At 40.8% G+C, this 288358-nt stretch overlaps 1 protein-coding gene across 2 annotated transcripts; it reads left to right on the top strand.

Annotated features, from left to right (window-relative positions):
- Nucleotides 1-86938: 86938 nt before the first annotated feature.
- On the top strand, nucleotides 86939-287945 carry FBXL7 (F-box and leucine rich repeat protein 7). Of its 2 annotated transcripts, XM_063326128.1 has the most exons (4): nucleotides 86939-87528; nucleotides 136158-136247; nucleotides 276808-277419; nucleotides 284895-287945. In XM_063326128.1, the coding sequence occupies exons 1-4, from the start codon at nucleotides 87492-87494 to the stop codon at nucleotides 285629-285631; spliced, it is 1476 nt and encodes a 491-aa protein (XP_063182198.1). In that variant the 5' UTR covers nucleotides 86939-87491; the 3' UTR covers nucleotides 285632-287945. The 2 variants fall into 2 exon arrangements, with proteins under 2 accessions (XP_063182198.1, XP_063182200.1); XM_063326130.1 differs by lacking the exons at nucleotides 86939-87528; nucleotides 136158-136247 and adding an exon at nucleotides 273565-273719.
- Nucleotides 287946-288358: the final 413 nt, after the last annotated feature.

Genomic DNA, 288358 nt, shown 5'->3' with positions numbered 1-288358 from the left:
GACCAATTTCTCCTTGGACTTCCCTTTTCGAGAAGGGGAACTATCCCAATATCGAATCATTAGGCCTAACAGGCTATCTTGGGGTATATCGGGGAGCCCACCCCATATCTCCTGCATGGAACCAGAAGTCCTACTTTTCTTCTGTCCCATCTTCCGAAAGTGCCTTCTTTCACTCAAAATTCACTCACTTCCCTCTGTTCGTGGCCCACGCCCTCACAGACAATGGGAACCGCACTATTAGGAGGTCCACACTCACTTCGTCCGGTGGGCTACTAAGCCCAGTGGACGTCTCAGTCACTCGCACCCGGTTACCCAATCCCCGACTGAACGGAACCGCAATATTCTTACTCACTCCTGAGTCTTCGTCCGGCTCTTCATCCACAAAAATTACGGGGAACTGCAGTATCTCCTTTCTCTTTTCTTTTTGCTTTCCTATCTCAGTTCGGAAAATCCAGGTGAGCTAAGTCGGAATCTCCTCCGGGACCATCTGAAGATGGGGTGCCCTCCCAGAGCTGAATTCCGAGTCGGCTGTCTGGATCCGAGTCACGGCACCAAATTTGTTATAGTTGAATTTAAAATAAATCGAGTCCAAAATAGCTTCAATGAATATTTATTGAGATAGGAAGGCAAAAGCAGCACTGGGCGGCCGGGGAGTCGCAGCTCCACCAAAGGCTCGCAAATTCAAGCAAGCTGAGCAGCTCTTTTTATCTTCACGGAGGTCGGTTTTGACATCTTCGGTACGCCCCTCTGTAGCTTCTTGCTTGAGGTAGTTTAGATAAAATGTCAGTCACAGAATCAGCTCAAAATAATACATTCCGATAACATTGTGGTTAAGCTTTTTGTCAAACAGGAGTTCCCATGTTGGTGTAGCAAGATAACATTGTGGACATGTCTCTTCTGGTTACACAGGGAGTTCTCAAGACTGCCACAACGGGTTCGTTCCTCTTGCTTAACTTGTTTGATCAGCAAATCACCTTTAGTTACTTATTACATCTCTCCCACATAGAATCACAGACTTATTTGTCTTAAAAAGGATCTGTGGAGGTCACCTGGTCCCATCTCCTGCCTAGAGCAGGGTGAGCTCGGATCAGGCTACCAGCATATAATGTAGAATGAAAAGATATTATTTAACTTCTCTGTGAAAAGAAGTGTGTAATCTTGCCTGTTCCACCCATAAGTAATTGTTACGGTTGTTCTGAGTTACCAGCTCTGCTGCTTTAACGACAGCGTGCTCAATTAGTCACTACATGGCAACTAGCTGCCATTGCAGCTTTACAAAGTTGCAGCTCTTGTTTAAAAACAAACAAGCAAACAAAAGCCCTGAAAGATAGCTTGGCTTTGGTTCTTTGAGTACATGCTTTCTCTGAGGGGACACAACAGGTGGGTACGAGTAGAGCTATGTAAGTATGGCAGTGTGTGGTAGCACCTAACTGGCAGAGCCTTCTTGGATGAAAACTATGCCCCTATGGAATCTGATGAACTATTTGCAAGCTCTTTCTGAATGCAGCATATGGAAAAAATTGCAAGTCTTATGTTGGAAAGCTTTCTTTCCCTTCTTGGGTATGAGATCTTCTTGTGAGTTCTCAAAGGCATGCATCTGCCATCGACTCCGCTGGTCTGAAAGAGGGGAGACCCTGCCAGTCTTTTCGCAACAGGCAAGTAGCTGGCAGGGTGTGGTAAATACTAATAAAAAAGGCTTAGGAAAGACTTTAATTAAAGTAAGAGCTCCACTAATTATGTTTGAGGCTACACAGAGGGAGCCCGACCCTGGATAAATTTTTCAAACTGTTGGAAGAGAAAAAATTAATTACAGTCCCAGTTGCAAGTTGAGGTCATTTATTTAAAGGGAAACACTTAGTACTGTGGTGCTTCATAATTTATATGACTGGGTATGCTTTACATAGCTGGACTTGTAATGTGATATTTACTTTTATGCGTAACGTTATTATGTTCTTAAAAAGAAACCGTACTCCAAAGAGGTAAAATTAAAATTCTCTTGTGGGAGGTGATGGCACTCTTCACTGAAAGCAAGTAGTCTGATTTCTTTTGCTGCTGTGCATCCTGGTGGCATTTTGAAAGCTGTTCAGCTCAATAGTATTGGTATTGCATATTAGTTCCTGTTTTGGTCTAGTAATGCGAAAGGCAGAACAAAATGTGGTTTGTTAAAGTACCGCGACTTGTGGAATGGTACAGACAAAACTTTGAGCTGCTCTTATTTTTGTGCAACACTGGCAAATTCCTCCTGTAATGACAGCAAGTAGAGAGTGAACGTGCCCTTACCTGTGGGCTAATGATCTTTGCCATTCTTTTCTTATTTACATCTCTCTGTCTTGGGTTGAATCGCAACACAGATGTAGCGACCTGTCATAGTTACGTTGACCTTTGGTAAAGGAAGCAGCTTGTCAGAGGCCAACCGCTTATTTTTGCTTGCATGTTTTTCAACTGTACGGCTTAGGCAGCACCATCAGTTTAAGTAAGCTGGTGCAAAATTTTTGGAATATAATGAAAATTAATTTTTGGTGTGCTGGTGTGAGAAGTCCTGATGGAAGGAACTACTTCGAACTCACCAAATGTTCTGGAAAGATTAATGTGTCAGGATAGCAGGTTATAAAAGTTGGACTGCAAGTCGCAACAATAGACATGGTGTTTGTTACAGTATAGTCTCATGCAGAAATATTTTGAATTCCACATCCATAGTGTTTCTGTATGGGTAGGTTTAAAATAGTGCAAGTATTAAGTTTAGTAATCAAAGCCTTTTTGGAAAAAAAAAACCCCAACCAAACCCAACCCTTTGAAATGCAAATTGAAAATCATAAATCAAAAATGAGGGCTCTCTAGAACTTTTCTGTAGGCCTTTGCTGTGAAGTTAATGCTGTTCTCAATCTCACTTTCCTGTGCTCAGGCAGTTGTCCTGCCAGTGTTACTTGCAAAAACCTGAAAGCTAATTAATAACTGTTTTATGTGGAGGACAGGACAAGTTCTTTTGACTCCTGACATCTTTTAAGAGTAGTTTATGAGAAAGAAGGCCATAGCGCTGCCCTGCAGCTGGAGATGTGTTCCCTAGCTGTGCTGCAGCGGGTTCCTGAAAAGCCACAATCTCATGTTGCTTCCTGAGCTCCGAGAATAAATCATGGCAGTATTTGCCAAGGGCTGTATGTTCTTGAGACCATGCTGAACATTTGTAACATTGATCCAAATCTGTGTGGTCAGCATGCTTCATGTAATGGATTTTTATTTTTTTTAAAGCATAGTAAAGCGTTTTACCGTAACTTATTCCCAGTTTGACACAGAATCACAGAATGGTTAGGGTCGGAAGGGACCTTAAAGACCATCTAGTTCCAACCCCTCAGCCATGGGCTGGGACACCTCCCACTAGACCAGGCTGCTCAAAGCCCCATCCAGCCTGGCCTTGAACACTTCCAGGGATGGGGCATCCACAGCCTCCCTGGGCAACCTGTTCCAGTGCCTCACCACCCTCACAGTAAAGAATTTCTTACTAATATCTCATCTAAATCTCCCTTCTTTCAGTTTGAAACCATTACCCCTTGTCCTATTATTACACTCCCTGGTAAAGAGTCCCTTCCCATCTCTCCTGTAGGCCCCCTTTAGGTACTGGAAGGCTGCTATAAGGTCTCCCTGGAGCCTTCTCTTCCCCAGGCTGAACAGCCCCAACTCTCTTAGCCTGTCTTCATAGCAGAGGTGCTCCAGCCCTCTGATCATCTTCATGGCCCTCCGCTGGACCCATTCCAACAGGTCCATGTCCTTCTTGTGTTGGGGACTCCAGAGCTGGACGCAGTACTCCAGGTGGGATCTCACCAGAGCAGCGTGGAGGGGCAGAATCACCTCCCTTGACCTGCTGGCCACGCTTCTTTTGATGCAGGCCAGGATGTGGTTGGCTCTCTGGGCTGCAGGTGTGCATTGCCTGCTCATGTTGAGCTTCTCGTCCACATCTTCAAATGCTATAGGTAGATCTGAAAGTCTTGGCCCTACTGTTCCACCATAAAGCTTTCCATGGAAAGCTGCTCCTCTACCCAATTGCAGCAACTTTAACTGTGGCAGTTAAATACTCTGAATTCCAGAACTGTCATTGCTTTTGAACAATCTACTCAAAGTCCAATATGATTATTCGTGAATTGGTTGTTTCTAGGATAAAGTAGATCATAGGAAATTAAGGTTTTGTTCAGGAACTTTTTTATGATTTAAAATAGAATATTTCAGTTGGAAGGGACCTACAATGATCATCTAATCCAACTGCCTCACCACTTCAGGGCTGACTAAAAGTTGAAGCATGTTAACGGCATTGCCCAAAGGCCTCTTAAACACTGACAGACTTGGGGCATCGACCACCTCTCTAGGAAGCCTGTTACAGTGGTTGACCACCCTCTCGGTAAAGAAATGTTTCCTCATGTCCAGTCTGATCCTCCCCTGACGCAGCTTTAAGCCGTTCCTATGTGTCCTGTCACTGGACAGCAGGGATAAGAGATCAGCACTTCCCTCTTCACTTCCACTTGATTTCACCTGGGAGCGTCTGCTGTTCATTTTCAAGGAGGCATGGCAATATTTTTAAAAAGATGTTATTTTACTAATTCTCTTTTAATTTGACAGCAGTGATAAGTTGCTATTTAGGAACTGACAGCCTGAGAAACGTTCCATCTAAATAAAATCTGAAATTTCAGGAAGTGGGAAAACATGTTTTCATGTGTACTCTGTTGCTTGCAAAACAGATTGGGTTTGCTGCATATAATTTCTAAGCGCCTTATTGTCATAACTCTACCAATTTCAAAATAGGTTGTAATATTTGTCTTACGAATAGACGCAAATAGAGTTTCCCATCTTGAAGAGGATGCTGAGGAATGACTGTCCTCTTGGACTTTGAAGTCCATCCAAATCCAGTGTTACCAATTCATGAAAGATCAAGCATTTCCCTGCTATGAAGCAGTTTTTCCAGGCAGACGTTTGTCCTAGGCAGGGGACAACGTTCATATCAGGAATGCAAACTAATGATTTTTGAGCATCTGCACGTACCTAAGAACCATGAGCAGAAGTCTGTACGTTTGTAGACTGCCACTGATTAAGTAAGCATAATTGAGCTAGGATTAACAACCTGCTACAACAGGTAAACCATTCTGTACCTGGAGCCCAGTGCCCCAGAGCCTGGAACAGCAGTCAAGGTGCCGGGGCTTTTCAGATATTCTCCATTTCTGCAGTGTCTTGCCTCTTTTGCTATACAACTTTTAACTTCTGTGAAGATCGAGCGCGTGAAATATCTTGAAACTCTTTACGTAGCTCCGATTTGTCTCGAAAGATGAGCTGGTTGGAATGTCATGATAAACTGCTATGTCATAATGCATATAAATAAGGGATCAAAACTTTTCAGAGTGTCAAGAGTAGGAAGGTCCATCTGAAAAATCTGCTTTCTGAGCACATGGCATCACTGACAAAACCTTTGAGAATCAGTTTTTGATGCGGAATATGATCCAGTGATAGAGAACTATGTATTGGCTGAAAAAAATGAATAAGCGTAGCAGGAAGCTGGGAACTCTACAGAGGAAACACACAGTTTCTGCAAAGTACTGCAAGAAAGCACCAGCTGTCTTGTTGGTGACAAGACAGTGTCTGCAGAAAATACATTCTTACATTCTTCATCTATCTCTTTTTGATACCAGGGCAGTTGTATAGAACTATGAGATCTGTTCTGGCAGAACTAGCTTGATCCAACATAGGCTGAGACTCACAAGCACAACTGCATCCCTCTTCCTGTGAATTCTGCTGTACAAGTATTACAGGTGTGAGGAAAAAGTTATTAGTGTGAGTATAGAAGTATCAGGGTGACTAAATATCTTGTATTAAGCAATATAGCAAAATGATTGATTTTTTTTTTTTTTGACAAAAAAAAATAAAGATAGAATGAAATGGTGGTGTGTGAGCAACAGCGCGTGGCACGTGGCATGTTCGTTACTGTGACCTCAACTGCTGGAGCCACAGAACTGGCAGGACTCTTTGGGGAAAGTCCATGGAAAGATACCAAGATACCAAGAATAGGGCAGGAGTATCCTGTCCTCTGTCACAGCTTCCTGTTCAGCAGTCAATGAGCTCACAGCTGACAACAGATGTTTGTGACTTTGCATTGGGCTAGTGTATACGGCTATCGTAAAATCTCCACTGAAGGTGAAAGAGGAAAGAAGGATCCTGCAAAGTTGGATCTCACTTACATGACAGACCTTAAGTAAGCATTTAGGGATGTGATGTGAGGTTGCTATGTATTCCAGGCTTGTTCTTAAATTTCTTGTTTTGAATTGGGGAAGTTGCTCACAGTAATAAAGGTAAATTTTTATCTGTTGCGTCATTTTGTAGAATATATGAAGAGGTTCTGACTTCTCCGCAGCTCAAAGGTATATTTGTTTTGTTAGCAATTTGCTCGTGGTGTTTTATGATGGTGCAATGACAGAAATTGGTCTATCAGTACAAACCTTTTAGGAACAAGATCATATTCCATCAGCTGACTTGCATGAAATTCAAATGTTAATTTACATTTTTTTTTGAATAGCACAAGAGGCCAAAATTGCTACTTAAAACATCTGGAGAAAATACTTACTGCACTTCGTTAAATCCATTAATCTGTTGGGACAGAACTCACTGAGGAGAAAGGGGGAGAAGGTGAAGGCCACAACAGGAACAATTGTTTTCCTCTCTGCACTTTCTCCCTCTTCTCTGTATAAGAATTTTGACATTTCAGTGTAAAACTGATTAAATTATTCCCAGAGGTCTAACATCCGTATCACTGAACCACCTCATGTGATTGGAGAGAGGAGGCTGAAAAACCAACCTGCTGCAACTCCATAGTGTTTGTTTCACACAATCTGCTACTGGGAGGCAGAGAGGAAAGCTATAGAAAGCTGTATATTTGCTGTATGCCTTTAGTGTGAATATTGGACAATGTTCCTGCACAGAGCAATAGACAGTAATATGAGAAACCAATAAAAGAATTGTTTACTGTTTGTGCAGTTGCTTTAAAATTATTGTGGGAAGTGAGGGGGGAAATTGAAATTCTGTTGTTCTGCTGAATAAGGGTTCTTCACTCCTTTATATTTTTATTTTTAAAGTACTTATTGCCATTCACAAATGGCTCCTGCAAAATGGAACTGAGATGGGCTGTTAACGATAGTTGAAAAACATGTTTTAATAAAAGAAAAACATTAGGATAACTAAAAGCAGTGACTTGGAGAAACAAACCTTGAAGCTACCAACCCTTGTATGAAGTAAAAGTTCAAACTATCTTATTTAAACTTTGCTGTATAAGGAATGATTTTCCTGTGGTAAAATGCAACTTTAGAAGCATAGCTGGAAAGTAGGCGGTAATATATATGGACTGTTATCCAGGTGGAATGAAAAGATTTATTTTTCACTTCATAAATTTCTCAGGTTTTAAAAGTATATTTTATGTTATCTACACTTGTGCTGATACATCGAGGGAATGGAAACTCCTAATTCATAAAGCTCTTTGAGAGATCCTCAACTACCATGGCAGGTATGAGATTCCAGGAAAATAAAGATTTGTTTCCCCCTCCACCCTCATTTTTTATATACTCTAGGGAATAGAAAGCATTTCCTTTCACTTTGATTGGTTGCTTTAAGTATGATAAAGTAAGAAATTGAAATCTTAAAAGGAGAAATGAACAGAGCATCCGTATAAATTCTTCATAACTGGATGCACAAGTTCTGTGTATTTTTTTTTTCTTAATACAAAACTGGACACACTACCCAAGATGTCATCTTACAAATAGCAAATAGAACAAATAGAAGAGTACAACCAATTCCACTATCATACATCATGGTATGTACTTGGTTTTCTCTGCTGCAAAGGAACACTGCTGACTTTTTTTTTCTTTTTTTTTTAGATTTGCAGTCCATCGGCACACTGAAATTTTCTCTGCATAGACAGTTTCTAGCTTATCAGCCCCAGGCCTGTACTGTTGTGTGGGGTCATTCCATCCTATGTGCAGGGCTTGACACTTGCATTTGTTGAACTTCGCAAGCTTCCTTGCTATCCCAGCTTTCAGGCATGCACAGATTCCTCTGAGCAGCAGCCTCCTCTAGTGTACTAACTGCTCCCAATTTGGTGTCTTATGCCTGTTTGGTGATAGTGCACTCTGCCTTCATCCAGGTCATTAATAATGACATCGAGCACTGTGTTACTATCATTCTTTGGGGGATGTCCCTGCTACGTGGCTGCCAGTTGGACTTTGTGCTGCCAGTTTTCACCCTTTGAGCTGGGTGGTCCACGCAGTTTTTCAGCCACCACCCTATTGCTAGCTGGTGGAGTCCATATCTCCCCAAACTAGTTCCAGGGTTACTGTGGCAGACCACACTAAAGACCATACTGAAGTCAAGGTATATAACATTCACCGCTCCCCCCTTGTCCACAGAGCCAGTTGCTGCCTCCTGAAAGGCAAACAAATTGGTCAGGCATGATTTACCCTTGCTAGATCCATGTTAGCTTCTCCTTACCATCTTATTTTCCATGTGCTTGGAAATGGCTTCCAAGATTTGTTCAATAACCCTCTCGGGGAATGCATTTTGACTCACAGGCCTGTGTCTCCCAAGAGTCTTTTGATACCCTTCTTTAAGATGGGTATGACATTTGACTTTGTACAGTATTGGAAACTTCCTCCAATCACCATGACCTTCCATTGAGTCAATATAAAGTACGATTGTGCCAGTTCTAAAGTTTTTGGATCCTCCTTGTCAGCTTCTGCTAGAATTACACCGTTGAAGGACATCAACAGATGGAGCAACTATTACTGGGTTGCCATTTCTGTAAGGAAGAGAAGTCTGGCAAAAGTAGAAAAGGCAAACACTGAAGAGCTTTCTGGGTGAAAATATTAAAAAAGAAAAGTGTAGCTCTGGCATCATGAGTAGTTACACCTGTAAACAGAGGCAAGAAAAACATTGCATGCTGATGAGATTTTGCTTGTTTTTGAACTGCTCAGTAGTTGCACAGAGTATTTAAATAATTGACCAAGCACTTAAAAGCTGTTTGGGTCCTTTTCAATTACAAATGTGAAGCAGACAAAGAATGTGTAAGACACTCCTCTGTGTTCCTCTGCACGGTATGGCTTGAGTGTCAGGGCAGAGGTGTTCTGAATGTTTTTTTGGAGAATGGGCATTGGGGAAATATCAGGCACTGTCCTGTCTTGAATAAAAGCATGCGGGGAGCTTTTCAATTGCAGTAGGAGCAGGACAGTTCCAAAGTGTTACAGGGTGGCTTAGCTTGGTTTGGCTTAGAAGGGTGCTTGCTGCAACTTGATATTCCATAAAATTTCAGTAGCATATACTAGTTGTGTCTATCTCTGCCTTTGGAGTCAGAACAGAGTCAAAGAGACTTAACTCTGTAGTTGTAACATTAAATTTTAAAGCTGTTATATTGGAAATGATGCTTGAAGCGTGCTATAGAGAGATCACGAGGACTGAGCAAGTCATTGTTGATGGATAATTGCATTTTGTCCTGGTTGACTTTAATAAAAGCTGCCATATCATGTTTTCATTAAAATTTGAGAACTGGAAAGGCTTCCAGACAGATTTGCTTCTGCAAGATACTAGAAGAATTTGGGGGATCCAACACTTCAAGGAAAAACACAAGCAACTTACTATTTTAGGCTATGTCACTGTGGCTTACTAATGTCCTTCTTTGGAAAGGAAGTGGCTGACCTGCGCTAGCTGACCATTACGCTGGCATTTGTCAGCCTTATGACTATGTCAAGAAGATGTACTGATTTAGGACAAGTAGCAAGTTTATATGCACTTTACTGATCATCTTAAAATCCTCTGTCTTTTCTTTTTTCTTTAAAGAATAACCAAAACAACCTGTTCTTGAATATGTGAATGGGGGGAATAATTCTGCCCTGAACTGCGCCGAATGATCCAGTGCATCTCTTCAGTTTCAAACTTCTGTGAACAAAGATGAGCTAAGAGTGTGTCATGGAGCAGATTGAATCAACGTACCATGACATTATAATGAGTCGAAAATGTGATGTCAGTCTGCTTGTGAATTCGGGCCAGCAGGAGCTGTGCATGGTTCATTGACAAATAAGAAGATAATTTAGCCAAGGTGTATGCCATGTTACAGCATGGAATTTAGGTATTCTGCACCAAAAGTAGAATTTAAAGGGAAGCAAAGCTACAAAACTACTGCTACCAAAGCACAAGCTGGGAAGGCTCTCTGTAAGCATTAAGTATGTAGTGATGTGCTTATGCTCTTCAAGACTAGGGCAAAAAAGCAGATGTACTTTCCTTGAATGGAGCCAACTGGCTGCACATTCGTAGTGGGATCTGGTGTGGTACTTGTCACTGCCATTAGAAAAACTATCTGAGCCTCTGCCACTGTTCCTCTTTAATGCAGGTAACAGCCACACATACAGCCTCCTGCCTCTGTTTGTTGTTCTTCTGGTGTTGTGTTCCCTTGGCTTAATTAACAGCAGAGGTTGTGGGTCAGGCAGTCAATACAAGTAGCACAGAGCTATATAAAGTAGCTACTCCAAGATGAGAGCAGCCAGCATAGGACTCTAATAGTCAGAAGCTATTTGTTTAACCATTAGGTATAGCACAGATTCCTGATGTTTTTATTTGCCTTCTTAGGGAAGGTTTAAGGTATTTGTATTTTGCTTTCAGATACGTCAGGAATATTTCAGTTACTGTGCGGTTTTGCTCTTGCAACATACACATTCTGTGCTCTTTGAGAAACTGGTCAGCCTTGTTGGCTGAGCTCCCACACTCGTGTTTGAGAAAGCGTGACTTCTGTTGTGAGTCCTCTTGACTTGCACTGATATCGACAAATAAGATGGACAACACTTTTAGTCATATGGTTTAGTTTTAGGTAGTCCTGCAGGGGCAGGGAGTTGGACTTCATGATCCTTATGGGTCCCTTCCAACTTTTGAGGTATTCTATGATTCTACAGTTCTATTGAATTCATGTAGGATGCTTAGTTTTGCTGTCACCAGTGTTTTCGTGCTTGCATCTTATGTAGAGATATAAATAACTCTGGCTGGTTTCTGGGTCAGAAAAGTAGGTAAATCCTTAAATGCACTTTGCTCTATATAGCAATTGTATGGGAAAAAACATTGCCAACCTTCTTGTAACAATTTTTCCTTAACGTATTTTGAAACTCCTTCTTCGTTAGGTGTCTGTCTTTAAATTTTGGTGGGGCGTGGGGGAGAAGTGTGAAACTGAAATTCTGCGAGCATTGAAAAAGAGAAAAATGAATATTTGCTTGTTTGTTCAGCTTTTGTAAGGTTTTGTTTCAAAATGCTTCTGTAGAGCTGATCGGTGGGAGCTGCCAAGGGAGGCTGTCCCTGTGATGGAGACATGGCTTGCCACCCCTACGTTCTATGGGCATTCCTGTCACCTTTGTTAAATCCTGAAGTTTGTGTTCACTGGGTATGCCCTAGCCTGGAGTTTGGCAGGAATTTTTCCCTGTGCCTCATAAGGCTTCGCCTGTTCTGTGTTTCATTTGGAATTTAGTACTGCTTTCACAAGGTAGAGCTTTTATTTTAATTATAATCGACTGTTGGTTGCTGAAGATTGTGTGGTGCTGAAAATCCCCCAGTAAGGGAAAGCCCAGGTAACACAAGTGTCGTGGTACAAAAGTGTATGTGTTTTCAGGGGGCTGGTGGGCCTGGCTGTGTCTGTTCTGAGTTCTGCAGAAGAAGCTGAAGGTGATGGCTTCTCAGTCCTGGGGATGCTGGATTGTCTCACAGGTTGAATTCAGTGTGAGCTAGAAGGCCGGTGTGAGTACTGATACTAAACTGCGCCTGATACGATGCGTGCTCCCAGAGTATCAGAATGGGATAAAGCCACCTGCCTGTTTTTGCAGGGTCTGGGCCATCTGGGATCATCAGCTTTGGCTAAGGCCCAGCTCTGCTCGGGTTATCCATGTGTGGCACTCCTTCATGCTCCCCTGGCAGGGAAGTTAAAGTTGTCATCCCAGAAATCCACCTCAGGTCTAGTGGGACCTCAGCTACCAGAATCACCCGTATTGTTTCAGCTACAGAAATTAGTTATGAGCTTTGGAGACGGGCAGTTGCTCACACACAGTGCTAATGAGTCTGCAGGCACTCAGCTTGGCTTTGCAGGGCATCAGTTTCGACTGGGCAGTTTACAGAGCGAGCTGACAAGGAATGTCTGGTTGTTGAGCTTCTCTGTTTCTACGGTGTTCCCTCAGGAAACAGTTGATGTTTGACTAACTTGTAATTTCTAATTTTTGAGTACTTAAATTGTGCAACTACAACATTCTGTTGATCCTTTCAGATTCTTATGACTGCTAATGAAAATTGAGGTACAGTAGGTGCCACACAATACAACACTGTTTGGATACATCTTAATTTTATTTCCTCTGGAGGGTGCAAAAAGCATTTAAAGAGCAATGATAGTCACCATAATTGTTGAAGGATTTACCATTGCCTGGAGTGACAAAGGTGAAGGAATAAAAACAAAAAAGCCCCAAAACATGAACCAACCTCTTTGGTGTGCAAAAAGACGACATTTTCTCTTGTGATTGTACAACGTGCACAAAATGTGTGGCTCGGTGTAATGATTTTCTTAAAACTTGGTGATAGCCAGCTTTGATCATCAAAGAATGGAGTCAATAGGCATTATGAGAAACTGAATGGTGCTACTGTATTTGATTGGAGACAGTAGATGCATCTTCTCACGTCATGTATAAAGACAAGCCGTCTGCAGAATGCAGCCACTAAGGATTTACTTGACTGGCCACTGGATGCCAGTATTGCTCTGCAGAAACTGGTAGTGGAAAGCTTATTTTTGTGACTAATATTGCAATGGCTGCTCCAATATCAGAAGCATTTTATCACTTATTTTCTAAACTGGGGTAAAAAGTTGGTAAAGTTCTAGATGAAACTTTATTACTTTCTTGAGGGGCTGAATACATAGGGGTTGTTGATTTATATTTGACCCTTATTAAAGTACAGTAGACTTCAGGCTCATCCATAGCAGCATACTTTGTCATGAAAATATCATCTTTTTTGCAGTTGGCCCTTTTCAAACCGTCATTAATCTGTTCTGCTGCTGGTCTTTGCTACCTTGAAATAGCAGAAGGAAACATTCTTTGCTAACTCAGGACTGAAAATCCTGATACTGACCAAACAAGTCTGTAACATCTGTGGCAATTTTAAAAATCCTGTACCTGTGGGCAGAATTCCAGGATGGATATGTAGGGCTTCTGAATTTGAAGACAGTGGTTTCTGTCTGTATCTAGGAGCTCATACTTGAAGACATAGTGGAAAGATGAGTTTATTTACTGCCCTAAGAGTGTTAAGGTATTTGTCAAGGAGATGCTTTTAATCTCCTAATGGCTATCAGAGGTTGAAATGATGGTTTGCATTGTTTGGGTTTGTTCTTTTTTTATTTTTAAGAGATGCCTTGTTCAGGTGAAGGCTCAGGAATGATGAAGTTGCCATCTTGGTCACTATGGCTGCAAAGATTAGTGTGCAGAATACGCAAAGGAGCACGCCCCTGTTCACCTTATGCTGTATGTTCATTCAACAAGGAGACACTGGTTTTGGCAAACCTAACTGTCATATTGAAACACTTGAGTGGGAAAGTATGCTTTCTCTGTTTTATGTCAGTCCAACATGCCATCTCGTGTGCTGGAGCTAGCATGAAAAATCATTATGTTCTGAAGAAGCGGCCTCTGGGTAAGAAATCAGTGGATGAGATGGAAACGATGGTGACTTCATTATTCAACCTTAGCCTTGACCTTAGCCTTTGTTCCTAGAAAAAGTAACAGTTTTTCCCTTTGAGTATGCCTTAGAGATAACATTAACCTGGAAGTAGCTGGTTTTAGTACTATGGGAGAGGAAAATCACTTCTTTGAAGTGGTGTTAGCTGATACGGAGAAATGAAGTTGTTTCTGCAAGATCCTTCTGTTGTAGGGGAAGTGAGAGGCTGTTTAACAGCAGCGTCTGTTTGTTGTATTTTAAAGGAAGGGTTATAAAAAGAGGCTTGTGAGGCACTAGCTTTAATTAGGATTGCTGTGCTGCTTAGATCACAGAATGCTGACCGGTAGGCTCATACCGGATGGCTCATACTCAGCGACCAAAAGCATTGTCCTGCCCATTAGCCAGGTATTCTGACTGCTGTTCCTGGTGGTCTTAATGTGTTGTGTTCATTATAACTCACTAACTGTGAGGGTCTGTAAGGGCCTTCCCCCTCTTGGAGATGGGGCTGCAGAGCTTCATGGCCAGCTCAGAGATGGTGCGCCTAAAGGCAGCCTCCCGGGTGTGATCCCACCTTGTTCTTAACTGCAGCCCTGGCAGCAGAAGCCTCAAGTTCCCACCAGCTGTGTTGTGGTGACCAGCTCTGGCTGGCTTCTGCTCACGGCTGGAGGTCAAGTCCGGGATTGCAGGAGCCAGGAGGGGTTGCAGGCAGAGTCCTGCTGGGGACAAAGCAGCAGGAGGGCTCTGGAGACAGGGTTTAACGAGCAGCTTGTTTTCCACACGTGGTGCATGGAGCCTGAGCAGCCTGTGGTGCGAACCAGGAGTGGTTCATAACTGTGACGTGCCCTCGTGAGACCCTGAGATCCCTCACTTCTGATTGAGAAATAGCCACTGGAGCATTTTCTGCGACCTCCAGTTCCTGCCTTAAGGAATATCTAAAGAACAAAAGAAAGTAGGTAGGCAAGTTTTTCTCGTGTTTTGCAAGACAACAAAAAACAGGGGTAAGAATTAACATCTACGGAAAAAAGGAGGGAGAAAGGTGGACCTCTGCAGTCCAGGCAAAAGCCTGGAGCCAAATGCAGAAAAAGGGTGCTCTGGATTTGGAGATGCTGTGACCTCCTGGTGCTTGTGCAAAGGAAGTTCTGAGAGGGGAAAGAGGCAAAAGCCCTGCAGAAATGCCAGCTTGGGGTTTTTTTGTTGTTGTTGTTGCAGTGTCCCTTATGCAAGGAGCATAAGTTCTTTTGTAAAAACAATGTAATGTTTTTACAGTCTTTTGTAAAAACAATGTAATGATTTCTGAAACCATTTAGAATTGAGATTGGTTCCTAACCTGCATGAACTTGGGGCAAGGAGAATATTCCAAGCAATGTGTATGCCCAAAATTTGTGATATTTTTACCCATTTGCTTTCAAAATAAGATTTATTTAGAAGTTTTAGAAGCTTTCCTTATTGTGTGTGTGATTTATTTATTTATTTATTAGAAATATTTGAGGAAGCAGAGCCGTTAAAAATCTATGAAGTGCACAGAATGCACTTCATTGCACATGCACAAGAATACAGACGTTCTTGTTAAACTTTTTCTTACTGTCATTTAAGATGTAGACAAAACTAAACAACAGAAAGAAATACGACTTTAAACAAAATGCAGTCTTTTAGTTGTTGGTGGTTTTTTTTTTTTTCTTTTTCAAACTATTTCTGTTCGAATAATTCTATTCTGGTCTGGCAATAGACAAAAAAACCCCAACTTTTCTGAAGGAGCTGTCAAAAGCTAATCCACCCGTCTCTGGTAAAACTCCCCAAAAGCAGAAACCCTTCAAATATGCCCCAGGTCCCTCCAGCTAGCTCACAGAAACTTAGACCACTTTTTCTTGCCTGTGGTGAAAACGAACAAGGAGAGCTGGGCCAGTGGCTCCTGTTCCACTGAGGAGGAAATGAAAGCAAAATCCTGCTCTTTTTCCTTTCCTAGCAGGTCCCGTGGGGAATCCACAGTACCTGTCACTAGGTGGGTGCCCCACTCTCCGGGGTGCAGGGTCCTGGGCTTGCAGAGAAGATGTGGCAAAAGCTGCAGGGAGTGGGTGGAAGAGCAAGGAAATACACACACACAAAAAAAAAAAAGCAGGGCAGGGAGGAAAATCGCTGCATAGAAAACAGCCCACTATAACAGCCCTTGGGTGCTGACTGACAATGTGAAAACGACACCAATTCTGGAAAACAGCACCAATTCTGGCTTTAAAATTGCTAGAAATATACAGCTCATAATGCTCAGAGAAAGCCATTTAGTAGCATCCAGTGAAGCAAAGAAGATATGAAGGAAACAGGGTTTTTTAAATTAAATTTTCCTTTTCCATGTTTCTGTAGAACTACTGTATATAACTTTTGTTTTATTGGCCATCTGTAGTGATTAAAAGCTCAACCAGCAGAGCTTTCAATCCTGTTGTTCATCCTTCCCTAGCACAGATAGTCTAGGTTTTGTTCCACCTGTGCTGTAAAATAAAACAGGCTTCTTGCGGAGTTAGTTTAAATTTTCACTGCCGTCTGCTGAAATGCTTGATTTTCCTTTAGAGATTTGAGTAACTCTTCCTTCTTTTTGTTTAGAGCACTGCCCCTTTCAGGAATTCCAGCTAACTTGTATTGCATTTCAGTAGAAATACTTATTTTCGTTTACGCTTAAATGCTGAATATTTTGTTCTTTTAAGCTTAAGGAAAGTAAGTGGGCTGTATATTTGGGGAGAAAACAATTTTAAACAAACCAGGTGAACAGGTATGTTGACAAACTGTTTCATGATTAATTCCCAGATAACGTGAACATTTATACTAGGGAAATTGAGTGTGTTTATAGAATGGACCACACTCCTCCTCTCTTCCTCAGAAGTACCTTTTCAGCCCCTGATGTGCTGATTGCTTCAGAGTAGCAAGAGGTATACTGTGATAAGCATCCTACTGGGAGCGAAAAAAATAATCTTTGTCCACCAAATACTTCCTTCTTCTTTTCTGGACTTCCTGGCCTCAGCATTTTGTTTTTCTGTTTGGACAACTGCTGAAGATACAGAATTTGATGGATTTTAAATATCAAATCAAACTTGCAAAAAGAGACGATATGGCTGAAGGATGTTTTCTCGTCTCTCATCAAACCTGCTGATCCAAACTTTAGACCACTAATCTTTCTGTAGGGTCCTATGAAAACATACAAACTAAAATTAGATACAATGTAATATTGTTCAATGAGTGCAGCTTCTTTGTACAGGAATTTTCTTCTTTTAGTGTGAAATTGAATCTTGAACAGGAGAAGACCCATTTTTTCACATTTTTAACATGAAGCACATGGTATTCTAAGTGTGATTTAAAGGGCATATCCTGTGGCTACTTATCCTATTTCTCGCAAGAAAAAATTGATCTTGATCCGTGAGCCGTTGAAGAGACATGCTAAGCCTTTTGCTTGTGCGCTCCTCTCCTAAAGTTCACCTTTAGAGCACTCTTCTTTAGGGTTTTGGTTCCTTGGGAACCTAGTGGGACAGGCTATGTGAGAAATGCAAGCTTTTTGTGTGGACCAGTATGCTTTGGAGATAGACTTGTCATGCTTACCGATAAAGGAATGCTTGGTTTTACAGCTTTGAATACACATTTGCTGTCCTTTAAACATAATTTTTCTAATGGTAGACCTTTGAGTGGCATAAGTTAATTTACAATTCCTGCGTTAGTCCTCCACAGTGTGTCAGTCATGACAGAGATGCTTGTGTTCAATTCTTGGAACTGCAAAATAACCTTATCATCAAAACCTGCCATGAAATGTCAGTTAGCAAAACTTTAGACATTATTCAGATCATCCTCTTCCTGAGAGGCAGTAGTGGAAGATGCCTGTTCCATTTTAGATCCCTATTTTTTCACTGTAAACCCTACAGATGAGGAAACTGGTTGGTTTGTGAAGTTTTAGGGAAGGATGTTCTTGTTAAGCATCCAACTTCTTTAACGTTGTTGGCAAACAACTTTGCTGGCAAAATACTTGTAAAATACCAGTAAACGTACAAGTTTCTTTTGTTTAGTCCTTGCCTAGGGAGCATGTTTTCTATGAGCTATGATGCTGGGAAAGATGCAGTAAGTAAATAATTGCGAGCAAGTAGTGCACAGACTTAGTTGATGAATCATTTTGTCCTCCTAAGCCAGTTGGTGTACATTGGCATAGCTCTGACTTCCGCAGAGCTATGGATTTTGATTTATATTACCTGAAGTTCTCATGCCTAAGTTGTTGCTCCATTAATTATAGAGGGACCTAGGAGACAAATCTAGTTGGTTACTTGATGTGACTAACTGAACACTTGTTTTGGGTTTGCCTCATCAATTCTTTTATTCTTGGAGTTTAAAACCATACCAAAAGGTAAATAAAACAACCCAATGCATTTCCACGCTGCTTTAAAGTGAAGGTTAACCTTAAAGCAGGAAGAGTTATAACATTCTAAGCCTTTACAATCCCTCAGCATTTCTTCCTTGGAAGGCAGAAAATTCAGTGGAAACCTATGCTCTTTAATTTTTCTGTCTTCCGTTTAATAAGAGCTGCATCCATTGGTTCCTGTTTCTCAGATACATGCATGGTTTATTTTTTAGGAACAATAGACAATGGGCTGTCTTTTTTCTTTCCCTACATCAATTTAATTACATATGTTTTCCAGACAGTACCCCTGCTAATTCAGCAAGGCACATGTGCACGTTGCAAAAGCTCTTGTAAAAGAAGAATGATTGAGATTTCACATTTCTGCAGAAGGCAAACACAATAAAATCCCTGCAATTGGCCCATGTTTGCTCTGCTGTTCTAAAACTATAAATGTTTTATGGAAACACTGGGATTTATATATACGTTCATCCTTTAAGGAGAAGAATAGGTCTTAATCCACTGGGGACTTGGCTTACTAGAGATGTGAATCCTCTGGCCTTTCCGCTCCTGCTGCGTATAGCTTTCTGGAAAATGGGACGACACTCACACCAGAGCTCCAAGGCAGATGGGCAACCGATGGGTGCTGGCTTTGTCACTAAGTAGACTGCTTAAAAATACCAAATAGTAATGTAGTTACTGCAGTATGTTTCTGATTAAAAAAAAAAAAATGTCCATTTTGCATTCCTCATCCCAAAACCACATTTAGTAATGCCAAAAGAAGCAATGAAGTGATCTTCCTTACATAGGAAAAACACAAGAAAACCTACTAGTGTTGAGAGGTTAGCATCCAAACTTTGATACATAACCACTATTACCAGTCACCTCATTACTGAAAGATTGACCTAGCTTTGTATGTCAAAGGATCCACTGGTAAGAGTGAAATCCATGCCATCATTTAAGTGGTCTAACCAGATTGTGCCTTCTGGCTTGGAAATATTGCAGTGGTTTGCTTTTGGGGGAGGTTTTTTTCCTTTTGCTTTTTGTCTTTTTTTTTTTTTTTCTGAAAAGCTCTTGAAACAACTATTAAATAAGGCAAACAGCTGACAGTCTTTTTCTTCCATCAAAGCATGGAAAAATGTAGCCATCTGCCTTTCAGTGAATTGTAAGGAAAGGAGGGGAAAGCTATGCTAAATATCTGAGGAATGATGAAGTAAGGCAAGCTGTGCACTCTGATCTTCTGTATCAGCTGCATAACTCATCCATCACTATTACAGTTTGCAGCTGGGGATATTGCAGGGCTCTGAAACTGCAGTGGGAGATGAAAACATCCTGGTGAGCTGTCTGGCCAGTGTAATTACGAGGCCTCTGCTGTTACTTTATGTTGCAAAATGCCTCTCTGCTGCTGTAAGAAAACTAGTATCATTTTAAACAAAAAGTTTGAGGCATTTCTGACTCTTGGAAAGGTCTAGACTGATGACCTACCTTTCCAATTTTGTTAAGAGTTCTCGGGAGTGGCATGTACACTTCAACCTTATTTGCATTTTCCTGACCATGTTCTTCAGCCCACATATGGAGGAGAACTTGTAAGCAGAATCTGAATCTGAGAAGAAAGGGACGATGCGTTACTGCCTAGCCCCCGACTAAAATGGTCACCAGCAGTTCAAATATTCCATCATTTTCATTTCCTCCTTGCTCTTCCCTTCTCTTTTGCCTGTACCTGCTGCTTTGATTGTTTTTGTTCCTGCCTCCTTTTCTTCCACAAACGTTACCTCTTTGCTTAGTCCCCTGCCTGAACATTTAACTTTCAGTTTTGAACTCCAGCCTCTCCTGGTTTTTGTCCTGGCAGTTCTCCCTACCATCAGCCTTCTGGATACTGTCAGAGAAGAGTCCAGGTGGTGTTAGTTCTGGGATCTAGGTAGTGGTGTGACCACAATAGAGGTGAGTGAGCCCCCTCTCTCCTGGGAAAAGTAGAATGACTGAGAAGTGGTGACCTCCTTCCAAGCTACCAGCGTGCAGCAGCTTCACTGCCATGCAATAGCAGTGTTTAGAATATATGATGTATGGTTTTAGTAGAGAGAGATAGCCTGAACGGAAAGAGTTCTTGGAAACCTTTCAAGCTAAGTTTTGAATTTCAGGGCTTTAGAAAAGTTCATAAATTCCTTCCCTAAAATTCAGAGATTTAACATTTTAGTTACAGTTTGCATAGTATATATTAAGTTTTGGTAGCTGTGTTTTACTGAGAAATCTGCTGTACTGCTTTTTCGGGGAACCTTTCTATTCCTACGCTACTGTAAATAATTGCTGTTTGTCCCAGATCTCTCTGCTGGGTTTTCTAATGACTTTCAGAGGATTCTGAGTAGGCTTCAGTGCAGTAGCTTTATGATCTATGGGAGAATCTATTAGTGCTGTTCCCAGCATAACAGGATCCTATTTCAATTGTGGGACTGACGTACCTTTAATGCTCCTTTTTTCTTAACCTTTTGAAGACTAGAAAAGAAAGTTGATGTAGATTTTGTCAATTTAAATATAGGAATATTTATTGGGATGTCCTCACTGTACTAGCTAGTAGAAAAGGAAGGGAATTTTCTTTCTGTCTTAACCATGAGGTATGTGCTGTACTAAATAACCTGTGTGTGTACAGAGTAGTTTGTTATCTTTCAACCAAGCCTCCTGTTCAGTCTTGCACTTGAGTTACCAAGAGTATCCACTTTCCCAAGCCTTGCAGCTTAACCACAGAGCAGACTGTTTTCCAAGGCTGTAAGTTCTTGAAGTTTTTTGTAGCTTCTAGAGATAAATTCTCTTTCCCATAAAGACAGAGAGGGAAGGAGGTCCGCATAATTGTGTATCAGCACGGTTAGTATCCTTAGAGCGGGCTATGCTGAAGGAATATGCTTAGAAGCCTCACAGAAGGTCAGGTGGCAAACTTGACTACGAACCAAGTTTTCTCTTTGCATGACACTACTTACCCTTCTCCAGGAAAGGCCATTTCATTTTAGACATTTTATTTTTCTATCATCTGTTCTGTCGGTATAAGAACAATGTTCCCTTTTTAGAAAGCTTTTAGTTTTATTTTTCTTGGCTTAGATTTGAGGTTAGGTTTACAAAAACAATAAGCTGCTCAGTTTTTACGATAGTTATAAATATAGAATTGACTATTCATAAATCTAAATAAGGCTGTAAAATACAACCTGATTGTAAAATAAAGAATGGAAGGGATTTTTTAGTTTAAGCATATGGTCTTTGTTTCATGTGTGCTTACATCCCCTGCTCCATAAAAAAGCTCAGCTGAGCCATTGTAAATGATTCAGGTCAACAATTCCACCCTTTTGCATTAGATGCCCTCAGTGTGACACACGGCGAAAAGCTACCTACTTGGCAGTTACCGGTGAGCAGTATGTTCGTGAGGAAGGCCCCAGTTTTGATTCAGTGACTGGTAACAGAAGGCATTATTAATACTTTTTAAAGTATGCTGATAGTTAGTTAGTGCACCCCAGCAGATTAAGATGCCTACATCCTGATGCAGCCACAACATGGGAGGTTAGTGGACTCCACACTACTCTGTGTGACTCCGAGGGTAGGGGATATGTCACCAATACCAAGCATTTTTGTGTTCGCTCTTAAGGTTTTTAATATTAAGTCTGGTACTGGTGACAGATCTATATCCTCCTCCAGTGTACTGCAGATTACTGGGAATATAATTCATTGGTAATGAAGTCTGAAGTTAGGGTTTCATACTTCTCACAGGTATGAGATGGGGGTTCTGTTGCCTTCTACTATACCCAAAACACTTGTTTTCTCTAGCAAAAATGTGAAATAATGGACTTTATTTCCTTCAACAGAATTTGGCTTGTGACATCTTACATGTAGTGGCTTGTCACCTCTCAAATGCAAGATTTAATGCACTGAAATGTTTTGTAATGATTTTAGAGTATATCATATCATGTAGACTGCTAGCCAGTCTAGACTTAAAGTTGCAAGTTGCTTTTATTCATTATAATGTTACATTTCACTGTTTTGTGCTTCTGCCCAGAAATACTAGTATGCTTTTTAAATGAGTTTAAACTTGCTTGATGAACTGCACCCTGGTTATTCCAGTAGCTGCACAAAGCAGCTTCACAGCCAGGGTGAGAAGAGTCTCTGAAGCCTGCAGCAGGTCTCAGTAAATCTAGCTACCTGCAAAAGAAAAGTGAGATTGTGAGCTGCATACCTGGTTGTATCTGTGTTTTGGGAAGATATTACCCCAACAGTGTAAAGATCTGATCAATCGAGTTTCCATCTGTCTTCTTTTTACTGTTATTGTTTCATTTCTGATAAAGCTCTCTTGGGATTCTGTGACAACCCATCCTTGGCAAAAGGCCGGGGTGGTGAACCTGCGCTTCTGGGCAGACAGACTGTGTTGCATCCCCAGCCTAAAACAGAGGGATGTATGCAACAAAAGTCTTATCCAAGAGCAGTGCCGGCTTTTGTCTCAATCTTTTAAAAATGCCTACATCCCAAAAGAAGGTAGGGTGTGGACAGGGCGCAAACTCCTCTGGGTAAGCATAAGACAGTGGGGATGTTCCCTCTTTCCAGAGAGGCCTGAGTTTTGCCTCCTGCCGGCTACGTCCTCAACTTGTACCCAACACGGAGCTTTCAGATTCAGGCTCCCTCTCACTTGCAGTCACCCTGATTCTGAGCATCTTGGATTTTCTAACTTTGATGATGGCACAGTCACAAGAGGATAAATGAACTTTTATCTGTGACCCCATGGTCCGAGCCTACTTTTTGCAAAAATGGGTGTTTAATTTCCCTGTTTTGAGGGAACTGAGCTCAGGTCCTCCATCTGCTGGTGGGGTGCCCTATGTCCTGTGCCATTTTTGTAAGAGGTGTCTCTGCCTTTGGGGCTGTATTGCAAGGGAAGGGAGCTAACCTGTTGCTGCAGGTCCTGGGCACGGAAAGGGTTTTGGGTGTGTGAACATATGTGGCATACGTGAGCACATGACTTGGGGTTACAAGAGATTTTGCATGTAAAGCAGCCAATTAAAAATGTGAAGCAGGCTGAGCAATCCCCTGACTTCCCTTGCCGCATGCTTTTTGCTGTGAATTTCTTTCCAAGGCACGTGAGGCGTGACTGGTTTTCTGCTCCGGGATTCAGCTGCTTCAAAGGCATGATGATACTCAGTATAGCTAATGCTAAGTCCCTCATCTTTCCCTACTTTGTATCTTACAACTGACAATACTGGCACGCTTTTCTAACGCATACCTCTTCTCATATCCAGAAAATGTGTTTTTCTCTTTCACAGAAATATGTATTATTCTTCTAGGAGATATTCTGCATATATTCCCAATCATGCCATGACAGACTAAAGCAAATATCACTCAGCTGGAAACTCACTAAACTTGGGCCGTTTCTTTTTGTCTGGAAAGCACCTGCTATTTTATGTACATGTCATAAAAATGATTTTACTAACCATTAATTTACTGCTGCTATAAAACATTTCAACTTAATCCCTTTCACACAGAGGTAACCAAGGGCTGGTGCTACACAGGTAAGCAGCAGGTAATACCTACAGTAATTATAAATTGTCTCTAAGCCCTGGAATTGATTCTTTTACCTTTCCTTGCAAAGTTTCCTCCTGCTCTGCAATGCCCACCCACACATTCCTTTATGCATTTGGGGAGCTCAGCTGCAGGATCAGGGATAATGCCTGTTTTGTTTTATATGCACGTATATACACACACACAGAGTAATGAATATCTTGGTGAAGAAATGCTCAACAGTTAAAAATGTGGTTTAAATTATGTAGCTTTCCATTTCATATGAGTATGTATCATCCTCATCAGAATGGGTAAAATTCTCAGGCTTTTTTCTGTAGGCAGGTAAATTTGGAGTTTATAGCTGCAGAATTCATTTAAACAGAAATACTGTTGTATGGTAATGAAAAAAGATGCCACAAATCTTCAATGATCCAAAAAGTCTGTGGTGTTGGACGCAAATGGCCTGAGATGAAGATGGTGAGAATCCCCAACCCATCCCCCAAACTGGATCTCATCAGCACTGCTGAAACAATTTGGCAGCAAACTCCTGCTTTCAGGTCACTTTCCAGCCTTCTGACAGCTGTGTGCTCTCTTCATCCAAACCCATGAAAAAGACCTGTAATTCATTGGCAAGCTTGTTAAATTATTTACATGTGTAACCTGGAGCATTTGAAAGGTAATGTTATAGACATGCTATTAGCCTAGGCGATAACATAATCCATAATGCTCAGTATTTCCCACTGTAAACTTTTTTTCTTTCAGCTTTCTGTCATTTTTTGCTGAGCTTTAACAGTTTGAACTGAAATTTTCCATTTTGGATATCTGTCTCAAGTGGACGTGGGGGTGGGGAAATGAGCTAAAACTTCTTTGGTGAAGACTAAACAATGTTGAAGAACAAAGGAGACGATATCTTCTTTCTTAAAGTTTTGCAGCCTTGTACTTTGAAGAAATTACTTGGTATTTAACAGGAGGCTGCCTTCATATTAAGTATTCTTCTGCTCATCTAGGGAGGGTAAAAAATCCCAACTTGGTTAAGATATAAGACCTTTAAAAATACTATGAAAATTGCAACTGAATCAAGAGCAGACACTTGCAAAAGTTAAGTGATAACGTTTCATGTGTCCACAACATTGTTCGCTAGACTTGGAATTACTACACTCTATGAAATACAATGACAATATGAGCACTGAGAGCTAACTGGTGCTTAGAGTGTTGACATGGTTGTTTGTACCTTGTCTTTTCCTCTGGAAGGTGGGGATAATTGCACTGCACGGTATGGATGCAAATTAATTTTCATGAGCCTCTTGTGTTCTAGTAATAGTGTCCTATCCTGTATTAGACAAATAATTTCAATAATCATACCCTGCAGTAAATACAGCCCAAGGAAGTGCACTGAACAGCAAGAAAAAGGCAAAATTATGAGTAGCTGCTCTCTAAAGGAATACTGGTCACCCATGGCTGGTCTGGCGAGCATCCTGTGGAAAACGCAGTGGATGGTAATGCAATACAGTATCATATATACATACATGCATACATATATCTGTAGGAAGACATAGGAAAAAGAAAATTAAAATCAACTTTGCAACCGCATTGCCAAATTAAAATGGTTTTTGCATATACGTCTATATATACTGCAGAAATGCAGGCACATATTGTTTCAAAGAGAAAAATTCCAATGAGAAAGTAGAATATATATTTTTTAAAGTCATGTTAATGCTGTTTAAATTTGTCTCTAAAATTACTACCCGTGTTAAACTTGGAAAAAAATTCAACTGCAGGTTTATTTTCTTGTGGAAACAGGACATGAACAAAATGCGTAACTGCTGGTAGGGTCTGAATTTCAATCAGTTGCCAAATGATCCTAGGACAGATGGTTCTAATAATGATGAATTGACTGCTCCATTAATTAAAACACACACTTATGCCCTCAGTAGACAAGCAGTGTTCAAAATATTCCCACTGCTTTACGTTGTCATGCATGCATGCTGGCCATTAACATTCATTAGCAATCTGTATTATAAGGTTCTGCTTTGGCTAGAAGAGATCTGAGCTGCTATTCCTGGAATTTCTCTGCTGCTCAAGATTTATTCTAAGCCTAAATTTAACATTTCTTTTTCATGAAAATTCATTTTAGTATAACATCCAAACTGATAACGGTAACCAAGAATGTGTCTGATTTTAGAGCTGGAGTTTTGACAATGTTTGTGCTGGAAGCAAGCTTCTGTTACTGTGGTTTGTGCGTTAACTGATCTTTGTTTTTCTTTTGTGGCTGGAACATAAAGTTCATGAATTGGTAAGGTTTGGGAACACCTGAGTCTTTTCAATTTTTGAGAAAGAAACGTTTTTAGATTAGAACTTTTTTTATTTCTACTGCTAATAACTCATCTAGAAATTTTAATTTTATCTGGTAGTTTCAGGTTAAATTAATAAACATTTGTTAATGTTGCTTTGATCTTTTAGGGGAGTTATTTTTAGCAAGTAAAAGAAATGGTAAAATACTGTTATCATAGATGCAAGAGTGCATGTTCTTTTAATGTATATTTATTTTCTTTAGTATTTTGGGTGTCTTGTAGCATTGCTCAACATTCAGTGTTTCAGTAATACAATGCAACATCAGACGCAGCTGGAACAGGACTGATAAAAGCTCTAATATGCTAATGTTATTGTTTACATACTAAGTATGCATACCAAATATACCAAACCCTTTTATTATATTTTCGTACAGACTTGAAAATGGGAGTTCTCAATAGGCAGCCAAAGAGTCCTGGTAATATATGATGAAGTATGGAATGTACCAGTGGGGATCTAAGCCTAGGATGGGGAGAAGCTGTGTGTCTCACTATATCAACCTTCACTGTAGTGGAAAAACTGGTAATTTGGGGTCCTAGTTGTGTCATCAGGTTGGAGCATTCTCTTTAAAATGTTTAAATGCTTCTCCACTTCGTAAATCAGACTTTTCAACCAAAACCTAGGCAGCATATTAAGTCTCACATACCTTTTCTCCCGCTGGGAATATTTGAAACACCTGCATGTCTGATAAGGTTTCTATTCAGAATAGAAGGAGGGACTATGCTGCAATTTGGAAACAGTAGATAGTAAAATGTTTCGGTTATAGATTTTTGCCCATATCAAAGTATTTTACAGGATAATTGCACTTCAGACAAGTAATTTGAACCTGGCTTTGTTAGAGAAGAATAAGAAATAGTGATACCAAAAATCTCAAATGGACCTTTCCTATTGTGTCTGCAGCTACTGGTTCCTTTGCCTGCTCGTGGCTCTGGAATAACCCATGCACACAGTATAAAACCCCATACAGAATAAGAGACAGGATTTGCATTATTTAGGTTGAAAATATTTATTTCACTTGGGGTTTTTTTTGTTTGTTTGTTTGTTTTTACCCAGTTCCAATTGCATATGCTTGTTTGTTTTGTTCTACAAACTGCACTTCCAATACTTGTTTTCTGTTTATCATTACCTCCCTATTCTCCCTCTTTCACTTGTTTCTTCCTCTTGCTTCACCTCTGGTTCTCCTATCCCTTTGTTTGACTTTTCATCATCTCTGTTTTTCTCTAATGCAGAATGCGTTCATATAGTCTCTTCAATAAGAAACTAAAAGTGAACATTTATGTAATGTAGCCTATAGGATCTGTTTATTTCTTACTAAGTGAAGGGGTTACACATATAAATCTGTAATTGATATGAATAACTGCTGCTATGCAACTGTGTGTATCTTACAGAGAGCACCAGTTTTCCAACCAGGTTACCCTTTACAACTCTTATTCAGATGACTCTTGATATGCACAGTAAGATACTGTTCTGGTGCTTTTCTTGGCCTAAGTAAATACATTCGTATGAAACACAAAGCAGTAGTCCTTTTCAGGGCCTGTGATGAGTGAGGAAGCATTAATTTTATTGCTTACTTAAATTTGGAATTCTTGTCACTAAGTCCCTGGTCTGCTTTGATTTGTATGATAAAATGGAAGGATACTAAGCGTGCTTCCTGGTTTTTTGTTTGAACAGCCAGTGCTTTTTTGTAAAGACACGGCAAAAATAGCTTGTCTAATCCCATCCTATCAATACAAACAAAATGAATGCCACCTTTGTCTGTTCTGCAGCCCCTGCTCAGAGTTAAGTTTCTGTTGGAATTTCCTGGTTCCTGAGTTCAGTTTTAGGTGGAGCTCTCAATATTAAATGGATTTAAAGGTACCGGGACGTGGCGCATCCAAAACTAATGAAGAACTGCCATCAACAGCAGTAGTGCAGATACCTTGGGAGACAGGTGTGTTACAGGTCAGTGTGAAACGTGTGGTGTTTTGAGGGTAATGGAACACTGCCTACCAACTGGGTAAGAAGAACATGGAATTTTATATTAGGTTAATGCTTGCTGGGACTTGTTGTGGTTGGCTGGAAAAGGGAGATTTGGGGAAATGCATCTCCAAGGTTCTGGCAAGAGCCACATCGAATTGGTTAACGGGAGCATGCAGAACCTTGCCTTAGGCAGTGATCATCAGTTAAAACTCAAGCTGTCACTGAAAAGGACGTGTCTGCAGTATGCGGGCACTCACAGCTGGCAATGGGAGGTGCGTAGCATAGAAATGTTTTTTCAAAACTAGGTAGAGAGTGATTAGAGAAACACATTGAAAAATAGAAGCTTATCTTGTTCTTGTCTGAGCTTCACTCAGTGCTCCCTCAAGACCATCCTTAGAGCTTTATCTCCATACGCCTTTTCAGCAGGAGAGACCAAGTCTTTGAACAAAGCTGGTGTTTGATCTCCAGTGTCATTACCGCAGTCCAATGCTCTCATTGCAACATCCCTGATACTATGTCTATAGGTTGTTCTGCTATTAGACTGTGGTGTGCCTTCATCTCCCCCCAGTTTGTTGGGATGTTCCTGATCTGTGCTATTTTCTGCCTTTCTGCTGCTGCCACTAACGTCTGTTTGGTCTAGTTCCATGACAGCTAACCAGCTGTAACCACGTAGTCACGCACCCTGTCATCACAAAAGGGACGTTTTATTCTCCACAGCAGCTGGGTGGAATTGAGGTGTCTCAATTTCTTAGCTAGCAGGAACATTTTTTTTCCTTCCATTTTATTGCTGAAGATCTGAGACTCCCATGCTGTGCTATAACCTTGTCACGAAATTCTGCAAAGGAGCAGTTTCTGGTTCAGGATGCGCGTAGACCTTCACTGCACTGAAAGCTCACAAAAGATTAGGTCAAGTTTTAAAACTGTACATCACAGATATGAGTCTGCATCAGACGTACAGTTTTGCCTAATCCCATCCTCACCTTTTGCTTCTCATTTTTTGAGTCTAACAGTCCAGAAAAAATGACATGTTAAGAATTTAAAGTTCAGTGAGTTGTTAATGCCTAGCTTCCTGTTACTCAGTTGAGGCTTTTTTGGAAATGTTGTAGTTTTAATTTACTTTGACAGATCTCTTTTAAAACTTCTTACAAACCTTATAAACAGTGATAAGAGATGAATGTTGTTTGTTGTCTTCTGGGAATATGGCTGGTGTCTGAATGAAAAAGGGTGAACTGAGAAAAGTTTCGAGCAGGAGACTATTATCTGCCTTGAATACACTCTTCTGTCACTGCTCTGTGGCAGAATGTCTAATTTGACATTAAAAAGCTAAATGCTAGACTGAATATTACATGCACTAAAAACCAAAAAATTATCTATGGGCTGAGGACATAGTAAATGCTTGACTTTGATGACAGGTTTCATGCTCTTTTTGAATATTTGATGTATTTTTTGCTGACATCAGTTATGTCTGCGCTAAACCTACTATTTTTAGATCAACTGTTAATTCCTTGGTGTGGCAAAACACACAGTCAATATACAGTGTGTATTAACACAGACCTGTCCCACGTTGTCTTAAGGGAGGAAAGGACAGGTGTTTCTGAAAACAGCAGGTATGGGTTAAGAACCTAGTGCATGCTTTTTTAGGGAAAATACCCTCCAATTTAATACTACTTATGATGTTTAATATAGATGTCTTTCTTTAGCATAAGTAATGGGAGTAACGGGATCTATCTTCTCTGCTTAGCGTTCACTTTCTAGTTCCTTGAGCAGCATTTGTGGCATGCTGATAGACCATGATAGTCACTTTTGGCTGATAAACTCAATTAGAATGATGTTTACAAAATAGTAATAAAAAAACAACCGAAACTTCTTCAATCATAGATATTCATACTGATATTTGGAAACGTGAAAATTTGGGAAAGAGGAATGAATTTGAGAGCTTCCAAGGAATCGAATGTTTAACAGCATTTGTTTATAAATTCTCTTCTTTCCATTCTCCTACAGTAATAACAGAAAGAAATTGCTGGGCATGGGGCAGGAAGAGATGGTACCCAAGAGAAAGCATGCATAAAATTCAGTTGCTGTTGTTTGGGGAGGGTGAATCAATGAAATATCTTAGTGTATACTACGCAATTTGCACAGTATACACTAATACATGTGACAAGTGAACTTTCACATTTAAACAGAACTGGAATTGTTTTTTCCTACTACCCGTTCATGTTATTCTGAGAAGTGGTAAACCTTGTGGCTGGATGGGTTTATCTGATTGGCTGAAGTGGAGAGAAGACTGATGGTCACCTCTGATGAGCCTGTCCAGGGTGCACTTGGAGGAGGGATTAGCAGCATATGAGCAGAAACTTCTGAGGAAGGATGTCCACGATGGGATTTTATGACAATTCTATAGCACCGTTGAACGGCACCTTGCATTTCGTGTCATAGCTGTAAAAAGTACAACGCGGCCCCCAGTAATGCTGCATGAAAGGGCAGCTACTGGCTTCTGGCAGGGCTCACTGACTTTAGCTGTGCTCCATGCAGCCCTTCATCCAGCTGGACTGCCCGGCTTGTGGAAGGGTATTTAAAGCCCACGTTTCCCAACTGTATGTCCTCTGAGAACCCATAAAAAAGGAGAAAGTTATTCAGCGGTACTCAAATACTGGCGAGATCATTACAATTTTCTTTGATGTTTGTGGGGAACTGCAGAACACAGACCAAAGACCGGCACAAGAATCAGCGCGAGGGTTCAGCCGGTTGTCAACAAACGGGTTTTGGTTCTTGTCTTAAATGATGCTGATCTCAGTATATTAAAAAAGAAATCAACCCTGCTGCTTCCTTCCAATAAAAGGAAGAACGCAGGGGGCATGCACATTCTGTGCGGTTCTTCTGCTAATTAGTGGTTTGAAGGAACCGTACATGAAAAGCCCCCCACTGAGCCTGCTGAATTTTATGTAACAGCCTTGTTATCTGGTATTAGTGTTAAATGTCCATTTTCTCTCATGCCCCCATACTGGCAGATGAAAACTTACTGTTTGGGCTTCTTATGTTGTTGGCTTGATTGTACATAGTGCTAAGGGAAGACAAAAATCCTTTTTAAATGAGCTCAGAGCAAGAAAAATCTGTTCCAGTTGGAAAAATGCTTGGGACTATTTTGGAACGTCTTGTTGTGGCTTTAGCAATGGTTAGTAAAACTACCGTGTAATATTTTAGCTGCCTATGGGACTCTTCAAAAAGCAAAACCTATGATGTCATTTCTCCCATCTTCCCTGCTGTTTTGGGGAAGGGAGGAAGGCGGTAGGGGGTGGAATTATGAGAACAGTCTCCAAGATACACTTTTGTTAGGGTTACAGCTTGAGAATACTCAAGAGGTTCTTTACTTTGGTAAATAAGCCTGTTACTTTGTCAGCAACTTTTTCCGTGCTTTATGTTCCCCATATATTTACATAGCTTTTGATGTTTACATGTATGGGGGCTGACTGCTTGAAATATTTAAATTGTTATGAAGCAGATAGCTTTCTTGAGTTGTGATTTGCTAACTGAATTGTATGGCCAGGATATTTTACTGAAAGATAATATAAATAGTCATTCCAAGACATGTATAGAAATGTGGTAGAAAGTCTGAAAAAGCTGTTACGTGCCCTTGTTTACTTCCTCTGGATTTTTCTGGTATTTTTGGCATAAGCATTTTGGTGTAACAGAAGCTACAAACTATAGTTGATAAATGTACTGCAGCAGGCTAACACTGGTATCCTGCTGTGTTGCTGTGTTGTTGGCAAATTTGTAATATGAAAATTCAGTATTCAGACGAAGTCTTTAAAGAAGAACCTGAGGAAAAGATAACTTGCGCTTCTTCTGAGCCCTTGTTTTGTTTTGCTAGTACTTGCGATAGAGATGAGGGGTTTCCTACTTTCTTATGGGAAAGTCAGGAGCATTTCGCAGTGTTGAGCACCTACTACCTTATTCCCAAATACGATTACAGATTTTTGATTTACACCTGGGAGCTGCCAGCCTGGTTTGTTTGGGTACCATTGGCCATGAGAGCTCATGCAGGAGAACTTATGTTTTCATCCTGGCCTCATTATTCTCTTAGCAGATGCTATGATATATCTGAACATTTTAATTGATTCAGGGTGTGAGTATGAGGCTGCACTTCCTCTGTGCACCTCCTCACACCCTGAATCAGCTCAAATCTCTTTGAGCACCTACTGACAACCTGTCTCTTCTCAACCCCCATCAGCAGGTGGCTTGTGACTACCTTTGTGGCCCATAAAGCCAATGTTTCACACAGGAAAGTCAGTGCCATCTCCTGCCAGTGTTTCACAGGCCTTTTCAGTTATGTCTGCTGCTGAGTATATTTTCTGAGGGAAATCTTGAGCCCTATCTGGCTTGAAAATAACTTTAATTTCACTGGGGAACTTCAGCCATCCTGATATTTGCTTGAAAGGCAGCTCAGCCAGGCACACACAGTCCAGGAGGTTTTTGCAGAGCATTGATGATAACTTTTTGAAACATGAGGTGGATAAGCCAACGAGGAGAGGTGCACTGCTGGACCCTGTACTAACAAACAAAGAAGGGCTGGGTGGGGATGTGAAGGTTGGGGGCAGCCTTGGCTGCAGTGACCACGTGATGGTGGACTTCAGGATCCTGCACAGCAGAAGCGGGGCAATAAGTAGTATTACAACCCTGGACTTCAGGAGAGCTAAATTTGGCCTCTTCAAAGACCTACTTGGAGGAATCCCATGGGTTAGGGCTCTAGAATGTAGGGTGGGTGTCAAGATGATGGGTCCAGACTCTTTTCAGTGGTGCCCAGCGACACAGGCACACACAGCGACAGGGCCAACGGGCGCAAACAGAAACACAGGAATTTCTGAACATGAGCAAAAACTTCTTTACTTTGAGGGTGGCAGAGCACAGGAACAGGCTGCCCAGAGAGGTGCTGGAGTCTCCTTCTCTGGAGATATTCAAAACCCACCTGAATGCATTCCTGTGCAACCTGCTCTAGGTGACCCTGCTCTGGCAGGGGAGTTGGACTAGATGATCTCCAGAGATCTCTCCCAACCCCTGCTATTCTGTGATTCCATTTCTGAAATATTTTCTCCCCATGTCCCACGCAATCCCGATATTGCCATAAATTGGCAGTGTGTGCCCTCTGTTTCAGTTGCAGTGTGCACACTGCCTCTAGGTAAAGGAGTTGGGGCTATTCTTGACAATTTTTACTATTTACAGAAGCTGTTCAGTGTTACCACACTATAAATGCAAATATTGTCAAGAATTAGAACAAGAAAATTGCCTTGTGAATAACCATATTCTGGGGAAATGCCTTCTCTCTGTATGTTTGCAATACGCCCTTTTACTTCTTCCCTTCAATCTCTAAAACCTCTGGGAATGGGCTACTGAGCAAAATGACTGCCCTAAAGGGTACTTGTGCATGAAAAAGTTTGACTAGAAACTTTTGGTGCGTAAGTACGCTCACGCAATGAATTTAAGCACATAGTGTTTTATACAGTAGTCCAGGTCTTGGGAAACAACAACTGTTTTTGATGATGCAGTTATGAGGTCTGAAAGGAACCACGTATTGTTCTCTGGTCCTGAGATGAGTTTGCACTGTTGGTGTTTGAGAAGAAAAAAATTCCCTAGAGAACTCCATCAGTGAGATTCATGTTAGTCCCTTAACTTAGTTAATTACTTCCCAAAGCTGAACCACACTTTGTCATATCATCAAAGCATAATTTATTTTGCTTTATCAAGTCTTCTCCATCATCTAGGAAAGCCAACTTGAATCTTACATCTAAGGTACTGAAATTACTTGCCTTCTGCATTTTATTTTAAAAATGACATTTCCTTTCAATGTGAACCTTCAGTTTCCTTTAACAATGGGAACAACAGCATCTCATAAAGGTTAACACTTGTCAGTCTGTAGATGAAATCAAGTTCCATTACTATATTATCTATATCTGTGAAAGGGAAAATAATTCACTGTGATTGTTCCTGTCATACATTACCGTTACTGTGAATATAGTCCATAAATAGCCTCCATATGGCACTGGGCATTTTCACCATTTGTAAGTCATTTTTCCAGGTGATGTCTATTTTAGAATTATATATAATTTTCATTATTACATCCACAGTATAGGTACTTCTTTAAAAGAACATTTTAAATGTTAAAAAGTAAATGGACCGTAATCAGTTTTATAGATCCTTTTTATAGTGGCCTGTGTGTTCACATGTGGACACTAAATAAGTTTCTCAGACTGAAGCATGTCTTGACGTTGTAAAATATATATGATATGAAATTCTGGAATACTAACCTAAAAACAGTAGGCTGAAAGCTAAGGGAGGAATGAGCATGTAGCTGCAGAGAGGTTTGTCCTCAGCTGTGACTATTATGAGTTCATTTAGACAGAGACGTCTTAGGCTCAAAATGAACACAGCGCTCCCCAGTCTTCTTCACTATTGAATTTTGACCCAAGCAAAGCTAACCTTCAGATCTCCTTTTTTCTAAGGCTTTTAAAAAATTACTGTTCTCTGATGTCTGCCTCAATGAAAGTTATTTTTTTAAGAGGCTAATTCTCTTTTTAAACTACTTCTGTTCATCCTGCCTGAATTTGAAGTCCTGAGAGTGTTTTCAGAAATTTTCATGTCTTAAAATGAAAGCTAATCTGTACAGAAAAAGCTAACGCACCCTGTAAACTGCTGTTCACTCACTTATCTCCCTTCTGCCTTCTACCCCTCGCAGCGGCCTCACTGGTGCTCCTGTCAAACTGGAGACAAGTAGCTTAAGATGCTAGATTTCTAGAGCATGCTTAATTTTTTTTTCTTCTCTGGTGAATCGCTTCAAGTATAGGATGTTTGCTGCACAAATAATTTTTCAATATCACTCAGGGAAAGGAAAAAAAAAATCAGTTAAGCTAATGCGGTAAGGTTGGTCAGAGCAATAGTTCTGAAGACAAACTTTGGAAAAGGATTGCTTTTTCCAGGTTATCCCAAATGATGAATGCGGGCTGTACTGCTGTTGCCAAGCTTTTGACATCTTTCAGAATTGTAATGATAAGTTTAAACCCCTGCTGGTATCCTTTTGGGGAAAAGCTGTCAATGAAATGTAAGCTACCAACCCAAAATAATGGTATATTTTGAACCTGGCAGTCGAGTTAAATTAATGTCACGACAAAAAGACAAATCTGATAATCTTTTCTGTTGCTCATTTTTTCAATTGAGGCATTTGTTGCTTAATTGCATTTGACTTGTATGCATAAGTAACTTTGCAAGGTTAATACATTATTTTCTCCTAAGTACCTAGACACTTTCCCGTTTAAAGCTCGTTCTCATAATGCCCCTTTCCTCTCCCTTCTCCCTCTCCACCTTCAACTCCCCCTTGCTGTCCCAAATGCCCTGGGCTGTTGTTCAGAGGGCAGAGGCATCTGTCTGTCCACAGGCATCAAGATTAAGCAAATGGCTTCCAGATTTAATGCCCTGCAAGGCTGGTCCTCAGCTGGTAAACGCGAAGCTTCCAGTTCAGCTTTTCAGCCCAGATTCAGAAGAGGTGGCTCTGCCTTGTTACACAGTCTTATTGCGAATTTTAACAGTAGTGATGGAGGAGTACTAATTTATAGACAACCAGCATTTGCCAGGCAAAGGCAGAATAGCTGAGGGTGGGAGGGCCCGACCAGGTGAACTAGGCCACCCCTCTGCTCAGAGCGGTGACAACCAGGCTTCTCGGGACCATCTCCAGTCGAGATCCGCGTATCTCCAAGGACGGAGACTCCTGCAGCAAAGTGACCTTGTACGAGCAAGTGTGCTGGCGTTATGGCAAGGTTTTGCTGTGTGAGGGGAGAGCAGCAGCGGCGGCAGGCCCTGCGCGGCGGACCCCTGTGTCGCCGGGCCGGGGCTGCCCCGTGCCGGACACAGCCGGTTCCAGCCGGCTCCAACGGCCCCAGCGCAGGGCACAGCTGAGCCCCTCAGCCACGGGCGGGCGCCGCGGGGAAAGCCTGGCTCAGAAAGGGCAAAACGCTGCCCGGCAGCCAGGGCTGAGGGAAACCGGGTGAGAAACAGCCCTGCGAGCCCCGAGGGGAGAGCGGGAGGAGGGGAGGAGGGGCTCCGGGCGCCCCCGCGGAAATGCCCCCGCGGCCCCGGCAGAGATTTCCAGTCCCCACCATGTGTTACAATCTATATTTGGTAGAATATAGGGAAATCACGAACTTTTTTTTTTTTTTTTTTTTAGGTCTGTGTAAGGCCTGGGTTTTCCTTAGATGTGAACTCCACAGATCCTTATTTTCTCTCTTCAGCAGGTATCCTGTTTAGAAAACTGAATATTTGCCCTAGATAACAGCTAAGGAGAAAGCTAGGCCACTTGAATAGCTGTGGACAGTAATTCCCAACCTTAGTTTGTAGCCAGCATTCCTGTGCAGAAATGCAGAGGTACCAGTTTCAGTGACTTTTGTGCTGCGTGATGACCGATCAGGCCAACCACACCTTTTCTCACTGTCTTTTTAAACGACGGATGTTTATATCATGGTGTCTAATTTTTTGCCTTTTCTGAGAAATTACTTGAAAGCTGAAAACAATGGTTAACAGGTAACCCGTGGAGGAGAAAGGGCTTTCTGTTTAAAAACAGAGAACACAAACGCTAATTTTGACCCTAAAGTGTGTTTCTGGCAAAGTAGGTTAGCTCAAATGCTGTTTTGATTTTCTTTTGTAGGAGTACCTAGACATCTTAATCCAGTCCTTCATACTGTCAAACAATATCTGGAAGAAGCCTAATAAACACGGAAATACTTCAAACATTTTGTTTTTTTGGAATAACAGTGTTAATTTTAGAAAACATTTTGGGCCAACTTTGGAGCAGGCACTATTGTGAAGAAATCATCAGCATAAATTGTGTTCCACAAGGGGAAGAGAGACATAAACATGATTTTTTTTAATTTTTTTTTTTTAACATGTGCTATATCTGTGTCATTCGCATGTCAGCTTTAACTACTGGAGGTTTAAGAAAGAAGACAACTGATTACTGACAAAGTTCTGTGAGGAAAATCACCAGTTTCACAGGGCCGAAGCTGGCATTTTGCACTTAAGTCTTCCTGACAACTGTGCTTTCCTCACCACCCCATTTTATGAACTTTGAGCGATTGGAAGCCCCATGCAAACTGACATGAGGCTGCCCAGCTGAGCAGGCATGACCGTGTCCTGTGATGTGCGGGCAGCTCCCTTTCTCAAGCTGGTCATGATATGGACCTGCAGTTGAGAGAAGCACGCCCTGGTGGCCGTCTTTTCTTCTGCTTCAGGGCTCACAGATGTAGTTGGCTGGCGGACTGATCAGCTGAACCCAGCCTGTGTCCTTGAGGAGCTGAAGAGAATGTATGCACCATATTTTTTTTGTGATGAAATATCGCAGGTAAAGAATCACTAATTATATTTTCACACTGTGTATTACTGTGATAACAAAATATTTTTATGAACCTTTCAGGCATGCTTTCGTGTGTGTGTGTGTGTTTTTAGTTTCTTCTTGTGGTTTTGGGTATTTGCCCACAGCACAAGGAATATTATGTGGCTTTTACCTCAGGCAGTTGGGGTCCTAGTCTTCTCAATTCGAACCTTTTTGAATGAACAAACCCCTCCTGCTTGAGATCAGCTTAGTGTAGTTCCTCCAGGTCCAGCTAGCTCTGTGTATCAGTGCAAGATTTATGACCAGAATTCTATCTAAAACATCACAGGACTTCTAACCTGCATTGTGAACTGTAATTGCCACACCTGCCCTCCACCCACGTAGACTTAGTGAACTTGGATGTAGAGCTGGTAGAAAATGCTTAGTTTCACAAATATAAATCTACATGCAGTACTGAATGCACTAAAAGCTTTCAAACCAAGACATATTTCCAACCTCCTTTGCTTGGAGTGAAATGGACATATGAAGCCCTTGGCACGGTGGTGGTATTTTTACCAGTGGTGTCTCACACAACTTGATGGCCTCTCTCGTGCAGTCAGTTGGGGGTAATCTAGTACTAGAGGCTGATTTCACTCCACATACACATGGCTGTAAGTCAGAAGACCTGGATCTCACTAATGAGCTAAAATGCACGTCCTGCATCATTTGTTGCTCAAAATACGGAACCTTTGCAGTCATTCACTGTTTGTGTCCACGTCCAATCCAGCTGCTACAGTCAAACAATATTGGTATCGGGGTAAAGGTAAGCGTGTTTCATAGTGAAAGTTGAAGACGATTAAAAAGAAAATGTTACCACAATTTTTTTTTTCTCTCTAGTGAAATATATATTCTTTATCTTCCCCTAGGAAATCTCTTTGTAGATTGCTTTTTCTCATCTTCTGTTTTGTGGTCTTGGTTATGCGAAAGCTGCAATTTTATGCTCATGTCACTAGCACTAATTTTTGCTGACAGTTATGTTTATTCAAATGTAATAGTGTGTGATTGCAAACAAGACAGTGCCTTTCCAGTAGCTGCTCCTGATCTTGTGAAATCCAGTGTCCCGCATGTGTAAGCAGTTCTGCATTTAATTCGTTGTCTCACTCTGGTGGTGTGGAGACAGGGCACTAATCCTGCTGCTTTGACAGCAGTATTTTGTAACTACATCACCTGACTTTATGGTTGTGCTGAATCCTTTGTGTCAGGGAGGTTGAACTTGTTTTGTCCTTTCTTTCACTCCATTAAAACATTGATGCTTTCGCCCGTGCTTCCACCTTCTTGTCTCTTTCCTCCTGCCAGTTGATTTTGGTCATGTTGTCCCATTGCTTAGACTCGGATATTGTCCTTCTCCATAGCCCTAACTCTGATGTCAGAACTCACTCGAGAGCCCTTTGAACTTTTGACCATGAGCCTCACATATGTAAAATGGATTAAGTCTCATCCTTTTTAGAAAAAAATAAAGGCATATTTCTTTTTTATTAAAATATCAAAAAAAGGCAGAAAAACCTCCCATCCTCAGACCAGACTACTTATTTCTGTTGCTGTTTCCATTATTTCCATTGCTCGACCACCACAAAGATACTGCTGTTTCTACTTTCTTCTTTCCCCCCTTTTCCTGTGCAGGATGCCAAGCACTCAGGAAGGAAGGAGAGGGAGAAATAGTAATAGTATTAACTGGGATCCAAGCAGAATACATTCCTGAGCACTGCTGGTACCTCCCTTCCAATATGCTTGAGTGAGGAGTGAGTGGGGCAAATGCTTTGCAGAAGTGATCAAAAAAAATTCAGAGAGAGTTATATATACACAGATCTGAATTAATAAAATGTTCTATCATGTCTCAGCTTAAACCTGTTATAAGTTACACTAAAGTTACGGGAACTGTTCATATGCATAAAGCTTGGATAAAGTTTACTTGCTGAATGAGGGTCCAAGTTCTCTTCCCTATTGTATAATAGTTTTTGAAGTAAAACAATACTCTTTGTAATGATAAAATGAAAGAACACAAGAAGGAAACATTGCAGAAACAATGAGTACTTTATATCCCCCCCACACACGCACTTCTCCCTACCCTTAGATTTGGCAGGATCATTCAGGAATGGAAAACATACCTTAACATTAACAAGCATACATGGGGGGATTTCTCAAAATTTCTGCTGTTAGTAATCTTAGAGCCAAACTTTAAAAGTGCCTTAAACTCATGCAGGCATACAATGCTCATGTTCACCTTCCTGATGTTTGTCTAAGTGTTTTAATGAACCTACAGTTCAGACAAGATGCTGCTAGGAAAAAAAGTTGTACATATAAATGACTTGGATAACAATGCAGTTGCGAAGATTCATCTTTCTTATGTGCCTTTGCTCATGTGAAACTGAAGAACTTCAGAAATGTGGCCTTGAAGGATATTTTTAAAGCAGCTATTCAACTTGGATCCAGTTTAGTATACATAATTATATACATACATGGCCTGATAGTTATCCGACAAAGGTTTTATTGCCAAGGGACACATTCCATTATTCATATCGCATACCAGTGTAGGTCCACAATGCCTACCCTTGGATTTATGTTGCTGCAGTGCTCAAGAGCCCATGTCATGGATGAGGAGTTTATTGCGCTAGGCTCTACACAAATGGAGGACAAGTAGATGTTCCCTGCTCCCAAGAGCAACCCACCACAACCTATTCGTATGCCTGATAGGATTTTTTTTTTTTTAAATATTTTTTTCCTCAGCTGCACTGCAGACTTGGGAGGTTTTTCTTAAACATCAGCTAAGTATAATGCGTTCATTTTCCATTGATGACAATACAATGTTTAAGAGGTTTTTCATATTGTAATTCCAATTCTTGATCTTAGTAATACAAGTTTTTCATAATATTTTAATCTCTGTCATCAAGAAAACTTGCAGGAAAATTCCATGTATGCAAAATGGCTAAGTGGTGTTGCTGTTGTTTCTGTCTGTTAGTATGTACGAGCGCGTTGAATGAAGCATGGAGTGAGTTTCTTTTCCTTTTGTGATTAGATTGTTACAGCTTAAACTTGGTGTGTTCATCAGACTTAAAACTATCACAAGTGAGCATATGGATAGCTAAAAGGTGTCAGTGCTCATATCTACTATACAATAAAAATGAAGAGTGAAGAGGCACTAGTGACAATCTGTGGAGTACTTGAGTTAAGGAAAGAAGGAAGGTGCGTACGTATTGCTCAAAAGCGGTGACGTTGGTGACAGCACAGCCTCTATGGGCAATCTGTTCCACTCCTTCACGGTTGTCATATGCAGTGTGCAGTTCTCTTGTTGCAGTTTATGCTCATTGGTCACCATCCTCCCACTGCACACCACTGTGAAGTGCCTGACTCCATCTTCTCCGTGCTCTCCTTGTACATATTGGAAAACTGCTACTAAGTCCCTCCAATGCCTTCTGTTCTCCAGGCTGAAACCCCCCTGGTCCCTCAGCCCTCCTCGCAGGACAATGTTCCAGCCCCCAAATACTGAACTTGCCTCAGTTTCTCAACGTCCATCCTGTATCAGGGGCCCAAAATCAGACACAGCTTCCTAAATGAAATCTCAGAAGTGCTGAGCAGAGGGAGACAATCCCTCCCTTCGATGTCCTGGCTGTGCCTCTGTTGACGCAGCCCGGGGTGCTGCTGCCCCTCCCTGCAGCCAGGGCACGCTGCTGGTTCATGGCCAGCTTGTGCCGGCCAAGGTCCCCTGGTCCCTTCCCGCAGAGCTGCTCCCAGACAGGCAGGCACCAGCCCGAGTCATCGCACCTATGCTTCCTGCCCAGGGGCAGCACTTGATATCGGTCCTTGTTTTAGTAACCTAACAGATAAATTGGATTTGCATAGTCTCTTAGCACAATTTGCGTGCAATTGCTGTATCAATCCTGTAACATTTGTTAATCACACTGTCACGACTGTATGTGTATTAAAATGCTATATATGACACTACAGGGATTTTACAGTGCCACTCTAGCTATGTTGTGCTACTTAATTAACATTGAACAACCCTTAAAATTCAGATCCAAAAGCTAAAAAACCTAAGTAGGAGTCAGGAAAGTGAGATAGTGAGGTGACATTGAATGTTGAAATGCAGATTCAGATTTGCAGCTGACTGTACCCAAGGTCCAGACAAATGCAGGCGATGCATCTGGAAATGTAAAAGGAGGTGGGATTACATTCTTGGCCCAGGTTCCCAATTTGCTGATGCATTTTCAGCTGTTTGATTAAAGAGGCTGTCTCTTGAACACAGTATATCAGTATGCATTAGTTTATTACTGTAGCCTAAGGTTTGTCAAGCCACAGAAAAGCAACTAGCCAAGACAGTGAAGTTCGGTAGAACCTGCTATAGACAAAAATCTAGCTTTATCTCCTTCAAAACCTCTTCTAGGACTTTTTTTTTTCTTTAATGAATCTCCAGATCCTATTAAACAGGAACAAAAAGAGGAAGAGGAAGTACACGGTATCTGCTTTCTGCAAAGCAGACTGTATTTATTTGTTTAAGTGAGACAGAATCTCAATGTCTTCAGTCTTTCTTAAAAGCAGATTTAAGCAAATCAGCCAGGCAGCCAGCCAGGCAGAGTGTGCAGTTTTAGGCATTGACTCAAAGACAGTGTCAAGACATATTAAGCTGGGTGCCTAGAAATAATATATATGAGATTAAAAAAAAAAGAATACTAAAAGATCATCTTGCCACAGTTGTGGCTGATTATTTGATACAGGATGAATAAAAATTGTAAGCCATAAAAGGGTGACGAAAAATGCTTTGAAATATTAAGCTAATACAGTATCTAGGGATGAATGTCATCTGATTCCTACTTCCAGACACTTCACTATTATGTGTCACTTGAATCTAGTCTACAAAGAAGCTGATTCAAACCACCACCTTCCCAGAAAAAGCATGGTTTCTTAATTATTTACTTGTGTGGAAAGCTTGCTTAAATGATTATATATCGCAGTAGGAGATTGCTTTATATTACCAGTATGGAACAACTATGTTGATTTCCCCCTTTTTTTTAATGTATGCGTGCAGCAGTACAAATCAAGCATCTCACCCACAAAATATCGTTTATATGATAAATAACTTGATTTTGTTCTTAACTTTGAGCGCTGAGATGGGAACAGCGTTTTCCTCAGCTTTGAGAAAAGCAGCAATCATAGGTAAAGTTTAACAGTTTTCATGGCAAGATGAAATAAGTCTCCCTTTCCTTTTTATTCAGCACGTTGTCACTGCTATCACATAGTACTTATAGCAGATGAATGTACTTTGCAAGGCATACAAGGGTTCCCAGAGGTTAGTCTCGGTAGATGGTGCTGTTGTGTCTTAAACTACTTCCCAGGAAGAGATGCAAACACTGCCCTAGGCAGTAGAGGCACAGTAAAGGTTGTGCCTCTGGGGTGGTTACAGACAGCCTTGAAGAAGTGTGGTTTTTCTTAATTAAGAATGGGCAGGAATGATTTGATGAGGTTTTATGTGGCTGTAAAACCTGTACCAAAAGGAAAACCACTATGCAGTAGGTCATATGGTTAAAGGGTGAAATGGACTCTCTGCAGGATGAATCAACTGCGCTACCAAGTCGGGAAAGAAAACTTTAGATGTCTACTGAATTATTAGTGCTTATGGCCCTTAATTGCCTGTAAAAGGATAGGACTGTGCCTTATCTGGTATTGCACTTTTCCTCAGTCTATTTGAATGACAGCTCTTGCACAGGTCACATAAAAAAAGGAAGTTACACAGAAGGGTTCTGCTAGTAAGTGCATGAAAAGAGCACTGTGCTGCATCGGAGTACTCTATGGTACTTCAGTACCTGACACGTAGAAATCAAAACAACAGATTTTCTTTCAGGCCTAAAAAAAAAAAAAAGCCTGAAAGCATGTGTGTCTGCAAACATGAGATTATTTTTTTCCCCCCTTAGCTTTTCTTAGAAGCATTTCCTCACTGGGATCTCTTGATTTTGGTAGTGCAACAGTCTAGTGGTACAGTCTCAGAGTGACTCTGGTCACCTCTGTTATGTTCCCCAAAGCTATTTTTGGCTTTTGCACAGTAGATAGCAATTCCTGGATCCCAGTTCTGCTGAGCCAGCTGGGCTCTTACAGGCTGTTTACAGTTGGGAGCTGTGCTGCTGAGAGACTGAGGACAGTAAGAAATATAGGCTCTCTCAGGATAGTGGGAGGTAAGGCAGCCCTAAGAGAGTGGAAAATTAGGGCAGCATTAACTTACACTCCACGTCTCGGCCAGTCTTAGCCATGTAAGTAGCCTACACGATGGATAAACTGAAGGGATTTGATCTGTTTAATGAGCAGCATCGTCTTTTTTAAACAAATAGATGTAATTAAAGTAGCAGACTGCTGCCCCACAGCATGCTCCCAGATGGCAGCACAATCTTTAGGCCAGAATTTCCTTCTGTTTTTTGTAGGCAATGCCTGGAGCAAAAGAAGTCGAGTTTCTGTGGTGACTTAATGCAGAACGGGTGGAGATCACAAATAAAAAATCATCCCTTTTGTTGAGTCCCTCCTGGACACATCTTTTCCATGCTGAGAAGCTGATAAAGTCTAGCTGAGCAGAGCTTTTTTAGATACTTGGTTTAATCCTCAAGAGATAACATAGTTATTTTTGTATTACATCTCTCTGGCTACCACCCCCTGTCATGAAATCCTCTCTTTGCTATATGTACATTTGATCTCTCAAACATTTTTTTAAGGCCAGAGAAGATGGTTGTGATTCAGAGAGAACACTTCACTGAAAACCATGGACCTAGTTGGTACCCTCAAGCTGTAAGCAGAAATTTCCTGTTGTGATGCATAAAAATTTGCACTGGAGAAGTGATGACATGAAATGATGTTTTGTTCTTATTATATATTTAACATATCGTTGACTCATATAAAATCACAAACAAATGTATAGATTGTGGCAGGAGAAGTATGTGGACATGCAGACATGGTATTAATCTGAACACTTTGTTTCTTAAGTAGCTTACATTTTTATGGAGAAAAGCTGCTTTACAACCCATTTAGATGAAGATTAACTTGTTTAATGTTTAGCTTTATTCCCAGTAGAGCAGTGACTGAAATCTATTTAGTCTGAGAGAAATGCAAGAGCATTGTAAGTGTTTTGACTTAATTTGAATATTGCTAATGATAAGGGACAGAGACTCTTGAAAATGAGTCCAAACAGTCAGCTGTTTACATAATACTTAACTCACTTCGTTGGACTGCCATCTCCTTATCTTTGCATGCACAAGACTATTCCAGCCTTCTCAAAAGTGGTCTTAGGAGCCTGGATCCCAGCCTCTAAGCTCTATAAAAGACTGAACATGCTTAATTAAGCGGCTGCTGAAATGAGACTAGCCACAAACATTACAGAATTTATAAATAGATGGTGGAATCTGAGTCTGGGTGTAGCAAATCTCAAAGCCTCAAAGTAGACTCTGGGCTGTGTTACGTCCGCAAGTCTTATAGGAAGCCTGGTGACATATAGCACAGAGTGAAAGTAAACCAAGTTTGCAGAGTCTTAGAGCTCATTTTTCATGTCAATATATTGTTTTCCATAAGACTCAATGCGTCTCCCAGATGTCTATGACTGATCACCTCAGATAGGGAACCAGACTGTTCCACCTTTAAGAAATTATTCTCTGGGATGCCTTGCTCCTTGGGTCCCTGCATGCTGTTCTAGCTCATGCTTGCGCTTGTGATTGCTCTGGTTGCCCCCCTCAGCCACAAACACGGAAGTTGAGCAGGACAGAGAAAATCACTTGAATTGAAGTAATTTTCATTTTTGTTTGCTGAATGTAGGATGGGCTTCTTTCTGCATTTAAGTCTCTGCAAATCTAGAGTATTTCTGCAGAGTCCTGGTTTTTTGATAGAAACTGCTAAGTCTCATTCTGGGACTTACTCTTAAGGACCAACCCCATTAAATGTCAGATGAAGGTAATCTCATCCACAGCAGTTACTCTGCCTGGAGATTGTGACCTCCAAGAGGAAATCAAGAAGAAGCAGACGTCTGCCTGCAGGAGGTTATGCAACTATTAGGAGCCACCAGCTCCTAGAATAGGTTTTTACTGCCAAATATGTTGTTTGCTCCACTAGGAGCCACCAGCAGTGACAATCTGAGCTCCCCTCTGATGCTTCTGTCTAATAACCCAGCCCAGTTGAGCTATTTCTGAGGAGTCCCAACCATTCTATGACAGTTCTTGTTTCCTACATAAGGAAAAAAAAATGTCCAGACTGGAATACTTTATGAATTTCCAATGAGTCAGTTGATTGATAACCTAGGAATCACTTCCTTGGAATGTCATGTTTGTTTGTCAGTTGTGTTCAGCATCTGTTGGCGCTGTTGCTGCCATGATGGCTGTGTTGAGAAGGTGAATGTCAGTGTTCCCTTTGTGAATGTCCCTCGTGATCACTGCAGACAACACTGGAATGAGCAACTGGACCTATGCTTTGAGTCACCTAGATTTGTGGTATATATGATTATTTAAATGCCTAAGGAATTCTCATATAAGGCAAGCAGCAGCACTGAGGTATTTTAACCTTAATTTCCTTCTAAACTATTTCACTGAATTTAGCATCCTGTCCTCTTTTTGTTTTGTTGCTTCTAAGTGTTAGAGAACTTGTATGTGTTTGGTGTCCCACACTAATAGACAGAGCCACATAAACAGTTGAAGGCAATCCTCATTTGTGCTGCTACAAAGTATGTGTACAATGATGAACAGTGTCATCTCATTCAATCAAAGGCCACAAATTTTTGTCTATTTTCCCTGGCAAAACCATTCTTTTCTCCCTGTACTAGTGCTCCTCTTAGGTCCCAGATCTGCAATTTGGTATTTGCAACTGCTCCTTTCTGCCTCTTTTCCCAAAGAAGAGGTGAGCAAAAGGAAGGAAAATAGAGGAAAAGGTATGGGTGTACCCAAGAGGTGACTGTAATAGTGCAGGCTGAGAATCTTCAAAAGCATCTGAGACATACATACTCATGCAGTGCCCTCAGGAATCACAGATGTTTATAAAACTAAATAACCGTTCCTTTTTCTTGTTCATTTTTCAAGGCTAATCTGCCATGCTGTCCATTTGTAAAAGGAGCAGCCTGGCCACTACTTTATTTTGGTAGCCAGTCTTTCAAAAGAACTATTTTGGACTCAAAAAAGACCCATAATAAGTCAGTGGAAGAAAGCTATGTGTCTCTCAAGCAAGTTGAATCTGCTGGGGCAGTGGATGAAGTCATCATTTGACTTCTGGCTTCCTTTTGTGCTTACCACAGGGAGGCAGCTGTTGAGTCTGCTTGGCTCTGCCATCCCCATGGCATAGGCTGGCATGCTCCGGTGTGATAGCCTTAGTCCCCAGCAGGTGATTCATTCTGGTGACTGATCCATGACAGGCTGCTGGGAAGGCAATAAGATTTTAAATCCTGCATCGAAGGGAAGGTATAATTCAGGCCATATGTCAGGGCTGCGTGTGTGTAGAAGCAGGTGGGTGAGGTACCACGGTGGAAGTGGAGAAATAAGCACTGAGTCAGCAGCAGAGGTGATTGAAATTTATCCAAAACATATTGCTGAAGATTTTGGTAGTGCCTCCAGTATTACTAATGACGAGGCTGGGAGGTTTGGAGCTCCGCTGATTGGCAGCTTCACCCTCGGAAAGGGACACGGGGAGACTTTCTCATCTGTCAGGATCTCGTTATTTGCAATGGAGTCTGACAGCTCTAAGGTTACATGTGTATAAATCAGTCAGGCAGAAGAGGAAGCAGACAGTAATTTTATTTTGCAGTGGCACAGGGGGAGAATTGTCATCCCGGAGTCTGAGCAGCACGACCACTACCGCTGCCATGTGCTGAGCAAGCACATAACAATTCCTGGGTCCCTTCTGTCCCCGCTCCCACTCCCTGCTGCCACCACTGGAGCCTTCCGCCTCAGAGCTACCCTATTCCTCCTTCCTCTGATTCCTGAGAGAGGTCGAGGCAGCCAGCAACGCTGACCTGTCCCCTTTCTGAGTTGCGTGGAGTTGAGATTGCAGCTGCATTGATTTCCTATGCCGTCATGTCATTGTTTCCTCTCAGTTCCGGGAAATGCTTGGGGGGGAGGAATCCCACTGCCCTCTAAAGTGGGAATCTCGATGCTAGAATAAAAAAACTTATTTAGGAAAAAAAGCCCCGAATCCCAGAAAACTGGCTCCAGCAGCACTGGGAGTTAGAGCTGGGGTTACCAAGATCTCATGACAGACTCTCCTGCCAACATCTTCACTTGGGTGTCAGCTGGACCTGAAAGCAGGCTTGGTTTGTTTTATATTTGTTTAATCAGACCTGGAAGAAATAATCCAGATACATATCAACTGCTAAATGTTTTTTCTCTTTCTCAGCTTGTGAGTGATGCGGATTCAGGTTTCTTGTTTGGATTCAGATGCTGTAGTGAGTTAGACGTGCCATAAACTGCGTAGACTTTGAGGTGACTGATTCAGTTTACTTATCTGGCAATATATGATACTTCTGCCAGGTCTTTAACCTGGGTTTCAAAGCGTCAGTTTCTAGCTACAGGGAGAGGATACGTAATACCTTCTCAGAAATTAGGCAGGCTCTGAGATCTTTTTTTAAGGGATGAAAGTGATGTAGGGAAGCATAAGAGATGGCAGAGGAAAACTATTTTGGTATCTACTATTACCAAGCTAGCAATAGCTTCTCCAAAGAGATAATAAACCTCCACTTATTTAGAAAGTTTTTAAATGAAGCACTGCAGAAGATGTTGTGGGAGAAACAGTCCTGATTTCTAAACTTTTCTGTAATGTGGACTTGTTGATTCCCCCTGCAGGCTGGTTTAAAGTGAGGCACAGAGCAGCGTGTCAGTGTGTCAAATCCACTTAAGAAGTTTAAGGTTGTGATCTGCGGACAGGGTGCATGACTCTCCCATGTGGGTAAATTTAAAAAAAAATAAGTGCTATCTTCAGCAATAATGCTGTAAAACATAACCTCTAGCATACACTATGGATAGGCCTCTTAAGATGAAAACGGCTCCTGTGGCTGACCACCTCAGAAGCTCTGGAGGTGCAGAAAGTGTTCTGATTTTGCATAAATTTACCCAGGAAGAGAGCTTGCCATTGTTATGGACTCTCCCTCTCTTCCCTTATCTCCCTCCTTTTCCCTTCCTCCTCCTTTCCCCTCTCCCTCTTTCAGTAATTAATCTAGGTACATTACTTATTGGGATGGTGTTCTGTTTTTTCCTGCTTATAAGCCAAAAGCACCTAACACTTGTCTTTGCCAGCCCTGGGGCTCATAAAATGCCAGAGAAAATACGGAGTTTAGTACCTTCTCTCCTTTTCCTTTTTAATGCACAAAGAGTGAGAACTTTTGTGTCTGTGCACACCCATGTAGCCCTGTCCTATTGCTTCAGTTAACAACTACTCTCTCCTTGGGACATCAGGGACTTAGCAAATGGAGCTGAGACTAACAGACCTGGCATCACCTGCCCACCCCGCTTCCCTGACATTTTTGTGCTTGCAGTGCTTTGCCTTCTAAATGAGAAGCCATGGATCTGTTCAGCATCACCTCCTTTATTAGCCTTTATAAAAGAGGTCGAGAAGATTTCATTACAAGCAGGAGGGAGAGGCACTGGGGAAAGGAATGGTAAAGAGGTCTAGCCAGGAGAAGCAGAGCAGGGATGGCAGGAGCTCAGGCCCTCTCTGTTGGTTTGGGCTGGAGCTGGGCTGGTGACTCTTCAGCTCCTGACACAGGGCTGTTTTGGCTAGTTCCCCCAAGCAGGTACCATGCTCTTTGATACCCATGCGGAGGACAGTTGTGCAAGAATCACTTGCAGTGTGAATGCATCGCTTTTCTGGGAGAAACAGCCAAGTGCTCAGCTCTTCCCAGTCCTCAGTATAGCTTTGACTCCTTCCGCCCCATTGTCCAAATTTCTTCTATCCTTCTTGGTACTGCATTGTGACAGGGCTTTCTCAGCACTTTGCTCAACTGGTCATTACTTACTTTTCCCAGCATCAGACAATGTTCACATTCCCTCACCATTTCTACTGCCCAGCATCCCGCTGCCTGAAGTCGTGCATATTATGTATCTCAGCTTCCCACCTTCTCTCCTATTTTCTCTTGTAGCTGTGGTCAAAGACCCAGTTCTATTAATTCCCCTCTCCCTTCTCTACTGTGAGGGGCATTTTCCATCTTTTCTCAGGTTCTTGGGCTGAGCAGTCAGGAACGCTGCTGTAGAGGGCCTGGATGGTTGCAAAAATGTCATTTACAGCAACTTATTCTCACTGGGGAAACCTTCAAGTTGTAAAATATATATATATATATAAGCCTGTTGGCTAAAATTAAAATTAACCCATTGCATTGCACTTCACTGGTTTGCCCAAATACCAGAGGACAGAGAAAACTAAGAAAGGACTGTTCTGTCTCCGTCTCAGGGAGTTTCCTGGGAGCTGGGAAATGAAAGCAGCTGCGAAGAATCACCTTAAGGGAGATTCCTGATGGACCGTATATAGCTCTCCATGTTATCTGCACTTTCTTAAGAGCTGAAATAACAAACTGTATGCTGAGCAGCAGGGAAGTTATCACTGTTGTTGGAAAGAGGGGGGGACTGATGCATGATTGGCAGAGGGAGGAACAGTTCATGGCAGGTAGCAGGACCCACTACAGGAAAATGTCATGGCTACTGAACCTCTGAGCTGATGCTGGACCTTGCTACTCATCCAGGGTGGCAATTAGGTGGCTTTAGCAATTTTCTATAGCAGAAAAAAAGAAGTAAATTGTCATTAGAGTTATGCGTCAGGCATATTCCACCTTCCCCAGAGGAGGGTCAAGCCAGTATTCTTCTAAAAACTCCTTTAAATGTAAACTGTATCCTTGTGGCTGCCGGTTTCGTTCTGGCAGCAGAGTCACACATGCATGTAACTTTGCAATAGTGTCCAAAGGTTTCACGTGTCAAAACCCTCTTGCTGCGTAAGTGAAAGGGAGAAGCTTGCACTGTGCATTAAGTCCATAATGAGAGAGGTGTGTGTGCAGGGGCAGGGGGCGTATTTGAGGAAATTACAAAATATTTCTTGGGTTAAGTATGTTTATGAAACATTTTAGTCAGAACCAGCTATACACCAGTCATTCCCAACCACATTCAACCCTTTTCATAGCGCTGCGTGCTGCCTTCTTCTGTCTCCCATCTTGACAGCAAACCCCCAAATATTGTTGCTGCCTCGGCCTTCCTCCACTGCTGTCAGTTTGAGAAAGTGCCAGTGAAAAGACTTAGATAACCAGCCAAGCAAAGCATATTAGTTTGGTCTCTCATCTCTAATGTTGGCATTCAAGCCAGAGAGGTTATTTTAATTGGGACCCAGTATTAGAGATAAAATTATTTTTTCCTGGAAAGTGATTGTGTTAAATTTGAGATTAACAGTAAGATTGATTAAATTTAATCTGGACCCAAATTTAACTTTCTATCACTCAACAGTGGCTTCTACAACACAGAAGAAAAAAATTAAGGCAGCCAGAGCATGGGATATGTCAATCTCAGCTATTCATTTTTAGGATATTACAGGAGGCCAGTGTGTTTGGACAGTGAAAGGAGAGAAACAGACTGGTTTTAGAAGTGCTAGGTTTCCCAGGCAATTCCTGGTACACTTAAATTTTGGACGCTAAAGCTTCCTGAACATCAGACCCATGGAGTACAGAGTATGTCTACATTACTTGCAATATCAAATGAAAAAATCTAGAGTTCCTATTCTCATGCTGAGTTTTTTTCTATTACTTCATTGTACATGATTAAAACCTACTGACAGTATCTCCTCTCCCCCCTTTTTATTAATTCATGATGAATTCTGTTTTCTGGCTGACATCGTTACCCTGTCATGGTTCAAAACTCTTCCAGTGCTTGGTTGGCTTGTTGCTTGCTTGCTGAAAAAAGTGTTTGTATCAGGATTTTTGGAAAGCAACAAAATGTGATGTTACGGAGTGGGGGGAGTTATTTTGTTTTGTTTTGTTTCTACAGAAGTTGAACTCTGAGGTATTTATGTTGCCTAATACGTGACTCATTAGGAAAAAATAATACAAATTTTTTGTGTCTGTTTTTTCTACTTGTTCTTTTGTTATACCTTTGACAGTGTAGTAATCTCAGTAGGATGTGTTATTCTGTGCACACTCTGGGGTCAGATATCTGGCAGACTTGCCAGAGGGTACAGTATCTTTGAGAAAACTCTCAGATATTCCCATGTTCCATTTTTGTTTCCCACCTTGAGTTTCATGCACGTCTCACGGTCACCTGCTGCTGTATGCAAGTCTTCTCTGATTATTAGGTTTGACCTTAAGAATGCCTCTTGTTAAAGTTTCTCTATCTGAAATAGTGTCAGAGTTTGATCCTGTAAACATCTCACATAAGGAGTTAGTTCTCACCCCAGCGCGCAAAGTTTGAGAATTCAAGTCTTCTGGAAAAAAACTTTCCCCTGGAACAAGGATGACCTCTCTATTTTGTGAACACCATCAAAGCATTAAAAAATGAAGAGTTTGGCTACCTACAAAACCAGAGACCATTCTAAATCTCACCTTTTACCTACAATCACATATGTTTGCTTAAAGATATCAAATGTCAAATGGTAATGGTTTGTCATGCAGAGCAAGGCAATATAGTTCTTATTAGAGACAGGTGCAAAGTTTTTAAGACATGAAATGGTAATTTTCACTTACATACGGCTCCCAGTCCTGAAGAGGACCTTATTCTCTACCAAAAAAAATTAAGAAACTGCTGATTGGCAGTTCCATCTGTTAAAAGATGCTCCCTCTACAGTGGTGTTTGTTTATACTAAAAAAGTGACTATCATTAACTTACACTAATCATGTGCAGTCTAAGAAAATTTCCAGAAAGCCAACAAAAACTGTGGTTACGACGATCCATGACTTACTGCACTGATTCACATTTTGGTCTGTTGCACATAGTGCCTAACAAGCGATCACTTGGAGAAATAATGTTCTGAATAACACCGTTAGTAAATCGGGGTCTTTTGCTTCATATGTCATGTAAGAGTTTGGTTCCTAAAATGAAAAAAGAAGATAATGCAGAGTTCTGCCTAGTTTATAACACCATTCTCCTTTCTGAGTATGTTTTCAAAATGCTTGAGCATCCCAGCTCCCTATGGATTTGATGTTGTTTGGCAGCTAACTAAAAGCAACTTGCTCAGTGGACAGCCCACTTAAATTAGAATGCGTCACCTACAGTCAGATTATCTGCCACATGTTGAGGTTGGTAGTTGGCTGTGTGGGCAACCAGAAAATTTGACTTCCAGGTCTTTGGAGATTGTCTTTCTGCGATGTTCCTATAAACAGCTACTTTCATCTTTGGGTTTTCAAACTGAGGTTCAAATGTACTTCATTGAATATTTTTCTTTCTCTTTCTTTGCTTAACAGAACACTATTCCTGTTTTACTGTATCCAGCTGGCACATCCTCAGCATGCTGATTTCATTTAAAAAATCACTACCCATTGTAGAAGCCAGATGTAGCTGAATAGCGGTGTTTTGCTCATCATATCACTCTGCTGGCTGGATTGTTCAAAAGGCCATTCCTGCAAACAGTGCAGTGAATACTTCTAGAGTGAGAGAAGATATGAAGTGCTGTGCCTGTGATGTGCCTGAGAACGGGATTGTGCTTTGACAGGGCGTCTGTCATCCCATGGCTCTAGCATTCGAGATGGTTCTTCAAACACACTGTTACTGGGGTTCACTTAAGCTGTAGCAAATTCCAAGCCAGTAGCAAACTGAATGAGCTTGCGAGCAGCCTCCCTGTCCAGCCTCAAACTTGCAGGTACAGATTTGTAGCTAGGGAGCAGACTTTCTTCCTCAAGGCTATGGACAGCTTCCTTTCAAAAAGTATGAAGCAGCCATCAATATTGCGAAGATGATCTCCATAAACTTATTTTATAGTTTCAAACCACAATACTAGTAACTCAGACCTGATAGCAAAAATACAGGGAGCGAAATACCACTTGCATTTGATACACCACTGTGGTTTACGAGCATTGTTCATTTTGTCCTGGGAAATGAAGCTGGAAGGGAAGGATGATTGTCACCAGATTACGGGAAACCCGACTGCTAGATTGTTCCATTTATCCCTTGCCTACCTTGCCTTTCACAAGTAGGCTTTCTGGCTGCTCTTCATACTGTACTTTTATTGGGAAAGAAAGGAGATTAGGTAGACAGCTGGATGCATATAATCTAAATGAGAATGAGAATGGTTGGAAATAAAACAACTGATAAGTATAAAGATATAACAGTCTCAGGTAAGACTTCCACAGGAGAAACTTTGCTTTGTGTATAAAATGGCAGTCATTCATTATGTTCCATTAAGAAAGAGCCTGTCACCTAAACAGTATAGAGGAAATAATGGCTACAGGCAAAAGCGTGGAACCAATCATGAAAAGGCTTGAATTTTGTTCTTGGCTTTTCTGAGCTGCTTTGGACAAGTCACCTTCTCACTATTTCAATCTCTTCTCTGCATTTTAATCATATATAAGCATCCAAGATTGCTGTCTGTCTAGGTTAAACGTATCCTTTACATTTTGAAGATGGTCAAATCTCTCGCTTCCCTATCTAAACAGTCTCATGTCTTTGATCTTTCTTCATAGGTCATATTATCTAACTGTTTGTTCATCCTCATTGTGCTTCTCTGGACTCCTCCAACCAATCCATAAAGATCTGTAACTGCGGTGGCTATAACTGGACATGTTTCTCCAGCTTAGGCCTCCTTCTGAAGACAGAAGAGCACTTTCTAAGGATGCCAAAGTGCATTGACTAGCTAAAAAGGAGAGACAGTGTGAAGGTACTCTAAGACCTGACTGTTTTCAGTACCTTCTATGAAAGTCTTGGTGACTAGTGCTACTGTTAAATCATCAATTGTAAGCATTGCTGTCACCTCCTTTGAACCTTATTTGTGTAGCTACACGCACCCTTCATAAACTTCCTTTTGCCTTGCTGTCATCTTAATGTGATGTTCTATAGATGACTTTTTTTGTAAATACATGCGAAAACCAAATTTATAAAACTCTTTAGGCTATATTAAGATCTAATGAGATTGTATTACTTTATCTTGTACAGAAACAGTCCAGAGATGGACTACTTCATCTTGTAGTGGCCTCCTATGTGGAGTGGCCTCCTACCACGCTGTCATCTGCTAAAACGCTAATCAGCTGCAGTGCCCGTAGCAGTGCTTTGCTGCTTAAGATGCCCCGTGCATACTGTTTCCCTCAACATTGTGAGTTTCACCATTCATTCTATAATTTATTGATGACTCTCTTTTACCAGATTGTCCTATCCGTTGTATCCCTTGTACTATATTAAGCAGGTCAGGCATTACGGTCATTGGTGTTTGCTTGAGTTTCATCTTTGAGATGCTACATATAGTTTTGTCCCTGCCAAAAAAAGAAAAATTGATCTGAAATTTTCTGTCTTGGTGCTTTGTGCTACATTGTTTCAGGACTAGCAAAAACTTTAATCACACCTAAAAAAAGAACTTAAAATAGAATAATAGAATAAAAAAATAAACAAGTTATGAAGAATAAACATTGTAGTACATTAAAATTATGGCGAGGTTGTTTTTGTGGTGGTTTTTTTTAGGTGGGATCTATCATCTCTGGAAACGCATGTACCGGGCTTCTTGAGCCTTGGAGAAAATTGTCTGCTTGCTCTTGGTGGAGGCTGGAGTCGTTCTGCACTGCCTTTTTGGACTGGGTGAAACTGGGTGGCAAACAGTAACCTTTTCCTCTGCTCTTAGTGAGCATCCAAGCAGCATGGCCTCGAATGCTGCCAGCGAGGAGAGATGAGGACTGGAATGAAGTTCCTGGGGCTGGAGAAGGGAGCAGGTCTGTCTCAGCAAACAGATGGAAAGCCAGTCCTATGGAGGGGGTCCGTTAGAAACATGGGCTACAGCTGTTATGTGCCCATAACTAAGTCTGTATCCTAGTGCATTAAGGGACAAAACAAGGTTATATATGGAGGTCGCACTTGGTGTGAGCTTCTTTATAAAGAACAGCAAAACTTTTTGTTGCTTGGCAGGTTTAGCATTTATAAGGTATTTGAGTGCAGAGTATGCTATGTCTGGTAGAAAAACAGCTATTTTCATGCTGTGAGCACTATTTTTTTCACTTGGGATACTTTTTAAATCTATCATTTGAGTAAGATACTCTAGTCCTCAGTCCTTACTGAGAGAGGGAGTCCAGAATTTCACAGTGTAAGTAGGCATCACTAACTTAAGGTTTGCATTTCAAGGTTTAGCTTTACCACAAAGTACTGTATATTCTTCTTTTGGGAATCTACATTCTTGTTCATATATACAATATGTAGCCTCTGTTCCTTAAAAATAAACCTTAACCAGTTGTGATCATGAGATAAACCCTAACATTTGAATCACCTGACTTTGAAAATGACTGGTAGCACATTTTATACTTGATTACCTAGGTATGAAACTGGACCGTTTGGAATAATGAAGAAGTTAAATGATAGTCCAACTGAAAAGTCGTCATCTGTTATTTTGGCAGATTATCTATGTTGGGAGGATCATTCGTGAACGGAGGGAAAGGAAGGTGGCAAAGATCAAACCAAGTAATTTATCCTAGTGTTCTTAGTTTTCCTACCTTTCACGTAAGAGTGCTGTATGTATTCATGTATCAATGAGATGGAGGAACTTCCTTCATCTGTGACTAATACAGTCCAATACATCCACTGCTCGACAGGGACAATACTAGGGATGCCAGTTATGCTGCCTCAGGGGAGTGGGAATCTAATTTCAGAGAGAGCAGGGCAGGAGGACACCAGCATGTAACTACCCTAGCAGAAAATCGATATGTTTCTGAGCACAAATTCACTTGTAACTTTTAATATTGAGGCTGCCAAATACAGTGGGAAGTTAGCTGCTTTTGATGCAGCAGTCAAAGGGTCAAATTCTTTCCCCTGCTGCTTGAGTGTAGCTCTGTGGCAGTCTGCTGGGCTCCGCCAGTGAAACTGAAGAGGAGGATTTGGCTTGCAGCCTGGTTTTAATCTGCACGTATGGTATCAATTTTGGAAGCATTTTCTGGTTGTCCTCACAGTTATAAAAGGGTAGAAAAATATATTTATTCTCTTCCTCAGTTAAAACCCAGGCTTTTGTTAACTCATTTGTGTTAATTCTCTACCTGAAAAGTGCAATACTTAGCTTCGTCTTCAGTTTTGCCATAGGATTGGCCTTTCTATTAACAAGTACCTCTGCTGTCTATCCTAAGAGAAAGGCTGGAGTGAAGAAACCAGCTTGCCTCAGTGGATCCCAGTTCTCCCCTGCTCATTCTGAGTGCATTGGGACACTGACATACAGGTCCCCATTCTGACCATAGACACTGGAGTCTCCTGCCCGTCAGCCACCTTCCTCCTTTTTCTTAGCATGTTCATCCAGTTGTTGATTGGTTGGCGATGAAGAGTATCATGGAGCATGGCAATAATTGTGTACTCTTCCAACCAGCTGCTGAGGAGGGAGTATCTGTCTCCTCATGCTCACCAAAATCTTCAGCTTTTGTGATGAGCGCATTAGCCATCAGCCATTGATAAGTGTGTGGTCCCTTTAACGAGCTCTGACTCTCTCAGAGCTCTGTCTCAAGCACCGTTATACCTTTCCTAATTACTGGTTCACTATGGTTTTCCTGAGGTGGTCTCAGGACATATTCCTTTCTTTTGGTCCCTTCTGCAATGTGTTATGTCACCCCTTTCTTTGGGGTAGACCTTGCTTCCTCCTGCTTCTGAGAAAGACCAGCAGTTCCTGGCTCTCCCCAGGGCACAGGACTGCAGAGAAGCTGCTTGTAGCAGGGATCTTGGCTTTCCTGTGTAATTGCAGATAGTGTTCATATTTTCTTGGGAATCTGAGAAAGCTTATGTATGAGAGGCAGTTAAGCCCTTCCAGTAATTTTTTGTCTTTTCTTGTTGCTTTCTCATCTAATTTTTCTTCCCTTCCAATTGCTTCTTCCTTTGTCTGTCTTTCCGCCCTGTTTTTGCACTCTCCCCTTCTTTTTTTTTCACTTCTTTCATCTCCCTTGACACTCAGCACCCAAGATCAAAATTCCCATGTGGCTGTACAGACCTATTGCTTCTTGACTCTTTTAATAGGCCTAAAAATCTTCTTTAGCATGAAATACCTCAATAAATACCATAAGAGTGTCAGGCTGCATGCGATAAACTTAACTTTATATATGCTACTAAGAAATAAAATGACTGGAAAACATTCACAGTAGAAAATTCTGAAGTAGGGAGATAAGCCAAGGTTGTTGGGTGCAGGCGTAAGGGCAGCCAGTAGATAGCACTTGCCACCTTGAATTTCTGGTGACAGCTGTCCACATGTGCCAGTGCTATTTTGTAGGTTAACAAATTATTGGATGTTTTCATTATTTCCAGCAAATTGGCACTGCAATTGCTTCCAGCAATTTCCTTGGACTCATTGACTATAATATCAGGAGATCATAATGGTTAAAATAGGAAGAAAAGCGAGAAGTTCGTGATGCTTTCTAGACCACAGTGCTACTCTGATACTTTATATGGAATATGTATCATCTGTGTTGTACTGTTTTAGATTTCTCTCTTATGAAAGACAGATCACTAAGTGCTGAACTAACTGGAATTATCTTCTAACATACTTACCATGAAAACAAGCTTTAACACCTGCAGACCGGTATGGCCGTGTTTGTATTTGAAGAACCGAGAATGCCCGAAAAGGGTTCTCTTTTAATAAGAAGAAAAATTTTGACTATCCAAAATCATCAGGTGATTATGATCATTATGGCCTTATCTTCAGTTGGCTATTTTAAATGTTGAAGATGGGAGACGTCCTATTTTGGAAATACATTCCCAATATTTACAGCGATTATGAAACTAACCCAGGTTCTTTACTTTTTACCTGCAACATCAGTTTTTTTTAATTACCAAGTCAGTCAGGCAACTGGTAGAATACAGGTTTCTTTATCCATCAAATTTATCTGGCTGTCTACTACCAATCACCGTGGCAGTTCCAGTTCATTTAAGTCTTTGGCTTTGTGCAGTAATTTGGTCATGACTGTAAGTATGGAGCTATTTCCATAGTTTTCATGTTTAAATTTGGATAGTGGTAGCAACAGTGATAACTTAGCTAGTCAGGCCATTGAACACAAGCACGCCAGATGCTTTGTGTGCCTGGATGTTATCGTCGCATTGTGATACATGCTCTGGCCATTGTGTGCATCACAAAGTTAGATCTGCATGACCCAATTGACAATAATTTCTCAGTAACACTGGCAGGATAGGTTTATGATACATCCAGAACCTTGGACTGTGTTGTACTGCACGAGACACTGACAGTTTTTAAACACTGATTTGCAAAGTCTCTGCATAACTTTTCCATTGCTAGTGGGCTAAACAAGGCTATTGAAAAGTTTTCCTGAGGTTTAAGGATTTTTATGCAAGGGAAACTATGACAGCATATTTAAAATTTTATCCTGCAAAAGACTGAGTTACAGGGCCAACCAAAATGTAAAGAAACCCATAGAAAATAAACTTAGGTAATACCTTCACACATTCAAGACTAGATTAATCAGGCAAAAATTATTTGAATAGATTTGTCCGATGAAAATGGCATATCTGTACATAGTATGATTTGACCTGTTTTTCTCTTGCACCATTGAATAGATTACAAAAAAGCCCACAACTGTGCTAAACAAACACGGTTGTTTGGTCGTACCAAGCTTTTGTTCCAGCAGTGGAATTCATTAAAACAGCATGTTTTGTATATTGCCAGCAGGTCATCAGTGCTTGCTTGAGTTGGGTTCCTGACCTTTATTTTCTCTCGCCAAGTCTGCTAGATTGTTTCATTTTGAGGACTGTTAAAAATCTAGCAGTACTAACATAGCTAACATTACAAAAATATGTAGCTTTATTTTTCTCGTAGCTGGGAATACTGTACCTTCACAGAAATGCTCATTGGTCATCTTTGGTAATTATCAACTAATCTATTTTAGACACAGTCAGTTGCTTAATTGTAAATAGCAGCTGAACAGTATGAGAGAAGAAGTTTTTTTTTCCTTGGTTAAAGAAAATTTAAATACATTTCAAAACCTCTTTAGTATCTGAGGTAAGCTTTTTTCTTTGGTGGGATGGTTGGGGGGCGTCGTCTCAAGCAGCTACTCAACTGTATGTGTTCCCAGTGAATTATATGGACTTGTAATTCTCTAGTCTGATGTTCTCGTTGCTTTTATAGGTGTAACTGAGGTGAAATTGTTCTAAACTGTTACCCCACCACCATCTCCAATAAAATGTGCCCGTACACTCTACTCAAGTTGGAAAATGGTAATCAATCCACAGAGGTCCAGCTCAGCATGACCCTAACCTCTGTGCTTGAGCACTGTATTTCACCCCGTGTTTTGTTTTTGGCGCTGACCACAAGCACCTCAGTCCGTACAAGCCTAAGTGTGAGGTCAACTCCTATGTTAAGGCTGCTATCTGGGATCAATAAATTATATCTTCTTTGCCTGTCTCCCTAATTTTGTAGATGTTCTCAGAACAGACCTAACCCATAAGAGTCTACAAATGCAAGAGTGGCTGCCATTCTCTCCGTGCTGAGCCAGTGAGGGGAGCAAGATAGAGAATAAAACATTTCTTCTCTTGGAAAGTGGAAAATTCGGATTCAACTCTTCTTGGCCTGAGGGGGTCCAAAACCTACATTTCCTAAGTAATCTGCCAATTGTTTTGGCAGTCAGATGTGCTGCAGAGTGACACTTCTGAAATAAAAGTCAACACTGAAGAACACAAAATAAGATGAGCTGCAGGGTAAGAGGCAGGCATGGCTGTCTGTAGACGAGATGAACATTCACCTGGGTGAGGGGAGTTACGTGTTTGACTGCCTACTCTTGGAACCACTCAATATTTTGTTTTATTGTGCCACCTCCACCACTCTTTTCCTGCTAGGCACCTCCCTCAGGAGAGACCTGTGGTCAGCTCACTGGAAGAGGCAGACATCTGCTTCTAATGGCAAGCTGTCTGCTTGAGCAACAGAGAACAGACAATTTGACCTCCTTCCACTTCCCCTCTTCATTTGTTCTTTTCATGAGTACTCCTTTTATCAGGTAGTTTTAAGTGACCTCAACTCAGTGTCTGATTTCAGGCAGGTTCTCGCTTGGAGGCTGACTAGTTTGGATTCCTTTGCCAGATCTTTAACTTTTGCAGTGTAAAAGAGCCTTAACATCTGAGTTAGATTTTGGATCCCTCCTTGGAAACCAGGCACCCACAAGTTAGGGACTGTCATAGTCAATTCTGGTGTTTACATTGTTTCGGGTTTCACCTTTTATGCCTATTCCTAACTTGCGGATAGTCTTGAATGCTGGTCTGTCCTATGGAAGCAAGAGCCTGTGCTGAAACCAAATGCATTCATTCCAGGACATAAATTCATTCCAGGATATAAATTTAACAACCTGCCCGTCCCACCACCAGGACTCTTTGAGGTCCTCAAAGCATAAAAGGATGTCTCCTATTATGAATGTGCACTAACTCCATGGAAGTCAGACAACTTACAGCAAAAAGATTTGCTCCTAGACCTTAACTGTTGATAATAATTAACGTAATCATATATTCTCAATTGATCGCTACAAACTGCAGAGAGGTGAAACAAATGTGACCAAAGCCTTTGCCTGTTTGTGCTGTTGACCAAACAAAAATCTTGTACATAAACCAATCCCCCAAATATGTGTTGTTTAACCTGAACTTTTTAATGAGTCCTGTCTCCTGTTGCTCAGACTTTGGCTTTCCCACCGTAGACAACTACACAAATGTTCTTTATATCCTGGATGCACCAAAACAGCTTTGCTACAGTAAGGAGTTCTATTTAAATGATCAACAGGGTGCAAAGACGAAAATACAAAAGATTTTATATGAATAAGTGAAGAAGGGGATGCTTTCCTCTTTTGCTTTTCACCAATGCCTTTCTCATAATTTCAGTAGACTTACAGCAGCTTTATTTCTTTCAGTGATTAAAAAAAAGGCATGTGTACAGATTTTGTCATGGTTATTGAAATATGTGAGAACATATGCATCTGTAACAAGATCTGATAGGTAATTTGCAGCGTGCTTGACGTGTGGCATGTGTGTTTAGAATTCACCTAAGAAGAAAGAGCTGCTGAAATGAAAAAATTGTTCATGAGGAAAAATAGTAACTTGTTTTTTCAGCATATTTTACTGATCTCACTGTGCTTGGATGAAAATTTCTTCAAGCTGGAAAACAGTGGTACAGCAGTTGACTTACTTCAGACCTATCATCCTGGGTTGATAAACACCAAAAGGGTTTTTTTCTGTTTTCAAGTTGCAAATATTTTGCAACTGATTACAGCCAGTGAGGAGGCTAAAAGAACCTCACCGACAGATAGGTCTTTTAGCTCTCCTTCTCTTTCCTGTTCATAGGGAAGGGTGATCCTATCAACATGGGAATGAAAGACAAACTTCATGCAAAGGAATTTTGCACAAGAACATTGAATATATGTGTGGACCCAATGGTGAAATGCCAAGATGTATATCAGTGTGCTAACTCCACTGTTATTACGGTAAGCATGCTTTTACAGCATCTACATCCACAGCATTGTAAATACACACCAGACTCCCCTGAACGAAAGTGTGGTATTGATTTTGGTGTGCTCTGCTGCACTGTTAGGGTCCATAACAACATGCTGTTATTTCAAACAGCATGACAAAAACTTACTAGAAGAATCTATTTTTCCTCAGTAATTAGAGGCCAAGCAAAAGTTAGATGATCCCAAACAGTCTCTGATGAGAATTTCTCTTAATGCTTCTTTTGAACTCTAATGCTCCACAGCCCCTGCTCTGAAGTAAAGCATCTAGGTAAAAATAAAATCCTATAACTTTTTTCATAGTGTTTCTCTTATAGGCAAATTTTAAACATTTTTTTCTCATCATTAAAAATGACTTTGTCACTGACTGTCCTGAGTTAGGGTTTCATAGTAACACCTAGTGGTCTCTGGAACAGTGGGTCAAGAAAAACCCAGTTTTGGTAAATACCACAGCAACAATGTGGCTCTGTATTTCTTTTCTCCATTCTGTTTCATCCTTCCCATTTGAGCTGGCAATGAAAGCCTGCATGCGCTGGGTGATGCAAAGAATTGAAAACTTTGGACCCATTCTGAGTTTGGTATTAACGTTGTTATATGTCCGCCATCCCTTTCTTCAAGGAGACCTTTCTGTCCAGTTCCTATGTGCTTCAAAGGACAGAGCTGTGTGTTGCTTCTTGAGATCATCTGCTTTACAATGCTAATAGTATTGCATGAGGTTATTTTTCAATGGAGATTGTTAGCAGTGAAATGAGTTTGGGAGTTTAATGTTAGGTAAGGGAATACAGGATGTTAAATTAGCAACATGTGCCTAAAAATGAAGCTATACAATTTAGAGGATCTAGCTTTTTCAGGCATTTGCTATAGCACAGTGAACATAGCTCTTTTCAATGTGATTTCAAAAGCAGATAAGCAGATATATGCATTACAGGAATCACTCAAAGAAGATGGTTTGAGTTTTGAGATTGTTCACCTCAGCAGTGCTTCAAGAGCGCACAATACCACTTGGTAATATAAATTTTGCCTTAATAAGGATCTATGACATTGGCATTTCTTAGAGACAATTTTTTTCTTACCATGGGAGAGAAACACTTAAAATACAATTAGAAGACTCAGATCTGTCCATTACTGAGACCATGCAGTGTCCTTGAGACCTGTGATAGTATCATAGAATCATATATTGTTTTGGGTTGGAAGGGACCTTTAAAGGTCATCTAGTCCAACGCCACTGGCAATGAGCAGGGACATCTTCAACTAGATCAGGTTGCTCAGAGCCCCGTCCAGCCTGACCCTGAATGTTTCCAGAGTGATACAAATTGTGATGCAGTTCTGCAGTGCTTCTTCCCTCTCCAGTGCCTTCTGCTATTTGGTGTGCATTTGTAAGCCCATGAGAGGAGTCAGGCATAGTCTACAGCTTTTAGACTTAGATTTCATAATGATTATAGTAGCTTTACTTTGAATGAAGGTTATGACTGGCACCTTCCCTTTTCCAATGTACTTTTGTTATTTTCCCCTTGCCCACTAACACTTTCCAAATTAATCTTTTGTCTTTCTTTCTATCAATCGTTATGTAAAACATTGTTAATCATACACAAACTATTTCACACAGCCATATTGTAAAGTGACGAAGTAGTGTGCACATCAGGAAATGACAGACAGTATAAGCTTGCCTATATAAGGCTATTGAATTAATTTAGATGTGATTAATGCTACTAGTTACCTCAGTAAAGTAGCTGAAGGAGAATTTGGTGTTTCAGTGTTAAAGACCTACAGAATTAAAGTTTTAATAAAAGCAACTGCAACTGCAAGGACCTTTCAAATAAAAAAAAATAATAATGAAAGGCTACCTGTTTGCAGAATTATTTGGTCAAGTTTCTTTACTGGCCAAGTAATCCATCCTGCAGGTCTTTGCAATGAAATTAAGGGAACAACTTCACAGAAGTTTTAGGAGTGCAGTAACTACATTTGAGTTCTGGGCTCAAGATGTTTGGGGAGCTCCTGAAGAAACCGCCCATACTGACCCCTCAGAATGGCAAATGTGGGACCTGTGGCCAAGTGAGCCAAGGAGAGTTGCGTGCTCTGCTCTGCTGGCATTGGTACAGGTCTCTCGTGTAGCATATCCGTGCACATGCTCTCGCTGTGCAGAGTGAAATCTGCCATGAGAAAGACTCTATCAGTCTGCTAAGACTTGTGTTCCTCATATGTTCTCACTGATGAGCCATAAATATCCTCTGAGCTAGTTGTACAGTATAAGTATTATAGTTATGGTGGTCAGGTTTCTGTTAAAAGTACCGTGTAAAAGAGCCGAGAAATGTGAAACAGATGAAAAAGTTGTAAAACAAAGATGAGATATAATAGCTGATCTCATGATAACTTCAGAAATTGTCAGTGCCATAAAGTGATGTGTTAGTCTATGGCTTTAGCAGAAAACATAAATGCGAAACAGGTTTTCTGTTTTTCTCTATTCAGCTAATGAGAATTTGACCAGGGTATAGGCATTTCGTCTTATACTGACCTGCTATTTTCACTCATTTTGGAAAGCAATTGAGACTTGGTTATTTTGTGTAATGGCTTTTGTAACCCAACACGTACATCTAATTTAGCAACTTGCTGGATCGCTGCATCCCTCATGGCAATGTAGTCCCTACTACACACTGAAGCAGGCCCCTGCTCTGTCTTGACTTGATCTGCATTTCCTGCTTTGGCCACATCTTGTTCCCTCTGCCCCTGGGTCAACGTTTTCTGGGCAGCGTTCCCTCCAGTGGGCTGGATGACAGTGTAATTTTGTACTGCAGCTCATCTGAGATCAGCCAGTCTCTCCCTCCTCCTAAGGGCAGGGCCAATGGCTGCTTTACCTAGGAGGGTGAGAGGAGTAGAGGGTGGCTTCAGCCTCCTTTTTTCCCTCCGTGCAGCCACAGGGCAGAAAGAGGATTCTAAATCAGAGTTTTATGGGAGAGCTGTAGGTCTCAAACATTTCCCTATGCATGCAAGACGAGAAAATGCAGCTAAAACGTGTGATGATAAACCCAATTCACCACATTAATGCCATTTATCCCTAGCATTGTTATTTTCGCTTTATCATTTTATCTTCTTCCTATTACTTCCCCTGCCAGCTGTGAACCACACAGGCAATGTACTTCAGAAGTCTGACTTTTTGTCATATTATTGAGTGTGTGCTACAGCTGAAAAGGCAGCTTCTCCCAGAATACCTTTGTCTCAGGACCTATGTCAAAGTGACTGAAGCCTCGTTAGGTCCAATGATCCGTTCAGGGTATGTGGGTGCTGTTTTCAGTTTTGAATGAGCCAAGAGACCAGTTATTACAAAATACTCTGCAACGAGGACTATTAATTTGCTTAAAAGTGCCACAGGAGTATCCAAACCAACAAGAGGGGTTGCCATGAGGGGCATTTTAAAATAGGTGGACCACTAATCAAAAGATAATTAAAATGATTAACAAAATATAGTTTTGACAGTGTGTCACTTTCAGTAGTGCTTTTTCCCAGCTCTCTGTTTTGTTGTACAGTAAGGCGTAACAAGAAATAAATACCCTAAAACACAGGCCCATCTGCAGCCTCAAAAAAAGCAACTAATGTGAAAGAACAGTAACCCCAGCTCTGGGCTTTTTTTGTGTTGTTTAAAGCCCTACATAAATCACGAGGAGGCCCACAAAGGGAAGACTGTTTGGTTTCAGGGACTGGTCTTGATTTTCTGCTTAGGATAATCAAGATCAGGAATCCATCTCTAATTAAAGGCAAACAGAAAATATGCAGGATTTTCACATACATTCTTTTCATACTCATAGTTTAACATGTTATGTATACAGTATTCTTTTCCTTTAATTCAGCTTTCTCAAATTATGTGCAGACAGCTTCAGCTGCAGGGAAAGGTGGGAGTATTTAGGATATCTAGCATTTAACTGTTTCACTCCTACTACAGAAAGACCTGTTTCTTTATCAGAGATATTCAGTAGAAACGTGGTTTCTATTTTCAAGAGAAAACCTCGGTGACTCTGTGTGATTTTGGTGTGTGCGGGTCTTGGGGAGGTTGTTTTGGTTTTTGAATGAGTGGATTCTAGTGAAGATGTTGGTCTGGCTTCTTTGAAGAAAGACATGCTTTTAGTTTTAATAAACATAGTGCTTTTTCCTTGTCTGCTTCTGTTGTAGTTCTGGTTCTTTTTGCACTGATTTTCCATGGAAATGTAATTCAAGTGAATGAAATTTAAGCAGGATGTGGGTTTTGTCACTTTGATGGTGATGTAGTTTCCCAGATGTAAGTTTTTCATTAAGAAATTAATATTGGCAGATTGGGTATTACAGTAAACTAAACAAGCTTGAGTATGCGGTAGGACCACAGCATTTTGCATGGTGATGTTCAAGTTCTCCTCTCTTCCCGCACAGTGAAGTCTGGGCTTGATTTACATAAATTCTTAGATTTCTAACAGCAGCACCCCGTAAGTTGAACTATTCCTCATGCTTTTGGCTCCCTTTCTGAGACATATTGCTGACACTTCCATCACTGAGTCAGTATAGCCCAATGAATCAATGTCTGTTGTCTAGTTTTTAATAGAGGGAAAGGTTTCTGATGATATATGTGGTTGCATTTAATTCTGTGGCAATAAGATGGATGAAGATTAAAGTTTGGCTGAGATAGTTCTACCCTGAGATCCTCGTCACCTAACGCTTGGAGAACACTTACTCATACAACTTCCCTTTGTCCGCTAAATGTGCTTTCCATAATTAAAGAAGCTCTGTGTGTTGAACTGGATGCCGAGAGCCAGCACAGTCTTCCGCTAGGCCAGTTGTCCACGGTGGTTTAAACTGTGAGCTTTTAGGAGAGATAATACTGAGGTAATTTTCAATCAAGCAAAAGATTCAACATCTCCACCAAAACACTTTTATTGGGGGAGGGGGGAAAAATCATTAAGAGCAAATTTTCTTGAACAAAAGAGTGAATGCCCTTCTTCCCTGATGTAAGAATAGTAATAGCTGTGCAAGGAATACTGGAACATTTTTTTTGTAATGACTGTTTGTGTCTGTGGGCTGATAGTCCAGTATTTAGAGGCTTCCTGTAAATCATCTATATTAATGTGGGTATTTTGTGGTATGTATTTTTAACAAGTTTATTTAAAATAATAAAAGCAAACATGAACTGCTTACTTGATTAGTCACCAGTGCATCCTTGGTTCTGCTTTTTTCCTTCTCTTCTGTTCATATGGACTCCCCCATTTACTCCTCTGAAAGAGAGTGAATGGTAAGAGAAGGCTGAAAACGGAGAGCTGGGAGCTAGTTCTAAAATAATTCATAAGGATGTCACTGCAGAGGGAAGTTTAGCTTCACCAAAATGCAAATAAACTGCCCATTCTTCTTGCATCCTGTCAAATTGCATCTCCTTCAGAAGATCAAGTACCTTTTGCTTTCTGACTATTCTCAGTCCTGCAGCTGCTGCGGGACGCACCTATTCTGACTCCGATTTGCTGAGTTACTGTGAGTCACCGTGGTCCGCTTTCTCTGCCGCACCGACAGCTTCTGGGTCTTCCCTGTAGCCAGGACCTCGCTGCAACTCCTCCTCTCATTTTGCTACACCAGGCTGCTTTCTTCTGGGCACCAGGGACTCCCTGCAGGCTGTGGTTAGAGGCACCAACTCATGAACAGGGATGACTTCAGCTGAAGGCCGATGCTGTTCCTGCTGTGTTGTCTGCCTAACCCCACAGTGTGGATGGTTTGCTATTTCATAAAGCAGCTCCTGCATTGCCGCAGGTCATAGCAGAGTAATATTTTAGTGGTGTGAGAACGAGTAACACCCTCATGAGTAACTCAGGGTGCTGGGTGTCAGCAACTTCATTTGCAGGGGGACCCTAAGCTGTGCTTGCTTGCACAGGAAAACCTCATGGCTGTTCAGGCTAATGGAGGTGACTAAATGTGACACTAGCTTTGGTTAGAAGAAATTCTAATTTTATTTGGCTTTTTTAGAGGTGCATTTTATAGCTACTGTTTTTTACTATAGTACTCATCAGTAAATTAAATTGGCAAGTGGGTAGAATTGAAAATTGAATTGAAAATCCTCTTAAAGATTTTTACCTCTTAAAATCAACTCTAAGCAAGTTTCTGATTTACGTATTTGGAAAAAAAAGGCTCGTAACAATGAACATGTTACTTTTTTTCTTATAAGTAATCCTATTAATATCTCACTCTTTTTACAGCTTTACCATAGTGGAAAAGTTTAATCCAAAAATATGTAAGAATCCTTTTTTACTGTAACTTTAAAATTGGCAGTGAACAACCACTGTAATTTTCAAGTAGCTATTTTGTATTTTGGTAAAGATTATCACAGCTTTTCTCTTCCAGCTGAAGAATATTTTTACTTTTTCCTTTTCCTGTTTTCAGAGAGTGTAGGATATTGTGAACAATTCATTTTTTTTCTATGTATTACAAGAGATGTTATCTTAATTATTCAAAGAATAATTTAAAAATCAAACCTCATGTTTTTTATAGTATCACTTTTTTCATACATCCTTATTGGTATTATTTCTCTCCCTCTCCCTCTCCCTCTCCCTCTCCCTCTCCCTTTCCCTTTCCCTTTCCCTTTCCCTTCCCTTCCCTTCCCTTCCCTTCCCTTCCCTTCCCTTCCCTTCCCTTCCCTTCCCTTCCCTTCCCTTCCCTTCCCTTCCCCTTTTTTAGTTTTTTACTCCAGGAGTGTTTCCTGAGTTTCTTAAAAACATTTCTTCCACGCTTGTTCCTACCTTCCAGACAATTGTCAAATTTCCTAAAAGCATTGTCATCCCAGTGCCTTTGTTGTGCAAATTGCTGGATTTGGGAATTTAAGCTTCAAGCGTGCTAATTTAAAGTCACTTACTATGAGATAGACCAACTTTTCTTTCCAGTCTCGAGTCTCCTACTTCATGTTGCTCAATTGGTCTGATCTGCTTACATAACTGGGATCCCCATTTGATCTTGAGTAGCTAAATTCCTCATGAAATGCAAGCCTCAATGCTGAGTATTTCCAAAGGAGAAAGAGGCAGTTATGTATGAAGTGTATACTCTCGAGAGCATGCAAGCTGGTTTTTTGAGTATGAGCACATGTAGGGGTAAGCGTTGTCCTGTACAAAGGACCCCCGCTGCCTGACCTGCACTTTTGCTGAAGTCCAAGAGGGAAAGAAAAGTTTGTGGAATTTACGAACCCTGTGGAGTTTCAGTCTGTTGATAAAGCAAAGAAGAAATAAAAGTGAACTGCGTGCAATTTTGAGTCATCTGCTAACTGACTATAAATCTACAACAGTCTATTTATCACTTCCACCAAAGCTACAGCAATTCAAACAGGCAAGAGAACACAGCTGCCCGTGCCTGTATGCATTGCCTATAGACAGGTCAAAAGCTGAACGTAAATCAGCAATATTGAGCTGCTGCATAAAAGGCAAAGCCCACAGTCCGAGGGAGAACTGGAGCACTGGCTGCGTGTGAAGTAGCCCCCAGCACTGTGCAGGATGGTCAGGTTCTGGTAAGCTTTTAACTTGGATATTGTGCCTAGTTCTGGGTGCTGCACTTAGAGGCGCTTACGGGCTCAGAACTGAAAATCCAAGACTGCTTGTGAGGATGATCAGGGCTCTTAACAACATTTCTCTCAAGGAAGGACATAATGAAGTGGTTTTTTTCATCTCAGAGACAGGAAGACTGAGGGGGAGGTATGATAACTGTGCTCACATATGTGAGCACTTAATGTCCATGGTGGGTGGAGCAAAATCTAGTGAGGTGCAGCAAGGAAGATTCAAGTTTGATATTAGGAAAAAGTTTCTCATGGCAAGCATATGGAAGTACTGGAGAAGTTGTCTTCATCACTGAAAGTCTTCACAACTGGATTAGATAAGCATGGGCCAGGAACAGTTTACGTAATCGCTGCCTTTCCCAGGTGACTCTCTGAGACTCTTACCAGCCTTGAGATTTAAGTTTCTCCTTTTCTGTACCTGAATGATACTGCATGTTTTTTTCCCAGACCTCGCAGTGACATAGCCTTTTAGGTATCTACTTAAGGACCCAGTCCTACAGTAGTTTAACTGTGCCAGGTTGGGTTTTTGTGAGAGCTTCTAAGTTTTACAAGACTTTTACAAATGTCTTACCTGAAGTTGTACAATTACAACAATTACAATGTTTAGCAACATCTTCAGAAAGGCTTGGAGCAGGGACAGCCATCCTGAATAAGAAGAAATGTGTCTCTAGGTGTAGGTGTAGTTTTTCAGGGCATGCCAGTCCTGATATAGCTTGTGAGGCCAGTCACTTTGCCTCCACCAACCCATCCAAAATAATGAAGCGCTTACAGAGAGCTCTTGACTCTTAAGCCTGATTTTTCATATTCCCTTGCACTTTTCTAACTGCTTGAATTCCGACTTGTTCTTTTATTTTTCAAGGCAAAAGAGCACACATACTTCAAATTAATAATGATGCCATAATAAAGCTGAGTTGCACTGCTCTGATAATCGTGGGGTGCAAGCGTGCAGGGTTAGGCGTCCTGGGGCATTTGGAGAGCACTGTTTTACTAAACTGCAGGGGCCTCACTGTAGGCTGATAACTCAGGGTGCCAGGTCAGTGGTGAGATATCTTCTTTAAGTGTTAGCCAGAATTTGTTGGCAGGCAGCAGGGATGTGGATAGAGGACTGGAAGGTCAGATGTTGTTCCAAGTTTGTCACAAGTATGCACTAGGGAACAGCAATGTGGAGGTGGGCAGGGCTGAGACGCTCGATTTGAGCAGGAGACTGGTGCCCGACACCACCATCATTGTAGACAGGAGTGTGGATAAAAGGGCACAAAGCTACAATACTGCTTTTCTTCAGACTTCTGAAATAGTGAAATAACTGTAGGGCTGTCCATAACATATCAATGCTAACCCAGCTCTATCCAGTACAGAAAACATGATCACATACTTCAATAGTTTTGAGGCGTGTCTGCTGAATGTCACGTAGATTTCTGACGGTGCAGTTGCAAGCAGGACAGATTTTAACTGCCTGAGCAGAAGGACATAAATACTCTAAATGCTCTACAAAATCAGACCAGTGGACTGCCTCACCCAGTATGCTTCCTCTTCAGCAGCACGAATAACTATAGTTGCTATTCAGTGAGACCATGCACGCTTAGTCATTTCCTCTGGTCCATTCCCCTTGCATTTCCCCAGATCCACCACTGTTGGATTAGGGGTGTTACAGGGTGCATTCCCTCCTGTTCCCTTTCTGTTTATGGACCTACTGTCCATAAATTTGTGTGATCCTTTCTGAATCCGCCAATGCTGTCTGTCTCCACGATCTCCTGTGGCAGCAAGTTCCACAAAACTGATATGAGGTATAGTCTGATTTTTCATAAAAGGGACACCTGAGACTGCCTTTCTGATTTTCTTGCTAGAAAGTTTTGGTTCCCGCACCTTGATCACTTCAGAATAATACCTTTGAAGTGTGTGGAGCTGGGGGTGGAGTATTCTTTCTGCCCCTCCAATTGCACATACTTGTAGACTTTCTGCTGGCTCCTGGTGGGACTGCATGTAGACAAAAGCATCCTCATAGCCTTTTATCCACCTTCTTCTATGTGATGTATCTTTAAGATGGTGTCCATATTTCATCAAGTAATAATAAAACTAGTCAAAATATTAACTAAGACTAATGCACTCCCCCCTTGAATTCTTTAGATATTTGGGTTTTAGTATTGCAGCAACAAGTGTTGCCTGTGTAGCTATAGATATTTCAGGCCAAGATCACATCCTTCTGCAGGAAGATGAGTGTTGTAGGGGCAGCTATATGGTAGGGAAGAAACTGTGAAGACTACTCCTCCCAGTATATCTATACTTTTCAAAGGGGAAGTGTTTGATCCAGTGCTCATAGTATGAGTTGAGGATTACCCTCCATACAGGCATACCCTTGGTCTCTCTCCTGTCAGTGAAGTCAGCCCTATGGAAACCCTGCCTCTGCCGCTGCCCCGAGTGTCCTCAGTCTGTGGCAGGAGAAGCTGCTGGTGGAGCAGCCACTGGACCTTCCTGTGGCTCTCCCAGGTCCTCCTTGCAGAAGCATTTGAGCACATGGAGATTTCTGCTGATAAAGGCCAGTATAGCCCAAGGCTTCCAGAGTTTTCCAGGTAGCTCTTAAATGTTCACAAGGTGACTTTACATGACAAATGTTAAGTCAATCTTTCTTCCTCTGTAGTCCCTATTGACACAGAAACGCACTCTGCAGCCCTTCCGCCACGCTGAATTTTTTGACACAGGAGTAAAAGGGAAGGAAAAAGCCTTTGACCTTGTTAATTGAGCAAATTGAATTTTCTATGGCTGATGATATTATGTCACCTTCATGTCATTTTTACAGTACCTTTCTGACTCTAACCATACTGTAAACTATGGACAGAGATACATTTTCAAAGCTCAGATCTGGAGCTTCTAAACAATTTATTGAATTTGAGAGTGGTGATGGTAGCTCACTGGGTATTACTGCAGTCAGAAAAGAGGTTAGATCTAGAAGGAAATAGAAAAAACCTCTACATTTGTATATTTTCTGTAATAGCTTCTATTTGACTAATCTGAATGGGTTTGTACCTGGGATCAGGGGGGCAGGCTATTTTTTTTCCCCAATCATTGACAGCGCTTTACCTGTTTTCAAGAAGCAGTCAAAAAAAGAGAAGTATTAGAATGTTGTTTTTTTACAAAAAGTATCCCTGATATTTTGGTATGAATTTATCCTTTCTCCTTCTAGACAAAAAGCTCTCAGAAGCCTGGAGGGTAACAGAAACTGAGACGGAATATCTTTACCTGATTCCTTCAGTTACAGTATCATATATTTGGGGAAATTTTTTTCTAAGTATTTTTTACAGTTTTGAAAGTTGGGTTGTTTTAAGTATTCAGAGGAACACTCATACCTTTAAACAGACACACAAAAATTCGAAAAGGAGTGTGCTTTTGTGTGTGTTTGTCATATGCCTGCAGATATGCATATACACAAAACCACGTTTCATTTAACCTTCTTGTTGATAATTGCCGAATGCCAAAAGAGTAAAATCTTTATTTGCTGCAACTCCAAAAGCAACCTCCTTTTTTCATTTGCCTTTGGCAGGAGAGAGCACAGTTAGCTCTCTCCTAGAAACACAGCGCTGCTGGGTTGAAAGTGCTGCCAATACAGATGACAACAGCACTTTGTCTCAGTGGAAATGCTTTGTAGCTTGAGTCATGCCTTGCCCCTTCAGACATGCTCAGTACAGCTGCCCCTGTCCCCCACCTCCTCACAGCCTTCCTAAAATGCCTTTCCCTCAACAGGGAGGGATCCTACATTAAGGGCAGACATATAGCCCCTCCTATTTCCCTTTTTGTTTTACTCCATTTCAGCTTTTCAATATTGTTTAAGCATAAGATAAAACATATTGCAGAAATGGCAATTCATCCAACATTTCTTTAAAAGTTCAGGTATTCAGAAGCAAATGTAATGCTTTCTTTTGCCCATATTCCCACTGGACAAGTCCACATAGGATGCAGTAAGTTATAGTTGTTGGCATATTGAATTATTTTAATAAGATCGTTCCAGAGAATTCCTTCTCCACACTTCTCAAATTCTTCAATCTTATCAGGAGTGTCAGAGAAAAGAAGGAAGTGTGTGATACCAGTTGCATTGCTTATTTATGGGCTCACTGTTGGGTTTTTTTTAAATTTATTTTTATTTTTACTTGGTCTCTCCTAGTTCCTTGCTGAAATAGCAGAAACATCTGTCTCCCTTCATTGAGGAGAATCATTTATGAGTCCCAGATTTACCAACAGTATCAGTTACATCCAGCAAACCTCACTCTTGGTCTTATTAATTACTTTCCATCTGCTTTTCCCTCAGGCATCTTGGTTAGCAGAAAAATGCTGACAATCAACAGTAATGGCTTCTTGAGTTAGTTATTTATTAAGTCAAGCCTTTTGCATATACAGTTTCAATAAATACATGGTTTTGGTTTTTTTTAGAAAGAGTCATCTTTGAATTGGACCTAGTTGAAAAACAAAAATGCAACAATTCCAGAAGTTGGGGACAGTATGGGAGTGTGGGGTGGTTTGCCTTTTTTTAATTTTTTATTTTATTTTAAACTGACTGATGGTCTTAGCCTCTGCTTTGAACTTTTAAGCTGCAAGGAGTCCCGTTTGGATTCTGTAGTTGTATGCTCAACTCATGGAAAAAGCAGAGCTCCAGAAGCTGCTGTTGGAAGCAGTTACTGTGGGCAGAAGGCGATGGTCCTACTAGGGTTTGGGGGTTTTGCTCTTGTCTTTTTTTTGTTTCAGTGAACATTTATATTCTTATTTTCCCATGACTTTTCCCTCTTTTGGCTAGGTTGCTCCCTTGGTCTCCTACTGGGAAAGCAGCATTGAACTTGCAGTGTTGAAAAGATGATTAATGATAGGCAAAACTGTATACAACATGCAGTTTATTTGGGGGGGAGGAGCACGCAGTGAAATGCTGCATTGGAGAATTCTAGGCAAATGGTGTGTGAAATTGTTGACAAATTGCCCTCATTAAGCTCACTAAATGAATGCTTTCATGAGAACATTGGCTTGATATCGCCGTGTATAGTGTAACTTCTACTTGAAATTGCGTGTGCTGCTATTCTTATCTTTTAAACCCTTGTCACAGCTTTAACGTCCTGATAAAACCAACCATTGTAGCTGTCTTCACTGTTTAGTACATGGGATGTGAAGGAAAATTGCCGAGGGTGACTTCCATGAGTTGTTCTGAATTATTCATTAATTTATTCATTATAATGAACCGTTCTGAGCCCGGTCACCAGAGTTCATAAATGCCAAGAAATGGCTTTAGAAATGCCTTAAGTTCCTCAGAGTCTTTAACTTGATTCCTGTCAATGAAAGGGGCAGTAAAAGGACAACAGTCACAGAATCCTCTGTTTTAGAAAATGCAACTTCGGGTACTGTTTAGCCTTGTTGATGGTAGAAAACTTTCAGAAAGAATATGTCTTAAAGGTGATGGCGGTTGATGATCCAGCATGTTCACCGGCATTCGAGTAAGGTCAGTGTGCACTACACACTTGCCCTACTGGGTTGAATTCTGGCCATCAGTCTAGATATGTCCCGCTGGGCAAATAATGAAGTGTGAAGCCATCACAGGGGGAACTGCACAGACTGCTGAGACCTTCAAAGATGAAGGTCAGGCCGTGGCCTAGCATCCAGGCTTGTGCCACACACAGTGTGTGTTTGTTACCAGGTTTTACTATAGTAAGAGGAAAAGTATCCATGCAAAAAGCTACCAGTGTGAACTGTTTATATTTGATTTAGCAGTTGCTTTAGCTCCTGCAAAGGAGTAAGAGATGACAGTCAACCCATATTGAAAGATGATCTATACAATGAAAAGTTGCAAAATCCCTGTCCTAAACCAAATGTATACCATGCAGAAAATGTCGTGACTATAGGCATAAGGCTGCCTTTGTGTTGAAGAATGCTGGTAATTTTGAACAGGAATCATAGTATAGGAAGAAAAAGGCAGCAAGAATATATTGTCAACCATTGATCTACTTGGGATAAGACCAGAGCCAACTGGTCCTTCTTAGAGCTTTTACTAGAAGGAGAGCCTGACTGGAAAAAAGCTGTCCTACATGAAGAAGAGGAAAAGAACACCACATAAATAAGAGAACAGGAGACTGTTTTTCCCTCATCTTTATTCTCTATCACACAGTGTGACTTCTCAACTCATACTCCTGTATGGCTCTGGTAACCCCCTTTTCTTTCATTACAGCTAGGTAAGCATGGGTACAGGAACATCTGCAAACTTTGGGAGAAATTTTTCATTTGTAACTTGGCTTTCCAGTATGGGAAAGATTTGGAATGACTGAATTATTGATCTCCACTATGAGAGATCAATGAGCTGTTATGAGCTGCACTAGAAAACTGCGTTAGCAGCTACAGAGAGGGAAGGGGGTGTGGGGGTGCTCTCTAGTTGGCCGCAGGCAAAGCCTGGGCTGTACCTTAGGGTACCTTTGTGGGCTGTTAAGTTCCCCTTGCTGACTTTAAACTAAAGTACCTCGAGGAGAGTACCTATGATCCCTTTCAACAGTAACACTGAGGGTGTGAATACACCTATGGTAGGTGACTGGCACAAGCACTGTCTACATTTTAGTTAAGATAAATAAAATAAAACCACTTAGATCTATTAGCTGTCGTAAGGCAGGTTATTTGGTTTATTTTTTTACTTGGTGATGACTATGAACATATCTTCCCCACTACCACAAACTATGCACTCCAGTTTCCCACATTTAGGGAAATCTCAGATGAGCTTCATCACCTTGGTACACTGTTTCCCTGAATATGTTGTCTCCTCTGCTGTAAAAATCTAGATATTCTGTGTCTGAGATTAGTTGAGGCTAAAGCTTAGGTGAGAGGTACCTCTGGGATTTGAACTTGACTACTTCTGCTTTCTAGGCAAGAACTTGAACCAATGAAGCTATTCTTGCAAACAGCTTTGTAAACTATGTCCTCATTGATGTCCTGCTGTCCAGAATAGTCTGGAGTGACCTTTATACTGGCCAGTAGTGTCGTTGACTATAGAGTACATTGGCCCTGCAGTGAGTTTTTGAGTCCTTTAGAGAGGCAGCATATGGATTGCTATCAACTCTGAGCATCCTGGTACCTCATAAATGGAGTACATCAACTCTGTATCTCATTTTTTGTGGTACAGGATTTAAAGCCGCTCATATAAAGTAGTTTTTCTAAGACTGCTAAGTCCAAACTTTCTCTCTTTAACCAATCATATTACAAAAAAGTGACTTAAAAGAACTGTTGATATGTCCTCCGTTGCAAATCTACTAGTGATTGCAACCTAATGCAACATCGGAGAAATTTTTAAATTAGCAGGTTACAAAATCAAGGAGTTATGACTACATTAACCCCCTGTGTTTAATCTGGGAGTTAAGACTTGTTGGAAAAGAGGGCATGAAGGAAGAAACAGGAATTGTGAAGAACATGGAGAAATAAATAGTATCCTGCTTGGGCAAGGCCAGTGTCTCTATTGAACATATGGGACAGATACTCCACAATCAGTACAAGCAGCCTGTTTTCATATGCAGCGTCTCCTGGGAGATGTCCCTTGAAAACTGTCTAGGTGTTCATGAATATGGCTAAAAATCAGGCTAGTAGGAGTGGTTTTTTGTAGGCATCCCCAAACTTTTGTTGACAGAGACAGTTGGAGACTGGAAGGTACATAAGAAAAATCCATGACTTCCACAAGGAGGTGCTCCCAAAGATGTGGTAGCCCTGCAACAGGCCTTGTAGCATCTTCATGGAGCAACAGACTGAGCTGGCAAGGCTGTCAGGGTCTGGAATATCTCTGAGCCTTGACTGACTGATGGCTCAGTCTCAAGTGCTCCCTGTTGGAGCAGACCATATTTAGCTGCTAATGTCTTGATGGTCCACCGGTTCTGGCGAGAATAAGTACTTTGAGGACATTATAAGCTTGCATTTTGGGACTTGCTCTTGTGATGTATATCTGAAGTATCTTGCAGTATTATGACCTGAAGCAGAAAGCTGAAGTTCACTATTTCTCCTAGAAACTGCTTTACATTAAGACTCTGGCTCATGTGCCCCCAACAAAGGGTGGTGGGAGTTTAATATCCCACTGTTCTTCACCTGTTTGTAATGTCCATTCATTGCCTGTGAATCCGGTGTGAAGCAGACGGAGATTTTTGCCCAGATTCCCATCATTCCAGTGTGCTAACACAAACCTGCATTTATTGATGGTTTAAGTGAACACTTGACACCTTGAACAGATGTGGCTGAGGAGTCGCACTCAGGTTTTAAGCCATTTTGGCTACAAAGCAATGACTTTTGACGTAAGAGGACACACAACTCAGGATGGTAAAAATCAAGCACTAACAGCAAAATCTGCCAGAAGAAATCTGTTAAAGGCTTTTAAACTGTTTGTGGCATTTTCCCTGGTGGTTGGAAGATGCCAGCTTTGAAAGCAGACAGTCTTAATTTAAGATATTAATTTTGATATTCATTTAAGCAGTAAATTATTAGATTTTGACATACAAAGAGGAGGCAGTGGGGTGGAAAAAAAACATCTAAAGAGAAAATATCCAGAGCCTTACTAACAGACAGTATTTCAACATGGGATCTAAAGTTTCGTGTCACCCACTCCTCTACTGATTGCTATCACCATCTGCTTGATCTATTTGATCATCCGTCCAAGGGAGAGGAGGAGTTAGGTACTTGATCCCAGCTCCTGTAATCTACAGATGATATGAAGGCTACCTCTTCATTTCTTTCCATCAGATCCCGAAGAAATGACCTACCCTTGTCTGTTGCGTTCTTCGCATTGTCATCAAGTGTATCTTTAAACCAAGTTTTGTGGTAATGAAATGGGCAGACTCCTCCTGGAGCTGTCAGTGATGGGCCTGTTGTGTGGTGAAGGGCAGTGTCTCACAAAACAGAAGTATCAATGAAAATCAAATTGAAAAGTAATGCTTCAGCTGTTGGCTCACTTTGTAATAAGATCTGTATAATATTTCTCTTAACTATGAAGGACATGTGCAAGTGATTTAATATGTATGAGCAAAAATATTTAGAATAATAGATCTGAATGTTAGAAATGAAGCAATGACACTTTGTTTCCCAGAAGCAATTGACTGATTTAATTAAGCCAGAAATTAGCCTGTTAGATGGTGGCTTATAAAGTTTCTGGAAATATTGAATGCATGCTAGTTGTGCTGGCTTTACATGTGGACACTGTCCTTATGGCACATTTCCAAATTAGTCATGGACATATGGGACAAGGCAAGCTGTGGGGGGATGAAAACTGGAGGAGGCAGGGGGCCTTTTTACTGAACCTGATGCACTGTGTACTAGAGTCACTCCGCTGGAACATTTGCCATAGGCAGAGAAAACTTGCTCTGTTATTTACGTGAAAAACCTCCTAGCAGAGCACACAAACAAGACTGTCCTATTGTGCAAGGGGAAGTGTACGTGCTCTTCATGGGCTGATGCTTGAACTGTTCCTTTCCATCAGGACAGCTGCTGTCAGTGTCCTCTGCGGGTTCATGCCTGGTATTCAACCCTCAGCTTTGTTTCAAGAGGTAAATGCTGATGTTTACATAGACATGGGCTTTTTCTGCACTGTAGCACAGTAGTCTAGCTTACAGCATTGAAAGAGCTTCTTGTGCCTGCTTCTTCAAGCACACGTTTTTCTCAGAGTACCACACTTCTGTTTACAAACCAAGTTTTGGTTCTTGGTTAAGAGTGCAGGACATGGTGATAGAGTGGCATTAGCATTACTGACAACAGAGGTACCATTTGTTGACTTTGCCTTAGGGAGAAGGCACACGGCTTGCTCTCAGTGGGCACAAACTGTCTCAGAGGAAACCGAGTTCAGCTCCGTCTGTGTGTTGGGTGACCCTGTGACTGGACAAGACGTGATTCTGGCAGGCCTGTGAGGAGATCTAGCAGCATCAAAGAGGCTGATTTTTTCCCCCAGTAAGCCTTGTGCTACCTGGGAATTCTTCTCTGAAAACCGGGGGAAGTCAAGGCTGACTGTGCAGGGTGTCAAGGAAGTCCAGGCTGACTGTGCAGGGAGTGACACCACCAAGGGAAAATGAGGCATTTTGGTTGCAGGCTGGACAACTCAGGTGTGATGTCTCAGGAAGCTCAGAAATACAACAAAACTTTCTGATAGAAACTTGGTGAAACTCCCCTTCGTGTGGCTAAATTGTGCTGCTTAGGAAAGGAAGAAAGAAGTGGGAGGGAGCCCGTCAGGGCTCAACAATTCAAGAGCCACTGCCTGTGAATTTTCTTAGGATGTTTTGCATTAACATCAGTCTGAGGCAGAAGAATGGAACTGGCAGCGGCGAGAGACCAGAGGAAAGCAGTTGGTTCAGGAAACACCGTTGAAGACTGAATATAAAGGGAAGTTAGTGGAGATTAGTGCTGAGGAGAAAAAATCTGTGGAAATGCAAGAGGTTACTGGTTACCATCTCGGGAGGGAGGACAGTAGAGGAAGGAAGCAGGAAGGGAAGACCAGAAGGGTGGAAAGGAGGTTTGTTGAGTGAGGTGTCTGAGATAAATGGAGCCTGAGAAGCTGAGACTACAGCTAGCCAGGTGTGAAGAAAGGATATGAAATGAGGCGTGCATGTGGTGTGACACTGTTTGTACGGGTAGTGGACCAAGGTCAAAGGAGAAGAAACAGTGCTTACAGAGATGCCTAATGCAGCATCCTTTGTCCAGCACCCCATGATCCCGCAGCACCTGTTGCTTCTTGGGAAAAGATACACGTAGCTGAAAAAATACTTTATTTTTCCCCAGTGTTGATTCCTGCAGGCTGTTTCTAGAAAGGGGTTTCCGGAGTTTGTCTACATCCCTGTTTGGGGAGTGCCCACAGTGTGAGCGTCCGCTATGCACAACCCAGGCACAAATCTCACCCTGCTCTGTTTTTCACGGAAAGGAAAGCTGGCCACACTGGCTGCACGGTGTGCTGCAGCCAGGGTCCCAAGAAGAAGGGTAGCGTAGACACAACCACGGTGCTTGGAAAATCTTCCGTTGCCATCAGTGCTTCTCTAAGTCCAACTAACAGCAGACTGTTTAGCAGAGCTTAGGCTTCCAACCCTGCAAAGGATCGCTATAGATGTCAATGAGATGAGGCAACGTATCTTCTTCTTAAGTTCATTCTTTGCTTGGTTCTTGGAGAATGCACCACCCAACCCTGTGTTTTAAACCCAACAAAAAAAACCCTACATTAAAATCACAAAGTCAGACATAAGCTATGAAATGCCAGAATTAATTTTGCTTCTACAGTCCTACTATGTCTCCATTGTGCTCATGCATTGTAATGCCATAATTTACATAATCGCAAACTACTTCTGGGAATGAAGCGGTTTTGCAGCGCTGGCTGTGGGCCCCGGCCTTGTTTGTTGTGGAAGGTGTGTTGTGGACAAGGCAGGGGAATTCAGGACGGTGGTTCTGGAGCTGCACACAGTCTTCATTCCTGTGTTTTCTGACACTTGAGACTTAAAAGCTTGACTTTGAAAACTCACTGTTCTTTTCAACAGATTTTACATGTAATGTAAAACATGTTTCAACACAGTCTGAACTTTTTATTTATTGCTTTTGTTGTTGGAAGAAGGGAAAAATCAGGTCTAGTGAGGATTTTCTCCTGTAAAACTGAAAAAAAATCAGCAACATTGTCTTAAAATCTCAGATTGGTTAAAATCTTTCTGTTTTGTATTTGAATTAGTTGAACTTTGGAAAGAAGTTTAAAATAAAACTGGATCTTTATTTAATAGAACTGCCTGTACTTCATCTGTTCTGCGATCCCATCAGCATAAGACAAATTTGTTAAAGTCCAAAGTGTCCTAGAACTTGAGCACCACTTTGATTTAATGCATTTTAACCAGATCTATTGAAGTCATAGCGGGACCAGAGCCTTTGCTTGGCTGGAGCAGCCTGACCTCATGTGAAGGGATGCTATGAGAGCTCTCAGCCAGCAGAACAGACTCAGCTAAAAGCTACCCCTTAAAATACAATCAGAGCTATCCTTAGATCCAGCAGCTTTTTAGCCGTGTAGATCAAGTCACTCATAATTATACTAAGGCTACTAATGATAAAATGGCACATACTCTCAGGTCATATGGCGATGAGACCATAACTTTAATCTATATTGATGAATATAATCTAGATTTTTTTTTCCTTTAGGAGGTAGGTCGTATTAATGGATCATTTTGTAGTTAATAAAACAATATGCTTTTTATAATTGCTTTAAGTTGCCAGCAACATATTAGTCAAATTTCTTTTGGATTCTTTTTCACTTTAGAATGCCCAAAAGCAGTCAACACAGATATTATCGTGGAGTGTTCAGAAAATATATGCAGCCATATGAACATGGTGATGTAAAAGTAGAATTAATTAGAAAAATATTACTTGGCTCCTGCTGTCTTTAAAAGGATACTTATTTTTTTCATCATTTTGTTTAAATACAAAGTGTGAAAACAAATGCTTAAACTGTCTCAAGTATGAAAAATCAAAGTTTCCTACATCAAATAGGAAACTAGTCTCAGTTTTGTTGCTGGAATTTGAAGGCCTGGGATACAAATGGCTTTTAAACTGAAGTTTGACATAAAGCTGGTTGGAAGTAACTGGAAGTTTTTTATTTTTGTTTATTATTATTTCAAAGAGGAAAGCTTAGACTAAAACTGAAGGGAAAAAAACCCCACCAAAACCAACTGTGGCAAAAATTCCAGAGCCAAAATATTTGGTCTTGGAATTGCTGTGATCATGCCTTATGGAAATAGTTCAGTTGCTTTCAAATTTTTTTTTCCTTTATCCAGAACCCTTTGTTTGGCTACTTCTTCCAAAATCGCTGTGGTTTTATTCATGGAATAGAAAAATGGTGCATCATGAGACACGTAATGCACCACAGAGGGAGGCCCGTAATGAATAGAGATGTAATACAAACACTCCCAGGAACGACTGTAGCAACACATCCAAATAGAAACGTTTTGGCCCATAGCTTTCTTGTTCTTCCTCAGCCCTAATAATTTCTAAGTTCCTCTTGCGGGGACAGGATACAAGACTAAGAAAGGTGCATTGATGTCTCCTCATGAAGAAGGAAAATGGCAATTTAGGAAGGCACATCTCATGTAACAATGAATCTTTCCCAGTCTTGCAAAGCCAGTTGTACATACTCCATCTTCTCCCCTTTTAGGTGAGCTTATACTGCTTATATTAAAAGGCAACAAACCCAAAAGTTATTTTTATCCTTACAGAAAGCACTTCATCTCCCTTGGGTCATTGAAACGATGGCAGAATTTATGTGCTTTCAGATTCTTTGCACCGTTTTGAAGTGTAGGGTATCTTAAAGGGTTATTGTAAACAGTTTCACAAAGGAATTATATGATGTGGTTCAGGCAGCTTAACTCAGTCACAGCCAAGACACTCCTACTAGCCTTTTGTATTTATGTATAAATATACTATGTTTGTTGTTCAAGCTGAATAGTCTCAATGTATAAGGTACCGACCAACTGGAAGACAAGGAGAAAAAAAAAGAAAAAAAGACTACTACAAAACTTTGCCTAGAATGAATGAAACATCTTTGAAATTGTGGAAAGAAAATATCTTCTTAGGTCTCATCCACAGGCACCATAACGGTACTAAGTCCCAAACCATATGGCTGGGCATAATAGACCTCCCAGACTCCCACAGCGAATCCCACAATGAACCAAGCGTTTGGTAAATACTGAAGGGCTATAAGATGACTCAGTCCGAGTTGTGACTTGTAGGTCCTCTTTGAACTAGCATTTCCCAGCTTCTCTGTTCGTGTTGACGCTTTTGGGCTTATGAAGCTCCAAGATTGACTGTCCTAAATGCCTTGCACAAAACGGTTACCCATTGTCAGTAGTATCATCTGTGACGAATACATTTCTGCTGAGTTTTATGTCTTCATATGAAAATGAGTTTCGTACTTTATTGCTTCTCCATGTGCCTTGCATCTCACTCTCCTCTAGAAAGAGCGTAACAGGATGTGCAGCAGAAATATCCGTCCTTCATCTGAAAGCTGAATTCAGATCTCCTAAACCAAGATGTTCTTTCCTCTCTAGGCTTTTTCTCCTGGTTGGTGTTTTTTTGGGGGTGTTTGTTGTTGAGGTTTTTTTGGTTGGTTGTGGGTCTTTTTGTCTTGGTGAGGCTTTTTTTCCTTTCCTTCTGGTTCTGGTCATGTCAGAATATTCCTGGGATTTATGCCATAAACTTGACAGAGTGGTAACTTGTTTGTCTAATTTCTTTATTCTCTACAGGGCTCCCTTGACAGCTGAACTTCCTGTCTTACAAAGCACCAGTCTATGCTATTCCTAATAAGCAAAAATACTCCTTGGCAAAGGGATTCATTTTAGTTGTGGTGCATCAAATTTCAAGTTTGGAGGGAAACTGCTATATTCCATCTCACGGAGGCTCCGTTCTTTCTGAATCCCGTAAAATTATTTACGTACAGCTATGCACTTGGGTCTATGTGAGATAATGTTTCCAATCAGCCTAACAAATTTCTCTCTTATATGCAAGAAAGTTGCTGCAACAAATGCACAGCCTTCTAGGAGTTAGAAGTGGGACTGTTGGCCTTCCTGGCCCTACGGCCCCCACAGGAAAACTTTCAGGTGGTTGACCGCCATGGGGTGCACAGCACACAGTGTGACATGAGGAGCTGAGGGGTGGCCTGGGGAGTCATTTGCAGGGGCTACTCCCGTCACTGTTATTTCAGGCTAAGATGAAACGCAGCTGGGCTGCACGTGGAGCGGGGACACATGTTGGATTCAGCCTGCCTGCCTTGTCCCACAGCTGGGGACTAGCATTGCCCCACAGTACTGGCTGGGGCGAGGACAGTAGACGGTATGGCTGGGCTGAGTCAGAGGTGAGGCCTGAGTGACAGAGGTAGGCTGCTGTGCCATAGATACCCCTAGTTTTTCCTTTAACATCCTACTCTCCCTAGGTGAGCTCCTAGGAAGTGTTTGGGGTGGGTTTCTCAAACCTTAGAAACCACACAGCAGGAAAAAAAGGATACTTCCTTCTCTGTCTCCGTTGGCAGTCTGTGGGCCCGTATGTGAGGCAGACATCAACCTCACTCCATAATCTTTTACTGTTTTACAGAAGACCAATTGCTTCTCCCCCACCCTCTGAACAGGTAGCTCTCAAAAAGAACACACTGCATGCTAAAAGCAGGCACTTGCATCAAAGCCTGCCCGCCTGAGCACAGTATAAATTTTATTTAATATCATTGGTTAGAAATTAACCTTTGATTACAGAAAACTATATTTTTTGGCTAATTCACATTTTCTCTCAAAAAACCTAGGATGGTAATTTGACGAGTCTGAGCCCAGAAGGCAATATTTTCTTAGACATTCACTGAACGGGGTGTGTGTAGTCATCTTGAATCAGGACCAAAACTTTTTCAGAAGGAGAAGCATTAATGACCAGTATCCGATGGGATTAGAGCCTAATTAATGTTGCCTGGTGACTTGTCAGTCACTTGTGCTGCTGGTACTCATTTCAGCTTCAGGTACTTAGCCCACCTCTCAATGATAATCCGCATGTTTTCTTTTCAAGTTAACCTCCCGTCCCCAAAACTTCAGGTTTTAGAAACTTTCTCTGTGGTGCTGTCACTGCTGATGCATTTGCCTCTGCAGTTTCATATGCCATTTGCATATGTTGACAAAGATGTAATTTGCTCAGAATTATCTGTACATGCAGTAATTGTCTAGCGCGTGTTGTGATATATTTAGGAAGACAGGCTTTTTCACGCATAAGATCATAGTGGGGTGCAGGGAAAACTGCTCAACTCATGGTTTAAATCAAATCAGGGTTAAAGCGGTTTTGTCTTTTTAATAAGGACGTGTAATGACCTGGCAATCAGCGAGCTGTGTGCTGAGGATCAGCATCAACAATAGAACACATAAACCACAATAGTAGATAAAGTGCAAAATGATGTTAGTGAACAGCTATAAACTTCTAAAGGCCCCGCTATAACTAATCCTAACGAGTCCTAGTCTCACACAGGCACAGCTGTGGGCACGCTGCTCCCCAGGCTGTGTGGGTTACAAGCACCCCCTCTCTTCTGGGGCTTTGGGTCCCCCAATTCGCACACACCTCCTGCAGGTATCTGCATAGCCCACATTTTTGGTGTATTTACGCATAACCTGTGCTGCTCCCTACGACTGGCTAACGCATGTGCCACAAGTGCCCCCGCACACCTGGCGTGTGGGTCCCCGTTTGTCGCACCCCAAATTGCCACCAGGCAGAGAGCCAGCACCATCAGGCCGAGGCGAGATGCTGGTGGGGTGACTTTTGGCAGTGTCAAACCAGGTTGGACCGCTGCTCTGTGCCTGCTCCAAGGTCTCTCTCTCCACCTATTGCAAATTTTCATCCTTCTTTTTTTACTTCTTTTCAATCTATCTGACTCATTTCCAAAAATCCTTTGGTAACCCCTGATCGACACGTAGTCTGTGTAATAGTTGTCTTGAGCAAAGTTACAGAATCACAGAACGGTAGGGGTTGGAAGGGACTTTCAGAGATCATTTAGTTCATTGTTGTTATTTTTGTTGTTTTAGTGCTAGCCCTTTGGGGGCAAGCATCCTCTCAGGACTGGTATATTGGGTGTTAATCAGTTCACACATGCATCCATTTGAGAGCTTCTCTTCGCTTTTGCGGGGCAGAGGCACTGTGGACCCTCCCCCCCCCCCCCGTGGTAGTGAAAACCATGATTCCCAATTCTGGTGTTAGGGTGGGCTGCCCTTGGGAAAGGCCCTTACCCCATTAGTGGTGTCTCTTATGCCACTGAGCACGCTCCACCGTTTCGGATACGTAATGTCCTGTTAGATGGCACTGGTAACAGTAGGTGAGTTTGTAAACAGCCCTAACATTTGAGCTGAATGGGCATATATTGCTTCTGGTTTCCTGACAATCCTTGTGGTCTTGAGGGTTAAAGAGTCTGTCTCCTGGGGTGAATGGAGAAGACGCTGTTTTTTAAGAAAGCTGAATTAAATAGAAACACTTCGAAGCACCAGCCCTATAGGATACCTGAAGAACTAATTTGGGGATGTCAAACAGTTGGATGTTTTTCTTCGATGTGGTGGTGATTCAGTGTCACATCTGTGGGAAGACTTATCTGCAAAGGAGAAACCAGCTCCGGAGAAGCCGGGAAGGACGGGTAACCAGCCGGCCTGTGCGGCTGCCTGGCACACACGGTGACTTCCTGACAGCTTCTGAGAGCTGCGGAGGGTTGGAGGGTGCCACGAAGGTGTCCCACCGGCAGCGTCTGACCACGGGCAGGACAGCCGGACAGGGAGCTCCCTGTCCCGCCCTGGATGGGTCCCTGCGGGCGGTGCTGCCCACCCCCTCCGCAGCCCCCGCTCCCCTCAGGGTGGGCTCCGGGACAGCCCGGGGAAGGTCCAGCCAACCCCGCTGTGTCTTTAAAGGCCGGGGCCGGCTCTCGGCTCCATCCTCCGTCCCTCCCTCCATCCCTCCCCCCCTGGCCCGGCGGTGCTGGGCGCCGGGAGGAGGCGCCTGCCGCTAACAAAAGTCTGCGGCGGCGGCTCTCCCCTTTCTCCCTCCCCGGGCAACAAGTGGTTGGAGGTGGCTTCCCGGGGGAGGCGGCGGCAGCGGGGCCGCGAGGAGGAGGAAGAGGAAGGCGGAGCGGCGCTGAAGCATCGAAGGAGCCCCAGCGCCGGCCGTGGGGCGACGGAGGCTGCGCCCGGGGGCTGTCCCGCCCGTGGATTATAACTGGAGCCGCCTCCCTTCCCCTGGCACCCCGGCTGGAAACCGGGGCGGGGAAGGCGCCCCGATACATCGCATTTTTGATTCTTTCCCCCTTCCCCCCCCCCACCTTTTTTTTTTTTTTTTTTTTTTTTGAGGGGGGAAGGGAGGGTGTCGGCCAGCAGAGAAGAAGCGGAAAAAATCTCAGGGCTGCTTTGGACGTGTCGTCGTGAAAACTCCTGGGGTTCCCCCCCCCACCACCTTCTTCTTCCTCTCCTCCTCCTCCTCCACCACCACATCCCGGCTCCACTGCCGGCACCCGCGGCCGCTCAGCGCCCCGCGGTAGAGATGCTGCGCGGCGGCGTAAGGAGGCGGCGGCGAGCATGAAGCCGGCAGGATGGGCGCGAACAATGGCAAGCAGTACGGCAGCGAGGGTGAGTTGGGGGAGGGAAAAGAGGGGTGCTGGGGTAGCAGGGGGGTCGCCCAGCCCCGGGGGGGAGGTTGCCCGGGCGAGAGGCGCCGCGGCGGGTCCCCCCGCCGCGGCGCCTCTCGCCCGGGCAACCTCCCCCCCGGGGCTGGGCGACCCCCGCCGGGAACCAGGACACGACCCGCTGCGCCGAGACCCTTAAAATACCCTTAATTATGTTGGGTTTTTTTAATAGGTGGGAGGTAACCGCTATCTCAGTTTATGAGCGGGGGCGGGGGGGGGGCGCTTAAAATGTGGAGGCAGCTCGGGGGTTATGGCAGCGTTAACTTCGCTTCAAAACTCTTCGAGCGCTCTTTGTAATCCTTTTCTACTTGTCTTTATATCCCAGGTTCCTTATATTATGCAGTATGGTATATGACTGCTTCCTGTCTGAACAGAGAGAAAAAAAAAAAAAAAATTAACCCCAGGAAGGAGGGGGGAGAGTTAATGTTCTCCAGCTGTTATCCAGAGATTGTACTCCTGCAATTTCGCTTCAGCGAAACTTTAGCGGGTTTGGTTTTTCGAGATACAGGGCCTGATTCATTCTTGTGGAAACCTATTAGTCTCGCTGGGGTTGCATCAGGGATGAATTTCAGCTGCTTTGCTGCTGGTGTGAAGGACTACTGGAACAGTCAGCTGGTGTCAGGCAAACCAATGGCAAGTACAGAAAGTTTGTCCTCCTGCCAGCTAGTTTTAAACTTTCTTTAACTTTTAGCTGTCTTGTATATGTGTTGCCCTCATAGTATTTAGGCAATGATATAGGATATATGTCTTCTCCCCATAATGTTGGGCAACTATAAAGGATCACTACATTCCCCCCCCCCGCCTTTTTTTGTTGTTGAGGGTTTGTGGGTGGAGCGAGGGAGATGGTCCTATGGTCTGCCCGGTTCTTTGGGAGTCCACAAGGCAACTGCCAAAGAATACACCTCTGTCACATCCAAAATATGCATGAAGATTGTGAAAAGGAAAGGGGAAAAACACCACTTCTCAAACGGATTCTGCAGTTCCTTTCATTTATTGCCAAATAAGCTCTGCTTTCGGAAGAGTTGAAGAAGTCAGAAAGTTTATGCTAAAGATATTCTCACTGCTGTGGGGTTTTACTCACTTGATACCATCATTAGAATAACTTCTGCATAAATGGGATGAGCCTGGAAGCTGCAATCAAAGCCTCTTTGGATTACTCCTGAAAGGCGAAATCCTAGTTTGTCCCGAGTTGAAAGGGATGGTGATTATAGTTCTGTTCACTTGAAAAAATCATGTTGCAGAGGGGTGTTTCGCATGATGATAGGAAAGTATGGCTGATGGATGCAGAGTCTTTTGCATCCCTCAGTAAAGTGGAAGAGAGCTTGACTGTTCCAGAACTACCTGATGGGAACTATGAGGAAGAGGAGGACTGGTGCAACTAGGATATTCTTAATTAATTCGCCTTTTTTCTCCATTCAGACTGAAGGCTGGATCCTGGGAATGCAGACTACATGGGGCAAAAATAATCTCTGCAGTACAGACCTGGGTTAGAAATAGGTAGAATACTGGTTTAAAAATAAAAGAAAATAAAAAAAATAAATAATAATAATGAAAAAAATCCCTAACCCCCACAGCCAAAACTTTGATGTTTCAATTTAGGTAACTTTCCCATGCATTATTAGTGCGCTTGTAGATCTGGGTTTCCCGTCAGCTTCTGTGTATCATCAATTACTGTGACACTTGGAGAAGTTTCCTACTTTCTTTCTGGGTGATGCAGGGAAGAACAAATCTAAATGTGGTAAAAAGGGAGGTCTTTTTTTCATAAGCTCCTGGTGCTTTTGGTGCCTTTGACAATCAAACTGCTTAATTGCTGTAAGAAGTTCCTTTTTGACAGGATGCGATTGCGATCCCGATCCCGGGTAGAGGGGTAGCACTCTGAGGAACCACGCGATTGCTCTGTGCTCGAAGAGCAGCCTGAATATCTGGGTTGAAGTTCATAGAGTGGCACCTGTGGTTAGGTATGCGGGACAGTTTTCAGCACAGTGGGCTTTGTAGGCTAACGTACTGCAGAATGCCACTTTGGGGATGGAGAAAAGTGCCTTTGTTTAACAGAACTTCTTGAATACCGTTTTCATAGAATCATTTAGATTGGAAAAGACCTTTGGGATCATCGAGTCCAACCATCAACCCCACACTACAAAGTTCTCCCCTACACCATATCCCCCAACACCACATCTAAACGACTCTTAAGCACATTCAGGGATGGTGACTCCACCACCTCCCTGGGCAGTGTCTGACCAGTCTTCTGTGAAGAATTTTTTCCTAATGTCCAGCCTAAACCTACCCTGTTGCAGCTTGATGCCATCCCCTCTTGTTCTGTCACTAATTACCTGTGAGAAGAGACCAGCACCAACCTCTCTACAGTGTCCTTTCAAGTAGTTGTGGAGAGCGATGAGGTTCATGTTTGCTGCTTGCTGATAATCGTAGGTGAGATTTCAGAAAGACGGCTGCAAATGATTTTTAAAATGGCTGTTGTTTTTGAGGCTGCCTTCCCATCTGCTCTGAAACTGTGGAGCATCAGGAGTTTGCCTGAATTGCTTCTCATCAAAAAGGGCAAGGGTAACTCCTTTCCTGCTCAAGATACCACTTGTAAAACACCAGATAACCTTTAGTACTAGGAAGTTACATTTTGCATGGATTGTTACATTGTTACACTTAACAGTACTAAACAGTTTTTCAAAATTCACATACACATTGTGTATGTAATAATCTCAGGCAGCTGTCCTAAGCGTTTGTGGCTAGTCACTTAAACTACACCGTACTGCCTTTTTATTTATTTGTTTGGTTGTCCAAGGCTTTATTAAATAGAATTTTATTGTAAGCTACAATTGTCATGTTAAGATGGACAGGACAGTTGGATGTTCGAGGAGTCTAAATTAGCTGTTTGCAGAGTCTGGTGAATAATTCCTGGCACCTTTGATAAGTATATCTGTTCTCCATAAATTTAATTTTTTAAGACAGGCTAAAACTTGCTCTGAATGAAACTTAAATGTGAATAAAATTGCTTCTCTGAAAAATCATGTCATGCAGATGGGATATGAACACAACGCTCATTTAAAAAAAATAATTCTAATATACCAAATTTTGTCTGCAGTTTACCTCTTTTAAAAACTAAATTATTAAATATAAGTTTATTTTCTTAGTTTGTACTTGTCCTTTTAAAATGTTTCTATAAGGGAGATGATTTCTGAAATCTTGTTTACCTAGAAAAATACAGAGCTTGAGATTTCTGGCTTATCATAGTGTGCAGTAGGTCCTGACTGAAGTGTTAAAGCTCGAATTTAGTCTTTCTGAATGTGTTCCAGCGGTCGTGTTTGAATAGCGTGACTGAAGCTAATAGACTAATAGATCTCTGGAGCAAGAAATCCATTTGATCATGGAGCGGTTCTTGTAAGGCTTGCACCTATGCAGTGGAAATGTATCATCAGTTACCTTAGCAATAGGGCACATTGTTGTCCTTCACTTTCTTGCTTTAGGGATAAATCATTTGCCTTTCTGTCATTGATTGAGTTCTTTGTTTGATTGCCTACCCCATGTCTGATTGATAGCAAAAGGAACAGCCTGCTGTAGAAGCTATCAAAAATCAGGTTTTTTGTTCACGGACCTTTGTTACGATGTATTGCTGAAGAGAATTGCAGCTGAGCAAATGACACCATTCATCACCGCAGATGAGGAGGCTGAATTGAAGTATATCGCCCTTTAATTATTGCTGAGTTGATTAGACACCTAGGCAGTTTCTGTTCATACTTTGCTGCACATCGTTTCTGTAACAGTTCTGTGCAGAATGACCTTATGTGTGCTGGGCACGAGGCCAGACAGGGGCTGGCGATAGAGCCCGCTGTTGGAGCGGGGAGCAGCTGACATCTCCACGCTTTCTCTGGGCAAAGGTGGCTGAACGCTGTCCCTCTTACCACCTCAGACAATTTTGCATCCACAAGGGAAGGAAGTGAAAATTGCAGCCTTCTGTTTTATAAGGAAATTGGCTTTGTGACACGAACCAGCAGAGCAATCTGTGCTCTTACATACAAAAGGAACCTGTGGCATTGAGGTGGAATGGCTGCATTGCAAAATAACTATAACTTTTCTTCTTCCCAAGCGACTTCATTAAATTGTGAGACCTGAGAACTAGTCCAATGCGAGCAGCTAAATAATGGTACAACATTTTGACAATACCAACATTCAGACCTTATGAAGGCATGGCTTTTCAATGAGTCAGCTGTCCAGATTGCTACAGTTGGTGATAAAACTTCCTTTGGGTATCTTCTGCCCCTTCTCCTTCCAGAAGCTGACCTAGAGAGGGTTGGTGACAGGGTGCAGCAGCTCCGGTTGATCAGCTAAAACATATCATGAAAGACTTGATATGACACAGGAGCCTGCTGCTGTGGAGAGCAGAAATAGAGCACGGGAGAAATAGGTGAAATGGCAGCTTAGGCAAGGAAATCAACATAACTCCAGAATCACAAGCCTTGCTGACAAACTGATTTTTTTTTTTTTTTTTAATCTGAATATTTAATTTGGGAAGATTGAAACAGAAACTCTTTGGGAATAACTTTAACTCAGTTCTGTTTTTGAAAACATCATTTCTCCAAATGTTTTTTTTGTGGCGTTTTCTATTCACACACCAGTTGGAGGGAGAATGCCTATGTTGATCCCAGTGTCCTGCTAGTGTAAGTGCTAGTGGAGAAACCTGCTTATGTCAAGGGATATAGTTGCCACGAAGCACAGGCAACATGGTTCACAAGGTGGCTTTAACTATGATGATGTGTGAGCAGACGTATGGTAGCTGAAGCTTTCTAGGGATTGCCATCATGTAGCACTGTGGTGAAATAGGTCAGTCTGTTCATTTTGGAGTAGGATATTCTCTTAAATCCCTCCCTGCAGCAGGGGAAATGGTTAAGGTCTGTTTTACAGACCTAAGATTTCATACTTGCGTCCTCTTTCTTGAAGGTGCTGTTGGACACAGTAACTCCTTGCAAATGCTGCCTTTGATTAGATCTCTGCTAATTCAGTGATGGCAAGATCAAGTGGTGTGTGTGGAAATCTTTGAAATCCAAAAGTTCCATTATTGAGGACCTATAGACTTTTGCCTATGTTAGGATTTGTTTCCCTCCAAAGTGGTGGTAGACTAACTTCACGTGCAGTGTTTATGACAGGTCTGAAAAGCAGTATAACACGGTGGTCTTGCACTAGACAAATGGTATCAGTGATGAGTAAGATATTTTGTTTAAAGAGTCAAATCAGAATAGTTTATCAATGGTTTATACTTGTTATTAGAATCTGTGGAGCCTCACAGGATACTTTAATGAGTGTAAAGGAATGGAAAAAACAGTAAACTATTCTTATTGAATTTTTTAATACCAAAATTATGATATCCCCTTCCCTCTCCCCAAGGTATCTTCTCTTTTCACTACATCTTCAGCAGCCAGGGCAGTTTTTGATTCTGCTATTTTATTTTTTTTTTTCCTGCCCCATGAGATTCTCAGAATCGAGTGAAGAATCTCATCAAGTTGGGTAATAAATGGCTCCTAGGCTGTGCAGTTTATTCCCACTTTGTTTTGATGTCTGAATTGCATTTACACATTACTGTCTGATGTGTTAAACATGAAGTTTAGCTTACGGCTTTTACCAGTGTCATGCTTACTGTTCTGAACCTTTCCCAGGTGATCTGTTGAGATAAAGTATCTTGCAGTTCTTGGAGAAGTCTTTTTGTCCTGGCTTGGCTTGTCTCTTCTCATACAGCTACCCACTGCAAAATAGCCGCAATTGAACCGTAACACCCTCCATTGGACTTCTGTAAATATTATGGTGCTCAATGGCACTTCTTGTGTTGCGCTTACTTATGTGATCATGTTCTGCTTTCTGGTGCTTGGCCAGGGTTAGTTCTTGCATTTTACCTGTAGCTGAGCTTCACTCTACACCATTCAGGGAGTTGAGATTTGCCTCTTAGCAGCCGGATTTGGACAGGAAAGGTAGCAATTTTCAAAGTGTCAATCCTTCAAGCAATGTTGATTTTAAAAGTGACTTTGCACTGACAGTGACCAACTGCTGCTAACCAAAAGTAACCTTCATAAAAGCTGCTTTATGATATTCTTTTTTTTTATTGTGAATTTCAACTAACTGATGCAAAAGGATTTTCTGTGTGTGTGTGTTTACTCAGTTTGTCTCTAAAAAGTAAATTTACTCTAAGCTCAGTGCTTATGTTACTTCTTCGTGTTCAGATCACGTGGCGGGGCAGGGGGAGGGTCAGATACTGCACTTAACTGAGCTGCGGTGCTGCTTTCGGTTTCTCATAATACAGCATCTTCTGCCTTTTAAAAAAAATAAAAATGAACTGCCTCTGTGTGTGTGTAAGCACGGATGTGTGTTTATGTACACACACAAAGTAACAGATTTGTGGGGGACTTAACATTAGCAACTTTTTAAATCTAGCTGTAGCTTTCTAGACAGTAACTTGTTCATGCATGTTAAATAAAATGTTACTTGTTTCATAAAGTGCTTCTGCAGGAAGGTTGGGTCTCTTATTTCATTAGTCTTTTGTTAATAGATATAAGCTAGCTAACTGTACTCTATGGAGTTATCTTTGGCTTGGATGGTTGCTTCAGCTCAGTGCAAAAGTAACTGGGTGCTCTTTTGTACTTTTTTTTTTTTAATAAAATTAACTGGGTGCCAGTCAGAGGCCTGAATAAACCTTGGTGCTGGTGATGCATGACATGGAAAGCTTCCAGCAGGACCCTCTCAGCTAAGGTAGTAGGAGTCTAGGACTTGGACACCCTAGTCTCTTTCACCCGCTCCTCACAGGCAGGGAAGGAAATAAGATTGCCTTGGTAACTTTCCTAAACTGAAACTGTATTTGCGTTTTCTCCAAAGAAAGTCCTTCTACCAAACTGGACGTCATAAAATCCAAGCCGAAGTCGATACGGTATCAATACTTGTGGAAAAACATCAACCTGTATTCAGAGTTGGCTATGTGGTTTTAAGTCTAAACTGCCACCTCAAAAATCTCCTTGGAGAACTTAGTTTTCTGGCATTTTCAGTCCTTTGGCTACTTTTGGATGCTTCACTTCTGCGAACAATTCCTAACTAGGAATTGATTTGCTTCTTTGTGGGTCTTGTTTGTGTTAGGAGAGTGATTGGCAGAAGGCAGTGGATGACATTTGAAGGCTGAAATGCACAAGTGGTTTATTTTTGCTCTTTGTTTTGTAGTCAGCTATGCCTGTATCCTTTAACACAGGACGTGTGCTTTGCTAAATTAGGGCAACTATTTCATTAAGGAGGAAAAAGCTTCAAAACTTGAAACATGGGTGATGGGCTATTGGTAGAATCTCTTCTTTGTTCATAAAGAAAAGAAACACGCAACATTTTCTGGGAATATGGCTGAACGAGTTGGGACTGGATAGACATGCTGCAGGACTCTAGTACTCGGGTGGCGTTTAGGTTGAGTACTAGTAGTGTTGTAGCTGACGTCAAGGGCAAAAGCTATTCGTTCTGTCTGATCATATCCCTCACTTAATTCCAAGTCTACCTCCGTGTCCTCTAGCATAGACATCACATTAAGGACAGTTTTTATGCAAGACCTCCTTGGATGATTTGAAACGTAGAGGAGGTGCTATCATCTTGATGTTATCTGGTAGGTCATTAAAGGAGTCACACATCTTCCATGCTTGCCGCTTGGTATATGTGTCTGTAGATGACTCCATACAGAAGGAGAATTCAGCAGGGTCCATGGCCATTCTTCTCAAGAAATTACTAAGGTCTGCATATTGACCAAAGTAAGGGTCTTTACTCCAAGAAGCTCTAAAGCAAAAAGAAACGGGATTAAACTGTGCTGATCAGAGAAATGCTATCTCATATCTTCTATACTGAGGTGTGAAGAAGTACTGTTGTGATTGTGTTACGTAGACTGAACTGTAGAAAAGCCTGGAATAGCCACAGTTTCAAGTACTACCTTAAAGGAAAGGTTTGAGTTGGCTGTATTCCAACAGATATTTAAGGAAAACACTCCAACCCTATGCCAGTATCCAAACTCAACAAAATTTATTGGCAAAGTAGGTCTATTCACCCTACACACTTTTGTGTCCTCTACCTTAAACAAGTAAACGGGGTGGGGGGCAGAATCCTGGGTGGTTTTTGTTTCTTTCTTTCTTTTTTCCCATATGCATTTACCACACCCCACCAAGTTGAAACCCTTGTTGTAAGACTACCTGTTTATGCAAATGCATTATTTGAACTGGGTAATTACTGTAGGCATCTGCATGGCATTGGGAATTTCTTTCCTTCCTTTGCTCAACAGCACTGCTTGCTGAAAATGCAGCCCCAGATTTCATTTATATGCATGACCTTTTAAAGAGAGGAATCTATGGTGGTATATGACAGAATGGTAGGGGTTGGGAGGGACCTCTGGAGATCATCTAGTCCAACTCCCCTGCTAAAGCAGGGTCACCTAGAGCAGGTTGCACAGGAACGCATCCAGGTGGGTTTTGAATATCTCCAGAGAAGGAGACTCCAGCACCCCTCTGGGCAGCCTGTTCCCAGTGCTCTGCCACCCTCAAAGTAAAGAAGTTTTTGCTCATGTTCAGATGGAATTTCCTGTGTCCAGTTTGTGCCCGTTACCCCTGTCGCTGTGTGTGCCCGTGTTGCTGAGAAGAGTCTGGCCTCACTCTCTTGACACCCACCTTTTAGATATTTATAAGTATTGATGAGATCCCCTCTGTCTTCTCTTCTGCAGACTAAACAGACCCAGGTCTCTCAGCCTTTCCTCATAAGAGAGGTGCTCTAGTCCCTTGATCATCTCTGTAGCCCTCCCCTGGACTCTCTCCAGTATTTCCTTGTCTTTCTTGAACTGAGGAGCCCAGAACTGGGCACAGTACTCCAGATGTGGCCTTATCAGGGCAGAGTAGAGGGGGAGGATGTCCTCCCTTGATCTGCTAGCCCACACTTCTTAAACGTACCTATGAGGATGTTATGGGAGACAGTGTCAAAAGCCTTGCTGAATTCGAGGTAGACAACATCCACTACTCTGACCTCATCCACCCAGCCAGTCGTGCCGTCATAGAAGGCTATCAGATTGCTCAAGCATGATTTCCCCGTGGTGAACCCATGTTGCCCACTCCTGATAACCTTATTTTCCTTCACGTGCTTAGTGATGGCATCCAGAATGAGCTGTTCCATCACCTTTCCTGGGATGGAGGTGAGTCTGACTGGCCTGTAGTTCCCCGACTCCTCCTTCTTGCCCTTTTTGAAGACTGGAGTGACATTGGCTTTCTTTCAGTCCTCAGGAACCTCTTCTGTACTCCGTGACCTTTAAAGATGATGGAGAGTGGCTTCACAATAACGTCTGCCAACTCCCTCAGCACTTGTGGGTGCATCTCATCGGGGCCCGTGGATTTGTGGGTGTCGAGTTTGCCTAAATGATCTCTAGCCCAATCCTCCTCAAACAAGGGAAAGTCTTCCTTTCTCCAGACTTTCTCTTACCTCCAGGGTCTGGGGTTACTGAGGGCTGTCCTTAGTAGTAAAGACTGAAGCAAAGAAGGCATTCAGTAACTCCACCTTCTCTGTATCCTCTCTCACCAGGGCTCTCGTCTCATTGAGCAGCAGGAATATCAGTTATTGCTGTGACATTAGTAGATCTTTGCTCAGTGTAAAGGGTCCGTTCTAACACATCTGTCTTCAGAACTGAGATATGAAAATGCGTAACATAGAGCAACTCGCATTCAGACATAGGTGGCATAGTGACTCTCTTGAGCTGAAGAGTCATGTAGTTAGACTTATGTTGCCATCATACCCTTGCTGTAGTGGTGTGCATGATAGTGCAGTACTTGACCTGGAGCTCTGTATTCCAGGCAGGCTGTACTAGTAAACCCTTCCGAAGGCCCTTCTTGGAGTAAAGAGAGAAACAGGAAGCTCTCTTTCATGCCCGTGTTTTGAATCAGGAAATTCCTGTCTACAATACACAAATTTGTCGTATCAACATCTTAAATCATGTGACACTTTCTTGCTTGAGGATTTGTGTACAAATGTGTATAATAGCTGCAGGAATACTATACTGAAGTCATTTCAAACAGCATACTAACTGGGATGAAGGTGTTTTAACACTCTTTTCAGTGAATCTATTTTAAAAAATATCTTCCTCAATTTCCTTTTTTACTCCTGTAAAAACACTAATGAAATTTGCAGATGATATTATAAAAGGAGCAGCTATGAGGTCAGATTTTTTTTTTTTTTAAGACAAGAAAAAGGAGAAGCCAGAAGCATTGGCATAGTATCAATGATGGCTAACTTGGAAGAAACCCTTTTGATCAAGAGTCACACAGGCTTGTTTGGCAGTGAAAGGAGAATTTGGATCAAGTCTGGTTGTCACATTACATGTGTAATCTTGTCAGTTTGTGGGGAGCCCAGGCTTTTATTGCTTGTGTGACTTGCGTGCATTGTGGAGAAGCGGGCCATCTATTTAAGGCTTTGATATCACTTTGTTGCCAGATTGCACACAATCCTCTTTCTGTGTAACCGTGACTGCATAGGATAGAGAAACTTGGAGGTTTTTTCCTTAACTTGTTTAATAATTACTAGTATTTCATTTAAATCCTGTCCTTGAGAGATAGTAAAGCTATTGTGGGAACTGATGAACAGAAAGTGCATGTATTTGAGAGTTTCTTACGGTGCTCCTGAGCTCTTATCATGAAATGTTGTTGTCGTTTTGTCAGTGGTGCAATGATGGTAGTACTTAATCTATCTCACCGCTGGAGTGCAAGACAAAAGGCAACAGCTGGTTGCCAACAGAAGTACTGGACAGATCATCTTTTCTGTAGTACCTAGTAAAACGTATTTCTATTATCCGTATTCCATTTGCCTTTTCTCTGACAGTTTATAAGGAAGTTACTTGTGACATCAACATAACTTTTTTTTTTTTAAACTAAGATAATGGAAACAATAAGCTATTGCTGAAATATGTGGTGAAAATTGTTGATATTATACTACTGCAACTCATGCTTTTAGAGTTTTTGGAACTTCAGGATTTACTAAAAGAGGTATAAATAAAAGCCTCAGAGCAGAAGGATTTCAATTCCAGTTATCCATGCTAGCATTAAGTTGAAACTAACAATATGCTCTCGTATGTCAAGAAGATCTAATAGCTGACCTTCCTCCTTGAGTTCATGTTTGATTGTACTCTTTTGCGGCCAACGAGCTTGAAGGTCCTCATCTGTTTTTATCAGCATTTGAGAACATAGGTGCTCTTACTGCAGAGCCTCTTGCTGAGTAATTCCTCTCTTGTTCTGCAATACTAGACTGCCAGTGGAGATCAGTGCAGGCAGTAAAATTACATTATGACATGATTTCCAGTCAACTCCTGGCTGTATCTTGATGTCTGCTTTAGAGCCTTTAAAGTCTATAACATCCCTGGGCAGCCTGCTCCAGTGCTCAGTCACCTGTAGACTAAAAAAAAAAATTAAAAATTGCTTTATTATTTTTAAATGGAAGAGCTTGCATTTCAATTTGTGCCCATTCCCTTTTGTCTGTTAACTGGCTGTCACTGAGAAGAGTCTGGCTTTGTCTTCTTTACTTCACTCTCTCTCCCCTCCAGATATTTTTACGTATTGCTAAGATTGCCCCTGAGCCCTCTCTTCTCCAGAGTAAGCTGTCCTAGCTCTATTAAGTCTCTCCTTGTGTGTCAGATACTGCAATCCCTTAATCATATTTATGGCTCTGTTGGAGACTCTCTAGTGTGTCCATGTCTATCTTCTTATACCTCCCCAGGTGCAGGACTCTGCATTTCCTTTTGCTGAACTATATTCCTGAGGTTCTTATTGGCCCATTTGTCATCCTGTTCATCTGAATGGCAGCAACCCTTTGATTTATCATAGAATGGTTCAGGTTGTAAGGGATCTTAAAGATCATCTAGTTCCAGCCCCCCAGCCATAGGCAGGGACACCTCCCACTAGACCAGGCTGCTCAAAGCCCCATCCAGCCTGGTCTTGAACACTTCCAGGGATGGGGCATCTGCAACTTCCCTGGGCAACCTGTTCCAGTGCCTCACCACCCTCACAGTAAAGAATTTCTTCCTAATATCTAACCTAAATCTCCCTTCTTTCAGTTTGAAACCATTACCCCTTGTCCTGTCATTACACTTCCTGATGAAGAGTCCCTCCCCATCTTTCCTGTACGTCCCCTTTAGGTACTGGAAGGCTGCTATAAGGTCTCCCTGGAGCCTTCTCTTCCCCAGGCTGAACAGCCCCAACTCCCTCAGCCCGTCCTCATAGCAGAGGTGCTCCAGCCCTCTGATCATCTTCGTGGCCCTCCGCTGGACCCGTTCCAACAGGTCCATGTCCTTCTTGTGTTGAGGACTCCAGAGCTGGACGCAGTACTCCAGGAATCAGCCACTCCTCCTAGTTCTGAATCATCTGTGAATTTGTTGAGGGTGCGCTCTGTCCTATTGTCTAAGTCACCACTAGTGACAGAGTTCCAGCTGCACTTCATGCGCTGATCACGTTAATTTGAGCCCAGTAGCTTAGTTGGTTTTCAGTTTGTCTCACGGTCCATTTTGCTAGTCCGTACTTCATCAGTGTGCCTGTGAAGATGCTATGGGAAACAGAGTTGGAAAGTCCTACTGAAGTCAGGATAAACCACATCTACTGTATTCTCCTCATCCACTGAGCCAGTTGTTTCATTACTGATGTCTGTCAGGTTGGTCAGGCATGACCTCCACTTATAAATTCACACTGATGACTCCTAATAGCCTTCTTGGCTTGGAAATGTTTTCCAGCAATCTCTGTCACTTTTCCTGGATTGAGGTGAGGCTGACCAGCCTGTGGCTCCCTATATTGTCCTCCCTGCCCTTCTTGAAGATAGGGGTGATTTTTGCTTTCATCCAGTTTTTAAGAACCTCTCCTGATTGACATGACCTTTCTAAGATAATTGAGAGTGACCTTGCCATAGCATTGGCCAGGTCACTCAGCCCTCAGAAGAGCATCACATCAGGTCTCATAGATTTGTGTCTGTCCAGTTTGTTTAAATGTTCCCTAACTCAATCCTGCTGTACTTCTATTGGTTATTTTTGTTTACAAAAGGTACTACCAGGCTTTCAGAAGCGATAGAGTTCAACTGTAGCAAGTTCTGGCAAGTGTTAAGGCTGTCTTACAGTAGTTGAGTATCTCTAAACAGTGCTCTATAAACTTGTGTCTACAGCTGGTTTGCAGTTTTTAAGCTATAATTTATTTTTACCTTATATTATTAAGGTTAAAAAAAAAAGTCTTCATTTCCACTGTATAAAGAAACTCACTCTTTCTCAATGATTATGCTTTCTCTTGGCAGAGAACAGATAAAATAGAAGAATACTCCTAAGAGTTGTGGTGGTAGAATCTGGCTCTGGGTTTTTTTGTTCCTGTTTCTGGCAGCATAAATGGTCTGTGCTTTTATGAAAAGCTTCTTCAATGGATTTTTGCTTGTTTCAGAAGGAACATCTAGCCCAGGATCACTTTCTTTTTTTTTGCTCTCCTAGAAAATGAAGAGTGTTGCTTTTGTTAATGGAGATATTATATTTGTGTTAATCACGGTAGGAAATAATTTCTGCCATTTTCAAATTGATGTAGCTGTGACTGGTAAAAATACTTGACAGTTATCCATATTCTGCTGGTGTAAAGATTTGCTTCTTTCCATGTATTCTAGAATTGGACCAAAAATGACTTAAATCCTCCATTTAAATAATGGTGCAAAGGGTACGTTAATATTCAAGTTTAGAAGAAACGGCTTATTTTTCATGAGCGAAATAATGAAATACGATTGTCTTAAATTTTCTTCTGAAAACAAAAACCAATCATTACCAGATGACATGGTTAATTTTTAATGCTCTAAAATGCTAGTAGATCCTTCTCGGTTTAGAATCTTCTAGTGAAAACTAAAGCCATGTACAACTCAAGGTGTTTTGGGTATTGCTACATCTTACTCTACTTGGCAATATAATTCACATTTTGGTTTTAGTACCGAAAAGCTACCTTTAGGTTAATTCACCTGTTAATATTATCTATTCCTTGAACATTTGTTTTATGTTTGGGGTAACTTTCTAGAAAGATGGAAGGTTAAATGCCCTGTGACATAATCAGGTCTATGAAAGATACTGGGATCAGAACTATATTCACAGTGCCTGGATTAAAACATTCAAACATAAAGATTTTAGGGGTGACTTTAAAAACAGTCTTTCTTTCCATTTGTATGTATAGACTATACAGCATAGTCAGTATGAAGTTTTCTTTGGCACTCATTAGGCATAAGCAGAATATTTTGCATATGTCTTCATTTCTCTTGGGAAATTATTGCTCTTCATTCCCCTGTGGGTGTACCTTTTGTTGCACTGTGTGGTTGTCTTTATGGAGAAACATGAATGCTTGTTGTGGGTATTTATTTCTCTTGCCAGGAACTGCTGGAACAAAGGTGAATGTGAGACTTCCTCTCCCTCAAACAATTACTAATTTTTTTCTGCTTTGACTCTGGTTTCAAGAGGCTGTACGCGAGAGCGCTTTTCTCATATCTGAGAAATTACCCAACTGTGAATGGGTTTACAGTTTATCAAGAGATAGCATGGGAATTGTGAGTCAGGGGAAGGGTTAGTTTCTGTTTGGTTGCCCAGGATTTTGATTGAAGTATTGTGGTTTGATTTAGGGCTTTGGTAATGATGTCATTTGCTTCTCACCGTGAAAGTACATGGTATGTCAAACTGTATTTCTGTCTCTGAGAGCTGAACTGGAATGACTGCCCAGCATCTTAAAAATGGTACACGTTTCTCTAGTTGTGGGTCAGGTAACAAAGTGGAATTGAACTACCTTATCGCTTACCATTTTTGAGCACAGGAAGAAATGTTGGCAGCAGAAGTTGGACACAAGTGAATGCTGCAGACCTGTTCCTCTCTGGGTTTCCTGCTTTCATGTTGCCAGGCCTCATTTTCTATAGAAAATAAATTCATGCCCTTCTGTGAATAAGATCTCCTCCCGCCCTTCCCCCAGCTGTGTCCTTCACTGAAGTGTAGAGTTTCTTCATTAAGTCCCTACATGAGTAAAAACATTCCTAGAAAGTGAAGTTTGGCTTCCACAGGATTAGAATCTAAACCAGAACAAGTCTAGTCAGACACAGGAGCCTTTCACGCAGCAGAGTTGGCTGTTAGTGCTTGTGTGGTTTGTCTGTTTGTGCCTTTTAAGCACCAATTAATCCTACCCGTGTTTTCCTCAATTTTCTTCCTAATTGAGGTATCGGCACTTGGCTGAAAGGAATGTGGTAGGCAAGACACAGAGCCTGGTCATTTTGTGAACTGAGTCATACTGGTAACTGCCTTGTTTCTAACACTAGCCATCCATGGTTTTGAGGAAATGTAAGACAAATTGTGAAGGATTCTGAAAACTTAAGAGGTATTTTCGAGCCAAGGCCGGGTCTCTAACTATGCACTTGAGAGAAGAAGAATCCTCACACAATCTTGCTTTAACCCTGTAGATGCTGGCTTATGGGTAGCAAGGGAAGTGTGAATGAAATCCCTGCATAATCAGTAGAGCTCATTCTTCTGAGTTTTTCTTTGTTAGTTGAACAAATCCTGTATTTACCAAGGGCTGAACGCGGTGGTACTTGGCCATTGGGCAGCCCTGTTTGGTTGCTCATACCCAAAAGATGCTGTTTTGTACAAGATGAATCCTTTAGCTCACATGGTAAAGTCTTCCAGTAAGTTGTTCGAACACAGTCCAGTACCAAACCTCTCTATAAGGACTAGGATGGATCAAGCTCACCTACTGGTATGTAGTAATCTGGCCCTGTAGTCCTAGATGGCTGATGAGGAAGCCTGTTTTATGTACCCAGGTAAGGGAGGGCAGGGTGGGGAAGGGGGTGATGTCTCTGATGTTTCTCAGTCTTTCACGCAAATCCTTGACTGGTAGGCAGCATGACCGCACTTAAATAAGTGTGCTGTGTTTTATTTTCAGTTTTACATGACAAACCTGCCTCGGATCTTTGCATTTGTAACCTGTAGCAGTGTTGGAGGTGCAGGAGCTATATGAGAGCTCAAGGGAAAATGCAAAGAATTCTTAGGTTTTTCACAAGTACCTAATCTACTTTGATCTAGCATGCTCTCCAGAAACTGTATGATAGCAGTGCAATGCTGCTCTGTGGTACCTTTGCACTCAGCTATTTCCAACTGTCCGCTCGCAATCCCTTCTGTATCTCCAGAGTTTTACCTTTCCACAGAAAAAAAAGTATGCATAGTTTCTTCATGCTTCTTGCAGGTGCTACACTTCACCTGGTTGGGATTTGATCTGTTTGAGTTTGAGGTTCTGTAGTGTCTGTGAAAAACCTTTTTTTTTTTTTTTTTTTTTTTTTTTTTAAAATGAGCAAAGACTGCTGCTATCCCTTTTCCATCCTTATAGGTGTGGATGTGTTGCCAGTACAGACTATTGCTACTTAAATCGAGTAGGATTGTATGAAAGTTGGGGACTGCTCTTTAGTTGGTAGCAGTGGATGTCAGAACTAAGACTAAAAAAACTGTTCCACCTCTTTTCCCCCACTTTACAAATGGTAGGTACTCTTAAGTTGTTTTGAAGATGAAGATCACTCTGAAACAGCAATAAATGCTTGGAAAATGTGAGGATTTCTGTGTAAATCTATTTCTCTGCTGTAGGCAATAGGAGGTTTCAGAAAAAAATTCAATTTAATCTCAACTACATATTCTAGAGTCTTGAGTCTTACAGTTGAAAGCACAAAGAGATGGAGTTGCAGTGGAAAAGTGTGCGTATGTAGAAGATTAGGAGAAAAACCTCTCCTAGACCATATAAGATGTTTAGCAGGTACCCAGTAGAAATGTCTCTTAAATTAATAAAAACATGCTTTGAACGAATGCCTTATAGATAGCAGGTCAATCTGTTTCACTAGTGAATCATCTAGTGAATGGAGATGTTCTGGGTTTAACTGTGTATGTGTCTGGATGATAGAAAATGGTGGAAGATTAGCAAACTACATGAAGTGTTCTCTGCTAGTCTCTACAGCAATATCAAAATTGACTTTGCATCAGTTTTTTGAAAGTGACCTTATCTCATGGTATGGCTGAGCCTATAGCCTCTGGAACAAGAGCTACTACTTTTTTAAAATGCCTTTTTTTTTTTTTTTAATCATTCTTCATGAAGGAGCCATGAAAAGTAAAAAAAAAAAACAAATAACAACAAAAACAAACCAAACACACACCACCACCACCACCCCCCGCCAAGAAACCCCCTCAATCTTAACGTGCTAATGTTTGTGTTTAGGTTTTGAGTTTGCCTGCCAGACATAATGATACCAGAACCGTGATGCAAGTAATATGTGTTGGACTTTTGCAAAGCTGTATGATAAAAGAAATACCTGAACAACAAAATTCTTCAGGGAACTGGCCTTAAAACTTTAAATTCTGTAAGGTCAATGTATATAATGGAGATGATGTGTATTCACACTATGCAGTGTTGTTGGTATTCTGACCTTGCATTCACAACTTGCTTCAAGCCCCTATTTCTTCTTAGTATATGTGCTAAGTTAATGGAATTTCTAAAATTTTAAGCTCTGGGATTCCAGTAAGAATCCTCAAAGTAGTTTTCAATCTGGTTCCAGTAAAATGGCTTTGAAGAGTTAAGGCTGAGAATGTGATTTTTTTCAGTGTTCTGTGATCAGCATTGACTGGATGGCCTATTTCTCAAATACTTCATGTGAGTAATGTAACCGTATTGTTATTTAAATTTTTTTATTAAAATGCAATATTCTGATAGGGAGAGTCAAATGTACTAACTTGTGCCTGAAAAATACGCAAAAAAACCCCAGTACAAGTGATGCAAGAATGAAACATGTTAAGACTGGAAACCATACACGCTGTACTTCCTTGAGGCTGTCTATTCCACATCAGTTACAGAGGAAAATCATTAAATCCTGGCTATCTATCTTCTGAAATGCATCAGCTGAGTCCTGATAAGTCTATTTGCCAGCAGACCAGAAACCCGGTCTGTTGCAAACTAATCGCATTTTTCATAAACAGTTTACCATAATGTATTTGTAGTTTCAGCAGAGAAGGAAAGGAAAAGATATGCCCTCTGAATTTTTTATGTGAGACTGAGAAACGCAGAAACTGTGGCAAAATCTGTGCTTTTCAACAGATGCATACATCTTCAACTCTGATGGGTTTTATGTCGGTGTTCTTCTTTTCACCAGTGTTGTCTGCTTTTTTTTAAACAAGTTTAGATCCATACACACCCTTTCTTGGTATTAACAGCCATAGCAGTATCTTCATTAGAAGCAGAATGTGATTTGTATTTGAATGTATTCAGTATATACAAATAATGCTAACACTAATGCTTTGTGTTAATATATATTAATGTAGTGCATTGAACTGACCCAGTGAAATGTGACCGACCTAGTCTTTTTTTGTAGGGCTACACCCTTTAGAAAGTTGGGGAATTAAAATTCATTTATTGATGTAACGTGTTCCTACTCTTCTGGTGGAGATCAGATGAGACATGAGATGCAATCAGTTGGGTATTTCCCTGGCGCTCTTTGATCTTCTGGGATGTAGGAGACAGGGCCACTGCGTCTGAGCAGTGGCAGAGTAACTCCTATAAAGTGGAGCTGTGCAATCATAACTTCTGTGGACTTAAAACGAACTTGTTGCTCCCTTACGTTTACTGAAGGACTGAATTTCATCTCTCTTTCCCAATAGGTAAAAAGAACTAGAGTAGCTTAATATTATCTTTGCTGTTTGGTCATAGTCCAACACACCTCAAGGATCTGGCTGGCATGTCAGGCAGTCCTTAACTAAGTTGGGAAGGGTATCATTGGTTTGATTTTTCTTGAAGATTGACTCTTTACAGTAGATGTAAAGAAAACTCCCCTGAAGAGACCGCATCAGTTGCGAGTGGTAAATCATAGAATTGTCTAGGTTGGAAGGGACCTTTCAGATCATTGAGTCCAACCATCAATGTAACATTGACAAAAACCATCATTAAATTGTGTCGCTAAGCACCATGTCTATCTGTCTTTTGAATACCCCCAGGGATGATAATTCCACCGCTTCCCTGGGCAATGTGGAACTCTTCCTGTCTTATGTTTTGTAGTTGCTTTGCCACTTATGTGAAGATTTATTCTGAAGTGTAATGGATTTATGATTAGATAACACCATTTAGGTAAGTGACACAAAAGCTTTCAAAGGGGATTTTTAAAAAAGCTTGCCACTTCAATTTCTTCCTGTGCCATTTTGCAGTGTGAACTGCTACAAAGCTCTGCAACAATGTTGGAAGAGTTAAGATTAGGTAAGAAAGGTGTTCTCATTTTTCCAGGTAAAGCTTTGAATGCTTGAATGAAGTTGAAAACAGAACAGGTAAGGAATCCATCCAGAAGCTGCCAGAGGAATTTTAAGTTTGTAATTTTGGGTCAAATTTGGTATTGTTCCTTCAAGAGCTGCTTCTCAAATTGTCTCTCTGCAGCTGAAAGCAAACGCCAATCTAAGATGGGTCTGGATTCATTTTATCGTAGTCTAAGAGACAAACATCACTGGTTGTCTCTGATTCTCTGATCCTTGGATTTACCATTAATCCAATTGCCTTGCTGCCCTCTTGTAAAATCTGACATCAGTTCCTCATCATCCAATGGTTGTCTTCAAAGTAAATAAAACCTTAGGTGTGCTCCCATATGGAGGTCGTTGGCTGTCTGCAACTGCTGCTTGACTCTTTGCAGCTCAGGTAGTGTTTTTCTTCTGTACCGGTGTAGTTTAGATTGTCCAGAAGCGTTTAACATCATGAAGAATTTTCCCTTACACCTCCTAATCCATTTTGAGCAAATTGTGACGTGGCTAAGAAGCTATTCTTCCCTTACTTAATGACACAGTTGTCTCCTCAGAGGAGTATAAGTATTTCTCTTCTACTGTCTAGTTTGAGGAGAAGTGTGGGAGAGTGGGCACTGCAAGTGCTTGTGTTGTTTTGAAAATGCTTCTTGGGATCCAGACAAAAAGTAATGTCTGGAATATTTCTGTTTATTGTCTGTGAGAGGCACAGGAAATAAGAAAGGCCAACTAAATTATAGCAGCCAGCAAACTCCTCTGAAGCAAAGGAAAATTTAGGAGTGACAGAACTGGGCCTTGCTGCCCACTGGGTCTCTGTTGCACATTTCTCATAAATCTAGTGACACAACTGGATCAAGGCTCCTTCATTCCAGAAAAGCAGAAGGGGAAAATGAAGTCAGAGGTTCTGAGCCAGATTATCAAGTAGAAAAGGGAGAAACCTCTCCTCATCTCTCCCAAAATCTACTAACTCTGTAGGTGAGTTCTCAAATAGGTACCAGGGCTGCAGGCAAGTTTGTAGACAGGGTTTTTTCCCACTTTTACTTAGTAGCATAAATGGTCTTGAATTCTTCTTGCTAGTTAAGAGTTGCAGATCATAGTGGAGGATGCTAAGGACAGATATTCTAAGTGTGAGGAAATTGATATAAAATGCTGGATGCTCCTGTACTGCCTCAACTAATTGGGAATCTCCAGTCTTGGCAAAACTTCACCTACGTTGCTGTAAAGATAAATGACCTGCCAGGTTTGCAAGTCCCCTTGTCTCAAGGCAAAGTTGTTCACATTTCTGCCTTCTGTTTTCCTGCAGCCTAAACTGTCCAATCTTTAGGTTAAACAGATGCATGAAAAAAAAAAAATTAAATCTGGGCATTTGGCCATAGTAAACAGACTAAAGTTGCTGCTTCTTTGAATGTTTAATGACAATAAAATAAATTGTTGCAAAGTACTTTATGCCTCATTTGTAGCAAAGTACCTCTTTTATCTTAAAATGTTGTTCACACACGTGTGATGTAAACATGCTATTTACACTTGAACATCTTTATTTTCGGTTGATGCTAACCTCAAAGGGTGATTGATTCCTTGGGATTCATTGGTGTGCTTTCTGCTAACCCAAAACGTGTACTTGACCTGTGTGAGTGTGCTACTGTGGGATTACTTCCCTTCCTTTGGAACCTTTGGGTGTCTGAGTGTTTGTCCTTCAGAGCAGTACTCTTTTGTATGGGTTTCCATCAGGGAGAGACTCTGTGTTATGCTGTTATATTTCTGTCATGGAGTTTAATATTAATTCTTTGGTCTTATCCTAAGAATTGTTGTGTATTGACTGTGCAGGTGATGCCCATCTCTCAAGGCCGAGAGCTCGGGGTTTGTGTAATGACTCTGCGTGTGTCCAATGATTCATGATTTAAATTAAAATCTTATTTGCAGTTATCAACAGGTGTCAGATGTAGGAACTGGAAGAAAAGGGCTGTATGGGCAAGATTGCTCTCTCTAAAAACATTCCTGGAAGTACCTTTGCACAAAGCCTGAGAAACACGTACTGGCTGAAACAAGAGATCCCTGTAGCCTGGTGTCCTATCCTCCACAGTAACCCTTAGTGAATCCTGAAGGAAGAGTAGTTTAATGGGATCACATGAGGAGTTATTTGGCAGCTAGAATATTATTTTTTTTTTTAGGGGTATGACTGATAATCTGAAGCAGGAATGAGACACATGTGGCTGTGCCTTTCTTGTTAGGTCTTCAGTGCTCCTTATTTGAAATATTACAATTCTACTGACTGGAGTAGTCAGTAGAAGTGGAGTAGTCAGTAGAAGTGAAAAGCTGCAGTCATATTTTTCTGTTTAAAAATTAAATCCTGCAAATTGTGATCATGCATCTACAGTTATCTGAAAATGTTTGTTTCTGACACCTTGTGGTTGAGCCCCAGGGCAGCAACAATATGAGAAATTTGATTAGAGAGAGTAAGTCTGGTTTTTGTTTTTTTGTTTTTTTTTTTTTGTTTTTTGTTGTTGCTGCATGCTGCTTTTCTAGCTCTACTCCAAAAGTGCAGCCTTGTTGTGTGACAACATATTAACCTAGTTGTGTGAACTACTCCTCTCAATATGAGAAAATTAATTGAAGCTCCATGAATTTGCATTGAATGATAAAGGACCCTTCTAGGGTTCTGGAAATTCAATTTTGTTGCATGTATAGTACATCCCTAACTATTGGATTTATGGACCATAAGAAATAAAGCTGCCTTTTTCCAAGCTTTTTATTTTTCCTGCATAAGCATTTTTATTGTTCATCTGTTTTCAATAGCTCTCAATAAGGGATGGGTTTTATAAAACATTTTTACAGTAAAAACTTTGAAGCGTATCGTTGCTTGAGTTCATCTTACCCTGAAATAGCTTTTTCTCCGATACTTTGCTCGTCTCGCATGGGACTGCTGTAGCTCCAAGGCCTGGCTTGGATTTGATGGGTCCGACTGGGACAGCTTTTGTTGAGAGTGACTCTGTCTGCAGGTCTGAGCCTCTGTTTGCATGCAGAAGGTATGCTTGTTCTTCTGGTAGTCTCTTACTTCAGAACAATGAGACTACCTTTAAAACTGAGGGTGAACGTACAGCCAGAGATAACCTACCAGCTAGGTATAGCTATAAACCCTCTTAGTTTTAGTTTGGTTTATCCTGGGAAAAGGGTATTTTCAAATGTAGGCTATGATGGCTTCCTCAGATCAGGTAAAGTACCATTGGAGGATCCATTTATTGCTGGTGTAATTGTCTGAACTGAGATCCTCATCCCCGTAGAAGCTTTGCATGGGAAGAAATGCTGTTGCTAATGGACATTGCTTCTTCAGCAAAGGTTTCTAAAGTTGATCTGGCCTATGAATTTCAAATAACTTGTGCGGAATTCCTTTATGGACTTGAAGCCATTCCAGGGGTTTAAGAAGAATAGGATTGCAGGGTCTATGCTTCCTCCTTGGTAAGGATAGAAGACAGGCAAATGGACGCATTTACTATCTGTGATTATTGGCTGAATCCTGCAAAAAGCAGATTTTGTAGCTTGATAACAGCTCTGACTCAAAGCTGCATAACTTGCATGTATCTCTGTAATCCTGCTTAGGCTTGCTCTTCCTGAATACTGGTTTTTGTATGATAAGCATTTCCTGCAATACAGGACTAATACGGGACTGAGGTTCTTTCCCATCACAAGGTGGGATGCTCCATATCTAAACAAATGTCTGTTAGTAATGGCTTAATTTTTTCTGACATTTTGTAGGTCATGTTTCTCTTTAGACCTAATGAGGACTGTTGCTCTCTCATGGACTATACCCTTAAAAGAAGAATGCTAAGTACTCCAAATATCTTAGGTATTTTACTATAAGAACCTGCTGCTCTTCTACAAGAGGTATTCTTGTTACTGGTCCGTTTGTTCATGTTTTGTGTCTACTGGCAGTAACAGCTCCTGGTAGCTGGATGTCAGATACCCGCAGGCATGTCAACATGGCTTTGCTTCCCATATTGGGGAATCTGAGTTAGTGCTCTGGATTAAATTGAGCAACTGAGACCTGGAAACACTGACTGTTCTGCATGCCCTGGCCCTCCCCACCTCCAATTAGCAAACAGCTATACTAGGTGATTCAAACTGGGGGAAACCCACTTCAAGGAAACTTCTTCTGTGAAAGTGTAAGCAGAGAGGAAACCTAGGCCTGAGGAGTTTTTTGATCTACATGCATTGGTTGAATTTTAGGTGTACCGTTGATCATGTAATTCTGGAAATACAGAAGCAATTCAACTATTTCTTAGTTAAATATGAGGTCTTTATTAAAAGCAAAACTATCCGCATGATTTACTAGTCATTGATTGATTCATTTAAAAAATAAAATAAAATTTGAAAAGTTTTAATAAAAACCACTATGGGAATTGTCAAGAAAAGTTCTAAAAACATAGTAGTAAGATGTGGTTCTTACTTCATACGCAAATCAAAAATAGTTAAGAAACATAAGGAAAATGACAGGATAAGTAGATATAAAAGTGTGCTCCCAGGGTGACTGGGTCTTCTGAAACTTTTCCAAGCAGGCATTCAGATTTCCTGTCATGAGAAAACCAAGGTAAATATTTTGCTTGGTTTTGACAGAAAATCATATAAATTCTTTTTGTTTTCTGCCTACTTATACCTTCTCTTAGAGGGTCCATGTGTTGAGGATTGCTTTTATCATAAGTGTTCTGTCCAAACCATCTGCAGCAGGCACAGCTTAAGCAGTCTGTCTAGGCTGTTTAAGACCTCTACTATTTGTGATAGCAGCAGTCTGTGTTAAGCCCTGATAATAAGTTGTTGTTATTCCCAAGGATTTGCTGATTTGGTTGCACAATTGACCAACACAGCAAGTATTTACTAGTAATCATGGTTGCCCCTCTTTTTTTTTAATATGGCGTTGCCCGAAGATCAGGATGGTGATAAAGGAAACTACACGAACCCCAGTATTTACAAATATGATAGAGAGCTCTAGCTTATTAGTACATTTTCTGAAGCAGTTCTGCTAGGCAGTCAGAATAGTTACAGGGAACATTCAGCGTGAATTGCAACAGTTTTCACTTCTACACGGGTGTCCTTGGGTAGCTTTCCATGCGATTTGTTTTGCAGAGCTGCTGAAGGATATGTTTGTGTTTGTAACACTAACTGTCACAATAATGGATATATAATAACCCAGTTAAGGTTTCGAAAGGTCTGGTTAAAAATTGCTATATGTAATGGAAGCTTTGACATGAAAGAAAAATAAGCATATAGATTCTTTATGTTAAAAATAAAAATTAACAATGGAATGCAAAGAGCTATTGTGACTGCTTCTGAGTGAGTTTGGAAACCGGGTGGGGAATGCCTGACATTGAGCATATACTGTAACCCATTATGAAGTCAGATCATAGTTAGAACTTTCAATGTTTCTTTAAGAATTCTGACTCAAGTGTAAGTAGTAGTTGAAAGAATATAGTTATATTGTACCCAATATATATGGGTACTGGAGGTACCCAACCAGTGCATATCATTTACTAGTACGTATGTAGTTACATACTTCTTTGATGAAAAGAGATTGAGAACTTTCTGAGATGAGATCTGACACCTTGACCTTGCTGGCCTGACGTGGCATAAGGTTTTGTATAAGCGAACGCATTTCTTTGTTTTAATTCAGCTGCGCTCTGTCTTGCCTGCCTGCCACAGTACTTCCCTCTACTCCGGGTGTAGCAAGTTAGTAGTCTTTGGTGCAAACACATTCCAAAAGCCTCATCTAAAATGTGGGTGTACAGAAACAGGTGTTTGCTCAAGGTCATCAGGACTCCCTTTGCCTCTTGCTCAGGTAGAATGGAAATTACTGGCCTAGTCGTAGCCATGACCCAGGAAATACAGTTAGTATTGGTTTCAAATAGATGGAGAAAAATAATCTGCTCTTGTTAATCTTGATAGTAGGAATTGCATTCACAATGCATACCAGCTTTCAAGGTGTCTTTAATTCTGTTTTGAAATCATTGCAGTCATATGAATTTTAACAGCCTTTAGGTAGTTGGATTTTTGTGGAGAATTTTAGCCTCTGTTTTGTTTGTTGTTTTTTTTTTTAAATGTCTCTCTTCAAAGTTAAAATGACTATGCATACAGGAATTTAAAATCTGGTATGTCATATGGGATTAAATTTGAAATTTCATGTTTGCTACTATGTTCTGTAAAAATCCAATCTTGGCATGAGAACAACTTATAATATCATACTGCAACTATTGTATACAGCATAGAAACTTTTAAAAGGTTCCCAATGCCCATAAACTTTTGTTTGAACATGTAATGTGCCTGTAAAGACAGTCCAACTTCACATCTTCCCTGTGAGGTACTTTGTCTGGAAACCGCTCGATTTAATGGGTTCTTATGGCCAAATATACAATTTTTTTCATACATTTGAAGCACTACAGTGTTTGTTTACTGAGATCAGTTATTCTTGAAAACATTTGTAACGTTTCAATTATTTTAGCTGCAGGTATTATTGCTGTTACTGGTTTGTTTGTGTAGAGTGTTTTGTTGTTGTTGGGGTGGGTTTTGTGTTTTGTGTGTGCTTAGCTTTCCATTTTTACATGTGCAAGCATGAATCTTTGTTGATTAACTTAGAAGTCAAAGTTCAGTTTGGGGTTTGACCATAAACTGTCAGCCCTATAAATCTTCACTTGACCTTGTGTTCTTGGTGGCAAGTGCACATTTTTTTGGTGTTGTGGGTTTTTTTGTTTTGTTTTGGGGCTTTTTTGGTGGTGGCTTTGTTTTGTGTGGGGTGGTGGGTTTTTGGGGGTTTTTTGTTTGGTTGGTTGGCTTGAAAGAAGTTTGATAAAGTGAGAGGAGACCTTTGAATTGATCTGTCACATATTTGGTGTCTTACTCTTCCTTTTCTCTCCAAATGCCATCGAAGAAAGTTTAATGATTGACAGTTCACAGATAGGAAGCTGTAAGGTTTTCATAATGCTTGTGCTAACGGTTGTCATTATTTTGAACATGATGCTGCTGGGTTATATTTTCAAACTTTTTTTTTGTCAATTTTACACTGAATTTTAGTGTAAAATTATATTGAAACCAAACCAACATCAGTTTTAGTTTCTTAATGAAAGGAAGCTCTGCCTTAGGTTGTTTATCTTTAACTCTTACTTCAGAAAGGGAGCGCATGTTCCAAAGGACCACATCTTTCTAGTGGCCAGTACCTGCAGGGTCACTGCAGCTCTTTGCTGGCTCATCTCCTTTTCCTGTTCCATCAGTAGTCCTTGCAAACCTGTTTCCTGGGATGAGGTATTAGCCTCTGAGTGTGCAAGTGCGACTGCCATTGTAGTCCAAATTTTCTCAAGTAGTGAGGCCAGCCTGTGCAGATCCTGCTTGTCACGGGCCTTTCAAGGTCTTAAGGAAACTAAATTCACACACAGTTTGTCTGTGTAACCCTTCAGCCTTCTTTCAGAATCCCCTTCCTGCCTGAGGTGGTAATCCTCTGTAGAGGCCCAAAGATCTGTTTACAGGCTGGGCAGAGAACAGATTGAGAACAGCCCTGAGGAGAAGGACTTGGGGGTCTTGGTTGATGAGAAGCTCAATGTGAGCTGGCAATGTGTGCCTGCAGCCAAGAGAGCCAACCATATCCTGGGCTGCATCAAAAGAAACGTGGCCAGCAGGCTGAGGGAGGTGATTCTGCCCCTCTACTCTGCTCTGGTGAGACCCCACGTGGAGTACTGCATCCAGCTCTGGAGTCCTCAGCACAAGAAGGACATGGACCTGTTGGAGAGGGTCCAGAGGAGGGCCACAAAGATAAGAGACCTGGAGCTCCTCTCCTATGAAGACAGGCTGAGAGAGCTGGGGTTGTTTAGCCTGGAGAAGAGAATGCTCTGGGGAGACCGTATAGCGGCCTTCCAGTATCTGAAGGGGGCCTATAAGAAAGCTAGAGAGGGACTTTTTACAAGGGCATGTACTGGTAGGATGAGGGGTAATGGCTTCAAATTGGAAGAGGGTAGATTTAGATTGGATATCAGGAAGAAATTTTTCACTATGAGGTTGGTAAGACACTGGAACAGGTTACCCAGGGAAGTTGTGGATGCCCCATCCCTGGAAGTGTTCAAGGCCAGGCTGGATGGGGCTTTGAGCAGCCTGGTCTAGTGGGAGGTGTCCCTGCCCACGGGAGGGGGGTTGGAACTAGATGGTCTTTAAGGTCCCTTCCAACCCAAACCATTCTGTGATTCTAATGGGTAACAACTGCAAAGAAAACAAAACTGTATGGCAGCAGTTTTCTGGTAGTCTCTCAGGTTGGGTAACAGATGTCAGTGATTTGAGTAGAGAAGAGAGAAATTAAGAACTCAGTGGAAATAATTGATTCAGGTAGTCTGCCTGATTTTCATCTTCTCCAATTCTGTGCATTTTTGAAATTGAGAGATCAAGCACAAGAGTTAAATGTGAACTCAGACAAGAGATGCTATCTTGGCAAAGGTGGGTTGTTTCTAGTTGAAATGTAAGACATCTACTGCATTAGCTTTGTCTGTGTAGATTTAATTAAATTCTCTGTTACAGCTTCCTGCTGGGGGAAAAAAATGGGGCTGGAGATTGAAATGAGGCTTGTCTTTGAGCGAACAAAAGCTTAGCTGATGTGAAGAGCATAATAAGTTGTTTTCAAGAGGGAGTTACCACAATGGAGATGTTTGTAATGCTGTTCCCTCAGACACCCGTCTTCACTATCATTTTCATTATTGACTTTGAACTAGATGAGCTTCTGCAATTTGTGAATAATGATGAGAAACATCTCATCTGCATGGACTATACCATACTACAGTGAAAGAACTTTGTGGAGTGGAAAAGTAGATGTGGCATGAACTCAGTGATGCAAAAGGCTGAGCAGTGCAGTGGTCTACTACAGTAAAATTTTTAGTGGGCAACTCACTGATTGGAGGCAGCTAAGAAAAGGATCGAGATGGTATTGCTTGAGTCTAAACAGGCCATGGATTGTCAGCATGGCATGATATATAACTGAAGGTAGGGGAAAGGCTGCTGTAAATCAGAGAAAGTATTTTTGATAAAAGAATGCTAGAACCTGCGTAAAAGATCCTATTTAGAAGGCCAGAATGGCAATGTTGAATTAAACCAGAACAGCTGTAGGAAACTGCTATTAGAGTGCTTGGAGAAAGTGAGAACTCTACCTTCCACGTAGACTTCCTTTAAGGCTGTTTTGTTCAGGACTGTGAAACTAGAAACGGGTCTTGTGTCCCAGAGGCAGAACAGATGTTCTGGGCGGATGTGCTTACTCTGTGTGTGCTTCTGGGGAGTCATCCTTGGTTCCTCTACAAATGTTCAGAGGGATATAAATCAGTCATGGGAAAAAAAGGCTGAAACTAGAGGTTGTAACGCTAGATCACAGGAATGAAGTTTTAAAATTATCTTCCAGACCTGGCAGCAGGGGTAGGGATTCTGTGGTAAAGCAAGAGGCCTTTAAACTGTTACAATGGTGCTGGCCTTTCTCCGTAACATGGGGAAAAAGTTGCTTTCTAGGTAAAAATGCCTAAAAAATTCTGACCGTTAGGCTTGCTATTTTGTTATCTTTCTGTTGGGCCTTACATTTTTAAGTGTCTAGGGTAATGTGGTGGCATGGCTACTCCGTGGACCTTTTCTCACAGGAGAAGGCAGTTTGGAAGGACCCAGACCATCTTTTCCTAATACTGGCTGTATAGCTTTCATTTGCCTGAAGTCAAAATCAACTGTGGCTTTTGCTGTTCTTGGAAAATGCGAACGGCTCTTGTACTCCTGGGTGCAGACCACCCCCTTTAGCCTGATTTTTAGGCACCCAGTGATCTGAAATGTTGCATTCCCGGTAGAACAGGACTGCCCACGAAGTCAAGACTGGGCCATAGGGAAAAAGCTGTTGTGAGGCACATCATCAGGCCTCTGTGTTTCTTGGTCTGCCCTACTGTGGGCTTTGCTTCAAAAACCGTTGCCAAATTCTAGCATGATGTAACTAAAACATTCTCTATAGGCAAACTCTGACCGAGCAGTCAGTGTTGATGAGAAACCTGATGCATCCTGGAGATTGTGCTCTCCGGAGGATGTTCTTCCAGTTTGAACAGAGACCAAAGGGGATGAACAGATGGGGAGCAAACAAGCTCATCTGCAGTCCTGTAAAGTTTTCAGTGAACTGAATCTCTTCCTCCCGCCTGTGCAGGAGAAGTAGTAAGTAGCCATATGCAAGCACACAGCTCAGTCATCCGTCAGTTACCGATACTTTTGTGGATTTTGACAATGCTGCCATGAAAGTCAGTCTAGTTGAGTGCTCTGTATCAGTGCAGACTTGTTAGATGAAGAGAGTGACATGACCACCTACTTTATCCCCTGATTTTTACAACTTTTTTAAAGAAATAAATCATTGTGGAAGATAGTGTGTATCACGACCCTGCATTCCTTTGCAGGGATCCTGTTATATGTCACTTGGCAGCTTGTTTTACCCACTGTGGTGGGTACTTGATCAACTTGCAGAGAGGCTTTTATTCCCTGCTGCTCTTTTCAGTGAAAATTAGAAGATTAACTGCTTTCCCTTGCCAGCAAAAGGACAAAAAGCTTTCCCTGGGCTCTTCCAGAATTTAAACGTTGGTTGTGTTGGTTGGTTCCTGCTGCTGGACTGCAGCAGTAGAATAAAATTCCAGTCCTCCAGAGATTGTTGTCTTGTGTGCTGAATGAGTCAGATGGATGCAGAAAGACAGATTTAAGTAAACAAATAGTTTTTAATGCTAGTTGGGTTGATAGATATTAATCTACCTACTGGCAGACTGCTTAAAACACAGACAAGAATAATGAGAGACTCAAAGGGTGAGGTAGCTTTAAAGACATTTCATTAGCTTGAAGGGCATATTGGGAAAGTGCCAGTGGATGTCACGGGGGAGTAGCTGGAATTGAAGGGTTTTAAGAGAGACATTTGGTTGGTTTGTTTCAGTGGACCAACAGGCAGGATGGGTAAGAGTAAACCATGAACGAGTCTGTATCACCCAGTCGTACATTCCTTGTATGAGGTAGTGCCTGGGGATAGTTTTCATTGTGTTGACTTTTAAAATGAAAAGCGCAAGCAATGTGAATTCTTGCTGTAAGATGTTTTTTTCTCAGTGGTGCCTATTTTGGAAAGGGAGACTGCCAAAATGCTCAAGGAAGGTTAGTCTGCACTACTGTAAGCCAGTGGAGCGGGGTAATGAAAGCTGAGGCTGAGACTTGTCCCCTGGAATGTTTTACACAGTGAAAGGTTATCCTGGTGACAGATAAAGCTTTACATGATTGATTTATCAAAAAAAGGTTTCTTTTCAAACAGGTATTTACAAATAGTTGTTACGTGGCTTTAAGGTAAGACAAAATGACAAGGGCATGATAATAGTCCTTTCTGAGAGGTGTGCTTTTCTTCAGAGTCTGATACGATAACTGTGCCAAAAAGGCGTCTGCTGTCTGGTATTGTCAGCCAGAGCTTGGAGACGGATCGACCTTTCTGTCTGACCCAGTCCAGTGGATGTATGCTCAGTATCCATCTCTTCATTTGTGTGCCAAAACCACTTTGGCAAAGGACCTTCAGTACTTGTGTATGTTTTAAAATGCTTTAGATATTAGATTAAAGATGTATTCAGTCATTTGTGAGTGGACTTGTTTACCAGAAATGTTTGTCATTAACAGATGCATTGTCTCTACAGCTTCAGGTTTTATAGTGATGCTTTCTGAGGCTGGATTTTACTACTGTGGCTCAAATTATTCTGTTTTTTACTTCAACAAAAAGTATGCAGTATTACAAAGGAAAAGGTCAAGGAGCATCGCACCTTAAGAAGTAACCAGTGAGAAAGCTTGCTGTGAGGCGTTCAGGGACATCTGAAATAGGAATCATGAATTTCAAAGAAGTAATACTGGTGCAGTTTTTGCATTGTATGACTTCCGTTTCTGAAGTATCTTAAAGAATTATACTTCTTGATTGTATGCATCTGCCTGTGTGCACTTATGTGCAGAAATAAAGGCCCTCACTGAGTTTTCAAGTCAGCATGGATATATTTGAATAGCATTTATTCTTTGGTTTAACTATGAATTACTAGTGCTATGCTGATACCTTGTGTGCTGTGCCTAGTAAAACGGTCGCAGAGGGAACCTTTCGAAAAAAGAAACAGTGGTGGTGTTACTGTCTAAAACTCTTCTCAGTTATTTTCCTACGGTGACTTCCTTTTGGTAGATTTTTCAGAGGCGTAGGAAGATCGTACAGTTAGTACAAACATCTGTTGCACACTGTTGTAAGCACAGGGGTTTTTTTAGAAAATATTGTTTATATCACCTCACCTCTGCTATCCAACTTTTTACATGTATTCCTACTTGTTTTCTGAGATAGGCATAGGATAAACTTCTCTTGTATTCTTTGCTTCCCTTTTCTTCCCCTACAGATTGACATCGCTGATGTTTTAAGCGAGTAACATTTAATAAAGCTTGTCATCACCTTTGTCAAAAGAAGCAGCAGACAATGAAAAAACAGGTGTGGATGATTTTAAGTGTTCTTGCCTTCTCTCAGGTCCTCTGGTAGCACATTTAAAATGAACATGCAATTTTTTGGTTTAAAATGCTGCTGGAGCTGGCTTGAGCCGACGTAGCAAATTTTTTCACTGAGGCACGTGCTTTGCGAGGATGTGATCTGCTCCGTTTATGTTCGCAAGTATGGCTTACAACCAGTGCAGGTGAGGCAATAGGGAGGGTAATAGTAACACAGGCTGCTGCTGCTGCACTGGGACCTGCTCCGGGTACTCTGTTTCCTCCCTGGACAGAATTAATGGGCTTGATTTTTCCAGCTGGTGTAGGACTGTGATGGTCTTCCTGCTGCTGTAGGGCTTGTACCTATGTTTAGAAAAATGTTAGCCTTAGATTTCCTTTAGTGTGAAGGTAAGGGGTACCCAAGAAAATACTCAGATAATGTTTAAGTGAGAAATTGCTACTTCAGTATGTTGTATAGTTTTGGAGAAGTCAGCTTTAGTAAACAGGATCACAGAATCTTCATGGTTGGAAAGGACCCTTAAGATCATCGAGTCCAACCAAACAACCTACAGTCTCTGCCACTAGAGCATGCCCTGAAGTGCCACATCTTGTGCACATCAAACAGGTGCTTGTGTTTCAGTATTAATACATATTCCATTGGCAATTATTCCCTGATACATGGAATTATTTTTGCATTTCAATTCAATTATATTTTGTACTATGTACTAATGAACTGGTAGAAGGGTATCTTGAAACCTTCTGAAGGCCCTTTCTGTGTCAGAGCAATGGTTTTCACTGAATGTAGCACTGATTAGCGTGGTGGAGAATGAGATAAATCAGCAAAATTTCTAACTGGGTTGGACAAGCAGTATTGCTCTGTGATGTCACAGTACAGATGGTTTCTGAAGACTAAATTTTAAGAGGAGTAAGTCAGGTTCTTGGCATGGCATGCAGCGTTTCTCAAACTGTAAGTTTATAGTGGCATTTAGTTAAAACATATGTTAGAAAAAAAAAATCATATGAGCAGTTAGCAGCTCTCCTAAGCGTTGTTAGCAAAGGATAAGCTGTCTCTTTAAAAGGATATTGTGGAAATGAACACTGGAGCGAGCTTCCTGCACCTGTGGCTCTTTGACATCAGCTATGTTTTGATCTGATATGCAGCCATGGGCATACTAAGACCAGAGAGATGCAGGTGTTTCCCTCTGGCTCATGTAAACTATATGCTTCCCTGGAAATTAAACGCAGCTTGCTATTGCCTACAACTACAAAAGTAGATGCTTACTAGTTAAGGAAGTGCTTAGGTATGAAAGGTGCCAAATGGCACTAGACAAGATTTTTCAAAAAGGAGGGAGTGGGAGGAAATGCACAACTGTCCTCAGTTCCCAGGACACAACTTCTCTGTTCCATGCTCTACTTTTGCATACAAATGTCCAGATTTTCTCTGTCTGCTAGCAAAAACTTACTAACACGATTGTAAATTTTATTAAACTTAGTTGCTAGAAATTATCAGACAGGTTGGAGCAAATGCAGAAGGATTTATCCCAATGGGGATAAATTGGGAAATACATCCCAAATGGCTAAATTGTCAGACCTCTCTACTCCTCGCTTGAAAGCTGTGTTGAGAATGTTTCTTGTCAGACAGATTGTGGTCAAGGACTTGGGGTAGTTAGTTCTCAGAAGTGAGTTAGCAGTGATGACTGCCTTCAGCAAAATGAATCTAACCAGAGAGACTGAAAGAACTGGAGAAAGTTGAGTTGTATTTTTTGCAACAACAAAAGTGTTCACTCATGCTTGGATACTCTGGCCTAAGCGGGTCTGCCATAAAGGCTGCAGTTCTGGAGTCTGTTTCATTTCATTTGGTTCATCAGATCACATCTTTCAAAGTCACAAGGAATAAGGTGCTAACCCTTGAATAGAGCCAATTAGGCCATCTCCCTTCATTGCACTACACAGGTAGTGTAGTTGGTTTCTGAATGATGCAAAAACCATTAAAATGGATAATTTTGTGGAAGTTTGTGCAAGGAGAGAACCAGAAGGAGCTTGCAGATAGTGTGCTTGGACCTTAGCCTGTTGACCACAGAATCTGGTCTGTGTTTTCTGTTAACCTCAGACCAGTTGACAGCCCCATTTGGATTTCTAGCTACAATCCCATGTTACCAACCCTTCGATTCTTGACAGCATTTTTTTGAGATAATGAACTGTTTCTTCTGTAATTGTTGCTGTTACATTGCCATAGGCAATTGCACCACTTTATATGCCCTCTCTGAACTTTTAATGACTCCCTCAGTTATTACAAAGCTTAACAATGTTTTTTCTTGGATCATTTTACAGAATATTTTTTTCATATTTTTTTGGTGTGGCTTTTGTTAATTTTTACCAGTACCGCTTTATTAAAACGTATGTGTTAAAGTGGGATCAAGAAGCAGAGATCACTTGCTGAGGTTACAGCGAGTGTTTCGGGGTGCTCACGTGACGTTGCAGTAAGTGTGGTGAAGATCTGGTGTCAAACGACAGGATATCAATACAAGCACTGTGCCCTCCTCTGCCTCCCCTTCTGTACCGATGATGAGTTGGGTCAGAGGAATAAACTTAGCATTAATAAATGAACACTGCAAGAATCAGCGTGGTGCAGAGCAGGGCAGTAGGGAGCTGGAGACTGGCCTTGCTGCGGTGTTACTGGGGCAGGGAGTGATGGTCCTGGGGGGTTGAAATGCGGTCCTGGGCTGTGGGCAGGTGGGGGGAGGCAGAAGGGGCAAGGAGGGGGACATGAATAGACTGGGTTAACAGTGTCTTCCAGACCATAACGGTAGTAACTTTCTCCTGATATGCTTTTTGGTTACTAGAAATCATCCAGACAAGAACATCCTGAGCTACAGACTGTTTGGACTGTTACGGTCACAAACACCCACTGTATATAAATGTGGCTAACCTCTTTGGCTCCCAGCATCCTGGCAATTCTACACCTTTGCCAAAGATTCTTGTGATTTTACAGGCCTAACCTACTTCTCCTTGTCTTTTCTGGTTTTATCTTAAATGCATTAGGTCTAGGTTGGTTAAAGTGGAACTGTGAGCTACTCTGGCTGTGCTAAACTAAGGTGAAGCAGTTCCTGTCCTTACCCTTCTTCCAGCTGCTATCTTGGCTCTGGCTAGTAGTGGCTGTCCTGTTGGTTTTGCTCACTTTACTTCTGCTGCAGATGTACCTAGCTTCAATATTATTTTTTTTTCCTTAATGCGGTGCTCAAACTGAATACTACAAATATGATTTATCGTACCTAAGAATAGGATTATTTCTTGTCTGTACTGCAAGCGAGAAAGAGGACTGAAGCATGTCTTTTCACAAAGATATTGGATAAAATACTTTTTAAAGCAATGCCATTCTGAAATTCTTACAGAATTGCTCAGCTCAATCTGAGCTTCACAGATATACATCGAGGGATTATTTTATTTTTTTAATCCTCAAACTATAACCAACCAATCTTAATGCCAGTGGTATGCATACTACTTAATAGCCAGAATGAAAAAAATTTCAAAATTAATTACTGAATTATCAACAGGGTAGATATTAGCTACCTTCATTTTTGCCTTAATGTGTCCTCCCCCGCACTGAATACCTGTATGGATTATAAATAACAGTGCCGCAGTGAAGGCCGAAGGGCAGGTTAAAAAGTCTCCTTTGTCTTTTTGCTGCTAGTCTGTTGGGATACCTTGGAGTATGCTATGCTTAAAATAGACGAGGAAATTCTAATGTCTTGTGGCTGATGCATTTATGTTTAACTCTTCTGAGAGTTTTAATGCTGTGTTTCCACGTTCCCTGAAAGGAAAGTTTATGTGGAAGACAGTTTAAATACAGATGATGCTGCAGAAGAAACAAAAATGCTGAATTGGCATGGAAAGCCACATTATTTCTATGGAGAATTACTATCCTGCTCGTATTCTGTGGGTAGATGAGCCTCTGTGTTGCTTTGGATAAGCATCTATTCCCAGTGTTCAGGCAGTGATGCAGCAGCAAACCGTAGTGTGTACAGTCTCTGTACAGAGTTAAGATCAGAACATGATTAAGTTATGCAATTGAAACTACAGCGGGTTTTCAATAGGAACAATGGAATTATTTCTATGATAATAAAATTATCTGTTAAAACAAGTTTAAAAAAAAATCAGGCAGGTACTGTTGTTTTGGGGTTTTTTTCTGGTTAACATTGACAGACATCTGTGGTTAGTGCAGCATTTAGAGCTTCTTTAGATTTCTTCTTCCTTTTTTCTCTGAATTCTCTGAAAGGCAAAGTTGATTGTCAAATGTACAGCGTGAAGCCTTAGTTTGATTCAATTTTCTTTTGTAACCACTGCTTCTTTCATGCTTTTAATTGTTTTTAATTCAGTTATGTGTGCTGATGAGTTTGATTTCTGAACCTGCTAGTATGTGGCTTGTAATTTTTTGAAACTTGATGGTCAATAGAAAAAATACAGACATATTTCTCAAGCGTGCAGATTTTCTCCTTTTCATTGCCTTTAAGGTACCGCTTCGTATCACTGCATGCCCTTTTCCACAAATCTTTTATTTGGTTTTCATATTCCCAGAATGTTTTAAAGTCTCCTTTTAACTTTCATCCTTGAGTCAGCCACTTCCCTTTCCCCCCTCCCCCTCCCTGTATCCATCAGTGAAGAAAAGCTGGAAGTGACTGTGCTTATCTAAAGGAGTAAAGTGATCTTTGTCTGTTTTTTCATAGCCGTCAGATTCCTTTGTTCTTCTTTACTTAAAAAAATCGTCTTAGGCTTTCAGATTTGTATTGTCATGTGAAAAAATTTCACATCGCTTTTCACAGCGTACATTGATACCAGAGGACCTTGTTTCTACGCTGTCTTGATAAAGGCATTTCACTTCCTCACCTCTTTACTGTTAACTCTGATTTAACCAGCTGTCAACATTCAGACTGGAAATTTGGGGGCTATTGTGAGGTTGGTGATTGTGGTGTTACTATGTACTATGCCAAAAGAGCCACTCCCCCAGCGCTGCTGCAGCAGCCATCTCCAGCTGTGGGTTCCTTCTGCTTCCACTCTACCTGATTTAGTAGTCATGCGGTTATAAGAGGAATCGATTTAATTTGCTGATCCAGCTCAGGACTAAGATAGTGGAAAAAGGAATTACTTTTTAAATCAGGTTCAGCAATCTATGCTACATCTTGTTGTGCCAATTTAGTGTCAGAGCAGGAAAGCAGGACACTTCTAGTAGAAACTTCTGTGGGAATATTTTCAGTGTGGTACCCAAACTTTGTTAGATTTTTGGATAATGGCATCAAAAGTAGGCTGTGGGAGTACTGATACCATGGGAGAAGTTTTGGAGATCTATTACCTGACTTAAGCACATGCAGAAGCTCCTATTTGGGTAGACAGACTTCTGTAAAAATTTAGGCTTCAGGCAAGCTTGATGGATGTCATATTACTTGCTTTCACGCTCTGTGCGGATGCTGTGCTTGTTTTGGTAAGCTGGAGAATTTGCCTTCATGTGTCAACCTTCCCAAGTGGTGCTCTGCAAACTAGTCGTGCCAAGAACCAAGTCCACAAGGGAGGCTCAGAGCAGGGACCAGTGAAAGCTTAGCCAGCCGGGGAAAGGTCTGGTGAAGTTAACAAACAGTAGTGTGCAGTAAAATTTCAGTAGAAGTGATAAAAGTCAGCTATTGAAAATGGGTTGAGAGCTGGGAAGTAGACTGGGACCAAGACTTCCTTTGGATCCTCCTCACAGATGAGCAAGTGGAGTTGTGCAGCCAGACTGACTGGGTAACTTTGCTTTTAGACTTTCCTTTGGATGGAGAGATGAGGGGAATAAACACTGTATTCAAGAAAAGAGTCTGCATGCCCTGGAGTTACATCTTTAATTGCTGATTAAAACTCCCTGAGTGAGACTGGTGATGTTTTATAAGCTGGAAGCAGGATAGCTGGGCCTCGATGCCAGAACATTCACAACTACTTTTGACTGTAAGCAGTGTGTCTGCTCAGGCAGCAGTAATAGGCACTTCACATCTTAGTGCATGCACTGGATGCAGTTCTAATAAATGGATGAAAATTATCATTGAGAATATCATAACTTTTGTGCTTCAAGTGAAATGAGCATTAAAATTGATAGTGTGAGTTTAACATTAACCTTTTGTGTTCAAATACTGGGACTAGTTTGTGAAAATCTAAATACAGATTTTAACTCTTAATAGTATTATTGTGGAAGACAAACATATACTTGCTGGTTTTGATTTTTGGACTTCCGGACAGTTTGTTACTATTTAATAAACTTCAGACCTATACCAAATACCTGATGCACTCCACTGCAACAGTAGGTTTTATACCCACTTCAGAATCTGTACCGGAGTTTATCCTCCCAGGCCACCTCCACCCACTGGTATGTCTGGTGTGGTAACATGCAAATGAAGTCTCTACCAATTTATGTTTGGTATTGAACTGAACAGCCATTGCTTTTTCTGAATACAAAGGATTAGGATTTAATTTAAATTTCAGTGGAGTTAGGGAAAAATGAATTTGAAGTAGCCATTAGCGTAGAACCTGGCAATGAAGTGACATTCTCAAAGATAGCATAAAGCCAAAAAAGGGATTTTGTTTTGTTCTGACTCAATTGTGTTTATTAACTTCTTGTGTTGGTGTAATAACTATTTTTGGCTGTTGGATTAAAATAGTAGAGTTAAAGTTAGGTAGTATATAAGGAAGCATTGTTTCCAACTAAACTTTAGAACAGCATATTTTGAGTAAATACCTTAAAACATATTGGTGATTGGAAAACAGTGTGTAACAAAAAGCCCGATATTGAATGAATGTAACAGTTTCTAAGAAAATTCTGTGATTGGCAAGAAGGCCAAAGTTTTATTTCCCTGTTTCTGCAGGAAAGTAGAAGGCTACAGAGTAGGAACTGCTTTTGGAGTACAAGCTAAGCCGTTTCAGTGAAAGGTCATATTTTAAAACTCAGTCATGGGACGCGCTAGTCCTGTTAAGTAATAAAAAGAGAATGTTACAGATTTCTCATCTTGTTTTCTCACTTTCAGTTCACATAAGAAACGTACTTGCATTCTTTCCTTCTCAAGCAGCATTACTTAAATAATATTTACTTCCTAGATTAAATTGTTCATGGGCCTTAACCAGTGTTTGAAATGTAGATCTTAACGCTTGGAGTGGGTGCAAAGTTTAGCTGCAAATTAGCATTGCCTTCTGGCACGAAGGCTGCTTCACAGACTTCAAAGAGGCCTTGTACCAGAGTAGTTTATGACACATTATTACTTTATAAACTCAGCAGTGGTATGTGCTGTTCATCACTCTGTAGTGTAAATTGCTTTATAAAAGCAGCGATGTACTATCTTCAAAAATGATGGTGACTTTAAGTCCCGTTTAGCAGTTCTTGGTTAACAAGCCTCACCAGTGTCGAAATTCTCTAGAAAAGGGATCGGTATCATCAACTGTTTCATGGGGGAGGCAAAGGTACAGGGGTGACACAGGTTACTTGAGAAAACTAAAATACGTGCCCTGCCCCTTTTTTTAGTCATTAGATAAGTTGAGTCCGTGTGAAGACTTCATTAAATAAAGTCTTTAGCTATTCTGAAATCACAGTGAGTTTTTTGGCACCAAGATGTGAGTTATGGGTGTCCCAATTACAAACCCAGTACACAAATCTGCCTCCAGCATGGCACAGCAAGTACATATGGATATGGACAGTTTTACTTAAGCTTTGTATTTTTAATCCAGTTTTTCTGAATAGGCTTGCCATGCTAGCAATAAATTCTGCTAAACAGTCCTGAAAAACTCAATCCCATGCATGCATTTTTACGTAAGTTTTTTCAAGCGCTTTGCAGAATAGTGGAAAAAACCATTGCGTCTTGCTAGCTGCAGAACTTCCACAGCCATATTTACATCAGAATTAAACCAGTCCTTACTGCTCTTGGTGTGACAGCTTCGGAGTGGCTTGTTGAACCTTGTTGTGGTTCAGCCCCTTGTGAGGGGCTCAGCTGTGCCCTGCGCTGGGGCCGTTGGAGCCGGCTGGAACCGGCTGTGTCCGGCACGGGGCAGCCCCGGCCCGGCAACACAGGGGCCCGCCCTGCTGCTGGCACCGGGGCACCTGCACCCAAAGAATGGGCTACAATATCACCTCCCAGGCATTTCATCTATCGTATATAATTTTTTATGACCTAAATGCCAGTACTATAGGAAAGTTGCTCTTCCTAATTCCTTTATTCAAATGAGCGTCATGAGGCTTAAATGCAATTTTTGGTCTCTCTTTATATGGAAGGTTACATCACGTATCAGAATCCTTCCAGCCAAGACTCCAGTTAAAATTTTTCCCCAAAATTGAATTGTAGAGCTTGGAGAGTGAAGTTCTTGGTTGGTTCTTGGTAGGCTGCTGTGGTGGGTTGACCTTGGCTGGCTGCCACATGCCCATGCAGTCGCTCTCTCACTCCCCCCGCCTCAACAGGACAGAGGAAGAAAATAAGATGGAAACGCTTGTGGGGTGAGATAAATACAAGGAGATCACTGACCAACTGCTGTCACAGGCAAAACCGACTCAGCTTGGGGATGATTAGTTTTATGTATTGCCAATTAAAAACAGAGAAAGATGGTGAGAAACAAAGACAAAAGCCGGGCTCTACTCAGTCCGTAACAGCTCCTCTCCGCTGCTCCGTCCTCCTCACGCTTTTCCCTGCTCCATCGGGCCTTTCGCAGAGGTCTCTGCCGGGGCCGCGGGGGCATCTCCGCGGGGGCGCCCGGAGCCCCTCCTCCCCTCCTGCCGCTCTCCCCTCGGGGCTCGCAGGGCTGTTTCTCACCCGGTTTCCCTCAGCCCTGGCTGCCGGGCAGCGTTTTGCCCTTTCTGAGCCAGGCTTTCCCCGCGGCGCCCGCCCGTGGCTGAGGGGCTCAGCTGTGCCCTGCGCTGGGGCCGTTGGAGCCGGCTGGAACCGGCTGTGTCCGGCACGGGGCAGCCCCGGCCCGGCAACACAGGGGCGGCCCCGCAGCACCCCATGGCCAACACCTGGGCCAAATTCCTAAAAGATATTAAAAATGAGTAAGCTGACTGACTCCCTAGAAGAGTTACTTTAGGCACACTCATGATGTTCTGTCAGGGTTTGCAGGAGATGTTGTTAGCGCGCTGTGACGCGTGGAAAGGTGAGGAAGGCAGTGACTGGCAGAACAACAGAGGTTGAACTGGCCTATGTGGCCTGGGTTGAAATTTAGCTTAAAACTTGGAGATGCTGCAGAACTAAGTATACTATTTCATAGCTAGGTTATGCCAATTTTCACTCTCAAATCAACCTGGAAGTTGGAGTTATGATTTAAAAATACAAAATAATGCATTCTTTACAAGAATTTTTACATTATGAAAAATGTTAAGAAATATTGTCCTGAAGTGCCATACTAGATAGAATAGCCATTCTATCTAGAACCTCTTCAATCTTCAGTACCTTCCTGTGAAACATTCAGTTTATTTCCTTTCCCCTCAGGGCTGGAGTTTGTGCAGATTACTGTTTGTTTTATCGCATCCTGACAAATGTTGGGTGGAATGAAATTTGTAGCCTGTCTGTGTTATGTTGGCATGTGTTTTAATTTGATTTGGAAAAAAAAAAAGAAAAAAAATCACTTGAGAACCCTGTTTCTCCAAGATTCTAGGGCAGAAGGACAACATGGACTTGTAAATTAACATATATCCCATCCTGAAAGCAGTTCAATGAGTGACAACATTTGTAGGTAGGTAGCTTCAACTTTAAATCAGTGGTAGTTTGCTTAGCAGTTAAGAGTTAATAAATGGAAACCAGTTTTATGACATATAATTTCCATTGGTAAAAATGTGAAGTCCAGGGAGAATGTTTGTCTGAAGTGTGTAGTCCAAGTTTGCTTTTACTTTGGATAAATGAATTGATATATTGCACCTTTAAAGGATGCCGTATATCCTCATGTATCACAGTGGGCTGCTGATTTCCATGGGGATACTTAGAAACATACTAGGAGTCTGCAGTCTCTGGAGGTGCAGATTGTAAAGAGATATGTTTGAGGTTTTGGAGAGTTGGACCAGCATAATGTGTGTCATGGAAACAGGAGAAGGAAAAGAGATTTTTCTTTCCTCTTGCATGATCTCTGATGCTTTGAGGTTTGGATTGGGGTTTTTCTGGATTTCTTCTTGATGTAGTTGGCATATATCTGATTAAAAAAAACATCTTGTCTGAAGATATAAAAGAAAAAGTAATGATCATCTGGTAGAAAAGCCATATGTATATGCCCTTTTCATGTTGAGAAGTTGAATTTGACTAATGTAATTTGTACAAAAATTGATGGCTTAAGAAAATTTTCAGACTTTTCATCAAAGTCATTGCAATATAATGCTTTTGCACAATTAAAAAGATTAATGGCTCTTATTATTCTGGACTTCACTGCTTTTTGCTCTTTTTTCTGACTTATTATGGTTTGGTTTTCTGTTTTGGCGTTTTGTGTAATGTTTCACTTCAGCATGGCAAACAGTGCATTTGTTCCTACTGTTCATTAACTCCTGAGGTAACTATCACTGCCTGCTGAAGGCAGGTGTCACTGGATTAAAACTTGATGTCAAGAGTAATAGTGCTGTTATTTTCCAGAGTGGCATATAAGAAGTCAGCCTGTTTGTATAAGATCTTAGAAGCACATGTAAAACGCAGCAGAAAAATGACCATAAACCAGAATCCAAGAGCAAACGTACTGTGAATAAAAAAAAAAAAAAAAAAAAAAAAAAAAAAAAAAAAAAAAAAAACAACTATTCCAGAGCAGAGTGAAAGGAAAAAGAGACTCACTGCCAGGACACGCCTTCATCTATCATATAGGTCAATACATAGTGTCTCGTGTATCTTATGACTTGCATCATGTAATTTCAAGCAGCCTCTTTTTATGCTGGCTGGATGTGCAGTAACAATGAGAAAAATAACAAAATACAACAGAAGAGATGAAAGTCATACAGTCATAAACACTGGCTTTTGCATATGTGCTTCTGAAAATGGTTTTTCAGACTTGGACAGTCATAGACTGCACTTCCCTTGGTAAGTTTAAATTCTGTCCTGACTTGTGATATCTCTGACACTTCTCAGCAGTGAGTGTGACTGGCAGAATCCAAAGTTTGCTTTTCACTGGTTCATGCTGTTTCCTTTCCAGTGTTTATCAAATGCTTCCATTCGGCTGAGATGCCTTGTGTGTGTTTAGTCTTACTTCTGTCCTGCAGGTTTTTAACAGCCTGAAATACACTGATAGAGGTGTTTAGAGCAGTATTTCTCCAATCAGTATGCTTTTGAAAAAAAGATCATAACTAGCTATACAAGCAGCTCAGAAAAGCTATTGCTTTTTTGCAGCAATATTGAAATGTGGAGTAAGACCACCTGGTTCCATGCACGACTTCCTAAAAATGTTTTATTGGATAGTCTGTAGCATCTCTTTATTAACATAGGTATTTGCTCTGACAGAAAAACTGGAGATGCAAACACTTCTATAAAACAAACAAACCTGATGTTTTAGTCAGTAGAGCCATCTATCATAAAAAGAAAATGGAACACATTATTTTAATAGTCATGACTCAAAAATAGACCAGGTGGATTTAATAGGGCTATAGGGCTATTGAGTACAAAGACATCTATGACTAAAAAAATTCCTTGGGCTACAAAGACCTGGAGGTAGAGACAGTGTTCAGGGGAAGTATCTGTTACATGCTTGCCTTATTCTAATTTTCTTTCCAGCAGGATCAAAATAAAATGTGTAGGAAATAGCGTACTAGGTTAGATGGCTGGAATCTTGTTCCTATGACTGTTGTAGGGCTTTGGCACTAGTATATGGAAAAAAATATCCATACCCTTGCTTCTTCAGAGGCAGGTCAGAGACATGATTTGAATTGGAAGTGTGTGGCTATGTGATTCTTTGCAGGTGTGGTGAAGTCCATGTTACCTTCACTCCTGGTGTGAATTATGTTGTATTGTAGGAAAATTGCTTTCTTCCACCATATCTACCTACTACCATAGTACAGTTTGCTTTCTTTTGGATTGAAACTTCTGGCTTCAAAATAAAAACCTGTTGAATGTATGAAGGAAACGCTAAGACAATAGCAAGTCAAACTAGGGAAACATTTGGCAGGCCTTTTATTTGTTTAAGCAGAGGATCAAATACAGTCATTACTTCTGTAGTCTTTGCAATATTGCCCTCTGTTTGATCCTTCTAGTTGTCATTGAGTTAGAACTTCTGTCAGGTTGTATTTAATTGCTATGACTTTCTCAGTGCACTTTTTAAACTGGGGAGATGACCTGATCTCTGAAGATCAGTGTTATGCTATACATCAAGTTTTCCTATGGCATTGGGGAAATTGTCAGTCTCTGAATTTACGTGGCATATCAGGCACATAATGGCCTGAGAAGAGCACTGCAGAAGAACCCTGACTCAGACGAGCTCAGGTGAGAGTGAGAGACCTGGGAATTCATGCTACTTGCTGAATGTTAGCCAGCACCAGTTCCATATAGTAAATCATAATTTGCCTCTTTCCTTTACCTTGCAACACGCTTCTGAAAGTAGTATGTGGGCGCCAAATATCTAGCATGGTTAGGAAAAGGCTTCTCTGTCAAGTCAGGTGTTTTCTGACTTGAGGACTAAATGGTGTCTCCTCTAACCTGGAACTTCTGCTTAAAACATTTTTGTTGAAATGTTCCATATTGTTTCAGACCCTTCTTGATGTGGTTTTCAGAGAACAAACCCTGGATGATAGGCCTGCTTACTTCCATGTCTCTTTAGTTTTGGGTGTTTAACTTAGTGTATGTTAAGGATCAAAGAAGGTGGCTACTACTTTTGCTGTTATTCATTACTAGTGCCGCTGTCTGCAGATCTTTCTTAAAGAGTTTGATTAAGATAAGCTGTCTAAGGGGGAAAAAGGCAACATCTTTGGGAGCTATTTTTGCACCTATTTTTGGTATGTGTTGGATATATAAGTTTGTGGTGAGTTGTGTGGTAAGATCTAGTGCTTTACTATTGAGTTACTACTATTAAAGGTAAAAAATGAAGGTGTGGTAAAAAACAGTGTAGTCAGTTGGAAAGGCATTTGTGTAATGAATTTTCATAGAAGCACTGAAATCACAGGATGATTAACACAGCTTACTGGTCTGTAAAACACTGTCCTCACAGAGGTACCTGAATTATAAAATTATGGAGTTGTTGAAGTGGGAAGGGACCTCTGGATCATCTGGTCCAACCTCGGTGCTCAAAGCAGGGTCAACTAAAGCAGGCTGCTTAGGACATGGCCGTGTCCACTTAGGTTTTGAGTATCTCCAAGGAGGGAGACTCCACAGCCTCTCTGTGCAACATATTCCAGTGCTTGACCATCACAGTAAAATAAATAAATAAGTAAATAAATCCTATGTTTAAATGTAACTTCTTATATTTTGATTTTTACCCATTGCCTCTTTTCCTGTCACTGGGCACCACTGAAAAGAGCCTGGCTCCCTCTTCTTCACACTCTTCCTTCAGGTATTTATATACATTGGTAAGATCTCTCCAGTCTGAACAGTCCAAGGTCTCTCAGCCTTTCCTCTTAGGAGAGATGTTCCAGTCCCTTCATCTTCATGGCCTTTCTCTGGAATCTCTTCAGTATGTCCCTACCTATTCTGTACTGGGGAGCCCAGAACTGGGCCCAGCACTCCAGGTGTGTCTTGCCAGTGCTGAGCAGAGGTGGGGAAGGATCCTCTCCCTCGACCTGCTGGCTGCATTCTTCCTAATGCTGCCCACGCTGCTGTAGTGGCCTTCTTTGCCACAAGGGCCCATCACTGGTTCATGTTCAACTTGGTGTCCACCTGGATTGCCAGGTCTTTCTCTATCAAGATACTTTCCAGCTGGTCAGTTCTCATCATGCATTGAGGCATGGGGTTATTTCTCCCCAGATGCAGGACTTGGCATTTCCTTCCGTTGAAGTTACTTCCTGAGGTTCTTGTCAGCCTGTTTTTCTTAGCCTGAGGAGGTCCCTCTGAGTGGCAGCAACCTCTTGGCGTATCAGCCATTCCTCCATGATTTGCATCATCTAGGAACTTGCTGAGGGTGCACTCTCTACCATTATCCCAGTTGTTTGGAGAATGCTTGAATGCTCTTACATGTTAGCTCTTGCATGTGTACATGAGTCTGCAATAGCCAAATGTAGCCTATAGAAGTGAATGGCTTTGTTTTGCATTGAAGGAATAGATGTAGTGTCTGCTAGACTATTTAAAACATTGAAACTTTACTGGAAAGCATCTCCTGCCTCCATCACCACCTGAATGGAGAGTTTCAGAATGGACAGTGAGGGAGAAGGCTTGTTTTAGGGCTGTATGCAGTAAGAGAAGACTCTACCTCATAAAATATTAAAAGTATAATTGCAGGAAGAACTGATATCCAACCAAACCAGTAACCCAGTAAATTCTTTTTTCTTAATTTCTAGTTTTAAATTTTCATAAGGAGTTAGAATGCTTTAAAGTTCAAGTAGATTTAAATGGTAAATATCCTAGACTTATATCTGGCACTTCAGTTTCTACAAAAGTGTGCAATTGTAAATAATATCTTGCTATTGGTTGTACTGGAAATCAGCACCCTACAGTGGGTAAAATATTTCTGTTGTGCTCTTGGAGGCTTGCTTGTATGTGGTGTAAATAGAAATATTATTGATGTTAATGAGGGAGATATGTAGCCACAGGAAGCATTCACTCTGCAAAAACAACCTATGCCACAGATGACCAGCTAACAACCGTTGTTTGGTATCACTGACTTCCTTTTCCCCAAAAAAGATTTTTTTATTTTTTAGAGGAAATCCTGTTTATTTGCTTTGAGGAAATAATTTTTTTTTGCAGATGGTCTTTTTTTGTTTTGGTTGTGTTTTTCTCTCTATTAATCTGTTAAGGATTGCCTATGCTCCTTGGAAGTTTGTTTTCTGCCTCTGCAGTGCTTGGTACACGAGGAGTTGCTGGTAGTGGCAATACCATCTAAATACTTTTTTTGTCACCAATGATTTGATTATCAGCTATTGCAGGTGTTCTGAGTTCTCTGGCATCTTCCTGGGAAAGAACATTTTACATTTATCCTTCTCTTTTCTCATCTGCCTTTCTTCTACCACAATCCTAGTTGCCTTAGCTGGAGAGCTATTTTGGGGCAGTCATTTCTATAAAGACCACAGTCCATTACTCCAACTCATGTCACAGCATGAGAGCAATTGGAGTGATATTCTAGAGGCACTGCTTCTTGGGTTTGCTTAACTTCGTAAAGGAATGTAAAAAGCAGTTAGTGAATCACTGAAAATACACTTTTTTCACTTTGCTCCACCCAACTACTAGCCTTAGCCACCTATTTTTTACTTCCTTCTGGCCTTTTTAATATCCTTTCACTCCACAATTATCTCTCAAATCTGAGCATGTTAACTTAAGCAACTTTCTGTGGAGAATGATTCTCTAGGGCTGGCTGACGGATTAAGTGGCAGTACCTTGGTTGTGAAGCAACCTACGTTTGCACATTCTCCAGTCGTTTCCCATTAAAACTTAAATCCTCGTTCTGTTGTGGCACCTTTAAAAAGCAGACCTCCTCCTTACATCTAAATGTTATGAAAACCAGGCATACTGTAACCCAGACCCCCAAGGAATGCTTGATTGAAATAACAGATCAGAAAAGTCTCTTACTAACATTCCTGTGATTATGGGTTTATTCAAGTGACAGAAACATGGTGTCAGCTAGCCTTCTGCATACAGCCTAATTTTGGTCCAAAAACTAACATAGCTTTTAAAGGCTTCACCAATGCAATGTTTGTGGGGATACATAACTTCTTATAATGTAACAGAATTCTAGAGAGAGGAAAGGTAATGAATAATCTCGCTTGCTGCCGATTAGGTGGTTGGTCTGGTTCCTCTGCTGCGGAGCAGAGCGTATTCCCTGTTAGTAGTTACTGAGATTGAGTAGAATGACTGAAGGGAAAGATAAATGACTCATTCTTAGATCCTCACAGATAAACAGAAAGACAACTTTGTTTTAGCCCCCTCTGCTCTTCTGTAGTATCTATTTGAGTTATTTTTTTCTTTGTATTTGGATTTCTTCTGGTGGTAATTTGTACCTGGTTTAACATCCCAAAAATAGGTCTGGGGGCATTGATGCAGGAAATGCAGGAAAAAGTCTTAAGAAAGAAAATAAGAGAAGAAACATACATTGCTTCTGATTTACAGTTAAAAAATGAAAGGTGAAGAACAGTAACTGTAGAAGTTAGTTTTAAAAAGGTGTATTACATCAAGCAGTGAGCATGGTATAGGAGGAAACAGCAGATACCTCACTTTAATTTTTGTGTGACCAAGTGGCTTGAATACATGATGTGAACACAAAAAAATGGAAATCTAAACTCATTTAACAGATTTTGAATTTAACCCTTCGTGCTGATGAGGGTTAGCGTGCATTTGTCCTGATCTGTGTAAGAGGTATTTGAATGAGGAAACTGATCATGGAAGTTCTTCTAATGTTGTTAATCACAAACTTTTCATTTACAATAGAGCTTAGCAAATACGTAATGAGAACCCCTGTGACACAGAAGGCTGATTGCAGCCTTAGTACAAGTAAAGATGCACATGCTATAAGTTATAATGCAGTTAACTCCTACCCAAGTGTGTACAAAATGAACATCAGCTGCTTTAAAGCTTCCTGGAATTGTTCCAGGTTCTGATATGGAAGGTCTTTCTACTTCACTGTTGATACTCATGTTTGTTCTCTCTCCCTCCTACTCTCTCCACCTCTTTCTCCCTTTGCAGGCAAAGGCAGCTCAAGCATCTCATCCGACGTGAGTTCAAGTACAGATCACACGCCCACCAAAGCCCAGAAGAATGCAGCTACCAGTGAAGGTAGGCAGCTGGTACTCATTATTTAGGTCAGGCCCCCCAGCATAATCCTAGCTATTTTCAGGAAAGGAACCCCTCCTCCTCATTCCTTCTGTGTACACTACCATCGGCGTCCTAGAAATTAAAACATTTCTACTTCTGTATGCAGTTTCCGCTCCTACCTGCCGTAGTTTCTGATTTAAGCTTGTGACAAAGGATTTAAGATTCTTCTGCAGAACAGAAGTGTAGAGGGGTTTGAGTAATTTTGCATGTTACTTTTTCAGCAAAGGCTTTTATACTTAAGATTTGATGCGATCTGATTTTGAACTTATTTTTGAAGAATATACTTAATGGAAGCTTTTTGGCGTAGGTTCTAGGTTAAATCTCAGCCTCTTATTTTCATACTATGAATACCATGAAAATGTGAGTTGTTTGTGACAAGTTTTCAAAAGTGTAGCTATGGAAATGAAGAGTTGACAAGACTTAATTAGATCAACGCATCTCACCTGCAGTTACTGGAGTATGGGATCATCTGGGACAAGATTTTTAATGTCAGGGGAAGGAGATGTTTTATGTGTCAATACAAAGTTGTACTAACCAGCTTGTGAACAGAGAAATGCTGATCCTTTCCTGCTGCCTTATATGAGAGTAGATGTGCTCTGTTGAAAGTATATCTACCCTATATTTTACAAGAGTGCCTTCAATGGCTTGAGAGGAAATCATTAAATCTATATGTAGTTCAATGGTGTAAATTCAAAGCTTTTTTTTAAATGATGAATTCATGTCCCTTAACTAGCATTTCTGTTCAACTCTGTCATAATAAGTTGGTTGGACTCGGTAATTATTAATTAATAATTCTGATTTCTTAAACTTCTGTCTTCACAAATTACGTTACGAGCTCTCATTGCTCTCACTCTGGCTCTATTTCTTATGGTTAAAAGAAATCATAGGTCTTTGAATAGTTCTAGTTTGGCAACTCTGACTATGAATTTAGAATCTGTAGAGGAAAAGCAGTTCATGTAAGTAATAAATGACCATATAAATCACAAGAGTTTATTGTTAGGCATGCATAATCCCAAATCAAGAATGAATATCTGGCATCTGTGAATCATGAGAGAAACTGGGTTAGAATCTCTGCTTTTTAGTCTGGACAATAAATTTAACAATAAATGAATACATGGTAAAGAAAGTTAAGCTGAATAGTAGACTTCATGTTTCTCTTAAGTCTTAGATTCAGAAGTTTTGATGTACCTGAAGGAGGTGAATTGCCAAGACATGAAATAAATTTAGGAAATGTAAAAAAGCATTTTAACTCTTCTGTGTGGCAGCTGGGGAGTGGGAGGGGAACCAAACACACAAAAAAACAAATGACGAAGGAATAGTGGAAACTCTGAAGTCAGCACTTAACAATTGCTTTAAATTTCTGTTTTACTTCAATCAGTAAAGCATGCTTTTTTCCTTATTTTCAAATCAGATAATGCAAAATAATCCTTTATTAATGTCAAAAATTCATCTTTTTAATCTAGCCCATTATAGAGCCAGTGAGTACCAACATTGACCCTGAAATCTTCACTGCTGGTTTGCAGCTGATTAATTCATTAGTGAAGGAGGCTTAAATGCAGGCCAGCAGATGCTCTAGTAAAGATATGTTTTTATGCGTTCTTGTGCAGATTCAGAAAGAGTTCAGAGCAGCAGAGTTGTATAGTCTATACTTGGAGGCAATTTCATATGTGAAACTAGTTTTCCTGTGCCCTAGAAGAGTGTGATTTGACAAACGCTTGCTTTGACAACAGCAGAAGTAGTTTCTTCCTCAGCCTGTGCTACTACTACTTTCCTACCAAGTTTTTCTGCTGAGGAGTTACTAATGTGGATCAGTTTAATTATTTAAATTCAATTTAAATTGCCTTAATGTAGCTTGTTGTATAATCTGGCAGATATTTTGAATGTCATAACCAAGGAGCATAAGAGTTCTGTGAAGGCAAGTGAGAGCAGAGACATGGAAGTGGTGTTGGGGAAAAACAAGGACTGTTGAAACAAGTGCTATTACTGGAAGGCACGTTTATCAACGGGTGTACGTATGGATTTTTTACTAATGCTGCCTCTTTCCCCATGTACAGTAGATTTATACAGTAGGAGGATTCAGCTGAACAGAAAGACTCATTCTCTTCTACGGGATGAGTAAAGTTCTATGCTTAGAAGACCGAATGCTTTTATACTGTTCAGGTACAGAGTAGCGTCTAGGGACCAGCTAAGAATAGGAGCCTGATTGTGTTAGATGCTGTTCGAGCAGTGGCAGTTACGTCTTTTCATTGGGGTGTTTACATAACATTTTATAACTGTTAGTTAAATTTACCTTTATAGCACTCTATGCTCTAGTATTTGCTCGCCATGATACAGTAGTACCTGCCCACCCCAGAGATCGGTAAATGTATCTCACTCGTCACCATGAGACTGGTTTATCACAGGGACAGAAAGCCCCAATTCTCCCCTTTGGTTTAGCGCTGTGTTGTAAATTCATAGCAGTGTGTGCTGTCCTATGAATGAGCCATGTGTTGTGTGTGGTGAGATGTATGCATCCTAGGTATGGTGTGGGAAGGACTACGAAAGATTACAGGTGAATTTTTCTTCGCTTTCATTGACATGTGCTTTCTTCGCTTTCATTGACATGTGCTTTCTTCGCTTGCATTGACAAGTCACAGACAGCTTTTTCGTGTTCCTTGAATTTCTATTGGCAGATGACTTCTTGAGTGAGTGCCCATCTCTGTGAAGAGTGTAGAATTCGTGTTTGAGGCTGAAGGCCTTTCATGGCTCCTGCTTTCCAGCTTTGCAAACAGACCTAGGTCTTTACAGTTCTGCATAGCATGCCTTCTCTTCTGTTTCTGCAAGACAGTTGATACAACACTTGTTGAAGCTGAATATTGATTGAAACGCCTTGAAACAACTAGAAAGGAAATCTGTGGGACTGATTCATTCCAGCTCTGTGGTGCTCTACAGCAAAGCAGCAGACATTTAAAGTACTTCTTAGGCAGGTATGGATTCCTAAGGACTACAAAAAGGTGTCAAGGAGGACTCTTACTTGAAAGAGCAAACCATCTCAGGAAGTATCTGACAGCCGTTGTTATCTTGCCATCAGTTTGAACAATCAAGTGAACTACACTCTTCATCTTGTCTACTACAACCATTATATTTGTCAAGTTTCAGTACTGCAATGTTTGTCTATATCGTGATTTGGGCTGGACTGGCCAATGAAAATGAATGAGACATGCTCTCCCCCACTTCTCTTTCCAAGGAGAGGAGGGAGAGAGAGAAAGAGACTTATGAGTTTAGAAGGCACTAAACTACTTTAATGAAATACTACTAATAAAATAATAAAAAGGAACTACCGAAATATATATATATAATATATACAAAACCGTATCAAGCTCCTAGGATGATGATCATGTCACCTGTAGGCACTGGGAAAGTCCCAGACTGGACTCAGTGACAGATGGGAACTGGATCCCAGATCTGGATTCAGGAATGCACGGATCAGTATCAAAGGCAGACAAACAGCCAGGGTCCTCCTCAGATGCCGGCCATTGATGAAAGAAAGCTGACCCTTTGATCCCTCGGCTTTTATACTGAGCATGAGGCACATGGGATGGAATACCCTGTTGGTCAGTTTTGGGTCACCTGTCCTGTCCACTCCTCCCCACAGGTGTGACCCCTCTGTTCTTTTCCTCCTCCAAGCCTCCAATGGAGCAAATAACAAAGTTAGCTGACCTTGGTTGTTATAGCAAGAAGTGTAAGTAAGAGCCTCTCTGCATACCATTTCTAGGCATAATTACAAATAATCAGGCCTTATGTCTCTGAGAGCAAAGAGTGTCTCCACAACATGCTGTTAATTTCAGAGAGTTCAGTTAGAAGAGGCTTACTTGCAAAGTAAAATTACTAAGCAGTGTTAATTTCAGAGAGTTCAGTTAGAAGAGGCTTACTTGCAAAGTAAAATTACTAAGCAGAAACTTGGTTCTGTTTTACCTCAAACCAGGATGCTGTATAGGATGGGTACAAGAAATGCGTAACAAGCTGCTTGAGATAGCTTATGTGGTGTTTCAGTCTAGATAAACTGTTATGGCAATGTCAGTTAAATCTCTTGAATGGGAGTGGGAGATGCAGTTATAGCCAAAGTATGGTACCCTCCCTCGCATTGTAAATTATGAGCATCTGTAGAGTTGTGGAAGGAGATTTTATGTTTCAAAGAGACAAAATGCTTGTCATGCTAGTAAATGTGCCTGGGTGAACTGCACATTCTCTACCAGTGAAGAACAGACAGCATCTATTAGTATCCTTAGCCAAACTGTATTCGCTCAGTGATGCATTGGAGAGATAACTACTACCCTGTTTCTGTTGTGTAGAGGAATGCAGATGTTAGCTGGCAGACCACACATCTTCCTAAATTCAAACTTGAGATACCAGTGATGCACATGAGAGGGATGCAAAGGTGAGGCTGTACTGGTGCAGAAACTGAAGCTCAGTCTCCAGTTAAGTTGCTCTCATTCTGGTTTCACTTTCTGTACTTCAGTGAAGGACAGCTGGCGAAAATCAGATGTCTGTCTCTGTAAACGACAGAGTATGCTGTAGGGACTGTTTGTTTGGCTACAGCATAGCTCAGGAGGAAGCATGGTAGACTGTGGGCATGCATGGACACTGATGCCTCCACACTGTCTCCTCTTCTGAGGATACAGTTTTCTTTAGCCTTGAATATACACTGCCTTTTACTCCTTTTTCAGTCTCAGACATTGTCGGCGATTCTTTACCCCATCAATCAATTACAGTTAGAAACTTGAGAATGTATGAGTTTTTGCTACCCCCCATTGCTCTTCTGGCAAGTGAAGGACTAAATGGATTTTTGTGGGCCATTTAAATGCAATTTGCTAGACACAGTCTCAGCTGGAATATTATTGTCTAAAACTTGATTTAGAAGATTAGACTGCACGTTTTTGTATGGGCTTACCTTGATCAGGGAGCTCTCTTCTAACACTTACCTGAAGAGGGTGGAATGTTGTGTCCAGGATGGATGGTCCATATTAACTTGACTGTTTTTCAAATCAAAAATCAAGACTGTTTGCACTTCATGTGTATGGCTGTTAAATGGGAATCCAGAGGCAGCTTTAAATTGAGAGCTCATGTATGAGCTCCATGTATGAGTTCTAATTTATTTCTCAGCTTTTATAAAATACAATTGAAGGATTAGGCCTGAAGCAAAACACTGTTTTAGCAGAGGAACTCAGTGCTGAAATACCTCTGAAAATATCCTGTTAAACGTTTATATTTTGAATTTTGCAGAAATGCAGTGAAGTCAGCTGCTGTATTGTGCAGAAGTTAGAATTATATTTGCTTTTAGTGATGTTGACTTTTAGGGACCTTCCAAAACTATTTAACTTTTTTGTTTGTTAGTTTTTCCTTCTGCAGTACTGTGACAAGTCTAGAGTCTCAGATGGATTCCTCATATGATGTTCATGTACCTTAAACATACTTTAAAAAGACCGTGTTTGGAAACCAGGTGAATTAAGAGAACACAGCTTTTCACCCATTAGCACTGTGACGCATGTTTAGTGTGGAGATCAAATGCATTTGTTTTGGCAGTATTTGTTTGTGTGCATCTCAACAGAAGAGGTATTTCTTCTGAAGTTTAGATGTTTTCTATAAAAGCCCCCCGTTCTCATAGTTGTATCCTCCTTTCTGTTTTATTTGGGCTTTTTAGTGGTTCTGGTGGACTTGGCAGTGTTAGGTTAATGGCTGGACTTTTACATGTCTTTTACAACATAAATAATTCTATGATTCTGGGAGAAGCAGGCCCTATAGCCTGGTTGGAGTAATTAGGTTCATTAGGAACCATTCCCTCAATTAAATCATGTTTGGGGGCAACTATGTGAAAATGTAGCATTTTGCAAATATGTATGCTTTAATTTCTCATGTAAGAGTGTGCAAGATGATACCTGACTAAGGTTGATCAGGCGTGTTGCTGTGGTCCTCAGCATCCTTTTACGGTGGGTCCCTGCCACTGAAGCTTCTTGAAGTGGATGGTGTATTAGTGAGTGGTGGTCTACGCTATGGAATATCTGCTGTCCGTCATCTTCCCCAGGCCCATGATAAGTTCCAGAGAAAAGGATGTCTGTGAATGAGGAATTAGCCTTCTCTCAGTAGTGGTTTTCATTCTGCTACAGATCTTGGGGGGGGGGGGGGGGGGAAACAACCAAAACCAAAATTAAAACCCCCAAAACAACAGCAAAACCAACCCCAACCAAAACAACAAAACACCGAACAAAACCCAAGCCAATACAACAAAGCCAACCAAAATCAGCAACCAAACCCACCAAAAACCAGACAACCCCTCTACCAGCAACACCCTCCCCAACCCCACAAAAAACCAAATATATCCCCCCTCAAAACCAAACCAAAACAAAAGCCCAAAAAAACCCAGCAAACCCCAAGAAACATGGAGCTAAGAGTTCGAGTTGGTGGCAAGCTTTATGAATTTAGGAGCTCTCAGTAGAACTTCTACTATTCTGAATATAGAAGTACAGGTATTCATTCGAGTTTTCTTTAATTATAGAAATACCAGCTACTCAAAGTAGCTGAAACTGGATTTATATCCAGTTTTAGATTAATAAAGCATAGTTGGATAAGCTTTTCTAAGAGAAGTTAGCCTCTATATGTGTAATAATAGCAAGAGTCCTTCATGCTTTTGTTGTACGCTTCTAATAATTTCTTAAGAAAATAAATTTCAGATGACTTCCAAAACTTCTGGAATTTGACTACTACTGCATTGCTTTATTCTACAAATTGTAAGTGAATTAATGTGTAATTAATATCTAATTGAGGAAAGTAGGAATAGAGATTGTTCAGCAATACCATTCTTATTTTGATACTTTAGATATTAAAGTCATTTTAGAAGACTATAGTGAGTAATGGAACAAGCAGCTGCTTTTTAAACATTTTTTTTATGTACTGTGGAAAGACAGCTTGACCTTTATCAATCTGTGAAATCTCTCAAAGCAGTTATTTTGGACTCTTATTTTCTGTGTCTAAGATTGATAGACACTTTTGTCCCTGGCTTTGATACAGAGAGGTATAGAAAATCAGTGAGATCTTGTCTTTCTATATGGAAAAGCTAATTTTCCAGGAAAATTTGAGCTCTGTATCAGAAAATGTTTATCACAGCTCTGCATGGTAGTATATTAAGTGCCATTTCTTGAACACAGAAAGATTTATTTGGGTTGCGTGCCTTTCATTTCACTCTACAAGTGAAGGAGCAAAGTACATATTACAGGATAGCTTCAAGGAGGATGTCAGGCTATTAATTTCTCTTGACTTCATAATCATGTTGTCTCAAAAGGCTGGATGTCTTTTGGATCTCCAAGTAACCCTTGATTTATTCAATGAATTTAAGAGGATGGGTCCTTGCATTATGCCAAATGGTGGACACTGAAAAATTTGGGAAGGTGGTACAGTTCTTTTGCTACTGAATGCTTTTGGTATTTAAAATGGTTCCTGATGGAGAATCAGCTCAGACTTGAGATTCGGGTGAGTGCAGCCCTCATCTTATTTCTGAAGTTAAAAATTTCAGAGAACCAGTTTACAAATAGGGAACCATTCTGTGTATTATGGTTCACATAATAAGGTAGGTAGCTACGTTTAATATACTTCCATTGATGCTTTTGAGTAGTTTGTTTATCCTCTCTGGGCATTGAGCTAATTAAGTGTTGTGGCAAAAGACTGTTGCTGAAAAGAGATGCTGTCTTCCACCCAGTTTTTGTTGATGATCCTTTTGGCAGAAAGATCTCTTTTGGTCCCTTTCTATGTCGGATACCTATTCAGAAATCTTTTTCTTCTTTAGTTCTTTAATAGTTTTCCTTTAATTTTCTTTTTAACATCAGAAGCTTACTAATGCAGTATCAGAAATGAAAACCTATGTATGTTCTTTCTGAATGCATGCAAGCATATGCATAATTCCCAATTCTTTTGACGGCAGTTCTCTCCCTGTTTATCTCTGTCCTGAGATGATTCTCGGCATCTCTTACTGGGAATTTGGGCTCTTCGTTCTACTGTTGAAGTACTGTCCAAGCAGACTTTCTGTCCACCAAACCATGTCTGAATTTGATACGAATGCCTGAATTTGCCCCTGCTTACTTCGAACTGGGCTGAGATTCAGTTGGCTTTGAGTGAACTGTGGCTGTTTTGAGTTGGTAGTGAAACTGGAGACCAGGTAGGTTTCCTAGGGTTTTGTATTACTTTTCTAGTGGTGGAGTTTTCTAGAAGAGTGAAACGTTGCATTACTGAATGTGCCAAAACAGGATCACTTGAAGCCAAAAAACTGGGGAAGAATAAGAGGGGGGTGGGAGGCGTGACAGTTAATAAATCCAAAACTATAAACACTTTGGCAGAATAAACAGAGCTCACTATTTAAATTCCTTTAACCAACATATCTGAATGCATACGCAAATATAATCACCTCGAGCAGGATGTGGAGGTACAAAGTAGTATAGGGGTTGTTCTTAGGCACTATTTTTTGTGTTTAACCACATCTTGTTATGCTTTTGCTATCTAATAGGCAGTGTTCCTGCAAAGCTGTTCTGCTAATTATAACAATACCATTGCAATCAGCATTTAAATCAGAGTTCAAATACAAGGCAAAAGTAGTTGGGACATTGGCAAGGTTAAAGCTGCAAATTGAAACCTTACGTTATTCTGGCTAATTTGTACTGAAATGCTATAGCCAAATGTTTAAAACTTGCCCAAACAATACTAGGAACAAATTGGAAAGGTACATAAAACTGCAGTCTTACTTGATCTGCTGCCTGAAATGTGAGACCTACCAGAGCAAATTCACTTACAGTACAGCTAAAGAGAAATGATCCCAATTTAAAAACCTGGCATTAGCTTTTCCAAAGTAAGGTCTGATGCTGGTAGGAGTGATTACGGTTTATTCAATTACCTGTAAATCTGATTTTAAGGAATCCAAGATCCCAAATGTAATTCTTTCTGCGTAATGCTGTACCAAACTATTTAAATACTGTTATCACAGGGAAGTTCTGACACTAAACTGTTCTTTGTCTGTTATTGCCTATGCTAGCTATTTGAAGTAATTTCCTTCTCTGAAAAGTGAAGAGTCATCTTGAAGTATCTGATGATTGCCCAACACTTGCTAGTCAAAAAATCATCTTTCTTGAATGCTAGACTGTCTCTTAAGACTGCCTGAAGAATACATACAGCCTGATAATGCGTATTTTAATGTCAGGCTTATCCTTTTCCCAGAATTTATGAACTGACACTAGCAATTTCCTCCAGATTAATTCTAGTACTTGATTGAAATAATGAAATAAAATTGCAACAGCAAGTTTTTGCCTTCAACTTGACAATCCCTGTTAAGATGCTGTAGTTTAAATTTATTGCACAAAATAGCCTGCCTTTTTTTCCCTGTATTTTATCTTTTTTTATGTCATCTTGTTAAATGACTGTATAATTTTTAAGACTGATAACTGCCAACAGGGCCCAAACTAGCAGCATACTAGAGAATATCTGCTTAGAGTTGCTGACTCATTCTGTTCTTCTCTTCTGGCTATTGTACCATAGTGCCTGCTACTGTGTTTTTCTCAAGTTACTGAAGTTTGGCATCTCCTTGTTTCTGCCAGCGTTCCTCAGATTTCTCTTTGGAAGTATGTACTGATTGGCTGATGAAAATGGCAGTTCAAGAATCTCTTATGTTCTTGAACAACTCATGTTCTTGTTAATTCTGACTGCCGGATCATCGTTGGTTTCAGCAGCTACAGTAGACTAGGCTGGAAGTATAAGCAGAAGTTATAAGCGTGAGTATAATCTGGTCAGTAGCCGCATATATATTCCTCTAGCCTTAATCAGCCACACTTCAACATATAAATTGTGGTATGGTGTTGTGCCTGCTGCATGTTCAGCAACTGTCCATTGTGATATTTCCTTTCACATTTAAGGCTAGTTTCCATCTGGAACTGTGGTGATAGATTGGGAGTTTGTATCTCTTGAACCTCAAAGTATAATCGCTGTTTTAATAGTTAAAAGATTGGGGTTTTTTTCTGATACAGGAAAACAGGTGTCCCTAGCAGCCTATCAACTATACTGAGCTAGGAGATTTCTACTCACCTACGATGGCCTGTTGCGTGTGCAAGGTGGGGAGGATTTCTTTATTGATGCATGGCAAATGCCTGTTTGTAAGATTTGGTAGTCAATTTAGATCCGCTTGTTTGAGTTACTTCACTTTGTTGGAGGGTCCAGAGACTTTTCATAGGTGTGTAGCCTGCCTGGGATGTGTTTGTGCTGCCTTATAGATGTGAATGCATGAGTGGGAAGAAGCTTGATGGTTTTACTGGATGCCTGTAAGTTGTCATGCTCCTTGTAATGACTTCGATATATCATAAATCTCCATTGTAAATTATTATCAAACCCACGACAGAGAAATTTCATTTTGTACCAGTGGCTAATCTAATCTATAGTGCTTTTGTTTTTCCCTAACATAAAGTCCATTTCCACCTTGTATATCCAAGAGAGTGAAACTTTACAGCACCATCAGGTATTTGTTGTTTGTGGGAAGTCTTTTACTTGTTCATTATAGGTAAATAGTGCTAGGTGGGAATCTCTGAAAGACAAAGATTAGTGTTAAGAGATCTCAAGGATGTGGGTAGTAGGAACAAATTCTCGAGCTGTGAAGTCTGAAGATATTTATATAGTCATGTAGACATATGTAAATGTATATTTCTTGGTTTGTTTGTTTTTTTTTCTTAAACACCCCCATCACATTTCGTTGGCAAGATAAACATTTGTAAGCCTTGCCAGGTTTTAGCTCCCATTCGAGCAATAAAATCTTTGTGTGGCACCTGAAACCTCAAAAATTGTGTACTGTGCAGAGCAGTTGTTTACCTCACAAGAGGAAGAACTTCTCTAGTAGTTTTCCTTATAGAACCAGAAATAAATATGGTCTAAATGGTAAAATCATAATTGGACTGTCTTCAGTAGGCTCTAGCTTATGTTTACTTGGTCTGTCTTTATTGTGGCCTGAGATAAACCATGAACTTGAACTCTGCTTTCTGAAATCATCATGCTCTTTGATGCTTTTGCTTTTCTTTCACTTTTGGAACAAGATTTTAGTAATTTTTTGTAATCAGACAAAATTACAGTCCGATCTGATTTTAGCTGTGAGTGTATTTTCTCTTTGCTGTTCCAGTAAAGTTAACTTCCTCAAATTTCTTTTAATGCCTTTATACCTTGGATTCAGTTATACTTTCACATTTTCTGTTCAGCCTTGCATTTGTATTTAGAAGACTTTTGCAATGTTAAGCATGGGAAACTGATTGAGAAGCTGATGTGCATGGTTTTAATGGGAGATTATTCTGGAACTGGCTAAAATTTCCAATATTCTGAATCTGCTTTGGCTGCTTCCGGTAAAAAGAACTGATATTAACACATGACAATTGGTGCTCTTAACTTGTCAGACTACTGGACAAATATATTTTTGGGGAAAAAAATTATTGAGGAACACTTTTTTTTCTCTTTCTGCTGATGTGGCATTGGATGAATGGTGGATCTGCTTGTATCCTTCAATATTTAGTAAGATCACTTCTGTTAGTGCCTAATTAAGGAAGGCAAATTCCTATATAATTTAATTGTATCTGAATCAACATAACAGCACTGCCATTCAGTCACTGGGTTCAGATTTTACAAATCATAGTAGATACCTCTTCGGGATGAAGGAGAATTGGTCTTTCCTCAGTTTGATGTGTTGTTTTCATATACTTTTAATTTTGTAAATGATTCTTGTTTAGATTCTGTATTTGTATATGGCCAAAAAAAGAAATTAACCCAAAACACACAGTAAATACTTACCCCTACCTAATATTTTCTATGTTACTGTAATGATACCAGTCTTGTTAAAATATTGCTCACAAGGAGGAGACTGAGAGGCTTCAAAAGCAAACATGAAATTCTGGCATGAGAAACTGTTTGCTGTGATTAGCCATAGATGTCCATTTTAAAATAGACGGCAGACGAATGCAGATGTGAACTGAAAAAACAAGTCTCAGAACTGATGGCATTTATCTCATGTCCCAGTTTCTGTTATTGATTATTCCAGTTCTGATTTGGACGGATGCTTAAAGGGAAGCACAAGGGTATCCTCTTGAATTTGGTCATAAATTAATGTCCAAATTACTAGTGTAACTTTATTATCCATCATTCATACTTTGACTCAGAATTTTGAGTGGTTCTATTGCTTAAATTTTGCATCTGCTGATTTCGTAGAAATTGGAACATATAATATCAGAGTAACTCCTTATTTATCCCTGTCTGAGAGAAAGATCATTTCTCATGTATCTTGGAAATAAGATGTCCATAGAAGGACAACATGTCATGCCATGAACTTGTTACTGTTTAACATTTGTGGGCTCTAACTTAGAGCAACCATGTTTAAATATGTAATATTCTGTGCTACTTTGGAGGGAAGAATAATGAAACCATAACTAAACAGTAACTAAAGTATTGGCCTGACTAAGGGGGGAAAAAAGCCGTATAGTTGGGAACTGTGAGCAGTAAAACTAAGTGAAAGAAACTGGAAAAACAGATCATATTAACTGAAAAGTCATAAAAAATGAGAATGTGGTTAAAAGTATGAGTGACCAAACCTTTGTATCCTACTGCGCATTGCTCAATATGATATATTATGCTTATAAACTTAGCAGGCTCAGATACTACTGAAAGGATAAAGTGTTTCCTTTGGGCTCCCTCATAGAAATTGTGTCTGTACGTCTGAATGGTTAGTCAGTTCAGGCCAGAGAAACAAGCATTTTGTAGTGGATGGTTTAGTTAACGGCAAATGTAATCATGGTGAATCTCTGGAGTTTGGTGGCTGATGGGAAAACTGATATATCGTGTTACTTTGGTAACCAGATAGGCATCCTTAATTCAAAAGTAAACTCATAAACTCTATGTGAAACTTACCGATATTTATCTTGGGATTGTGACTGTGGCTCAAAAAAAGTAGTTCACGTTTCAGTCCCAAAATGTTTCTTATTGTCCTGGGTTAAATTACGCTTTTACTCTTATCGAAATCCAAGAGTAAGTGTCACTTAGTAATTTCAAGTCCTAACAAAGGCCGTATTTTTTTCAAAGATTTGAAAGAGTTCAGTCAACATTCAAGGAAGTTGTGGAACCTTGTAGATACATCCCATTAAGAAGTTTCCTTAAAAATGGAAGTATTTGACTGCTTGAGCTGTTCTTAAAAGAACTCCTTTGCACTGGAACAGGGATATTGCAGATGTAAAAATGCACACATCTTCTTAAGAAGTTGTTACTGGACTGAAATAACTCATCACAAAGTTATTCCTTTGTTAAAGGGATATAGAAAAATAATATCCCTAGAGCTAGTAATAAACCATTGTACAAAGCCTCTATGGAAAGAAAATAGCTAAAACTATCTGAGACACATTTGTCAGCTCCTTTTAACCTCAGGACCAAGGTCATATTTGGTATGAAATGGACAGCTGTAAATGATACTGGCCTCCATTTATGTCCTGACATATTTCTCTAGAGCAAGAAAAATGTGTGTACTTTAGGTGCTACGGTGCTATTTGTGTGCTGGGTTTCCTGTTTATTTGTGTTTGCATTGATTTGTTTGTGTCCAGGAAGATTTGGATGAGTTTCAACTCTTCTCGTCTGTGCACTTATTGGAATTTTCAAGAAACTTGGCATGGGAGCGTGCTCAACTGAAAACACATCACCAGTTCTCACCTCATTACACTCTGTGTAGCAGTAGTTTGCGGTGTGTGTGTTTACTAATTAGAAAAACTGGAAAGGTTTTGTTGCCTTGGTTGCTTCTTGAAAATTAAACGAGTGACACCAATTCTGTTCTGACTTTGAGTATGTTTTAATACTGATGTGGTTCAAATATCAACTGAAAGAATTTGTTTCTCCTTGGACAGTAATCTTTTCAATTCTGATACAGCTTTGTGGGCACTCTTTTTGTGGTCTGTGAATGACTTGCTCAGCTCAGAATTAGGTCTTCTGCCGAGTTTGGAAGTTTTTAGGCTCCTGCACTGTTTTATTGACATACTAGCTTAAGTTCCTCATTTGTACATCATGTCTGTGTTAATTTGATCCAAATGAAGGACACTCCTGCCCCCAGTTCGTTGGGGCATTCTATGCAGAGCTCTGAAAGTGTGATGTGATGCCTCCGCTCACCCAGTCAGATGCATTTAGGATGATTCATCTTAATGCAGATGTACAGATTAGCTGAAGCTTTTGAAGCTTCAGGTATCCTGGTCAGAACCATTGCCATTTAACATCTGGAAGTCGTATAAAAATCAGCATCTCTTCTTCCCTGAGGAAAGAATTGTAGGCTGACAGAACAAGGCCGGGGAAAACCAAGTGTTTGTTAACTGTGTTGCATCATCTTGTAAATGCTGTTATTTTATGCATCCAGAGTATGATAGTGTTCAGGTATAAGTATTCAAACCATGAATCACTTGAGGGCAAAAGTTTAAAAGGGGAAAAAAAAAAAGTTATATATAGGTGTTGAAATACATGGTCTTATTCTCAGCATTTGAACACTGCATGCTGTATCTTGGGCCTAGGTGTGAAGTACTGTATAGGATACTGAAACACTGATTTGTAATGGTTTTTATTCCTCACCCCACACCTTTTTTTTTTTTTTTTTTTTTTTTTTAAGAGTGAACTTTTGATTGTGGAGTGGAATCTGATCACACCCTTTCTTTTGTGTCTAACTTTTGAACTTGAATTGAACAGTCATACTTAGCTCAGGTATTGTCATTTGTGACTAACAAGTCTGAATGGACTAGGATTATTTTTTTTTTTTTGCCGTTTCTGACACAAGTTAGTTTGGTTCCGTATCACGGAAATACCAAACTGAATTTTATTTTGGGGAGGGAAGGGACTACTCAAACTAAAGGCGCTGAATTTTGACTGGGAAAAGAAAGCAGTGATGACAAAAGACAGCAAAGGTAGTAAACATTAAGGTTAAAATAAAGCTTCTGTGCTGTATAATATAAAAAGGCAGATGTAGTTTTGGGTTTCATGTGTAGGAGTAATGTGTAGTATCACTGCTAAGCAGTGATAATAGACATTTAAGGCAGACGTAGGCCATTGCATTCCATCCCTCGTGTCCCTTTACAGAAAGTTTCTGGTGGACGCAACAATATATTCTTGATAAACTTATATAGAAGTCTAAGAAAAGGAACCTTGCCAATTCTAGGTGGATGGAAATCTGGAAATGGTAGAAGATTAGTACACTACTGAAACAATAAGCTTGTGATGTCAGATAATTTTGAGTTTTTACTCACTGAAGAATCCTTATGTGCTCAGCAATCCTTGAAACAAGGTCTGTGTCAGGATGGTTGGATTGTTTTGCTCCAGGCAATAATGGCCACCTTCATGCACTGGTTGGAGCTTATGATTGTAGGTATGTACCACTGACCCTAGCTGGACAAATGCATTTCAGCTATGAAAAGTGGCATGAATGAGCTAAAAAGAAAGCCTTTGTCTTTACTTGGCATGCAGTAGAAGCTGCTTTCTGTTGTGCATAGAATATTACTGGTTCAGTATTATAATCATAGAATCATGATTTTATGATTATATAGAATAGAATATTGTATACATAGAATAGCATATTGCACATGCTTTTAACTTCTTCATGAAGGACAACTGATGGAATAAAAGTTGAGACAGAAATTTGTAATGTTTAACCGAAATTTATGTTGGAGATTGTACAGTTCAGAGTTTAATTCCTCCTCCTCTTTGTTGGACAATCTTATAGAAAATACTTAATATTTTCTTTAATCTAGCATGATGCTCAAACATGAAAGTTAGACCAGCAAAATCCTTTTATTTCTGCCTGCTTTCCTGTGGCAACAATACCCCTTTGCAGGGCCCTGGTTTTACCATTGCTCTGGCAAGCTGTGGAAGATACCAGTAACCAATATATTAGAAACCTGTTGGATGATGGAAAGGCCATGGGAATAAAGACCTGTATGCCTGCCACCTCCTCTGCTGTCACGATGAGAGATTGTTTTGCTGGGCACTGTGTTCCCTTGGTCACATGGATGATATCAGACCCCATCCCTCAAGTCCAGCTCCTGGACATGTCTTGCCATTCCTTATTCCTATACCAGTCTCCCACTTTCTGAATGTGAGGTGAGGCTGTCCTCACTGCCAGCTTGTTGTTCTCCTGAATATGCTGGCCAGGCTGAAATGATATACATCATATTACAGGCTGCTTGCTGCCAAATTCTAGTCATATATATATTGCTCAAGCTGCAAACCTCCAAAGCAAACACAGAGAGGAAATCAAAATTAAATTAATCCTCTCCAAGGATGTATAAAGTATGGCTGCACTGAGGTTTACAAGTTGAGGGTAAGAGGGGACCATTGGTTGTGTGGGAGTCAGAAGCCACTGGTATGCACAACCCCTTTCTATTGCCTTGCTTCTCTGGGCTGGAGTTGCTTAAGGCTTTTTAATGATAGCTAGACAAATGACTTTGCAAAACTATGGTTAATTATAGAACTATAGGGCATTCTTGGCAGTTTGCATTCACAGGATTAAAGGCAAATGAGTCACCAGTTTCTCTGGAGCCCTCAGAGCTGTTCGTTTGCTTCATGTAATGTAGTCAAAGCATTTTAGCTGAGACTGAACAAAGCTCTGGAGTCTTCACTTTTGGATATGGTATGAAGTTAGGTTGGAGTCCTACTTTCTGTTGCTCTCGGTTGAGAGGACTGGTTTAGGGACAGTGCTTGGTTCTGTTGTACTGCTGCTTTTCTTCTTAATGCTGGGTTTGGGCTGGCCAGCAGGAGAAATCAGTGCTTCTTGAAGGCTTTGATGCCAGTTCTCTCTCAGATGGGATGAGGGGCGGAGGTGTGAAGTAGTGGCTTGTGGCTTTAGTGACACACCTAATGGCTATATCTAGCCCTTTGCATGTGGAAAACATAAATGAAAGGAGTGAGTACTGCCTGCAGGAGGTGAAAATCAAATGACGTTGCATGGCAGAATTTTGTGCAATTGCGAAGTAGACTTGAATGCTATTTCATCCAGAATTTTTTTTCTTTTCTTTTTTTTTTTTTTTTCCTGGAGTTACAACCTTTGAATTTTGATAATCTCGCCTGAAATGAAATATTGTGTAGTTATTCAGAAAGAAAAAAATGCCTTAACAAGCAATGACAGACATAAGGTAATTAATCTACTTCCACAAGCAGAAAAGTAGGTTTGATTACTGAAGATAATCATGACTATTCTTCACGAAATATTGTGCACAGGAAAAAGGTAATAAAAACCTTGCCTGTTTTTTCTATAAGCTTAAACGGGCTTCAGGATTGTAAACCAAATACAGAATGACATCAGTGATCACCATGATCTACTTGCTGCTTCCTCTGAAGTTTATAATTATTAGGAGCAGTTAAACCATTGTCTTGGATAATTTAAATGTCTGTTTAAATTATTTTGATAAGTAAAGCTGAGTAGCTTAATCTTGAGTTGTTCTGGAAGAAAAACTTTGAAAATGAACACATCTGAAATAGATGAGTTTGGGGTCTGAAAATACGCCCTGTTTATCATGCTAATAAAGAGGAAAGCATCTGCTTGTAGTCTTGCAATATTATCTGTTACTGAGACTTTGCTACTATTCCCCGTTTTTCAAGATGAAACTTGCAGAGAATAGTAAAGCTTTTCCAGAAGAGCTCCTGTGGTGGGAAGTTACCCGTGTGTTGTCCTGCAGCAAATTATCTGTCCCATCTTTTGTATTCTTAATATTTGTACAAATGCTGTATGATTAATTTCTACTGATAGGCAAACAGTTTTCCATGGCTTCCCTGCTAATTATGTTGATTTAGATTACTGGTGAAACTCGGATGTCGTTAATCAAGCATATAGTGTAGACTTAGAAGGGAGAGTATAAGAATTATTGTAAGAATTACAATAATGTAAGAATTATTGTCTCTACTTATTGATGACTGTACAAAGACTGACCACTTGCCAGAAGAGTTAACAGAGTTGAAGTAATGTACTGTGATTGTCAACTTGTTGATCTGCAGACCTCAGAATTTTTCCATGGAGTACAGAATCCAATCATGAACTTAAGCTTGCTGACACTAGGCTTGCTTTTTTTTTGATATCATTGACAGTAAAAGTTCTGGACCCCAGGTAGGAACTTGTGATGTAATGAGACATCTGCTGAAAAAGGAGCTGTTCTGGGGAGAATCAAGGAACTGGCATGTCTTAGAACCCGTCCCTTGAAGCTGTCTTTTATCACTTCAGTCCATTTCCTCACCCATGAATGAGGCAGGGCAGCTATCTGCCATTGAAGGCAAACTTTAGCAACATGTAAAACCATGTTTTTTTTCTTGTTTGTTTAAAAGGTGAATATTAAGTTATAATCTGAATGACTCATTTAACTATACTTTTTCTAATAAACTTGTTTCTAATTTGAATGAACTGGTATTAAATATCCATCAGTGATACTTTATGGCTCTGAATCAAGTTAAGGCTCTGACTTAAATTGTAATACGTAGCAAAAGTTTGGAGCACAAGACTAACTTAAAGCATGTGCTCTACTTGATAGCTGTGTAGCACGGCAGAAAATACAGTAGGAAGGGTGGCATGTATCTTGCAATAGTAATAAAAAATGCTCAACATACTTGGCAAAGTCACATTGGGAACTGTGTGATCATAAGAATACTGTTTCTTCCTTAAACATCTGTAAACTACACCATTAAAATTATTGCAATGTGCGTTCACTAATGGAGAAAATATTTAAGATGGAAAATGTCATGCCGGTGGGCAACGCTTTCGCATTGCTTTTGTATTATTGGTCTTGCCATGTTGTAGATATGAGTGTCTGCCAAACTAGCCTGGTTTGCAGAAGTCAAATGCAGGCCTTGGTAAAAAAGAAATGTGTGATTTTAGGTAGTTTATTTTTCATAACCTATTAGCTTAATTTAAATTGTTAATAACTTGGTTGTGGTTTACTGAAATGTCTGAGAATAAAACAGAAGCTGAATTTCATCAAAGTTAAGTTCTTAGATAGAATAAGGATTTTGCTTTGATTTTTCAAGTTCAATGAATGACAGTGGTTAGCCAATTAATATTTAATTTTTCTTCTTTTTGTCTCTAAGCTGTTACAAAGGTTCTTCTGCAATTGGAAAGCTCTTCTTATATAAATAGATACCCAAGTGTGCATATTTGATAATTCTTTCCTGGTAGTATCTAAAGTAAGCATTGGTATTGTAAGAAAGAAACTTCCCTTGAAAGACTGTGTAAAATGAAGTGTAGCTTTTTAATCACTGTAGCTTTTACTTGAAACACAGGGTATTTTTATATTCCCATTAGTGGATGTATGCTGGATATATGCTATGTATTTATTTATAGCATATATATAGTTATAGCCATTTTATTAATATATAAATAAAAACGTATATGACTGGAAGCTCTTCAGTCTTACAAGAAATGCTATCAACTATCTCTTTTAGACAGTTGTAGTAAATCCCTTAAACTATGGAAAATAAGCATATTTCCTTTTTCTAGCGTAACTGAAAATTGGTCAGAGATATTATTTTTGTATGATGCCTTTTTTCACAAAAAAAGGTTTTCATATTTTGCCAACATGGTCTCATGTCAAGTAGCATAGCTTGAAAAGTAGTCATTTGAGTCTTCAGATTTCAAATGTGTGGGTTTTTTCCCCGTCTACCTTCCACTGTTGTACTGCATACCTAAAACTATAGTGAGAAAATTGTTAAAGGTATTGAATTGCATTACTTTTTCCTCTTTTTCTGCCTGTCTTATTTTAGAGGCCAACTTAACGCTCCATCTAGGTAGACTTGATAAATGGAATTGTTCCAAGTCTTCTGTGTGAAAACAAGGCAAGGATAGACTAGAGGGTTGAAAATCTGCCAAAACAAACTTGAGTGGAATAGCTTAGTTCGTCCGGTGCTGCACTTTCTAACACCATGGGGCTTTTTAAAGGTATTTCCGTTCTCAGATATATGTGGTCCATGGAGTGTCGCGAGAGGCATGCACCTTTGCATTGAATGGAGTCCGAGTCCTGCAGGACTTAGGTGGGATTTCAGCCATCTTGGTAAGGAAGAAGGAACTGAGCTAGGTCCAGACATACTGTTTGATATCATAGAAGTTTCCGGTATTTAAAGTCAAAACTGCTATTATGTTTATAGGTGGCAACAAGTACTACAGGGTCTTAAGAAGAAAAGCTAATGTAAATGAAGTACTTTCACAATTCTTTCACACTGACATTTCAAGTGTTTTCCTTCAGCTTGCAAAGCACTAAAGTAGAATATATGAGGTTCTCTCTAGACCGAATTTGAAGGACTTAGCATTTTAAGCTGCATGTTTACTTTTAAGAAGCATCTTGGTATTTGATTTCAGGGTTTATTTCATTAGAAGTGTAATGATTAGAGTAAGTTCAAGGGAAAACAAGAATGAACAGAAGTCCAGAAAACCTGACCTATGATGGACATCACTGAAAGATTTGTATTTCCTTAGTCTAGGACAAGGTTGTGAACAGAAGAGGAAATAAATGTGGTTTTGAAAACAGAAAAATTTACTACAAGGGAGAAAGGAATAAGATCCTTTCTTTAGGGTCATGATTAGGGGCACAGTGTCTAGTTGGAGGTCAGTGACAAGTGGTGTTCCCCAGGGGTCAGTACTGGGTCCAGTCCTCTTCAATATATGCATCAATGACCTGGATGAGGGGATAGAGTGCACCCTCAGCAAGTTTGCCGATGACACAAAGCTGGGGGGTGGCTGACACACCAGAAGGCTGTGCCGCCATACAGAGAGACCTGGACAGGTTGGAGAGTTGGGCAGAGAGGAACCTCATGAAATTCAACAAGGGCAAGTGTAGGGTGCTGCACCTGGGGAAGAATAACCCCATGCACCAGTACAGGTTGGGGGCTGACCTGCTGGAGAGCAGCTCAGCTGAAAGAGACCTGGGAGTCCTGGTGGACAACAGGATGACCATGAGCCAGCAATGTGCCCTCGTGGCCAAGAAGGCCAATGGCATCCTGGGGTGCATCAAGAAGAGTGTGGCCAGCAGGTGGAGGGAGGTCATCCTCCCCCTCTACTCTGCCTTGGTGAGGCCGCACCTGGACTACTGTGTCCAGTTCTGGGCTCCCTGGTTCAAGAAAGACAGGGAACTGTTGGAGAGGGTGCAGCAAAGGGCTACAAAGATGATTAGGGGACTGGAACACCTCTCTTATGAGGAAAGGCTGAGGGATTTGGGTCTCTTCGGTCTGGAAAAAAGACGGCTGAGGGGGGACCTTGTCAACACTTATAAATACTTAAAGGGTGGGTGTCAGGAGGATGGGGCCAGGCTCTTTTCAGTGGTGCCCAGCGACAGGGCAAGAGGTAATGGGCACAAACTTGAGCATAGGAAGTTCCACCTAAACATGAGGAGGAACATCTTGACTCTGAGGGTGGCAGAGCACTGGCACAGGCTGCCCAGAGAGGTGGTGGCATCTCCGTCTCTGGAGACATTCAAAACCTGCCTGGATGCGTTCCTGTGCAACCTGCTCTAGGTGACCCTGCTCTGGCAGGGGGGTTGGACTAGACGATCTCCAGAGGTCCCTTCCAACCCTATGATTCTATGATCTTATCCAAGCTTGCTATGGATGAGCAAATTAGATTTTAATATTAGAACAAACTTTCCTATGTGCATTGAACTAGACTGTCTTAAGTTCTGGTGTTTCTGCTGAGATGTGAAGGAAAGAAAGATTGGCGTTGGTATTTGTAGGACATACTTGTAGCTAACACTACTGTGAAACAGTAGAACTAAAGCTGAAAAGGGACTATTAGTGACCTTTCTTAGACTCTGCCCCTTGTCTGCTGTCACGTTGGACTTGTTCACAAATGAACATTTTCCTTATGATAGTACTAGTTTTAAAATATAAATTGGAAATGGATTGTCATTTATGAATTAAGAGTGTGTATTCACACTGTGGACAAACTCTCCTTGCCTATGTGGAAGATAACATCCTTCCAGCTTTACTACAAAATTCTAGGTTTTCCCTGTAGAGAATACTAGTCGAAAGAAAACAGGGATTTAAATTGCCTCACAGGCTGGAAAGCATCACTGACAATGTAACTGCCAAGGCAATTTTTTTTGGAAATAGCTGAGAAGTTTTGTAAAGGGTCTCCAGGAAGCCTTCAGGACTTTCGATCTACCTGTTCTGTTGTTGGATCAACTTTTATAGGCATTAAAACTGTAGTAAAATGAAGCAGAAGGGCATGTGGTGGTGGTCGTGGGGGATTATTTGACCTTTCTCTTCCTAGTAATATGTGAGATAAAACAGAACATGGAGGTTCTCCTGTACATGGGAAGGAGTGAAGTGTACGAAAATGTGTTTAGGGAGTTCATTGAAAATATGATGCATGGTAAATGAATAAATTACTTTGCTAGAGCAAATACATGTAAAGGAAAGGGAGCACTGTTTGCTATAGATGTGAAGGTCAGGACATGCGCTGCTATGGTCTCCAGGTAATAAAATATGCTTAGTTGCTGCATCAAAGCTTGTGGGCTCTGACTAATACAGAGTATGTCTCTGGACATTAACCTCACTGTAAAGTTTGATGGAGATAGAATTTACTTCCAACTTCTAGATACTGAATGTTACATTTTCTTTCTCTATTATATTAATGTCCTCCTCAAACCTTAGGATGAGAGGATAACCGATGTAGGAAGGGACAATAGGAGACTCCCTGTCATTTCCTGTACAATTCTCCTCACTTTTTTTTTTTGATGATGATTGCTATCTTGTAGTAGCTTGTTTCAAAACATCTCAGTTTTTTCTTAGTGAGCTGGTAAGACTGTAGGCTTAGAGTATTTTCCAGATGGTACAATCTCCTTCCTGCTCCCTTCTCTAGCTCAGAGATAACATGTATGCGTGCAGATTCGCTCTCATGCTATATGCAAGCAGGAAGAGTTAGAAATTTTCTTTCCTGAAGGTAAAAATCAGTCATCACTGCAGAGTATGAATAGTAAATATGGAGGATCCCTGAAGGTAAACAGAACAGGCTTACCTTCATGAGAAAAATAGAAAATTAAAGACATAAGGAGGCATCCTTCCATTTTTCAGTCTAGAGAAATGTTTAACAATTTCAGTAGGATTACTGCTTAAAGTATAGCTCTGTTGTCTAATTTTGAAACTGCTGGGCCTGCTAGAAACCAAGAAGAGGTTTGATATGAAAAAGTAAAATAATAGATTAAATTAAACTTCATTTTCTTATGGAAAGCACTATGTGTTTTTTGAAATACTTCAGGCACAAAATTACATGGTGCTGTTCAAAAACCCCATTTTTAAATCTGGGGTGATCTTATGACAAGATAAAATATAATTAATCTTAGCAAATAATTTTGGAACTTTTAAGAGGAACAGATAAGTTTCTTAGTTTGAAGCAACACTTTTTAGTGTGTGTGTTGAAGCTCTTCAACCATTAAGATAACCTGCACAACACTTATATGAAGGGATGACAGAAGTTAAATTACATCACTTCTTGGTGTGTCTGTGGTATGTGCTCTTGATCTTTAACTTTTTTTAGCCTTTTTTGTTGCAGCAAATTAACTATTTCAGTGAAGGTTAATTGTGAAAAAAATATTTTGTAATCATACTATGATGTTTACTGGAGTTTTATTGTTTATTTCTCTAGGTATGGAATACAGAGGCCTTGGTTTGAATTAGGGTAGTGTTTGTCAGAAGCACGTATCCTTGGGGTGACTGATCCAAATTGTGTTGCATTACAAACCTTGGAACGTTCAGTTTGGCTGCATTTAATGAGACTTGCTAGGGCTTAGTCTTTAAAACGTTACGTGTTGCCATGAACATGACCTAGGATCACTTGCTAATCAAGAAACTGTTTCCTGATTCCCTGTTGTCATCCCTCTACTGCTTGCACAGATGCTGTGGTTTGGACTTAGAAAGCAGAGAAAGAAAATAAGGAAGGGTGAACAGCTTGTGAAGAAGAAAAGAAAAACAAACAAACAAAAAACCCTAAAAGCCTAAACCCCACTCTTCCCGCACTCACACCCCAAACCTTCTAATCCTAGAAATTACAGGCAGACACTGGATGAGGAAGTGTTTGTGTTTTACAGCCATCTGTGAAAAGGAAGCTGGATAAGTATCTGAAGGGGGAAGGAAGATAAGAATGAAAGTCTGAATGGTAAGAGTCCTTGGTCAGGAAGACTCAGGAAGAGTGAAACAGGGTAGGAAACCTCCAAAGTAGATGGCAGGGGAACTTCCTAATGTCTTCTGTTGTAAGTGCCTGTGAAGCCCATTGGTCTCCTCTCGTTCCAGTCTGCTGCTCTCCACCATGATATATGACAACTGCTATTTTTTAATTCTCTGCTTGCTTGATAGCAGAGGTTTGCGTAGTGGATCGAATGTGTTGAGACAAGCAGGTTTCAATGCAAGACCATAATCTAAAATTTTATTTTAGCTTAGATTTTTTTATTAAATAAACTTAGAAGTGGTATACGACCCAAGCTCAAACAGTACCCACGGCTTTGAACTCAAGCACTCTATAATTAGGAAATTCTGTAAAACTTTAACATACCTTTGTCATGCTTATGAATTCTAACAACCTGCATTTCAGAGCTTTTCTGCCTCAATTGATATTAAAACCAGAGGGTGCTCGTTCAAGGAGCTACTATTTATTTATCACTCTAACTGTGGTACCAGTATTTCAAGTGTAGTCCTCACAGCATATTTTGGATAAAGCCTATCTTTCTGATGTATCAAGAAAGCTTTGGAGTGGGTTGCATGTAAGCACTTTTCAGTTGCCTGAGAGCTCTTGGGGGTGCAGTGATCACCTGTCTAACAACAAAGTCATTTTGACATTGTCAAGTGTCCTCCATTTTAACCTTAATTTTTGCCTTACAGGCGAGAGTAGGTGAAAGCACATTCCACGTTTGCAAAATGGTGGCCCACAGCTTCAGGGACTTTGTTAGGAGATATCTAGACTCCTGGTATTGGAATACTGAGTGTCACGAAAGCAAGCTCCTATTGTGGATTTTGCTGGGAATAAAAAGTAGTCCATTAATAATCTCATCGCACAGTTGTCTTTGGGCATTGTGCCTTGTGCATGTCACGTGTGGACTTCTCTCTTGAAAGAAGAGTGAAAAACCAGTATTTTGACTTGTAAATGACTACTATATAGTATACTCCCACATAGTAGAAAAGGAGAAAAACTAATAGAGCTCTGATGTTTATTTGCCAGCTCTGGAGTGCTTGTTTTTACAACCTTACTAATATTTTTAAAAGCAAAAAAAGTGTGTGATTCCAGTATTGCTCAGTCCAGTTGCGCAGGCAACTGAATAGAAGAGTTAAACCCAAACTTCTGGCGTCTGGATTCAGCTCCCAGCTTTGCTTCAGACTAATTCATGTTGCCTGATTTCTGCAACTCTTCCCAGTTTTCGTGTGGTTACAGGCTTAGATTTTTGGATAACTCTTAAGGTACTTAAAAAAAAAAAAATTATATATATTCTGTGTTTCTCAAATGCCACATTTAAATATTCTTTGGCTACCTGAACCTCTGTGTCTAGTGTAAATCATATGAGTTCTTATGACCATCAGAATGCAGTCTTATGTTGCTGTGAATGAACAGGAAACAAAGTGTATCTGTAAGCTTCACTGCCATCTTCCTTCCAGTTAGCTATGATTTCTGTAAACGTAGGATCCCATTTGCTGTGACCTCTCTAGGTAAGAGAAAGGGAACGGGTTTGTAGTTCGCCTTACTACTGAACTCAGGCCAACTAATGACTAATGAACATAGCAGATGTTTCTACTTTTGAAGGCATTTTTTGGAAAGAACTTCATTAATCAATTTATCCTTCCTCCCAGGAGATAACAGGACAGCAGTGTAGCTGAGAGCTGACAATTCATTACATAAGAGAAGAAAATATTAATGTTGACCCTTTCTATGTTGACAATAGTATTTGAATCTAACCTTCTGCACTTTTTACTCAGAAAAACATATCCAGGTAGTCGTCTTCAAATCTTTCTGCTACTGTGCTACGTTGTGCTATCAGTCACTTTTTTAGCAACTTGGAATGTAACGAGCCAGATTTTATGTGCAAATCCAGGGTAGCTCCATTGACTTAATAGTGTCACTCAGATATTTATTCATTTTACTGTGAGATTGTAATCTGACCTCTGTTTTTGATGAACAAACAACTCATGTTTGATTTGGTTTGCCATTGGAATAGGAAGGCTGTGGAACTGAGAGATTACAGAAAGTTTCTTCTCCCCATTTGTTGATGAGCTCTCAAAGGCATTCATCTCTAGTTAATTGTGTTCAACATGAGAGAAGGTGGCTGTGTTGAAGTTTTTTTACCAGGAAGTACAAGGAACTTTTTGCAGGCAAGCTCATTTCTGAAGTTCTATTCGTGCTTCAGTGGATGTTATCCTACCTTCTCTTCCTTGCAGGAAGGCAAAGGTAGCAGCTGTGAGGACCTCTGTGTCAGACAGACAGTGAACAAGAGATGGTTGCAGTTGCTTTATTCATTTTTAGTATCAGTGTAAGTTATGCAAGAAGATAGTGAAAAAGAGAATACAAGCACAGAGACATCCTCACAGTCTTGATTCTTTGCAGCTCTTCCTCGGGGACTCCCTCTCTGGGTGAAAGGAAGGTTGTCTCCTTGGTATGTTGTCCTGCTGGGCCCGGGGGAGTGACTGGCAGCTTCTGCAGACAGAGCAGGGTTTTGCACGGCTCCTTCCCCTCCCTTTCTCTTATTATGTGCAACCATTCCGCTAATGCCCAGTGCCCAGCTCTTACTCCAAACACTTCAGTTCCCTCATCCTGCATCAAGAGTTCAGGATGCAAAGATATTTTGAGCACCTCACACAGGTGATCTGTATGTCAAGAACTTATGACCTTGAAAATTGGCTTCCTTTGATCACCCTCTGTTCCATTGTTCAGGAAATATGCTTAACTACAAGGGGTGAAGTCAAGAATGATGTAATTGTCATGGAGCCATTCATCAGTACAGTCACTGTGCTTTTCCAGGTGGAAAACAGTAACAACAGTTAGTTATGCTCACATCTGCATAGAATATGTACAATAAATTATGCACCAAATCAAACATCTAAGTGAGCATCATTATTTAAGGCGTGCTTCCAGAACCAGAAAACCAAACCCACTTGATAAGCAGGTAGTTGGATCACTTCTACTGATTGCTTGCAGATTCCTGCTAAAGCAAAGGACTGGAGCAAGGAGCATTCACAAACCACTCTGTTGCATTGAGCCACCCAGTTAATGTGAGAATAGTCGCCTTGGAAAGCCGCCTTCTGTGCATGTGTACATCATGATCTCTCTAGTTTGTTCATTTCACCTATAAGATTTAGGTGATGTTAAGCTCAAAGGTCAGTAACTTTTCAGTGCTGATTTCTCAGTTTCAGCAAATCCCATGCTGAGATGAATGTAAGAATTAAAAGTGAGACTGATCTATGCTTAAACTTCTTTTGAATATCAAGTTTCAAACAATAGGCTGACACTTGTAAAAGGACATTTTAGATCAAAAAGAGGCAATTATTGATGCTCAGAGAAATAAGATTTAGTCCATGCAGTCTGTCCATATCTCTGTGAAGCAGCGTAGATCTTAAGTCAGTTGCAAAAAGCACTAGAGCACTTAATTTCTAAGCAGCAAGGATTGCTTTGCTTTTGTAACTGGACACGTATTCTCCTGTAGTAACATCCCTGTAATGGGATTCATGTATGTGTGCTGACTGCTCCCACACACAATGTGGGCTAGAGTCCTTCCTAGCTGAAAATTCAGAAGTTTCCAGTGTACATCGTTGTTCTTCCATGCAACATAGAAGCTTCTTATGGAGTTGTTTTCATATGTGGCCTGCACAGCTTTGTGGAAGGGGTGAGACAGTCCTTTTAGTCTTCTGTTTTTGTGGCAGGATGCTCCGGCTCTGAGCTGGAGGCGGGAAGAAGAGAACCAACCTGGCAAAAACTGAATCTGGTGTTTCAATCTATGGTCATTATATATGGAGCTTATATATATATATTTCAGCTTAATACCCTATGTGCCAGGAGGGTGCATGCAACTGGACTGCATATCTAAAACTGGGATTACTGCCCCCCATTTTTAATCTTGCTTTGTTCTAGAACATGGTGTCTGCTTATAGGTAGTTTAATAATAAGATTTAACTGTGTTGCTTTTCTCTTCTTGCTCGTACATTGGACTGAGTGTTTATATCAGAGTGTTAAACTGTGATTCCAAGCACCTCCAGTCTGATCTGGGCCTTATTTTATGAGCTAGTATATGTATGTGCCACATAGTGATAACTTAGTGTAAAGAGCTTTTGAGCTGCTGCTGTTCTTGTGTGGCTTTGGTTTGTTTCATGTGACTTAAGGTGGGAAGGAGGCTCTTGACCTAAGTACTGTATTAATATTTCACTTGTCGTCTTGTTAGATGTTTTCATGAGGTTGTAAGTGTGCTGGAAGACAAGAAGAAGCTTAAAGATGAATTCTGAAGTTGTTTAGCTGAACATGGAATATCTTTCTTGGAGCAAGACAGAGAAGGAAAGAATTGTGGAAAAAAGGCAGCAACTGAAGGGGGGAAAAAGCTGGATGGGTTTTACAACCATAAATGGTAAAAGTAACCTTGCTCTGCTGCCAGCAAGCAGAACGATGGAATAAGGTTTTGATTTAGAGGAACAGCTCAGCAAGGGCCTTGTAGAGTGCTTCATGCCTGCTATAAAAATGTGATTAGCTATAAAATGGGAGAGATTTAACAAGAGAATTTAAGCAATGGCAACAGCGCTGTTTCATGCAGAATGTGGATGCCTGCTTTTAGAGTTCTGGAAACACAAGCTGGTTTGGAAAACATGAAGTTTTCCAAGAAAGAATGTGGATTATTTTGACTTATTACCTGACCAAGTTAAATTTTGGTTCTTTGCCAAATTTTGGCTCTTTCATCATGAGGTCTTTAAAGTTAAGCAACATTTATCCCTGTAATTATTTCTTCAGATAATTGTCTTCCAGGAGCTAGGCTTACAGTAAGCGGCCTAAGGACATACAGGTAGGTGTGAGATGCTTTCCCTTAATTCCAGTATTCTGTCTTGTTGTTATATAGCCCGTATGGTCTCTCCCTACCCATATATGACAGCTTTATTCAAGAAGGTAAATTTATCAGCTTTAAGCTTATGTGGTCAGTTGACCAGTCATGGCTGTGGACAGCAAAATCCTTTCCCCACTTTGCTGTTCCCCAGCCTCCAGCCCTGGAGTGATGAAAGTTCAAAGCGTAAGTTTTCTTAACAGAAAGCTCATGAGTAAATGACTTATCACCGAAAATGCCAAGTAATGTTTGGGGAGCGGAGGACGGGGAACAGTAACACTTTTGGATGCTCAGTGTCATTCCTTGCAAGGACTCCCCTGGAGGGGAGGGGAAGAGAGGAAATGGGAATCTCTTTCTGAAAAGTGAAGCATTAAGTTGACTGTGAAGAATCATCTGTCCCTGTTAAAATCTGAGACCAAATGTTTCCTTTAAAGGACTCACTTTTAGTCAAAGACAGACTCAGTTGCATACCACTGTGTGACTTAAGCTGAAACTGAATGCTGAGATTATCTATCACTCTTAATTAAGCCAAGTTAAGCCTTCTTCATTTGTTTTACTTGCATCTTGATAATATTGCTGTTCTTTCAGATAGTTTAGAAACAACTGTTTTAAGAATAAGTACTTCCCTGAAAATGTGCAAGAGGCAGGACTAAATTATTAATTAAATTGGGAAGCAACTCAGAGATTGTGGGACACCAGTGTAATAGAATGAATATTTGATATAAACTTGTGGGTATCTTAAGATAGTATTTGTGTTTCTTTTCAAATCAAATGGAAACTTTCTTAACCTCTAATGAAGAACAAAAGGTGTTTTTATCTTGTTTGTATGGCTCATCTGAAAACCGTTGATGTAAACGTCATGTCTTTATAGAAACTTGGACAGAATTTGAAGTTTCACCTTTGTGTTTGGAGATATCCAAATTATACAGCTGAACTATTGGATTTAATCTGCCATGCATACATTCAAAATAGCAATATACTTTTTAAGTGTGTATAAGTGAAAGCTAACAAATACACTACTTTATATGAACAGTTGCACAAAGTGTATGTTTAAGTATGGTTCTGCCAGTATTTCAATTATAAACTCTTCATTTCAAGGTTTTGAAACTATGCACAGTGGTAAAACTGTGTTCCAAACTATCTGGAGGACATTATCCTCAAGAGACCAGGGATAAAAGCCCAGTACTGAAGTATTTACTTTTTTTTTTTAGCATGCACAAAAAATACATGCAGAGATCCTGAATGTGATATTACACTATCTACTAATTTGATTCGAAGGATATTTGTTTAATAAAACCGAAATGGTTTAAAAATTACTTTTCAATATATTTTCATGATAGGATCAATAAGCAACACTTTCAAACTACTAAGTAATAAATCTCCTTAAGTGAAAAAAGTAACTGAGAGGACCGATACAGGCAAATCTTTTACTTTCTGTAGTATTGTCATTAATGTACAATCAGTTTGGAGAAAGCATTGCTAAAGTCTCTCTCAAAAAATAAAAAGATTTTTTTTTTCTCCACTGCAGATACTGTGTTATTCATTAGTATCATGATATACTGAGAAACTATTGCACTGTAACAATTTTATGGCTCTCTAAGTATGCTTACATCAGAGTTGTTACACAGATGCAACGTGTAGAGTTGAATTTGGAATACCTTTTCTTTGGCAAAAATGTAAGTGTAGCTTTCCTCCCTGTGTTATGTGCTCTTTAAATACCGATGGTTTAAAAACTTAAAATTTAGTCCAAAGATGCAAAATTGGTTGCTGAGTAGTTACTTCTTAAATGTGAAAATGCCATTTTGCATAGGCTCTGAATGCAATCCTGTTTTTAATCGGGGAAAAAGTTGTGTTTGAACACAGTGTATTCACCCTCAAAGGAGGAGAGTATTTAATCAGTTCAGATTTCGAGATCATTAATGTTTCTTGGTAGTTCAGGAGCAGAAAGAGGTTAAAAATTTGGATAGTTCTGCTAACTCTGAAAACTTAACTTACTGGTGACTGAGGTGAATGATTGGCTTTTTCAAATGATCAGCTAGTTACCCACTGAGGAAAGTGATTCTTGGAAGCAGAAAAAGAAAGCAAAACTGTATCAGTGCATCCAAAATTGAAGGTACATCCCAAGTAGATCTAGGATCCCATGGCTATATATGATAAGAGATCCTGTCAGCATCCGTATATGCACTGTTAACTGTATGTTAACTGAAATCTTAGTCTATGCCCCATACCCTGTATGGAGCTGCCTACTTGCAACTCTTAAATGAGGATGGATTCACGTCAAATAACATATTGGGTAAGTCACATGTCTGGGGAGAAGATTGCCCAGCTGTGCCTTTGTTTTTGGTTTTTTTTACCCACACTGATCATTAAATTATGGTGGGACAACTATACTTTTCATGTTGCCTTTAAATGGAGAAGTACCTTGAAAAGAATAGTCATACTGTCCCTGTGCATAACGCTAAGCGACTCCTTGCTATTTTGTGGGTGTCTTGTATGCAAGCATGAGTTTGATCTGCTGTCTCTTTTCCTACCCAGAATGTGAAAACTTCTTCCCCAAGGTTAAGACGCGTATATAGTTACTTAGCAGTGATTTCTTCTGTCAAGTTATAGACTTTAGGTTCCATCAGGTCAGACTTCAGGGTAGGGAGGTAGCTGCTAAAAAACCCTTGGCTTTATCCAGATTCGGAGGTTTACAGAGGTGCAAAAAGGAAAATGCAATTCCTGAAATGTGACGAAAATCTCCTTGCCTTAATTTTTTTTTTTTTTTTTTTTGCCAAGAAATTAAAAGTTACTAAGCAATTCAAAGCTTGACGCCTATACTTCAGATATACTATTGCTATGAGTTAGTTTTGAGTGGTTTTTGTCTCCAGGGCTGGCTGAGAAATATACAGTCATGCTATGGTAAAAGCTGGTTTTCATCTGGTATTCATGGTGTAGAGCCTAAAGATTACTTGTGTCTGTAAAGTAAAAAGATTTTGTATCTTCTCAGTTGTATCTGTGTCTCTAAGTAAGTGGTTTTCCCCTGATCTTCACTTACATGAAATGGAAATGCAGTCATATATCGGAACTTAATCTTGCAGTGTGGACAATTAGTTAAGATTGTAAGCAATGTCAGCACTTTCTTACCAGTGGTGCAGAATTTTCTTTCCATAGATGTATAGTTCAATCTCAATTATCATCAATGCAGAAGAAATGTTGCAATGATAATAATTACGTGGTTAATGTTAAGATGGATAGTCACTTAGAGAAAAGAGGGTGCTCCTGCATGTTCTGATTAGCTGACTGTTGTCTTATCAAGTCTAAAGCATGACTTATTCTGTTCCCCAAGGTTAGTGGTAAGCTGAACTTGTCTTACTCTTTGCACCTTTGCAGGTCTTTTGTCAGATGTTTTGGGGCTGCTTTTTCAGTTGTAAACTGATGTCTTCAATATATTGTTGTGACTAGTCCTTGTCAACATGAGTTGACAGTACACAGTACTGTCAGTACACAGAATCACTGGTTCAGAAAGTTCAGAATTATTCTGCTGCGGTGATGCTTTAGATAATACTGACTTTCCCTTAGACTATGTTCATTACTTATGTAGACAAAAATAATTAGACGTTTCTTGCATACACAAAAATGTCTGTTTGGCATAGCAGCATTAAGATAGATATATTTTTATGCTTATATTAAGTAACCTACCAAATAGAAATGTGAATTAATGTAAAAGACAGAAGTAATATTTGTAAGCTTTTGTTATAAAGGCTTAAATGTAACAGTTTTATTTGGACACTGGAAAATACCATTGCCACACCAAGATAACACAGACAGTCTTGTGCTTCTTTTTTTTTTTTTTAATGGATTTGCCTCATTTATTCACATATTTAGCAGTGTGGATTGAGGTTTTTGCTCTGAACATAGCATACTGCTTCACAGTGCAACATATTAAAACATTTAAAATTCTTTGTGAGCAATACTACATGCTTGACACTTCATATAAATCAGTGAAGTGCACTAAGAACATGGGTAGCACTAACTCCTCATTTTTCTCAGGGATTAAAAAAGCATCTCCTCCTGTGATAAAAAAGGGGAGGGAGCTTGATGCTTCCCTTGCTCCCTTTCCTTATCTGACAAAGACGACTTTTCACCAGTGGAACCTTGAATAATTACAACACGTTATTTGAACAGACAAACCTGTTGACCAAAGCAGGACTTTATTATTCATCAGTGTGATAAAACCTGACCAGACGTGTTTAGCTGTGTTGCTGCAATTTCATCACTTTCCCAATGTTGGCTGCGTACGATCTTGTATCCTGGCTTTGGAGTTCCCATGTATTCATATTTTGATGCCACCAAGAAACCATCTGAAGATGGCTTTGTTTTTGAGAGAAAGCAGGGGGGTGTGTGTGTACACATATTCATACGCATGGTCTTTTTAAAGACTTGGGCCTTCTACACATTTTCCAGTCTGAAGGAGGTTCTGTTGGTAGTAGTGGGTAAGTAGTAGTGGGTCAGAGCCTCATTTATAGCTAAACAACGTGCCCTCCTTGAGAGCACGTTCTTTGTTTTCCTACATAGGCTCATGAGGAAATAGAAAAGGCACTGATACCAACTCGTTTGCAGGTACTAGGACTCTTGGCTCAGTGTAAAGTACAGAACTGATGTCACAGGTTTAATCAAACCCGGTCAGTGATATGAGGGACAACTGTTGCGTAGGAATATCCCATTTTATGGTTACGTCTCAGGGTGGGGCATAGTCCATCAGCACGCTTGTCTACTGATTGGTGTTACTTTGGTCTGTGTAAGTGTACCACTATAACTGTGCCACAAAATGTATGGCTACCCATACATTTACCCCCTGGCAAATCTGTTTGTCCGTTTACTGTGCAGGGAAAGAAAAGGAGTGATGATCACCCTCAAGACTTGGGAATATGAAGCTGAAGAGAACGGAGCTGCTTCTGCTGAGCTCCAAAGCCCTACAGAGAATTTGTTATAGGACAGAGTGGAGGAGACTTGCTTGTAATTCTTCCAAAGTCCAGCTTTTATCCTAACCCGGTTAGCATGTGTCCTCTGGCTAGTAACCTGCTTGTAAATACATTGGAATTAATTCCACTGGAACCTGCACAGAGTACTTAGGGTGGGGAACACTGTTACTAAAGTACTGTGTAAAAACTACTGAGTGGTTCCACATGTTGAATTTCCTTCCCCTTGTCGTTCACATCACCACCAAGCATTCTCTCTGGCAGGCACACTCCTACTTTCAGGTATTTAGGCTTGGCATTGAGAAATAGAATGTAACATTCTTCTCTCTGTTTTCATGTCGTTGCCTGTATTTTTCGCTCCCTTCAATCTCATATGCTTACTGTACTTAGTTGTGCCCTTTTGGATCCTTAAAACTCCAAGCTTTATTTATCATTGCCTACGTTCCATTTTATGCCTATAGAAATTAAATTAATTTCCTGTCCATACCTACCTCCCCCCTTTTTTTTACCTCCCCCCTTTTTTTTACCTCCCCCCTTTTTTTTACCTCCCCCCCTTTTTTTTACCTCCCCCCCTTTTTTTTACCTCCCCCCCTTTTTTTTACCTCCCCCCCTTTTTTTTACCTCCCCCCTTTTTTTTTACCTCCCCCCTTTTTTTTTACCTCCCCCAATCTGCAACTTTGTGCTGTTTCGCATTATCCTTTGTGGTGAGGCTTTTGAGAAAACTTACAAAGTAGAGCGGGCTTAATCCCCATAACTATTACTCCTCACCAGCCAACCCCCCCTACCCCCAAAAAAAACCCCTTCTTTAACAGACACTTAAACAATTAACCGTGATCTAACATTCAAGGTCAAAGATTTGCTTTTTAACTTTTAAAGTTTAGTTACTGCTGATGCTTGAGCAGAGGGACTGTTTCCTCTGTGGCGTTCCTCTCTTTCTTCATCTTTTTTTTTTTTTTTTTTTTGGTGTGTGTGTGTATGTACAGGAATTTTGTGAAGCTATGTAGAGCCAGATTTCTTGGCAAAAGGACAAGCATGGTGTTACCTCATGAGCATAGTTCTACTTGGTTTCTTTTGGAGGTAGCAGTTCTGTGGCATTGTACGGGGTACCTCTTGGGTAAAACTCTTTTCTCAATAATGCAGGTTCTGCAGTATAACTTTATTTTTGGTTTCTTCTCTTAATTTTCCTGCTGGAGTTAAGCATCCTCCACATAAACGCATGCCACATTTTCATGTGGAGAGAATTCACATCCAGTGTGAATATATTCCTTTTCTTTGGGACCGCTTGTCATGGGTATGATTTTGAAATGGGTGTACTTCAGAATGGAGGGTCACCAGGCTTTTCTTAGTAATAGTTGGGAATATTGAGAAGTGGTTGTGGTTAAGCTTTTGAAATACCCTCTTTTGTCTGTAGAACTGAATCCATGAGCCCAGTTAATGCCCTGGAAGTGTGTGTTGGTGTCTTAAGAATCCACTTTGTGAAATTTCATTCTTGGTAGATTTGCTTTGCGTAAAGCCAAGAAATGAGACTTTCTCGGGAATAGCAACTCTTGAGTTGTCAACTCTGGTTACACATGCTACTCTTCTGACAGTTTCCTCTGTGAAGGCTGCACTTGCAGGAAAGGAATTCTGATCTGGTAAGGAATGTATCGCAGTTATTAGTCCAGAAACATTATTCTTCCTACTGTTAACCTAAAATAATACATACTCTTGTACAGTTACCATTTTATAGCCCTCAGGAGAACGGGATAAAAACACTAAAAGACTTTAGCCAGGCATAACTCGTAGATGGTAGTGTTACCCATAAAATTATGCTGACAGGAAGAACAGTCTGCTGCGCTTTCTGTTACTGCATTTTTCTTAGTCATGCTCAATTCTGCTACTTTTGAGGAGATTATTATGTCTAGGACTTAGACACAAGGACTTTGTCCACCAATTTACCATGATGTTTTCTGATGGGGGAATCCTTCAACTTTTTCTCTCAATTGCTCCTAGAAAGGAAGGAGAAAGAAAAGAAAAGAAAACCAGACCATCCTGGTTTTCTAGCTGGCTGCAACTGGGAAGTTGTGCCTGGAACATCTTTTGTGAAAACGGGATTGTGTCTTCCCTGACATCTAGTGGAAAAGCAACACTTAATGATTATGTAGGCTGCTACGTGAATTCATAGAATAGTTTGCTACCATAGAATAGTTTGTGTTGGAATATCATTCTGTTCAATTTAGGAAAATCAAATTTAAATCCTACTAGCAGTTGAAAAAGCAGTCATTGCATTGTGGTGAAATGCCAAACAGAGAAGGCAGCTGTAGCTAATGTAACCACCTGATTATTTTCTGGAGAGCTGCATGTATTGTGCTTTTCCCTTGATATTAAATGATCTATATTTTATGACCTTCTGCACTGAACCCAACATGTTTCCATCCTTTAAGCCTTTCCCTCTGATACTTTTTTACAAGTTATTCAAGCTTTTCAGTATTAGACTGCTGCAGGAATCCTTTGCAATTGCTCTGATATGAATGGAGTTCAGAATATTTATGTCTGTATAGCCACAAGATTTGTGAACAGAGATTTTGTTTATTCTAGGTAATCTTTGACTGCATGATTACTGCTTGGTGGTTGCTTAAGAACAGCTTTGGGACCAGCAGAGGAGAAGAGCCTTTATAAAACCATCACTACCCTTTTCACTTAGCAGAATTCAGCCTTTAAGGACATTTAGGGGGAAGATTGTTCTTACAGAAACTAGCCTCTGATTTGTGACTTTTAAGAACAGTATGATCATCACTATTACTCAATAGATAAGACTTTGAAAGATGGTTACGTTCCTCTCCCAATACTAGGATAAAAGTGCTTTTCCTGTCCTAGTCAAAGAAGAGCACACTTATGATGCCAAATGTGGACTGTATTAATGATGCTTTTTGGACAAACCATAAATGCTTTGAAAACCTACTTTCCTGTAAATGTGTATCCTTACACACACTTAAATTTCGCCCTCTTTGCAGATGGTTGTTTGGGGGAGAGGGGAACACAAACAAAACCCAAACAAAATAACGGTTGAACATCTTGGTGATAATCAGAAGTTTCACATTTGGAAATGTTTTCCCATTTAGAAATTATTGCTTTCAGCTGTGAAAATAACAGGCTTTTCCTGCAAAGACAAAGAAGGGGGAGGGAGGATGCATTTAAGTATTTAAAATAAATATAAATTCTGTTTTGCAAATATAGAAAAGCAATGACTCTAGTCTTAAGATCACACAGGGATTTCATAAATAATGCTTGCATTTGTGGATGAGTTATTTCATTAGGTCAGGTCAGAGAAGCCCTACTTGAAAATGTTAATGCTGAAGCTGTGCTGACACCCTATGTGAAGCAACCTCTTAAAAAAGGAAATACCTTAGGGGCTGTATGTAAACAAAAGACCCAAATAAAGTTCTTTTACTGGTTGCACTGATATAATCTAGCAGTGATAATTATCTCAGAGCTGGCTAACTGCAGAGTGCTCGGAGAGATTTGCCGTGTTTGAGTGAGAACCACCTGTCTATCAGATGTGATGCTTCAAAACACTGCCAATTAGTTTAATTTCCTATCTCCCACCTTTCCTAAAAAGCAGCCAGACATTTATTCGTGGTACCTTCTCCCTGTTACAAGAGCAACTGCTGTTCAGGCTTTTTTCCAAGTACAGTCAAACATTTTACAGAAACACACTGTGACTCAGAGTGCAACATGGTAATCCGAGTGGAAGCCTCCAGCGGGTGTGCAGTATCGGATAGCTGGGCAGTAAAACTTCTTGCTGGCATGTTGCTTTCTCTGACTATTCAAGCGTTACCGAAGGAGAAAAACAAAGCTTTGTGTAAAGGGGCTATATGTGCCACCCAGTGAGAGTTTCAGGCCTCTGTGGGATTTTTCTATTTTCTTTAAGAGCAAAGGTCAGAGTACCATTTGCCTGGTTTCTTCAAATTCCCCCACCCCACACAGAAGTGCGTCCAATTCAGTCTGAGACCTCCACTGAGCGCCCTGCTCCGAGAGCAGTGTTACCTGCTGGTCCCTCCCACTGCAGCATGGAAATCTGCTGTACCAGATGGGTTTTGAGCAAGATGGTCCAGTGTTACATTGGTTTTGTGATCATTTCAGGCAACAAGGATGGAAATGTCTTGATGTAGGAGCTGTTTTGAAACAGAACAGGTAGGTATTATGTTTGTGCCTGTTGCTGGGTGGGTGATGCTGGTAGTGGCTTTGCTTTAAAGAAAGATGACTGTGTTCTTCTAAAATAACTTAAGTCTCATGACAAAGTATGGCTTAGTGAAAGTACTGTGTGAAAGATGCTTCAATCAGGCATGTGCTACCATTTTTTTTATTGTACTAGTCAAAGGAAAAAAATTTCAGCGAAGATGTGTTTAATAGGTAGCCAATGACTATTGCTTTCAAAGGAGCTGCAGAAGTACTACATGGAGCATGATGCTGGCTTACTCAGCCTATCCTGAAGGTGATGTACAATGAAAAACAAATGCAATTTCACATTCAGACAGGTTTAGTTTGCAGAGTTGACTGAAGAGCTTAAACCTATGCGTGTGATAAGAGAGCGGTGAATTACTCAGCATGGTTTATCTTTTCAGAAACGTGAACAAAATGTTAAATGAAAATGGTTCTGTAAACAGCAGCATGTCAAAAGAATATTACTGCACATCCTGGGAGGAGAGAGAAATAAGCAAGACACATGCACAGTGTGGTCCCACCCATTAGAGCATATGGAGTCCAGTTGTTAATTTTGGGACTTACATTCCTTTTTTAACATGAATTGAGGAAACAGGGAAAACTACTGCCTCTTTTTTTTTTTTTTTTTTTTTTTTTTTTTTTTTTCCTAAAAGCTCTTCATTAAAACAGCAGTTCAAACTTAGCCCAGTCTGATGTTGGCCAAAAATGGTGAGTAGCTGTGGTGTGTTCTCCCTGAAGCACCTTGCAAAAAAGAATTGTCTTCCTATTTCGCCTGGATTCAGCCTCAGTGGGCAGTGGGGGCTGGATGGAGTTTTTCTTTCAAGATGGAACCAAAAATACTGTTCCCAATGTGTTCTGCTGTGGTCAAAGACTTTTAGGGGACTGGTAGTGACTATTAACATACTTAGGTTGCCTAGGAATAAACTTTCTATTTACACCATTAGTTTTAAAGGGTATACATGTATGGTTGCTAAAGCTTTACCAGATCAACATTTCCACAAAGTAAGATGAGGAGAAAACAAACAAATGAGCTCAAACTACCAAATGCTAATCTGAAAGTTTCTTTTACCTTTTGATGAATTCTATGACACGTGTTGGTATTACTAGAGAAACATTTTTTTTGTCATTACCCTATTTGTGTTATTCCACTGTTTTCCATGCTCTGGCTCATGAGACACTCAGTTGCTTTCTGCTTTCCTTTGATTTCTTTTGGGCTAGTTTGTTTTGGAAGGTGAGCCGGCTGCAATAATTAAGCAATTACATTGTCAGCTTGAGTTGTGCTTCCTATTCAGATTAGATTCAGACCCGTGAGTGTAACTAAGGGGGAAACATGCATGCCAGGAAAAGTAAAAGTTTTGAGCAGCTCTGATGTGAACAATAAGCTAGTCTGCTCTTGCGTCTTTCCTAGAGGAGACTAAGAGATTTGACAGAACGATACGTTCTTGGGAGTCAAGTGCTTTGTGGTCTGGAAGCCGTCATTTCTCTCTCAAATATCTCTCCAGATAATATTCTTAACGAAAATGATGAGACTCTCTTGTGGTGGATTATCAGCTAAAACCTGCCATTTGCCTCTGGGGTTTTAGCTCAGTTTGGAGTCTGAAATTTGAGAATTTTTATTTATTTTTTTTTATTCTTTGAAGTATCTCATTCATTAGTGGGGGTTTCTAATGGACATTGCTCATGCAAAGTGGGGATATTTCTTTCTGATTAAGGAGTTTTAAGATAACTTTTGAAATACTGGAGTAACGTCATCATTTGGGTGCAGATTTAAATGATAATGATAAATGACAGTTGTAGTTCTTGAACCACTGGAAACTGGCACGTTTCACTAGAAACTGGGAGAAAGTGTAACAGGAATGCTCATATGTATCACATTGAATAAGAACTATCAATGAGTGTAGGGTGAAAACATAAAAAATTCCAATGATACAAAATTACTCTGCGAAAATGTCTTACATGACAAATTTTATTCATGAGCACTTGTCTATATGCTTGGTTTTAAAACATCCTTTTACGTGAAGACTCCCAATTCAGACTCAGGGCTTTACGTATGAATTTTGAGGTCATGTCTTAGCTGCACAAGTAGAAAATTGTTTTAGTTAAATTGAACAATATTATTTTAATAGATGAAATACTATATGTAAAATGTTTGATGTGTGGCTTAGCTTGGAACCCATCTTTATCATTTATGGTGTGAAATTAGCATTGTGTGACTTCTAAAAACAGCAGCAACTGGTAAATGTAGAAGAAATGCTGTTTGGATTATCATCATTGATGCTTTTCTCTGATGGTGCACAACACAATGGATGGTTTTTCTGAATATTGACAGCAGATACCAGTGCAATATCAGCTTGATAAGAAATGAAATCTGCATGTGCTTTAAGTGGAAGAAGTAGTTGAAAATCTTGTGTGAGCTAAACTCTTATTTCGGGTAAAGATTATAACAATTTAAATGCAATATTGTCTTTAAACAAGTTTTCTGCCAAACACAACACATCATAAAGTCAAAAATGTTGCTTGTCTGATTTCTAGCTATTGATGTGACACAAGTTTTGTTCTGGGGCTGTTGAGAATATTGGTCCATGGGTGTGAGGGGAGATCTATCAGCACAATTGGTGCAAAAGGCAGTATCTTAAGTTATTCTTCACTGTAAATGTGGAAGTTTAGAAAAAGTAAACATTCTGAAATGATTGGGATCATTTTGGCAGGATTAGCTGTTGTGGAAACATGAAAGAAAAATTAAGCGACCGTGGCTGTTGGTTTTTCTCTGAGATCATCTAGAAGTTGTGAACTCCTTCCTCACCCCCTGCTTGCAGAGAATTGTTCAATGCTTGATAGAAATTGTTGTACAAGGCACTTAACCCCACAAAGACCTGTCACACAGGGTTCACTCCTACTTGGAATGAAGTGTGCCTGTACAATCTTTGGTTTTGGTCAGTGTTGCTTCTAACAAAAAACTTTTTTTTTTTTTTTTTTTGTCTTAACATGGAGACCTATGTAACTAAATGCACGTCAGCCAGATAATGCTCTCTGACCATATATAGTCTGCCTGAGAAAATGTACTTTAGTGAAAGTAGTATAGAAGCTATCTAAACATAATCCTCTGGCTTCAAGAGTCTTGGTTCTTCATGTTGAGAGTGCATACCTGCTCAAAAATTGGCAGATAACTTACTTTCTTCCAGTAGCACAGCTGGCAGACTATTGGCTGATCACCAATACAGTAAGTTATTTGGTTCAGGTTTTTTCATATTATCTCAGTTTAACTCTGGGCTTCCAAGGCATTGCTTTGATGTGAGAGCAAAATTTGACCCTTACCCTCAGGGTGATGGCACTCACTCCACAAGAATTAAGATGTATCTAAACATTGGCAATGAAGTTCATAACTGTGTGAGATAAATATTAGATGGGAACTACAAGTGATAAATACAGTAGTGGAGAAGAAAAGTACCGTTAGGCAGGGAGATTTATTCTTTCTAGTACATGACATTTTTGTTCCTTATGAAGGCAAATTATATGACTCAGTAATGAGCTGTGATTTATATAACGATTATGTATAATTTACTCTCAGAGGCATTACAGTCAATGGGTGGCCAGAAGAGGAGGCGCCTGCATGTGTTACTTTGTTAATCCAGGAATTTCCTGATGAGATGTTGGTTTAATGGTCTCTTACAGCCGTTTGATACCTAAAATAATGTACAGTATATTTTGGTTTTGGACACTGCTAAGTGTTAGACTTTTTCAATGTACTAGATTTGATATTCCACCTTAAGCACTGCTTTCTGTGTTCAGTGATATTAGCCTGTGTTCATCAGCTGATGCAGCTTGTTTTGTTGTCTTTAGTAGTGGCTGAGCAGTGCATTGCTAGCGTAATTCTTTATATGTAAGCTGTATAATGACTGACGGGCCTGATTTCACTCACACACGTGCCTCTTATCTAATGGAGTTATCTGCATTTATACAGAGTGGATATAATGTAATGATATAACAAGTAGGATACTTGTTTCTAGTCACTTTGTGGAGGTACCAAAATACTGGGGAAAAAAGTAGTGTTTACTAGTTTTGGGGGTGATTGGGTGAGGTTTTTTTGTTGTGGGTTTGGCATTGGTTGTTTTTTTTTGGGGGGGGGGGGGTTTAGACTTGAATATTGACTGAACTTGAAGTAGTTTAAGTTTAGAGGATTGCTGTTATTGGTTAACTTTCTAGGAGCTACCAAGAGACTTCAAAGAGAACCACACTAACTAGAAACTGAAGAGTAAAACACGTACATATTTTTAGTAATGTGAAGAGCATGAATATTGTGGGAATTGTTGGGGGAAAAAAAGGTGTAGTTCATTTAAGTGTTATGCTGCATTGCTGTATGATCAGATGAGCAATATATATGTGAAAAGCAAAAGCTGCACCTTTTAAAGGCTAATGACACATTTTGCTTGGGGGGCGGGAGGTGGGGGGATTATATGGGGATCCATACATTCAAGCAAATTGAATGGATATGTTAACACTGTAGCTTTCTCCATGTCTAGGAGTGCTAAAATGGCACCAATCTACACTTTTGTACTTGTATTTCCAGGTGTTACTGTACGTTGTGTGGTCATTCCAATTATGTAAAATTTAAGAGCGGTCATTAATTCTTTTGGAATATTGGTGAATTGGTGGATTTTATAATCATAGGTCAAATCAGTCTATCACATCTTCAAGTGATGAAGTGTATGTGCAAGCGTAAGTATTACTTATATTGATAACATGCATCTTAATATTCTCTTACTCTATATATGTATATGAAACTTAAGTGTAAGAAAACAGGTAATAGAAATTATAGCAATTTTTAAAAGTTAGTTTAAAAGCAACCGTTGCAACTGCAGCATGTCTCCAGTGTACTAAAAGGTAGTGACTCTGCTGCAAGCTAACACCTGAATTTAAAAGAATACTTAGATATTCTGGATCCATTTGTGAATAACTGTCTGTAGGCAACGGTATAAAAAATCTGGAGAAAAAAAAGAATTGTGATTCTAGCAGGTTTTTTTTCCTTTGTCTCTCTATAGAACCTGTGACGTACATGCAAACATTTAGGTGATCCTCTTTCAAACTGGTCAGCTGTGACAGTTAACACAATAGTACTATGGAATCCCCTTTCAGTGTTATTTTGAAGGTGGTGATATTTCTGGTTGTATTTATTGAGAAATATTACTGAGAGCAGCCTTTCTGGGTCACGGAGACTGGTCACTCACAGACTTGCGGAGTGATAACCTGAGCTTCTTAAGAGCCTTCTGTAAATGCCTTGCCTCTGTATTGGGATGAATGAATGATTTTTCAGTGTTGACATGGATGCAACTAATATTCTCATTTAGTTTCTTGCAGGTTGGACTGCAAGAAAATTTTTTTTCTAAGTTCTTCCTGACTCTTGGAGGAATGGGTTTTGCAAGGCTGCCTTAAAGCAGGAGATATTTTGCATAAATCAGGAGGAAATGTGAGGCAAGACAGAGGTATTACCTGCACTCCTGGTATTGTCCAGTTGATGTGGGATTTCAAGGAGACAGGATGTTTGAGGACTGCAGGACTAAGCATGACTAAAGGTTGGAATTTCCAAACAAATCTTAAAGTGGCCCCTGGGGGGATACTGTAAAACCAGATGCCCAGTTGGTGACAGCACACACACTGGCAAGTTGCCTTATACAGATAATACAGACCTCAGTTTTGGGGTGAAATAGTAACTGGTCAAAACTCGCTTGCCATGTGAAAATGAATCAGCAATAGGAATGCTGAGTGGGCACTGTAAGATCTCAACATTAATGAAACATCTAATGGACGAACTAGAAGTGGTTCAGTTGGAATGGTTTAAGAATTCTAGGAACTGAGCCTTGAAAAAGAAAATAAAACTGTAAATCATCTGAGGAGAAAAGCATTCAAAATGAGCATAAACAAAGTAGATCATAATTCTCAGTGAGTATGTCTGTTGCATACACAGTATTAAAACCCAATACTTAGTGTTGATTCAGAACAGGCTTGTTGCTGTATAATCAGATTTTTATGATCCAACAAATATTGTTATGATCAATGGTTTCCTTACGCTGAAGTATTTCTCTGCAGTATTGGCTATTCAGTGAATGCAGTCCAAAGTCCAGACCTTTCTTCCCACCCCCCCCCCCCCAGTAAAAGAAGCAGCAAAAAGTAAATGAACTCTTAGAGTGCGCAGTATATTTCCACTTGAATACATTTAGATTGGTCAGCTGTTAGCCTTGACATTTAGTTTCAAAGTATTTGGTTCACTTATCTATGCCAAAAGTTAAGTCCTTGACATATGTTTGTAAACTCAAGCATCCAAGCATTACTTAAAATTTTTTGCCTCTGTTAGTTAAATGTTACAAAAACATCTTTACAAGCATTAAGCTTGTAATTAATCTGTTTAAAGATTTGATGATGACAATTGTTCACCTGAGGGCTTGCTTTATTACAGAATTTGGCTACTGAGTGACTTGAGATTGCTTTGAAAATTCTAACCTAATTGTGCCGTTCCTGTGTGGAATTAGCTCATGTTTTCAAAAGTGCCTACTGCTCTCAAATATGGAAATGTGGTTCGTTCCAAATCCCCGTACGCCTGTTTTTATTTATCCTAGAAAAACTTTTTGCTGAGTTTTAACCCATCAAAAGCTAACCCTATCTGGTACATTTAGGCAGAGTATCCTAGAAATATGGAAGGCTAATGGAAGGAAGGATTCCCACTCATCTTTTTGACCCCCACAGTCTTTAAGTAGCGTGTTTGATTTCTGTGTGAGGTGATCTGATTCTGTTCTGTTGCCTGGAATTTTAAATCTGGTTCAGGTGAGGACAGTCTGCTTCTGCAGCTGGTAAACGCTGCTCCTTTAGGGCACCATAGTTGTAACAAAATCTTCTCAAGGTCCATATTGATGTTGCTGTACGAGATGGGGGATGGAGCCGTGGGGCCGGATGAATGAAATGGAAATAAATTCCAGGCATCTGTCTCACTTAAAGGGTATGATAGATGAGTTTTGTCCCTGATAGACCTCAGCTTTATACTTGCCCCAGTGCTTCAGGAGGTTTCAGGAAGGCTCTCTCCAAGTATATTGCTGCTAGTTAAAATTCAGCGCTGGGTTTCTTATTGCAGAGTTGTTGAATATAGTGAGGGAAAGGGGGAAGAAGAAAGGACTGAATTTGTTTAATTGGCAATGGCTTTTTGGCTTTTTCTGGCACACTAGCGTGCTCTTGATGATGCTATTTATGGATGCCCATTGCCAGAAATAACATTCATGTCAAATTATACTTCATGGTTGACAAAAACTTATCTCTCCAGCATGTTACCATATTTAAGCTATTTGTTCTCTCTTCTGTTACTTGTTGTTTCAAACCCCTTTGGTGAATCTTTTAAAATCTTTTGCTTATTCTATATTTTTTTTCAGTCTTCAGAAAAAAATTGTAGATCTATAATTTCATATTTGGAAGTTGGTTCTGGCAAATGTAAAATAAAAAGTCTTACAGTTATTTTGCAGCTGTTTGTTTTCCACATCCAAAGTGCTTTCTCTTTCTCAGACATCAGTAACTCTGTAACTCTCCCACTAGTCAGCTACTGTTCCTTTTGTTATATATGAAGAGTTTTTCTGACTAGTAGCATGCATTTTTTCATGGAAAGAGGAGAGTTCTTCTTTGTTGTCCAAAACAAATGCAGATTTCAAGTCTTAAAGCACAGATTTTTATCTGAATTCCCAAGTTTCTTGTCTGGTGGCAGTATTCAGCTGGCATCTGTGTCAAGTAGTATATTCTTCTGTGCTGTTTGAACAGCCAGTGTCTAGTCCCAAGATGCTATGAATTAAACATAATTATCAGATTTCCATTCAAATCTTTTCGTTGAATTTCGATGGGAACTCCATGTTTTTTTCTAAAAATGAGCATCTGTTACGGATAAGCTGAATTACTATGGAATTTTGTTTTTAAAGGGAATTAAGATCCTATGTGCATTTTCAGACATCTTCCTGGGGATATCTATTGCAAATATGTAAGTTTGTAAGGAAAAATAGTGTTCTAGCAGTGAACACTACCAACTACAAGCAGCTGTCTTGTTTTTCCTATGTCCACAGCTGCCCATCTTGGGTAACCAGATGATTTTGTATTCTCACCTGTTGTTTGTTCATTTAAAAGTTCTGGCTGCCGTCTTTTTCCCCTCAAGGTTTGGCCACGTGTGGTCATCAAATCATAGTGGTCATCTGCCGAGACCAATTAAGTCTGTTCAGGTCTGAAATAAATCAAGCAGCATGAAGTAAGGCCAATCTCCCCTACACAGTTGTCAGACTTGTATCTCTTTCCAGAAGAAAGACATGTTATTTGCTTACATAGTACATCAAATGGCAAATATGCTTGGGTTTTTGTGCTTGCCTTGGAACGGCTGCAGTCTTGGAAGGGCTGGAAGAACAGTGGGAGCCAAGTGAATTACCCAGAACTCCATGGGACTCATTTTTGCAATTCATCTAGGAGCTGGAAATCAGATCTGCAAGGCAAGAGAAACTTTCATTGCAAGGCAAGACTCTTGAGGAACAATGCTCTGCCATGGCAATAAAGCTACCCGTAGCATTTTTTACTTAAAATATGAATTTGTTTCCTAACACTTTAGTTTTGGTTTGGTTTGTGGTTTGTTGGTTTCTTTGTGTGTGGTGGGGTGGTTTTTTTGTTTGTTTATTTGTTTTGTGGTTTGGGTTTTTTTTAGAGTGATGGGAGACATAATCCTAGTTCATTAAGATATACAGATATAGGTACTCCATGGCAGATTACCCCTATCTAGCCAAAAACATATTAATAGAAAAGCCTTAGTATCCTGAGGCAGACTTTGCCTGTTTGTTTGAAACAGAACAGCTGTCTGGAAATGTGCAACTCATTGAAATCTGAAGTGAGGGAAAGATTCTTTTTGCTTCACTGCATGCCAGACTCTTTGTATTTATTTTTCTCTTTTTTCCTTTTTTTTTTTTCATAGGTAAAATGGGGAGCTGTTCTAAAGTTTACTCTTTTGTTTATTCAGTGTTTGTGTGGGTTTTTACTAAGGACAGGTTTGTATCATGTTTTCCAGAAAAATGCCATCGTCTCTGGTGTAATAGTATGTTGTCCTTTGCTTCTTTCTACAGGAGAAAAACTAGCATAGTAATGCATTGAAAAACCGGCAATAATTCCACCCACTGATATATCACTATGAGCTGAAGGGTAGGTCAAATGATCATAAGAACATAGAAATATGTGCCAGAAAGATACCTTGTGTACTATGGGAAATTTGGTCAAGAATGTACCAAGATACGCAAGTGTTTCCCAATTGATTTTGGGATAGGAAAAAACCCGAAGATAAATAATTTAAGTAATCTTAAATCATTTGTAGAGTAGTTAACGTCTCACTAGCACATAATATTTACCCATTATGATGATGTAACTTGCAGGATAAAATCATAGAATCATAGATAAAATAATAAAATAGTATGGTTGGAGGTAACAGTGGAGTTGAAATGCATGGGTGTATGTAACTCCCTTTCAAAATTGCTGTTAGTATTTCCTATTGCGCTCTCATTTGTGGCAGCAACTCCCTTTCAAAATTGCTGTTAGTATTTCCTATTGCGCTCTCGTTTGTGGCAGCAATATTTTAAATAAGCAGCATGCTGTTACTGATACCTGCACCTTCATGGTGGCAAATGCTTAAAGATTACCATCATTTATTATACAACTTAATTTAACATCCAAGTGGAACAATGGCAGCTCCACAAATCTGATGATAAAATATTATAGGAAAGCAGACTGGTTTGTAAGTGGATAAATGAAGGACTTAAATTTGCTAAACAATTTGCAGATGCTAGAAGCACAGGGGATTAAAATGAGAACAGCAAACTTAAGACTAACAAGCATGTATGCTCTGGGCCAAGTTTGCAGAGGCCTCTACTTGGCATCTTGCGTGCTATTCGGTTACTTCCACTCACAATTGACTTGTTGAAGCAAAATTGGAGCCACAAAAAACAAAATCTGAAGTCCTCCTACCATAATGTGCAGAGGCAAACAGCGCCTGTACCCATAAATCAGGTGTTTAACTATCTGCAGTAACTTGAATCTGCAAATGATTGAAAGCTTCCCTCTCCCTCCCATGTGATGGAAGTAATGCTTTTTGAACGTTTTTATGCATAGACTAGGCAGCTCTGAAATAAAGGCACCTTGTCACCTTACAGAATAGCTAAATGTTATTTCAGAGCTGCAGCTATACAGTATTAAGCTCAAATGCAGTCATGGCAAACAAACCCCAGTTTTTGCCATTCACATCTGCACTTAGAAGTGCAATTCAAGTCCTTTTGCAGAATGAAGATCTGGAAACTGGCTTTCAGAACCTTGATTCCAAAAGTACTGTTGGGGGTTCTAGGAATCACCAGTGGGGATATGCTCACTGTAATGCTGAGCAGTGTCAGCTGTTTGAATTTCTATGAGTTCATATTGTCAGGTATGGTAAATAGAAGCCTTCTCAAACATTGAGATATACTAATTCCTTGAGCCAAGGGACAAAGTGCATTTATGTTAGCAGTATCTTGAGACTTGCAATAAAACTGAATTACTAATGTGAGCTTTTCTGGCTGCAGATATCAGAGTCTTGCTAAAGCGTTTTCATTTGTTCAGACATCTTTCTGGGAGATCAGCGACAGCTGGAATATTCCAAAAGTGAGTCATTTATCGAGATAGCTTCCAAACCGTAGTGGTTGGTCAAAGATTGCAAATGATGGAAGTGGAAAATCTGTGGATTTAGGAATCTTTTGGAAGTTTTGGATCTTCTTCCCTTCCCCCATATCCAATAAAAGTAAAACATTGTTCTGTCCCCGAAAGGCAACACTTTCAGAGTAAAATATGATTTTCTACATTTATTTTCTGTTTTAGGATAGCACAATATATCAAAAAATGCCGTAGTACAGGTCTGTTGCTAAACGGTGTAACAATCAAAGAAGCATATAGCAGTACAGTAGGATGATACCTGGAAATAAATGCTACAGCCTGTCTTAGTCTTTCCCACTCACTTAGGCAACTTCCTATGTGTTCCTAATTAACTTCCAAAGTGTAGACTTGTCCTTGGAGACTTTGTGCTTAATCATGTGTGGTGTAAGCACCTCTAATTCATGGATGTTATAACACTTGTGGTAAGAAGTGTGTTACTGAGAGTATCTTGTGGGACCAATATTCAATCGTTGGCAGAATGAAGGACTAAATAATTATCTCTTTGTATATGGGGCACTAGTGTGAATGATTTCATGCCCTGAGGTACTCCTGAGTTTTAGTTCTAGATTGTTCTGGGAAATTTAGGTGGTATTTATTTCATTGGATTAGATATAGGTTGTCCATGCTAGGAAGAGCTGCTTTGGAAATACTTGTGTACATATAGCTAGTGTAGGTCTGTGCTAGCAAATCTGTTGCATCTTTCAGTAGATCATCCTGTAGTGGTGTTTTCCTATAAAAATCAAATAGTATTTTCCAAATTTATAGAATAATGCTGGTTAGAAGACAACTTCAGTGGACAAGTTCTACTCCCTGCTCAGCGCAGGGTTCCCAGGTCTTTATCCAATTGGGTTTTGTAAACCTCCAAGGACACTGGCTGCACAAGCTCTGAGCATCCTGTTACACTGCTTGACTTTCCTCAGGGTAAAAAGGCTTTCTCTTATATAGTGTCTGAACTCCTCGTTTCAACTTATGCTCATTGCCTTTTTTCCTCACACCATGCACTGCTGTGAAGAGCCTGGCTCTATCTTCTTGATAACCTCCTTGTAGGAATGGGAACTGCTGTTAGCCCTCTCTCCCCACGACTTCCCCCAGCTGTTTCGTCTCCAGGACGAAGCCCAAGTCCCTCAGCCTATCCTCACAAGGTAAGTGCTCCAGTACCCTGACCGCTTTGGAGACCTGCTGCTGGACTTGTTCTAGTTTTTCACTGTCTACTCTCAGGAAGTATTGGAGATGTGGTCTCATGAATGCTGCATAGAGGGTTCTTAACTGGGCAGTCTCCAGCCTGTACCATTGCATGGTTTTAATCCTACTCAGTGCAGGACTTTGCATTTCTCCTTGATAAATGTCATGAGGTTCCTGTCGGCCCATTTGTCCAGTCTGTCTAGGTCCCAAAGGATGGCAGCTCTGCACTCAAGTGTGTTGATGGTTCTCCCCAGTTTGGTGTGATCTACAAACTTGGTTAGCCTGCACTCTGTCACCTCCTCTAGGTCGTGGATAAAGACGTTAAACAGGACAGGTTCCAGGACTGACCGCTCTGGTGCTTGTTACTAGCCTGGGTAGAGTAATCACTGCCCTCTGGGACCAGTCATCCAATGAGTTTTTACCCATTTGGTTGTCCACCCATCCAGGCCTTGACATACCAATTTGGTTACAAGAATATTTAAAAAGATAGCATTAAGAGGCTTAAAAGAGATAAGGTCACTGAATCACTGAAGGCGGTCAGATGGGTCAGACATGATTTCCTCTTGGTGAAGCTGTGCTGACTGTTCCAAATCACTTTGTTGCATGTGCCCAGAAATGGGTTCCAAGAGTGGACCCACTTGAACTCTGAAATTTGGGTCACTTCTCAAACGGGAGAGGTAACCTGAATAGGATTTGGACGGGCCCTGTTCAAAAAGTTGTTAATTGCAGGACAATTATTCTGCTGCAGTTTCTTATACCAAAGACTTTGCCATGTAAAGATTTTCATATGCCTCGACAGAGCTGAAAACTCCATGAATTTTCCTGCTTCCCCTAGCTCTAATACAGATTAACAGCATGGTAGGATCGAATACTGAACAGGCAAATTGTTTTGACACAAAGCATCACTCCAATACCAGACCCTGGGCTGACTAAAACATTCAGTGGAGTGTCACGTTAGAAGATGCTTTGTGTGGTGAAAGAAATGATCTTTTGATGAACTTTCAAAACAACTCTTGAATTGGCCGGTTATTTCCTAACTGCTAAGTAGGTGTTAAATGTCTGGCAGAGATGTTCCTACTGCCTTTCTGGAGGCAGGAAGAGTTTCCTCAGCAATCACTCCCTTGCTATTACTTATAGTCAGTGCTTGGCTTTGTCAACTTTGTTCACCCCTTCTAGGTCTAGCCCCACCGTTTGCTTGCATGGAGGCTGCTTTCCTGCAAAGGCATCCAGTCTCACCACAGCTTCTGCCAAGAGCTCTCTCAGCGCTCCCCTGCGGCTTTGTTCCAGCAGCACTAGAAAGGGGCAGTATTCACCCTCCTCTTCTGTTGGTATCCTTGCATTTAAAATGCAGCACAGGGTCCTGGAAACAATAGATTTTTGGCTGCTCCAAAGCTCCTTCTTCACAGCCCCACTCTCTGCGCATCGACTGTGTGCCCTCATGGGGGTGTTACTCCCATTCAGCTCTGGCACCTGGCAGCCGTCCAAGCAAGGCTGTCCCACAAAGCGGATGCCCCCAGAGCCCTCACCAGCTTTCTTGCTTCTTCCCCATCTGCTTTGTCAATCGGGACTCCAAGGCTAATGCCAGTTTTCACCATGGTGCTTGTGTGCCTGAAGTGGGACTTAACGTTTCCAGCTGAGATGAGTGATTTACTTAATTTCACTCTACAGGGGCTGTAATGTCTGTTGTTTTTTTTTTTTTAAAACATACAAGCAAGGGAAGACTTAATATTTTTTTTAAATGCTTTTGATTGCTGTTGGCTGGGTATATGCAGCTGCCTAGACACCGCAATTTTAACAATTTTTGCTGTGGTTTATACAGATTGACGTATCACGGCAAGGAATGTAAGCCACAGAAAACTGAAGACGAAACCGAGCAGGGACTATTAAACTGGTAGCAGTGAACAGTTTAGTTGCAGTTTAAAATAGTATTTAATTTATGGAGGGTTCAGTTACATTGTTCCATTTTTCACTTGACACCCCAGCAGCTGAAAAGAAGCCCTTTACATACACGCTGCAAATCCCTAGATCCGGCTCTTCCTGCCCCTAAACTTGCATCATAACTACGTATGCCTTGTAGTATTTTTGCTGCGATAGAAAAAGTGGCACATTCCTGAAGACTTACTCCATTTCAGCTTTTCTTCTAAATTCTGTATTCAGTTGACTAATTTAAGTCTGTATTTAATTGACTGAGAGAGTCAAGTTTATTTACTCTGTGGAGAGAGGTTTTCTCTGTTCAATTTATATTCTCATTCTAATACATACAGTAAACTTTTATAAAAGCAGACTTCTGCCTTAACTTTTTACAAAGGGATGAGGGATAGTATAATTTGAGAAAAATGTGTGGGGTTATACAATCTAGGAATATAGATAGAGTGAGATAGAGGTCAAAATTTGCTGAAAAGATAGTTTACAGTATACGACTACTCCAAACAGGGAAACTTTTTTATTTGATTGTCAGAATTTTTGTTTGTTTCCTGTCAGTTGAAACTTTATTTCTATTTTGACTTGTAATAGTTTTCCTAATACTTGATGCAAGAGAAAGCATTAATTTCACAATGAAAGAAATTGACATTTATTTTTTAAAATCTTCAACTATCGTGCTGACTTCTTCCTAAAATTGGGAAAATGATTGGCCATTATACCAGTCTTCTGAAAGACGCTCGTTTCAAGAGAAGCGCGTCTCGCCAAAGTATTTCCACTGAAGCTTTTCCAGCCATTTTTCTGTAAAACTGAGTTAACATTGATGCATATTAACAAAGTGTGCTCTGAGCATGTCTCAGAATTGGGATCAATGTCATTAGGGATGGAGGAAATGCTTTTTAGTGTCTCTTCACTTGTAGAGTAATTTGGGATTTTAGCAACCTTGATTTACTCCCATACGGATCAATCAGTTTTTGGAGATGGATTAACTGTATGTGGAGGAGAAAAGGCTGTGCAGAGCAATGCTTCAAGGCTTTTGTTCTTTAGCACTAACTCATTATTTCTTCAGCTTATTGGGTTTTGGGTTTGTTGTTTTTTTTCACATAGCGATGAAATAACACTTAGAAGGTTAAAAAAGGTTTACAAATCACTTCAGTGTGTGAATGTCATACTGACTATTGTAACAAAGGTGAGCAAGGATTTTACTGTCTTTTTCTGGAAGAGAACAAAGAATTTGAAGGGAAGTCTTGGGACACTGGGACCAAGTGCTCTGCTGTTGGAGCAACTACTTCATGCAATCCCTTTCATTAGTTTGTTGAGCCCTTCTTGAAAGCATTTTGTCCCCTCCCCTCCATTTCTGTGGGAGATTATTTCAAAGCTTTATTTCTCTGAGGATCCAGAATATTTCTTTCATTCAAAGCCTAAAATTGTTCAGGGCCAAAATGCCTATTTGTTCTTAAGCAACATCCTTTAGTTAAAACAGCTCTTCTCTTACGATTCTATCTTAGTTATCCAGCTGCTCCTAAATGATCTTCATCTGCAGTTCTTTCTGGATAGCACCTCTACTACTTACCTTTGATTTTCTTTTTTCCTTCCTTTTTTTTTTTAAAAAAATTGTAGCTGAACAGCTTCTTACTAGATGGTTTAATCTTTCAAGTTTGAATTAAACTTGATTTTTTGGCAGCCTCTGCCTCATCCTTGTGCTTCTTGACTGTGACCAGTGTTTCCTTTGGTGTTTTCCTATTCCCTAACAGCACCCTTCTGTATCCCAAGCAGATGCCCAGATGTCATAGAATCATAGAATCATAGGGTTGGAAGGGACCTCTGGAGATCATCTAGTCCAACCCCCCTGCCAGAGCAGGGTCACCTAGAGCAGGTTACACAGGAACACGTCCAGGCAGGTTTTGAATGTCTCCAGAGTTGGAGACTCCACCACCTCTCTGGGCAGCCTGTTCCAGTGCTCTGCCACCCTCAGGGTAAAGAAGTTCCTCCTCATGTTTAGGTGGAACTTCCTATGCTCAAGTTTGTGCCCATTGCCTCTTGTCCTGTCCCCGGGCACCACTGAAAAGAGCCTGGCCCCATCCTCCTGACACCCACCCTTTAAGTATTTATAAGTGTTGATAAGGTCACCCCTCAGACGTCTTTTTTCCAGACTGAAGAGACCCAAATCTCTCAGCCTTTCCTCGTAAGAGAGGTGTTCCAGTCCCCCAGTCATCTTGGTAGCCCTCTGCTGCACCCTTTCCAGCAGTTCCCTGTCCCTCTTGAACCGGGGAGCCCAGAACTGGACACATTTCATCTTTCAAGGAAATCAGTGGTCCCTTCTTATAGACTTCCTTTCCTCTAGGGCACTCCTCATGTGGGATAACTTCCTGAGTTCAAGCACTGATGAATCTCAGCCAGCCCTCCTTTTGTTCTGCTAGCTGTCTTTAAGTAGTTCTCTCATTGTGTCATTGTTTGTGCCTTTTCAAACTGAGCACTCTGCTTCCAGGTGGACTGATGGCATGTCACCTTTTCTTGGGTGGCTGTAGGAGTTTGTTGTCTGTAGTGTAGATGAAGTATCGCTTTTCCAGGGACCTATACTGTCATGAGAGCTTTGGGAGCTGGTGCAGATTCACTGGTGTTTCCAGCAGAGTCCTGCCATAGACTGGGCATAAATTTGAGGACATCAGATGTTTCAAACAACATACTTTGAGCTCAACAAATGCTCGTTTCCAGTGATACTGAGTTAATCAGAAAAAAATTGACTAAGTAGAGTTGTGAAATTAATTCTGGTTTTATTGCGTTCCCAGCTGCAAGTTCTGAGTCTTCAGCACTGGAGTTCAAGCCTAGTCTTGCCCTTTCAGTTGTCTCAAGAAACTCATGACAGAATGATGTGTATTGTTAGTATAAAGATATGGCAGCTTTTACCTCCTTTGGACTCACCTGGGTCTGCTGCCTGTCTTTAAAGAGCAGTGTTTAACTTTCATTAGAGTTCATCTCAAAAGGCCTTTCTTTTCATTTTTATATTTGCTAGGCTAAGAGTGCTTCTTCCTGCTAGTTTTTGTGGATATTATGGTGTCAGGCTTACAATTTTACCACTCTAATTCTTAACCATTAGGGATTAGGTTAATCCTGTTAAAGATACCTTTTTGAAAAGCCATGTTTTGAGCTTGGACTAGATGATCTCCAGAGGTCCCTTCTAACCTCAGTCATCCTGCGACTGTGATCTGAGTGTGGGTAAATAATAACCATTATAATTTTCTGCCTGTATCTGGTGGTTATTAGAATGAGTACTGGAATGCATTGCTTCTAATTGATAATTCACATGTCAAAGTAGCATCCCTTGCATTTCTTTACAATTTATTCCTATCATCAAATTAGCTATTCTCTTCTAATTTTAAAATGTAATCAATGATTTTCTGGTATATGTTTGTGGATTTGTATCTTTCCAGTTTTATCCATTCTGTAAAAGCTGCTCTACTGTAAAGGTAGTTTTCCTAGCGTCCTCTGGAATTAAAGCCAAGGACAAGAGACAAGTTTCAGAGGACGAGGTTGTTCAAACTGCTGAAGACAGTGATTGTATGATTGTTGTGGAGAGGAGAGGGGGATATATTTAAATCCCCCCCCCCTTTTTTTTTGACAGAAGGCAGCATTTTATCAAAAAATCAAGTAATAACTTAAGTTGCAAGTGACCTGCAGATCACAGAATCCTCCATCCTGCTTGAAGCAGGTTCAACTAGATTGGTTTACTTCAAAGATGAAGATGTCACAGCCAGTCCAATGTCTGAGCACCCTCATGATGGGGGAAAAAAATATTTCTTTTTCCATTTGAAATGTCATCTTTTGCTACTTGTGCCCATCTCATCTCTTCCTGTCACTGTGCTCCTTTGAAGAGAGTCCATCTGCGACTGCCACCTGTAGGCCCTGTGCTCCCTCTGCCTGCTCATCTGGAGGGTCCTCCTGGGTGCTCATTGCAGCTTGGTCATGTCCTTGTTGTCATGGGGAGTCCCAAAGTGGACCCAGCCCTCCCAGTGGGCTCTGACAAGAGCTAGGCAGAGAGGAAAAGTGGTTTTCCCCACTGTGCTGATCTGTGGGTAACCACCTTTGCTGCAAGGGTGCACCTCTAACTGGTGTTGAATTGGCTGTGCATTGGGCTGCTCAAGTCTTCTGCAAAGCTGCTGCCCTGGCCATGAGTGATATCATCCCTGGGGCAGGACCTGGTGTTTGCACTTGATGGGATTTGTGTTGGCCCATTTTTATTCTTTCAACCTGTCAAGGTTTTCCTGCATAGCAGTCCTACCCCCAGCACGTTGACTGCTCACCCTGAACTGATACTGTCCAGACACTTACTGAAAGTGCGCTCCCTCCCATCGTCTGAGTCCTTAGTGAAGATGTTGAACAGTATTAATCTGACTATCAACCCTTGAGGGTTTTAATCTTAAATTTATCTGGTTTAAGACAAGGAATTGATATGCTTTATGTAAGTACAGGTGAAGCATGAGTATAAATTGAGTGATTAAACTGCATGATGCCATCAGTTAGAGCCAGCTGGTTCCCAAAATATTATCACATTTTAAGTGACACTGTAGCAGTAAGTGTTTATAAGGAGTGAACAAAAGGCATTTCCTGCCTATGCAAGGCTTAGTGGAATCACTTAAACTGTGGCAGGTGCTGGTTTATATTTGCTGTTCCATCAGATGAACTGTGACGTTTTCTTGTAGCTTACTAGGAAAGTATGAAATTGGATTTGATAGGGTGCCATGCGCTTGAGGTTGTTCTTCATTCTTTGCTGCCTTGTGGGGAAATGAAGGAAACTGTTCATCCCCACCCTGCCCAGCCGTTTTTCTTTCTCTTGGAAAGAACACAGATGCAGACACACATACAGTCCTTGCAAATGTTAGGCAACAAGTTGTTGCCTAAGATACCAGGCACAGTTGTTCAAAGCTGCTCAGAGGGTTGAAATGGCACTGTTCTGCACAAATTAAAAAAAAAAAAAAAAGCAAGCTTTTAAAATACAATTGTTTTAAGCAAGTAAGCTGCTCTTGTTCTCTGTAAAAATTCTCTAATAGAAACTCCCTCCGCCCATTTCCATGAATTATTTATACAGACTTCGAGCTTGATATTTAGCTTTGGAGAGAAATGAAACCACAACCGTTCTCACAACTTTTGCTCTAGAAATGCTGGTGGTTTAGCCCTCTCCAGGCTTAAACTTCAGTGCCAATTTCGCCTATATGAACAATCCCTCCTGTAAAAATGCTAGTGAAACCTAGGCAATTTTATTGTGATTTGGGGTAAACTAGATGAGTTTAGTGATCATTTGTGGCCTATCTAAGGCTATGGTGTGTTGGCTCCAGGTGATTTGCTTTGTGTTCCTATTTTAAAGCAATATAGTACTGGATGACCCCAAACAACCCCAAGCTAAGTAAGCTTTGTAGCATCACCAGCACCACTGGTCATGCCTTCAGGAGCCTAAGTAGGAATAACCACCCAACCATCTGCCCAATCTTATGGGCAGGTTTTGCCACCAACAAGGTAAATGTATCTGAAACTGAGACTTAATTTTTAAATGACAAATTTTCCTTAGCCTGCTTATGTACACAGTTTTTTTGTTTTGTTCTCTGTTCTCACCACTGTGTCAAACAAATACTAGTCTGTCTTTTTAGCTTAGTAGAAGACTAGGGTAAGTGTATGGGATGCTTAAACTGTTGTAGGCTGGCCAGAGAAGGAAGAATCAAAATGGCAGCAATGGAAGGACATCAAGAAAAGCAAGAAATTGACAGAGGTTCTGCAGATGCAGGTACCTAATAATATCTTTTTTTTTCTCCACCAATACCTTGGATTTTTAACATTCTGCTGTGAGACTATCAAATTATGAAAGCTAATCTGTGCACAGTTGTGGAGGGCAAAGGTTTCTTTTATTCAGAGGGAAATATTAAATGCCGAGTAGAACTGTGAGTCTATTTTTCTTGCATTTATTCAAGGTATTTTGGATGTGTTGTTCAGGACAGTAATTTGAAGAGTGTAAGGTGTGTGGTAGGTGGGTAGGCATATCTCAGAGTGGATATGCCTGTGCTCATACTGACAGAAACGGTTCTGTTCAGCCTGCTCTCAGTCTGGTTTGATATGTCCACAGTACTTGCAGACAGTCTGTACCTATGGGACAATTGCAGTGAGGTTTATTTTTTTTTCATACCACCTCAGCCACAATTTACTGTGATAAAAAAAGCTTACCTAAAGTTTTGATGGTTGAATAATTACATCAGTTGGTGTAAGAGAAATGCAATGGTAGGCATCTGAAATGAAATTTGAGTTGGCAATACATGGCATTCTGTTCCCTTCATGTGCATTGCCTCAGCAATAGCTGTGGTTTATTAGAAAGCCTGAATTGGGTGGATTACATCATTGCTCTGAATGACAATTGCATAGGGTTCGGAATGCGTGAAGTATGTCAGCAATGCATTTTAGAAACAAATAAACATTACACATAGCAGTCTTCCACTAAACTTCAATTCTGTTGTATGAATGTAATACATCTCAATGCAGTACAGTTGGAAGCAGATGACTTCTAGCACTTAGAAAGGCATGGCCCTTCGTGGCGGTTTAAAAGCAGCCTTCATGATTTAGTAGACCTGATGAATTGGTAACAACCTTCAATAAACTGTAAAGTTTAGTGTTTAAAATCTGCATGTATTGATTTAATTTCCCTATGAATTTATTTATGGAATATTTGCTAAAACCATCTCATTTGCCTGTTGCAAGATGTTTAAGAATATTAACCGTGTATTAAACAATACGCCAGAATTAATGACTTGCCTGGGAAGATTGTGAAGTTGTGCCAAGTAGTTTCAAATGGTACTCCAGAGCTAGCATCATCCAAAGAGCTCCTTATTGTTGGCTCAATAAGCAGCTACCTGGATGAACTGAGCTTTTTCCTTTCTGTTGCTTGCTCCCATTCACGCTTTCAAAGAAAGCGGAAAGATGTGCAGAGATGTCACAAGAAAATGTAAAGTGCACAACTGCAGATCATGCAAGCAGGGAAATAGGGTCAGTTTGTATGCAATTACATGTCTCTCCTTCAAGATGTTGGAATTGAAAACTGCCCCACTTTACCCAGTGTTTTTACCAGGTACAGCAGAAGGTGCACACAGAAGGAATACGATGTTGTGGGAGGTAGCGTATTGCGTTGATGTTGGAAAGAACATGATTCTTCAATTTCCTCTCCTTTGTTGCAGTGTGCTGCTGAGTAATACGCAGCATTAATTTTTTAAGTAGGTAATTTCCTTTTCCCTCCTTCTTAAAATAATTGTAGCAGAGTGTGCACCAAAAATGTTTCTGCTTTCTGTCTAGGGTTGAGATGGAAAATGGCAATGACATACCACAGCTGTCCAGCACAGTGGCAGCAACAACTAGTCCTGTTGTGTGTAAATGGGGCTTGGGTTATATGGGAACTGTTTTCTGCATTGGAAATAGCTCGAATTGTCTGGAATGTGCATGCAAACATTCATTTTTCTAGACAGTGAACCCAGTTGACTTTGTAGTAAATCAGTAGCCTACTCCAGGTTGTATCTAGGTATGACTTTGGCCCACTGCCTGAGTGAGAGCCCTGGAACGCTTCAATTTATGTGTGCACTGAGCAGTACGAGTTCCTGTTATTTCTCTCATCTGTGTGAAACTGCACAAAGCTTCATGAAATCATGTTGCCTTGCTCAAAAGCAAGCTTACAGGCTGTTAAAAGTAATTTCAAGTAAGGAATCGGTCTACGTCTGTCTACTCTTCTGCAAGTATCATGCATTTTTCATATCTCTTTAAAGGAAATGGATATTTTTCTTAATTCTATTGAAATTCCAGGTGGTTTTCCTCGTGTTAATGAGAACTAGGAAACTCATCCTTGAGACACTTTTTTTTAATTCGCTACTGATTTTCCTTTTCTCCTCCTTTCCTGGAGGAAGAATATTCTCAGACTTAAAGGAATATTATAACGGGGTTTAAAAATGAATAATTAGGTGTCTTATTTGGGGTTTTGTTTTCAGCTTTTTTCTTACCAAATAGCTTGCAGTATGAAGACAAGAACTCCAGATGTTAAGAACTTGAGTTCCCAGTACACTGGGGAAATTAGGACAAGTGATCAAGAAACTGATGAAAATAAGAGCTCTTTGTAGCGCTGTCATAAAAGATGAACTCTTGTCTGGTCACACGTAATGTATTTAGTTGTTGAATAAAAGAAAGCTTTCCTAATTTTGAATGTCGTCTCTGCCTTGAAATTTGGTGAATCCTTTTCCTAACGTGAGGGGTAAGCATGCAGGCCTCTGTAGAAGTTCATTCAAATTGTTTTTGTTCCCCCAAACCACTTTCTGCATTTCTTAATCAAAAGGCCATATGAGTAAGCCTCTCCCAAATCAAGAGTGGCTGAAAGGCTGACGTAGCAGATTACAATGTTCTTATAAATACTTTTGGGTTTGTGTGGTTTTGTGCTTGTATGTGCTCTAAAGGGTGATTTAAAAAAAAAAAAAGGTTTTTTTTTTTTTGGTCTTCCCTGTGTTTCCAGGGCAGCAGCAGAAGAACAAAAGCTGGGAGTAAAGGATTTGCTATACCAAGTTGGTGTAAGCATTTACAATAATTCCTTTCATGTGAATTTTATGCTAGCCAGAGGCATCTAGAGGATACTGCCTTCTGCTGCCACGGCAATTGTTAGTCTTTTGTATCTCTTGGGCAGCCAGAGACTCTCTTTGGGGTCGGACTCTTTTCAGTGGTGCCCAGTGACAGGACAAGGGGCAATGGGCACAAACTGGAACATGGGAAAAAACATCTTTACTTTGAGGTTGCCAGAGCACTGGAACAGGCTGCCCAGAGAGGCTGTGGAGTCTCCTTCTCTGGAGACTGGCCTGGATGCGTTCCTGTCCAGCCTGCTCTAGGTGAACCCGCTTTGGCGGGGGAGGGGGTTGGACCAGATGATCTCCAGAGGTCCCTTCCAACCCCTACCGTTCTGCAATTCTGTGTGACAGGAAGAACTGTCGCTTCAGGGTGACAAAATGGTGTTCACCTAAGTATGAGGTTTATAAAACAACTACCAAATACCTGTGTTGCTATATTTCTGAATGTAGTGGAGAAACTTTGTCAGGGTGGGAGGAGCTATAGCTTAGAGGAAAACTTGTCCCGACAGCATTGTAATTCTGGGCTGGTTTATCAACTCTGATCATGTGTCAAATTTCACTGTCCTCTTCAACAGAATTATTCGGGAAAGGTGGAGTAGAAGGAGGGTGAAGAATAAGCTCCTGATGCCAAGGCAACAGCTGGCAGCTGGCCACCTTATTTAATGTTTTATTTCCTTCATGACCTATTGTTGTCTGCCTTGACCTTGGTTTGCGCTTTTAAGCCCTGGCAACAGTGAGATCAGATTAGGTTAACTGCTATATTGTTTAAAAATCACTCGGCTGAGAAGTACAGCAGTCTTCAGTGTAGATTTCTAACAAGATTTTCAAGCAAAAACCAACCTGACAGATGTTCTTGAACAAAAATACTTCATTGTTTCACCTCCTCACTGCTACAATAGTATAAAACTTTCAGTGGATTTCACATTTATACTTCAAGGTTAAAAATCCCTGATTTGTCCTAAGCACCACTTGTTAATGTCAAGGATTTAATAAATTCTGTCTTTATCCTGTTGAGTGCTGGAAACTAATATGTTCCTTTTTAAAAAGGTATGGTGTAGTGATTATTCATTTTACCATAAATTACTATCTTGCATGTAATATAAGTGTAAATCTTTTTCATTAACCCTGAAAAACTATATTGACAAATTCTGCTTTGTTACTCCAGTGTAGTTACAGGGTTCTGTTGCCTCAACATAGCTGAGAGCAGAACCTGGGCAGCAGTAGCTGCTGGCACTGCTTAAAGGCAGCAATTCCCTGGATTTCCAGTAGCACTTCTTTTTATACTACATTTTGGAAAAGTTAATCAATAATTTGGGGGGAAGAAGTTAGCAAACCTAGTTATAAGAGACAACTGTGTTTTAACGAGATCAGCATTTTAGAGTTTGGGAGAGATTTTTACCAAGTGTTACTGTCTTCAGTATCACTAAATGCAGAGAGGAACATTTGAAGACTAAATTAAAAAATAAACAAAAGCCATTACTAGGTTCTGTGACCAGGGCTTGAAAATACTAAAAGCCTGTTGTTAGAGGCCCGATGCTGCTGTTACAACTGCAGTCTTACAGTAAGCTCGGGCTGGCAAAGCTTTGAGCTCTCCTAGCCTCACCCTGAAAAATTCAGCAAAATAGACATCTTGAGTAATGAAGCATTAAGTCCTCTTCCCTCCCTCACCCCTATTTTTTATTTTTGCTTTATGCTTCAGAACTGATATTTTTCCCATGTGGTCCCTCTTCCTGCTATGGGTTGTGCTGTAATTTAATTAAATTAAGTCTTGAAGGCACTTTTTTTTCAGCTGAGACTGCTGTGACATTCCTTCACTAGTAGGCAGTGCCTTTTAATTGATTCACAATAGACTCAGGATCTGAAGTGATGGAAATTCTGTTGCTGATTCTCTCATTCATCGTGGGCTAAAGCGGTGGGCTGGGTGCTAAGACCCAATGACCTGACATTGGTGGGATGTGGGGTTTTTCCTAATTAATAGATGTTAAGGGTTTTTTTGGTATCGATGACTGGGACATACACACCTAAACTAAGTCTAACTTCTGTCCAGTGGTAACTCCTTAGCAGATTGAACGAAGTAAATGTTTTCCCCTGCGAGACTCCAGTCACTGTGTGAGGCATACACACTCTGTCTTGTCCTCCCTTGTTGGGGTATCGGCACCCTGTGTTTTCTCAGCGTTGTGCTACAGCCGCTTGGTGGCTGTCACTACAGCGTAGACAACCATCTCTCTTGCTGGAGGCTGAATGTAGTAAGCTTTCCTGACAATTTGCAAAAACCGCTTAGGTATACAAAACAAATACCAATCAAGGAGCTAATCTATGCAACCTTATTAAGGAATGGTGTACAGTCTGGATGCACGGGCGTTCTCCGCTCCTGCACTTTAAATGCTACACCATGCCAGGAAATATCCCATCTGAGATGATGCTAAATGCACTGGCTGTCAAAGTAAATGCTTGCACGGAGAGGAGACGCAACAGAATCTTATCCTGTATTATAGAGAATATGATTGGACACAGACTATATAAGGCCACCAGTGTAGGTACTTGGGGCCTGCAGAGATTTCATGTGGAAAAACAGCATGCCACTCGCTGTTTCAGTCAAAGGCCATCCCTGCAGAATTATGGCTCATTACGTGGTAACTTGGCAGCATCAGTACAGTCCTGGTTTGCCCTGTGCTGTTCAACTGTTAAAGGCTGTACAGTTTCTCATTGTTGGTAAGAACTTTTCCTATTGTATTATTATTCTTCATCCCTTTTGTTTTCTCATGGTGCACCTCTTGTTTTTATAGTTCTTTAATGAAGAGGTACTGTGTCTTCTAGTCTGTTTCCATAGAAACACCCAATTAGAAGAGTAATTTGAAGAGATTGAGACACAGCTGCCAAACTTCTAAAGAGAAAGGAGGAGGCAAGGGGAAAAGGGGAGAAGATTTGGGCTGGCAAAATGCAAACAACATTGGCTGTCTTCTGCCAGCTATTTCCTAACACTTGTCTGTAAACTCATATCTGACTGTACATCTTGCACCCATTTGGTTTGAGCTACATCTGTAATGCATTTTAAAAGTATAATTGAGTCTGCTGCTCAGCATATGTGATGCTAATGCTTGGAATGTGAGAATTTTTTCTTGTTGCATTGCTTCTTTCATGTGTTTTTTATCAGGCAGTGGCCAATGCATTGAGACCAAAAAGGGAGGGGAGAAGAACTGAGCAATCTCCCTCTTGCCAATGCCTCATGTATATACACATGTTGAAAAAACCACTTTTCTGTCCTTACTTTAACATAGAACAGGATAACCCAGGTACTTGTGATTCAATGGATCTCAAATCATTTATAAGGGGAAAAAACCCAAACATGTTCCACTGAGTCATTTTTCTGGTAGTCAAATGATTAAGTGATCTGCCTGTTTTCTTTTGGCCAGCTGGAGGCAGTCAGGAATTGAATCCTATTAGAAAAGAATGTAAAGCAAAATTAATGAAGCATAATAGAGTATTAGGTGTATCTTTTCCCATAGGTGCAAAATCTATTATTTGCATATAAATGTACCCCTACCCCAAGAATCATCTCCATATTTAAAAGTGCAACTTTGCTACTGCCTTTCAGATAGGAAAGAGGATGAAAATTTAAATCTGTCATGGGATGTTAGACTGCGCTCAGACACATAGAAATCTGTACTTCACTGGGATCGCAGCTTGCACACACCAATTTAATTTCTGTTTTCTCATACAGCGATGGGGCTTCTTCAGTATTTTCTTTACTTAGTAGCATCTAGACTGACCAGGAGGCTCCATGCTGTCCTTCCTGACTATAAGTTTGCCTTCCAAGACTCACAAAAAAACCCCCCCAAACCTCCTAAAATAAACAAAACAAACAAAAAAACCCCTACATAAAGCCCATCCTTAAACCACCACTTTTATCAGAGATGCTTTGGCATGGGAAGATGTTAGAAAACTGTCCCCCTTTAGGGAAGGCAATTGTAGAAGTGAGGTAATATTCGTGTTTGATTCCTTCTTAGATCTTTAGCAAGATAACCAGGGTGGACACTCCAAGCCTTTTGGCTGGCAGACTTCCATTCTCTTCTGGAAGCAGCAGCAGCTTCATGTATATTCCCATTTGCCATGTCTCTGCTGCCCTTTGTGCAGCTGAGCAATTAGATCAATGCTGTCTAGTGGCTTTCCTTCTTCTACTGGTTGTGTCTAACATGCTGTGTTAGACCTTCATTGTCAAAAGTAATGGACATATCACTGTTTCTGTGGAAATGAATTTGTGCCTATCTGACATGGGGATCCCAGTCCAAATAGCCAGCATAGATACCACTGATTCCCCAGTCTTGCTGGCAACGTTTAACAAAGCATCGTATGATCAGGTTGAAAGGCTCTCGTTTGCATTCCCGCTGTGCTGTCTGGGTACCTGCTCAGTGATAGAGGGGTTGCACTTGAAGTAGGCAGGTTGAAGTCACTTAATGACAGCATCCTTAGGTGCATGAGGAGGAGAGCAAGGGCTTCATGACCTGTATGTTGGCTCAAACAAGCTGAGCATACTTAGATGCTTCCCTCATCCTATCTCTAAACCTTCATGAAAATTAGGTGATTTGGACAGTATTTTTAAAACCTTAAAAACTTTAAAAAGTTGTTTCTGACTGCTTGAGGAATTCCTGAGGCTCATGAGGGAGGAAGGCCTTGGGGAAGGAGAAGGTGGTTCTACGGCTTTACAACTCACTGTTGTTGAGTTAGTGCATGTTAAAGATAAATTATTTGCAATCTGTGTCATTCAGCTGGGGGGTAATCAGGATAGTTCCTGGGTTAAAATAGAGTGGGGAGAAGAATGCAGAAGCCTCAGTGGAAAAGTGACCTTGCCCCGTGTTTGTGCCCTTACAGCAAAATGGGCACTAGGTTATCTTAGAGCATCACCTGCTTATGGCATCGTGAGGCATGCTTAGGGTCTTAGGACTCAGCAGAGCAGCTGCTACAGTGCATTCTTAGACACATCATCACTCACTTTGCCACACTGACGAACTGCCGTGTTCATGAATATTTCAGATCTGACAGATACCTCATAATTGATAAAGCTGCAGTGTTTGGGGCCTTCAGGAAATGCTTTGTGGGTTACTAAAATTTCCAACCACTTTCATTATGGAAAGTAGAGGCAATATAGTTTAACATTTGAAATTCAGTTAATTGAAATGGAAATCTTGTAGGAATTTCCTGTGACTACCTTTTGCCAACTAGGTACGTATTACATTGAACCTCAGGGAAAGCAAGGATGCTCTATGATGAGCTTATGCAATGTAGTATTGCAAGAAAGCAAATACTTTGTGTTGCTGAATGAAGATTAGATTAGAAAACTGTTCATTCAGGTTGAGTAACAGGTGGTTTGTGATTAAGGTGTTGCCGCTTTTCTGTTTAGATTGTTTTGCAAAGTTTCCACAGAACAGAGTTTCTCAACATTATCTTGGTGGAATGAAGAGTCTTAAAAAATGAAGCAACCAACTACCCCCTAAGAAACAAACTCAAACCTCCCTAAAACAAAGAAATGATAAAAAACACTCATTCAAAAACATCTGCAAGAAACATGGGGTGAAATGACAAACTTAAAATCTTCTCTTAAAGGAGACTGACAGTATCATGTTTAACACCACATGTTTATATAAATGTGGATATGTATGCGCATAGGCCCTTATTAGCCAGCAGCTCTGATTAATATTGAGCGCTTGAGTGAAGTGTTGACTAGTGTGTGTAGTTAATTAGATGTAAGCATCTAATGGACCACTGTCAACAGTTGCTTCCTATTAAATGGTTATCTCTATTACAGAAACATGTTACTGCAGTTTTTTTTTCAATGTTGGAGTTAAAATATATGTATTAAAATTCTATTCATTGAGTAAATTTCAGTATAAAGCACACCTGAAATTGATAAATACTACCTGCTTTGAGAGTTGGTGGTACAAAGTTTGTTTTAGCTGCTTCCAATAATAACTATAGCTAATGCCACTTGTGTTTTTGGCAAATGGTCATGATTTTCCTAATGCATCAAAGTCTAGACTGGACATGAAGAGAGTGAAGTGCTACCAGCCTGAGCAAGTAACTTCACCTTTCACAAAGTTTCTTTTTAATATCCCTACATTTAATACAGACAATAGATGTAGCTTGGCATTTGAAAAGCTTTTTAAAGGAATTACCTTGTTATACATAGCTTTTTTTGTGGTGCTCTTTAAGTACTTTTTAAGTTTACAAGAAAAATATAGTTTCCGGTCTTGATGACACAACTGTAGCAAAGCAGGAGCTGTGAAATAGTTTCTTATAGTACAACCAGCCAAAATTTGCAAAAACACGTCTTCTGCAGAAAAAAAACGATGAAATCATAAAAAGCAAAGTACCTGTTATGACTAGACGTTTCTATAAATGCTACTGTTCTGTGTGATGTATCTTCTTGATAGGAAGTACTCATTTTTCTGCTTGTAGATCTTTAAGTCTTTGCATACGTATGGCTTAAACCATATCGCCTCAGCTGCCTGCTTCCTGCTCCTTCCTTTTTATCAGCAAGGGTTGTGCCAGTGTCAGTCTTCCAAGTTTTCTTTTTCCCTTCCTGGTATTCTGATTATCTACAGCTCTGCTGGGTTAGTGTTTTTTTTTTTTTTTTACAGTGTTTATTACTGATGTTTTCATAATGGAAAGTTTATGGTCTAAAATTAATTGTTAGATGATTTTATTTGGTAGCAGTGATTTTCTGCAAACTTCCCATGCAATTTTGGGAGGCCCCCAAAAAAACTTTATTCTGCTGTATTCGTTAACTCTTTCCCTGCTTGTATGACTGCAGCGTTCTTTTTATTATTTCATAACAAAGAACCCATAAGTGTTCTTTGTTATGAAATTAGTTTGGGTTGTTTGTTTTGGGGTTTTTTTGTAATAACACTGTATTTCAACAAAAAGACTGCTTTATATACCTGTAGCTTTATACACCCTGTAGTAACAATATGTTTCAGACCTCACTTCTAAGGACAAGTGAGGAAAGCAGCAGGAGACAGACTCTGAGTTCTAACTTTGAACTCGTTTTCAGCATCTGGTTTTAGGATTTGACCCCAGCGGAATTTCATGATGTCCTGCTTCCAAGGCTGCCTTTCAAATACACGTTGTGCTGGTTTTCTTCTATTCCCATTGACATGACTGAGAATACCTTAAGCCTTCTCTGAATCCTGAGTGGTACAAGGAAATAAATGATGAACAAGACTTGTAGGACAGGAGTCTTAAGCTTGCTGCAGCCATTTTTACACCAAGTACACACCCAATTTATCTCTAGGATGATCTTATCTAGCACGTGCCTACTGTCTCCTTACTGCGGAAAAATGAAGAAATAGCGAAATGTGTTGTAAGTAATTGGCAGAGGAGAGTCCTACACACCAACAATAAACCAGAATTGTAATAGTGAAAAGCATAAAGTTTAAGACAGCCTAGAATGGCTTTTTGAAGGCAAGTTTGTAGATTGTCAGTTCTTGAAGTCTATTCTTTGTCCTCAAAGCATTTTTTGCAGGTGCTGGAAAAGACATTGAGTTTATCCGATGAGTGACGGTTATTATTTAAAAAAGTCACGTGTTAGAAAAGCAGGCGCCGCTAAACAAGAAGACTTGACAGTTCCATCTGTAATGTTTTTGCTGGCAAAGCAAATGAGATATCGTTCCAAGGTCTGTACAACGCATGCTGCAAACCTCTAACACTGGAAAGAACTTGAGAGTTTAATGTGTTCTGGCTTCACGTTACATAAACAGGGGTCCCCATGGTCCTATATTGATTGGGCTTGTGTTCCACCACTGTTTTTGTGGGTATATGCTAGCCCATAAAATCACATTTTTGTTTTTGCCTGCCAGCTCTCTTCTCTTGCTTTGTCTATTAGGCTGCAGTGGTAAGAGCTACAGCTGGTGTGCTGAGGGATCCAATGCAGAACAGTCAGACCACTAAACTTCAGGCTGATGAGCCTGGGAGAAACCCTTGCAACTTGATAGTACAATTAAATGTATGTCATGAATTGTCAGAATTACTTTATGCTATTTTGAGGATGACTGTGTATCCCCTGGAATCAGCATAGGCTAACATCACAAGCACTACAAATACTTTGCAGCACATATCTAGCAGCCATAGCCTAATAAAACGACTACTGTTTGTAACCCAGGGGTAGTCAGATGGGAAGAAGACCCTGAAGTAAAAGATCACATGTTTAGTATAGTCCAGTTATTTCATCTGTTCCCTCTCTTAGCCTTCAACTTTTTTTGTAAAACTTTTCATTGTCCTTACATGTGAGTGTGGAACATGAAGTTTTAGTGAAATTGGGAAGCTTTCCTAGCTTTCTTGACTGGTTGACATTTGACTATATAGTAGGATTTAAGAAGTCATCAAAGTTCTAGGAATTTTTTTTTTCTTCTTTAGCAGGCAGCAATTAAACTGACTTAATAATCCTTGTACAAAGGAGACTGCTGCTTCCATTGGCAGCTTATACAGTTACGTGGTGTGTTTAGACTTCATTAAAATAGTGACTTAAAGTAAGGATGTCTTAAAGTAAGGATGGGAGGACGTCTGACACCTGTGTAGTAAAGAACTCTGCAAACTGGCATCCTTAGACTCATAATTCAGTTTATGTGCCCTTCTGCTGCTGTAATGGGGTAATGGTTTTAAACTAAAAGAGGGTAGATTTAAGACTAGATATAAGGAAGAAATCTTTTACAATGAGGGTGGAACAGGTTGCTCAGAGAAGTGGCAGATGTCCCCTCCCTGGAAACATTCAGGGTCAGGTCGGATGGGTCCCTGAGCAACCTGATCTAGTTGAAGATGTCCCTGCTCATTGCAGGGGTTTGGACTAGATGACCTTTAAAGGTCCCTTCCAAGCCAAACCAATCTATGATCTCTAGAATAGCCGTGTAAAACCTTTGCTTATTTTTTGCACTGGCTCGCAATGCCTCTTTGACACACTTAGTTGTATTTTCTTCCCTGTTTCCCTTCTGAACACTTCACCTGCAGATGTAATGTAATGTTCCTATAATGTGCTGTGCCTTAACTGTGTCTGCAGCAGTTTCCACTAGCTCGTGCCCACCTGCATGGTTAGTTTGATGGTGAGGATCAGGCTACACTTGTGTAGTAGTGTTTAAATTTAGTAGGGAGCGACAGGGTGAGAAAAAAGAGTGTCTTTTTATTAAACTTTCTTGACTGTCACCAGTGTCCATGTGAGCAAGGTACTGATAACTCTAGTTTTACTGCCAAGGAATGAATGACAATGAGCTTATTTTTCTCAGGTAATGAAGTCATCCTCTCACCTTCAATTGTTGTGATATATAAGTTGTTATGGCTAGCATATTTATTTCTCTGTAGATTTCTCTGTGCCAGTCTCATTAGGACTTTATCCCAAAATAATCCATTCTCTGCCTTCTCTTTGTGAATGGGGAAAATGCACTGGTCAGCAAAAACAATTTTTTCCTATCTGCAGCTTCTGTCCTTATGATTCCTTCCCTTTGGACTGTTTTCACAATGCTCCCATGTGTTATGCCATGTGGAGGTAATGATTACTAGACAGAATTGGACAAAATTCAGCATACTCTTCTGCCACAAGTTAAGCAAAAATTCACCACGGCTGTTTGTGTGGAAGTTATGAAAAGCGCATCTTAGCACTGTGCACTGTACCATCACACGAGATCAAATCTTTCTTAAACACCGGCTGTCTTTTATTTTATTGTCACAACTTCATTGACTTCGCTGTGGAGTTAGTGCAACCATGCTAGAGTGAGATGATGCCCATGCAAAACAACCAAGAAAATGTTATCTGAGTGGAAGAGGCAGCTGCTGAGTCTTGGGGCCTCTGGGTAAAACAGTTGCTTATGCAAACTATAGAAACATAAATATTGGAATAATTTAAAATTTAAACTAGGGGGAGAGTTTCCAGCATATTTGTGTACTCTGGACTTCTAGTAGGATGATCTTGCAATAAAAAGCCTTTCATTCAGTGACTGTCATGAGTTTTATGACAGCAAACAGTTGAGAGGCTGAGAACTAGCATGCATTTTTGTCATAAATCCTTTGAATTTATTACAATTGCTTTAATTTTGCATAGAGCATTCAGGTGTAATTACTCATAACTGAACTTCATAAAATTAAAGTCTGTGTGAATTTGGTTTGCAATATTAATTCATTCAGAGTGGGCTGACAGAGGAAGCTATGTAGATGTTTCCTAGGTCATCTACCACATCTAGTATTCCTAATACACTGTTTGCTCTCCAGTTACTATTTGTGCCAAGGATTGCATTACAAAAGCCATCACTCTAAGGAAAAAGGCATTTTAATAGTATTTGAGAATAAGGATGTTCCAATGTTCTGGGTTCGTTTTCTGGTGAGATAAATAAAATCCTGATAACGATTGCTCTAGCTAATAAATAATGTCCTGTGTCAGTGGAGGGAATGCACTGTGTAAGGAATAACTACGCATTGCCAGGTTAGCTTCCAGTTGTCTAAGGCAATGCTTTCACTCACCCATTTCTTACTGTGGCGCTTGCTGTCACAGGATCAGAAAGCGTCAGACTTTCTGGGGTCCCTGTTGTGGTGCTGCATAATGCAAGTGAGAGTATTCACCCAAACAGTTTTTAATTCATAAGGGGAGGGTAAAGCTGAGGCAGGGAAACTAAAATATCCACAGTTAAACCTCCATTGCATGTAGTTTTCTTAACGATTAGCACAGTTTCTGTAAAGATTCTGTCTTCTGGTTGTCAATTCCCTTGTAGCAACTCCTGTTGCTTCCTGCTTTTATTTGCCAGGTCTTGGATGGTTTTGCCTGTGGTAGCACGGGGATGCTAAAGAAGAGAGGACTTCGTGTGAAACATGCTGTCTAAAAAAACCTGGGACGTGTTCAGTCCTGGGAGGTTTTAAGTGTCTTATTTCTACTTTCCACTTCCATAACTTTGGCAGATCAAAGCTTTCCTTAATCTCTGTTGAAATACTGTAAAATAATTTTTGACTTATAATTTTACTGTAATATGACTTTACAGTATTTTAAGAGCTGTGTCCATTTTGGACACTTCATTCACCTGAAATTCTCTTTGTATGTAGTCTTAATATACTTTCTTTTGGGTTTTGCATGCATCCTACAGCTGATGTCTAAGGTGTGATAGTAATGTCTTCAAAATCAAAGTATTTTACAATTTCTTTAATTATCATCCTATATGTAATCAGATAATAATAGTATCCATTATTGTGACACATCATGTAATACTGCATAATAATATTGAAATAAATTGTTATATAAAACATAGTTTTCTTTAACAATATTTGGGGTTTTTTTTCTGCTGTCGTTTCAGGTAGTATGGTCAGGCAGGTTAAGTCTGTATTTAGTTGAGTAAATGCATAGCAGGACAACTTCTATCATTTTATCGTGATCTGAAGCAAACTGAAGGGCTTGTCTCAAATATGGACTGTATATTTTTACTTCAGTACTTGGAGGGAGATTTTTGTCTTAAGAACAGAGATGTGTTAGGACTGCTTTAAATACGCTTCCAGTACACCCTTTGTGTACCAGACCAGTAGCATATTTAATATGCGATATAATTTAATAGCTGAACATCAGCAATACCAATACAAGAGGTAATGTTCCCGCCAGTGTGTTGCAGGGCAGGAAGGCTGCGATGGAAAGAAGTGAAACGTGAAAAAATTACTAGCCCGTTCTTCTGGGTTTTGGGGTTATCTTTGCTGTTGTTTTTTTTTTTTTTTTTTTAAAGGGGAGAGGAGACACACCACACCACCCTCACCCCCCCAGATACAATTAATACAGCGGCACAGGAGGACAGTCAGACTGAGGTTGAGTGATATCTATCTTAGAACTGTACTGAATTTAGGGTGAATCTTCTCTTCCCCAGCATGTCAGTCAGAGATTACTGTGGATCACAAGTATCTGAGCTGTTGAGTTAAAGCAATGTGAGTTGAAGCAAATCTCTTGTTTTCATAGTATATTTGGGTTTCTTGCTGGCCTTTTAATCTGTATGACTTTGCTGAACAGAATATATGGTGTATAGCATGATTGGTCACCATGTGGAAAACAGATCATGCCGAAAACAATCTCTTCATCTACAAGTAACAGATGCACTTTTCAGCAAAGGCTTATAATTGTGGTGAAGAGTTTCACCACTAACCTTGGTGTGTAGTTTAGTTTTGCAAAGTGAAGGAGTGGGGATTCTAGCGGAGCTTTGCAGCCCTGCCGCTACATTTGGTCAGTTAGTTGCAGCATAGTGGCAGTAGCAAAAAGTTTTCTAAGGTGGGCATCACCTAGTTCTCCCTTCCTTTTTTTTTTTTTCCTTCTCAAAGTGGGACAATTTGCTCTTATGAATGAACACCACAAAAATTTCCTACCTGCTTGTGGGATTCTGACCCAGTGAAAACACAAAACACAAGCGCAGCATGTTATTGTTATATCTGCTAGTAGGGCTGAGTGAAACAGCTGAAATCCTTTGATGCTACAGAGAACAGGCACAGCTGTACACCAGCTGAAAATCTGCACAGTGACTACTGCTGCTGCACACCCAGAAGGCTCTAGTTATGCTGTAACCAGCCAAAACCACTTCTAGAAAAGTCTTTCCATTTCTGGAGTGATACTTCTGCCCTGGCTTGCAGAGTATTTTGTTATGCGGGTGTCCTCTACAGGGACTACGTGATCTGGAGCTTGGCCCTTTTAGGCTGGACCTACCTCGGAGACGCTGAGCAGGGCAGGACCCAGGTTTTGGAGTTTAGGGACTAAACTGCTCAGTGTCTCAGACCCTCCTTTATGTTCAAGGACATAAAGTTAAGATTATTATTACAAATAAATTTTCCAGCTTTTGGTCAGTATTCTTGTTTCTCCTAAGAATATTTATGGTCAGAATAGTTAATCATTTAAGCAGTCAAAAGTGACAGCAGTTATTTGATGGAGGAAAACGCACAAGGAAAGAAAAATTGGCAAGAGATTGTGGGAATACTGAAGTGGCCTTCTGCATTGTTGGAAGTGACAATTTTGTTCATTGTTTCCCTTGGACTGTCCTTTATCTTCTCGCTAGTCAGCTGGATAGCTTTGTGCCTGCTGTGTTTCGGAAAGGTTGGGACACAGGGCCGCGCAATGATCACACAATTGTGCGCAGAGCTTCGGCTCCTGTATTCTTGCCATAGAACAAAAAGGCTATTGTTTCCAGCCTAATAATATAGCAGGAAAAAAATCACAAAGGTCTTTCCTCTAGATAGAAGGCTGGCTTAGCAACAGGCGGGAGGGAGCTAGCAAGGAGTTTATCTGCTGGAAATGGCTTCTCCAGTTTGCATTTTTGTTTCATCTTGGTTTACTGATGGCTGGAGAAGATACTTAATAACACAACTGCAAAATCAGGTAGGGTAGATCCCTGACTGTCAGCTGACGGTATGAGTATTCTAGCACTGGAAACTGAAGGGTTTTCACGCTCTGTTACAGTTCAGTTTTTAGAATCATTAAATCCTAGTGGAGGAGCAACCATGCCTTTGTGTATGTGCATTCCCCTGTCTGATTGAGGGGCTTTTAGACCCTTGTTAGGAGCAGCATAGATCAATAAGAAAATACTTAAGGACTTGCCAAAGTAGAATAAATAGTACACATTAGTCCTTTATGGAAGGCAGATTCTGCTGAAGTAAACTAGGATATGAAGCCTCTTCTAGGAATATCCATACCTGAAATGTAATGATGGAAGAAATTACCTCAAATGAAAAATCTAACTTTTACGGGTCAGCATACGGGACCCCATTTTTTTTTTTTTTTTTTTATTTATTTAATAACAGACTTATCATACTCTCCCTCACCCCCATCTCAGTTCAAAGGGGCTATGTGGCAGGCTTGAGTAGTGCTACATGTGGAGAGGTGTAATTTGTGATATGGTAACTTCTAGGGTCACCTCCAGGTGGTAAAATTGCGGCTTCACTATTCATCCACATGTTGGAGGATGGAAATACACAAACTACCTTCCTACAGCTGGCCTCCTACAAGTGGCCATTGCCAGTTTGGACTCTTACTTATTCCGCTGTCAGTAGCGGTCTGGTGTTGATGCAGTGGTTGTATTAGCAAGATGTTAATCTATGTTACTGTTAATATATATATATTGATAGATAGATACACAAACACGTATAAAACAAAGATATAAATAATGAAATAATTATTCTATAACTTCTTGTACAAACACTTGTATGTTTGCATGTAGACACATCCCTTTCTAGATGAGATCACTTGTGGCTTTAATCAACTGCCCGACAGGTAATATGATCTTCAGAAGTGCCTCTATTTAACAGCTATTAGCAGTCTGCCTTCTGGCACAAACTAAATTTTATTGAATGGCTCGTGCTAACATGGTAAGAGGTGACTTGTTCCTAGAGATGTACAATATAGAAAGAATAGGAAAAATACAACTTCATGGGGAGTAATAGCAACTTTATGGGGAGTCTGCAGGCATCAGTGATTTCTTAGTGGAAGAGAACTTCACTACTTCTAGTGTGAGAAAAATGAGGAATATTTAATTATCAGATAGAAAATATTGCTTGATAGGTTTAGGAAATAAGGGTGACTGTTTTTCTTTCGTTTTTCTTTCAAATGCTATCAAACACACTGAATATTGCAAATGATCTTGCATTGCCAAGTAAGCTAGAAACATGTTAGGTTTTTTCCCTTGTTATTTCTCTAACAGAAAAATAGACAATATTCATTTTGATGCTATTATATCCACAAGGTTCAGAAATGCTACTTAAATGGAGTCAATGTTATAACGGTGCAGTAATGAAGAAATGTGAATTTCTAGAGGAAAATCTGGAAAAGGGATATGGTCCATTATACGTAATGATGGTGGTGATAATACTTCATTAGAAGTACTTTATTAAGACCATCAATAACTTTGCCTATTCAATGTAATAAAGTTTTACCAACACACTTTGTTTAATTATCACAAACAGTTCCTGCCAGTGCAAAGGCAGAAAGTCTCTGGTTATTTAAACAGTACCTACAGACTACCTTTTGGCAGCCCTGTTTTATAGGAGCTGCAGCCGATCAACGCTATGCCTTGAAATAGAGTAATATTACTTGAAATACCTGCTGCACTAAAATTTGGTTAGCTTTTTTTAATGTGAAATCTGTAAGAACAATTTTTCCAGTGTTCCAATTCCCGCAACTTCCTTTTTCTCTCTTTCCCCCCATGTCAGTTTAGGTAATGAAGCTCTTCCTAGGTTTTGGAGAAGAGTAGTTTTGGACTCTCTAATCTCTTATACACTGGTTTACCTGAATATTGCTGCCAAATGCAGTAGAGCTGGGTTTTTTTTAGGTAATTGGTGGCACGCTCCAGAAGAAGGAAACTAAGTAGCCAAGACAGGAAGAAAGTTTATGCTGAAATACAAACACTGTAAACTTGTAAACAGAAAAGTTGGACCCATTCTAGGAAGTAGTCTGAAAACCATCTGTAAAAGGAATTTGAGCTAGAGACTCACAAATTTACCCTTGAGACAGTCAAATGAGAAAAGGAAAGGTCTTCTGAAATAGAGAGCGTATCAGACGGAAGAGTAGGGTTCTTCTTCTGGAAAGAACCAAGGTTGCTTCTCAGCTTGCTGAGATGTTATCTCCAGCCTGGCTGGAGAGCAACAAGCACTCTACAGACAAACGGAGGGTACTGTGGTTGGCTTATTGCAACGTGCTGCCCGGGTTCTCAGGGAGTCCTGGTCTGTCCTTCTTGGGATGTGATAAACCAAGTGATGATGGATACCTGTTGGTGCTGTTTTCTGGAAGTAGAAATCATGAGGTATTGGTTTACTTCCCTTCATAAGCAGGAGGTCAAGTTGTCTGATATCTTCATATGGCTCTGTTGCTTCATTGGACTGCTGGAGAGGTTTGTGCAGATCAATAGTGAGTTCTGGCCTCACTTCCACCCTTACGTGTAGAATGACTGGTCTGTGCCATTGGACCTGTGGACTCTTCAGGAGAGGCAGAGTCTGTTTACGGACAGAATTTCTGGCAGTTCCCCTATGGACCAAAGGAGACAACAGAATGGCCTTCCCTTTGTCCTGCTCTGTTACTGTGGGATGAGACTGAGCAAACTTTCAGCAGTGTCGAATTCCCGTTTGAAACGGAGACAAGAAGTGCTGCATATGGACAGCAAAACTCTGGAATGTCTGCTTGTTCGCCTCCTCCCAGTGAGAAATTATATCTTCCTTTTTTTTCTTGCAGTTTTGACAGCCATTGAACATATCAGACTGGCAAAGGGACAGCAGCACAAACTGGGCACATGATGTATTGGCCAAAGAATCACAGAACAGTTTGGGTTGGAAGGGACCTTAAAGATCATCTCGTTCCAAACCCCCTGCAGTGGGCAGGGACACCTTCCACTAGACCAGGTTGCTCAAAGCCTCATCCAATCTGGCCTTGAACATTTCCAGGGATGTGACATCCGCAGCTTCTCTGAGCAACCTGTTCCAGCGTCTCACCACCCTTAAAGACTTTCTCCGTAATATCTAATCTAAATCTACCCCCTTTCAGTTAAAACCATTACCCCTCATCCTGTCACTGTACTCCCTGATAAAGAGTCCCCCTTCATCTTTCCTGTAGGCACCCTTTAAGTAGCTTTAAGGTCTCCCTGGAGCCTTCTCTTCTCCAGGCTGAACAAACCCAACTCTCTCAGCCTGTCTTCTTCATAGGAGGGGTGCTCCAGCTGCCTGATCATCTCAGTGTCTGTCTCTGGACTCGCTCAGCCAAGTCCATGTCTTTCTTATGCTGGAGGCCCCAGAGCAGAACACAGTACTCCAGGTGAGGTCTTGTGAGTGTCTAGTAGAGGGGGAGATTCATTTCCATCAACCTGCTGGCCACACTTCTTTTGATGCAGCCCAGGATGTGACTGGCTTTCTGGGCTGCAAGCACACATTGCTGGCTCATATTTAGTTTTTCATCCACCGATACTCCCAAGTCCTTCTCTGCATGGCTGCTCTCAATCCACTCATCGCGCAGCCTGTATCTATGTTTGGGATTACCCTGACCCACGTGCAGGACCTTGCGCTTAGCCTTGTTGAACTTCATGAGGTTTGCAGAGGGCCACCTGTCTAGCCTGTCAAGGTCCCTCTAGAGTATCAACCACACCACTCAGCTTGGCCTCATTCACAAACTTGCTGAGGGTGCACTCAATCCCACTGTCCATGTCCCCGATAAAGATGTTAAGTAATACTGGTCCCAATATGGACCCCCGAGGGACACCACTCATCACTGGTCTCCACCTGGACATCAAGGCATTGACTGCAACTGTTTGAGTGCAACCATCCAGCCAGTTCCTTATCCACTGAGTAGTCCACCCGTCAAATCCATGTCTTTCCACTTTAGAGACAAAGGTGTTGTGTGGGAGAGTATCAAATGCTTTTGAAGAAGCAGATGTAATATGGCATGGTGCAGAATGTACCTAACTCAGTGATTCTTGACTGTTAAGAAAGGCTGTTAAAAGTGGCATTTTAAAAAAATGGTGGCAATGTAGAGAATTCAAGTTGTTCCTTATGCATGGAGTTCTGAAACTTTGTTCAAACTGAAGTGGTGGAAATGTTACTTTTGGTGCCTGATGGGTAGTGTTCCACTTCCTTTCGAAAGAAGGAAAGGTAAGAACTGAACTAACTTTCCTTTATCGCAAACAGGTTACTGAGAGAAAGTATTTTGATTGAAATGTGGTATACCTCAGCGTAGTGGATTGAATAATTGGGCTGTGACCCTAATGCTTTTACAGGAGTAAAAACAAAAGTACGATGGGCTATCTGGAGAAGAAATGGCCAAAGGATGCATCAGGTTTAGCAAGAAGAGAGTTTAGATAATGCTATCAATTTTACTTTGGAATTTAATTAAATGCAAGTAGTATGTCGCAATTATTAATTCAATTACTTGTTTCACTTGTTCCTTTTACTTTGCATGATATAGCTTGACTGTACAAAGTGGAATAGTTAATACAGCATGTTGAAAAATCAGGATTAAATTATCCATATTTTTCTAAATTAAGTTGTCAGGACTTAGTTTAGACTATAGGATTGTTTCAGGCAGGACTGATGATCTTCCCATGTTTCTGCAGTTCCTTGCCCACTGCTGTCATCAATCAAACATCACGTCAATTTAGGTGATGCGCTTAATTTGACATGGCATCCAACTCCCACTGGTGTGATGTATGGAAGCAAATGCTTTTGACTGGCATTAGAGCTGTATCATTGCAGCAAGCACTGCACTAACATTGCCTGTTGGGTTTTGAAAAACGGTTGTGGTTTTGCATAGAAATATATTTCATGAAGGAAAACGTAAAGAGGTTTGGGCCTTGTCTCACTGCTGCTTAAGCAGATTTTTTATTTGCTTCGTTGAGCATGCTGATTATTAACACGGCTAGGAGATTGAGCTGGTTGTTTTAACTTAATGGATTATCGTTTCTATATTTTTTGCAGTAGTCTGAAGTTTTCAAATGTGAATTTTTAATCTGGTCCTCAAATATCTTTGGGGTGGACTGGACTCTGCCGCGGGAACATGAGGCTGGTCATGCAGTATGTGCACATCCTCCTGAGTTGGTTGGTAGGAAAAGGAATGCACATAACAGCAGGTCCCTCGGCAGCAGTACATAAGTGGCCACTGTTTTGGTGAAAGAATGAGAAGTGATTGTGTGAGGCTTGACAGGGCTGTCAGAGGTACACGTGAATACAACTCCAATGCAGATGAGCATTGCCATCTTAGTGAGATCTCTAGATGTCTGGAAGAGATGCACAGAGAGAAGAGAATGGTCCACAGGACATACAGTCAAAAAACCCCAACCTTCTCAGTCTTAAAGCAGTGAAGTGACTGTCAAATAACAGTCACTCCTTTCCTGCTATTTGTTTTCAAGTTCTCAAAGTTTTTTCTTTTACCTTTCAATTTCTGATCCTTTACTGTTCCAGCCACTGTTATGTTTCCTGTCAAGCGTACCAAAGTTAGCTCACCTATTGAAACACAGATGTGACAGGCACTTGCATTCTTGTTTGGGGAAAAGAAAAAAGTTGTTATAACACAAGCAAAGACTTTCTAATAATTCAGAAATAATATCTCCTACAACTGAGTTTCATGGGAGGGGTTTTGGTGTTGGGTTTTTTTGGTTTGGTTTGTTTGTTTATTGACAACTGACTAGTCTGAACAATGTAATTGGAAAGAAGAGTTGCTTGAATTACCTTATGCTGCTTTACAGCAAAGATTTTGCTTCCACTTCTGCTAGAACTGATTTTGTCCTGCCTAGTTCTTTCAGTTTGGATGTGGACTAATGAACCTTGTCTGCAGTGGTGCTGAACTGGCCTTTAGTTTCCTTTCATAGTGGTTTTCAGGAGACCATTTACAACTGAACAGACTGCACACGGATGCTGATGTTCTAAACTAAAAGACAATTTGTCCATATTGTGCTCTTATGCTGGTAGGGTTTTAACAGGGTTTTAACATGGTTTAGCTGACTAAAGAAGGCACCTGCCTTTCTGCTGTCTGTGCCTTAATGGAAAACTTCATCTGCTTTCACTTGAACTTTGGTATAGTCATGGACAGGTACAGGGTGGTATTTTGTTCTCCTTAAGCTAACAGTAACTCCAGCCATTTTTACTTTTCATTGCCTTTGAGTATTTTTAACCGATCCTGTACAGGTTGACCACACAGAAACAAAAAGACCATACTTAAACTGAGAGCTCATGGCTTGTAAAACGATAATCAAAGCAAGCCAATGAACTTGAAGAGCTGCTAGACTTGAAACTTCCTTTTTAACATGCTTTCAGCATTGCTGTGGAAATCTCCAGTTTTGGGTTAGTTAGCATTATCTTGTGAGAAACCATAGAATTTTCTTTCTACTATTCACACAGTTACTGTTTTGATAAATGATTGTGTGATTAAAGGCCCTGGAGCTGAATGCTAATGACTGAAACCTTGTGGTTTTTCTGTATGCGTATAACAAACATATTTATCAGTATATAGTTTTCAATAGCTAGGCAGGCAGTTGTTCCATAGTGAGAAAGAAGAGTAAGCAGTTGAACAAAAACCCTGCTGTCATTTGGCAACACTGTCATGAGCAAAACCTGTAGTTATGTTAGAGACCACTAATGTTTGGTATGTTGTTGGCAAACTACTCATTTTATTTGTGATGGCAGATCCCCAAGTGTCTGTATGCTGCAGCACACAGCAGTAGTTGTAGCCAGAATTCACAAACACACACTTCGTCCTTAAAGCACTTTCTCTCTTTTCATAGAGGGACAGTTTAGGATAGGAACTCTTTGGTTCATGCTTCTTTTCATCCTGTCATGCTCCCTTCCCACCTCAGTTTATAATTCCCTGGCCTTTTGTATGCAGATAACAGACATTGAAATCTCTGCATTGTTTTAGTCTTAATCAAGTGCTGTTGTTTTTATTTTGGGGCCAGGTTTGTTATTTTTAAATGTTTTCCCAGCATCTCTGCTCTTTGGAAGGTTTTAAGAGCCATTAGTGACCTGTGATAGCAGTGGTTCTGTAAAATGCTGACCACAATCTTATTTTCTTTTTTTTATTTCTAAGGTTGTTGGATTCTTGAAGGTCATGCAACAGCACTGCAAGTTTGCAAGTGTTAGAACTGAAATCCTATAATTATCTTTGTCCTTAGATGGTATAAAATAAAATCTGTTTATAAAAAAAAAAAAAAAAAAAAAAAAGAAGCTTTTTCAGTCTATGGTTTTGTTTTGTAAGCTGCAAACACCAAAGACCCAAATTCTAATGAACTTTCTTAAATGTGGTAGTACTGGGTGGTTTTGTCTCTCCTTTCACTTGAAAGGAACTGCATACAGGGGAATGAATACAAACATCAGTCTGGTCTCCAATCCTAACCTGAAATTTGGCGTAGGAACAGAAAATCTCCATTTCTCCAAAGCGTTTTTACGGGATCTGGGCCTCAGTCAAGCTCTGAGAAATTAGGTGACTAGTTCAGTTTCTGCCTTAACCATACAGGCTTGTGCGTTTACACATCTTTGTGACCTTTAAGTCAAACAAAACGAGGCATTTCTGGCTGCTTCTTTTGTGTTGTAATACAGGTCCGAAAGCAACAAAATTCTGGGAGTGGCAAGCCTGTGAAGATAAATGCTGCCAAGTCTTTCACAGGCTTGATTTGAGCTGCATATGTATACTGGTGATTGAGAGAAGTACAAGCTGTCCTGGGATGCTCATAGGAGAGGAGGGAGTTGTTCCTTTGAGCATGTAACATTTTGTAGTTGCAGGATTCTTTTTTCATGACTTTTTGCATTAAAAATTCTAGTCTAGAAGACAGGGGAAGACAAACGTAATCAGAAACCTGAATCGTAGGAGGGGGGCAAAACAATCTGATTTTCATAACTATACGTTGAAGATCACAGAAAGCAGTTGCATGTAAACATCCTTCCCCAGGCACTGCTTTAAAGTTGTATTTAATTCATTTCCTTGACAGTTCATGGAAACTTGGGGTGCAGCTTTGCATGGCACTGAATTAATTGCATAGCTGTGCTCAAGCTGAGATTTTGCCTTTGTTTTGATCCATAAAGTCAAATCATCTTAATCCAGCAAAGTAATGTAAATTGCCCGTTTCTCATCCGTGGCATACCCTAAGTGTCTAGGTTCATGTTTTCAATCTAGAGTCTCACAATATGTTGCGTAAAGCAGCATCCTTCTACAGATTCTTTGACAGTCTTCCCGTGTGTCTGTTGAAGCACCTTACACCATTTCATAACCATGTAGCTTCATTGTCACTTTCCCAGTCATTCTTCCCTATCTCACTTCATCGTGTCTTGGCTAAAATAAGAGGATAAGTTCTCTAAACCAGAGCATGTGTTTAGCTACTGCACTAAGCAGAGGTGCCATAAAATAATATAAGTACCTGAATCAGGAGGGTAGTAGGTATGGACGGATAGCTTACAGGACAAAGACAACTTTCAGTAAAGGAGTGTTTTTAATTGCTTGATTTATTTAAGTGCGATCAGTTAGGAGCTCTTCTGAAAAAGTGTGTGATCTTAAGAAGATATATCTTGATTTCTCTAGTTAGCTAGTCTGTTTTTCTTTTGTTCAAGAGGCTGCTGCAGATCATAACTTGTGACTTTAGAGAGTTGGTCCTCTGAAAAGATGTTAAAATTGCTCAGCTGAACTTACAGCACGTCAAGGACACTGGAAAGGGATATCCTGACAAATGAGCAGGCTTCCAACAGCCAAGATCTATAGCTTTAACTTGGGTAGCAGAAACTGGTTCTCAGACAGATTAGCAATGCTTTACATAGCCTTATCTTTCATCAGTCCAGGAGAGAGTTGTTGCCATATTAACAAATTCTTTTAGGACACTGTTTTGTTATTTAACACAAGCTTGGCAGAGCATCAGACAAAATGGTTCTTCTGTTCTCCCTGAGCTATTGTTCTTTCCCTCTAATCTTCCCCAAAGTCTGTTACCCAATCCCACTTCTCTTCTGCAACTTCTGTCAATCGTTTCTAAAAAAAACCAACAGCCCAACTACCCAAACCAAAATAAAACCAAAACACCCTGACCCCTAGCCTGCCACATCTCTGAATTGTGCGTGTGTGGTGCTCTGTTCCAGTGCTGCATTCCCTGAGATGGAGTCACCTCTAAATATGCATGTAGTTTAGTCATCTACTTTATTTCATGACTATTAGATCTTAGATTGCAATACAAGTATGTATTTTATGTGGCTATAGTTTGCACCAGTGCGTACACTTCTGTAGGAAAGCTGTGTGTAATTTGAAAGATTGAATGAAAGAAAAATGAAAGAACATCTTTCTGCTAGTGGTGCTGGATGTGCCCTTTCCATTCCTACACCCTCACAAGGTCTTTTCCCCACCTCTCATGGCTGGAGACAACACCTTGTCTTCCTTGGCACTCAGTACCACCACAGCCACTTATCGCATTGTGCGAGTGAATAGAAATGGAAGCGAGATGACCCTTAGAGGCAAGAAAACATTAATTAGCAGCACTGAGCAGTTTTCAGATGAAGAATAACTTTGTTTGCTCCATGGAAACAGCATTCCTCACTAATTCCATTATATATGCAAACTTGTTAAGCTCTTTAAAAGGCTCGAGCCTGTGAGATGCCTGATGCTGTGAATTACTATGGAAGTCATGGGGAGTTACAGCAGGTGTTGCTTGCTTGCAGGAGGCATTTAGAATCCTAGTAGATGAGGGAAGGAGATACTGGCATATTTATTAAGTCAGTTAACAATGTTCATGTGACCGTTGCATCTTAAATGAGTATTTTAAGCAAAGCAGGAGATGGATTAATCTATCTTTAATTAGAAATCTGGTATGTGAGAGAGGGAAGAAAAGGGTGGTTCTGTTGAGTAGCAGCAAGTTATGCTGTTAACATAACTCACTATATAATTCTGGTAGCTAAATCTCCCAGATCATAAAAGTGACGGTTAAGGCCACAGAAGCAGTTGGGAGACTTATTACAGATCTTGTATTTTCCTGTGAGTGCAGAAATATAGCATATCTCTTTCCGAGCTGTACAAAAAGCTTGCTAATTTCTGTTAGGTGTACGGTAAATGAGTTTATAGACGTAGTATATTTTAAGTGGCAGCTACCAGCAGGTAGAATGGAAATAAATGAAGAAATAAAATTCTTTTGTGGTGAAGGATATGAGCGTAATGTAGAGTTAGGTCAGTGTGGGAATGTTTGCATTTAAGATAGCCACCATTGAGAAGAGAAAGTAGGGCTAGATCAAAAACTGATCCTTTCATGTTTAACTCCTTTCCCAACATTTTGAGCGCTGTTGGTGAGGTCTGCAGGGTTTGTTCAGCCTTCTCTCAGATTTCACAAAGTGCGTAATGCATCTGCTCCTGAGTCTGAAGGTCTCCAGTGTGCTTAAAACTTGAGTTCTCTGGGAAGTTTGGGCTGGTGTTTATGCTCGGCCCAGGTCTTTCTATAGTGCTGCAAAGGTGTGGGGCTTTTTTATTTTTAACATGGTTTGGTTTTGTTTTTTTTCCCCTGAGTTCTGTGCAAGAAAATTTCTCTGTCAATCAGTTTTTTCATGGAAGTCAGGTGGTTGCTGCAGATCATCTGTTTATAGGAGACAGTGAATTAAGCTGCTTGCAAATAGTGTTTCCATTGGCCTCTTCGTTTCTGTCATGGTACAGACTGACAGCGCTAATGAATTCAAAGGCTTCTGTATAATCCAGTGTCATACTGCTTGAGTCCATGCCCTTGAAAAATATTGTGTATTTTACTTTCCCCTCTTCCTGTTTTTCAAGGATTTTTTTTTTAAACTGTGTGCATACATACATGTATGTGTATTTAAAATAAGAACCACATGCACACACATTGTATATGTTTAATTGCCTATGCTATCACAATCCATTAGTAAGACTTGTCAGTAATATGCTGTGGAACTGGAGATGGGAGAGAGCAGATGGTTCATACTGAAATGCCTCTCACCTTCTGGATGGGCTTAACAATACAAGATTTGGATGCAAAGTTATGGTACTTGATCCTAGGGCTTAACTCAAAGGCATGTCCACAGATAAAGCCAAGCATCTCAATGCGGAGAGAGCGTGTCTGTGTGTTGCTGGACCAGGGTCTTGTTTTTCCATTCCCTTTAATCATTTGAAATTTAATAAGGGAAGATAAAGCACTTAAGTAGCCTAATATTTTTCAGAGATGGATGTCAAAGGCACTATTCTGTCTATTGACACTGAGAATGTGGCTGATAAGAGAATTTTTTTCTTTGGAAAATGCTGACTTGTTGGAATCAAAACTTTTTAATAGGAATACATGTATCTGGGGAAGCAGAGGTACCATCTGTTTTTGAAATGGCCAGAAGTTCAGTTCCTCTGGGTGTTTGTCTGAGATGCGGGAGGCATGCACCCAAATCTGATCTCTCCTTGAGTAAGGCAAATCCCAGTTTTCAGGAAAACTTCTTTGAAGAGACATGTTTTTATCCTATTGTGAAGTAGAAAATTATTCTGTTGACTAAGTGGTTTGCTGTGACTACGCAGTATCCTGGGCAGAAAGATCACCTTGCAGGAAAACAGACACCGCTAAATGCCTCAGCAGAGGCATGTTGTGCATGTTGGTTATTCAGTGGTTTTTCAGCAAGGCTGCAGACGTGCAGCTACAACAAAACCAAGCTACCATGATCTGTGGTGTCCATGAGGTACAGCACTGCACAGTAAAGCTTAGCCATGACCTGTTTCAGGGCTACCATGAGCTGCAGGGATGCCCATACCCACTTCACAGATCAAAAGAGTGGTTGCTGATTGCTCAAAGGTAACTAGGACTCCTGAGGGAAGGCTGTCTTCCTTGCGGCTTCCTTCCTGCAGAACCACTAAGACAAATACCTTTCATGTGCTCCTGCTGCTGGAGGCACAGGTCTCTGAAGTCTTTCTTTGCAGTTTGAAGCAGTGTTTGCTAATAGCACAGGTTCTCAAACTAATCTTGTTTGTACATGGTAGAAGTGTATTTCTATAGAAACATCCACTACAGGTAATGATCAGTTAATAGGCAGTCACCCCATCAAGAAGCTCTCAAGCAGTATATGAGGGGCTGGATTGGAAAATTTAATTTAATGCTGAAGTGGAATGGCTTTGCATTCTAACCAGGTAATTCATAAGCTCCCCCTACCCCCTGCAGGCATGGTCTGTCAATTTTTGAAGATTAAATATTTAAGTATTATTAAATGCATTTCTTCTCAGTAAGAACCTCTCATACTTGATACCAAATACAGGTCTCCCAAGCAACATTCAATGGCAAATGGAACTGAGTGGGATTAGGTTTTTTTGGAACTGAGAGCATAAATTCTGTGTGTGCAGCATCCTGCTTGTGGAGAAAAGCAAGCTTCACTTGTGGGTCTGGACGGTCAGGATCCCTGTCATATGTACTCCACTGCACTGATTTTGCAGGATGACTGTGAGGCTGTCCATCTTTCTGTGATAATCTTGACAGACTATCCTAGAGCTTGCACTTCTGACAAAGCAAGCCTAAGCAACTCTCCGTGTAAAACATTCCCTGAGCTTGCAGCATCACTGAGACTATGTGGCGTTTCCTGGTTAACTTTCAGCAACACAAAGTCCTGACCTTGTGCCATGTGGACTTGTAATTCAAGGAAACAAGCCTCTGTTAGCATAGACACCAGGAGGTGTTTTCATAGAGAAGGTTTTTAATGAATTATTATTTTTTTTTAATTCTTTTTCACATTATAAAATGCATTTCAGAAGTGAGATTGTTGGTTATGATATGAATCAGCAGTGATCAAGTGCACAAAATTCAGCAAGCAGCCAGTTACCAGCGGTATCCCTCGGGGACTGATAGTGGGGCCAACGCTGTTTAATATCCGAGTTAATAACCTTGGTATAGAGTGTGTTCGCAGCAAGTTTGTGGGGAATAGCAACCTAAGTCTAGTGATTGATATGCTTGAGGGCAGGGAAAATGGCCTAAGCAGGACCTCACAACATTTAGCAAAGACAAATGCTGAGTCCTGCACCTGGGAAAGAATAACCCTGTGCAACAGTACAGGCTAGACGCCAACTGACTAAAAAGCAGCTTTGCAGAAAAACACTGGAGGGGAACTAGTAGACACCAAGTTGAACAACAGGCAGTGATGTGCCCTTGCACTAAAGAAACCCAACAGAATCTTGGGCTGCATTAGCAAAAGTGTGGTCTTGGTTTAACCCCAGCCAGCAGCTAGGACCATGGAGCTTCTCATTCAGTCCCCACCCAGTGCGATGTGAGTAAAAGTGAGAAAACTCATGGGTTGAGATAAAGACAGTTTAATAAGTAAAGCCAAAGCGATGTATACAAGCAAAGCTAAACAAGGAATTAATTCACTGCTTCCCATGGGCAGGCAGGTGTTCAGTCATCCCCAGGAAAGTAGGGCTCCATCACGTGTAATGGTTACTTGGGAAGACAAATGCCATTACTCCGAACGTCCCCCCGCTTCCTTCTTCTTCCCCCAGCTTTATATACTGACGATGATGTCATATGGCAAGGAATACCCCTTTCAGTTGAGGTCAGCTGTCCTGGCTGTGTCTCCTCCCAACGTTTTGTGCACCCCACTGGCAGGGCGGTGTGAGAAGCAATAAAGGCCTTGACTGCTTAGCAACAACCAAAACCATCAGTGCATTATCAACACCACTCTCATCCCAAATCCAAAACATAGCACTACACTAGCAAGAAAGTTAACCCTGTCCCAGCTGAAACCATGACACCAACAAACTGAGGGAAGTAGTACTTTGTCCTCATTTGGTACCTGTGAAGCCACACCTGCTGTATTGTTTGGTTTGAGCTCCCCAGTCTAGGAAAAACATTGGCCTAATGGAGTCAGTCAAGTGAAGTGCCATCAAAGACGGTCAAGGGCGGGAGTACTTACCTGTAAGGAAACGCGGAGGGAACGGGGCTTGTTTCAGTTGCAGAACGGTCTTGGGGACATCTTATTGCTGCCTCCAACTACTTAATAAAAGGGTAAAGACGAGATGGACCCAGACTCTTCTGGCCATGCTAAGTAAGGTGGGTTAACCTCTATTTATGCTGTCTCACTGGCTGTCATATGAGCATGCTTGGCTCTGCTGTTGTTTCCTCAGCAGCAGAAGTTAAATCCTACTGCCCAACTCTCCATCACTATTTTCAATACTTGTGTAGGACTGACTAACCCAGAAATACTTTGAGCTACAGCAAGAGGTATATTCAGTGACATGGTCATAAAAATAGCAGCTATATAATATCTTCTGATATTGTCGTGCTATTCGAATGGGATTTTGAAGGTTCCATTGATAGTCTAGATAGTTCCTAGGAAGCTTTTGACTTTCTGAACTTGAGTGAAAAAAATCTATTATGCTGGTGTATTTGTGGCATGAAAGGATAGCTTTAGTGTAAAATCTTGATTAGAAACAGAAGTCCTCCGAAAACACTGAAATAAGCTATAATTGATCAGTCCTTATTCGGGTTAGGTTAGATTTAATGGATAGAGGAAGGTAATTAGGCCATTTGCATACAGCTTGCATTCTTGCAGCTAAGTATGCTGGACCCAGCAGATTTGCTGAGATGCAAAGTGATACCATTTTGTTAATGAAGGGGGAACAGAAGGCCTTATCCAGCAATACACTGAGTGTACAGAGACTATTCAGGAAAAATCTGATATCCTTCATCACTTCTTAGAAGGGATTTGGCACCATGTTGCTTGTGCTTTTCAATGAGCTCAGTGGCCATGAAATTTGCAGGCTTTGAACCTCTGGTAGCAATAGTATGACCCAAGTACATGTATATTGGGCTCTACAAAATTAGAAGATACAGAGAGAAAGGTTCTGGCTAAAATTTCATCCAAAACCTAGCCTGTCTCTGCTGTCATTCAGATCCGTAAATCTTCTTGTGAAATACCTGTCATAGTTATTGATTTTTTTTTTTTTTTGCACTAATTGGATTCATTCTGGAGTTTTGGCAAAGAGTTCCTGTAACCAAGAGCTTGTGCCCTTTGATTCTGATTCAGTATTCATTGTAGTAATTATCTGGGTGGGTTTCGGGGCGGGGGGGGGGGGGTGTGTGAGGTTTTTGATTTGTGTGTGTGTTTTTGTCTGGTTTGGGTTTTTGGAAGGCTGAAATGGGGGTTTTCTAGGTTCTATTCCAGAACTTTAATTCTAGCCCCTATCCCAACAATGTGCTACTGTTGTATAGTTATGCAAGGAAAAATAAGAGAATGATGGAGATTTGGAGAAAGAAACAACACCTAAACAGAAATATTTGGAGGACCCTCAAGTGAGACAGCTTTTACCCAACTCTTGGTAAAACTGTGGAACTGTAGAGAAGAATCAAACAGTAAAGGAGTAGTAGGAGTAGGGGTGAAAACCGTATTAATAGCAGACTCATCGTTCAGTTCCCAAGAAGGAGATTCTTGCTATCTAAGGCTCCCCAAGCAATACACAACTATCAACTTCTTTTTCAGTCACAGTGATACCACTGAGTGTTATTAAATCTGCCAAGTAAATTGATTGTGTGTACTCAGTTAAACAGTAATTGCTCTGCATAGGAACAAAACTTGTCAGGAAACTTGGAGTCAGGTCTGGACTTCCTCTTCCAGACAAGGAAGATGAGTGTGAACAATCATGTGGGTAGGGTCATTTCTAATGTATTGGAAATGGTTTAATTTTAAACCTGTTTACATTTGACCTATTAGTCTCAAGATATTCTTTCTTCATTAGTCTTGGCTTGAGAAGATAAGCTTCTCTGTTTAGAGATTAAATGTACTGGAACAAATGAGACCAAATTGCTTTTTCCAAATGTTTATAGACTGTAATAGTGCATGCTGTCATCTAGAGAACATCACCTGCACTTTTCTTTAGTTGGAGTTTGCTTTCTCTTGAGGGTTTATTAGCATCTTGAAAGTGATGGTTTTGTTCCTGTTTTGAATGTTTTATTTGAAGTGCCAGGGCTCTAAGCAATATTTTTCAACAGCATTCTGCTTACAATAGTCCTATAAGACCCTTTCTAATTGTAATCTTTTTTTTTTTTTCTTCTTCATCCTCACAAGTTTATTCCTATCTCTGAAAAGGCTTGTGAAAGTTCTGGCAATTTCTAATTCATTTTTTTGATCAATTCATCTGTCTTAACACTCTTCCCCTTTCATGTCTGTTTGATATCCATCTTGTTTGTAGCATATCTGTTGTTTCACGACTGGAAGGCCTCTTTTGTTATTAGTCCTCCCAAACTCTCTGGAGTTCCCACCATGCGAGTCCTGGGGAAAAAAGGGTAATTTTCTGGTTTAACTTATACTCCTAAGATTTTTCTTTTACCTAGGGGAGGGAGGCATCATTTTGAAGCATGTCGGTGGTGGTAATTTCATGGTCACTGTGCCTGTGGAAGGTCCTTCCCTGCTGTTGCTCTTTTTGAAGTTAACCACGCAGGCAGGAAGCAGGTGCTGTAGGAGTGTTAATGAAACATGGAGCCTTTTGTCTTTAGACTCCAGGCTCATGTTCACCCTCTGGTTGTAACAGAAGTTGTGATGACTAGTGTTGCCTGTGCTGCCTACATATTTGTTGGCTATGCTCTCTCCTGTCTAATTTCTGATAGAAAGATGGCCAGTGTGGAGAAAGTTTGAGGAATATTTTGCTTGCTTGGCAAATTGGCATGAAAACTGTGGCAACAGAGATCCGATACTTGTTGGATGACTCAACAATGAATTTATGGCAGAAATATCACTGAGGAATTTCAGGTTAAATTGTTGTAAACTACCCTCTGATTCCTTGCTCAGTCAGATTACCTAAAGTCATCGTTGCTTTACAGAGGCTTCTTGACTGATTTCTTCTTAAAAGTTCTTGAGTAATTGATAATATGCACAGCATAGTAAGCTGACTCAGGAGAGCTCTCCTGTATTTTCTACTTCAGTAAGAAATCATGTCACTCGCTTTGCTAATTGGAAACATAATTGCCTTTTTGTTCACCTTAATCCATAGCATCCTCTTCTAGATAATTTAAGACTGGAACGAGCATGCAACTAGAGCAGTTAACAAAGAAGTAAAACACTATGTTTGAACATGTATTTTCTATCATGAATTGTCTGAAGTTTAACATGCGTTAATTAGATGCTTCATGTAATGCTAATTCTTTCTAAGCTTGCTTATTTGAAGTGCTGAATGCCATCCATAAATGACTGGATACCTTGAATTATCATTTAGGGACTAACACTTGCAAAATTAATCCCTCTCCCTGTGCATGTGTTTTCTAGATAACTTCCAAGCCTTCATCATGCAACGCACCAGTCACTCTTTGGCCAAGAGCTGTTTTCATCTGAGATACCTATAACTGGTGCATTTTGCTGAATTTAATTTTTTTTCCCTTGCTGACAGTCATTAAGGTTGTATACGTTGGTGGCCTGTAGTGGGCCATTGCACAAATTAAGAGGACATGACTCAGCTGCCAAACTGCACAAGAAGCATGAAGGAATAGAAAGCTTTCGGTTGAGTAACCTCTACTGACTTGGGGAAAACATAGCTTGCTCCTGGCTGTCTCTTTGGTTTTCAGAGCATTGCAAAAGCCTTGCCAAGGTTGTTTAGCTTGTTCTGTTCCAGACCAGCATTGTGTGACTGGCGTTCTCTTGCCACCACTATCCAAGTTCAGTTATTGCGGTAAAAGAACTTTATCCATAAAATCGTAAAGCCAGTTGCAAACTCCCTCAAGTTCAGATTTCTTGACTGGGCTTTTGCTTCAGGTCTGCTAATTTGTTAAGGTCTACTTTTGTTTTAGGAAAAAGATTCCCAAAACATATGAAAACACATTACACTGGGAAATAATGGCATGAGTAAGACTTTTCCACTCGCAAATGAGCATGTTGGCTACTCTTGTCATACACATGGGTTTAAATACAAAACAGTTTTAAGTTGCACTAATTCTCTATATATGAAGTATAATGAAACTTAAGTGAAAACAAAACCCTGCTGCTGTTTGTTTTGTTTGGATATTGGCAAAGTTCGAAGCATGCTTCTTCTTCCTCCTTTCATAACTTTTTCAATAAAGTGCAGACAAAATTAACCAAGAATTACTCTGTCCCTGTTTGTAAGTGAGAACAGGCATTTCTGAATGCTCTGTCTATTGTTAAGGTATGCACAGTATTAGCATAATATAGAATATTTTTTCCTGCTGTGGAACTACTTTGTGCAAGCTCATTTTTGGGGAGTTGAACATGGAAGAGTGGTTTTAGGTTTTTCTTTAGGAGAAGGAATTTTGCTTTAGAAAGAACAATAAAAGAAAGTGCTAAAAAGCTTTGAAGGTAGCATGTGTGTGGTCTGATGTCTGAAGAACTCCAAAGTAAGAGAGTTTTATCAGCATTATCCACCCTTTTTCTTTTTCCTCCTTCTGCCCTCATGCATCCCTACCTGAAATCACTGTTTTGGCCAAAGGGCAAAAATCGGTCTACACTATGTACTGACAGAACCTGAGAGCCTTTCAAATGAACTATGAAAAAACATCAGGTGTTGAAAATACATGCTTCATTATTTAAAGTGTGGCACGGTGTCTTCACAATAGATTTCACTTGCCTTCATACGCTTAGTATCTAGTTACTCTGAGCCAGGCCTTTTCTGTTTTAACAGCACGTTAAAAGTGCTGCTTTGCATTGCCAGTACCTCAGGTAAGTTTCTTTCAGCTTCCTCCAGACCTGTGGACTGGCAGTTGAGGTATGTTGCTGCTTAAGCTTTTTGAGGATGAAGCTCTCTCTTAAATGAGCAGCCATTACCTTGAACCTTGCCTTGTATGTCTTCATGTGTATCTCGAGGTGGTGAGTCTTCTCATGAGCTTGAAGATTTTGTCTTTTAAACTGTAGACTCTTGTTTTGCTACTTCTGATATCTTTTGAATTTCCAGAATTATTTTTGTGTAACTTTTCTCTTACATTTTATTACTTATCACCCTTATGCCTGTCACCTTATACTTTTGATTGTTTTGAAGCTGTAAGTAACTTTTTCCACAAATATTTTATTTTCATTATTGTAGTGAGTAAGAGGATATAAAAACAAGGTACATTCACTGCAACTGCAGGAGCCTAGTCTTAAACCAGATGCTGTGCTGGAATGGTGCAGTGGAGAATCAGGCCCAAAATAATGATTGATTTTAATTTATTGTAAACATGGGATTTTTTTTCCAAGCAGCAATTTTTTTGGATGAAAAGTACACAGAATGTCTGAATTGACTCTAACATTACAGCCATCCAAAACATTCATAATAAAATCCAAACCAGCTCAAACATACTTGGTTTTTAGTGTTTCATTATAAACCCTTAACTCAGCCAATGTTAGCAACCCTCTGAAAACCTGGCCAGAACCGTGAGGGAATCTAAGAATGAGAGAATCTAGGTCAGTTTATTCTTTGTGGATGGAAACATGTAAAACTTGACGGTTTTACGGGATTTCAGCTTTTTAGCCAGGCAAAAATTCAAAGTTGAATTAAGCTCCAAGTGAGCAGTACAGCTAAAACGAGCAGCCTGCTTCCTACATTGTGCCTACGTGGTCCTCCCCCTTGCCTGGGTTGATTCAAGTTCCGGTGACTTGCGCTGGGTCTGTGAAGAGGAGGATGATGCACACCTCTAATCTTCTATGTGTCACAAAAATACCTGTAATAGTCTTCACTTGACCTTTTTGGGCATTATTTCAGAGCACAGGGCAAACAGGAGAGAGAATTAAGGGCAGATCTTCCAGGAGAGGACAATGGGTTGACCCTCCCACCGGCAGTGTTGTCTGTTGCAGTATCACAGGACGGGGTGGGGGGAACACTTCTTGGAGCCATAACTCTGACTATATAAGCAGAGTGCACTAGCCAGGCATATGAGAAAAAGGATTTTCTGTCTCCAGCACAGAGTGCTCGTTTATCCCCAGCCTTGGCGTGTTTCTGGTGGGTCTAAGGAAGAGTGGAAGAATGTGCCCGGTATGTACGCTTAGCTGTGATCTGGGGAAAAGGCTGTTCCTAGCTGAGGTAGTGGAACATTTGATGTCATCAAGTGTAAGATTTGGTAGTGTTTCTTGTAGTCTTCATCTGTAAGTGTTAGGAATGCATTAATGGGTAGCATTAATGGGTAGGTAAGTTCATTCCCAGAAGGACTAAACTCCCGTGATACAGGGCCCCTTTAGTGCCGACAGCCCGTTGCTGGTTCAGAGCAAGCCTGAAACAAGCCCAGTGTGAAAAATACAGGTGGAAAGGGTGCTGCCCACATCTTGTCTTGTGCCCGTTTGTGGTCCTCTCATGTGTGAATAGAGTGTCACAGAATATCTAAATGCAATGGACTTTCCTATGTGGGTACTGAATAGTTTTCTCCACTGTTCTCCTAGACACATTGTGAGCTATATTGTGCGGCCTTCTCTGCAGAGAGATCTTTTGTGGCAACTTCTTAATAGCAGCTGATAAATCTTTACTTTTTAATAGCTTCTATTGTAGCTGCACTGTAGCTGGGAGAACTTAGGAAGTTTCACAACAACAAAAATCATTGCTATGAAAGCAGTCTTTCAGTGGGATCTGGACTTAAAACTATCCTGTATAATAAATCACCAGGCTAGCAGACAATTCAAAGTACCAATTATGTCCAGAATTATTTTGGGTGCTGCGACATTATTAGTGCTAAAATTGTTCTATTGCCTCAGCCAGCAGAAACTCTCAACAGGTTTTTTGTTTTTTGTGTGTGAGGCGGTGTTTGGTTTCTTTGTTTGTTTGGGGTTTTTTGGTACATTTGAAGCAAACTCATCTTCAGCGCTTGTGTCAGCAGTAGTCGTTTGCAGACCCACAGGACAAAATGGACAAGTGGATAGAAATGTAGAAGGTGAAAATGAAGTGCGATTGCAAGACATCCTGGGAAAGTTGTTTGTTTTATCAGATGAATATAAATATTCTTCGTTGCTAGAACGGTGGTTTTACCCTTCTCACAAACATAGTGCAGGAGAGAGAGTCTTAGAAAAGTAAAGTGTAAGAAGTAAAAAGTCATTGAAACTGAGGTTGGTATTTCTGATCTGGTTCTTAATATTCTAGGAGCTCCTGTGTAACTGTAGAAGTAGACAGAACAAAAATTTGTTTCTGTAGGCAAGTTATGAAGAGAAGAATATACTAAATCTGCTTTGCTTGAGTACTATTTCCAACTTAAAGCGGCTATCCACAGAATTTGATTCTGCTTAGTGAGGGTTAAAATTATTTTAACAAGGCTGTTTACATCTGATTAGGATTTATGTATAAGGCAAAATACAAGAAAAAGAGGTGGTGAAGAGGCTAAATAGCCAAGTACTCCTGTCCTGACCTTGTCTTCAGAAAGAGCAACAGAGCTGATTTTCATTCAGACCCTTCAATTAATTTTATTTTCATTTTTTCTAAGAGATTGCTATTTCATAGAGATGGATGCCAGATCTATAGCTTGTAGTCAGCCTCCAGGTTGCTCAGGCTGTGAAGGTGTGGACAGATGGTGGACTGTAAAGTCTTCTGAGGTGTTCCAGCCTGCCTCTTACAGAGATCCCCCACTCTTCATGCAATCCCAAAAAGCAGAATTTCCTCTTGTGCCAGAGGAGCCAAGTAAGTGTGGCTGCTGATCTCCTGTTTGGGGACTGCCTGCTGGCCTGGTCATGGCCTGTCAAGCACGTACAGCTTTTACATCGCAGGGGTCCGAGCAAAAGTGATTACTTCTCTGCCAGGTACACAGTGTTGCAGAGGACGGGGGACTGGTGGTTGTGCGTGCAGGTCTGGAAAGTCACTGGAAGAGGCTGCGTGGTCTGAAAGTTGGGTAATTCGGCTTGAACACCAAACTGGTAGTACCGCTGCTGAAGGCTGTGAGTGTGGGACGGTGCCTGAAGTGAATGAAACTTCTCTGTAAGTTCTTTCTGTGATGCCTGGATCACTGTGTTATTATGCTTTATAAACATGGTTTTCACCTTCAAATTCTCATATGAAGAAGTGAATATGAATTCACGTGTGAAGAAACTGAGGCTTTCCGTTTACACTTGAGCTAGTGATCCTAATTTTGCTGAAACACCTATCAAAAAAATCTCACTGGGAGCTGAGAATGTGTTTTGTTTAAACTGCCATTTTTCACTCCATCTCTCGTTTTTGATGGGGGAGGGGGTAGTGTTGGCATTCAAGTACTATCGGCTCCCTCTTGTGGCTAACGTAAAAGAAAAAAAGGAAATAAAAATACATCAGTGTGTTATTTCCTAGTATCGGATAATTTTACTGTGCAGGCTTTAATGCCTATTAGAGATAGTGATTTTTATGTATCTATCTAAAGCCTTTCTAAGTGCTTTTCCTGGTTGTCCTGCAAATGTTTAACTTGGAGGAGGGAGGCAAACTATAATAAAGGCTGCAATTAAGTGTTAACAGTTTATTTCAGGTACAGATGGTCATTTGTGTTTAGGCAGGTTTCAATGCAGTGAACTAGTCTTCTGGGGAATGCTGGCTCTTTGCAAGCAAATAGTCCTTACCCCTGCTCCATCATCTAAATATTTCTGCATTTCAGTGTTTTCACATTTATCATATATAAATATGTGTGGGTGTGTACAGAGTTACATGAGGTTGCTGCTTACATTTCTGATCATGTTTTTAGTACATCACCAAAATTTTCACTTCCACAATTACTCAGCTGATAAAGTTGCAGCTGCAATGGAAAGTATAGTTTTTTGGTCAGTGATTAGAAGATTTCCTTCAGATTTTTCTAATGAAATAGCACCTTCACCTGTGGCTCACTGTTCAATATCTACTTTATTTTCTTGCTCACCTTTTTTACTATCCAAATATTAGCATTTGAAATGTTACATAATGCAGAGTTGTGGAATAGAGCCTGTGGGTACCACTTTATGTATGAGGCTAGCAATAACTTTTTTTTCTTATATCCCCCATTTTCATTCACTTCAGTTAACAGTAAATTGGAGGGAAAGGTCTCTGAGATTACTGTGCATTTATGATGTCTCTTTGCCTGCCTTGATTTTTTTTTTCTTTTTTTTTTCTCAAATCACAAATATTTTAATTGCTAATGTAGTTTCTGTAATTTAGGCTATTCTGCCATCTGATCTCTGTTGTTAAAAGCTTAATTTCTGGAAGTGCCTCTTAGTGGTCTGGCATGTTTTCTATTCCATCACAGCAACATGGGAATCTTTGCTCTTGCTAGCACATGTTCCCCAGGCTGTTCCGAGGCACTTCTTTCACATGTCATTAAACTACATCATCAAATATTTAATGACTAGATTACACTGCCTTTGTTCTTAAAATGAAGGATTAAAACCACTTTGTTCATCTGGTTTTAGAAACAGTTGTCCCCATGACTAAAGAACTTGTATGCTTAAAGAAAGTTGTTAAATGAAAAGTTACATTGGTTGTTACAGGGCTTTTAACTGTTTTTTCTGTATGCCAGTTAAGATATATTTAATATTAAATATGAAAAGAACAGGTTTTTTCCCACTGTCGTTGGCCCTTGTTTAAAATACAGAAGACACAAAGTATATAGTAGAACTCTTAACTGGAGTCATTGCATATAGCATAGTTTAACTGCAGGACTGACCATGGAAATCTTGAACGGAAAACGTGGAGGTCTTAGTCCTCATTCATCTAAGATCCAGTGATCAACAGATGTACAGATCTTTCTTAGGGCCACACGTTATTTTAGGTTTAGTCTGGAGCTTGCCCACTGAAATTCCCTTGTTTCGTTCCATTGGAGCGAAGCACTGCACTGTGCGCAGGTCGTTGATTACATTTGATCCAGTCAGTGAGTGCTACTAATCTGGCTGGGTCTGAAATTTGTTTGAAATGCCTGGTCTCCTGAAACACACCTGAAGCTGGTGGGAACTACAGAGGAGAGGGAAACTGGGAGCAGAGATTTACTCCTCTCGCATACTTATGTTCTGTATCAACAGCGCCACACCTCTACAAGGCTGGGACAGCCCCTGGGACGTGTCTGTAGATACCAGCATCAAAAACTGTATGGCTTAGGCAGCAGGGCACCCAAATGCAGTAAAACCTTTTAATCAGCTTTTACTTTGATTTTTTTTTATTTTTTTTTGCAACTCGGTAGTAGCACCAAGAAAAGAACAGCACCTCATTTGCTTTAATGCTTCAGGTTTTGCCTGTCTGTCAGCCGAGTTAGGGATCCAGCTGAAAATCTTCCATCTTGTTCCAGCTGGCCAGCTTCTGCCTGGAGCAGAACCGCAGGTTTGTCAATTGACTGATTTCGGAAACTATTGATTCTCCGGGGGCTGTAGGAGACAACTGCTTAATGATTTTAAAGGATTTTGGATGTGCTTTTCTTTGCAAAAGGCCCAGTTGTTTAACCTCTAGAACCCAGTCAGACATATTTCAGCTTCTGATAATGCACAGACGCACAGTGTAAGTGTGAATAGACGCACTGAGATGAGTAGCAATACTTACTGCTGCTGCTTAATGAGACGTGAGGCCTCCCTGTCCTGGCAGGGAGCAAACCATGTATTCCTCTACCGTGCTGCTCTCGCTGATAGGCCCGTTCTCGGCCAGAGAACGCCGCTCCCTTTGAAGTCAAGGTGCGGCACAAGATGCTGGTGCTGCTCCACCTCTCATTTGAAGGAAATGAAAATAAGTTTCTAACAACACCGTATCTGCCTCCCACGAAACAGTTTTTGTTTTGAAAGATCTTTATGGCTTTTGTTGTTCTATGTTCTAATACATTATCAAAATCAGAATTAAGCCTATAAAAAAACCTCTTCAGACACCTTTCTTTAGAGACTATTTTTACGTTTTCTTCAAATATGAAACAAAGCTAAAGTTTAAACTCTTAAAAACTTGTCTTTGTTTTACCACATATTTTTCAGAGACACTGAGTTTCTGTATTTTACAGTATTTTAAAAGTCAGTGGGATTAAAAAATTAGCAACATTATATCTTCAAAGTGTAGGTGTTTATGCCTGGCTTCTAAGGAAAATCTAGGTATACATATATATGAAGTAAATTCTGACTCATCACCCAGGCTTTTGATAGTGTAATGCTAGACAAGCCATTTAAATGACAAGCCAAGTTACAAAGTGGGCTTTGTCAGATCTGGGATTAGAATTAATGTTTCTAGCTTTTTGCTGATTATACCATCAAAGTAAATTCTGAAGCCTTTGACCTTGGTTAATAATTTTCTTATGTCAGTAATTCTTAATGTAGCAGTCTGTTGGGCAATAATAGGGAAACATCTATTGTGCTGACCATATTTTTGGTTTTCATGGCACAATGGTTTTTTTCTCACATGGCTCAACAATATCACATACTGTCTCACATTTTGGCATGTTTAAGTGCTGTGCTAAAGGAACAGTCTAGGTTTTAACAGCATGTATATTTTTATATTACGAGCTGCAATGCATATGTCTTAATGTCATGAATCAGGCAGTGTTGTTTTTTCTTTTTTCTTGCTCCTTTGTAAAACTCTTACATCATTCTGAAAGTGGTCAATTAAAGAACTGCTCTCCCTCTTGCAAACAGGCTTGTGCTGTACAGATTTGTTTGATACAGAACACAGCTTTTGGAGATATTAGACATATAATCAGCAGGGATACGTTTCCCCCAGCTCTTTCCTGAGCAGAAAGTTACCAGATTATTTAATGAACTTTTTTTTTTTTTAGTTTGTATTCTTCAAACTGCCCATTGGATTCTGGATAGGTGAAGTAATTTCCACATACAGATGGTTCATGCCTTCATACGTGGGACTACTTTTCCCTTCTGGATTCCTACAATTAAATTACCAAATGAAGCTGTAAGCCAGTAACTAGACAGCAGTACGCTCAGCCTCCCTGGTCTCTTCCAGGCTCTTCCTGCTTTGCTCTGTTGGTGGCGTTGGGCTGTGCTCCACGTTGTGCTGGCAGGGAGCTGGCTTTGCAGGGCTCCTTCTGGCTTTGCACGATGTCGGTGGAGTCTTCTTTTAGCTTTTATAACTGTGCATGTCTTCCAAGACAGCCAGGCCTCGCCGAGTGATGGTATCCTTTCATGTAGTTAAGTAAAGAAGCTCCCGAGATTGGAAAAGGGTGCCAAGCTGGGTACTTTCCCCAAGCATCAGAACAAATGCAGATAACAGATACATCTGGGCAGTCTCATCGGCATGGTTCCTGCCCTGGGTGGGCGCTGAGTCTTGGCGGAAGGTGGCGGGAGCCTGCAGCCTGTCTGAGCACGCACAGGCAGCAAAGCAGAGCTTTCGTCATCTTCACTTGTCTTCCCCGTGCTCCTTTCTGTTATAAATAGAGTTGAAAATTTTCATTGGGTTAGCTTGATGTCTTGGGTACTGTTATTGATAAATTTGTTGCTGTAAAGGAAGTCCACTGATTAGATGTCGTGGACCTTTGCAGGGCTCAGTCAGGGGTAACGTCTTTCTTTCGCTCTGTGAACACAGACGGCTCTCTAGCGTGTTGGTCACCTCTCTGATTTTTGCCGGTATATTCTGTTAAGACCTAATGAGAGACTGATGAGGTACTGTATGAGAACAGCTTCATTTCCGTGGTTGTTAGCCACAGGGGCGGGAGTTTCTGCATTTGCTCTGAGATTTATTTTCCCAATGAGCTTGAAACAGGTTTCAGCTGTTGATAATTAGTGCCTCTGAGCCATCTATTATACCTGTGAGTATAACGCTCAGCAATTTCCCCTCTGGTGAGGACATATTTGAGGCAGGGAGCACTTGTGGTGTGCCAAGGGGCTGAGGGAGGCCGACACTGGCTGTGGCAGTGGGCAGCCTCTCAGGAGCCACTGGCTCCTAGCTGGCCAGTCCCTAGGCATGTCTTTTGGCAGCAGCATGGTTGCCCTCGCCTCTAGAGGCCATGGTGAGGTGGCTCATGTGCCGCACACATGTGGCATCTCAGGCCGTGGAGGAGGGAGGCTCACTGAAGGAGAAGATCAAACTAAAAGAGAAGACTCCTTTTCTGTGGGTTAGTCACCAGATGGTGACGTTGCATGGCACTGGGTGAGCACAGGGTACGTGAGCAGCCAAAGTTCTTCCGATACTCCAGAGTAGCAACTTTGCACTCACAGAGGGGAAGGCAGCGCTTTGCAAGAGCAGATGAGAGGATGCACGCCGGCTGCAGAGCATCTGTGTTGGGGATGTTTTGATTCCTGGAATTGAAGGCTCCAGATATTACTGAACTGTAATGTAAATTAAATGTCACTCATTCCTTTTTTTGAAAAGTTAGCAGATTAAATGATTTAATGATATGGGAGATGCCCTACTTGTATACTAGCTCCTTGCATCAGGCAGTTCAATAATAAGGTAACATACTGATTTTTCTTTTCTCCCCTCTCTCCCTTATTCCTCTTTTATTTTTTGTAGTTACTCGGGGATATTGTTTAAGTGGTTGCAAAGATGGTGGCAGAATAATTTTTCTTAAAAAGCTGAAACCAAATTCCAGCATAATGGTAATTATTTCCAGACCTAACTGGTGGTGATTCTACAAGAAGAATAATCTCTTTGAAGATGTTGCAAAATATCTTTCAATTTTCTATGGATTTAGTCATTTCTCACATCAGAAGGGACTGTCATGAGTGCATTTTACCTCTTGCATGGACAGGAGCCACAGACCTTTCCTTCCTGATATGACAGTATGTCTTTTTTAGAACTCTAAAAAAAAATGGGTAGAGGGAATCCATCTCATAAGTTATTCCAGAGCTCCATTGGACTTGATGTTTAAAAAAAAAGAAAAAAAAGAAAAAAAAAATTTATTTCCAATAAGAATGTCTACTGCAATTTCCAAACGTTATACATTATTAGATGTTTTATAGCCAAAGCTGAGTGGTCCTCTATCAAATCTGTGTTTTCCTACTGGCACTTACAAACAGTTATCCTGGACCTTCTCTGTAAGATAAATATCTTGAGCTGCTTGAATTTCCTAGTCTGATGGAATATGTTTTAGTCATTCTTGCGGCTCTTATTGATCTCTCTCCAATTTTTCCATACTATTTGTGTTGTGGACGGCAGAACAGTGTGGTATGCTAGTAGAGGTTATGTTAGTGCCAATAGAGACAGTGTTATCTTCCTACTTGGTATTTCCTTATCCACATACCAAACCACAACTCTGTTGTGGTTGCTCATGGAAGATGATAATATTGGATTATATGCTTTTTCCTCAGAACAGCGGGATAAAAATCTAGTACCTTTGCAATTGCCTTCTGTTTGAACAGCAGATCCCCTGAATTGGAGTCTGTAAAAGACATTTATCTTGTATGTATCATGTAAGGAAGGGATATTTGTAGGGCTTTGTTACTAGGTTGTATTCCATGGGCATCCCAAGAAGGGCACTAGGATATATGAGAGGCAATGTAACTTGAATCTTTCTGACGACCACTTGCAACAGCTGCTGCCTTGGCTGATGACAGAGACTGGGAACTTTCAGAATTAAAATCAGTAATTTTTTCTGCACTGAAGAGATGGACTGAGATGAGCGGCGGAGGCTCTCTGTGGAGGTGAGGGGGTGCGTGCAGGGAAATGTAGAGAGTTTAAAAACAAACAAAAAAACAATCCCCCCCCCCCCCCCCCAAAAAAAAAAAAAAACCAAGAAAACCCCAACCAAACAACACAACAATGAAAAAGAAAATGGATTGCATCCCATCTTGCATGTCAGAGAGTATGCCGGTATGTGTGATGCTTCCATTTCTCAGCTGAACATCTGAAGGCAACTTCAGGCAGCACTAAATTCCCCTTATGCCTTTAAGAAATGTTGTTGGTTTTGATCAACGGGAACAGACAGTGTCTTGGCATTCACTTGTATCTGTACTTAAGGACTCCAGAACAGAGGTGAACCTGACAGCAGGGCAAAGATGCCTGAGCTGGATCAGTGGCAGCACCATGGTAATATCTCACTTGGGCCCAGAGAACCTGCAGCACCTGAGAAATGGTCTGTATTGGCTTTGCCAGGTGAGAACTGCCTCGCTTGCTGCCACAGTACAATCCACCCTCTTCTGGGGTATGTGGATACTACCTCAGTGCAGAGGCATCTATAAAAGCAGAAATTCTGAACTTAATTGTTAACAAGTGAAATAGACACTTGGAGCACAATAGACCAAGGAAATAGATGAATGAGGGAGAAAGAATTGGCAGAATACGTCAATTTTTCTTTCTTTAAACCACCAAATTGGTTTTTTAAAAGGTTAAATGAAACCAAGCAACCACATAATACATTTTTAAAAAATAAAAGTAAAATAATATTTATTACATTTTTTGGATAAGTCGCATCTCACTAAGGGATTTAAAATCTTTCTTACCACAGACTTATTTGTCAGTTCAGTCACAGTTTGGCCACAGTCTCATCAGTATGGTTAGCCAAGAGCATCACCAGCCTGGAGGACGTTGTTGATATTTGATGCCTTAATAAACAGTCTGGGGGCTGTGAAAGGAAATATAAACAATAGAGAAGTTTTTACTGTAAATACGAGCACAGAAAATAACCCACATTCTTTAAAGACCTTGTGCAGGATGAATCATTAGTATTGCTTAAGTAACTTATATGGAGTTGAGGAGGGCCTGCCTGGGAACATTAAGTAGTTATGGATGGAAAACAATTAGAAATGCCTGCTAGGAGATGAAGGTAAGGATGCTGCTGGCTTGGAGGGCAACACTGAGCTGTGTCTTCCTGATGCAGCTTTGGCAGCGCCCCACTTTGCCGTGGGCAGTGTGCTTTGAGTTTCACACGCGGGATTTGTGAGCAGAGGTAATTTATTTTTTGGACCAAATAATAAAATATTAATGGGTGGGGGGAATACAAGTTTTTGGACGCACAAGCTGTTCTGTAGATCCAAAATAGCTGCAGCAGTCTTCACAGCTCGTTAACAGTTTAACAACTGTTTGGAGTGTAGTTAGACAGCGTTGGTCCAGCCACCTGACAGCAGAAGCGACGGGTGACTATAAAGCACGATGAAAGGTGGACAAATGCTGGGCTCTTATGGAAAACAACATGATCTGAAACTCATACTGCCTGTGGATTGTGGAGAGGCTGTCTGGGAGGAGGGAAGGGGGCTGGAAATACCTTAAGACCAGTATTCCTGTTGAGTCTGTAATTTTGTTTATTTTATGTTTTGGTGTCCAGTAGAACCTATATGAATTTTTGTTTCCAGATTCTCTTCCGAAGGGATCTTATACATTTCTTTAAAGGATCCAGACTGAGCAAACACAGGGTTGTTGGCTTTTTTTTCGTCTGGTAACTTGATATTTCTGGCCTTTATCAACTATGAGTTCATTCAGGCATCCACTGGCTGCAGTTCTTACCCGCACAGTTTCCCTGAGGGCATTTTGTCCACCAGATGACATGTATTCCTTATTGAGAGGCACAAGCCTCTGCTCCCATCATGTTGCTGATTGTGTTGTAAGGGGGATTTACTGCCACGGTTGTGGACATGTGTTGGAAAAACATGTTAGCCCAAGCATGGTTTAGTTCCTTTTGGCACATATAAATTAAAATCATTAATTCATTTCTGATATTGTATGAATTTAGCAAATTGAAGGCTTGTTTAAAAGTGTAATTGGAGATGGGGAAAGGTTTCTAGGGCAACCTTTCTTTGAGGCCAGTATGGGTTGTGGTTGCAGTTCAACTTAGCTGAAGCAAACTGGCGGTACAGCACCACTTTACCAGTCAGGGGTGAAACGTTCAGTCTGCTTCTTCTCAGCCATTGCCTCCTTTGAGTTATCCAGCAGACCGTGCAGGGACTGTACCTGTACTTTGGCAAGCAAAATGTTTAAACTCTATCCTTATTCCCTCATGTTACATCCATGTGAATATGACCAGAACCTTGTCCCTGTGTTAATTTCTTTTTTTTTCCTAAAGTGAGCTCCAAACATTTGTCTTACAGTCTTCCATCTCCCCTTGTTGGTTAAGTCTTTGTTTTCTTAAGACATAAATGGGTGTCTTGTGAACTAACTTGACTGATATAATGGTGTCGTGCTGTGAAGCTGAAAAACAAATCCAGGGACCCCACCCCTGTGCTATAAACAGAATATTATTATTCTGTTGTAAACTGGATTATTGAATTATGTTATCTGGCAAATTATGTTTTCTCCTATATTCTATTCAGTTCTGTGTAGGTTAATTATGGAGGGGCTTTATTTAGCCACTGCCAACTGAGGAATTCCCCACTATGATAGATTTTACTCATCTGGGTGTTGATTGCCATTTCAGCCAGTGACTACAGAAGTGTCAATGTGAAATGTACGAGAAGCAGAAGTCAGCAGTGTGAGAGTTGTGTGACGCCTCTGCATAATGCTACACAAATGGCTGTGCCCTGACACCACCTGGGAAAAACAGCAACAATTACTTGAGCATTTCCTATTACCACAGAACTACAGTGGAGATTACACTTGAAGTATTTCTCTGTCAGAAGGAAATAAATATGCATCAACGTTTTGAAAAGTTTTTTGTTTTAAGTGTTCAGGAAGGTGAAATGTGAAATGTCTGTAGGTACCTGATTCAGCAACATTTATCTTCTAACTAGAACAAGTGTGACTGAGGCACAGACCACAGCCCCCAAATTAAACTAAGTAGGCAATTAAAATTAGCACGTGCTACATAGTCCCTTTTCTTTTCTTCCTTCTTTTGGGGTACAGGAAGGTAATTATCACTATTTGTGCAAGCTAGCACCTTTGTTTTATGAAGTATATTTTCAGATATCCCCTAAAGGGGATCAGGCACGACTTACCTCTTGTAAAGAACAGAAGCTAGTGTGGCCTAGGTGGGTTGTACCTTGCACTGTACTCTAGAGAGAAAAGTAATAGAGCAGGGTTGTACGACAGGGTTATAACCCCCAGATATGCACAGGAGTAGGTCACTTGTTTGATGGAGTTGAGGGTGGCACATCCACTTTTTGCCGCCTCCTTTTTGGCCGGGTTGTGCTGTACATCAAATCAGTTGGTTGTATTGACCGAAAGAAATTTTGTGAGGAGAACGGATGCAACAGAGCCTTCTTCACAGCCTCGAATAAGAAAGCATAACTGCTTAGAATGGGTGCTGCTTTATTCTATAGCATCTTTAAGAAAGGCTGGTGAGATGCCGAGTCAGTAGCAGGATAAAATGTGATTTGGTGTCTTAAAGCCCTCTCAGAGTTTTAAGAGTCAGTGATGAGATGTAATTTGGTACATCCTGTGCCTTAGGTGCTGGGAGCCTTCAGGGCTAGTTTCCCAGGAGTCCCAACTCTTTGCCCCATTTTCTCATTACGTTGACCAAGGTGTTTGGCAATCCTTGATCTTGGGGTAAGTTTTGTACTGGATATGTGTCTGGTTTCAGTTACAGCGTTTATATGTGCCTGTGTTATCTGCTTCTGTATCCAATCCAAAAAGTTCATACAATGGACTCATTTGTAGGGCAATAAAGATTATTTGGAAATAAAGCAAAGCTTCATTCTGGGACCCATCCAGCAGTGTAGAACATGGGCTTGCTAAATAGGACTGGATTTAAGCATTTTGTGCTTAGCTTCTTATGCACGCTTTCTCTTTTAATTCTACTGAAGCAACTGTTTTTTTATATAACATGTTTCAAGAAACAGAATTAAAAAATTATGAATAGGATTTGAATTCTGTCGTAAACCATGTCATGTTCTTTGCAGTCACGTTCATCATGGGAGGGCATTTTGTACTAAAATGAGAAATAGGCATGAGGGGAGAAGGCTTTATAAAGATTTTTTTTAAAAGGCAGCAGAAATGGTTGCTTCAAACAGTCATCTAAACTCACTAAACAATTGAATTCATCTGTGAGTAACAAGGATAGTGTCTGGAGTTGTTATACAGCAACAGCATGAGTACTTAGGCAATTCTCCCTATTGATAGTTTGCAATGGTTCTATACTATTCATTTAAAAGACATTTGCTTGGGAACAAAAGTATATTATTTCATATATCTTACAAGCCTGCAGAGGCTGAGAGTGGTTCAGAACCTACGCCTTCATCTCTTTCCCAATGTCTGGATATTCTGTTTTTGAAAGCAAAGGTTAAGCACTGGAAATCCTTTGCCAGATGTCTGTAAGTACCTTCAAGTTACAGTTTCATTGTCATGAAGTTAGCTTTCCATAGGTCTCTTCATTTAGTTGATTTGTGGGTCTGGTCTTGTATCCTTCTTCATTTTTGCTGCATATATCCCAATTGCAACACACCTCACTAGTGTTGAAGGCACAGTGGCTGTCATATCTTGCTTGAGCTCATGACAACAATTGTAGATAGATCATGTCTCCGCAGCAAACCTGGGGTTTCTTTGTGGCCCCTAGTAGAAAACTCCCCAGTACGTGAGATGATGGGGAGCATTACATCTATTGACACTTCAAAGGGCTGCTTTTGGCCTCTTAAAACTGGCCTCATTTTGGCTGCAGCACAGCACGTCCCACCTGGGGTTCACTGATCCATTTCTTCTGGCATGCGAGAGAAGAGACTGTGGTGCTGCCTTCCCAAAACGCGAGCTAGAGCCAAACTTCTGAGCGGTGGGACTCAGCTGTGCGAGTCATGCAGCGCTGTGGCACAATAGGATGCTCTTACAACTAGAGCATTTCAGCAATCCCGTGAATGATGCAGCTCCACGTGGAGTCACAACAACCTGGTTGACAGGGTGGAACCTCCTGCGTCTGGCTTGGCACTGAAGAAAAGACATCTTGTAACCCTGTCCTCTGACGTGACAGGTTTGCAATATCCAGAAGAGCAGCAACAAGCTGTTAATCAAGGACAGCTGCTGTTTTGGTCCTGAAACTAAGAAAGCGTTCTGCGAATAGTGAGAAATCCCCCCGAACATTTCACCTTGTATGTCCCTCAGAGCTTGCGTTAAATTCTGCAGAGTTGCATTCTGTAAGAATAATTGCTTTCTGTTCCTTAATGTTCCTGATGTTTGAGAGCCTTTCTGTCCCCATGTGTGCCAAAGTAATGCTGCTGTAACTCCTTCAGCTTGGCATATAGCTTCTCTAGTCTGAGTAATCTTAAGAGAATGCAGAAACCTGTGAGCCTGTTAAATTATTGCAAGCACTGGAAACGTATGCCCAAGTCATCCAGAACCTCAGGTAATGGAGTGGAGGAATTTCTCAAGAACTGGTCATGTTTTTCTTTCCAGAGAGCATGAAAGGGTTGGTTTGTGCCCATGGATGATGTAGTATACTTCAGAGATAAGCCCATCAATATGTTACTTTTTGTGCAAGTTTTGACTGCTTTTACTACTACAGTAGCTTTTAGAGAAGGAGGATGCAGCTGTTTTGCATTTTTTCCCCTTTAGAGGTACAATATTCATTATGAGTAATTTAAAAATTTTCCAATAGCTGCCATAGCTGGCTGAAATGCATGTGAAAGGATAATTTTATGACATTACAAAAATGTACATATTTTATAGCCACCATACATCTTTGCAAATAAATTGAGTTAGAATTTTCATAGGATATGTACTGAATTTAGGGCAGAGTCTTGGGTGTAACTACACCAATGTCAGTCTGTAGGACTCTTTTTCAACATTATCAGAACTGGTGGTGAGACAAAAGTGCAGAAGATTCAGTAATAACACAGTTATGTTCCCAGGAAGTTTCTTGCCCTTCATTATTTCATGACAATCCGTAGGACTGCAAAGATTAAACTTGCATATGACAGCTTTTACCTCCCAGCAAATATTTTTGTATTTTGGCAAAATCTTAACCGTACAGAATCCAAGAATCTCTTTCCTTGTGCTGTATATGCAGTGCTTATGTTCAGCCTGGACCCTGCAGGGGTGGGGGTGTTCTTGTTGCTTGTATGGTAAAGTTGGCTCTAAACTGCACTTGTGGACCACAAATTGCACTTTTTCTTGACACTCTTCAGCCACACAGAATTGAAGTTGAAAGTCAAGATTATTTTCTTTCATGTTCTGGTGGAAGTACTACAATGTTATGCTTGCATCTTGCATCTTCTTTCTCTTTCCTGTGCCCCATTGCAGAAGCTCAAGCAACTGTTTAATGGCAAGTCTGGGTGTAGTCAGTCAAAGTGAGCATTCAGAACTGGTGGCTCCCAAAAACCTGAGTGCTTACACTAAGTATGGAAAGCTTGGCTCCACGAAGAATTTCCAAATGGGCAAGAGCTCTTCCATGTGTTCTTGGGAAAAAGATGTAAATAGCATCCCTGAAAAAATTAATGATGCGCTAACCTAGCATATAAAGTTTGTGGAGTTGCCTTTAAATATGCTAAAGACATTATGGCTTGAGAAAGAAATTAGTGTCTGGCAAATTATAGGTTTGCATGTAAAGAACAATAGTGTCTTAAAACAGAAAGTAGACTTATGGGAAAATCCCGGCTGTGCACATTTGTGTGCTGCAAATGCTGTGATGAGGGCAGACTGAAAATGCCCTAGAGCATTTCTGGAAACTTCAAATGGAAAGATTAGCAGTAAGTGCAGAGGATGATAGTGCGTAGGAGGTACAGTATAGACCATTGTGGAGACTTAAACTGAACAAGCAAATATAGAGACCTATGATCAACTTGTATAGCAATTATTTTGTTGTTGTCATTAGACAGAATTTGGACCAAATTATCACAGTGGAGTAGTGTGACTCTGAAATTGCTACTGACCCAAGTTTCAGAATGACTTTCTGAACAAATTCTAGTCTTTCACCTCTTATGTTAGTATCTCTGCTTCTCAGATATGGAATCTTGCAGTAACCAAAGAGGAATGCTTTTCTTGGTCAAGAAAAATTTTCCTGGAACCGAGGAGAGTGAAGGCATCAGTCCAGTTTCCAGCAGAATCTGACACTTTCATTGGCATTTTTTATCTTATTTAGAGCATGAAATATTCCAAGAAGCAATTGGACAAACTGATTAAAATTTGAAAATGAAACACCTGATTTTGGTGCTAGGATCTGATTAAGAGTTATTGGTCTTATAATAAAGTTTACTATTTGAGAGACGCTATTAAAGGTAAAATTGAATTTTCACCGTAAAGTTTATATGATCATGTTTATTAACGTTGCTTTCCCTAGAGTCGCTTACATTTTGTTAAAGTAAGATACATAAAAAGTTAAATACTGGTCTGGCTGAGTTAAGGTGGTTATATGTTAGGGTCCTTTCCTTTCCTCATTACATTTTTATGAAGATCAAAAGTTTCTGTATTGGAGTGAAGGCCTACATTCAGGAAAACTTTGTAGTCACATCAAATCAGAGTGAAAATGGAATAGCTTTGCCACTCTTTAATACAAGCAATGCTTTCGGAATGCTCTGCAGTATAAATATAAACTTCAGAAATTTGGAAGAAGTTGCAAGTATAAATATTGAGATCCAGATTAAAACATGTTTTACATTGGCATTGAGTGGGTCTTGTGCAAATATATAAAATAAAAACCGCACTTGTTAAATATTTCTAAGTAATTCCAGCCTATCACATAAAGACTGAGTCTGAATTCTTTGAAAAAAATCACATAAACCATCACAATAATGTCTAAATTTTGAGCTGTTGATAAGTTTGTGAGCTGCTCCTAAGTCCCAGATTTTTGTGTTTAGAAAAAATAAAGGGAACACATTCAGCGTTAAATTCTTTGCTCTCCTCAGCCTTAAACTCTTGATTCTTTTATATTTACGGTTTTTAATATAATATTACTTGTTAAATAAAACATCTTTCATTTTTCTTTTCCTGTAGACAGGATCAAATGCACTTTCTTTGACATTGCATTGCTCTTTCCCTCCCGCTACACAGAAGAGGCTTGCGTGCAACGAATGCTTAACTTCAGTAGGCAAGGTGAAACTTTTGATGCTGAAAACTAAAACTCTGAGCATGTCTCTTTAAAGACATATTTTATTAAAAAGTGTGCTGACTAAAACTGCTGTACAACACTGCCTCTTCCTGCTAAGAGGCAGCCGGGAGAGTCAAACTCCAAGAGCTTGCATGGCGTTGTGTGGAGTGTTTTGGTTAGATGCAGCTATTTGTCTTTGAATGTCGCACTCTAGACCGCACACCTTTTGGCTTGGTTTTCCTTCTCTTTGTTTCTGACAAGGAAAAGGTTTTCCAGGCTGAGGGTGTTTTAGGGGGGCTTCTTTTTTTTTTTTTTTTCTTTTCTTTTAAAACTAGTTCATAATTCGACTCAACCTGTTACAAGGTTTGTGGAGCTGTTAACAATGTTTACTGCATAAAGCTGGGGTAGCGTCTGCTTTTTTCTTTAGTAATTTTTTTTCTCCAATCAGTTCTGTACGGATTTCCTTCCTGAATGTGCAAAGGTGATGGAGGCTATAAAAAGCCTATTAGAGTGTAAAGAAGTGGGAATATAAAACAGCAATACAAATCTCCTTTGGAGCTTTGTTACTTGAGGGTTTTCTAAGGTGCAGAGTAGCAAGTTTCCCTTAAGCTGTAAATTGGTTAGTCTCTATGAACTAGACCTGGCTTCAGAGAACTGAAGTTATAAATGCTGAAAAGAGGACAGGATTTTGCATGAGCTAGGAGAAATTACTGAGGGAACGCATGAGAGAAGCTTGTTGACCTGCCTGCTGCACAAGTGAGAAGACAAAGAGTCCCTGGGTGAGACGGCGCTCCTCTTTCGTGCTAGAAAGTCAGCTGGGTAGAGAGCAACTGCAAAAGGGCTGTGGGCTTTAGGGAGCGTAGAGCAGTAGGTAACACACATACAGGTCTTCATCCCTTGTTTTGGGTGACTTATACTATTTGAAGACATGAATTTAGGAGGGGGAGGGTTGAGGAGGTCACTGGCTACTAGGTGTACTCCAAGGCCATTTGGGTCTGCTGAGGATCACGGAGGCTGTCCTGCGGTGTGTAAACTAAATCTTGGGCTAGAAAGTCAAATGGCAAGATCCTGTGCCACAAAAAGGCACGCTTCTGATGGTAGAGGTACACTTGGAAAGAATGAGAGATGTGTCAGTGATGAGGCCAGTGCAGAAGCACCAGTATTTATTATCTATAACTCTTTTAAGAGATTAGGCAGTGCTATGCTCTATTTCACAATCCATTCACAATAGGGAACTAAAAGTTATGATAAGTCTAAGCATATGCATGTACATATTCTGAAGCAGAGGCCTTAGTTGGTGCTATGAAAAATGACGAATATTGTAAAAAACACTGCAGAAGATTATGGCAATATGCAAGAATTTCTTAAGGTGAGATCTTTCAAAATGTTTACTGGTCATGGAGAAGAGGGGATGGAAATCAAATGATGAGTCTGAGCAGAGTTTTATTAGTAAGCATACCATTAGAGTAGTCTCTTGCATAAACATTTAAGCTGGATCGTCAAGTGGACACTAAACAATATGACCTCAGTCGTTCAAAAAGAAATACCAGAAGGAGTATCATGAAGCTCAGGTGAAGCTAGTCAAATGAAGCAGGCTGAGATAAACACACTAAATAGGAAACTATTTTTAAATAACCATGCAAAATAAAGACGACCGTTGCCTTAAACTGTAGAGGTGAGGCACAAGGTGAGTGGTGACTCAGAGGTGAAAGGGAACTTGTCAGTATTGATTTTTTTTTTTTTAATGCAATTAAGTAATGTCAGATAAACTTGTAAAATTCATCTCTGAAGTACGCTATGTGCCTTTGTGCTTATACTTTGGGTGTGTTGGCAGCAATCTGTCTCAGCTGTTGTGTGTGGGTTATGCGCATGGGTTATAGTTACCCTTGTCAAGTGAGCAGGGTTAACCTCCAGGCTGGGGCTGGCCAGGTTCCGCCTGCTCCACCAGCTGAAGGCCTTCAGTGGCTGGTCGCCACAGGTCCTAAAAACACAGTGGTGAGGCTTGTCTTCTGAAGGTTTGCATGAGAAAAGATGAGGATTCAAGAAATCTACAGTTATTTTTTCTGCAGAAAAGTCAACTAATAATATTTTGATGCTCAATATAACTTTCCTGACAGCAGTATAAGTTTTTTCTCAATTTACAGCTGGCTTTTGTGTGTTGATAATACTGCAGTTGCCAGCCCAACCATGGTGATTTGCCTCACTGATAATGTATCATATAAATCATTGAAGGGAGTGGGTTTTTTCATATCATGGCAATGTGCCTTTTTACCACAGACACTGTATTTCTAGTGATTCAGACTGAGCATCGAAATGTATTTGTAATTCCTTTTCGGATGCTAAGTTATGAATGTCTTTGTTCCTGCCCAGTTCACTTCCCTTTCTCTTGATGCTCTTAGTGTTCCCTACAGGTGTTTAATATACTGTAAAAGCTGTAATAAAGTTGTCAGATGATACCTGTTCCTTTTCAAATAGCCTAAAGGGAACTTAGGTCTTAGCTCTTTTATTTATTTATTTATAGAATTATAGAATCACAGAATGGTTTGGGTTGGACGGGACCTTAAAGATCATCTAGTTCCAACCCCCCAGCCATGGGCAGGGACACCTCCCACTAGACCAGGCTGCTCAAAGCCTCATCCAGCCTGGCCGTGAACACTCCCAGGGATGGGGCATCCACAGCTTCCCTGGGCAACCTGTTCCAGTGCCTCACCACCCTCACAGTAAAGAATTTCTTCCAGATATCTCATCTAAATCTCCCTTCTTTCAGTTTGAAACCGTTACCCCTCGTCCTGTCACTACACTCCCTGATAAAGAGCCCCTCCCCATCTTTCCTGTAGGCCCCCGTTAGGTACTGGAAGGCTGCTATAAGGTCTCTCTGGAGCCTTCTCTTCTCCAGGTTGAAAACACCCAACTCTCTCAGCCTGTCTTCATAGCAGAGGTGCTCCAGCCCTCTGATCATCTTCATGGCCCTCCGCTGGACCCATTCCAACAGGTCCATCTCCTTCTTGTGTTGGGGACTCCAGAGCTGGACGCAGTACTCCAGGTGGGATCTCACCAGAGCAGAGTGGCTCTTCATTGTTGCTGGAGTACATTTCATAAACAGCAAAAGTGTTGAAAAAATGTATAAAACATATGAAAACTGAACTCCAGTGAACTCTATGCATTATGTGCTTTGTTTTGCTACTTTTTCATTAAGTTGCTTTCTTACCTTCTTCCTCTAACCAAACCCTTTAAAAACACCCTGGTGGAGTTTCCTTGTTTTATCAATTACAGACCCACTGTGTTCTCAGCACTACTGTTAAAATAATGTTTTCGATAGAGTTGCTCGTTATTGCAAAAATGACCTTTCTGCACTGGTAAAATTAGAGCAGTCTCGAAGGTCAGCAGGAACAATTCACTGAAGCAGCTTCACTGCAAGTTGACGTCTCCCTTCCTGGGATTAAACCGCTGGACAGGCGTGCGCTGCCCTGGCTCTCAGCACACCCTCTGCCTCTTATGCTGCTTTGGCAACAATCCGGCTCTGCTCCAAAGCAGTACTCGCAGCTGTAAGGCAGCAAGAACCGCTTGCTGCTGTGCTTGGGCACTGCGTAGGGCCGCTTGATGTTGTAACTACACACAACTAAGAGGAAGCCATAACCATAACATAACTACACTCAGGGAAGATTAATCACGCTTTGGCTGGGCAGTATTTGGTGCGTGAGACACAGATACCTACACGCCACGATACTGCCTGGGAGCCCTTCTGTAGTATTCAGGGCCCTGGGAGGGTGTCTCTAATTACTGCAGAAGCTCAGGTGGGTGCGTGAGCGGAGAGATGCTGAAGGGGGAAAAATATATTCAGGGAAAACACCACTGCACAGTTATTCTGTAAATTTTGCAGAAACACCGCAACTGTTGCTTAGGTTGCCTGATAACTTTGTCTGCAGTCCTGGACCAGATGTGGTAACTTAACTAGACGATTGTTCTTCCTTCCCATGCCAGTGCCCTTTTCCCTTTCCTCAGGTGACAACAGCAGCTTTTGCTTCTCCATTCACTGGAAATGAATTGCTTTTTCCACATCAGGCATTCCCAGGTTGGGGCTTCTGTGTGTGAGCTGCTTGTGTTAGCCTGTTCCTCAGCTTCTGTTGCCTCCCATGCCCTGAAGAGGGGAGCTGTTTCTTCCGTGTTACTTTTTTTTCTCTGACAATAACGAGCAATAACTTTTAGATCCCGTTACTATTAAACCTTGTCTTTCCTTGCCACATACCTACTACAGTTCTATTTAATCATCTTGAGATTTGGATAGCTGGGAGAATATTCTCCTTTCTTCCTTGACTAGATTTTATAAAAGTAGTGTCAAATACCAACCGTTTTCTGGATGTTTTTGTCTCGTAGGACCTTGTGGGGAAATAAAATTTCTCTTGTTTCCACCAGAGTTCTTGTGTAACACTGCAGGTAGTCAGACATGGATCACAAATCTCCTGTATGATTCTTACAGATGGTCTTTGGCTGAAATTTAAAAAATCTGATGAGAAAACTCTGTAAATTTTGCAAAACTCAAAATTCATTTGGAGTAATGCTAGCTTGAGCCATTGGCCAGTACTGGTAAGGTTATTTCCAAGGATTAGTCCAAGAATTATTCTCCCGGTTCTCTGAATTTCAGGAAGACCCTAACCCAGTTTTAGTACTAGCAAGTAGAGGATTTAGTGTGTAGCTTACCCACTACGCATGCACCAGTCCTCTGAGTTAAATCACTATTTCCTTGCGTGTTACCTAGGTCTACCTTACCTTTGTGCTGTTGTCAGAAAATGCCCATCTCCTGCTGTGTTTTTTCTTTCCCTTACCTTCAGACGTGTTTATTAGGAAGCCTAATATTTACCCACTTAAGCAATTGACTGCACATTAATTTCTTTAGTCCTAAATGCCAGATTGCCTGTTTATAACTTAACCTTTTCTTGACCCAATTCACAGCTTACTTTCTTGACTTATGGCCCTCACCAGTTTTTCACCACCATTTGGCTCCAGCTGTTCTTATAAAATGAGACATTTAATTGCACCTTCCAGTCAGCCTTAGGGCTTGAGAACACTCATCAGTTTTAATCATGTTTGCAATACTCTACATAAGAGACAGCAGCTCTTAACACTTTGCAGTATAATGTGTTTTCAGTCCTATATTTACTGGAAGTGCTTATATGGCATTCTTACAGGATTTTAAAAACCACATGGGAGAGGAAGGAGTGAGATTTAAAACAGTGGTGGAGCTGAGCAAGAAGCATAAGCATTATAAATAGGATAGAAGGAGAGGTGATAGGTCTTGTTGTGCAAATGCTGCCATCCTCCAGCAATAAATCATTACCATCTCGCATCCATTTGTTTTGAGCCTGTCGATGGTTAGTTTGATTCGTCTCCTCTGTTACCTAGTGTAAGAGAATAAGTGGGGTATAGCTTTTTAGTGACCCTTGTGACTGTAAAGATCTTCATCATATTATTTTTTAATTGTCTCTTTTTCCGACTGAGGAACATTTAGTTCTTTTTCATGGAGAAGCAGTTCTTTATTTTTGCTTGTCCTCAGAGTCCTCCTCTGAATTGCTTCTGCTTATACTAAAGTGTTCTGAGAGGAAAGGACCAGGACTGCATGTAGTACTTGAGTTGTATTTTTGCTCTGTGATGATGATTGCTTTTTCCTGTTCTTTATTCCCTTGTGTGAGTTTTCCTTTTGCTTTTTGTTTGGGTTTTGTGTTTTGTTTTGGGGGTTTTTTTGTTGTTTTTGTTTGGGATGATATTTAATTGGAACTACGGTGTGTAAATGTCTGTTGCAATCCCAAGATCTCACTCCTCAATAGTAATGGTCAGCTCAAACTCATTCACTTTGTATGAAAAATTGTCTATTTCTGTGTGCATGCCTGAAAGTTTATTCAAATGAGTTTCATTCATATCTACATTAAATTATTTGACAATATAATGTCCAATAACAGAGTGCGATTAAGACTTTTCTGCAGTTCTTCAAAGTAAGCCCTCATCTCCTTGAACAGTTGAATGTATCAACAATCATTTTCATTCTTTTCCTATTAATCACATTTTCTGGATTACTTATGAGCATTACTTACGTCCAGATCCTTCCTTTAATCACAAGAAACAACTCATAACTCTTACTTTGTTTCCTGCTCTCATAAATAAAGAGCTAATCTTTGAGATCTTCCCACTTCTCCTTTTGGCTGCCCAGTTTCTTTCAGGACCTTCCAGGTAGACGTTAACTGAGCATCTTCTGGAAACTCAAGTGGACTATATCCACAGATCTTTCTCTGTCCTTTTAGTACCTTTTTTTGGTTGAGGCTGCTGCCTGCAGAGGTTTTGTTTGCCATCTTACAAGTAACCGTAGATTTTCCATATTTTGTCTCTCTGTATTCAGAGCTCTCTAAGCCCTCGATGCTGAGCTGTGTGGTAGGGGTGAGAGGCTTTCTGACCAAAAGGCCAGTTTATACAGCTCGGTAATCAGGCAGTTTCTCTTCTTTGTCTGTACCTGGTGGAACTTGGGTAAATTCTCTCCAGTTGGATGGCTTAAAACCTGCAGAAGGAGATGCTGGTATCCGCACTCTGCAGTCCAGCAGGATTGTTTAAAGCAGTATCAGTGGGAACGGTTCCAGGATAGTCTCTGCAGCACAAAAGACCTACTGTGAGCCAGATCTGTGTCCAAGATGTATTCACATTATGCAAGTATTTCCTGTTCAAGATGACTATTAATCAAACCAGACAACTCTTTTACAGCGAAAGCTTTCTATAAAATTCATATTTAGGACATGGCGTAAAGTTACTCCATAAAAACAGTTGTTGATGGTTTAAAAAAATTAAAAAAAAAAAAAAAATGATTGGGAAGTAAAACAACTGCTTCTGGAAAGTAGAATGGCATTTAGCTTTTGTATGATCTCATCTTCATGCTTTTCGTGATTAATACTATATATTTCTACCAAAAGATGACTGTATTCATTTAACCTTGACAGCAGATTCTACAAGAAGGGGAACTTGTGATTTTATTTCAAAGGTGCCTTGTTCAGAGTGTAATGCATCCTGCGTCATGAAAGATAAGCTCCTTTATTATAACTTGACAACTTGTCATGAAGTCCCATTACAAGATCTCTGCTAATTATATTTGGACATGGAAACTGTATTAGGGAGTGTTAGTGATAGCCTTATAAAGAGCAAAATGTACTTTCAGCCTGCAAGTGGCTTGTCCTTTCCTCTTTCTGCATTGAAACACTGAATTTCAGTGAAGAAAAGACACCTAGATGATGTGCGACTCCTACGCGGAGAGCAAAACAACCACTGATCTTTAGTCAAAGGCCCTGTCATGTAATTAAGAACTCCCTAATTTAGAAAATGCATTTCACTTCTGAAGTATCTTCTCATCAGGCTTTGTTGAACAAAACAACTGCCACTTTCCTGGAAGGCTTTTTCCATGCTGTGTTTCTGTTCTATGCTCCAGTGGCTGTTGGTTGTGCAATGACTTTTCCCACCAAGCCGCTTTCCTTGCATCCGCCAGCCCTGTGTTCCCTTCCGTTGACATAGTTTGCAGCACCTATTTTAAGAATCTCTCTTTTTTTCCCCCAAGATGAAGGTCAGCTACTCTAGATCCGTCCCATCTTCCTCTCTCAGAAAGACCTCTATGGAGTTTCACACTGGAAAGTGTGATGGAGGGTTTCCCCTACCCAGGGCATCCCATACGAAAGCACAGTTTCAATCATTAATGACAGTGAGGAGGTGTGTGGCTGAGGAATGGGGGAGCTACATCACCTTTCCGATTCCTTTCCCTACTGCTGCTGTGGCTTTCCAGGCAACTCAGCTTTCTTTTCCATTAAGTAGATGATTTCAAAGGCTGAATCTGGGTGTTGCCTTGTGTAGCAGAGGGCATGTGATGCAAATTCTGGAGAGGAAGGAAGAACAGTGGTCCTCAGGGTAAATAGCCCATTGGCTGCAGGCCACAGGGCTGTTCAGGTCTTAAAGTCGTGTTGGAGCTACAGGAGTGACAGAGCTGATATGTAGGATCATTTCTCTGAAACCGTTAAAAGCAATCCATCTATGTTCAGTGCTTGACAACTCGCTGGGAAGCACAGTCCGACAGCCAAGTACATTCCCTTGCAGATCTCAAATGTGTTTTATGCTGGCAGTATTAATTCTGAATAGAGCAGTGTTACAAATATATATTTTATTCTTTTGGAAGTTATGGTTTAATCCATTCTCTAGGGATAGCACAGTCTTTTTAAACCCCCAGCAGTGAGTATTTACTTTCCATCTCATCTGAACAGACTACAGAAAGGCCAGTCAAATGTTCAAACCCTACCTTGCCCTAGTGCACACTGACATGTGACATACTTATTAACTGATGTGTACTATGATTTTAAATTTTTTTTTAAAGCAAAACCAGCCCAACTTTATAATGAATTTTATAGAATTATAAAAGCAAAAACTTTATCTATTCCTCAAAACAATTCCCTTGCCCGGCTTTCATTCGAACTGGGGCAAGGCTTGATCTCTTCCTCCCTCCCCACCACCCCCCATCCAATGGTTATAGCAGAGATTTCCTCTCATTAAGTGAACTTCAGATGGAGCCCACCCTCAAATAAAAATCCAAACATTTTGCTTTGTTTTGGGCAAAGGAGGCAGGGAGGCATTTGAAAGGCAGGAGAAAGACAAATAGCCTTTCTAAACAAACAAAGGATAATTGCTCTCATAAATGTGGGTCCTCATAATTTAAGAGCAATAGTTTATATACTTGGTAAGCCTTATAAACAGAGAGGGGAGACAAGGGCCAGAGTTGTGTTCAATAAAAGGTCCAACTCAACAAGGCCCTTGATTGTTAAGCTGTGTATTTTGTGAGCCTCCGCCAAGTTTACTTGCTAGCAGCGCTGTGCTGGCTGTGCTGATAGAGGCACAAAGGAGCAGGCTCTGGGAGTTTCTCTGCGGAGTTGCAGGAGTAGAAGTTAGAGGCTCAAACAAACTGTCCTGTGGATGGCAAATCTCTGTTGTGGTGTGCAACGTGATATTTTGGGGTTTGCAGGTGGAAGGCAAAAGCTTAGATCTAGTATGTGTTTATAGTACAGTATATAGAAAACTAAAATGTGTCCTGTGTTGGCCAGATGGTAGAAATCAGTGGTAAAAGCTTTAACTTCACCCTCGCTATAGGCCTCTGACAGTAGGTAACTCCATGTTTTAGGGGAGGCTGGTTAATTTACCTGTTTTGATTTCTCTCTTTTTTTTTTTCTTTTTAAAGTGACATCAAGTCTTTCTTCATAAGATTTTAAAACAGTTAATGAGTGAATGTTAACCAGTCTTCCTCTTGAATCACTTTGTTGTGATTATTGATTTACTAGTAGAATCCTCATAGCATGTCTCAGCTTGGATATGTTCTGTCATACAGGTAAACAAAACTCGAACTGAAAACTGAAACTATTTCAAATAATGAACCTTAGGGCTGCCAGGTTTTTCAGAGCTGCTCGCAGGATGCTGGTGATTTAAACTGCGTAGTACAGTGGTGTGTCCAGAGAGTTGTATTTCAAGTCTGCTAACATCACTAACTTGAGATATTTGAAAAGTTTGTGTTGTATTAGGTTCTTTCTCATCCACCTGCAATCTGCTTGCTTTTTCTTTTTCATTTTTTTTCCCTTTTTTTTTTTTTTTCCTTTAAACTAGAACACTTTGTATCTGCATATTCAGATTTTGTCTGCTGCAACCTACTCCCTGTTGTGATTGTGACTGTGGACAGATTACGTCTGGCTTTGGCTGCATGGTTTTTACTACCAGTGCTGGGAAAAAACAGATTGCATTTCAGGAGCCATATCTGAATGCTAAGAGTAGTAGAGGGACCTCAGGACAGAGAAAGATGCATGGCAGGGTGAGCACAACTATTAGATGCGCTGCTTACCATGGTTTCCAGTATGTCATATTCTGCATCATCTTAATGGGATTCTAACACAGTCAGGTTTGTGGCACCACATATTGATGCCAGCTTATAATATTCCAGAGGAAAGAAATCTTTCTGTGGCTCTGTGAACCTCACTTGACTTTAATGCTCTGGTATCAGAATGTGTAATTGCAAGGAAACAGACCTCTTCTGTGACCAGGCTGTGCTTGCTGTCTGAGAGCGGCTTCTCAGGCTGCTAAATGATTATTGGTGACTAATTAGATGTGATAGGAGTAAGCTGCCAACGCTGTGGTGGGCAATGCAGGGGGCAGTTAATCCTGTGGCATGCTCGCAGATGACTGATGTACTTTAGGTGCCTGTCAGCTGTTTTGAGAGCACGAGTGTGTCAAAGTGCCCTGGGGCTCCTTCGTTCCTTCCGTGTTACCAGGAACACGTAAGTGCCAGCTGCAGAGGCGGCCACTCAGCCCTGCTGCGTGCCGTGGCTGGCTGCGTGCTGAAGCTGGAAGGTGCCAATGTAAGTGTACCGATGGGGACTATGAAGCCAAGTGGCCAAGATGTCCTGCTCAGCTGTCAAAAGAAGGCAGGCAACTTATTCTCTCCATCGGTGAATCTGTCAGATGCAGCAGCATCAGGACTGTTGCTTAAGCTTCTCAACCACCCTGACTGCTAAAATTTGCCTAGATGTCAAAGCACATTCTGGGGAAAGTCTTAACAATCCATTTGATGCAGTGTTTCTTTTGGATACAGCCTTTTGAAAGAAGCAGAATATGAATTTACATCAAGGTTGCCAAGACATCCAACAGCATCTGAATTCCTTATAGGTTAGGGAAATAGTTACAACAGCTTATTTTAAAGTATACAATTAAGTATAAACTGAATTTCCTAATCCAGTTTATATTGGTTAAAACATAAGAATAAACGTCTGGCTTCATCCTCTGGCTCCACTCATCATTATCTGTACAACATTTTTGACATCATATTGTGCAGCGGAGTCGTGGGTTTTAACAGAGAGCACGCAAAAGGGAAATGAGTGAAATGGCAGCACTTTTACACCATCACACTGAAGCCAGCTCAATCCACACGGTATCCTCTGAAACCACAGTGCTTCCCATAATTTGGGAACGTGTCCTGTTTCTGCAGCGTGTCTCTCACAGCTGCGGCTGCCCCCGGCTCTGGGCTGCGCTCTGCAGTTCCCACAGTTGGGAGTTCAGGTCCTGCGTTGGTGCTTCCCCAGGCTGCATCTCCCCACTGGCTGCATCTCCCCACTGGCTGCACTGCAGCTCACCTGAGGACCAGATACAACCCAAAATCATTCTCAGGGTTTACTGTGTCTATGCTTGTGCCACTCTGCTGAAAGGGGAGACGTGTTTAATAAGGGAGAATACAGTTGAAATGTGGGTAGGAGCCTGGAAAAGACTATAGTGTAGTTGTGCCTCTCATAGATGGGTATTACTCCAAGTCGCATTACTCCCAGGAAAGTGAGAAGGGCCATTGCTTGGCTGAGTTACAAGAATGCACTGGACACACAATGGAAGCTGTTTTCCTTGGGGTGTAAATTTATAGTTACAATATTTCGGTAGCTTGGAATCTATTGAAGGTTTACGGCTCATCATAGCTATCTGTTTTCTGAGCAGTGCTATCAGAAAGTGTCTCAGTTTTAAATATAGCAGATGAAACCTGTGTAAGTGCCCCTTATTGTAAAGGTACATAAACTACTTGTCAGAAAAAATATTCTGTGCCTTAACTAAATAATTTTTAATTAATTTTAGCATAATAAGTTAAATTTAACTCAGCTTAAAAATAGTCATTACCGGTGTGCCTGTAGTTCTTTATATGTGTGTGTGTGTGTGTATATACATATATAAAATTCTGCAAAGAAACTCCTCTATTGTAGCACACGAATTCCTGATCTTAAATATTTTAACTCAAAAAATAAGAAAAGAGAGAAAGTTAATAGGGTAAAATCCTTCTGTTTTAATTGTGTGATTGTAATAGTCTCATAAGGAATTTGACACCTTTCCTCAGAAAAAAGTTTTAAATAATTTATCTAATTGTCTTTAATTTGGTTTCCTAATGATACTAGGTGTATATTATTAAGTTTTCCGTGGCATACACTTTTATAAATGAAAGGTAAGCTTTTCATTCAATTATAGCACTTCTGTGGTTTCCAGTACTTTCCATACTTAGTAAGAAAATTCAGAGCTCTGCTTCATTTCTGGCCGTCTGTAATTACAGTAATCTGCCTATAGATATAGCCAAATATAGCTATATATGGAAATAATACACGTATATGTATGGAGAGATAATTAGATTATACCAAGGTTGTGATTCCCTGCTGGAGAACCTGAGTCTGAATCGGCTGCAGTCCTTGCCAAGGCAGAACATGATCCCTCAGTGCAGGTGTTCAGCATCTCCCTGTTGCTCCACTACGCAGCGCTACCGGTGCTCCACAAATCCACGGTGGGATCTAGGTTGCTTTTGGAGTTTGTCCACAGCTTTTCTAAGCGATGGCTTGTTGCAGCTGATTAAACAACACTCTTTAATCCCTAGCTTTATTTTGAAGCTCTTGTCGACACCTGCTTTAAGTCAGTTTTCTCATCCTTAAGAATACGTCAGAAACAAACAGCAGTGAGTGATGAATCACAGCCATGTGCTGCAGTGGAGTACTATTCAGTTCGCGTAGTTTAAACCAAAATTAGGATCAAAGCAGTTTAATATTGACATGAAATTAATCAGTAGTCAATGAACTGCATATTTGGGATCACTACCAGTAATGTCCCAGATAAATGAAAACACTGAACACTGAATAAATGTTAATAAACACCTACGGATAAACAACTTCAATCCCCCAAAGTTCTAGTCTCTCTTTCACAGGTACACACACACACACACTCTACCAGCACGTGTGGATTACAGTCCCTGCCTGTCCCGTTTGGGGGTGAACCCATGCCCTGCAGGAGATGTGGGTGCTCCTACCTCGTGGGGCCTTGCAGCTGGTGAGGCAGCACCCACGAGCTCACATGCACACCATGAGGTGTGGGTCTCTGCCTGCAGCAGCCTGCCTGAAAGCGGCAGCTCATGGCATCTGACTGGGACGTTGTTCTACCTGGCTGATGATTTTCTTCCTCTTTAAGGTGACTGGATGGAGGACGATGATTTTCTTCCCTTTTAACTTGATCAGTTTTGGGAAGCACACTCTGGTTTTATGCATTTTTTACACATGCACACCACAAATGGTTCACTCACATTCCTGTGCTAAAAGATGGTGTTACCCAGACCATTTGCCAAGGTTGACCCATGCGATCATCATGTGTTCCTAGACAGCATTTTGCTATCAGCAGCAACTTCGTGCTGCACGGGCAGAACGTAGGAGCACACCCTCCATCCGTACCTTTGTGTACAGCAAGGCTGCTGAATGCAGCTCCAGTGTGATGAGATTGCTTCGTGTTCTTGACATTTTGGAGTTTTTCTGTAAACAAAAATACAAATTCCCTTCAAGGATCAAATAGCTGTTCACAGAAAGGCTGAATGTACTGCAGGCAGTTGAGGCTTTGTTGTGTTACAAGGACTTAAGCGATTTGCCAAAGGAGCGGGCTCTCCCAGCTGTAGTCTCGGCTAAAATAACTTATTCTGCCTGAATTGTTCCCCTGATATGGCTGCACTTGCATGAAACTCATTATACGCAGTAAATAAGACTCAGTAGCTTTACTGGTGAGCTCTGCAGATACAGAAAGTAATGAAGAGAAGTGACCGATTGGCTGGGGTGTGCAGGAACCATGGCTCGGTCCCAAGGCAGGCATCCCCCCTTTGTTTCAGAGGAAGGAAAAACTGATGTTGATGCCTAATGATCAGCCCTCGTGGGTGGAGGCACTGTGCGTCTCTCTGAAGCCTCTTCTTACCGTGTGTTTTTTTAAAAGGCTTCTGGCTGTTTCATAACATAGCAGATCACTTGGGAATATAGGCTTGTCTCCTTCCAGAGTTTATGAAATAGAGATTTCTAAATCAACAGAGGCCATTCAACATAAAAGCCTCGCGAGTCAAATATCACTTCGGCAAGGTATGTATGTTATCTCATTTCAGTAAAGTCAAAGCCTTATGAGGTGTTTTCCTTAAAACGGTAAGGTGGTCAAAACCAGGGTTTTTTCAACAAGGGGTAACGCTCCATGTGAACTGTGCAGTCTGTCCATCAACCTCACGCTCTGCTAATGCAGGCTCTGGGAACAGCCATCTTTCTGTAAGGTATAAGCTACTTTCGTGCTAGGGTTTTTTGCATTTAAATCACAGTCTGATGCTGCAGTGGCAGAATTCAAATACTGCAAAAGCCACATGCAAAGAAGCTTGGTGGAGAGACAGATCATTGGCAGCTTGTTTTCCATCCAGGTTGATGTACAGACATCCCATTTCAGCAGGTAGTGAACAAAAGACCCAATTCATGTGGTGTAGAGATGCCCCTAGGGAGAATTTAACTCCCGAGATTCAAATGGAAGGATTTCAGTGCTTTAGTACTAAAGAGACCACAAGCTGCTACAGCACACTCCTGTCATTGAAAATGTCCCGCTTCAGAGGGAGCAATGCTTTTGTCACCTTTGTTTCCTTCCATGTCCCATGTCAAAACAGAACAAGAGTCTGTGCCTTGTGACACAGACACCTATTCTCACAAATTGAAGGGTGATCAGAAATTGGCAACAGATTTCACTGTCTTCCAAACTGGATAAGGTATTAAATTGTGAAAGCTTCAACGTTGTGTACTAGTTCTTGAATCGCCCTCAGGGCTACAAAAGTATTTTTCTGAATTGTGAGTAATACCAGTACTATCACTGCCTTGCACATGGCTCACATGTTCTGTAAATGGAATTAAAATGAAGGAACAAGTAAATGTCACTGTAACTGCACTATAGTATAGTAGTTTAGTGGCCTAATGTTTGCAATCTCATCTCCCTTCTTAATTCAGCATTTCTCATACTGACACTTTCGCAGTGTCATGTTAATGTACGTGCTACATGCTATAAATAGTCACGAATCCAGCATGAGTGGAGTGTAGCTCAGTATAATGAAATGAAGGGAACACTTTCCAGGCAATTACTGATGTCAGAAAAGTCTCTTTGCCAGAAATAGAACAGAGAGTGAACCAACCCATCAGTGTTTCAAATTTAGCGTGGGGTGAGGGGAGTTGTGATCCTGCGACATGCTGACTGTTCTGAACTTACTGGTATGTACTTACTGGATGTGCTACTGGTACTCCGCACATCCCAGGAAGTACTTGGCATCCAGATACTGCAGCATCAGCCTCTTTGCTTGCAAATCCAGTGAGCTGGAAAATGTGAAGTCACTGCGGGTCTCTAAAACATGTCCGAATAGAAATTCTTTTTACCTCCTTATTAGAAGTTTTAAAATGGGACTTTGTGATCTCTCTTTATTGGCTGTGTTCCATGTTTCCAAATTATACTGAAAAATGCTAGAAATACATTTTTATAAATTTCTTCTTTTGTGTTAGTCTTTTGCTTGAAGTCTTGTGCAATTAAGAAGGAGAAGATGAAGTCATTACTATAATTTGTCCGCCTGAAACTTCAGTACCTAGTGGAACTGTAGCACAGTGTTAAATGCCTTTTCTAGAGCCTGAGGCTCATTACACATACCTTAATTTACATCACACAACCCGTGAACACAACCTTGTCATCACTTTGCTGCTTAAATATAATAGTAGTACACCAGTTGGACACTGCTCTGCTTTCTCTGCAGCTTAACAGAGCGTAGCTTTCACCTGTGCTTTGTGTCAACCAGTCTAACTTCTGAAGTTGGTCTTACAAGGAAAAGTGTCAGTTGAACTGAAGGTAGGTCTGAGTGTGAAGTCACTAGGACTTCAGTGCCATTTTAGTCTGTAGCCTCAACTCTGCAGAGGCGAAAGCATGCTACTTTTTCTGCACCAAGGAGGAAGACTAGCAATGGAGTATGCTGCTCAGGAGTCTCCGAACTGAGGCCAGCGAATGCTGCCTTTCAAACTCAAGTTATAAATAACAAGGATTTTCAGTATATTCATTGTATTATAGGAAAAAAAAGAGAGAATCTTGAGGAATTTTCAGTGAAGGACAGCAGTCTTATCAGCCCATGTGAGCAGGGTTTAATATGCTTCTGTGGATCATGTACATTGCAGTGAACCTCATTCTCTTTTCTCCCAAACTGCAGAACTGTCTGCATATTATGAATCGAATCAGGAGTACAAAATGTGTAAAAGTGTGCACTGAAACGACCTTGAAAAAGTTATAGCAAGGGCATTGCTTCTCAGGACAAACTGTCTCGCTGTTCCAACCTGATGGAAGAGTGACACAGTTCTGTTCTTCATTTTTCATGCACCCTGACAAATTCTTTCAGTAAGAGTTTTACTTCTCCCTTTTAGAAAGGCAAGGATGGCTGACAAATCAGGGCTGGCTGATGATAAAGGGTGGAAAAGTTCTTCAGTCATCTTGCCTAAACAGCAGCTTAACGCAGAATTTTCTTCATAGATGAATTCCTCTATCATTGTGTTTTGTTTTTTTAATCTCACTGCCTCCTAGAAAGCAAGCTCTAGATGTCAGTCCCAACTCACCCTCTCGGCAGCCTATGCCTTGACCTAATTGTGTACTCTATGATAATTTTTAACCCTCAACAACAATGTTTTCTCTTAGTCTCAATCTTTGCTACTGACCCTTCTTACATACCTTCTCGAGTGTGGTAATCTGTCCATCTCTGTCTTCTATCTACATACATTGGAGGTAATGGTACATACTAGCATATCCTTTTTGATCTTCAGCTACACAGGTCAAGATTACTTAACGTCTTCACTCAGAGTTTGTGAATGAACACATTTATTATGACATTTTCATGAGGGTTTGATTTGCTTTAATTAGGCAATTTGTTCTTCTATGCAAGGCCTCAAAGAGAAGAGGCTTGATGAGTTCAGTTGAATTGGTGTCACAGAATAGCTGAGTTTAGAAGGAACCTCTGGAGATTGTCCAACCTCTGGCTCAAAGCGGGGCCAAATACAACATGTTGCCCAGGACACTGTCTTCAAGAACGGAGACTCCACACCTGTCTGGGAAACCTGATCACATCCTTGACCACTCTCACAATGAAACATTTCCCAGCTTTAGGGAATTCTCTGGACAGGGGGCAAACACCACAGGATAAGTATCCTTTAAGCCAGCTCTCACTAATGGCCATGTTACCATCTGACAATATTTGCCTGCTTCAGGTTTAACATTTAATGATGAGGGTGATCATTTATCGCTTCAGTCACAAAAGGTGTTTTTGAACAAGAGGATCAGACACAAGTTGAGATGGAGCTTGAGCTGGTGTAATGAAGAAAACAAACTCTACAAGACCCCCATGATGGGAGACCAGAATTGAAGAACGTGGAACCATAGTGCAAAGGTTCATACAGCGCCTATTTGAAAGTAGGACTTAAACTTCATGTGCACTTTGTAGGAGATGTATTAGAGTTATTTCATAGAATCACAGAATGGTTGAGGTTGGCAGAGACCTCTGGAGGTCATCTGGTCCAAACCTCCTGCTTAAGCAGGGCCACCTAGAGCCAGTTAACCACGACCACGTCCAGACAGCTTTTGAATATCTCCAAGGAGAGAGAGTCCACAGCCTCTCTGGGACACCTCCGCCAAAGCTCAGTCACCCTCACAGTAAGAAGTGTTTCCTGATGATGTTCCGAGGGAACCTCCTGCATTTCAATTTGTCCCTATTGCCTCTGGTCCTGTCACTGATCACCACTGAAAAGAACCTGGTTCCGTCTCCTGTACACCCTCCCATCAGGTAGTTATATATATTGATGAGATCACCCTGTCAGGTTCACTTTTCTCTTACGCTTTGTAAAGAAAAGAACCTTTCTCTTTTGTCAAGATGCCGAATATTTCTTGATTCCAAATGCTGCTGTTACTTCTGTCCTGATTTTAAGTCTGCTCCCTAAGATATCACCATAAGCTGGTGATACTAAATCTGAGGATAAATGTGAAATTGCATATAGAGCTAGAAATCAGTGATGGTGTTTCATATAATTAGCTTAGGCTAATATGAAAAATAAGAGGCTGAAGGATTTAGTAATACTAGAGTTCTTGCTTTGAATAATAACTCATCCAGCAATTGTGTAGATGTAAACATCACATTTTCTTTTTCTGCATATTGATTTAGATTTAATGAAATCAAAATGGCATAAAAAAGAATCAGTGAATAATTTTGTTTATCTCATTTCAGTAAATTGAAATCACAATGACTTGAAAAGGAATAATTACAGTCAGTTAATATTTTATGCACAATGAGGAAATTATTTATCATGGCTTTCAGTAGACTGGGAAGTTACTGAAGTTGCCATAAATACAGAGTGCTGAATTCTTGATTTACTTGCATGTACTTGATTTACTTGCATCTGATACTCCTCAAATATCAGAGTACCATATGCTATTGCATATAAATAGCAATCTGCAATTTATACATCACAAGTCACAGACACAGCAAGTGGGACCTCAGACGGCAGGTCTGGATTTCAGAAGATGCTAATGCACTGCTTTTGGAGTTTTTAAGTACCATCTGTTTTGACAGAGTCTGGAACTGCTTCACACTGGTGGTCAGGAATCCACGTAACTTACAGCACTTGGGCGTGAGCCAGTTACATTTTCTAGTAGAAGCAAGCTGCCAGTGGCCATGTCTCTTTCCCAGCTTAACTCCTGAATTCCCCATAAACAAAATTTTAATCCCTGTGGCTCTGAATAAGCACTATGTGCTTGCTCAGTGCATCATTGTATGAATATTGTGTGTGTTTGTAACAGAGGAGGGGACTGTTGACTGTCACTCCAGGACTCTTAGAATTGTTGAGGTTGGAAGGGACCTTTAAGATCATCGAGTCCAACCTTTAGCCTACCCTGACAAGAGCCACTTCTAAACCATGTCCCTCAGTGCCCCATCTACCCTTTTTTTAAACACCTCCAGGGATGGTGAATCCACCACCTCCCTGGGCAGCCTATTCCAATGTTTAATAACCCTTTCAGTGAAAAAATGTTTCCTAATATCCAATCTAAACCTCCCCTGACATAACTTGAACCTGTTTCCCCTCGTCCTATCACTTGTCACCAGGGAGAAGAGGTCAGCCCCCATCTCTCTACAACCTCCTTTCAGGTAGTTGTAGAGGGTGATAAGGTCTCCCCTCAGCCTCCTCTTCTCCAGGCTAAACAACCCCAGCTCCCTCAGTCGTTCTTCATAAGGTTTGTCCTCCAGACCCCTCACCAGCTTTGTAGCCCTTCTCTGGACACGCTCCAACACCTCAATGTCCCTCTTGTAGCGAGGGGCCCAAAACTGAACACAGTAACGTGAAGTGTTTATTATGAAATTTTCACGTTTCTTATAACGTGAAGTGTTTATTATGAAAAATCTTTGGTTTATGTATCTTTTTTAGAGAGGTGTTGGATAAGTTAGACTGTGCTGGTGTTCTGGGTTTCTGCTTTGGAGACCTATGTTTCTTTTCTTTCATCCCCTCTAGAGGGTTCCTCTCACCCAGGTCCCAAAGGTGATTCATTGAGAAACTGTCTTTGGCCAACTCTTTGCGTATTTTATTACTTTTTTCTGTAAGCATAGTGGTAGCATTGTGGATTTGTAAGAAACATAAAAATGTGGATTAAGTGAATTTTCTACCATTCCTTCAAAAAGCCCTGAAGACCAGCTTTGCTTCTTCAGTTTGGCCATGTGTCAAAAGGGAGGAGGGATGCAACCTTAGAAATGAGGTATTTGCCTGCAAAACAAGAGAATGCTTGCCAGGATGCTAGCAGGTGCTTTTGAAGGAATCTCATTCCTAGAAAAGAAAATAAACTTTGGAAAATGAAGTGTAAATGGATCTGAGCTAATCGGGAGCAGGTGTTGCAGGTCAGCCTTCAGTTACGCTTTGCACAATTCTGCTGATTTTCTGTAATGGGTGGCCATCCTACAGAGCCAGACATGGCTCTTGATGAAGTCCCTCCTGGTCTGCAAAAGCATTAGCCTGGGAACAAACACTTCTACTGATTTGTAAAGTGGGGAAAACTACCACCTTGGGGTAATTCTCCCATAGGATTGAAAAGAGCTCACTCACCTCAGTCACCCTGGAGTGAGCAATGACATGGTAACTAATTGAGCAGTTTTTACAGAAGAGGGTTCTGTTCTTTCTTCTATTGGTAGCATTTTTTGTTGTGGCTTTATTATCACTCCCTTACTGATAAATTAGCTGGTGGAGGGATATGTCACCTGCTTTGGCGTACGACTCCTCAGGTGGGACACGGGATGGGCACTTGCAGGTATCTCACAGGATAATCCAGAAGAAGCTGGGCTGAGTTGGGATTGGCTTTACTTTGTCATTTGGTTTTGGGTGCGTTTTTTTGTTTTTTTTTAATCTAGAGGCCTCTTCTTGTGCCGCGTACAACTCTGTCCCATAATTTGGAGGGTTGTTTCTTCCCAGATTATCAGCAAAGCCTATGTTTACAAAGCTTGACTTTATTTTAGGAAGGATATTTGGACTCTTTTACTGAGTTAATGAGTCTTTAGTATCTAAACTTGTGTTAAGAGCGGTGCGCAGCTCCATGGTTTTAAATCTCTTGCTACTGTTCCGACTTCTGTTCAGCCTGTTGCTTACCGTTTATTTCTCCAATATTGAAGGTCAAATCCTGGATCCCCTGTGAATTTGAAAGTCAATAATTTCTGAGAGTTGTGTGCTTTTAAAATGCCAGTATTTGATTGTGAAAAACAATGTTCTTTTTCACAAATAACTCACTATTGGTGAATATGCTGGAAACAGTCATTCTTGGGGGAATTATTTGTCTGCTGTAGAGTTTGCTACCAACTGGATGCAAGTCATCTTGATTACACAACAAAGTGATTATATTGTCAGCTTTCCCCAGAGGCAAGCATTCCTCTGCTCTGTATATTATTTTCCACTTAGAGCAACGCACATCTATCAGAACCACATTTCAGGGTTCTGTAGGTCCTCTTTGTTTTGATCCATGTGAACAACTGGGGATTTTGAAAATGTTTCCGTCCCACAAATTTATGTCCAGCAACTTATCTTCAAGTTTTATTATAATGTAAGCTGATTTGTCTTTTATTCCAAATTCTTCCATTTTTGAGAGATGAAATAGTGGAACAGCTACCCCTGACTGGAGCAGCTGACAGGGTTTCTGCATTTTGAAGTTGGGAGCCATTAGGCGTTTGTTCCAGTTTTCTATACAAATTGCAAAGATAAGATACATTTGCATCAACACAAACTTCATGTCAGCATATCATTTGAAGACAGAGTAGGATCTGTTTGCCCCAGCTCAGTGTCACTCTAAGCGACTGGTTCTGGCCACGTATTTATGGCTTAAGAGACAGTATTAAGCAACGTGTACTCATTTTACCTGTATTTATGTAAAGTGGGTTTTAAATGAAAAATTAAGATCAATACATAAAAAAGTGGAACACAGGAATGTAAATGTTGCCTAGTCAGGCAGGGAAATGGTTTACCTGACAAAATTTTGACCCTGAAGTAAATCAGAGTAACTCAAAGAAAGGGCAGAACATAGTTGTAACCCTGTTTCATCGACCCAAGTTGTTCTCTGGATGAATTGAGAAGGTGTTTTGTATTCACCAGGATGGAGTTCCTGTAAGACTTTCTAACAGCTCGTCAGGTGGAGAGAGAGAGAGAGATGATGGGAGGCTTTTTAGTATGACTTTGAAATTAAGCAAGCTTGCTATCTTTTTGTTCTCTTATTTATCTTAAACCTTTATACAGAAGTATATAGAAGACACATATATAAGCATTTTGTAAATGCTTATTTTCATTTTAACCACAGGTGGTTTGCAGATTTCAAAGCAATGCATTGAACAGCAAAGGACTGGATCCCCTGAGGTGGGATAATCCTGAAAATGGGGGACAATGAAATGCAATGTGTCCATTTCATTGATAATCCAGTCCTGAGAACCCAGCAGGGCACAGGATGCCCCTCCTCTACATGGTTACAGGTTGGTTGGGAGGTGGCAACTCAGGGTTTAAAGGAGGTGGACAGGGGGTTCCTCACTGACCAGTGGGTTCATCTACACTAGCATTTTTGTTGAGGTCTGAAGCTCACTTTTGAAATGACTCTCCCCTAATTCCTTGCTTACCATTCTTTCGTAACCACCACAAGGTGTATGAACGCAATTACTTTCAGGTGAAACTGTATGTTCTGGCAGGACACCTAAAGCACCAGAGGCAACCCCTAGTGAGCATTCAGGTTTCGGGATGAAATTAGATGTTGTCCGAAAGCTAACATCCATTTCCCAGGCCTGTGGATGTCAGCTTCTCAGCAGTAACAGTTTTGGTCCACAGATCTCTTTCTGGGCTGCTAATACAGACATAAACTAGCTTAGCTGGAGGAGCTCCCTGTCATACCGCAAGGAGTTGGGAGAGCGTCTGACCTGAAGGGGTTTAAGAAGAGCTTGTACTTAAGCATGTATGGAATTCATTTTGGGGTTAGATATTTACTGAACATGGAAAAAATGCACCATCCCATCTATCTCTATGTAATTTCCCAGCAATGATGCATTGGCAAACCCTTTTCTGAGCACTGACGTGCTAGTATCATTAGTGGTACTGAAGGCAAAATTAAGATGCTCTGACTTCATAAATTAATAGGTTGATTACTTTTTTCTTTTTTTCCCCTCAGTCTTTTTATTTTTATCTCTGTTCAAAAATACGGGGATAAAAATTAATTCTTGCCAAGTGGCAGGGGACAAAGTCAGTAGGGGGAAAATTAGTTCCAGCTTTTGACAAATACATTGTAAGGAAGAATTATTTGCTTAATAAAACTATAATAATTACTTCACTTGCAGTGCTGTTTGACTATAAGCATCTAGTGTGACTATGCCAGGAATGCAAGATCAGGTCTCCAAATGTATGTGGAGGAGTTTATAGACTAAAGAAAAGTGGAGCTCAACATCACAGGGAAGTTACACCAGTATAATCCAAGGTGTAAAATGTCACACAGAAACTACTATGAAATGGCTTCAGATTTAAGTTAACATAGCCCTCTTCCACATGGTCTTGTAACAAAGTCTCTAGTCTTGTACAACAGGTACAGTTTCTTATTACATTCTATGGGAGGTTTTTAAAAACTATAAAAGGTTATTTTAAGTTCTGTGGAACCGTTCCTTCCAAGAGCATGTGGGTGTGATTACTTCATGAGCTCTGAGGCTGCTCATTCTTAGACTGAAAAATTGAGCTTTGTCACAGGTCTTTGCTCTCAAAAAGAGAGTTGAACAACCTACAAGATCTCACAGGCTAAGAAATGTTTTCATCTTTGCAGAAGTGTTTTTGTTCCCTTGACCTTACTCTTCTTAAGTTTTCAATCTGATTTTCTGTGTTGATAAGAATAAATTGTCTGGTGAGAGGGAAAGAGTAGCTGTAACCTATTTTAGGTTTATTTAGACTTTTGCATGTCTGTGTTGGAAACAAGCTGGTGAAATACAGACTAAATGAAATCATCATAAGGCAGCCACTGATGAGTATAGTATATTGCATAGTTACCACTGGATATTTGTCAATTATGATGGTGCTTCAAGAAGGGCCCTTTAGCAATCTGCCCTGCTGTACCGTACGGTATTTGTTATCAGGTTGCTAAATGTTTGCATCCTTCTGCAGAAGCTGTCTGTTTGAATTGAACAGAGACATAAAACTACCAATATACAGAGGAATGGGCTAAAATTTATGATACCGGACCTGCAGTATATTTGGAAAACTGAAAATGAGGGCAATTTGAGAAGGTTGCTCAGTACTCAAAATGCTCTTGAAAAAGTAGAAGATTAAGGAGAGAGAAAACGTACTACTCTCTAAGGAGACAGGTGTGGGGAAGATGAATAGATATATAAACATGGATGAAGAAAATAAATGACTAGGCAGCTGTATGGCACGTGGGAATCTGGGCAATATGCTGAATCACATACTGAATGCATCATCCTTCTGAGACTGTTGAAATCTGGAAGGTTGGCAATGGAGTTCCCATGAAATATAGGTGGGAAGGACTCCACTGTAGCCACTGCTGGTGAGGCGGGGTAGTGTGCAGTGCTTAGTTTGGGGTGTAGTGCTTTAAGAGAAATACATGCAGGTTGGAGAAAATCTATAGGAGAAACTAGGAGAAACTGTGAATATTAGTAATGTGACTTGGAAGAAAGGGCTGAAGTTTGAGCAAATGCATGTGAGAAATCCTTGCAGGAAGAGTGGAGACCTCTCATTCTTCACAATCACTAGGAGAGGGGCAAGAAACAGCTTCTTGTATGAATTGGGTAAAAGGAAAAACTTAGAAACTTGATATGGTGACAACACTGGAACAGGCACCTCACTGAGCTGAGTAATAGCTGTCCCTGGAAATTAAGAACAGGGCAGACATGCACATCGGAGATGGTTTAAGTGTACTTGGTGTACTTGGAGAGAGACGAGAGAGCTCATCCAACTCCATTTCTCATTCTGTACATTCTTGGTTGTAAAAGGCTGCAAAATCACATAGGTATCTCTGCCGAGCAACCCTTTCCCTCTGGCATACTTGACTGCTGCTGCCCCGCACAAGTTAGCACGATGAGTTCTGTTCCAGTTGCCTCTTCTTTGTCACGGGCTCTCTGACTCCTCCCAGCCTTCTGGAGCTGGGAGGAACCAAGGTCAGTTGAGTAACAGCAAGAGCAAAACGCCTGAGGATGTCTGCGATGTGGAGGACGCTCTTTTGTAGGTATCACTTCTTCTGGAACTTTGTCCATGCCCAGGTCCTCAGAAAGCAAATGGCCCTGCCTGCTGTCCTAGCTAACTGCTCTTCCTAATGTCCTCTAAGGGCACACAGCCATATTTGACGTCTGTCCGTCAAATTTACAAGTCTCTCCTTGAATCAGCCCACAATGTTCCCCCTGTAGAAGAAGCCTGTCAGCTGCTTCTGTTCCCCTTTGCACCATAGACTGTAGCTGCTACAACCATTAAGCTCCCACTTTCCACAGCCTCTGTAAAAGCAGTACTTCCTTGGCATGCACGAAGTTGATTGTATCGTGCTAAAAATGTGAATTCTATACCCACATTGCACTTAGAAAATATGTAATATCTATGTAACACTGTTATTGATGAAGAGATGCTAAGTGAGGTTTCTGTACTATGTGTAAATGCTTCTTGCACACAGTATTTTGCATCTGCTGTTTCGACAAGAATGCCAGTTTCTTTTTATTTTTCTCAGCTGTACAGACTTTCCAGAGCCTGGTTTCAGTGCTCGTTTAATTCTTGCCTTAATTCTGCTAAAAACCTCGGTGGTGACAGCGGATCAACACGAAGGATCCTGTTCAGTTGTCAGATAAGAATCTGAAGTTTGACTGATATTTACCAAAATTTTTATTTTAATTTTGTTAACTTGAGGAGCTTGGTACAGGATTCACTTTAAAAAGGGGATGCCCACAATACCATAGTGGAAGGTGTGGTTGAATGGAGTCGCGCTTTAAGCATGGAAAATGGTTCAGTCTTAAAAAGTCCACGCTGGGATCTGGACATGAAGTATCTCGTGTTAGAGTGCGTTGCTGGACTAATGAAAATACAAGATTCTTCTCTCTCTCTGGTTCTGAAATCGGAGACTGCATGTTGTTGTCAATGCCAGAAGGAACAGACACTAGATCTTGATTTAAATCATATATATTTAAAGGCTCTTTTTCCCCAGATGTATGTATTAATTGGGAAACAAGCAGGAAGGGGGGGGAAGGGGGGAATCCTTTGAAATAAACCAGATTCCTAATGGAATAAGAAAACTCCCTCCAGTGCATTTTCTCCCTCTGTGTCAGCTTTTATGGTTCTGTTTCTGGCACGCATCTTTTGAGATTTCTTTAAAGATTGTTAAGAAATATTCTCTTACATCAACAAACAATTTTCAGAGCCCAAGCGAAGCTTTAATAAAAAGCATCTTTCACAGAAGATTGGTGACTGGGGAGGGAGAGGGGCAAAAGAGGTTGTGGGGAGGGAAGCACAGGGCTGCTTTGTACTTTGTTTTTTACTTACTAAGGTCACCAAAACGTTAAGCTGCATTTCGGGCTTGTAAACAATTAGGTTTTTTCAGGAAAATAAACCCTTGTATAGGGCACATGTGTGGAAAGATGTGTATTGAGAACTGCAATCAGTAAGTTCATTTGCACGTGCAGGGCTGCATTTATTAATGTCACACTGTCATTAAGTTTCCCTGTCTCAGACTGACTCAGACTGTTGTCTAGCACTCAGTAAATGGTGAAGAGCAAAATCTGAAGGAAGCCCTTAGAGGTTCAGATAGTGCTATAGGAAGCCCCTCCCAACAATACTTGAAAAGTCTGGAAAATGTACAGTAGACCAAGTGTTTTGCTGAAGCTTTAAATGCTAGCAAAAAGCTTTCCAAGTTTTTACTGGCAAAAAGCTCCTGGACTCACCTGCTATTTTTTTCTTTCCCCCTTAGGGGTGTACAACGAACAGTAAGCAGGAATACCTCTGTACAGAGTTCAGCTCAGCTACCAGCAAAATTCCTGTCTCTGAGCATATTGCATTATGGGCTTAGCAGACCAACAATGCTCTCTCGACCCTCTTGTTGAAACTTAATGACAACACTACAGTCTTTTTCCAAAATACTTTGCGGTGGGGAGACGGGGTGCACGCGTATGTATGTGTATGCGTCTGTCTGGAAGTCCATGCCCCGAAGGTGGAGGGAGCAAGTTTCACATGACGCACCTTCAGGATGGAAGGTAAAGGAAATATAGCATGCACATCTGGAACTGCTATACTAACGAGAGAATTAAGAGAGCACGAAGCAAGCACGGAGCATACCCATAAAACAGAAGGTCAAACCTTTTTTAGCTCCAGGTCTAAGTTAAAAAACACCTTTTGGTAATTCATTACGCATGCAGAATGTCTAAGGTATTGGTTATTCACAGTGTGCCCAGGAGTGATGAAGGAATGCCATTTTTGATCCAAAAGGAGTGGAGATTAGCCATATTAGCTTGGTGTTTTGATCACCAGGGAAGGGGGGAGAGAATTAAACCCTTTCCGTACTTACACAGGAATGGAGAGTAGAGAAGGATGCAGACATTTTTAGGTGTTTTCAACGATAACTGACAAAAAAATCTGTGTTTTCAAAATATGCTGGGAGACTGTTTTATAAGAGATAAGCACTCACACAGTACTAAAAATTGTTTATAGCAGATGTTAAAAAACAAAGCCGTTTGCTTTTGATTTTAGTTCCATCTATTTTGTGGTGTAGAAACAAGTGTTTGTGCTGTGGGTTTTATTTATATCATTTTGTTTTCCCTTTTTGTGCTGGTTTGTGTAGAAAAACAAACAAACAACAACTACCAACCAAACAAAAAGCCCAAAGCAAATGAAAAAGCAAAAGGAACGGAGAGGAATTCACAGTGCCAAATACATGTAGTAGTGAAAGATACACCCAACACTTGAAAAAATGTGTGTTCTTTTATATTAGAGGCATCGTCTTAAAATCTCAAGAAAAGAGCAAAAAGTAAAGGCTCCAAGTCTGACACATCTTCTGCACATGTTTAACTTCAGGCATTGTCATTGGTTTTGGTGGTAATGTGAGGGAGGTCAAACATATGGTAAATCCTTGCGAAAATTAATCTAGGGGACTGTTGCCTAAGTGGTCTGCAGAGTCAGTGCTTGTCTGCAGGAGCCTGGCTGCTGCTGGTGTTTTGGTTTATTTCTCTCCAGCTGTAAATCTCATTTTTTTTAAAATACTGGAGTATATCAGACGCTTTCCAAATAACACTCCTCGATGCAATTATTTGCAATAGCTGCCAGGGGGGGATTGGGAGGTCTCGAAGGGGAGCAGAGTGTCTGCAAAACCCACTCTGCATTAAGATATGGTTCTTGCTCAAAAATCCACAAATCCTTGGGTTAGATCCACGTAGCCATGGCATAGACTTAGTAGTCTTGAAGAAAGTGTTTTCCCTGCAAATGTTTTTCACTCGCTGAAATACTGAGCTTCTGTGAAAGTAAAAGAAGATAGAGAAAGAAAGCGGGAAAGAGCTGGGTAGCGTAGATTTTTCCTTCACAGCGTGAAATGATGATTTTGATCTCTTTTCAACTGAACTAGGTGATCTTGGACAAGTTGCTGGACTTTGTGTCTTGGGTTCTTCAGCTAAATAGTTGTGCCTCTCTCCCTTGCAGACAGGCTGTGAAAATGGAGGCCTGCGGTTGCTACTGTTGTAGCTAGTGAGATCAGAGCGTGTCCGTGCTGGGCTGAGTAAAAGCTTGATGGGGAAATTCACATGTAATACACTGACCAAATTCATCTGAAATTTAATTTAAATGAATTTAAAATTAATTTAAAATCTCTGCCTAAACCCAGATTTATTGAATGCATTTCCAACTGTACCTTGCTTAGTCTGTATCTATGCTGTCACAGTCACAGAGCTGTAGAGTCAGTGTTACTTAAGGAGATGGCTTTGCACCTTCCCTGAAATGTCTGAACCCTGAAGTGATAGCAGAAAGTGTGACATGGAGGAAAGCTTGGTTCTCTACAACCACTGTTCTTACTCCATTTGTGATATTTGTTATTCTACTGGGCACTAAATTGTGGTTCTTGTATTCATCTTTTGATGATACTTTCCTTCATAAAGAATTTCTGTTGAGATCGGTACTGAGAGGTCGGAGACGGAAAGAGTGTGCTCAGCGGTAACATTCATCTCTCATACATTGATTGCATCTTGTGAAACGTACTGCTGAAATATCTCAGGGTCTCCAAATGTATTGCCCATGGCATTTGCTTGTCTATCAAAATTATATCCTAGTTGTCTTCCAGTCTTTTACTTGATTTGATTGGAGAGCTGGGAGCAGGAGTGGAAATGACTAGCTAGCAATGTCAGTACAGAGGGAAAACAGTTGAAATAATCTTACAGTAAAGGCAACCTTTCTTAGTAGCAGAGGCCCTCTATTTTTGTGCCTGGTTTTTGCCAGTAATGTGAAATAAAGAAGGTAAAGAAGCAGCAAATTGGTTTGTGGGGGTTTTTTTTAGGTTGACTGCTTCTAGTGTGACAACACTAGCAAAAAGATTGTGTAAATGTTGTGCAACAGCTCTGTAACCAGTTTCCAGGCATGCTGTTTCTTCACCACTTGCTTTTCTGTGCCTGTTTTTTCAAATCAAACTGAAGTTCACTTTAGTCCATTGGAAAGGAGCGCTTTCTACGTGTGCATGATGGGGACAGCCAAACCCCCTTCAAGAACTAGTCACTGGGCTCTTGGTTAAACTGTTGAGTTCCAGTTTGCATGAATGAAAAATCAACTTTTTTAATGACACAATGAAAATAAGTGTATGGGGTTGTGCTTTTCCATCTGCCCAGGTCCAGTGAATGAAGTGGTGTTTGCCTTGTGATCTCTTCTTTGGCCTCCCACTGAACAGCTGAAGGATTTGAGAGGCAAAGGACCACAGTATTGCTCCCCTAACAGCTCGCAGCTGCATAGGTAGTGCCAAAGTTATTGGCGGTTACTCTCTGTTGAAAAAGCCTCTAACTCAAATGTACTCATTTCTTGCAGTATTTAGTCAAGACTATAAAGAATTAAAATCCCTGGACTTCCACTGCTGTCTCCTCTTCATTACAGGGCTCAGACCCATAATCCCTCCTTTGCTAGCATAGATGAACAGAGTATAATCTAAGATAGGTTTTAGAATATGTGTTTCCTCAGTCTCACTGGTAAAAATGACTGCTTAACCTGCCCCAAACCCTGAAGCTTATTGTGCTATAGGGCTAGTAGGGTGCTGTGCTGCTGAGAGAGCTTTGTATCCACCCACCACTTACTGAAATTGTGCATTTTGTTTTCCAGACTCCGACCTGAGCATGCGGACGCTCAGCACGCCCAGTCCAGCATTAATATTTCCACCGAATTCCCCTGGCTTCCAGAATGGCAGAGGGTCGTCGACGTCTTCATCCTCAGTCACTGGGGAAACTGTTGCCATGGTCCATTCGCCACCTCCAACCCGTCTCACTCATCCTCTCATCCGGCTGGCGTCCAAGCACCAGAAGGAACAGGCCAACATAGACCGGCTGCCTGACCACTCCATGATCCAGATATTCTCCTTCCTGCCCACCAACCAGCTGTGCCGCTGCGCCCGTGTATGCCGCCGCTGGTATAACCTTGCCTGGGACCCCCGACTTTGGAGGACTATTCGCCTGACTGGCGAGACAATCAACGTAGACAGGGCTCTTAAAGTGCTGACCCGAAGGCTTTGTCAGGATACACCCAACGTATGTCTCATGTTGGAGACGGTAATTGTTAGTGGCTGCAGGCGGCTCACAGACAGAGGACTCTACACCATTGCCCAGTGCTGTCCAGAACTGAGGAGGCTGGAGGTGTCTGGCTGTTACAATATCTCCAATGAGGCGGTCTTTGATGTCGTGTCACTGTGCCCAAACCTGGAACACCTGGATGTGTCAGGTAACAGGAAATATTTAAATATGGGTGTCTCTGAGTCTAGAAGCCTCATGCTTGTCAGACTCCTGGTCCCTGTCATGGTTTAACCCCAGCCAGCAACTAAGCACCACACAGCTGCTTGCTCCCTCCCCCACAGCGAGGAAGAGAATCAGAAGTGTAAAAGTGAGAAAACTCATGGGTTGAGATAAAGACAATTTAATAGGTAAAGTAAAAGCCACACACGCAAGCAAAGCAAAACAAGGATTTAATCACTACTTCCCATGGGCAGGTAGATGTTCAGCCATCTTCAGGAAAGCAGGGCTCCATGACACGTAACGGTTACTTGGGAAAACAAATGCCATAACTCTGAATGTCCCCCCTTTCTCCTTCTTCCCTCAGCATTTTTATTGCTGAGCATGACGTCACGTGGTATGTAATATCCCTTTGGTCAGTTGGGGTCAGCTGTCCCAGCTGTGTACCCTCCCAATGTCTTCTGCACCCCCAACCTACTCACTAGTGGGGTGGTGCGAGAAGCAGAGAAAGCCTTGACTCTGTGTCAGCACTGCTCAGCAATAATGAAAACAGCCCTGTATTATCAACACTGTTTTCAGTACAAATCCAAAAAATAGCCCCATACTAGCTACTATGAAGAAAATTAACTCTAGTCCAGCCAAAACTAGCACATTCTCCACCCCTTATTTCATACTATTTACGTCATGCTCAGGTCTACCCTATCCACTACATCTGCATTAACCTCTACCCCCCTTCCCATCCTTTGATATAATACACAGATATCGTTCCCTTAGTCTATGGACAACCCTTGTAAAATGTCCACAAAATATCCAGAAATGCTCACAAAATCTCAATTGAGTTAATTTAGTCCATGACTTCGGGCTCCTTCTTTATGGCGGTCACTCAAGAGAGGAGAGGTGGTGTGTTGCGTGGAGTTACTGGTCACCAAAGCCAGCTCAGGTCGGGTCACTGCTGCACTGCACTGCTTCTTGTAAGGCTTGTCCTCCATTGGTTCAGGTGGTTCCTGCTATAATAATTCCTATAACATTCAACTCAAACCAGGGCTACAACAATTTAAAGGTGTTTCCATTACAATCTCCACCCCTGGTCCCTTTGGACCAGGCCATAGGGTTTAACATTGCGATGAACTCCTCCCCTTGCCCCTGCTCTGGCTTGAACTTATCCACGGACTGCAGTCCCTTAGGGGTGTAGCTGCTCCAAGTGGAGCCTTATCTATGAGAGATAGTCTCATCAGGGGTAGGGTATACCTGCTGTGGCATAGACTCATCCATAGCCATAATCGCTTTAAGGTGTATCTGTTCCAGCATGGCCTTTTCCATGGGTCACAATGCCTTCAGAGATATGCCTCCTCCAGCATGGCCTTACCCACAGCCACAGTCCCTTGCTCCAATGTGGCCTTACCCTTGGCTGCAGTCCCTCCAGGGGGGGAGGTGATTTCCCTTTTTGTGTTGTCTTTTGAAGTAGGAATGCCAGTCTCCTAACACAGTACTGGTTAGACAGGCACTGCTAGAATCTCAATGCCCCAAATGCCAGCAGCACCTCTTGAGCAGCCAGGCCTCTTCTGATGGAGGCAAGCTAGCAGAGATGGCCCATTCAAATAGCACAAGGACTAGTTAGATATTTTTGCATAAAGCACCCTTACAAGGGACCACGTTGCAGTCAGTGGTATATCATATAGTGAAGGTTAGTTACTAGAGCAAAAATTTTTTTATCTTTTATATATATATATATCTATCTCATTTATAAGTAGATGATATATATATATGTATATATATATGTGTATATATATTTCTGTAATCTTATGAGTGACTTGAGGAGGAGCTCAGAATCAGGCTAGGCTTTTGTCTGGGTATAAATATCAACTATTTCCGTTGCTATTTTAACCAGACTTAGCTAGCTTGGACTTTTTTTTTTCTTTTTTTCTTTTTTTTTCTTTTTTTTTCTTTTTCTTTTTTTTTATAATAGTGTATGTATTTGCTTAGTGGCTTTCTGATTTTCATTTCACCCGGTTGCAATGTGTCACTGCAGCTGTTTAGATGAGCAAAATTGTTTTAGACAATTTTTCTCAGACCTGCTCATTACCCAAGATCAGCCACACAGAATTTCCTCTCTGCAAACAGGTTGGCGCTTAATTAAAAGGATGCAGCCAAGTAAAGCACTGAAGTAAATTTGATGTTGAATACTTATTTTGTGATCTCACCTTGTTATTAGTCTAATGCTGATATTAATCAGCTGGACCAGGTTGGCCATTGCAGAGGCACTGATGGCTACACAACAAGCAGGACAAAGTGGGGAGAGGACGCAATACTGTTGAGTCACTGGTACCTAGATAAACTGATTTTTCCAAGGCTGCCTATCTGGTGTACATTGATTTGGTTTCTTTTTCTTGCCTTTTATTTTTTTAACTGTTTTATCCAATCTTTAACCTAGTATTTCTTAGTATGGCAGAAAGTCATGGATGGCATCAAAACCAATAGCAACAAATCAACATTATTCACTTTTTGTGATTACGGTCTGAAACCATGAGGTGATAAGGTTTCTCCATGGGAGTCCTGTCCCATGGAGTCTATTCACAAAGACCTTGCACATGAATTTCTTATTGTCAGTACATGCTGACATTAGCTCTGTATTGCTAACCACACATTCGGGTTGAAGCATCTCCAACACCAGGAGAAAATGTATATGCCTGTGGGATTTGGACCTAGAGCTATGTAACACTTTGAAGGCTGCCTGTATCCCAGGTGTATTTATGCTTTTCTTACTACATCCTCTAGGATGGTATGAAGAGTTGAGTGGCTCGAGTATCCTGGGCCTGGAGAAACGGGAGAAGTAAAATCACTGAGCTGAGCGTGAACTGCCTTGGCACACCAGTGTGTTAGCTGACACACCGAGTGTACTTGGGGACTTTCCTTGTATGTGGCTTTGGTCCTTTTCATGCTTTGGTCTACAGCTTCTACTGATACAGACGAAAGGTGACTTTTCAAAAGCAGGGAAAATGAAAAGATGACACCGGGTCTGGAAATATGTCCTTTTCAGGTCTGTCTTCATTTATGGTTTTCCCAAGCTTGTTACTTTCAAACCTAGAAGCTGGTGTCTGTCCCTAAGAGCTCATCTGTTTTGTTTTTAATCGCACATTTTTTGAAGTTATCCTTTCTTTTTGGAGCAGGCAAGGGAAAATCCTGGTTTTGAACATTCACAGAAGTCAGGGTGTTTTGGTTCAGACTTGGCCTTTGCTGCATGTGCCTGCATATGTATTGAGGATAATTGATCTCTCGGGTCTTGTTTTGAGCACACTTTTTTAGTTCTGACATGGGTAGTTTTGGAGGATGTTTCAGAAGCAGGATTCCATTTTACCCTCCTTCTGTCTGGCTGAAATAAAATATATTAAAATGTTTTTTACTTCATTTTTTTGGACCCTGTTTTTTTTGAAGGGTTGCTGTGCAGTTTGTCAGGGTGTGTAATGATCACCTCTGAGTAACTTTATTCATGTATTTCACACACCATGCTGTACTTGGTGGCATGTGCGGAAGGAGGGGAAACGAATCCACCTAAGCAAATTGAATGCTAACTGCTAATCTGGTAAGTAAATTGAACGCTAGGGCTAGAAGCTACCTCAATTGTAGCAATGCCCACAGTGCTGAATACAGCACAGCAAAGACCTCAAACGAAGACTGAGTCTGATCCACCTTCGTAGTATGTGTGCCAAGGATTGCATTCACCTCACATGATTTGGCTCCTATGGAGGCTGCTGTTTGTGTAGTGCAGACCTCATCCTTTAAAAGAACTCTATTATCCACAGGAACTAGTTTAATCCTGCCAGTTATGTCCCATTCATTTCTTCCTTGCTGGGAGGGCAGGACACCCCCTCTGTAAACACATCAGTCTTCAGTGAAGAACCGTTTCTCTTGGAGTCTTACCCAAGAGGCATCTCCACTTAGTACCAAATTCCAGAATTAGCAGGGAAGGGGCATCTTACAGCACCAGGAAAATGTACTTCCAGCAAGTATTCTTCCAGCAAGTGAAAAGAGGAAATAGATTTAGGGCAAAGTATAATTGATTCGGCGGACAACAGCTCAAGGACTGGAACAAGAGAAAGCCTTGGTTGCGCAAATGTTGGGCAGGTTCAAATTGTTTCTTAAAGCATCCCCTTGTTCCTTTTCTGTGGATGTTTCCTGTAGAAGTGGATTTTCTTGCTCTCATGCTTTCTTTCCTCTCTCCATTTTCTCAAACAGAAGGGGTGATTCCCGGACTTACAAACTAAACAGGAAAAGCAGTCCATACATCCGTAGCTGTAAGTCTTCCTCTTCAAAGGGCAGGGGCACAGATTTTCACCAGTCTGCACTGTGGTACAAAGGCAAATGCTGGAAGTATATGCTGAGCCCTGGCTCAGACTGTGCCACGAGTACTTACGCAGCCCTCTCTTATTGCCCTTTGGGTACTGGGTGTTTAAATAGAAGGTAAGACAGAGGAGTCCAGGAATTAAAAAACCCCCACAACTTATTTTCATATCTGAATGTCTTATGAAAAAAAATCCAGGAATAAGGTTTCAATCAGCAATTTTGATTGCTGTACAGACTCTCCCTGGACTTGTCTGAAATGAGGCTGCGCTCTAGATCCTTGGACAAATTCTGGGCTAAGTTCTTACACGAGAAGATCTTTTCTGTAATCAAGTCCAAGAAGTAGTTAGGAGGACAAGGCTTGCACCTACATCCACAAGCAATTCACAGGACTGAAGTGGTTCACTGGTTTGGTTTTATACTGAGCAAGAAAAGTTGGGTACATGTGCTGGAGGCTAACGCTATACTTGTAGCTAGTTAATTAAAACCCAGTTCACAGTTGTACATCTAGTTGAATCCCTCTCCCTCTTGGATGGCTACTTGGCAGCAATAACATAGCAAAACCTTTAATGTCAAAACCAGACATTCATATTAACTTTCAGAGTTTTCCACAATGTAAGTTCTGTCACTCTCAGCATCCACTTTGTGGGCAGATCTGAGATATCTCTAGAAGTTGGTTGAGCTTGACTGCAAGTTATTATCTAACATGCTAGCCAACTTTTTTTTTTTTTAATCTGTTTGGAAGTTTCTCCTCTCTTTTAAAAATCAGTTATACTTACTTTATGGAAAATCCTGCTACAAGAGCTTTGTTTTTACATTTTTTATTATTTAGGACAGCAAAATTGTTACAGACCCAGGAACCTGTCATTTTGCCTAAAAATCAGTCAGTTCTATATCAACGTGAGCTTTTTTTCTGGTGAGACCATTTTAAATACCCTTCCCATGAAATATTTTACAGTGCAGCCAAAGTAACTAGACAAGACGATGCTTAGGTTGTCAAAACAGTGATCACACACTGATGTACAATGACTCCAACTCTGCTGTGAGACTTCTGACCCATTCACTTTCTAATTGCGGTCATTGAAGCATTCCCCCTTCGTGGATGCTCAGCAGACCGAACATTTTCCTCGGCCTTGTTGACTCTTCATTCTCACTTAGACAGATTTTAAAATTGAATTCTGGTCAGCATGTAAAATATCCAGACTGATTCTTTAATCCAGCAACCTTCTCAGACAAATGCAATAGCCAGAGCTACGTCAGGCACAGCAGAATGCTGCCTAGGTGCCAGCTTCTTCTGGGAAAGCCCAGCTCAAGGATGGGGACTTCTATGATGCATTTTGTGTCACCTACTTCAAGGAACGTATTAGAGGTGAAATTTTTACACCATTAGCATTGTACTGCTTCCCTTTAGAAAAATCATTTTGCATTATTGAGCGTGTATGTAGTATTTATTTGAAGGCAAACGTATTTCCAAAGATTGCACCATAACAAAGCCGGATCTGCAATGCAGTCTGAAGAGGAGATAGCAGCATTCAGTTTTAAGAAGGTGTTGTTTGTTGAACGAAGTGCTTTGCTTCAAGGGCCCAGAGCTTCTGCATAACCTGTGGACAATTTGCTCATTTCATTGTGTGAGGCCTGTGGTAAAAATTGCATCTGTTCAAATAAATTTGAAGCTTAAATTAAAAATCTAGCTGCAGATTCAAATGATGACTGTAGAAATCTAATTTCAGGTGGCAAACTGTTTCAAGTCCATATCCCGTGCTCCTTGTAGCATTTGCATAAAACCATTGGATTATCTCAAGGGTTTTCCTTTTGGTTTTTAAGAACTGGAGCATATTCATACCTTCCACTAAGCCTCTGAATGAGAACCTGTTGTATGAAGCGGTATGGGTTTGGGTCATTCAAGTTTTCTCCTGCTCTTTACTTCCAGATTACAGGATTTGGGCAGCATTTCTGATACACAGAGCTCTAAGGTCATCAGCCTAAGTTTTCTGGCTTTTCGTGGGTCTCCTCGTCTCCCCTTGCCAGTGTTTCAGCAATACAGAAAAGCTCCTTTTATCACTACCTGAGGGGAGGTCTTTAGGCATAAGCTGCAGGATTTGTCTGAGTAGACATTTACGGCTAAAACTGTTGAGCCTTGATAACTAACAGGTAGACCCTGCCTTCTTCCTTCCAGCTGTTTCTAGCTATGCTAATGCAATGTGCCCAGCTGAACTTGGCACAGATAAGAATTTCCCTTCAGGAGCCTGAGACTGCCAGTTTGCAGTGCAGCAGAAACACCACTTTCCAAAAAAAGCTTTCATTCATCACCAGGCAGAGAGTGGAGGTGAAAAATGGGGGAAGTGCGTGAGCGTGTTTTTCCCTTTAATCTAGCTCTTTATCTTTCCTTGCAAGGTCTGGTGTTTCTCTTCTAACCTAGTTACCTCCATTCATGGCCAGACTTTTCTCGCTTGAAGCAGTCCTTTTCTGCGTTTGTCCATGTCCTCTCGTGCCCTTACCAGTCTGTTGGCTCCTGCTGACTCTCCCCATTCTCCCTACGATGCCCGAATCTCCACCCTTCTGCAAGCACTTAGTCTTGCCATAGTTTCACATGCTTCCCACATTGTAGGCTTGGGGCTGGATTCACATCTGTTCCTCAAATGCTTTTTGGAGGGAGGGTGGGGTTTGTCTTTTTTATAATGGGGTTGGATGGTGAAAGAGCCTCTGATGTTGCTTTACAAACTCAGCCAGTCAGCAATGAGACTGCCTCTGATCAAAAAGCTGTGTTGGTTGTCATGTAGTATCATTTTTTCAAATTGTTGCTGGGTTTATGTTGCAGTAACAGATCATAGACTGTCCCTAGGTAAACCTAGGACCATCGTTTTACATTCGGGATGTGAACAAAATTGGTCCGTCGCTTTGCTGGTGCTCAAAATCCCAAAGCAAACTCACTATGAAATAACAGATTTTGTTATTTCCTCTGGTGTGGAGACACATCGCAGAAAACCCAGGCTAGTTAGGATGATTCTGCTCTTGCAACGTGAAGATATCTTCATGACATCCAGCATGCAATTTCATGCCCACCTTCCTGGTCTTGCCATGTGATCTGTTTTTACTGCTTGCTTAAATTTGCTGTGTTTTTCCACTTAGGCTGCTCCAAAGTAACATGCATCAGTTTGACTCGCGAAGCCTCCATCAAGCTGTCTCCCTTACACGGGAAACAAATCTCCATTCGCTACTTGGACATGACAGACTGCTTCGTCCTGGAGGATGAAGGACTGCACACCATCGCCGCTCACTGCACTCAACTGACCCACCTGTACCTGCGCCGCTGCGTCCGCATCACCGACGAGGGTCTCCGCTACCTGATGATTTACTGCACGTCCATTAAGGAACTGAGCGTGAGCGACTGTCGGTTTGTCAGTGACTTCGGCATGCGGGAGATTGCCAAACTGGAGTCGCGCCTCCGATACCTTAGCATCGCTCACTGCGGCCGGATCACAGACGTGGGCATCCGTTACATTGCCAAATACTGCAGCAAGCTGCGCTACCTCAACGCGCGGGGCTGCGAGGGCATCACGGACCACGGTGTGGAGTACCTCGCCAAAAATTGCACAAAACTCAAATCGCTAGATATTGGCAAGTGCCCTCTGGTCTCAGACACCGGCCTGGAGTTTCTAGCCCTCAACTGCTTCAACCTGAAGCGCCTGAGCCTGAAATCATGTGAGAGCATCACTGGGCAGGGCCTGCAGATTGTAGCTGCCAACTGTTTTGACCTGCAGATGTTGAATGTGCAGGACTGCGATGTCTCTGTGGATGCTCTGCGATTTGTTAAACGACATTGCAAGCGCTGTATTATAGAGCACACCAACCCTGCCTTCTTCTGAAAGGACACCCCCACCTGTCGTTACAATGCAGTATTAAAAACACTGTTGTATAAACACACACTCCCATATTCAGTAATGCTGTCTTTTCTATAGCTCACGGGAGTCAGCTTTTCTTGTATGTTGTGGGTGAGGGGGGAGGTTCTAGAGGACTATTTTGTTTGCTTTTTGTATGATCACTTTTTAAGGTGCGGTGGGTCTCCATGGAGAGGCTGCCTTAATGCAAAAGCAATGAGTGCTCAGCATCCCTAGTGGGACGCCATTTCCCTAACAGCCGTGATCTTGTCCCAGGCTACAGTAGCTACCTCCAAAGGAAATAGCACATAATCCCTCCTTTGGAAACGCTACTAAGCTGTGTCAAATACATCTGAATTCCAGCTGTGCTCATGAAGCTGACTATGCAATATGTGTCTGTGTTCCCCAACTTCTTCCAAGACGGCTGATAAAGCATCCCCTTGTCTCCAAGTAGTTTCTCTTTGGTAGTCGTCCATTATAATCCCTCAGGAAATACTGGGTAATGTCCTTAAACATACTTGATTGATGCAGAACAAGATCTGCTGGCCATTGCCACGCACTCTGCTGAGTGAATCTGGAGATTGTGCCCATGCATGGATTCTCCTGGAAAGCCCACCTCCGGGTCACTCGTGCATCATCACTACTTGCCTTCATTTCTAAATGTGCTCTCTCCTGCATGTGTTGTACCACTCTCTGGTAGCAGATAGGGACTTCTGGGTCTGATAAGCAGTGACGTATTCACCCGAGTGAAGGAAAACAGGTGAGATATCGGTGGCCTGGCAAAGGGAAAAGCCAACAAATCAGCCTGAGAAGCTGCTGTAATTCTGCAACAAGCTGACATAGCACTGTAGTACACCAGGGACTCTCTCAAGCATTGTGGAGCAGCTTGCGCAGGGCAGTCCCAAATGCTGTGCTGCGCTGCTGTCACCAGAAAGTCTGTCTTTGTTCCTTCACTGTATGTCTTCAGCAGCCGTGTCACCATTGCAGTTGACACTCCCTGAGCAAACCAGGCACGTGCATTGAGGTAAATCCAATATGTGCCTTAATACACGTAGAAACCAAACCCTTCTCTGTGGCCTTCCAGTTCAAAGGGTAGACGGCTGATCTTGAGACTTCAAAGATGTTAGCCTGATGTTAGATAACACCCCTGGGAACAGAGGGGTTTAGAGTGTTATTCACATTAGGTTTAGGTTTTGTGAAACCTTGTCTGTGTGTGTTCCCTTTGGCTGGAGAAACAGCTGCTGTTCAACAAGGAATTAAAACGCCAGTGTTGCCCTGCGACACCGGGAGCCCCTTGTACTCTCATGGTCACTCTTGGTCATGCAAGAGCAAGAGTGGTTTGGTGGTTCCCCCATCTCATTGCCTCCTTCCCCAGAGCGTGTGGTCATTCCATGGTTACTCTCTTCACAGTTTTCTGGCAGCCGTTTCTCTGCGTTTTCACATGTAATGCTCAGATCTGAAAGCCAGACACATTAGGGGCGATGATATTTTCAGGCAGCCCCCCTGCGCCTGACTGACAGGTGAATTCATACATTCAGCTCAAACGCTATAAATGTCTCGGTAGAGAACATAAGGGAAGCACCGTGTCTGGTTTTCATAAGCAGTAGTTCCATCATCTCCAGACAACACTAATAAAATCATTGATATGAAGTGAAAATCCATACGCTCGAGAAAAATACATAACTGCTGAGGAAATACTTTTAGCAGTGCTCTCTCAAATTACAAAAAAGCAATGGTTTGGGCATGTCCCTGCAGAGGGAACTTGTCCTGCTGCTGCAAAAAGTCCTGTAACTTATGTATGTTCCTCTTAACATACAGGATGTCATCAGCTCTGATTTATAAATCAGATTGTACTAAAGCAAAGAGGGACATGGAAAATTAATTTGTCATTGCTACTATTACTGGTCAGTGACTAATAGGGGGTGGTACCATCCTTTGGCCAGTTAATATCGCTTTGGTTTTCCTTTCTGTAGTTTTAAAATTAGAGATTTCTTCTCCAACAAGTAGTACAGTATATTTTACCCAAGCCAGCTATACTCTCTGTTTATCCTTTATCTCAAAATGGCCCAGAGGATGTTAAGCCCGTTCCTGAGGATGGTGGGATTTTGAGCCATTTGCACTCATGAAATATAAGGCCTCATTAGTAACGTTTAACTGTTTATTAAAAAAAAAAAAAAAGCTACTTTTCTGGCTATGCTAAATTGAGTGAATAGTGCTACATGGTTTTTAAGGTTTCTAATGTTTAAATTGGCCTGTACTGTACAAATCTCACTATAAAGCCTTAATTTGCTACCAAGAAATAAAGCAGTATATTGGTAACTGATAAGCGTGCATCGTCATTTGCACTAGTGGATTAACGTCTGGTGAAAAAGAAAAGATTAAATACTTGTAAAGCTTCCTTTGAAAGGTAGGTAGGTGAACGAGCACATCAGGTAGGTGGATGACTATATTAAAAAAGGAAAAAAAAATATTTGTTATAGATTATGACCTTGCCTATCTGTCTCTTTAAAATTTGATTTTCCTCATGTGGTTCTTCTTGACCCTGAAACATAATAGTAACTGGAAGTGTAAGTAAAGCTAAAAATAGTATATAAAAAGCACATGTATAAAAAGTTCAGGAGGGCCTCTGCATTGGTTTAAAGGCAAGTTAACATATTTGATGTGAAAAGTAAAATGGAATGACTGAGAGGGTAGAGCATTTACTAGTGCAGCATT

Source organism: Chroicocephalus ridibundus, chromosome 2, assembly GCF_963924245.1.
Source record: "Chroicocephalus ridibundus chromosome 2, bChrRid1.1, whole genome shotgun sequence".
In the NCBI taxonomy this organism is placed as follows: Eukaryota; Metazoa; Chordata; class Aves; order Charadriiformes; family Laridae; genus Chroicocephalus; species Chroicocephalus ridibundus.
This window is presented reverse-complemented; position numbering and strand designations above follow the sequence as displayed.

Excerpts from the sequence above, each read along its gene's own strand:
- FBXL7 (XM_063326128.1), top strand. The coding sequence starts at position 87,492 with ATGGGCGCGAACAATGGCAAGCAGTACGGCAGCGAGG. Across the intron at positions 87,529-136,157 it reads CAAGCAGTACGGCAGCGAGG|GCAAAGGCAGCTCAAGCATC; the intron begins GTGAGTTGGGGG and ends CTCCCTTTGCAG. Across the intron at positions 277,420-284,894 it reads GGAACACCTGGATGTGTCAG|GCTGCTCCAAAGTAACATGC; the intron begins GTAACAGGAAAT and ends TTTTCCACTTAG.